The 288358-nt window shown below is 38.7% G+C and overlaps 4 protein-coding genes across 5 annotated transcripts; 2 read left to right on the forward strand and 2 right to left on the reverse strand.

The window, feature by feature from the left end:
• The first annotated feature begins 34756 nt into the window (after positions 1-34756).
• On the forward strand, positions 34757-42421 carry TNFSF10 (TNF superfamily member 10). Its single transcript, XM_053460584.1, has 5 exons — positions 34757-34893; positions 39093-39239; positions 39909-39948; positions 40865-40984; positions 41752-42421. Exons 1-5 carry the CDS (start codon positions 34774-34776, stop codon positions 42174-42176), a joined length of 852 nt encoding a protein of 283 aa, XP_053316559.1. The 5' UTR covers positions 34757-34773; the 3' UTR covers positions 42177-42421.
• Positions 42422-55020: 12599 nt separating this feature from the next.
• On the forward strand, positions 55021-61214 carry GHSR (growth hormone secretagogue receptor). Its single transcript, XM_053460385.1, has 2 exons — positions 55021-55789; positions 60076-61214. Exons 1-2 carry the CDS (start codon positions 55021-55023, stop codon positions 60378-60380), a joined length of 1074 nt encoding a protein of 357 aa, XP_053316360.1. The 3' UTR covers positions 60381-61214.
• Positions 61215-78084: 16870 nt separating this feature from the next.
• FNDC3B (fibronectin type III domain containing 3B) lies at positions 78085-226762 on the reverse strand. The gene is made up of 26 exons (XM_053460580.1): positions 226618-226762; positions 189013-189151; positions 184136-184211; positions 163526-163602; positions 160703-160943; positions 158210-158497; positions 139247-139305; positions 134597-134754; positions 133388-133447; positions 132755-132893; positions 130455-130508; positions 127750-127874; positions 125329-125500; positions 124177-124263; positions 122699-122837; positions 121381-121452; positions 116984-117102; positions 116147-116252; positions 114510-114682; positions 113246-113359; positions 109060-109209; positions 103089-103369; positions 92935-93147; positions 84413-84579; positions 81822-81949; positions 78085-78672 (listed from the first exon to the last, which is right to left on the reverse strand). Exons 2-26 carry the CDS (start codon positions 189121-189123, stop codon positions 78361-78363), a joined length of 3621 nt encoding a protein of 1206 aa, XP_053316555.1. The 5' UTR covers positions 189124-189151; positions 226618-226762; the 3' UTR covers positions 78085-78360.
• A 29109-nt stretch (positions 226763-255871) lies between these two features.
• Positions 255872-266250, reverse strand: TMEM212 (transmembrane protein 212). 2 transcript variants are annotated; one of them, XM_053459727.1, is made up of 4 exons: positions 266083-266250; positions 262291-262350; positions 261517-261840; positions 255872-256225 (listed from the first exon to the last, which is right to left on the reverse strand). In XM_053459727.1, the coding sequence occupies exons 1-4, from the start codon at positions 266236-266238 to the stop codon at positions 256205-256207; spliced, it is 561 nt and encodes a 186-aa protein (XP_053315702.1). In that variant the 5' UTR covers positions 266239-266250; the 3' UTR covers positions 255872-256204. The 2 variants fall into 2 exon arrangements, with proteins under 2 accessions (XP_053315702.1, XP_053315703.1); XM_053459728.1 differs by lacking the exon at positions 255872-256225 and adding an exon at positions 258860-259316.
• Positions 266251-288358: the final 22108 nt, after the last annotated feature.

Here is a 288358-nt window from a genome sequence, read left to right on the forward strand (position 1 = left end):
CCCCATTGGACCAATACAGTTACACTGCAGATATCTCAAACACATGCCCCTCTATTATTTCTGAGAGTATGGTGCATTTTTACTGTGGAAATTTAAAGCTATAGCGCCCCAAATATCAGCCCAGTAGACAGTATCTGCCATTTTTCAACATTCTACAGGGGTTTAAAAAAAAAATCCCCATTGGACCAATACAGTTACACTGCAGATATCTCAAACACATGCCCCTCTACTATTTCTGAGAATATGGTGCATTTTTACTGTGGAAATTTAAAGCTATAGCGCCCCAAATATCAGCCCAGTCGACAGCAACTGCCATTTTTCAACATTCTACAGGGGGTTAAAAAAAATTCCCCTTTGGACCAATACAGTTACACTGCAGATATCTCAAACACATGCCCCTCTATTATTTCTGAGAATATGGTGCATTTTTACTTTGGAAATTTAAAGCTATAGGGCCCCAAATATCAGCCCAGCAGACAGCAACTGACATTTATAAACATTCTACAGGGGTAGAAAAAAATTCTCCCATTGGACCAAAACAGTTACACTGCAGATATCTCAAACACATGCCCTTCTATTATTTCCGAGAATATGGTGAATTTTTACTGTGGAAATTTAAAGCTACAGTGCCCCAAATATCAGCCCAATACATAGCAAAAGGGATTTTTCAACATTCTACAGAGGGTTAAAAAAAATTCCTCCATTGGACCAATTCAGTTACAGTGCAAGTATCTCAAACACACCATTCTCTATTATTTCTGAGAATATGGTGCATTTTTACTGTGGAAATTTAAAGCTATAGCGCCCCAAATATCATCCCAGTAGACAGCAACTGGCATTTTTCAGCAGTCTACAGAGGGTTAAAAAAATTCCCCCATTGGAGCAATACAGTTACACTGCAGATATCTCAAACACATGCCCTTCTATTATTTCTGAGAATATGGTGCATTTTTACTGTGGAAATATAAAGCTATAGTGTAATTTAGTTATAAATATAAAGGTCCTGGTATATGTCACTGTCAAACAACCCCCCAATATGTGTTCAGCAACATCTCCTGAGTATGGTGATACCCCACATGTATAGGTTTGTCAGATTGTTTGGCTGGCAAAAGGCTACTTTTGGGACATGCGTAATTCAGGTAGTCATTTGGTCATTCTGCCTCTATATCCTCTTTGGATCATCTTTGAAGCAGACTACTTCAATTTACCACATCAAACCATATATTTTTGAAAACTAGACACCACAAAGTATTTCAAATGCTGGTATTTTAACCCTTTTATGCATGAGATTCTACCACCTGTCTTTCCCAAAATTTAATTTTGTATTTTTTTCCACACAAATTGTACTTCAGGAATGAATTCATAGCTCCTGGTATGCGTCACTATCGAACATATATAAATAAATATAAATATTTTTATATTCTCATGCATAAAAGGGTTAAAATACCAGCATTTGAAATACTTTGTGGTGTCTAGTTTTCAAAAATATATGGTTTGATGGGGTAAATTGAAGTAGTCTGCTTCAAAGATGATACAAAGAGGATATAGAGGCAGAATGATCAAATGACTACCTGAATTACGCATGTCCCAAAAGTAGCCTTTTGCCAGCCAAACAATCTGACAAACCTATACATGTGGGGTATCACCATACTCAGGAGATGTTGCTGAACACATATTGGGGGGTTGTTTGACAGTGACATATACCAGGACCTTTATATTTATAACTAAATTACACTATAGCTTTATATTTCCACAGTAAAAATGCACCATATTCTTGGAAATAATAGAAGGGCATGTGTTTGAGATATCTGCAGTGTAACTGTATTGGTACAATGGGGGAATTTTTTTTAACCCTCTGTAGAATGTTGAAAAATCCCATTAGCTGTCCACTGGGATGTTATTTGGGGCGCCATAGCTTTAAATTTCCACAGTAAAAATGCACCATATTCTCAGAAATAATAGAGAATGGTGTGTTTGAGATACTTGCACTGTAACTGAATTGGTCCAATGGAGGAATTTTTTTTAACCCTCTGTAGAATGTTGAAAAATCCCTTTTGCTATATATTGGGCTGATATTTGGGGCACTGTAGCTTTAAATTTCCACAGTAAAAATGCACCATATTCTCGGAAATAATAGAAGTGCATGTGTTTGAGATATCTGCAGTGTAACTGTTTTGGTCCAATGGGAGAATTTTTTTCTACCCCTGTAGAATGTTGAAAAATGTCAGTTGCTGTCTGCTGGGCTGATATTTGGGGCCCTATAGCTTTAAATTTCCAAAGTAAAAATGCACCATATTCTCAGAAATAATAGAGGGGCATGTGTTTGAGATATCTGCAGTGTAACTGTATTGGTCCAATGGGGAATTTTTTTTTAACCCCCTGTAGAATGTTGAAAAATGGCAGTTGCTGTCGACTAGGCTGATATTTGGGGCGCTATAGCTTTAAATTTCCACAGTAAAAATGCACCATATTCTCAGAAATAGTAGAGGGGCATGTGTTTGAGATATCTGCAGTGTAACTGTATTGGTCCAATGGGGAATTTTTTTTTAAACCCCTGTAGAATGTTGAAAAATGGCAGTTACTGTCTACTGGGCTGATATTTGGGGCGATATAGCTTTAAATTTCCACAGTAAAAATGCACCATATTCTCATAAATAATAGAGGGGCATGTGTTTGAGATGTCTGCAGTGTAACTGTGTTGGTCCAATGGGGGAATTTTTTTTAACCCTCTGTAGAATGCTGAAAATGCCAGTTGCTGTCTACTGGGATGATATTTGGGCTGCTATAGCTTTAAATTTCCACAGTAAAAATGCACCATATTCTCAGAAATAATAGAGAATAGTGTGTTTGAGATACTTGCACTGTAACTGAATTGGTCCAATGGAGGATTTTTTTTCAACCCTCTGTAGATTTTCGAAAAATCCCATTTGCTATGAATTGGGCTAATATTTGGGGCGCTATAGCTTTAAATTTCCACAGTAAAAATGCACCATATTCTCAGAAATAATAGAGGGGCATGTGTTTGAGATATCTGCAGTGTAACTGTATTGGTCCAATGGGGGGATTTTTTTAACCCTCCGTACAATGCTGAAAAATGCCAGTTGCTGTCTACTGGGATGATATTTGGGGCGCTATAGCTTTAAATTTACAAAGTAAAAATGCACCATATTCTCAGAAATAATAGAGGATGGTGTGTTTGAGATATTTGCACTGTAACTGAATTGGTCCAATGGAGGAATTTTTTTTTAACCCTCTGTAGAATGCTGAAAAATGCCAGTTGCTGTCTACTGGGATGATATTTGGGGCGATATAGCTTTAAATTTCCACAGTAAAAATGCACCATATTCTCGGAAATAATAGAGAATGGTGTGTTTGAGATACTTGCACTGTAACTGAATTGGTCCAATGAAGGAATTTTTTTTAACCCTCTGTAGATTTTTGAAAAATCCCATTTGCTATGAATTGGGCTAATATTTGGGGCGCTATAGCTTTAAATTTCCACAGTAAAAATGCACCATATTCTCAGAAATAATAGAGGGGCATGTGTTTGAGATATCTGCAGTGTAACTGTATTGGGCCAATGGGGAATTTTTTTTTAACCCCCTGTAGAATGTTGAAAAATGGCAATTGCTGGCTACTGGGCTGATATTTGGGGCGCTATAGCTTTAAATTTCCACAGTAAAAATGCACCATATTCTCAGAAATAATAGAGGGGCATGTGTTTGAGATATCTGCAGTGTAACTGTATTGGTCCAATGGGGAATTTTTTTTTAACCCCCTGTAGAATGTTGAAAAATGTCAGTTACTGTCTACTGGGCTGATATTTGGGGAGCTATAGCTTTAAATTTCCACAGTAAAAATGCACCATATTCTCAGAAATAATAGAGGGGCATGTGTTTGAGATGTCTGCAGTGTAACTGTATTGGTCCAATGGGGGAATTTTTTTAACCCTCTGTAGAATGCTGAAAAATGCCAGTTGCTGTCTACTGGGATGATATTTGGGGCGCTATAGCTTTAAATTTCCACAGTAAAAATGCACCATATTCTCAGAAATAATAGAAGGGGGTGTGCTTGAGATATGTGCAGTGTAAATATATTGGTCCAAGGGGGAATTTTTTTTAACCCCTGTAGAATGTTGAAAAATGACGGTTGCTATGTATTGGGCTAATATTTGGGGCGCTATAGCTTTAAATTTCCACAGTAAAAATGCACCATATTCTCAGAAATAATAGAGGGGCACTTGTTTGAGATATCTGCAGTGTAACTGTATTGGTCCAATGGGGGAATTTTTTTCAAACCCCTGTAGAATGTTGAAAAATGACGGTTGCTGTCTACTGGGCTGATATTTGGGGTGCTATAGCTTTAAATTTTCACAGTAAAAATGCACCATATTCTCAGAAATAACAGAACGGGGTGTGCTTGAGATATGTGCAGTGTAAATATATTGGTCCAATGGGGGACAATTTTTTTTAACCCTCTGTAGAGTGTTGAAAAATGCCAGTTGCTGTCTACTGGGCTGATATTTGGGGTGCTATAGCTTTAAATTTCCACAGTAAAAATGCACCATATTCTCAGAAATAATAAAGGGGCATGTCTTTGAGAAATCTGCTGTGTAACTGTATTGGTCCAATGGGGGAATTTTTTTTAACCCCTGTAGATTTTAAAAAAATCCCATTTGCTATGTATTGGGCTAATATTTGGGGCGCTATAGCTTTATATTTCCACAGTAAAAATGCACCATATCCTCAGAAATAATAGAGGATGGTGTGTTTGAGATACTTGCACTGTAACTGAATTGGTCCAATGGGGGAATTTTTTTTAACCCTCTGTAGATTTTTGAAAAATCTCAGTTGCTATGAATTGGGCTAATATTTGGGGCGCTATAGCTTTCAATTTCCACAGTAAAAATGCACCATATTCTCAGAAATAATATAGCGGCATGTGTTTGAGATATCTGCAGTGTAACTGTATTGGTCCAATGGGGAATTTTTTTTAACCCTCTGTAGAATGCTGAAAAATGCCAGTTGCTGTCTACTGGGATGATATTTGGGGCGCTATAGCTTTAAATTTCCACAGTAAAAATGCACCATATTCTCAGAAATAATAGAAGGGGGTGTGCTTGAGATATGTGCAGTGTAAATATATTGGTCCAATGGGGGAATTTTTTTTAACCCCTGTAGATTTTTGAAAAATCCCATTTGCTATGTATTGGGCTAATATTTGGGGCGCTATAGCTTTAAATTTCCACAGTAAAAATGCACCATATTCTCAGAAATAATAGAGGGGCACTTGTTTGAGATATCTGCAGTGTAACTGTATTGGTCCAATGGGGGAATTTTTTTCAAACCCCTGTAGAATGTTGAAAAATGACGGTTGCTGTATACTGGGCAGATATTTGGGGCGCTATAGCTTTAAATTTTCACAGTAAAAATGCACCATATTCTCAGAAATTATAGAAGGGGGTGTGCTTGAGATATGTGCAGTGTAAATATATTGGTCCAATGGGGGAATTTGTTTTAACCCTCTGTAGAGTGTTGAAAAATGCCAGTTGCTGTCTACTGGGCTGATATTTGGGGTGCTATAGCTTTAATTTCCCACAGTAAAAATGCACCATATTCTCAGAAATAATAGAGGGACATGTCTTTGAGAAATCTGCAGTGTAACTGTATTGGTCCAATGGGGGAATTTTTTTTAACCCATGTAGATTTTTAAAAAATCCCATTTGCTATGTATTGGGCTAATATTTGGGGCGCTATAGCTTTAAATTTCCACAGTAAAAATGCACCATATCCTCAGAAATAATAGAGGATGGTGTGTTTGAGATACTTGCACTGTAACTGAATTGGTCCAATGGAGGAATTTTTTTTAACCTTCTGTAGATTTTTGAAAAATCCCATGAATTGGGCTAATATTTGGGGCGCTATAGCTTTAAATTTCCACAGTAAAAATGCACCATATTCTCAGAAATAATAGAGGGGCACTTGTTTGAGATATCTGCAGTGTAACTGTATTGGTCCAATGGGGGAATTTTTTGGACTTGGGGGAATTGGGCTAATATTTGGGGCGCTATAGCTTTAAATTTCCACAGTAAAAATGCACCATATTCTCAGAAATAATAGAGGGGCACTTGTTTGAGATATCTGCAGTGTAACTGTATTGGTCCAATGGGGGAATTTTTTTCAACCCCCTGTAGAATGCTGAAAAATGACGGTTGCTGTCTACTGGGCTGATATTTGGGGCACTATAGCTTTAAATTTTCACAGTAAATATGCACCATATTCTCAGAAATAATAGAGAGGCATGTCTTTGAGAAATCTGCAGTGTAACTGAATTGGTCCAATAGAGGAATTTTTTTTAACCCTCTGTAGATTTTTGAATAATCCCATTTGCTATGAATTGGGCTAATATTTGGGGCGCTATAGCTTTAAATTTCCACAGTAACAATACACCATATTCTCAGAAATAATAGAGGGGCATGTGTTTGAGATATCTGCAGTGTAACTGTATTGGTCCAATGGGGAATTTGTTTTTAACCCTCTGTAGAATGCTGAAAAATGCCAGTTGCTGTCTACTGGGATGATATTTGGGGCGCTATAGCTTTAAATTTCCACAGTAAAAATGCACCATATTTTCAGAAATAATAGAGGGGCATGTGTTTGAGATATCTGCAGTGTAACTGTATTGGTCTAATGGGCGAATTTTTTTTAACCCCCTGTAGAATGTTGAAAAATGGCAATTGCTGTCTACTGGGCTGATATTTGGGGCGCTATAGCTTTAAATTTCCACAGTAAAAATGCACCATATTCTCAGAAATAATAGAGGGGCATGTGTTTGAGATATCTGCAGTGTAACTGTATTGGTCCAATGGGGAATTTTTTTTAACCCCCCCGTAGAATGTTGAAAAATGTAAGTTACTGTCTACTGGGCTGATATTTGGGGCACTATAGCTTTAAATTTCCACAGTAAAAATGCACCATATTCTCAGAAATAATAGAGGGGCATGTGTTTGAGATGTCTGCAGTGTAACTGTATTGGTCCAATGGGGGAATTTTTTTTAACCCTCTGTAGAATGCTGAAAAATGCCAGTTGCTGTCTACTGGGATGATATTTGGGGCGCTATAGCTTTAAATTTCCACAGTAAAAATGCACCATATCCTCAGAAATAATAGAGGATGGTGTGTTTGAGATACTTGCACTGTAACTGAATTGGTCCAATGGAGGAATTTTTTTTAACCCTCTGTAGATTTTTGAAAAATCTAATTTGCTATGAATTGGGCTAATATTTGGGGCGCTATAGCTTTCAATTTCCACAGTAAAAATGCACCATATTCTCAGAAATAATATAGGGGCATGTGTTTGAGATATCTGCAGTGTAACTGTATTGGTCCAATGGGGAATTTTTTTTTAACCCTCTGTAGAATGCTGAAAAATGCCAGTTGCTGTCTACTGGGATGATATTTGGGGCGCTATAGCTTTAAATTTCCACAGTAAAAATGCACCATATTCTCAGAAATAATAGAAGGGGGTGTGCTTGAGATATGTGCAGTGTAAATATATTGGTCCAATGGGGGAATTTTTTTTTAACCCCTGTAGATTTTTGAAAAATCCCATTTGCTATGAATTGGGCTAATATTTGGGGCGCTATAGCTTTAAATTTCCACAGTAAAAATGCACCATATTCTCAGAAATAATAGAGGGGCATGTGTTTGAGATATCTGCAGTGTAACTGTATTGGTCCAATGGGGAATTTTTTTTTAACCCCCTGTAGAATGTTGAAAAAGACGGTTGCTGTCTACTGGGCTGATATTTGGGGCGCTATAGCTTTAAATTTTCACAGTAAAAATGCACCATATTCTCAGAAATAATAGAGGGGCATGTGTTTGAGATATCTGCAGTGTAACTGTATTGGTCCAATGGGGAATTTTTTTTAACCCTCTGTAGAATGTTGAAAAATGGCAGTTGATGTCTACTGGGCTGATATTTGGGGCGCTATAGCTTTAAATTTCCACAGTAAAAATGCACCATATTCTCAGAAATAATAGAGGGGCATGTGTTTGAGATATCTGCAGTGTAACTGTATTGGTCCAATGGGGAATTTTTTTTAACCCTCTGTAGAATGCTGAAAAATGCCAGTTGCTGTCTACTGGGATGATATTTGGGGTGCTATAGCTTTAAATTTCCACAGTAAAAATGCACCATATTCTCAGAAATAATAGAGAATGGTGTGTTTGAGATACTTGCACTGTAACTGAATTGGTCCAATGGAGGAATTTTTTTTAACCCTCTGTAGATTTTAGAAAAATCCCATTTGCTATGTATTGGGCTAATATTTGGGGCGCTATAGCTTTAAATTTCCACAGTAAAAATGCACCATATTCTCAGAAACAATAGAGGGGCATGTGTTTGAGATATCTGCAGTGTAACCGTATTGGTCCAATGGGGGAATTTTTTTCAACCCCATGTAGAATGTTGAAAAATTACGGTTGCTGTCTACCGGGCTGATACTTGGGGCACTATAGCTTTAAATTTCCACAGTAAAAATGCACCATATTCTCAGAAATAATAGAGGGGGTTGTGTTTGAGATATGTGCAGTGTAACTGTATTGGTCCAATGGGGGTTTTTTTTTTTAACCCCATGTAGAATGTTGAAATATGACATTTATCAAGTACTGCACTGCTATTTGGGGTGCTATATCTTTAAATTTCCACAGTAAAAATGCACAATATTGTAAGATATTATATAGGGGTGTGTGTGTGAGATATGTGCAGTGTAAATGTGTTGGTCCAACGGTGGAATTTTGTAATATATGCAGAAATGTTATAAAAGGTAATTTGCTAGATATGAGCGGATATTTACCTTTAATTTGTTTAATAAACGTATCTAATTTTGCAGGGAGATATATTTGTGTGAGAACTCTGCAAAATCCACTAAAAATTGTAACATTATATGATTATTATTTCTAAGGCACCTTTTGCTAATCTAAAGAAAAAGCGTCTGATGGCATGACCACTGATTTGAAACTGTCTGATAGCTTGACTCCAGTAGATATGCTTTATGCCCCCCAGATATGCTTTATTGCGCAAATGAACAAAAACTGGAGAGGGGTGACACTTTTAGAGATCTGGGAATATTAGAAATGGAATGGATTTTAATATGAAGAGTTTTTCACCCAATGGTTTAAATGAGTACTTCGACCTGCATATTTTTTTAATGAAAATCTGTTTTTAATAGCATTTGAAAAGAAATGCAGTAACATTTTTTTATAGATTTGATTTTTAATGTATAATAAGGTATTGTTTTATATTTTATTAATACATGGTTTTATATATATATACTTATTTATGTGCCTCAAGGATAAATAATACTTTTATAAGACCTTCTATAAAAAAAAACACAGAACTACTTCATTACAACATCCAACATGCAAGAGTATGTGGAACCAGAAACACCCTCACTTCCTTTTTCCCTATGCAGTAGCATAGACAGAACTACATCACCCAGCACTCCAACTGAGGACCTGCAAGGAAACTGACTTCCTGTTTCCGGTGCGCTATAAATTTCTGGACCCCAGGATCCTGGGTATACATTCTGGATGAAGCCTTTTATGTTTTTCGTAGGTGAAATGCGTTGTTGTGGCAGCGTGAAGTGAGCAGGCTTAACGTTTGGCTCTTTCTATTTTGTTGACCTGCATTTATTGGGACTTTCCTCTGGATTTTTTTATTGACTCCAGAAGTTCTGATCCGGAGGTGAAGTCATTGAAGACAATCTGGTGGAATTTTCCTTATTTTAATGTAAGGTACTTTAATGCCATTTATTTTCCTTCAGAATCTAGTCCTCCAAAAGCTTTTTGTCTGTGTGTGTTTCAACAATATTTTTGTTATTATTCACCATCGTTTTCTTTTGATGCCATGTGTATATACAGCTCAAAATGTAGTATACTTTTATGTATGTTTTTTTTGCATGACATCGGTAGGATTGTCAGCTATAGTTAAGGAGACCAAAATACTCCTGATTAGTATAAGTGTCTTGAGTCTGGGAATACCTTTTTTATGTATTTGTGGCAACTATAGGGCAAATATTAGAAACTATACACTGTTTCAAAGCACTGCATTATTTTTAAAGTTGGTATATGGGCTTGTAATGATAATTACATACGTACTCCGTGGGGTATTTTTGATTCGTGTGGTGGAGGCATCTGGCCAAAAATATTTGCCAAAGTTTGGGGGGGAAAAAAATCACCAAAATGTATTCAACTGCCCTGAGAGATCACAGAAATACCTCAGGTGTATAGGTTATTGTATTATTTTTTAAAAACTGCAGGGCACACTACATGACTGCACACAGAAAGTAAAGTGTTACATGACATAACACACTATACAAGCAGTTTACATTATGCGAGTATATCAGCCTTTTGCTCTCCGGTGCTCTGCATTTGTAGACTACAACTCCTATCAATCTTATTAGCCTGTCTGATGGTGATACGAGTTGCAATGACACCAATTTTCCAGGTTTGTCAGCCAGCTGATCTAACTATAGCTGGATATACTTTTTTTTTTTTTTTCTGTGGCTGCTGATCAGTCTGACCAAGCAGCAGTCATTCCTCCTGAATCGAATGGCTCGGTCTCAATAACACAGGCTGGAAGTCTATTGGAGATAAATCAGATAAAATCTAGTTCTGTCAATGCTAACCTACATTTCTGTAAACTGCATTGTATGTTCTGTTGAAGGAGAAGACTTTCATGGGAAATATAAAATATATATCTATATCCCATTCAGTATATCACTTGTATAGATGGATTAAATAAAGAGGTTCGTCACAAAACCACATATGATCTTTTTTTTTAATGCTTGATGACAATTGACAGTCTGGGCAGGTCCTGCAAAAACATCCACTTATCGACAACTGACGTGCCAGGACCACCATGGATTTAAACTGGTGTAAAAAGCGATCTTGTCAGTGCCATCTTTGTGCCCAGATGGCATTTTTTTCACCTAATGGGTTGTTTGTGACAGATGTGCCCCCCCCAAACAGCATTACACTGAATGTGTCAGCGACATCCAATGCTATACTGCTATCCCCCTTTGTGAAGAAAATTGTGCCCCAAACTATATTTTTACAGAGTGTACTTTGAAGAAAGTAGATAACAAATGTCAGAACTGCAGAGAATAAAAAATAACAGTAAAACAAAGCTCCTCAAACCCTGCGCTTTATTCAAATTTTATGCTAGTCGGCGTCTGAGCGAGTGTTTTGCTCGAGCTTAATGGGACATTTGGGACTTTAAAGTAACCCTTGGCACTCTAGAGGTTATGTACTATAATTCCCATTATACATATGCAGGTGTTATAGCATAGCGATCATCAGCAAACAGACAGACACTGATATGCTATAGTGAGCCTGAAATATGTGGTACAACATGAATTACATTACTATATATTGAGTCAGACACTGATAGATGTACTGTTTAACTCCCATCATTATATACTGAGCCTGACAGTGGTACAGTATAACGCCCATAATTACATATTGAGCCAGTTACAGCATAACTCCCATGAATAGATACTGCGTGAACAAAGAGGGTCAGAAACCTCCTTCCATCTGCAACGGACGTTGCCTACGCGAACGGTGTAGACGTCTACCTGCTGCCCCGACTACACACCAGGGAGTCAGAAGCACCGGTAAGTTGGGGGGGGGGTGTTAAATGGGGGGCATAAGGCAAAGTGCTGTATGATATAACCCCCTTAATGCCACTCTGCCACCAGATATGAGTTTTAACTCTCTATACTCCACTCTGCTTCCTGAAATGCCTTATACCTCCCTATATGCCACTCTGCCCCATGATATGCCTTTTAACCCCCTAAATTCTAGAGTGGCATATAGGTGTATAAGGCATTTCTGGGGGCAGAGTGGCGCATAGGGGTGTCAAAAGGCATATCATGGGGCACAGTGGCATATAGGGGGGTATAAGGCATTTCTGGGGCAGAGTGGCATATAGGGGGAAGATGTGCATAACTGGGGGGCAGGAAATAAAAACAAAAAATCTGTCTCAATCATAGCTTTTATAAAAAATAGCTTACATGAATTAACATTTACTGGTAAAACTTTTTTCCTATAGGGTCGTTTTATATTCAGGCTCTTTCTTATTTTCCTAAAATAATATTCAGATTTTGGGGGGGTTGAGCAAATACAGTACTTCATTTCATTCCTAAAAATTACTACACTATAAGCTGATTTATTTAATCTTCATCTCGCTCCTTAAGAGTCTGAAAACCAGAAAAAAGTAAAAAAATATATTGGGGAACTATCATATTTCATCTTAGTTGTGTGCCACTTATTTTCCCCTTATTTTATATTTTATTTACTTTTATTTGGGCCAACTTGTGGAGTTTGACCTTAAGTTGGCAGCCCTTTTACTAGTGTGAGGGATAGACTTGGTGACTTCAACATTGTAAAAATTATTTTTGTTGCTCTTATCAGCACCTGCTTTGTTTAGTATTTACTTAGTTAATGTTTAGGCTCACAAAAGAGCTGGTGTATCTCTTGTCTGTTTCGCCAGTTTTCATTACCGTTGCCAGGTTAAATGGGTGGTTAGGAATCCGTTCTTATAACAAATTCTTACCCATTTAAACCAGCCTAAATCTTATAATCGAGAATTTCCATCCCCAAAAACATTAAACATGGCTTTTTTAAAATTGTTTTATTATGTGTGAAAACTTTGTCTTGTGCCGCCCACAGGGGAAGAAGGGAAAGAGCAGAGTCAGTGATGTGCATTCGTGTGACTCCACTGGGTTCCTGCTTCCCCTGGCCGGTACAAGAGACTATGCGAGCAACGAGCCGGTAACCAGCATGGCCCTTAGGCGTTTTGTCAATAATGCCCTTTACGGCCGATTATATATCACTGCATCCCTGTGTAACTTTTGTGTTTTGTTTCTCTGGATACAGGTTAGTGCTTTAAGTACTCTGTTGATCTGGACAGGATTGCCATTTCTGGCGCAGGAGGGAATCTGGCGGCTGCTGTTGTGTGTCAGCAGGTAACAACTGTACATCTGGGCCTTTTGTGTTGGCGTGTAAATGTGTGGACAGTGCAAGAGACTTTATTTGACTATAGACAAATATTAGACTTCAATACACCTTATCGGGAAAACACAGACATGCCCATCCTCTCTGGAATTTTTTTTTTTTTTTTATTTATGATTAGGTAGCCCAACCAGAACTTAACTGGGAGCCATGCATATACCCATGCATTGCTGGTTAACAATCATGCATCTCTTGATGTAAGGGAGGATGGCTCCCTACGGGAACGTTTAAACTGGAATTAATTACTTCCCCTGGCTTTCAAGAAGGACTATAAGCCTGTGTTTCAAAGCACTGGGACCCCTAATATAATCCAAGCGATACCTGCATTACTTGATATTAGGGCTGCAACTAACGATTATTTTCATAATCTATTAGTTGGCCGATTATTTTTTTCGATTAATCGGGTAAAAAAAAAAAAACAAAATGCAAATTTTTCGTTTATTTAAAATAAAAACTTATAATTTACAATGGCATTTCACGATTCGCCTTCTTATTTTACTGACATAATGATTAAAGCTATACTTTAACAATACCAAAAAAAAGCTTTACTAGTAAATATTCATGTAAACTATTTTTGCCCATTTATGCACATCTCACCCCCAGCTTGCCTCTCTGTCCCAGAAATGCCTTATAGCCCTATATTCTACTCTGCCCCTATATATATGCCTTATACCGTCCTATATGTCAGATGCCACTGTGGCATATAGGGGGCTATAAGGCATATCAGGAGGGGTATAAGGCATATCAGGGGACAGAGTGGCATATAGGAGGTATCCCCTCTGTCCCCTGATATGCCTTATAGCCTCCCATATGCCAGTGTGCCCTCCTGATATGCCTTATAGCCCCCTATATGCATTTTACCCTTGATATGCCACCATGCCCTGATATGCCTTTTACCCCTATATGCCACTGAGATGCCACTGTGCCCCCCTGATATGCCTTATAGCCCCTTTATGCCACTGTCCCCCCTGATACGCCTTATAGCCCCTTTATGCCACTGTCCCCCTGATATGCCTTATAGCCCCTTTATGCCACTGTCCCCCCTGATATGCCTTATAGCCCCTTTATGCCGCTGTGCCCCCTGATGTGTTATGCCCCCCTGATATAAGAAACTGACATCACTAAAATTGTTTTTATATTTATTTAATATAGACAAAAAAATAAATATACAATATAAATATATGGACAATAAATCAAATATTATAGACATCAAAAAAACACAAATGCATATAATTAATAGATCCCGCAAAAATTCTACCTGCCCCACCAGGGGTTAATATATCAACAGAAGAAACACAGGGCATATGAGCATAAAAATAAAGATAACACTTACCCAGTGCTGCTTACTTGTCCTGTTTTTCTTCTGTTGATATATTAACCCCTGGTGGGGCAGGTGGAAGTGGCAGCGAGATGAAGTAGCGAGGTTGCGCACTAAAATCCAAATCCCCTGCAGGCGCTGGGAAGAAGCATCGGTGCATGTTTGCCACTTTACAATAATGTTGTATATACATACAGGGGTGTCATTTAAAGCAGGACTAGAAACATAATGCCCTTTTTTGTCAACCACATCGTGAGAAAACCAAGAATTAGGCCCTAAACACAATGGACCTTAATGCTTCCCAATGCTAAAGTAACTGGAATATATGTGTGACACAGAAAAGGGGCAAATCTTTTTCTTTAAAGGTATGGGGTGTCAAATTTTGAACCTGAAACATTCAGTGTTGCACCTAAAAATGTTTTTAATATTAGTACTGGGTACAGTTGCACTGAGGGCAAAAGGTCTTTTTATGTTAAACACGGAAATATCTTTGCACTTTCATACATTGACCTTTATTGTTTTAGAAAGGGAAGGAAGGGAAGCTTCAGGATTATTGGGTAGGGTCCAGCAATAACAACACTCCAGAATCTAGCAGGATATCAACTCTGTGTTCTTCAAACTCACAAACAGAAGGAAAGAGAACAAAGAAAATACCCCACTCCATACTAGAAAATGTGCTGAAGTGTATTTGTGTTTTGCGTGAAAAGTGAACATTTTGTTAAATGCCAGGCTGAGCTTGTCCCCAACCCCACTTCTGAGTTCAGAGATGCTGATGTATGGGAAGGGTTTGTACTGCTGAGTATGCGATGCTATACACAGGTGTATATCTTTGGAAAATACACATTGCTCATCCATTTTCCTGACTGCAGCCCTAAGTCTCTAGGTACAGTAGCTTTTTCTAACAAGACGATGGTGAACTTATCAGATTCTTTATTTCTTTTTCTTTCTTAAAAACAAAAACCTCCAGCAGAAAGGTAGCAGACTTTTGCTTTAATGCAGTGCACAGATTTTACTATCCCAAATGTGGCATTAGTTGGCATATGCTTAAATATCACTCCCCGCTAGCCAGTATTTTTAACATTAAAAGTGTTCAATGGTATCTCTGGATGCAATGCCACAGCTGCGACCAAGCAGCACAATACACCAGAAGACATAAATAAAGGGAAATTAGACTTGAAGAATTGGTTTTGAAGAGCTTACAACAAGGAAACTACAGGATGGGCAGTTTCTTACACACATGACTTTTGTTTTGCGGTACAAGGAAAAAAGCTAACTCATAAAAACTGTTACATTGTATTTTAAGAGCTAGAAAATAATATATATAGGTACACTGTTATTTTCTTTCTTGTAGCAGTGCATATAAAACTTTCATGTATTTTGCTTTTTATATTGTAAACCAAGTTTATAATTCAACTGTTTTGTAGTTGCTCCTTTTATTCCAGTGTGCTTTTTTTTTTCTTTAAGCTTTTCTTTCTTCATTTGAATTAAATCAATAAAACAATTTCAGCTGATTCCAAATTCTCTTGCAGTATTACCCAGAGCTACCAGCAGATGGAGGTCTTTTACTATGAAAAAAGAGTGCATTATAGACGGTTTATATTTTTAATGGATTATGGCTTGTTTTGTTTTAGAATAGAATTGTTCTACATAGTCTATTTACTGAATTAATCCGGTAAGTGCCAGCGCGGGTCCGTAGTAGGTGGTTCTCCCTGGGATTGCAATCACTTCATTGCAAGGCACACAAAGAACAGCCTTTGTTTCCATGCGGTAACATCCCAGAATTTGTCCCGATTTGCTGAACAGACTGTTACATGTGTATGGACAGGTGAACCTTCTGCTATTGGTCAGCAAGATTCTGTTAAGGGTCCTACAGGTGTGTGGTAATTGCTTGCAACCCTATATAATCCCGTCACAACCTTCAATCAGCGCATATCATTTATTGATTACGCTTTTACCTGTTTTACTATTTTCATTAAACATGTTCTAGTGCTTTTTGCCTTCAGTGGTTCTGTATTTCTTTGATCTTTTGGTTACCTTTCTGCTGTCAAAACAGAACCCTTGCCCCTGTGTTGAGGTCTGTTCAGTGAGTGGCCACTGTGTACAAAGTTCTATGTTATTACTATATATATATATATATATATATATATATATATATATATATATATATATATATATATATATATATATATATATATATATATATATATATATACAAATAATATATTTTTGTGAGCAAGTCCTAAAATTAGCATATTAGCTTAAAACAATTCTCGCATGGAAAGAGTTAAAATACTGGCATATTAAATGCCCGTGGGGTGTCTACTTTTAAAAAATGTATGATTTGATGGGGTAAATTGAATTGGCCAGGTTCAACAACGTCCCAATTAACACCGGGGGAAGGATGGCCACACATCTAATTTCCAATTAGAAAAATGCACATGTACCAAATGTGGCCTTTTAGTTCCCCCCCAAAAAATGACAAACCCATGCATGTGGGGTATCACTGCACTCAGGAGATGTTGCTGAACACATTATGGGGTGTCGTGTGACAGCGGCATATACCAGGAGCTGTAAATTCATACATAAAGTAGGTGTGTGGGAAAAATACTCACACAAAAATACTACTGCAAACTTTGAAAAAATGCTGGTGGTAAAATGTGTGCATGCAAAGAGTTAAAATACCAGCATTTAAAATACCCTGTGGTGTCTAGTTTTCAAAAATATATGGTTTTGTTGGGCACACTGAAATGGCCCGGCTCAAAGATGTACCAAATAGGGCATGGGCAGTGGATCCCCAAATGCCAAAGTTCAACATTGAAAAATGTGCATGCCCCAAATGTGGCCCTTTTGCCCCCAAACAGCCAGGCAAAATCATTCATGTGAGGTATCGCTGTACTCAGGAGATGGTGCTGAACACATATTGGGGTGTTTTGTGATAGTGACATATACCAGAACCTGTTTATTCATACCTGAAGTAAAATGTGTGTGAAAAAACAAATGCAAAAAAAAATTACTACCATAAAGTTTGACATAGGCTGCTGGTAGAATAAGTGCTTGGAAAGGGTTAAAATACTAGCATTTGGAATACCCTGGGCTGTCTAGTTTTCAAAAATATATGACTTGATGGGGTAAATTGCATTGGCCGGGTTCAAAGATACCCGAAATGACACATGGGGGGGAAGAATTACCAGATTTGGAAAAAATGGTTTTGAAATAGCAAAACGCTACCTGTACTTATTGCCCCATAACATGTAGAAAAAAAAAACATAAAAACATTGGGTATTTCCAAACTCAGGACAAATAGTAGAATCTATTTAGCAGGTTTTTTCATTACCTTTTATAGATGAGTAAAAGATTTTTCAACTAAAAGTTAGAAACAGATTTTTTTTCTAAATTTTTCACCATATTTTATACTTTTTTTAATAGTAAATAATGATACAATCAAAACAATGTCATCCAAAGAAAGCCCTTCTTGTCCTGAAAAAAAACAATATCTAAGGTGTGTGGGTTCAGTAAACGGGGAAGAAGAAAATTACAGCTAAACACGAGCAGCGCAGAAATGTTAAAAAGGCCATTGTCACGAAGGGGTTAAATGTGCTATATATAATATACACACACTTTTTTTTTTTTTTTTTTTTTTTTTTTTTTTTGACGACTGCAGTGTTCTTGAAAACAACTGTATTTTACGTGATCTGTTTTAACTGGAGTTCATAATTGTTTTATATTGCTGTGATTCATGGAGAATAATTTTTACTCTTATTCTCAATGTTTAATTGGGACATAATAAAGTCACAAGTGTTTTTATTCCTTTAGTAAATGGACAACAACAGTAAAGGGTTCATGTTCTACATGAACTTAATTGCTATACTGTCTGAAAAGCTACAATATACCACCCAAGTGTTCCTCTTCCAGTAAAAACTACACATAAAAAATTGCGTGTTTTTTTTTGGTTATATAAAGTTAGAACTACCAATCTAGTTTAACAAGACACCTGGTTTACTGCTATGTTTGGATATATTGAAACCGTGAAAGCTGGTTTTTGACCCCTGGCAAGATTCAGGTTCATGAAATACCTTGCTCATGTGAACTTTGTTTTTTAAGTTATTTATTAAAACTTGTTAACTTTTTAAAAAGTGATCATTTGAAAAAAAGACACAGACGCTTGGAAGAATCATTATGTTTAGGTTGTTTCCACTGCAGCTGCCGTGGAATTTTAACCTCTTCACTAATGGGGATTTTGATTACCCTATGTAGTAGACCTTTTTTGTCATTTTTACCATGTATCGGTTTAATGAAGATTCTGCTTTTCCATGTCCCCACACAAATTATACATTTGGTTTTTTTTTTTTTATAAACCATAAAAGCATGCAAAAATTAATTCTGAATGCTAGTATGAAATTTAGATTTTGTATGGTTCTGGAGAACCCATCTCCAAAAAGCTATTAAGATTCTAGAGAGAGTTGAGAGAAGACCTTTAAAAATGGTAAATGGTTTTGAGGTAAAAAAAATATCAGGAAAGACTGAGGTATTAACTCAATATGTATGGCTTAAAGAAATGAGTATGGGAAGGAAATTTATTTTAGATGAGGAGAAATATTACAAGTCATAATCTAAAGTAAGAGGGTCAAACTTTATTATTATTATTATTATTATTATTATTTTGCAGAGGTGATTTGTAAGTGAAAGTCTTCCAGCAGAGCTGGTAGAGGCTAATACAGTAAGGGAATTAAAACATGCATGGTTTGGGCATTAAGGTTCTACTGAATCTAAGATAAGACCAGGGGCGGATAGACCAATCACACAAGGCCCTGCAAGGGGTTGAGGGGTCCATCTGCCAGGGGGTTACTGGGGGCCCTGGTGTGCAGCCTTACGTCTGCTACCAGTGCTGATGGCCGAGATATGATGTCATATGACATCATAAGCCGCGCCTGCCAACCAGAAAGACAGAATAAGAAAAGGAGGAGAGCAGGAAGAAGAAGAAGAAAAGTAAGAGGAGCTGCCGGAAAGGAGATAGGGACATGAGAAAGTGTGTGTGTGGTACCACTCTCAGTGACTGTCTCAGTATGAGGTGATGAGAGTTATAGTCTACCACTGTCAAGATCTGGCTCAGTATATAGCAACTGGAGTTATCCTATATCATAACCATCAATATCTGACTCTGTATATACTGATGGGGGTTATGTTGTGCCATCCTCAATGTCTGGCTCAGTATATAGTGATATGAGGTATGCTGTACCCCTGTCAATGTCTAGCTCAATATATAGTGAACATGAATATAGCCTTGATGATGTAATTGATCCATTTGCAGAAATGGAGGCTCCAAGGCAGAGGATGCAGTATTATCTATTTTAGTAAATACATTTTTAAATACAACCAGGTGTCTGCAGAGCATGTGGGTGTTTAACCATAAGGGAGTGGCTTAACCAGGAAGAGGTGTGGCCATGATAGGACATGGCTAAGGCAGGGACATCATCACAGGGGCCCTATGATGCACGTTTGGGGGAAGTCTCATTTAACCCCATGAAAATCTCAGGCTGGGTTGAAGTTGTCTGGTGGTAAGCATGCATACTGGTAAGCGGCTCGACACCCTTCTTTTAAGCCAAGGACCTGGGGATCAGGAAAATAGTGCAAATGCAAAGGGATGATTGTGATGAAGTGGACATTCATTGTCTGTAGATGGCCTGCTACTAGTGTTAGAATGATATATTCCTAACAATACATGTGTTAGCGGTCAAAAATGAGTAGTCTATTATATGTGGTGTGTGGCTGTGTATGTTAAAGTGTTTGTCATCTGGTAGGGTGAAAGCACATGTGCACAATTCTGTACGCTCTAAGTACACACTCTTGTGCAACCGCAGGATTTCGGTACCAGATCCCACTATTCTGCCAAGAGGAACAGTTGGGAGGCATGCTATATGTATTTTGTGTGATTATATTTCAGGCTGAGCATGCCTTCATTTCAGCCTCGTGTAGGAAGACCCTCCTGCCATGACCCTGTGTCTGCCACCTATGTAGTGAATGTCTGTATATGAATTTTGAAATTTGGGGCTTTTGATGCAATGCCCCTTTTGCACCATCATTGATTCACTCCTGAGAAGAGCAGGGTGCTACTTAGGGTAGTGCAAGCTTTTCTCATTTGATGTTTGTGGAACACTACCAGAATCCCTGCGTGTGTTTTTACTTACAGTTCATTTGCGCTAAATATTCTTTAGGAGGCTATAAATGGTTATTTATTAAAAGTGATTTGTAAACGTCCCAAATGCAGCCTTTACCCACCAAACAGCCTGACAACCTGAACCACTGGAACCGTAGATAAATGGAACATTGCATGGGAACCCTGCATTGTGTGTATAGATCAAATACGAACCACATGGACAAATAAAGATCAACTGAGTATCACGTGTAAACTCTACGCTGCCTTGGCACCTGCTACGCAGACCAGCTCTTGCGCCTGGTGCAGTGCACCCCTCGGCATGACCCTGCGGCCCCAGGTGAGACAGGCTGCCGGGAAATTTCCTGTATCCCAGTAGGCCAGACCAGCCCCTGTGGTATCACTGGACTTAGGAGATGTTGACCACATATTGGGGTGTTGTTTGACAGTGACATATACCAGGAGCTGTAATTTCGTACCTGAATTACAATTTGTGTGAAAAAACCACGCTGCTTTCCTGGTCAACACCCGAATTCTCCTTGTTGCTGGAGCAGGGTCTTGACGCCCCCATCTTCCCGCCCATTTCTCTGTTAAATAGAGGTGTTTCCTGCAATGTCAGACTGCCCACTGACTTAAGTGAGACTGCCCCCGATGTCAGCGCTTTACATTTGTTTTGTGTTGCTGAAAGTCTTGATGTTGAGGCATTGCAGCAACACCATTTGAGTGAAGAATTGTTGGTCGCTTTCTAACCTTGTTTAACCCCATGACATGCCAGGCATCAGGAATGAAAAACTGAGAGGGGAGGGGCTTGGTGACACCGTCATTGAGTGGCCCTTATACACCACTGACTTTTTCTACATTAACCCATTAATAGTAGTGTGATATTGGGTTGTTTTTCCCTCCTGGCCTGAGAGTTGTTAGGCCTCAGCTGCCCTCAAGTATTACCCTTACCTTCACTTTCCTCCTCCTTTTCTGGCACGTTAACTCTCTGTGTTGATCAGTCTTGCTATCTCAGTATCAATTACATTACGTAAACCTCAGTCGATGAAATTAGCTGATATAGCAGTCAAGGCGTTTAAGGTTTTGCAATCCTCTGGCTTTAAATATAAAGGAGAACAATAACTCTAGTTCATAACCTTATAATGCATACAAGATGCACAGTATGATATTACTATTTGTCTAAGTACAAGCATGGGAGTGTCAATTACATTTGATATTAACCCCTCCCGTACCATATGTACATATTGTTACACTCATAAAATGCATACAGGAGATACAAGTATGTCCAATAGAAAATACAGCAGCATATTCCGAAGCATGCCACATCTGGCCTGTTCTCACGTCAGGGGACTGCCTGCAGTACCGCATGAACCCAGAAGATTCATGTGATCACTGTGATGACCAATCACAGTGATCACATGACTGCCTCTAAAAGTAATAACTCTGAGCTATATCCTTTCATACCCTCCAATCCCCATTCACTGTAACCTGTCCATTGCCCTCCACAAGATGTCTCTGTCAAAGCCACTTTGACAGCATGAAATATTGAGCCAATATCTGATGTGTCTAATGTGACAAGCCAATATCTGGCATGATGCTGGCGTCCAGGTTCCACTTCCTAAAAGTTTTTTTTTTTTTTTTTTTAAGATTTTATTATACTAAAAAGAAGTACAAATCTCGGAGGTTCTGTGGACCTCAAGTTTCTTCTGCTGGAAGCTGTTCCACAAATCCACCACCCCCAGTAAATTAAGTCTTCTGAAATTGTGGCCTTGTGCACAAGTCTCTCATATTGTCCAATTCCACCCCAGTGCTGCAATCTTCAATAGATAAAAATTTGCAGTAGCCGTTTTTCTTGCAGAACCCCCCCCCTTCTGCCTACAGAAATGGTACTGAATCTGCTAAAAAAAAAAAAAAAAAAAAAGTTATTAGGACTATTACTGCCCTTCCTGACAATGCATGTCAGACCTCTGCATCACTTTTGTGTTGAGTTCATGAAAAAGTTTCCAGAAAGGCTAAAAAAAACAAAAAAAAAACAATGTGTGTATATAAATGCATGTGGGGCATTTCCGTAATCTCGAGATGTGGGTGAACATGTTTTGGTGGAATTTTGTGCCGCTGCACATAACCTGCAAAAAAAAAAAAGTCCTAAGCAACAAGGAAACTTTTGTGAAAAAAGAAATCGGCTACTGGCATTTCGAGAATTCCCATTGTCTAACAGGCTTCAGGCGAATAAAACTTTAATAACCTAAAACTGCTGGCAATCTAATTGCGATAGCGTTGTAAATGTTAGTTATATGATATTTTAAATATTTGTAACCATGCATTTAAATACCGTACTTTATGATTATAAGATGACCCTAATTAAAAGACAACCCCCCAAAATTTGAATATTCATTCAGAAAAAAGAAAAATCCTGAATATAAAACTACCCTATAAGAAAAAAGTGCTATTAGTAAATATTCACATGTAAACTATTTTTTAATATTTAATAAAAACTATGATTGAGAAAAATGCATTTTTGGTTTTTATTTCTTTTTATGTGCCTACCTGCCCCCAGTTATGCACATCTGCCCCACAGCTTGCAACTTTGCCCCCAGATATGCACTATAACCCCCTATATGCCACTCTGCCTCTCTGATATGCCAACCTGCCCCCCAGATATCCCATATATACCCCTCTACAATGGATATAAAGTCTACAGGCCCCTGTTAAAATGCCATGTTCTTTTGATGTTAAAGAATGAGACATAGATGAATCATGTCAGAACTTTTTTCACCTTTAACCCCTTCAGGACTGGGGTTTTTTCACCATGTTTGCATGGTTTTTGTGCTTTTGCTATGACTTTATTCAACTCTGATTGCCCGCTGACTCTTTTAGTGCACCCCATACTTTATATATAAACCTTCTTTTAGTATGAAAAATATCTAAAAATGAGGAGAAAATTTACAAAAAAGGAAATATTTTCAGTTTCACCTATAAAAACTATATATAACCAGTGCAAATGGAAGACAACCTCCAAAAGTGTATTTAGGTATTGGCCCTGTTTTTGGAAACACCTTACGTGCCTGGAATCTTCATTTATTTTGACACTTACAGGGTTAAATATGAATGACGCGCATCGTTGTTTCTAAACAAGATTTTTTTTAAATGAGTTATGCCCCAAAAGCAGCCAGAAAAAGAAAAACTGCTAAACAAAAGTATATATTTTTTTAAAAGATGACATCTCAAAGTATTTTACTAGGGGCATTTTAACAGTTTTGATTTAACCATTTTAGTGCCAGTCTGTCCTAAACATTGCAGTGTTTTTGTTTTTGTTTTGTTTTTGTTTTTTCCTTTTGATTTTTAACAAATCCATTCTGTCCAAACACAGTATTTTTTTTTTTCCTGGGTACATAACATACTGAAACAACTTGTGATTTGTATTTAGATGCCCCCCCCCCCCGAGTACAGGAATACCCCATATACATGGGTAGGGCATGTCTCTTTGGCACTGCGGGTTCAAAATTGGAACATGTGCATTTCAGTTTTCAAGCATGGAATTTTGACAGATGAGTTTGTTGGGTACAGGTCTCATCTGAGACAAGGTAGACGTCCCATGTTTCATTTTAACCCCCTAAAACTATATTTCATAAAACCAGCTCAGGGAATTTAGGGGCATATTGGCCTGTCCATGCAGCTCCTGTATGAATGATCAAAGAGCTTGTGGGGGCTCTTTTTTGCTGTTGCTGGCCTGCCTGGACACCACAGTAGCAGAGCCCCGTACAAAACTGGTATTAACCGACATTGAAGGGGTTAGCGCTGCACTGACACTCTCGTGGAGCGATCAGGCAGCAGGTGAATGTTGTGTCAGGTCCCCACACTTGTGAGGGGACCCAATCAACAAACAACCCCAAGGCATTTTGAGCCTACAGAATCTCTCCACGGGACACCTGGGCAGAAAGCGGAAGCAGCACCCCCGCGATCAACACGATTGTGGCGACGTGTGGCCATTTTTTTGGGATGACATATCTGTTACGTCCTGGCCTGCAGGTACCGTGTAACTATGGCGTACCAGGTACGTCCCGGTCTCGAAGGGGTTAATGTGACCTATAACGTGAACAATTCAATCGTTAAACAAGCTGAACACACACACTGGCTGTGTGCTACATGTGACAACAATCTCCCGTATTCTTCATATGAATGGGCTATGGGGTAGGGTGGACAGAACCCTTTACTTACAAAGAAAAACATCCAAGCCTGGCTGAAGTTTACAAAAAACAAACATCAAGTCCCCCAAAAGCACATGGGGAAATGTGTTATGGTCTGATGAAACCAAGGATTAACTTTTTGGCCATAGTTCGAAAAGGTATGTTTGGGCAAAAACATCACCCAAAGAACACCATACCCACAGTAAAGCATGGTGGTGGCAGCATCATGCTTTGGGGCTGTTTTTTTCTTCAGCTGGAACCAGGGCCTTAGACAGAGTGGAGGGAATTCTGAACAGTTCCAAATACCAGGCAATTTTGGCGCAAAACTTTCAGGAGTCCGTTAGGAAGATGAAGAGGACGTTCACCTTTCAGCACGACAACGACCCAAAGCACACATCCAAATCCACAAAAGCATGGCTTCACCAGAAGAAGATTATCATTTTGCAATGGCCCTGCCAGAGCCCAGACCTGAATCCAATGGGCATATATTGGCACGTCAAGATGTGCCATGCTGATAGACTCCTACCCAAAAAGACTGATTGCTGTAATAAAATTAAAAGGTGCTTCAACAAAGTATTAGTTTAAGGGTGTGCACACTTAAGCAACCAGGTTATTGTGAGTCCCCCCCCCCAAAAAAAAAAATAATATTTCAGCTTGCTTTGTAATTTAATTGTTCACGTTATAGGTCACATTAAAGGTGGAAAAAGTTCTGACATGATTTATTTTTGTCTCTGTGTACTGTATATCTACTGTATATGCCAATCTGCCTCCCTGATATGCCACTCTGCTCCCTAGATATGCCTTATTCCCCTCCATTTGCCAATCTGCCCCAATATGCCTTATACCCCCTATATGCTCCACCCGACTTACCGATGCATCCCTAGAGTTGTCCCCCGTGCTTCAGACATCCTGGTGTCAAGTGGCGGCAGCCGGTGGACATCTGCGGGATGCACGTAGACAACCTCCGCTGCTGCTAGCCGGTACTTCCGCCAGGGCATCTATGACGGAGCGCCTGCGTGACCTTCCGGTGCTCAGTCATAGATGTTCCGGCGGAAGTACCGGCCAGAGAGGAAGTTCCAGGTCCCCTGCACCTCTGCGGGGATCTGGATCTTAGTCTTGTAGTCAGACCTCTATTTGAGGTCTGATTATAAGACAACCTCGAGTATAAGACGTATTTTTTTAGAGCAAATACGGTATTGGGACACGGGTATGAATACAACGGAGAGATCCCATTTCAGTTAAGAGTTATAAACATAATATGTAAGATACTTGGTTAACCTCTTGCCCATCTGCAGTCTTCCTATGACACGTGAAGCTTGGCTGAGGACAGGGTCATTACTACATACCTCGCAACTTCTACCCCGGGTGAATTAGACACCAAATTCTGCTATCCTGCCAAGCTTTACCTCTTTCCCAAAAAGTGGGGCAGCAGAATAGACGGGCAAAATCAGGACTGTCATGCACAAATCGTGACAGTTTGGAGGAATGTTACTAGGTTTATAGAGTTTGTCAGGATTGAAATAATGGCAAATTCAATAGTTTTCTATGTTTCTGGAGCGACAGTAAATTTGATTAGCGTTGTCTTATACACAAAGAATGAAGGAATGTGAAACCTTCCATGATAATAATCACACGTTTGTAGCTGTTGGAAAGCAATATTTCAAAGTGGGCTTCCCAAGCAGGAACATAAAATAGTCCCCTGCAGCCCCAGCAGTGATGGGTGGGAAGACAGAACACTTCACTCAGTCACACTCACTGGCCATAACAGTTTTTAAGAGACAATGAGCATTAAAGAGAAAAAACAGATGGCTTTCTTTTACTTCTCTCCAAATGCTGCAGAACGTATCTGGGGATGAGAATCAGCCTTAAAAAGAGGCGGAACAGCATCTTTAATGCCTATGCTGCACCTATTTTTCATCATGGTCTGCATACATGAAAAATTATAATTAAGTCAATCTACAATGAAACTAGATGTGGCCCAAGCACATGCTATGAGAGTACAAAACTAAATGATATGCGACAATTGAAATGACAGCATTATCAGCATCCACATTCATCTATAGATAAGGAGCTTTGCGGTAACTCTACTCAATAAACATGGTGTAGCCTGAGTCGCACTACTAATTACACAGGTCATTTGTGTGTTATTATGAATTTGCTGCCAAAAATGATGAGTTGCACTTAAGAACCTATAATTTATATACACACATGCATGCTTACTTAAGGTCATTCAAGGATTATTATTATTTTGTAAATTACCTCACATGCTTGGTATATGACTGTATTTCTGTTGTTCAATGGCAGTTGTCGCACTTTTACTACAGCCTCAATTTTGAAAATCAATGTCTTCTTCCAGACCAATAGGAACGCCATAATCCTAATGTATAGCATTACATTTATTTATAAAGCGGTGGCAGATTCTGCAGCGCTGTTACAGTCAGTAGAATAATTTCACATACAAAAACACACACAATAACAAACTGGTGCAAAGGAGAGGAGGGCCCTGCTCTTGCAAGTTTACAATCTAGTTGGTGGTTGAGGGGGAAGTGAGACAATAGGAGAGGACAGCTTGGATGGGGATGAGTTGATCTGGTTCTGATGATGTGTTGAAGCTGTTGATTGTGATGATGGTTGGGAGCACTGGGAAGGAATGTTGTACACTTCCTTGAACAGGTGAGTTTTCAGAGAGGTTTTGAAAGTTGCGTATGAGGCAGAAAGTCTCAACGGAACGGGGAAGGGAATTGCACAGGAGGGGTGCGGCACGGGTGAAATCCTGCTTTCTGCAGTGGTACTTGGTCTGCCGTTTCCCTCCAGTTTAACTCCATTGTAATTCTTAACTGCCCACTTATGAAGAGTCCACTTGGGGTAAGGCCACAGCAGCTACGTTTCCAAGTGAGGCCTAGGAATTTATAGGGCTGCCTCACATGCGGTCAGATAAGGTGATTGCATACAGGAGGCAGATGTTTCACACATTGGCTATTAAATGCAATTAAGCTAGACTAGAGGGCACCAAATGTTACCCTTTGAGAGCAACAGGGTATGGAGACATGCAGGATAAAGACATACGGGTGGAAAACAGGGGTAACAGCAGGAAATGAGGGGTTCAGGTGAAAGGTGTGATAGTCATACCTGTAAGAGAAGGAGATATGGCAGACATTAGTGATTGCCGGTGGAGTTGGATGAAAGCATGAAGACCAGGGATGGATGTCTGGATAGTCCAGTTTAACTCTTAACTGCCCACTTATGAAGAGCCCACTTGGGGTAAGGCCACAGCAGCTACATTTCCAAGCAAGCTTGTCATAGCCCCACCCCAGCAACCAAAGCTACTAAAAGACCCATATTAATCCAGCAATTACACAAAATCCCAAATCAGATTAATCTGTAGGTTAGACTATTTTTTAAGTTTAATACAAATATGTGTCCTGGAGAACATGGCCAATGTGGTCACCCTACCAGTGGCATTTTTATTTAATCTCTATAGTTAAAGGTGAGTCTAGAAGGTGTCAGGGAAGCCCACAAATGTCGTTCTGACAAAAATAAACTAAAAAAACTTGTCATGATTTGTCTATTCCTTGCCACGTGTAGCTGCTAAGCCTTTTTGGCCAATGATTGATAGAAGTAGCCAAAAAAATGGGGGGGGGGGTCTCTTTGGTTATGGCTATGATTGATGGGTCCAAGAACCTGAGGGAGTTTTCTTTACTTTTTTTCATTGGACAAGCATTAGATATATAATGTGCTGATGCCATTTTAACTTGGCAGTAGCAGCAGTTACAGACTGATGGGAGTTGGAATGTGAGACAGTGACAGCTTAGCAGAGGCTGAGATTGTTGCTCATTGCTCACCTACCATACTGCAAGTTAATTAATATTTATTTGTTTATTTTAGTGCAGAAAATGTACCGTTGCAGGATGGATTGGAGAAGCTGTAGTAACTACTGTAGTGTATTACAGGGACTGCAACCGCCATTTTTTCCCTGTTCCTGTCTAGCGTTTAGTTGATTAAGACAGTTGCCAGTTTATGCTACTAGCCAAACCATTAACCAGTGGCTTATGATAGACCTATAATAGTCCATACATTCTTTGCTAATTTAAAAAGTATAACTCCCCACCCCACTACCCCTAAAACCCTTAAGCCAGAAGTATTACAAATACTATCCTACAGGGTACTATGTAATGGATGGATGTGGCCCTCTTGAACATAAAAAAAAGTATGTGGGGCATTTCTGTAATCATGGTATGTTGCATATCATACATTTGATCTTTGTTCATCAGTGGCATAAATTGTGTAGGAGTAATTCAAAGAAAGTTGCCAAAAAATTGTTTTTATTATTAATTTATTATTATGTATTTATTATTTTTTGCATGTTTCTATGGTTTCAAATGAAAGCCCTATTTTTTCTGAAAGAACTCAACTATTAATTTAGTAGGTTTTAAAGACTAGCATAGCTGGTTAATTTCTAGTCAATGTCTGGGACAATAACACATTGTGAAATGAAGAAATTGCTTTCAGTTTCATTTTTATGTGCAATACCATGTGCCAGGTTTCTAGATGAAGCAGACTTTATTTTTTACTATGTATTTAAATTAAGGGTGTGCTCAGGGCTGGCCCTAGGATTTACGGGAAAAGGTGCAAGATAATCTTTGCCTTTTTTTTTACACTTTAATTTTTTTAAAGTAATAGTTTTCAATATACTTCATTTATTATGTTTTTATCTATATACTTTTTTTCAAGAAATTTTGTTTCCGCCAATGGAGTATGACATTTTGTCAACACATCACAAATATTCCTTGCAGCTGGCTTGATTTAAGAATTACTTAGCTATCAGCAAAGTTTCTTTAATTCTTATAGGGGTTCTGTGCTTCCGCTCCGTGGGTAACTCCTATTTTGCATCAAATTATGAGAATTAGGTTAAAGAAAACTGTACTATAATCTGCAATAAATGCAATTTTCAGACTCTTCATGTCCAGGAGATTAGGCTAAAATAACAGAGTTACAACACATACAAATGGCTGATATGCCTGAAAACAAAAAATGCAAATCTAGAACTATTTAGTATCCTTGAATATTTTATAGGATATTTTAACAGAAACGGATTTATCCTCTTTATAATAAACTCACTCTCATTCAAAGGTAAGTGCGCAATGAGGAAAACACTGTTCAAAAAAACAACACTGTAAACGGTCTTGGTAAACGGTCAGAGATTAAGTAAGGTACAATAAAGTATTATCATAAACAACAGAATGACTGGCAAGGACATGTATTCTTCCTGGATAATAAAAACATGAATATATTTGTTAACTACGATATACAGTGGGGCAAAAAAGTATTTAGTCAGCCACCAATTGTGCCAGTTTTCCCACTTACAAAGATGAGAGAGGCCTGTAATATTCACCATAGGTACACTTCAACTATGAGAGACAGAATGAGACAACAAAGTCCATAAATCACATTGTCTGATTTTTAAAGAATTTATTTGCAAATTATGGTGGAAAATAAGTTTTTGGTCAATAACAAAAGTTCATATCAATACTTTGTTATATACCCTTTGTTGGCAATGACAGAGGTCAAACATTTTCTGTAAGTCTTCACAAGGTTTTCACACACACTTGCTGGTATTTTGGACCATTCCTCCATGCAGATCTCCTCTAGAGCAGTGATGTTTTGGGGCTGTTGCTGGGCAACACGGACTTTCAACTCCCTCCAAAGGTTTTCTATGGGGTTGAGATCTGGAGACTGGCTAGGCCACTCCAGGACCTTGAAATGCTTCTTACGAAGCCACTCCTTCGTTGCCCGGGCGGTGTGTTTGGGATCATTGTCATGCTGAAAGACCCAGCCAAGTTTCATCTTCAATGCCCTTGCTGATGGAAGGAGGTTTTCACTCAAAATCTCACGATACATGGCCCCATTCATTCTTTCCTTTACACGGATCAGTCGTCCTGGTCCCTTTGCTGAAAAACAGCCCCAAAGCGGGATGTTTCCACCCCCATGCTTCACCGTAGGTATGGTGTTCTTTGGATGCAACTCAGCATTCTTTCTCCTCCAAACACGACGAGTTGAGTTTCTACCAAAAAGTTCTACCTTCGTTTCATCTGACAATATGACATTCGCCCAATCCTCTTCTGGATCATCCAAATGCTCTCTAGCAAACTTCAGGCAGGCCCGGACATGTACTGGCTTAAGCAGGGGGACACACGTCTGGCGCTGCATGATTTGTGTAGTGTGTTACTGATGGTCAGTTGGTCAGATATGTCTTCCATTTTCGAATAATTGCTCCCACAGTTGATTTCTTCACACTAAGCTGCTTGCCTATTGCAGATTCAGTCTTCCCAGCCTGGTGCAGGTCTACAATTGTGTTTCTGGTGTCCTTCGACAGGTCTTTGGTCTTGGCCATAGTGGGGTTTGGGGTTGGTTTGAAGTTGTGGACAGGTGTCTTTTATACTGATAACAAGTTCAAAAAAGTACCATTAATACAGGTAACGAGTGGAGGACAGAGGAGACTCTTAAAGAAGATGTTACAGGTCTGTGAGAGCCAGATATCTTGCTTGTTTGTAGGTGACCAAATACTTATTTTACTGAGGAATTTACCAATGAATTCATTAGAAATCCTACAATGTGATTTCCTGAATTCTTTCCCCCCATCCTGTCTCTCATAGTTGAAGTTTACCTATGGTGACAGTTAGCTCCTAATCTGCAGAGTCGGTAAGTGTTTTTTTTTTTAGTGTTGGGGTAGAGGGCGTGTTTGTATGCCAAGCAAATGCTTGCCCGGGCTCCAATCCATATTTATGACGACTTTGTTACAATATTAGTTTCATTTCTTCTTAATTGTTTACCAAATTACAAGTAATCGTACAAACTACAAATGTTAACTTGCTGTGTTATGTGGATATCCAACTTAAAGGGAAAGTTTTTTTAAAGAAAAATGCATATACTTTTTGAGGACTTTAATATATATTTATTGGAAAATTAAAAAAAGTAAGACCTATCTGACTTAGATGCTGAAGTCTCGTTCCTCCATGGTGCTACATTTCTTGCCAGAAAAGTGCTCCTATGAAATAGACCCATGCTGTACTGTTCACTGAGCCATTGCTGGAGCCGACTGACAGTAAGAATATCAATAAGATGTGTTTGGCTGAATCTCCAGCATGCAAATATATGGTATAAATGTTGCATGGGTTGATAACCTAATCAGGTAGATACCCTGGTTGGGGCTCCTAGCAGGTTTGCCTGCTGCTGATCACACTTCTCAGGGTGATCAGAGGCATGGTGTTCACTGCAAGCATTATGACAGGCTGTAAAGACAATAAACTCTGTAGCACATACTGTTTTTATATTTATTGGATTCGCATGAGAAAGGTAATGTGCATTCCCAGACATTGAATACATTTATTCAACAAAGCAAATACGGGCAGATGAAGGCACTTTCTCAGGATACTTGTATGATGACAGGAAGGAATTTGATGCAATTGTGCCAATACTTGGCAATGCCGATGGTAAAAAGTAAGCATGAAGACAATCACAAAGTCCCTAAAAATATTCTTGTTCGACCTTCATAGCCCTTTCATGATGTCAGTTTTGCAAATGCATAGGGGGATTTTGCAGAATGCCCACATATACATTTGTCCCTGCTTCAGTGGTAATAAATGTCCATGGAGGAGAAGGGGAGCTGCTGCAGCAGGGCTACAACCTTTCGCTCAAGTAAGTGCATGCTACATTTTGGAAGGTTGCATATTAATGTACTCACACAGACTATGCATTCTTCTTCAGCAACATTAAACTGTTTCTTTTAATCTTGGGAGAAAATTGCAATTGTGCAATTATGTTTCCCTTGAAAACTCCAACTTGGCCACATCCCAAACCACACTCAACAGATGCAAGAGACACACTGCCAACTTTTTGTTTTTGTTGTATAGTTTTGTATCGGTTTATTTTACATGGTAATTTTAAAGGGACACTCCAGGCATTATATGCACTTTAATAGATATGCAAGCTGAGTGGTCCCTTTAAATTATCATGTAGTCACCATTGCAAATGCATGGGGTATTCTGCATGTCCTGACAAGTAGTTAACTGCCTCAGTGTTTCCATGGCAAACGTCACAAGGGTCTGAAATTGCAGTGCAGAAATTGCTTCCATTGATGTCAATGGGAATACTTGACACTGGCTGATTCACGTAGTGGAGCAAATCCGCAAACCATCTCCACCCCAGTACCTGAATTCTCCATCACCATTAACAACAAGATTATCTCTCCCATTAACTAAGCCTGATGCCTTTTTGGTATTTTCCTCCCGCATATTCAGTCCCTTACCAGATCCTGCCGCTTGCACCTCAAAAAAAATCACTTGCATACGCTCATTCATCACTCAAGGATTCACAAAAACTCTAGTTCATTCACTTATCATTTCCCGTCTTGACTATTGCAACACTCTTCTGGTTGGAATTTCAATGTCTCAACGCTCTTCTCTGCGGTCTATCCTAAATGCTGATATATAAGGCATATCAAGGAGGCAGAGCGGCATATAAATTACATTTATTTATAAAGCGCCGGCAGATTCTGCAGCGCTGTTACAGTCAGTAGAACAAGTTCACATACAAAACCACATACAATAAACTGGTACAAAGGAGAAGAGGGCCCTGCTCTTGCGAGCTTACAATCTAATCGGTGGTTGAGGGGGAAGTGAGACAATAGGCGAGGACTGCTTGGATGGGGATGAGTTGATCTGGTTCCAATGATGTGTTGAAGCTGTTGATTGTTCAGATGGCCTGATTATGATGATGGTTGGGAGTACTGGGAAGGAATGTTTTACGCTTCCCTGAACAGGTGGGTTTTCAGAGAGGTTTCGAAAAGTTGCATATGAGGCAGAAACTCTGAACAGAACGGGGAAGGGAATTCCACAGGAGGGGTGCGGTGTGGGTGAAATCCTGCTTTCTGCAGTGGTACTTGGTATGTAGTTTCCCTCCAGTGTAACTCTTAACTGCCCACTTATGAAGAGTCTGCTTGGGGTAAGACCACAGCAGCTACATTTCCAAGCAAGCTTGTTTCTAAGTGAGGCCTAGGAATTTATAGGGCTGCCTCACCAGTGGTCAGATAAGGTGATTGCATACAGGAGGCAGATGTTTCACATCTTGGCTAACAAATGCAATTAAGCTAGACTAGAGGGCACCAAATTTAACCCTTTGAGATCAGGGTATGGAGACATGCAGGATAAAGACATACGGGTGGAAAACAGGGGGTTCAGGTCAAAGGTGTGATAGTCATACCGGGTGGAAAACAGGGGGTATAATGCATATATGGGGGGGGTAGAGTGGCATACAGGGGGGTATAAGGCTTATTTGGGAGGCAGAGTGGCATATAGGGGGTATAAGGCATATCAGAGAGGCAGAGTGGCAAATAGGAGGTATAAGGCATATCTGGGGGTGCACAGTGGCATACAAGGGAGGCAGAGTGGCAAATAGGGGGTATAAGGCATATGTGTGGAGCACAGTGACATACAAGGGAGGCAGAGTGGCATATCTGGGGGCACAGTGGCAAGCCAGGGGCAGATGTGCATAACTAGGGGGCAGGTTAGCAAAAAAGGAAATAAAAACAAAAAATGCATTTTTCTCAATCATAGTTTTAATTAAATATGAAAAAAAGAGTTTTACATGTGAATTAATATTTACTAGTAAAACTTCTTTTCCTATAACCTAGTTTTATATTCAGGCTTTTTCTTTTTTTCCCTAAATTAATATTCATATTTTGCGGAGTTGTCTTATAATCAGGGTCATCTTATAATCGAGTAAATACGGTACACTGTGTCACCCTAAGAGTATGCCCACTCTGTGTAAAGCTGTAGAGCAAGAACATATAGAAAATCCCTTTCTACTAGAGGAGTTCAACATAAACAGCAAGTCTTGTAAACCGCCAACATCGATTAAGGAAGCTCAAAGGTTACAATGTTTCTTGAAAATCTGTACGTAGCTAAAACGAAAGCTCCACCTACACTTTGTGAACAAAACCGGAGTTTGTTTTCCTCTCTCTTAAGTCAGGTCCACAAACTGATCATGTCTGCAACCAGCTCCAGCCCAGTGCCCCCATGTGGAATTGTATTAATAGCTGCTGTACTGCTTCAGTCTGTTTTTGTTGCCGTCACATATATTTACTTCACAAATGAACTTAAACAGGTATGCTGCATTTTTTATTATACATTTGTGAAGGGACAGGGATACACTCTGGCATTCCAGCTCCAGTGCACTACAACTACCCATAAGCTCAGTTAGCATGATGGGTGTTATAGTCCTCATGCATATGCTTGCTAGAGAGAACACTGACTGAAGCATTAACATCCCTATTATCCATCTTTTGTCGCCTTTCATGCCTCTTTAACCCTTTTATTCCTAGTTGCATATGCCTTATCTACTTCTCATTTTCCTTGATTTCTTTACTTAGTTGTCTGCAGTGTTCCTGGCTGCAAGAGACAAGAATTCCAAGATTTTTTTTTTTTACATTTTATAGTCTATATGGTAAAAAAAAAAAAAAATAGGAGCAGAATCTGTATGTTTTTGTTTTTTTTTATTGTGTCTATATGCTTTTGTGTGATGTTATGTCAGTACACCCACGGTTTGTTACATGATTGCACTTATTGTATCTATCATGTTATTATACCGTGTAAAGTGCATCTGTTAGTACTAAATAAATAAATAAAAATATGCATGGATATAGAAATGGGAAAATTCTCAAATCAATCTGCAACCAGAAAGTTGGCAGCGGTCGTAGATACTACAAGAAACAAGCCTTCAGAAGAAAATATGAGTTTAGTCTCTGGTGGTTTAGATCCCAACCCGATAGGTGTTGTGCAGACATGCAAACTATGCAACGTATTTATTTGTTGTACATATAAGAAACGCAATATGTTTTATTATAGGCACCAGCAGGAGAGCCCAAGCTGGGTGACCTGTGCATTGTACTTAAAATACACCAGTTTACACTTAAAAACATGTTGGATACGGTGTCCATCTGTGTGTCTGGATTGAAGAGTTTCATTTCAGCACAGAATAAAAGTGAAACAAAATTGTTGGATATTAGGAGTGGCTGGGAGCCTATCTTGTTTTTAACCTTAATCCACAAAAAGAATGTAGCTGTAGATTAATGGGCATCCGGAGGGGTGGAAGAGGAGGCACTGGATATTTAAAGAGGCCAGAAAGAGCAGAAACAGCAGGGGAGGAATAAGCAGTAGGCTGTTTGGAGTAGGTTAACTAGAATATATTATGTATATGGATAATATCAGTGAAACCACTATATACACTCTCCTATATCCAGACCAAACAGCAGAAAAATAATGAGGTTCAAATAAAACAAAAAGAATATAATAGTGTAATATGTTTAGACATTATGTCTAGATGTGGGTGGTATATAAGGTATAGAATGCACTCACGGGCTTGTTGAAGCAGGCTCATCTCAATAAAAGAATGTTCTTTATTACCATGATATCTAAAAAATTGAACAGAAATACACCAAGTGCTGTGTTTCGACAGCAGCACTGAATAATGTTGTAAATTGCACTTGCAATGGTGTTCAATTTTTAGATATCCATTTAGTTGGCTGAATGCCCAAATGTTATCACAACCACTGGGAAAGTACCAAGTGCCCTTTTGTGTTCCAGGCCTTTATGAGCTTTTTTTTTTTTTTTAACTCCTGTCTATTTACCTTCTTTTTTTGTAATAAACACAGCGTGAACTTTTGCAACTCAACCTTGATGTTGAGCCAGCAATAGTAGGAATAGAAACCGTAGATTGGGGGAGGGGGCTATAAACACTGACGGTACAAACACTGACTTTTGTTGACTGCTGAATTTCGTGGATATTGTAGTTATAGACCGGGGTTGTGGTGGCCGACACTACGCACTAACTGCAGCTCCCATCATATACAATGAGCCATTACTGGCTGAACACTATTACATTTATTTATATAACGCCAGCAGATTCCATAGCGCTGGTATAATCCGTGGAAAATCACAATAACAAACTTTTACAAAAAAAGGAGAGGGCCCTGCTTTTATGAGCTTACAATCTAGCCTGGTGCAGTTGTGGCTAATCTTTACCACCCCGGCTATTGTAAACTAAAGTTCAGAAGCTGCGCAGGTACATGCAGGTCTGTAGCTACTACCACCATGGGTAACTAACATTTGCCTCTCATCAGGAAACCCCTCTCCCGAGCCAATAAAAGGAGCAAGGTGGGCAGGACATGTGTAGATACAAACCCCCAGGGTCAGTGAAAGTATGAGATTTAACAAAAAAAATACTTTATGCTCCTTTTTCCAAAGGTTATGTGTTTAAAATAGGTACATAGTTTAGGTGAAGATCTTCTTTGTTTAGGTGCCGCTGGCCACCCTGACATGACAGATGAGGTTCTGTGCCACTTAGGCGGAAGTTGGCGGGTTATGTTGGTGGAGATGCGGACAAAGAAAGAAGATTAAATATTGAAGATAGAACGAACGAGAGTCTGGGCACCGGGAAACAAATTCCCTCCCCAAATTATTAATGCCCCCGATTTTTCGGCCGAATGTAATGTGCACAGAATGAATGGGCCAAAAACAAACCGAGAAATTTGTCCGGATAATTTTTGGCCCACTTGCACATGTCTAGTATTCATTTATATACATTTACAATACTATTGTAAGTGCACATGATGGTTGGAGTGCCCCTTTAATAAAGTTGCCAAACATGTTACAGTATACTGAGGAAATTTCTCTGTCTGTTCTGGGAAAGGAGGTGCAAGGAGTTTATGTATTTCTGTTATAATTAAGATGATTATTTCCTTGTTAGAGGGAAAATCCCTACGGACTAGCACAAGTTACAACTTCTTTTTATGCAAAATAGTCGACCAGGAAGTACAGGGAAAAAAATAACACTTTCAATACTGTGCAATACAGAGTGGCTTAGTATAGCCATAAGTAAATAGATTTTCTTATAGGTGGTTCATATTTTCATATATATATGACATATGTGCAGCTGATTGCTGGATATGTGGGGCCGCACTTAATCTTTCTATGCTAAGGTAGCATGCCGCCAGGTATATATACGGCACACGCTGCAACAATCGATCTGCCACTCCAGCATTGGCTCGGTCAGCCAGCCGCCAAGTTGGCCAGTCCAGGCCTGGTCCACAAATTGAAATTATTAAGAATCCTAAACTATGCTTGACCAATGGTACTTGTATCATCCCTGCAAGCTGCTCCTTGTTACTTTTTTCTTTGGAACAATTAGGGAAAGGATGACTTGGAGATATCTAGTTGACCCACAATTCTAAGGGGTCACACAGTTCTTTGTGGGGTAATAAGTTCTTTGTTGGGAGGTCTGTGCATCGAAAAAGCCTGTCCATATCTTTGTCATCCCCACAAGTTGTTCCAAGTTAGTCTATACATTTTCCTTTTTTCTTCTGTGTGATCCAAAATATGATCCATTTTACAGTGGTCCAAAGCATGAGTCTGGCAATCCTAGAGTAAAACAAGTAAGGTAAAAAAATCCAGATGTAATAATTACTGCACATGCAATAAAAGAGCAGGCATCAGATACTTTCATTTTTATTTGGGTGATTACTGATTACTTACTTAATTGTGGCTTGCAATACAGATTTAATAGGAGGGAATGCTAGTTCTGTTTCTTCCTGAAGCAACATGCAGGACGTAGAGAACAATTACAAGGAAGTAAGGCTATAAAAGGATTTTCAGTTTGCTAAGACTACAAAGTTTGTCAACATCAAAAAAAGCAGTATACTCTAACGACGCAACTTGGAACTGTAAAACTAGAAACAAATATAACTACATTAAACACCATTGTTTGCAGACTCTGCCCACCTTCTGTTTGTACTGTTAAGAGCTTTCTAAGTTAAAATTGTGTAACAATATACATATATATACATAAAAAATAATTAATTTCAGGTTTAAATGTCTGTTTAAATAAGTTTGTTGATAAGAGAATAAAATATCATTACAGAATATTTAATGGTGGAATGGGTGAAGCTTTTTATTTCTATACTTTTACTGAATTATATCTTGTTACTTGTGTTGCTAGAAATGCTACAGCATGAAATGAGGTACAAGGGGATATTAACCACAAGCTTCTCAGTTAAAAAATCATGAAACCCCTTGCTTTCAGGCAGGGGTACACATAATTCCAGGTCTGTTTGTGGCCCTCAAGGGCCTCAAGTCGTGTAGGCCTGGGTTAGATAATTAAATTTTCCTTTTTTTAAAAAAAAAATGCAGTATTTTGATGTTTTTTGCTGTGATCTCTAGGCAAACAGTTGGCCAGAATATTAGCTTGTTAAGCATTTTGTGCTTCTCAAAACACTTCCTAAAAACTTCTCACATTGATTCCATACCTAGCTACGTGAAACCTACACAAGAAGCAATATTGCCTGTTTGCTTAGGGATGATCCCGAGGATTTCTTCCAACCTGCAGATTTTGGAAATGTTGACAGCATGGACCCTTGCTGGGAAGTCAAGATTCAACTTCAGCTTTTAATAAAAAAGGTAACTTTATGGCATTATACCATTTTGATGCTGTCGATGTATTTTGATGTAGACTGTGTGTAGGCTATGAATGTAAACAAATGTAGATTATCTTGTTTACACAATGCTATAGGGAAAAGAAAAAATGTTGGTGCGCTAAGCTAGTCTCAGGCTCAAATAATATAAATGTGTAATACGAGGCCTACCAAACAGGTGTAAGCATGCAGCAAGAAACAGTATATTGGCTGTACAATGTATACAAAAAACAAAAACTGTCTGCGCTTCTTACCCTAATAAAGTTGGCAACAAATATATAAACATAATATAAATGAGAGGTTTTGGTTATATGAATTGGCCAAAGCATAATTAAGCTCACCCCCACGTCAAGGCACACTCTCAATAGGGTGAGAACCTACTCTCACAATGCTATATAATGGAAATTTAGTTATGTATGATATATGATGTTGGCCATAGATTGTCTTTTCACATTCATCCTGTAAACTGCTCTGCAGGTTAAACCTGTTTTGGTTATGTTAATGCCCCGAGGACTGAGTTCGAAAAGCAAAGTTCATAATAACATCAGGAATCAGGAACAAGGGTCAGGAATAGATCATTGTGTTGTAAAGCAACATTGCTTATGTGTCATGTGTACTTTAAATCTATGATTATTTGTTTGCTTAATCACCTTAGATTATGAAGAAACAGTACAAGCCACAGCCACCCGAACAAGGTATTTTCATGTTTCTGTTATCCTTTTGTTTTTCTTAGTTTAAAAAAGTTACAAACATATTGGTTTTGGGGAATGTAATATACGTGTTCCACCATTTCTTCTTTGAGCGCCACCTCTTGCTCTGTATATTAAGCCTGGATACCTAGTACCTAATTGTATATTTTGCTGTTTTGTGTACCATTTTAAATGTTTTATCTATTATTTTTAAAATAATTAATGGTGTAAATTCAACCATTTTCACCAAAATCAGTCATTCATGTCAACTATACTAGGAAGATTACAGATGCTCAAACTTGAACTGTCTCTGATAATTTTGTCCCCAAACAGCTTAACAATGCCATCTCTGTGCATCGGGTGGCCAGTAATGCAGATAGATTCATGGAGAAAGAAAGCTGTAGAAACGCTTGTCTTTTTCCGCAAATCTATCCGGAAAGAACTCCAGGGATCCATGTCAGGGCAAGCTCCGGGTAGGGGCATCTGAGCAGGTGGTGGGTGTGGCTTTTTAATGCTGCCCTATGCAAAACGCCACCCTAGGCCTAGTCAGCCTAGGCAAAATAGAGCCAACAAGAGACACCTATTAACTTGGGACAACCTACTTACACCAAGAGATCAGTTAGAAACTCAAAATGTAATGACAGGTCAGTACCATCTAGGCCGATCTTGTCAGCTCATTTTTCATGCTGACTCTTCTCAGGCTTTACTTCATTTGTGGATAATACAGTATGTATTTATAAAAATATCCAAGTCATCAGATTGAAAATTAGGATCTATTAATTAAACAATTTGTTAAAGAATTGTCTATCTGGCTTACAACAACGTCTAAAAATATCAGATGGATTCAGGGATGTGTGATTTTGAAGTAACAGCGTCCAGTATCACCATGTGCTAAAATATATGTTTTGTATTTCCTACAAAGGTAAGCTTTCAGAAAGAATTTCTGCTGCTATTAGCCAGACTCAGAATCAAGGATATCCAAAAGAAATAGCAGCTGCTCATGTAACTGGAAGTAACTGGAGAATTCCTCAATTAAGAGAAAGTAAGTACATATAGAATATTAAACCTGATATAAAGAAACAAGAGAATGAATTACCATAGCGAAACATGTGTATCGGTACATAACACACATAGCAGGAAGCTGGAGATCTCTGCGGTAGCCAATGAATAAAGGCTCAAACTCCACGGTATGCAGAAAATTTGGGGTTTTTTTTAATTGTAGATTTATTATTACCACATTGTATACAGCTGCACAGGTACACAGCCCAGAAGGAAAGCAATGCGTTTCATGCTATACTTAATTATAGGCATATTACATATGAATAGTAATAGTAATAAGCCTTTAATGTAATGAGCATTTTGTCTGTGTTAAATATACTGTGACGATAATCAGAGCACTGATTGGCTGCTTTCATGGCTGGAAGCAACTCCCACTGAAATTAGTGAGAGCACTTGCCACAAATCTGCATGGGATCTGACCAGATCTCTTAATGCAGCTTTTGCTGAATCAGCACAGGAGCTGATTGGATGTAAGTATATTACATGCATGGAGATGTGTTCCACTCAACACATCTCCCGCACAGAAAGTTAGGCTGGGGTAAGGGGAGGGCCAAATGCATATGGGGGAAATCTGCAGAATCCCCCCCCCATGCATTTGCAAGGGGGGCACAACAAAAGTTAAAAGGGACCACACATCTATGCATATGGTGACTGGAGTGTCCCTTTAATGTGAATATAATCAAGTAGTTTTATAATAGTTACGCAAAATTTGAAATCTATTTTAATCCCCCCCTTTTTCCCTTCTACCAGGTTCTGTGATACATAAGTTTGATGGACAGAAAATACAAGAATGGAAATCTCACAAGAAGCCATCATTCTTGAACAATTTTGAAATAGAACACGGGGAGTTAATTATTAAAAAGAGCGGCTTTTATTTCATTTACTCTCAGACATATTTTCGGATGCAAAGCGGTAGCAACTCAGAGGAAAATATAGGGAAACAATTTGTTCAACATATTTATAAAGTAACAAGCTACCCCAATCCAATCCTTTTGATGAAAAATGTAAAGACAGCTTGCTGGTCCAAAAATGCAGACTATGCCCTCAATTCTATTTATCAAGGAGGAATTTTCCAGTTTTATGAAAACGATCGAATATTTGTAACAGTTAGCGACATCGGTTTGGTAGATATGGATGAAAGGGGAACTTTTTTTGGAGCCTTTCAGTTGTACTAATCGATGTCAGGATCAGATTATCAACAAACACCAACAGCATTCACTGCATTTTTTCTAGTTTGCATCTGGTTTGGTCATTGTACCCACAAACTATTATGGATGGTTTGATGACTTGATCCATGTTGTGGGTAGTTCACAAACTTATTGATGAAATGATTGGAAAGGAGGATTCAATGGAAATCTTCATTCATATAAAGAAGGGCAAAATCTGTTGTATGAGAAGAATAGAAAGAACAAAATATAAAGCCTACAAGCATAAGAGCAGGGTGCACACCTAACACATGTCATAACTCAACGGGGATATGTATAAAAAAAAAAGTGATCTTATCACCGTAGCAAGCAATCGAGTGGTACAAACTGGAGGGATAAACTATTGTTTAATGTATGTATCCCTTAACAGATTTGTTCTAGAATGTTTATAATATGGAGTCTTCCAACAGACAGCTTGGGACTGCAGGTGATAAATGGACCAGTAACCAACTTTGACATAGATCAATTGTGTAGTCGGTCATTAAGAGATAAATGGAATATAGAGGGTATACTCATGGCATATAAAGCCCATCAAATTAGATATAGTCTGCATCAAAAGTAAGTTTTGTAAGACTAAATAGGCAGGGTTGTACTAAGTCGGGTGTGAGACAAATGTGTGTATGCTGGAGGGGGCAAGAGGCAATGATGGCAGACTGGGGTTAAGACAGTACAGATAAGCTGCTTTGGCCAAAGGTGGCACTGGCAAGCTGTTTGGGGGCCAAGGTGGCCCTGATGCTTGTTGAAGTTGAGGAGCCCTGGGGCAAATCTGTGTAGTTTCTAGTTACGCCATTGCAAGGCAACCTGGTTCCCGATAACCCAGCGGGGTCACGTTATATGCGATGCCTGTGGTAGCAGGGTGACCTCAGTGAGTGAGCGTGGGTTTTAGTTATTGGGATGTGCCAAAGAAATACTGCATCTAGGCGCCACTAACCCCCAGGTTGACTTATGTAAATAGGACAAACAGCACTCGAGCATATGCACATTTTTATCATAATATCCCTTCCCTGTGCATAGACAGAGCCATGGACAACTCCGACACACAGGTTGACTCTGTGTGCTAACTTTTCAAAACATCTAACCAAAAAAAATGCGAGAGTATCACAGCTACATATTTAGAATGCCTTGTTAATCTGCTTGTATAAAATATAAGTATGAATGTGATGTTAAGTTTAAACATTTTAATTAAATAGATGGAGAACTTCCAATAGGAACAAAAATCATATGGATATGACCAAACCAATTCAAAGCCATTCTTAATATTTCTTTTGAAATGCTAATTTGCTTATATTAAGCCATACAAAGGTGTATCAGACTAACAACCAATTCTTTATTGTTTCCACTAATGCACTCAAAACAAATCCACTTGTACAGTCTCTTGTTTCAAAAACGTATAATTTCTCATTTTATATACATTTTTTATTTTTTTTTATTAAAACAAAGATGATAAAGTAATAAAATCACAAATTCTAGGAACATGATTGCATTTAACTCAAGAGATATCTCAGAATGTGAAAAACACAACGGGATTTAATACTATGCCCCATCCCATGAAAAACATAATGAACAATAACGTTAAGAGTACAATGTATTTCGTTGTGTACACACTGTAATAAATAACACTAGCTTATTTTTTTTTTTATATCACATTTTGTTAAATATATTATGTTCATATGTAATAAAGGTTTTGTATTCAATTGTTTTTAACATGTATGAGTTGAACATAATGATATAGTGATTACTTTTTTCTCTGAAAAGTTTTCCTTAGGCTTTTCTCACCTATTTATTATAACATGGTTTACATTCTCCCCATCCTGACTTATTTACAGTAGGAGAAGAACTAAAAATCCTGGAGGTCTAGGGTAGGGGTCATGGTCTGTGGGCCTTCCTGCACAGACCTCTCTAGAAAGTCGAATGCTAGAGCTCCGTATCATTTGTTCATCAATTGACCTATGGCTCTGTGGCCAACACGTGTTTCCATAATATATCGTGGAAACAATATCGTGTTTCCAAGATATGTATGAATAATTTTCATTTTGGGATAGTTGAAAGAACATTAACCACCATTGTTGACTAAAGGAGGGCCACACCCCTTACGTAGTGTTTGCTCCCCCCACTGATGAGTCATAGAATAAAATTGAATGCAAGGGCTGCTGTTGCAGACCAGCTGCATAAATAGCACTGTCGAGCCGCCCACCTGTTCCATAATGCAATGGAGTGGCAGCATCACAGGGCGACTGCCCTGTCACATGAGCCATCCCGCAAGATATATAGCAGAGTGGCATTCGTAGTGCATTTGTAATACTTGCCTCATGGATGTTATTTATACTTAATACATATTCTCTGCACAAAAAGTGAAAAAATAACTAGATTTCTGCATAGACTGACCAAATAGCAATACAAACCATATTTATTTACATTTGTATTGATATTGCAGCAGGTTTGATATATATGAGATATTTTTGACATTTTTTATGTCCTTGACCATCTCCTGAGTTTAGTTTTCGGGCAACAAATTTTGTTTCCTGTCCATTCGACTCGGAGTAAAATTGGGGGGCCTTTTTTTGATTCGGAACAATATAAGGGGAAAGGACCCTGACACCTTCTGGAATCATCTTTCATTATAGAAATTTAAAAAAGGATGGTTAAAGAGGTGCAGCAGCAGCAGTAGCAGTGGGTCACTCGGCCTGGACGGCAGACGCTGGAAGATGATAGTCCCGGGTACATGTGCAGGCTGCTGTCAACTAAACTCTACTCGGGAACTAGGATAACACTGTGTGCTTCAGTCCCTGTAATACAGTACAGTCGTCACTACAGCTTCTCCAACCCACCCCACAGCAGTACAGTTTCTGCACTAAAATAAACTATTCATTGCAGTATGGTAGGTGAGTAATGAGCATCAACCTCAGCCTCTGCTAAACTGCCACTGTCTCACACTCCAACTCCCATCGGTCTGTAACTAATGCTACTGACAAGTTAAAATGGCGTCAGCACACTTATATATCTAATGCTTGTCCCTCCCCTTGTAAATGTTGATTGGCCAGAATGAAGTTAGTAAAACCTCCACAGGCTGTTGGACCCATTCATCACAGCCATAACCAGCGATGAGACCCCCTCCCCTGTGTTTTTTTTGGCTATGTCTACCTATTAGTCTGTATACCCTCCAATACAAAGCGCCAAATGGCTTGTAATGCCATCAAAATGGCTTGTAATGGCACTGACTACACATAGCAACGAATGGACAATGTTTTCTAGAACCAGGCAATTATCGTTAAAAATAAAGTTTGCATGAAAACAAATCGTGATTTATTACAGGTTGAGATTAGCCGGTCAAAGGAAATGATTGCTATGTGGTTTTAAGGAAGCTCCCAGGCAACCTGTTTTGTCCAGTGGCTTATTTCAGTGCTTAAATGCAGAAATTGGGGGGTCTCTTTTAATTCATTGAAATAGCTTAGCTTTGTCCAAATTTCTGTTTTTGGCAGTTATCCGGCGATGCCTGATTGCATCACAGTGGCAGACGAATGAAGTTGATACGCATTCTTTTCCGACTGGGGCAGCCACTGATTCCTCCTGTTGGGGGCTGACTCTCTGGTAGGCACCTGGGTTTTGATTCCGGTGGCCATTTGTTGCCTGCCATTTAGAGGTATGTGCTTTGAAAAGTGAAAGTGGAAAGGGGCTCTGAAACAGGTGGATAAAACCATGGCTTGGTTCGTAGCCTTTCAGGGAGGTTTGGTAATACGTCATCTGGATCTAGAAGGCGAAATGTTGAGATTCTATTGTTGCTATGATGTGGGTCTGGTTATTTGGACACTTTTAATTAGGTCGAGACCCTGGGGTGTGGGGAAGCACATGATTTGCAAGGTATGTCATATTACATGACGCGGCTGGTGGTGTTATGTTTATGGCTGGGACGGCGCATGAGCTAACTGTCTTGTAGTATGGTGGCAAAATGCGCAAGCAAAAGAGCTAAGGACTACTGGGCATGGAACGCTGGTGGGCTCAGTGATTAAGGGGCTGTTAAGTCTATACTGGATGCTTGGTCTTACATGTTTTGATCTTACATGTTTGCTATGGTTGATATATGTTATTTGGTTTAAACTTTGGTGCCTAGTGAATAATGGAAACATTGTCACATGTTACAGGGGTGTTATCTATATAAGGTTATCATCCAGAACAATTATTAGAGCTTTAGAAACACAGAAAATATGCATTAGTGTTTTTTTTACAAAATGGACACCAGTCGATGAATCCATCCATGCAATCACTGGCACCAGGGACACTCTATTAGATGTCCTGTCAGTAAACCAACTTTTCAAAGTCTGCACCAGAATCTTTAACCCCTAAGGTCCGACAACAACATATAACAGCACAACAAATGGGGAGCAATAATTTAGTGAGAAGGAATAATAATGCAGATTCTGAGAAAATCAACTCTCAATAGGGTTATAGACAGTCTCCACCAGTAGGAAAATATAACTGCAATATTGACCAGCTCTAGAAGATGTTGAATTTATACTGCCTATTTGTTGCTCATGATAGACACCATTTAAAGAGCACAAACTCTAGAATTATTCTGAACATCTTTAGTGCTGTTAGTTTTTTTTATGGTTCTTTATATGTCAAACATAGTAGACAAACAAAAAAGTCAAATGAAATATTCAACACTGACTGTTGTCAATCATGTGCTATATTGGGTGACTATCTCTGACAGAGGAGGAAAGCTTGCTGTTTTGCTGCACATTCTTCATTTAACCACTAGATGGCGATAAAACACAACTATACATGCAAGTGCTTCTAGTTATTTACTTTTCTAATGCATATAGATAGAAACAGAATTTGGCAGCAGATATGAACTTTTCAGTCCATCTAATCTGTACATTTTTCCCTATGTAAAAATAAATTCAAACCTTAATCAGTTCTTGATCTGGTCCTAGATTCAGGGTAGCTTTATGCCTATCCATGCATGTTTAAATACCCTTATTGAATCATCATACACCACTTCTGATGGCAGTTAAGAAAAGCAGGTGCTTTGTAGTTATGAAAATTGCTGTTTTTGATCAAAGGGGTAATTTAATAACGGTATTACTGGCACCCTGAAATGTATTCAACGCTGCACACTTTTCTTTACATCATGCATGGTAAAGTAAACAGCACAAAATGTTATTCTGAAGCCACAATATGTAAACAAAATCTACAGAGCAAACATGGCCAATTGCTATATATAACACAAAAACTATAACACGGAAGCCTTATTCTGAGCTGATTAGTGGTAAACTCCTCAAATGCTTGTGAGCAGCTTTGTAAATTGGCATCGTATTCATCGCCCAGAACATAAAACATGGTTTTAGCTGCCCTTCACAGGCGTGGATTAGTGCTTATATATATTCAGACATTTATTTGTGGAACTTAGAGTGAAGGGTGACATTAGGAATAGCATATGATTTTTATCAGTGTCTATTTGAACAGTTTTGAACCTTGAAATAAATATTGTGCTTTTTTTTTTTTTTTTTTCAAAAAGGAGAAATTCTGTAGAAAAAAATGAGGCAACAATATAGTGTTGTATACAGTAATGTAGGTTGGCATTGCTAAAAAAATGTTTGATCTCACTTTGTTCCAATAACCTTCCATTATCTGCAGACCTGGAAGCCGCCATTGTTGTCAGTCATCTGCTATGTTGGGTGGCTATTTTTGCTCTGACACCGCACTGAGCTGATCTTTTATGGCAATGCTAATGAAGTCTGTTCATTCATACACTTTCATTAGTCAGAGTGTCCAGCTGAGCGATTAAGACTTCAACATAATGACTGAGGCTGTTAGTCTAATAGATTGGGGTACATCACTGAACTAGAGCGCATGGCTAATATGCATCTGTCTGCACCATTATATAATTCAAAAACTAAAACTGTTTTAAAAAACACAATTTTTCAAAGTCCATTTTTAATCTGGTATTAATAGTAAAAATTGTAGAAATTATCTTTTAAGCAAACATTATTTTATGTACACTAACCTTTCCTGATATTTATTGCTATCGTAGCTTTCCTGTTTTCTCTTTGATGTCAGGAAATCCAGCATACCAGGAACAGAAAGAGATGAAATAAAAAACCCCTTTCCTTACCTGCTGATAATAATTTACTTGTATTCTTCCTGTTGGTGAGCATTGAGCACGTAAGAAGTAAATTATTTTTTCACTTAATCTCTAAAAGGACAACTGTAGTAAGAAAAAAATGTTTCTTTGAATTCCTTAAACACTAATAGCAACATAATTGCAGTAAAACGTTAATGAAAGCATGTAGGAAATACCTCTTCTTCCAGCTCCCACACTCCCCATTATTCTGGTGTCTAGGTGAATCCAGGACACATGGCAACATTAGTTCTAAAGCATTCTGGTGTCCATTTCTCTCAATTTTTTTACAAATCAAAAAAAACAGTGCTTATGCAATGAGGGTGATTTGATTCATTTTCATTCATAATACTAAAAACTGTTTTTTAGCGTAATTCCATCAAATGGTTTCCATAACTGTTAAGTGTTCTATAGCACAATAATAGGCAATTAGGCATACAACCTGTAAGAATATGTCTTAAAATTTTATCGTATGAATGAAATGCATTATTTTTTAAATACCATACTCCTTCATACTGCTCACATCTTCCTGAAAAGCAGCTTTTCCCTTTCTTCCTCAACCAGATTCTTATTTTGCAGTTTATTGAGACTCACTTCTGCTGCAATATTAGTTTCTACCAGCAGATGGTGATATAAGGTGCTTTGTGAGGAACAGGTTCTGTATGTAGAAAATAGACTTGACGTGTTCGTCTTCGTGGGGAAAAAAAATCTTCGTATTCTGCAAATATTCTCCCGTTCCTGTGTTCGGTTCAGGCGAATATTTGTGTACATTCATCGTGTTCGATTTTTTTTTTTTTCTTTGTTTTTTTGCCTTTTTTTGTAGAAGGGGTTCATACGGGGTTAACATGGCACAGACTACGCAGCAGCTTTGGCGCCAGGATTTTAAATGTCTGTACGAGGAGCTCTATTGGTCGCCTGCAGGGTCCTCCTCTGCCATCAACCAATAAAGTACACATGTACTTCATTGGTTGATGGCAGACGAGCCCCCTGCTGGCGACCAATAGAGTCGCTTGTACAGACTTTTAAAATCCTGGTCCACCGGCTTGGCCGGCAGAGACCACTGGTTTCCCTGCTCCAACAGTTAAAGGTCCATACAAGCGACTTTATTGGTCGTTTGTGCAGACTTTTAACTGTTGGAGCAGGGAGACCAGTGGTCTCTGCCGGCCAAGTTGTACCAAGTTAACCGCTGACAGCGAACCTACGGATTTCCGCTCCCGTTATCGATGCAGCATTGCAGGGGTTAACGGGAGCGGAAGTCCGTAGGTTTGCCGTCGGGAGTTAAAAAGAGTGTGCCTATTGGTAGCCTGCAGGGTCCTCCTCTGACATCAACCAACTGGTGGATGCCAGACGAGCCCCCTCCTGGCGACCAATAGAGTCGTTCGCACCGCCCTTTAACCCCTGATGGCGAACCTATGGATTTCCGCTTCCGTCAACCCCTGCGATGCTGCATAGATAAGGTAGGCTAAATGGGGAAGGGACCAGGGAGATTAGTAGATGAAGATGAACATCACTGCCGCCACCGTTGTTTCTTCGTTTTTCGGTTTGAACGACGAAAACCCACTATTCGTGTTTGTTTTCTCGTTCGCCTGAAAACAAATGCACAAGTCTAGTAGAAAATCAAATTGAGTCATTAAAAAAAATATATTTTAGCATCATGGGATTTGAAGTTGTGTAAATTGCCTCCGTAATGGTGGTTTTGCGGCATGCAAATATTGGGAGTTGAGAAAATTTGGCCGATTAACAAAAACACGAAACTTTATCCACATTTCTACATTCTACATTCAGCCAGATTTGATAATTCTGTGCTCATCCTAAAGCTTTTTAATGCACGTTGGACATGCTAGCTATATTTTGTTATGTCCTTGTCATGTTTGGCTGGGCTTGCCATCCTTCCTCTGTTAATAACTATTTAATTAACAGTAATAATAAAATGTTTCCTGGGAGGTGGCTGTGTTGATTACCCTTCATGGAAGAGGTCTCTGACCTCAATGGATGCAACTATAATCATAGTTATGTAAACCATACATACAATATTTCATGCAAATGACAGATCAATGCAATTTGCTTGTCTCACAATGTTTAAGAAAACATAACCGGCATTTAAATCCAGCAGATGGATAGTTTATATGATAGGCAATATGCTGAATCAGTTATTATACAGATAACATTATCTGCTATGTATACTTTGTACTACAATATATCTTATCCAACAGACAATAACCTTACTTGTTGGCACGCATTCAAGATCTGTTGACATTTTTTTTGTTATGCAATTTGATTTCTCTAAATTGTTTCTTGGTTTTTATCATGAATATTGAATGCAGCAGCTGGCCTCATATGCACCAAGTGGCCTCCGTTTGTTAGGCTGAATATTATAAGCAAACATTTACATGTACTTTTGTGACACCGACTGAATTGTGCAGCTGCTCCCTTATGTCAGTGAAAGTGATAGACAAATTGATCCATTAGTTGCAGGTCTAGATAAAATGCACCACAATCCATGATCAGGGCCACTCCATCAAATCGACAATGTGAGTGTTTGCATAGAACCCGATGGTCATCTTAAGGGAAGTTCAAGTAAGTATTATCCATAGAATAATTTTAAATACATGATTAGATAGCGTGTGTCGTTTTCACACATTAAGTGCAGTGTATGAATTCTGCATATTTCTCGACTGCATTTGTCAGACTGACCTGCCACATGGAGAACCCATAAGTGTCAGGTTTAAAAATGGCCAAGTTGCCATGAACATGAAATAGGCATTGTGTAGGCAGGAGCTATGATTGTGCCATACCCATATTGGCTTGTGTGTATAGGTTAAGACTATAGGCTTCAATTAAATTGTCTTGTTATACTTTATTATAAAATCAATAAAAGTAAAGAAAAGCTCAAAAATACCCCCAGGCTTCTCTGATTGTACTTCTTTTACTTACCCAATGCAATATTTTGCCTTTGGATTTTTTATATTTTTACTTCCCAAGAGGATGATATCACATTTATCAACATTAGACTGCCTTTGACCATTTGACTTATTTACTTAAATCACTTGCAATTTGGCATGTTCCACCAGGAATGTGTACCCTGTTTACACACGTGGGTGTCTGCAAGATACCTTTTTTAATACTGCTAAGAAAGTATGGGCCCAGTACAAACTAGAATCGAGATGTTCATCAGACGATATACACTTAGTCCAATTGCACTCCAATACTAGAATCTGTGCATTGCCACAGAAATTAGGTAAGACAGCACAGGCGAAGACATAATGTATCCAAAATTTAAAGGGCGGTAGGCTTAAATGCAATTTAAGGACATTTAACTTCACTGAGGACAGCAGAAGTGTTAGAAGTTAAAAACAGCAAGGACATTCAAACATGCCTAGCATAAGACTAGATGAAGACCAGATGAACCCAAATGGATTTTATCTGCCTTCAAATTCTGTTTCTAAAACAGCAGCATTCGGTCTATGTATGAAATAATAATAGCCTGCAGCAGGTGGCACATTTGCTAAAAACATTTCTTTCTCAACTTTGCAAACAGTTCCCACAGTGATGTGAGAAAAATGTACATGACATTTACAGAAGATACAGCGGTCATAGGTAGGTACCTGAGAATGTTGTGTGCTATAATCACTAGAAGAGTTTATTAACATTGGCATTGGCAGCGAGATTCACAGAAAGCAAATCTTTCAAGTCATGGACCATGCATTACTTCTTCAAGCTTCAAATCTAGGTACTTACCAGACATAAACTTAATCCAGCCGTAGATATATTGGAAAATTCCAAAGATGGCGTCTTTCAGAAAAGTATACTTAAATAAAAAAATAAATGCACAAAACAGAGCTGACACATACTGCCAGTCCAAAAGACACCACGAAGTATTATCACTTCTACCTCCCCATTTACTATCAATTATATATGGCAGACAGAAGGAATAACTATATTTCAACTGCTTTCAGATGAGGGGCTAATACACCTACATATTGATTAAACATACTGTACCTTCCCCTCCATAAAGACAGACACAGCCCTATAGATTTAGGCTTCCTCACAAATGCTGTCACAATTGCCACTGTAATGGTGCAAGTGAGTGAAAAAACAGTGATTCCCCTTCCGAGTAGGGCACCTTCCTATAAGTTTAGCGTGAAACGCGTTAAGCAACTAGTCCATGTGGATTCTTTGGCACACCATTCAATAAAGATAATTTGATACTTCTTAGGTTTGGAGTGCGGGACCTTTTTCTTTTCTGTGTTGTTCCCATGCATTTTGGAGAGGCGCTGTGAGCCCTGGGGTTGTGTTCATGCTAATCCTTCTAGCCCAGGGACTGCAAGATCGAGGAGTCGTCGAGCAGCCCGGAATATTTCTCTATTTCAGCATTGTGCATTTTCTGCACAGTTTTTCTGGTGCCACAATATAACATAATTAACATAATTAAGCAGCTGCTTAGGGTCCCCTGTTTTTATGAGGCCTTGCATAGGTTGGAGGGGAGACATGGGGGAGTATGACACAGATTCCCTGTACTGCTCCTAAAATGTGTGTATAAATAAAACTGCTACTGAGCAGTTTATTGTGATGTTCATACTTTCTGCAAGGTGGGAATTAGGTTAGATTCCTATAAAGAGTTACAGGTATTTAAATCACATTTCTCCAATATGATATAGCAGAGGGTCTGAAGCTGGTTCTCAAGCACACCTGTATGTACAGTTTGTTCACTATTTAAATACCGTATTTAATTACTTTTCTGCCATATAAGCTGCCTTATTCTTACAGAACAGTCAGTATCTATCAGACAAATTAGACATTTTTTCTTTAATGAAATCAATTGTCTCTTTTCGTGTTCTTCATTATCAGTTCTCCTTTTCTTTCCATCCACATGTCTCTCACATTTCCATAAGTATTTACTATCTACTTTTTCTTCCTTCCAAGTCCTGGTCTTTCCTTCTTGTTCTGTACCAGTAACTTTAAACTCTCTAAAATCTTTTGGTAATTACTTTATGATATGTCATCTGGCCTCCCTGGTAGTGGTTGAATAGCATTTCCATCTCCAGAACTAGTGCTCTAGACTTAAGACATCTGAAACTAATGCTTGAACATTGATAAAAGATCAGAAAAACGTTAGGTAGTCACTGGAAGCATTTATGGCACGTTAAACCTCCAATGTTTAACATTTACACTTCAGGTTGATGCTCCATCTGTGAGGCATCATTCATACATACTGTAGTTGGCATTCTAGGTTACACTATGATTTCTTCCAGCACTCAAGGTGTTAATAGTATAGGCAATAAAGGCAATTATACATTAACAGAGCCTAGAGATGTCTGGTTTGGAATTCTCCTGGTACTAATGAATCTGATCAAGACCTAAACATCTCACTTGGAAAATGTATCCTGTAGGGTCTGCAAAAGTTATGCTTTCACTTGTTCTCCATTCTCAAGTTTCCAAATTCTTCCTGTCCTGTAAATATTAAAATCCCTTAGCAGCTGGTATATGTCTAGTATTAAACAGTGTTTTATAAGAGTCTCGACTCTGCCTTCATGAAATATCACTCCATCCTAGACCTCTTAACTTATAACTGATTAATTGGTATCTTTCAATAAATCTTTCTTCGAAAACCAGAAGAAGTTGGGGGGGGGGGTGTAGAAACACAAAGAATGCATGAGAAGGGGCTTAAAAAAGAAGGAAAAGGAGGTGAGATGCAAAAGAGCAGAGGTTGTGAGTTTAAAAGGTTACTTATAGAGAACAATAACGAAAGGCAAGGATAGACAATACAGAAAAGGTAGAGAGGAAAGGAAAATGGAGATGGACAGAAAGACAAGAAAGAATAATTAAAAGTGATATGATTATAGGTGGAAATGTCTTATTGTGACTGCCAATTTAGTATAATGAGCAAAAACAGGGGCTATATATATGCTCATATTATTTCAAGTGGGTTATTTGAACACACATAAAAGGGTTTCATTTTCTTTATTTTATTTAAAATAAGAGATTAGGAAGTTTGACATTAATTTGCATTAAATATACATTCAACAGATTTGGGAAGTCTGAAAAATGATGTACGTGCTCTGTGCTGTGTGCCTGGAGCAGGATCCTGTCGGAAAACCAGCTGAAAGATGCTACAGTAGAGAGAGAAAGAGGGGGAGAGAGGGAGAAAGAGAGGGAGGGAGGAGAGAAGGGAAGGGCTAGGGTCCTCTCTTCAGTTTCTTCACATCAGAAAAGCTCCAGGAATACAATGCATCCCTCCACATTCACTAAGAAGAGGAGATGTATGGAACATCAGCTGTCTGCAAATATTTGCACCTATATACCCAAGGAACCCACAACTATTGACTGAATGAATTAATTAACTACACTACCACTACCAAAAGAAATTACTTTTACAGGAACTCTAGCTCCAAGAAAATGCAAAAATATGGAGCAAGTATGGACCATTGTTAAACCCTTTCTCATAATTTGACACACTTTTTATCATGAAGGTAAGACTTTATCTGGCACTACTCGAGTTTATGTGGATTAAAACTACTGGAAAACAATGGGAGTGACACCTGCTAGAAGACCAGAGATCTTAGTTATTTGTGAAGACTGCAGTTGTCCATTTACTTGAAAATGAAGATATTTCATTAGAGGATCTCTTCTGATCACTGATGGCCAGGGGAGCAGAAGATTATTGCGGGTAACACTATGGGGAAGTAAGGAGGAAATATGTTCAATGAGACTTTCATACATGACTCCAGGATGGATTATTATTATTACAACAACTCGCTGTATGATGAACCACTATATGTCTTCCCTGTGCAGGTGCTTACTGGGATAACTGTTACCTGTGTCCTCCTGTTTATAATAGGAATATTTGGGAACATCATGACCATGTTAGTAGTGTCTAAGTACAAGGATATGAGGACTACCACCAACCTGTATTTATCTAGTATGGCATTCTCAGACCTCTTGATTTTTCTCTGTATGCCTCTCGACCTCTATAAACTCTGGCAGTACAGACCTTGGAATTTTGGGAGCCTTCTCTGTAAATTATTTCAGTTCATCAGTGAAAGTTGCACTTACTCAACAATCCTGAATATCACCGCTCTCAGTATAGAGAGGTACTTTGCGATATGTTTCCCTTTGAAAGCCAAGGTAGTCATCACCAAAGGTAGAGTGAAACTGGTCATCTTTGTCCTCTGGGTCGTGTCGTTTGTAAGCGCTGGACCGATCTTTGTCTTGGTTGGGGTTGAACACGAGAACGGGACAAACCCTACTGATACTAATGAATGCAGAACTACTGAATATGCCATCAGATCTGGTCTCCTAAATATCATGGTCTGGACATCTAGCGTCTTCTTCTTCCTGCCAGTGTTTTGTCTCACTGTCCTGTACAGTCTAATCGGAAGAAAACTATGGAGAAGGAAGAGAGAGGACATTGGACCAAATGTATCCCACAGGGACAAGAATAACAAACAGACTATAAAAATGCTAGGTATGACATCATATTTGTGTTGTGTTACTGAATATCTATCTACCTACCTACTGTATCTATCATTCCTCTATCATTATCATAGATATATAATACATGTGCACTAATCTATGGATTGGTGGACATATGCAATTGATGTTTACAAACAGACAAATATTTCTGATTAAAAAAAAAAGAATAATGCAAGATTATGATGGACGCTGATAGAACCAGAAAGAGCCTACACAGGCAGAGGGATCCTTTGGCATCACTGCTCACTTGCAACTCTCAGTCTATAAACAAAGGTTTATATTGTATGTTGCAATCTTCTCTTTAAAAATACCCCTAAATCTCCCCTGGGAGACTGACCGAACATGGTAGGGGTTCCAATCCACAAGAGATGCAGTGTCAGTTACCCATCCACAGGTCCATAACTTTAGTCCTTGGATAACATCAGCACTTTACTCAATGTGCTGCTGATGTTGCTTCAGAACGATAATTCTCCCTTTTAGCGAACACAAAGCCTAGGTAATGTAAATCATGTCAAAATAGCACAATAAGTAGTTTTTACTGGATGTTTGTAAGATGCTTCCTATATGTTGTAAAACAAGTTATGATCAGCTTGGACTGCCATAGACATATTTACTCGAATAAATACGCATAATAATAATACTAATGATAATAATAATAATAATACACATCTGGTAAGCTATGTCGATGAGGGATGCTGTTTTCCAAAGCATACAATGTAACTCAGTTGATATCTGTTATATTTTATCTTTTTAATGGATTTAGTGATGAGTTGAATACTGGAATTGCATCTATAATAACATCTCAAGATTTTTTGTAAATGCTTGTCTGGCTGGTAGGAAGTCTCCTGTCCCATGGGTAATATTGTTGTTGAATGTATTAATATCAAGCAATGCTCTTCTGTGCTTTTCAAATTGCTGTAAAGCTTAGACTGGAGAGTTGTGATTTAACTCCTTGACTTCAATATTCATTATGATGGTTCCATCCAAGTGAGTGTCTTCTGCAAAAAAGAGCGTATCTGGCCCTATGTAATGTATAGTGAGGTTTCTCTGAACCCTCTCACACATTGAATTATGGCAGGATCAGCCATTCTTGCTGGATAAACTTTTAGTGTTGGCCCTTCATAATGAATAGTGAAGTGAAGAAGTAGAAACCACAGCTCTCCAGCAAACTCTCCTGACACTCTCCATCTAATGAATAAACCCTTCTGCGGTCAACCAAACTACTAGCAGACCAAGAATCAGTGATGGAGAAGCAAAAACAAATAACAATCCTTTTCTGGAAACTGAATGTGTTAAAAACAAAAGCAAGCAAAATAATTGTTTGTCTAATAAAAAAATGTTTTGCAATTGGTTCCCATAGAAACCTGTAATTGGGATCAGTAGCTTCCAGCCAGCTTTTATCTTTTTAGCAATTCTGGCTTCTGATTGGGTAAAGGTAATTTCCCCTGAGTCAGGACTTAATATTATAGAAACATTTAACAAACTTGCATGTAAACTTGTATATTTTCAGCATAACATATTAAAACTGTAGCAGTTGTATCTGTAGCTACTAGTGCAGATTCTTCTATTTAGAGAGCACCCGAAATAGTAGTTCCAGTTACCACCAGGTGCATCCCAGTTAATGGAATATTGCAGGACTACCCTATATATATATATCTATATATCTATATATATATATATATATATATATACTATTATTTTTGCTTTTTTATAAAATGCCATCCACGTAAAATGTATTTTTTTTAGCTAGGTTTTAATTAGGTTTGATTTATTATCTGTCCAGTCCGTGATGACTCTAAGTAGAGCACGGTGTAAATGTTGAATGGCAACAGTAAATTCTTAAAACAATTCAGAGGATGATTGTTAACAATACTTGAAATATCCAGTAATTAATTTATTTTAAAGCGTCAGATCACTAGGATATGATTCTCTGACCATGGTGAAAAAAAGATCCTTAGTTTTACTGCTGATATATAAATATTGATGTGTTGTGTGAGGTTTGGAAGAGGATGGCTTTGTCAGAAAAGAAGGAACAGTGTAGTCAAAACATCATGTCAATAGGTCATATATAGTGACCATGTATGAATGTAACACAAAAAGAGACTTTCAGGTGAGAATATTTCACTTTTTAAGTTAAGTAGGTCATTACTCTCAGCCAACACCAACTTCTACAAACCTGGGAATTTTAGGTAAAGTCGAGATCATCTTGGTTTTTAGAAACATTAGTATTTGACACCAGGTAAAACAGTTGGGACAATTTAATCCTTCCATTTTTCCTGATATAGAGACACAGATCTTAATCAGGTCTTGTCTGAGATTCAGGATAGCTTTTATGTCTGTCTCATGTATGTTTAAATTCTCTCACTGTATTTCCATTTACCACTTCTAATGAGGGGCTGTTCGATTTATCTAACACCCTCTCAGTAAAATAAAACGTCCTTACATTTCATCTAAGCCTCTCATCCTCCTGTTTTAGATTATTATCTCTTGTTCTAAGATTTCTCCTCTGAAATAAACTTCCATCCTGTATTTTTTAAAGCCCTTTTTTGTATTTAAATGTTTCTATCACATCTCCCCTCTCCTCTCTCCTCCAAGCTATATATATATTGAGATCCTTTAGTCTTCCCTGCTTAGGATCATTAAGCAGACTGATATACAAGTGGCTTTTATACGAATCAAGTAACTCAGTTATACATATTCATGTTTGTTTTAAAGGGACACGTATAACATTATTTCATTTTCTCTGCGTGTTTAGTTTACTGGCATCCAGCACAGTCAGATGTACGCATACATTCAATTTTACTTCCAGCTGCGAGCTTTCCAACACAATGACATGTTAGCCAAGCAGGTAAAGCCAAGCAGCTCTGCAGAGTTTATTACACAGAAGTAATGATTTAACATTGTAAACAAATATGTGCCACATTTGGAGAGGACTTTCTTCTCCATTATCATCTGCTAAACCTTCCTCATGTTCACTTATAATTTCAACCCAGGTCAATTGTTGTACTGCTGCACAGATAACCTAAATTAAAAAAAATAGATTACTTTACCTGCCTAGGGCAGCAGATCTGGAGGGAAATCAGCCAGATCGATCTATTTGGATCATATGTTCACCACAACTCTACAAGCCAGCTGGCCCATTTACAATACTGAGATCTTTGGGTACATTGTATAAACCCACCATAACCGTCTGAGGTGGAGCACTGGGATATATTATGTCCCCGCACTGTGCACAGAGGATGTATAGTGTGAGTAAGGGAACCCACAGCCAAGGGTAAGTGCTGGGGAATTACCCTGGGTCAGGCCTAGGGTGACCACATCAGCCATGTTTTTTGTGTGGGCTGGTCAGCAATATGTAAAAAATATGTGTCCTGGAAAGCATGACTGATGTCATCACCTAGATAGGCCTTTACTATAATTCTACCCTTGATCCTTCTAGTATAAAGTTCAGTTTCAGATCTGTTGTTAGAGCAGATCCTTCAAAGCCTCCCAACACAGCAAACCGAAAGCATGAGTGGATTCCCAACATTAATGGTGGACCGGCAGTATTTCAAAGAAAAGTCCTGTTAGTTTAACTGAAACCATCACTTTAAACAATAATGGTTTTGCCTTCTCATTTAGGTTATTACAGGTGGAGCAATATGAAACATAACTTTATAATCATTTCGTCACTGCTCCCTTTACTTCCTACAAAAATCCAAATAAGATAGTACATGCAATGTTTATTATTTACATAGCAACAAATTATACATTGGAAACGATGGGAACTTACCCTTGGCTCACTATCAACAGGGTTAACTTTCCAATCCTGTTGTAGGCTGAACCAACCGGATATAGTTTTTATTATTTTTATCTTGTTTTTAAGCTTGGGTACAGATAGAAAAAAAATAGGACTCAAGTTTGAGAATCATGTACTGGGCCTACAAATGCATTCAAGTTGCATGGATAGCAGCTACTGCTAGTAGGCATTTAACCCTTTAAGTGCCAGCAATGAGCAATATCATATAGGTTGTATAGTGGACTGAGAAACATATTATAAAGCACCAGTTACTCATTACTTGCCCCTCTGTAGCTGAAAGGGGTAAAAAAAACTATTAGAATTGAATACATGTGCCTTGTCTGCTTTCTCATCCCCTAAATGGTTAAAAGGCAATATTAAATTGATACATTTTCATTATTGTTTTTCCCCAATGCAAAATGTACACTTGTTAATTTCATGCTGACGGGATGAAAATCTGGATATTCAGCCTGGTGACCTTGTATTCTCTTCTCTTTCAGCTGTGGTGGTGTTCGCCTTCATCTTGTGCTGGCTGCCTTTTCATCTAGGGCGCTACTTGTTTTCCAAATCCTTTGAACCCGGGTCTTTGGAGATAGCTGTGATCAGCCAGTACTGTAACCTGGTCTCTTTTGTGCTTTTCTACCTGAGCGCTGCCATCAATCCCATTCTGTATAACATTATGTCAAAAAAATATCGTGTGGCTGCTTGCAGGCTTTTCAGACTGAAGCAGGTTTCAAGAAAAGCACCTTACACAACAAATTATGAAAGTTCTCCAGCCTGGACAGAGTCCAATGTTAGCACGTGACAAGAAATGTGAAAAAAATGGCGACAATATGGGCAAATATTCTCTGATTGACACAAAAGCCATAAATCATCAGACCATGTTGTAGAAACCAACAGCTGTGTTTTTATTTGAAAAGAACATATATATATATATATATAAAGGAGTTGAACTCAGGATTTGTTGTCAAAAATGAATGTATCCATGTACGGGTGTGGGAGCTTGTTTACAGGCGTACATGTTTTTGTGAAATGTTACTATGTCATGATTTTGTTTTCAATAACGGAAGCATTTTTTTAATTGTTGTTATTGTTTTTGAAGCTGGGTCCTTCGAGATAGCTGTGATCAGCCAGCATATTCAGATCCTTTAAAAATCTTACTGTTTCAGGAATCGCTGTATTGACAAACGGGTAATCATAAACCCCCACTGAATCTGAACAAACGCAATAGTGCATCTATTGTATTCCGTTTTGTTTCATAACCATGGATTTTAAAAAAATTGAAGAACCCAAAATTTTGAACCGATGAAGGAAAAATGTTAGTGAACCTAATGATAGATGTTCCACTTATCCCTTTTGAGTACACAGTACCCCTCTAGAGGGTTGAGTACCCCTCTGTTGGCTAAAGACTATCTGGAATAAAATTCCCATCAACCTCAGCTAGGAGGCAGGAGCCATGTTATGTGTGCTACCACAGTAGTATGTATCCAGTTGCTTGCTCTATGTTTCTCTGTTCCTTGTATTTAACCTTCCCCACCCTGTTCCTCTGTTTCTTTTTTAACTGGTCATCCATTCAAAAATGAAGCAGAACGATACTCCCACACTCGATACCATGACTATAGGTGCTGTAGGTATATAACACCACCGCTGCTGTTCTCCCTGTTTTAGATTTGGTGTTCTGATTTTTAGTTTAAATCTAGTGTTAGGATTTGCCTAATGTGAAGTATTGTGAAGTGGTGACAAGTTTATGTCTCATGACTGCACGATAAACTAAACTTCACGTGTTTTGCATTAGAGTCAGTTCCTCAAGCTATTTGTCTCATTTCTATCTTCGTTTTTGTTTCGAGATTGTGTGTATCCCGGTCCTTTATTTCTCTTTGCCATGCCTGCTTGCCATCGGGATCTGCCTAGGCACCTGTGCCATGAACACGGATCCTGCAGGTATGGCTGGCATTTATCTTTGTTATTCTACTGGATGCCTACTACTGTGTACTCCTCTGCATATTGGATCTCTATCACACCATCACATCCCTTCCCATGGTCTATCAAACTAGGCTTTAAATATGATGAGGCTGTTGTAATAGGCCGGCCTTGTGCCAGCTTGCTTTTGCTGCTTTTAAAGACCATTTAAGGGCTGATAGGCAACAGCTTGGACAGCTGTATAAAGCCACCCATTGTGTAACACATTTGTCCTGCTTCATGCAGCACAACGTGACTTTTTATTCATAGAAAGCTGGATAAGCTAGTAGATAAAACCAGGTGATGTACAAATTGGGAAATATCTAAGAGACAAAAATAAAAAATCTCATTCCAAAGCTGTGTCATTTACTATTTATGTTGTGATGGATTCTAGGAGACAAAATATTGCCATACAACAAAGTACAAACCTGAAGGGAAATGCAAAGGGATGCATGGCTTATGACAGGATTGTAGAAACAGGCAAGAATCCCATTTGAGGGTAGGGTGTCCCAAGAGCAAATTCCCATGAAAATCAACTGGGCATGCATATTGTAAGGCCTGCTTGTAGAATCGTTCATGCTATCCTTGGTAAAACACGTGACAGATGGATAGTCCCATGTGGGCACAACAGGAAGCAGAAACCCACTGTCAGGGACTGTGTCCATACAGATGACTGTAAAGACCAATGATGGAATTCAGGAGTTATTGCGCAGTAGCGGAGTTGGACAGGACCTGGTGCAGGGCGACTGCACTCTCCAGGGTGTTGAGCACCTAGGGTTGTGCGGCCACATAACAGGGCCCTGACATAGCAGAGGATGTTGTCCAGAACAAAACAGAGTGATATCCTGCAGGCACCCTGGAGCAGGCATGAGACATAGCTCAACAGAGTAGGGAAGCTAAGCAGAGTAATAGCAAAAACATTGCAAGCAAGGGGGACAGAGCGAACAAGGGGGACAGGGCGAGGAACAGGAAGCCTGAGCAAGAAACATAGACAGACAAGGCATACCGTATTTCCCCATGTATAAGAAACAACTTTTTAGAAAAATTTGGGGGTCTAAAAACTGGGTGCGTCTTATACAGTGGTGGTAGATTTTTTTTTTTACCAGAAAGGGGACCTGCTGCTTACCTCTGTGTTGTTCAGCAGCGTCTCTTGATCCGTTGCGGCGACACAGGAACCCAGTGGAGTCATGTGAATGTACATCACATCACATGACGCAGAGGGAAACAGCGGCCCCCACTGAAGTCTGTGAGCTGCACCAGAAGATTTGCAGTTCAGGTAAGGGTGGGGGAGTAAATTAATTAGTGTGTTAGCATGGATGTGTGTGTAGGGGGCACAGGGAGGCTGAAAGTGATGTGCATGTACTGGCTGCCTGAACATCATAGGAGTGTGATTGCTAACAATTGCTAGCAGCTAACATCAATCACACTCATATCATGCCCAGGCAGCCAGTCAATAACTTTATGCAATATATTTTTTTTCAAATTTCGGGCCCCTACTTGGGGAAATACGGTACATGGTACAGGACACAACAAAGGGCAGGGAACAAGGCAAGGAACACAAGTGATGGAGTGAGGATTCGAGATCCTCAGACGCTTAGCCCACCACTACACTAAAGTACTCCAATATTTGGTGGGTCCTAGCACTAAACTCTGCCTACTGAATTACTAATAAGCTGAAACGAAACAAATCTAAACAGAGAACCGAGAAGGACATATCTTTAGACTGCTGACTGAGACAAACATAAAAAATGGATGGGGCCAGGCCCGGACTGGCCATTGGGCACACCGGGCATTTGCCCGGTAGGCTGGGCCAGGCCGGATTGATTTAGGGGCTAGTGGAGCTGCAGCTTAAATAGGCCCAGTCAGGACCGGACTGACTGGGGCTATGCGGCCGTCCTTAACGCAGGGCATCTGCCCCTTAAGGCCGCAGCAACTGCGACCGGGCCCGTAACTCTAGCAGCGGGCCCGCTACTTACCTGGCAGACGCGCGCGGGCAGCGTCTCTTCTACCGCCAGGGGGACGCAGGAATCCAACGGAGCCTTGTGACGTACGTCACGTACGTCACATGACCCTGCTGCGCGTCTGCTTCCCCTGTGCAGATCCGCGGAAGTCTGCGAGTGGCACGTACGTCATCAGTTCAGGTAAGGGGGTGAGGGAGGCTGTATGGAGTATGTGAGATTGAATGAAAGAGTGAATTAATGAGTATCTGTGAAGGAGTGAGTGAATGAATATATGTAAATGAGTATCTGAATGAGGGAATTAATGAGTATCTGAATGAGGGAATTAATGAGTATCAATGTATGAATGAATATCTGAATGAGTGAATGATTATCTGTGAATTAGTGAATAAATATTTGTGAACAAGTGAATGAATATGTGTGTGAGATAGCATGGATGTGTAAGGGGGGGCAAATATGCAACAGGCAGGCTGTTTTGGTGGCAAAGATGCCACAGGCAGGCTCTTTTGGTGGCAAAGATGCCACAGGCATGGTGTTTTGGTGGCAAAGTTGCCACAGGCAAGCTGTTTTGGGGGCAAAGATGCCACAGGCAGGCTGAGTGAAACCGTCCGTGGAAACCCTCCGGATGCTGGTGTCAGTGTGGCAAAGCCTGTCCTGGTGTTTGTGATTGGGTGTCAGTGTGGCAGAGCCTGTTCTGTTGTGTGTGTGTTTGGGTGTCGGTGTGGCAGAACCTATCCTGGTGTGTGTGTGTGTTTGGGTGTTGGTGTGGAAGAGCCTGTCCTGGTGTGTGTGGGTGTGGGTGTCGGTGTGGCGGAGCCTGTCCTGGTGTGTGTGTGGGTGTCAGTGTAGCAGAGCCTGTCCTGGTGTGTGTTTGTGTATGAATGTTGGTGTGACAGAGCCTGTCCTGGTGTGTGTGTTTGGGTGACGGTGTGACAGAGCCTGTCCTGGGGTGTGTGTTTGGGTGTTGGTGTGGCAGAGCCTGTCCTGGTGTGTGTACGAACACAGAAAAGAACCCAGCACTCCAATCAGTTTCCAATCCTTAGGTTACTTTATTCAAAGAAAGCAAAACAAAAAAGCAACGTTTTGGCCAAACAGGACCTGGGAGTTGAGTGCTGAACCATTTCTTCTTTTTTTAACTGTCCTGGTGTGTGTGTTTGGATGTCAGTGTGGCAGAGCCTGTCCTGGTGTGTGTTTGGGTGTCGGTGTGGCAGAGCCTGTCCTGGTGTGTGTGTCTGGGTGTCGGTGTGGAAAAGCCTGTCCTGGTGTGTGTGTTTGGTTACCTGTTTCCTTAATTTACAGTAGGAACTATTTCATTTTTACTTATCCAGAGATACAATGCCCTCCTGAACTTGTAATGACTTCAGTGGACAAAACATTCAAGGCCCTGAAATCATTTAGTGGAAAAGATAAGGTATTGTGTTATTTACTCTATAATATTTATTTCAAGGATTAGTCGCACTAAATTGTGGCTTCAGGCTTCCCATGCTGAATGACCAAGTATTATGTATATGTATGTACATATATGTTTTTTCATAAAAATGGGCTTCTCAGTCTAAAATTCCCGGGCCTATTTTTTGTCCCAGTCCGGGCCTGGATGGGGCACAACTTATAAAGGAAACAGAAGCTAAGAGCAGGACTGAAACAAAGTATCAGAAGTAAACAGCAGAGCACAAGGAAATCCAAGAATGGATTACAGCAAGACAGAAGCAGCTATGCAGCCTGAATAGGGCCTGACACCCACCCTTAATACCCCAGTGAGCCTCACACATGCCTATTTGATGGAAAAAATATGTCCAATTCTTCATTATAATCATAGTAATAAACTGTATAACTCTTGCTATTGCCCCCCCAGTACCCTCAGCCAGTCCTCTGGTACATGTAGCAGCACCCTCACATGTAATAGGGCCTGCTGCTGCCCCGCTCATTCTCTCCATACATGGGTCTGCATACAGCACTCCTGTGCCACGAGGGCCTGCCTCTACCCCCGACCACTTAGGCCGCTTGGGGTTGCACCCCAACTGTCCGTGAGCACTTGCTGTCCGAACAGCCTCCCCGTTCTCTGAAGGCTTGCCGCATGCTCCCTTCCGCCATTTCTGCTCCTGAGACAACCTCCCATCAACAGCTCTTTGATGCCCATACACTGTCCTCCCACAGGCCTCAGTGTGCTGCATGCTCCGTGATGTCAAATTGCTGCAGCCTTGCTTGGACTTTCCTCCATGCCTTTGAGGCCACCTTTGACACGTTCCGTTTCTGATGTCTTCATCCCGGCTTCTCAGTCTCCGGGGGCCAACAGGCCAACACGACCCAACTACTGCCAACAGTGGGCCCAGCTACTCCTGCAACCATCCAGCACACCACTGCCGTGTCGATGACAGGGCCTCTTCAACCAGCTTCATCGGGACATAAAAGACAGAAAAAAGCCTCCCAAGCCTGAAAATGCACTACCGCTAGGATGGACAAAAACAGGTGTGGAAAACACAAAACGGTTCCCCATATATATATATATACCCCTGCCCCCCCACCAATCATAAACACCTACACTAGCTAAGCCAAACTCCTACACAAAACATAAGTTACCATTTTATCTCTCATACAGAGATTCCTTTTAAGTGGTTTAAGAGAAGCTGTGTTTTTATTTCCATGCACAGGATACCCAATATGAGATAAAACCAATGAATGTAAGACCATTGCAAATATGTTTTTCACATTTTTACAAATTGCTAAGATCAATAGGTAATGGAAATATTAAACTTTTTTTTCCATTAAATTAAATAATTTACTTTGAGTGAGTCCTCTAAATATCCCTAGAAAGAAGTCAGTGCAAACATAATTTTAGAAATATCATTCATCTCACATATACTGCCAATGTCCGTTTAGCTCACAGGCTCATGTTTAATTCATCTCTTCACACATTGTTATTTTCTCTTAACCCTATGTAATGTTTATCCTTTTAAATCTATATCATATTTCAAACATATTATCACTGTGCATTATGACTGTAACAGGGCCCAGCTATGTTACTGTATTATTACTGTTATGCTATCCATGTTACTGTGTTATATAATTGTTATAGTGTGTTCTATCTCAAAGCACGTTGCCAGTTGTGCTCCTTGCACCAATGACCCTCCACATACTCCTGTAAATCTCCCTGCTGCCTATGTGACCATATTCATGCTTCCAAATTGTAGGCACCATTCCTTTAATCTCCTGGTTGGTCCTTATGTCTCACCTTCAAATTTATTGAACTGATTTTTGTCCTGTGTGTTTATACAGATTTACGATTATCCTGTTGGCCGATGTTGTTCTCCAGTAAAATATATGTATATATATGTCTGCTAGTTTGCATATTGATTGGTGTGTCATTAATAGCAGTAGGGTTATTTTGGGAGAGGATCCTCAGAAAAGCACACTTTGCTCCAAGAACTGGAAATCAACCCACTAGTAGCCAGCCGACGCTATGAGGGGGCTGGAAGTGAGGCCTTCTACTATAGGAAAAACTTAAGGTTGGGGGGGCAGAGGTTACACAGAAATCTGATATACCTGTAGAAAAGTGACCTATTTTCATTACCTTCTCTCCTTTCTTGTGTTCCTGCTTATAATCTTGTATATAAGTTTTTATGTTCCTCTTTGTTTTATCTATTACTGGGCATGTTGGGGTGACTGCAGCTGTAATATTATCTCTCCAGACCCAGGCGTAGGAAACACATATCGAAATATGGGGTTCTTGCATGCTGTGTAGTGACATTAAACAGAAAATTAAAACTGCAACTTGGATTCCTGTTCTGGACACCAAGATCCCAAGTTGTGGCTCTGTTTCCATGAATGCTTAATAATTTGATATGCTATTTTTTACTTTATTTATCACATTAAATGTTAATAAAACCATCAATCACCCTTGTTAAGTAATGTGCCATAGGTTCCTTAATATGTTTTATCATGATTTCTTAATTAAAATCAGTGTGTCGCTCAAATGCTCAAATATTTGACAACTAAGATTCCTGTGTTCAAAAGGTCCTATAATTTAAGGATAAATTAAATTTATGCATAATTGTATTTGTTCGAGTAAATTAACCTAGAACAAGTCATTGTATCTTCTCAGTTATGGTTAATTGAACAAAATAGACTTCACAATGAATGTGTGCCATGACGGCATTTAGTATGAGATGTTTGTACTGCCCATTTCAAGTGTATTCGCTGAATTTTTCATACGTAACAGCTGTTTAACTCATTCAGAAAATCTCAGTCTCAGTGGCTCCCATTTTCATGCAGGAATAGTTAGATAAAATTAATGGATTGTATACATTGCTTCCTGTAATACAATATAATCCAGAATATTAAACTAATAAAGCTTTTATTTTTCTCTGTTGTACACCCTATTTTGATTTACCATTACAGCAATTTTTAAGTGCCATTGCATTTCATTTTTCGAAGGATATACATCCAAGGACCTGTCTTATCTCATCATCTGCATCTGCCATTGTGATTCAGCAGCTATTAAAAGATCAATTGAACTGGAGTCTGTAAGAGGCTCCAGTGATTAACTTCAGATCATAAATGGTATGTTCACTCGATTGCTATCCATGTAATTTCTTAGTGTTCCATTGTACGTGTTTTGGGGCTTTTACACCTGCTTCAAATGACCCATGACATTAAATCCCTGAAAACAAAAGGGAAGATGTGGAAGATTAGATTCCATCTGCCTTACGTGTGTCAGATTTGTAAATGTTCCAACCCAGTGGTATTTGTTATTCTGGATCATGGTGGTGTATGTTCGATCTGCATGTTTTTATACTGATCAGGTGTAACTCTTGGGATTTAGGTTGTGCCTTTACTGGAACTATGGGCCTAACCCAAACCCTGAAAAACAGCCTAGGCCATACAATAGGCACTAGCATTCTGGTAGGTAGCATTCTCCAGGCATCCGCCAAACCCATCAGACTTCCAGATAGTGAAGCATGATTCATCATCCCCTTCTTCATAATCCAGTGGCTTTACACAACCCCAGCCAACACTTGGCATTGCACAAAGTGATATTTGGCTTTTGTGCTGCTGCTCAGCCACGAAAACCCACAGTGCTTGTACTGATGTTGCTACCAGAGGCAGTTTGGATCTCTGTAATGAGCGATCCTGGTGATTTTTGTGAGCTATTCTCTTCTGCACTTGGCAGCCCCGCTCTGTGAGTGTGTGGTCTACTTCAAAGCTGAGCTGTTTATACTCCTAGATACTTCCACTTCCCAGTAATAGCACTTACAGTGGACAGGGCAGACCTAACAGGGCACACATTTCATGAACTGACTGGTGGCGAAGGTGGGATCCAATGACAGTGCCATGAGCTCTTTAGAGCGACTCATTGTACTGCCAATGTTTGTCTATTCTTACAGATATTAACGGGATAAAATAATAAATATTTTTTGAAAGGGATAAGCAATCTATGATTCTTCTAAAAACAATATTAGTTAAACAGCACTAGTTAATCATGCATTCTCATATTGATATTAAACACTGACCAGTGAAGGCTTCTGATATCAGCATTTAATTATCTGTCAGATAGATCAGTCACATGGTTTGGTTTAGGTATTGCAGTCTGTCTCGCACTGAGAAAATTAATGACCAGATCTCTACAATATGAAGGGGGTTATTCAAGAACTACTGTACGTGAAGTGAATTAGAAAATAATGACATATGATAGGTGTCAATGCCATACATTTTATTATTTTATATGGGATTTTTGCTTTGCCAATTAGGGACACTTCACAACGTCCTACATAACTTACATGACAGTTAAATGTCAGCAAAATGTCACCTACAGAGCATATGAAGGGCAACAGAAACAGAAGAAGTGTATTTAACCCCAAAATACTAAAACCGTGAGTGCCGTAACTCATTTCAATGCTAGGAGCGAGTCACTGCAGCATAGTGCATTGTCAAACAATACTCTATAAAAAGCTGTATTAACGCTACAAGGGTTGTGCTTGAGGCCATGACTACTAGGTATATCCATTGTAATGTTTAAAGTCAATTCTGCCTTTTTTGATCATTTAAGTATTTATGCATGTGTAAGTGTACCTTCATGTCATTTACAAATAAGATTTTACCCCAGTATGAGATTTCACCTCCTTTGGTTTTGGCTATTCTCAACGTGAGGCTCTGCAGGAAGGAAACTCTTGCCATGGTTGCTCCAGGGAGGTTGGTTGTGCTGTCGTGTGTAAGGCCAAGGGCACATTAGTGGTCACAAGATCTAAACGTACCAACTTCCAGAGTCTCATAAGATGCTCAATGTATTTATACTTAGTGCATTGAAAAATTTTCGCTTGGGGGTGTGAATGTCTGGAGATGTTTTAGTAGACTCTCACAAGCTAGGGTCACTGACGTCTGGGTGCAATCATTTTTTTGGCACCCCAGGTGGGTGCAGCTATATTGCTAACTCCCTTACGTTTGTAAACTAACATTATGCCATAATACTTCTAACCACAACCATGTTCAATGGCAACCACTCCGCCTCTTTGGGCCCAGTGACTTCACCAAGTAACATGTCACCCACTTCCCACAGTGCCAGCTTTGCTGCCGTACAGCTTGTCAGTACCATCTTACTAGTGCCTACTTTGTCCCCCAAACTTCATGGTGTCCCCTCTGTGTCCAAGCAGCCTGTCAGTTCCATCCATGTCCCCAAACAGCTTGTCAGTGCAGTTTTTGTGCTCAAACATTTTATCGGTGCCATATTTGCCTCCAAACAGCCTGTCAATGTCATCTTCGCCCTTAGTTTGTTAGTATCATCTTTGCCTTTACATGCCTTGCCATCTTTGTGCACAAATAGCTTGTTAGTGTCATTTTTTTGCCCCGATTATCAGTGACATATTTGCCCCAAACAGCATTACACTGAATCTGTCAGCGTTATCTCCTTTTGTGTCTGAGGCAAGAACAGAAAATTGTGTCCCCAACTATATTTTTACAGAAGTTATTTTGAAGAAAGTAGATAACAAGCGAATGAATGCTATCAGAATTGCAGAGAATAAAAAATAACAGTAAAACAAAGTTCCCCAAACCTTGCACTTCATTCACATTTTGTGCTGGTCAGGGCCTGAGCAAGTGTTTTGCTTGAGCTTAAAGGGACATTTGGGACATTAAAGTAACCTTTGGCACTCTAGAGGTTATCTACTATTATCCCCATTATGCATATGTTATAGCATAGTAATCATCTGCAAACAGCCAGACACTGATATGCTACAGTGCAGCTTATAGTGAGCATAAGCATATAGTGAGCCTATAATATGTGGTACAACATGAATCCCATTACTATATATTGGGTATGATGGCTTTACTGCATAACTCCCATGATCATTTATTGAGCCAGACAATGACACATGGTATAGTGTAACTCCCATAATTAAATAGAAAGCCAGACACTGAGCTTGTACAGCACAACTCCCATCATTATATACTGAGCCTGATAGTGGTACAGTATAACTCTTATCAATATATACTGAGCCTGACAGTGGTACACAAACACTCCCATCATTACATAGTGACCCAGATACAAAAGGTGGTTACAGCATAACTCCTCTCATCATAGAGTGATCCAGACACAGACCGTGGTACAGCATAACGCCTATGAATACCGTATTTGCTTAATTATAAGATGACCCTGATTATAAAACGACCTCCCAAAAGTTGAATATTACCATATTTACTCTATTATAAGATGACCCTGATTATAAGATGACCCCTCAAATTTTGGATCTTATTGGGGGGAAAAAGAAAATGCCTGAATATAAGACTACCCTAATAGGGAAAAAAAATCAAAACCACTGTTTTTGTCATATCTTATTGCATGTGTAGAGTGTTTTTTTCTTGCTCACCAGTCAGTGGCTCATCTATAAGAACAACATGTCCCATGATTCTCAGTCACGTTTAACACACCCTGGGGATCATGGGAAATGTAGTTCACTAAGATGCGCCCCTAATTGAACCAGCTATGCAAATCATTCCTACCTGAGAGTCTGTGCTCCTCTTCACAAGTTTTTTTCATCTTATAATCGAGCAAATAAGGTAATTTAGGAAAAAAAGAAAAAGCCTAAATATAAGACTACTCTATAGGGAAAAAGTTTTACTAGTAGATATTAATTCACATGTAAACTATTTTTTCATATTTAATAAAAACTATGATTGAGAAAATTAATTTTTTTGTTTTTATTTCCTTTTATTTGCCAACCTGCCTCCAGAAAGCCCTTATACCCCCCCATATGCCACTCTTACCCTCCCCCGTCTTACCAGTGCATCTCTAGACTTGTCCCCAATGCTTCTGATTCCTTGGTGTCTAGTGGGGCAGCCGGTGGAGGTCTGCCTGATGCGAGCAACCTCCACTGCTGATGACGGCGATTCCGCTGGGGCTTCTATGGTGGAGCACCGGAAGGTCATGTGATGCCGGCTCTCCATCATAGAAGCCCCAGAGGAAGTGCCGGCATCGCACGGACTTCCACCAGCGGCCAGAGAGGTGGATCCAGGTCCCCTGCAGCGCTGAAGGGGATCTGGATCTTAGTCTTATAGTCAGACCTGTGTTTGAGGTCTGATTAGAAGACGACCCCGAATATAAGATGATGGTTATTTTTCAGAGCACCTTGTCTTATAATCGAGCAAATATGGTATATATTGCGTGGAGAAAGAGAGGCGCTGAAACACTTCTTTCTTCACAAACCTGTTATTTAGGACTCTTGGAGTACTTCCGCAAAAGAGCAGAACCACTGGGACACCCTCTCTTCTGTTCCTCCAGGTGTGCATGGAAGCTCCCCCCTTTTGCAGAAGTGCTCCGGGAGGCATGGTTCACGGACAAGCGTACAAACAAAAAAGAGCCCAGAAAAGAAGTGGAGCTTGGCAAAGTAGACAGAGACACAGAAGCAGTCTGCGGAGAAGGTAGGGAGACTCAGACGGCACATACTTCACCCCTTGCACTGTGCTCCTCGCCCCAATGCACCCCTTCTATTCAGAGCCCCCATGTACAGTAGACCCGCATGGCTCCCCAGCCTTGTGTCACTGTCTGTGGCCAAGTGAGCAACTGCTTATAGTGAGTTACAATCAGATGAAATAATTACGTTGCTGATGTAAGTATTTATCAAGGTCTTACTTTCTTATAACATTAAGTTCAATTAGGAATTCCCTTTATCTAGTACATTGCATATTCTGTCTAATCAGTGGAAGTTGTCAGCTGAGGCTCTGATCGATTAGTTATTGTAAATAAATATTTTTGAGCTGTTGCGTGGTAAATTGCCTGGGGTGACAATATCAGGCAACAAATATAGCAGCACCATCTTATTACTCAGGGGGATAGAGCTGAACTATGAAATTCTTCCCTTTCTCCTTCACACATTCACAATGTATTGCAATTCAACTAGATTTGGTCATATCGGTAGATAGACTGAATCTTCAGAATATGTAACTTTAGTTTTGGGATATCAGGTTTATTGTATAAAAACAAATAACAAAAAATTTACCCATCTAGTCTGCCCATTTTTCTTGGTGTAAAGACCCAAACCGTCCTTGGTCTTGTCTTAGATTCAGGATAGCTTTATTCCTATTCCATGCATGTTTAAATTCCCTCCCTGTACTAGCATCTACAACTTCTGAAGGGAGGCTGTTCCATCTTTGTAGTAAAGTAAATCTTCCTTACATAACAACTAAACCTCCCATACTCTAGTTTTATACTATAATCTCTTGTTCTAACATTCTCCTCTTTTTAAATAATCCTCTGACCCTTCTTGACCAGCCCACTGAGCTGTCAACCACAGCTTCCACATGGCTACCTTGCAAAATTGTGAAGCTGTGCTCTGAGATATGGCATACTTTCACTGTGTTACTGAATAAGGTGGAAAGTTCATATGTAACCACATTTTAGCAACTGTTTCATAAAAGTAACAAAAGTAAAAAGGGACATTTGGACATCTTAAAGTTATTATTGGCCCTTTAGGCATGTTGCAATTTGTTTACATTTCTGACATTAAAAGTCTTAAAATAATCATATTTAATCGAATCATAAAAATACAATTAAACGCATTAACCATCTCAATATAAAGTAAAACATTTATTGAGCTTAAATATATTACATATACACTAGAAGTACAGTTACGTCTTACATACTTTAACATATTTTTGCAAAATCTATACATTAAAATTGATATGGCGACTTTAATACAATGCATACAAAGTAGTCTTAAATTTACAAGAAACCGTGATTTTTTTTTTGTATGAAATGTTTGGAATGTACGTTCAACAGTGAGGTAAAAACTATTTTTGAAAATTAAATTTTGAAAAATTGTGCAAGGAAGCCAGTCAGACACAACCAATGTACAACGTCACTTTGTAAGGAAGCAGGCGTTGCCAAAATTTATCTAGGGATTTCCAAAATCAGAACCTAAATATGGAGGCAAGGCTAAGGTTATTTGATTTAGAACACACTTACATACCTGGCTGACCCGCATCTCTCCCCTACCCACTTCATGTAGGAGAAAGGCAGGGGCAAAGTTAGGTCAGAGAGGCAAATCAATCCCTGTTATCAGAAAGAAGCCAGGATATAGGTAGAATCAAAACCTCCATCCTCTTGGAAAAGAACTGATTTCCCTATAAAACTGGTAATTTGTAATGACGAAAGGCTCTAGGGAAAGCACACACAGGCATGCACATTGCTATGAAGCCAGAATGTGCCATACTAAGTCCATAATGTACCACCTGCAGGCATAGTTTTTGGGATTTCTTTCTGTTAGTTTGGTAGGCCTCGTATTATACATTTGTATTTTTTGAGCCTGAGACTAGCTTAGCGCACCGACATTTTGTTTCATTCTGTTAGTTTGCACTGTTTTGAAAAATGACAGAATTAAAAAAAAAAATTAAATAAAACTGGCCAATTAGTTTTGCTGTGTAGATAACATTTTCCCATAGTGGCTTTTTAGAAAAGTATAAACACTGAGTCTTGTTTAATTACAATGATTGTAGAATGACATTTTTTATATAAAAATCAAAGCAGCATTACTACATAATATATTCAGGAAATATAAATAACTGTTTACAGTACCTAAAATACCCTTTATCTACCCCCCCCCGTGGAATTATACAGACAAGGTGCAATTCCTGCTTATATTTGCTAAAAGAATAAAAATACTTATGAACCACCATGTATAGTTAATTATACAGGGGATAATAGAATTCCGAGAGCTGTATAAATTGTGCCTTCCAAGAACTCTGACACCCAGTGAGTAATAAATATTAAAAGGCATACTGCAAATATTGGCATTATATGCTTTCATCTTTCCTTCTACAGAAGTTCCTTTTTGCTTATAACCATTTAAAAGACCTTGCTTTTTATATAAGTAATAATGCTGCTTCGAAAAAGTTCTAAAAATGTATTTAGAAATATAACATGCCAACTAAACTTTCTTTCTTCAATTGGGAAGAAAAGGCTGTTTGTTTATTGTTTTATTTGTTTATTTTAAAGGCAGCAGCTCTGCTTATTAGTAAAATCACAATTTTTCTTTTTAACCAAAAAGGGACAAAAATGTAACTTTTTTATTTTTTAAAAAATAAAATACAAAAAGCTCCTTTCTCTTTATTAACACGGCGCATATTTTGTTCACAAAATACAGAAGTTGAATAATTTGCATTAAAAATACATTTAAATAAAAATAATTAAAAAAATAGCACAAAAACCTAAAACTTGACTTGCCACAATTTAGGCAGCAACATTAGTTTGCAAAGCTAGGTTAATGTAGTGTTTACATATATATTACAGGACATTTCTAAAAATAAAAAAAATAATAAAAAAAAAATTGAAAAACAGATGCTACATCGATAAAGGCAAACAGCATGATTAGTGGATCCTAACACTTTCATTCGAAGAGATGATTGGAGAATTGGTTTACATGTAAACGTTTAAAATCACAAAATGTTTTTTGGCTTTACATGCGCTGAAATATCTCATATAGAAAATGGAACAAAACAAATAAAAAAAACACCCATTAAACACGTGAGAATACACTTAAAATGCTGCTGGGTAAAAAAAAAAATACCTAAGTTATAAAATAAAAAACATAACGTGCTAAAAAATTAGTACATTTTTTCTTTACAATAAATAAGAGATTGCACTGTCGTTGGCTTATAAAGTACTGTATGCAATATACTGAAATAAAAATCCCACAACGATATATTGTTGGTTTCCTCGATACTTTGGTTATGGGTGCTACAAGCTGATATACTTTAGGAATATGACATCATTATATCTTGAAGAATGTAAAACAGTTAAATTCTATCACAATGCAAAATAAAGCAGCAAGAATCTACAAAATATATATTGATATAAAAAGCAGGGTATAAGCTGTGAGTTTGATGCACCTTTTAAGAAATGAGTTGCACCTTCAGCTGTTATATTTCCCTGAGGTACTCATATTTATTGATATTTTAGATTGAAATGCACAGGTTTACATTGCTACGAGGAATAGGAGGGGTCAAATCACTAAGAGCCTCAGACCAGTGTGAGAATCATAAGAAATGTCAATGAAATGTGGCAACTTGGACAATGTTGGTTATTGTTTATTCCAAATAATATAAAACTACTGTAAATCACTGAAACCAATATATATTCAACTTGGAACAACTTGTCCAGTGAGTGTCTGGTAAACTAACCATATTCAGTGAGGCGTTTTGTCTGGGAGTGACCCAGGGTAGTACCCCAGCTGCCCACCCAGTGCGTTCATCTGTGGTGGCCATCCTCTGTGATTAGGCCTGAGAAGACTTCATATCCCAGTGCTGCATTTTATTGACACTTGGTGCTGAGTAAGTTTTTATGGAGGCTGCTAGGTACAGTTCCCCAATGTGCATATGGGATGATTACAAGGGAAATCTCTGACCTTTCTTACCCACACATGAGAATCAGGCTAGACGATAATACACCAAAGATGAGTATTTTCCCTAATCAAGGCAAAGTGCACAAACAACACACTACTTTATTGTGTAAGCCTGTAAGCACGAGACTTACTGACATACCTGGGAACTCTCCGGGTCAATACCCAAATCCTCCTGGTCGCGGGGTCTTGACACGCCCCACTCCCTGTCCATTTTCCCTTTAAATGGGGGTGTTTCCTGCTGACATCAGCGAGAACGCCCCTGACGTCAATGAGAACTCCCAAAGATGTCAGCAGGAACTGCCGCCGACATCATCAGGGCCGCCCACCGACGTCAGTAGGCAGTCCTGGCCGCGTCCCGCAAGGTAGCTGGAGTAAAGAAATTCCCAGGTATGCTTACTGGCATATTCAGCACAGTGCCAATTACAGATTAACAACACTCTCTAAAAGTTCTCTCTTTGAATTAAAAAGGGAACTTCCTAAATGCTATTGTTTAAATAGTTTCAGCGAGTATAACAGTAAAAAAAACAGTATCTTAATACAAAACTGAAAAAGCTCATAGCCTAACCATATTCAACACAATGCCCCTTTTCATTATTATTAGTCTATTTCACATAAAAACATTGGTCTAAATAGGTTTAGACCAACTAGGTTACTTAAAATGTAGCTCAGAGAAATAAAATAATTAGGATTGGTGCCAAAGGTCAAAAAAGATTTCAGACTGCACAATTATCTATTGCACAATGCCCTTTAGTGTTAAATTACCTAAAAAAAAATGTTATGGATTTTTCCATAGCAGACATCCCAACTCTCCTGGAAGTTCCGGGAGTCTCTCTCATTTTTGTAGAGGCTCCCTGATGCCCGCAAACTGCAACAGACATCCCGGAAATATAGAGAGCGTGAGAGAGCGTTCATTATGGCCACTGAAGTCTCTTGCGCGCTCACTCTAAAAAAAAAATCTGCGCTCTGGTGTGCCTATGCTCTGGTCCTCCTCTGTGCCGCGTCCTGATTGGTATCTCTTTGTGCTAACTAACCTATCAGTTTTCTCGGTAGGCAAGCTTTAAAGCCCATCCGGCCAGTGGCTGGTGAAGCCACCTCCCTGAAATGATTTTTTTCAGGTTGGGATGTCTGCCATAGCATCATTATAACCTTGCATCTAAGAAAAGTGAGACTTTTGGATTCTGTAGATAATATGATTAACTATGATTTTAAATATGCATTTCAAGATACCCATGGCCCTCCATTAGTGATGGACAAAGAATGTTTCTAAGATTGGTCACAACATTCCAATACATCAACTGTTTTTCCACCCCCCATTTAAAGACATTAGTATATATTGGTGATATACTAAGTATGACTCTTGCTGAAAGAGGCTGATGGCTAAAACTGCTTTTCATTTCATTGGAAATTAGATACTGCTTTGAGTATTTATTAAAGCAAATGTCCATTTAAGTGCATTTTGCTAAGTTCCCAGTTTCAACATGATGTACCATCCACTGCCATACCCAAGCTAAGGAGAGCCAAGTGTTTCACCATCACAGCGCAGCCAGCACAATCAAGGAGTCCTACTACTTTAGCTAACAGAAAGTAAAGAAAATGCCTATTTGATGGTGCCAGTGTTATGTGAAACACAAATTTAGTACAATTTTGCTGGTACATTAATTTCAGAAGGAAACCAATATATATATATCATTATTAAATGCAGGTAACTTAACCCTCTATTCTCCAAGTGCTCAGAGAAAACAAAGCTGTTCTGCTACACTACAGGCCTTGGTAGCAAGTAATGGCATTATACATTTTCCATCTCAAAAAAAGGTGCATCAAAAAAAAATTGAAAATTCATCTAACCAAAACAGTAAAAAAACATGAATATAAAATGTAGAAAACAAAAATGTCTGTATTTCTTGTAAAATGAATATTTGGATAAGTGTCTGGAGTATAATGCGTAGCATTAGTTAACGTTTTGAGTTTTAACTTTGTTGGATGTTTACTTCATAAAGAAGTACTGTAGTATAAAGGCAAACAGAACCGACAATGTAGCAAAGCCTAAAACGATGAGTATTGCAAACTGTTCGTCATTAGGCACCATGCTATTTAATTTTGTACGTTCGAGATTTGATATATCCCCAGGAAGCATGAGGTCATTCCGTCTCATGGTGAACGATACAGATGGGCTAAATGATCCACACAGCTCCTGTGAAGTATCCAGACATCGACGGCATACGCACACTCTAAATCTGTATTCTGTGTTGTTTTGAAGACCTGAGATTTGAAATGAGGAGTCTTCCCCTTTGTATATCTGCAAAGTAAACAACAGTTCACATAAATAACAAGCAGAGGCCCAGTCTTAATGCGATAATGAGAACATGTCCTCAACAACATTGTAAATTGAAAAGCAGAAATGTAAGTATCTGGGATGTAACTAAGATCAAGCTCAAGGGCCCTGTAACACAAAAAGGAGAAAAGGGTATAGAGAGACAGAAATTTTTTAGAGAACAACAAAATATACAAGGATTTAAACAGTACAGTAATATAGTATTACAGCCTTGTATTTCAGATTGTTATTGAGCAGGACAGTTAATGTAAATTCCTACGACAGCCTGTCCAGTTATTTCCAATGATGTAAACAAGAGCGAACATAGAAGAATAAAACATGTAACGATGTATTTTGCGCTTCCCCATTGAGACTGTGCTTTAATTCTGCTTTAGAGATGTTTTTCTTTAGACCCTAGTTTACTTATCTACAAATAAACAAAAATAGAGTTTTAACGTTTAAAAGTTGTTCTGGTTTTTTGGTATAGCCATCTATTTTGCAGAACACGGTGCAATGTATACATTGTCTTTAATTTAAAGGCATGAAAAGATGACCTGTAATCTAAAAAAGAAACAAAAAGTCAAAATCATCAATATTAAGCACTTTATGCCAACACTTTGCAGTGGATAAGCATGTTTTAAGATCTTGCTGGGTATTTATTATTCTTTGCTTATGAATAAAATAGATTTAAATACAATTCCCTGATATGTTATTCCTGATTGGTATTTTTTTATTATTTTGGTGTAAAAAAAAAACCAAATATGTGGATGAAAATAACTCTGGTCTAGTGAATTCTACGACAGCCAAGCTAAAAATATTTAACATTTTTAAAAACACCACCATATAAAAAAAAAGGCTTGAGACAAAACCCACATCTCAAATCGCTCTCTAACAAAATGAAGTCTCTGGAGAGGTTTGTAATCTGAAGCATTCAAGGTAGGAGTCTTATGAATTGTAATGAGATTCTTTGAGTTTTTAAATGATTCATTGCTTTCAATCAGTAGCCATGTTTAGCCATGAGTAGTGATGGTTGCCGTTCATGTGTTCTTATGATGCCTGCTCACTGACCAGGATTTGTAATCTAGCTTTCTTGGATTCAGGATAAGCATATACCTATCCCATGCATGTTTCCTCACTGTCAGAACTAACTCCCCAACTGTATTAAACATTTAAGAAATGTTTGTTTTGTTCTGCGTTTCTCTGCTCTTCTCATGATCTTGCTTTTCTCCAAAATGAAGGACCTGTCAGTGTACTCTTTTATATAGAGATACTCAATATGTAAGCATTAGTGGCCTCATATGAAAATAAAAAGAATAAACCGCAAGATCGGCCGTTAAAGGGTAAGCAAGTTCACATTTGCAAGTGTTCTCTTATTACAGAACATGCAAATTTAAGCGTAGGATCAGAGAGTTCCAGTGAAGGAAACTATTATCTGCCTCCAAAGCTGCCTTGTGAATGACATCAAATTGTGTTTCTTAGCACCTTTTGCTGGATCATTGCATCTCACAGTCAATTAAGTGATGTCAAAAAATATTTATAAACTGCTGTGAGAGTTGTATATCTTCCCATGTTGTAACATAATAGAAATGTTAATACTACATCTTAATGCATAAATAATCAGCTCTTCCCATTTAAACACAATTTCCACTTTTCCATGTCATGGCAAAGATACGCATTTTGTGACACGTGAAACTAAATTTAGCCAGCAATTTGCTTACTCTGCTGCTCAATTTATCAAAATTGTCATATTTCCCTAATCTGTGTTACTGTTATTACACTTAAATTCAGTTACATAAGGTGATATGGTAGCACTCAAATGGATTGGAGATATAATGTAGTTAAATTAAAATATATAAACACATATATATAGATACAGATATATAAACTGTAATGTTTTCTATTAAGATTATAGTAATAAACCAAGAGAACATCGGAAAAAAATATGAACTGTTGGGTGATATTAAAAGGTACTATGTGAAACATAACAATCTAGAAGATTCAAAGCTATTAATATGCTTTGCCAACATATGGTGTTAGAGTGTGTGTTAGTATACATCTGTGTGTGTATTAGGAGTATGTGTGTCAGCATATGGGTTTGGAGTGCCAAGTGTGAGCATAGGATTATTGGCACCTGTGAGAAGGGAATAGAGGGGAGAGGAGCAGCTGGACAGAGAGTGTGTGTTTATGATGTTAGAGTGTGAGTGTTAGGGTGCATTAGTATGTGTGTTAGTTATGGGTGAAACACTGCACCCAGGTGCCTCTAATCCTAGGCTCATCCCTACACTAATACCGGTTATTCAGGGTTATGTATAGCACAAAAGTGTTAAATGTGATTACTATCCTATTGACACACCGGTTCTATTAGTAATTTCCCTCCCGTAAAAGCCTATTATAAGGAAACTGTGCCTCTATAATTGACAGTGATTAGTGAGCGAGTGTACGCCAGCTGATATTATATGTGCTACAATGTCTTTTGTTTCTTTTCCATTGTATTTACAATGAGGAGGGTTTAATTATTTCATAAAGGCTAGTTCCTATATATATATCATGGTAGAAAAGTGGTATCCATGACAAGAATTATGGAACCATGAATAGTTTTTTGCTATATTGCAACTTAAATGGTGCAGTCTCCAAAAAATAAAAACTGCATTTATTGTTGAATTCTTAAAAATATTTTTGGACCTATAATGTCTACTTGATAAAGGTTTGTGCTGATATAGTGCCTAAAAGCTATTGCAAAAGGCATAGGTGCCAGCCTGGAAAGGCCATTGGGTACATTGCAAAAATGTACACCAGCACAATACATTTCGGTGTACGACTAGTGTGATAACACGCTACAGTACCAAATTCAGTGAAATAAATGTATCGTCCAAAGGTATTAAGGTCCCGGGTCTGATACTTTTACCAGTCTGTCCCTGGAAAAAAACCCTAATAATAAAATTGCAGAGAGAGAGAGAGAGAGAGAGAGATTGTGAAGGACTACCTACACAATTGACAAGCATTTTGTTGGCTAAAATGACTACTTTGTTATGTAAGAGGTTACATTTTATTGTCTCTCCTTTTTTAATTCATGTGTATGTGATATTTCATTTGTGTTTTTTTATATTCTATTACTATCAATTCTAATTTCTTACCTGCTTGTATTCAGACTCTCGTCCAACTTGTATCTGTAAAATATAGCCGATGGGATCTCCTTTCATGGGAAGTACAGACTCCCATGTGATTTCACATGCGCTTCCTTCCAACTGAGTTACCCGAGGAGCTGAAATATTATTAGAAATATTATTTTTAATTATAATAATAAACACAAGATAACTGTATCAATAATTAACTTGCAATGCATTTGAATAGTGCAGAGTGATTTAATTTTTATGTTTGCTTTTTAGTTTATATCGTGTGGTTAGTATGGTAGAGGGGATTAAATAGGTTTAGGGTTAGGTAGGGGATACAAAAAATGAACAATGATATTTTTCACATTTGTACTAGCATTGTATATATACCTTTAAAACCGAATTAATGCATTTTTAATCCCAGTTTTTAAAATTTTATTCATGAAAAATAAGAATATGAATATGGTTAAAAAAAAGTCCTACCCCCCCCCAAAATATTCAAAACATCAAAATTGTGAAATAAAATTGTATCACATTGGGTTGTCTGTAGTATATTAAGAGCTCTAGTTAATTAATGTTTTGTAAAAACATCATATACACTTTAATGCTTGTTTTTTCACAGCTGACTTTTGCTGTTGGGATTGTCGCATAAAGTTGGACTCGGTTTTTCCATGTTAGAATGAATCTTACACTACTACATATTATAATATACTGTACATTCTAAACCATGTTCTTTTTTATCCATTTATATATGCAGTCTTTCTCCAACCTTTTTATACTTTGTTTGTACAATTTTTTCATATATTTGATTATATCTCCGATTGATTCACACAGGATATTAAGTGGCTTCAAAAGGAGTAGGTCAAGATTTATTCATTCATATTTACCATGAATTTATACACCAAATAATGCATTTCATCTGAGTTATTATATCAGAAACTATAACCACTCTTTTCATGTTTTATTAGTGATAGACTGGGTGAGCAGTGTCTCAGTAAAGTGTGGAAATAGTTGGAAAAGTCATTACGATTATGCTTTTTTTAATCTAAAGGCATCTTACATCGCATCCTAAAACAACAATCCCTTTTCCTTTCTTCCTAAACAATGTAGAAAAATATATATGAGCACAGTATAATTATATATATACTGAGAACTGAACCCACAACTTAAGTAGCTTCACTTTTTGCTCCGGGAAATAATCAGAGTTTCAACTGTCTATATTAATGATTCAACTGGCCAATGGGTTCTGCATTACCTAATTGGGCAATTGTTTGGACTTCATTATCATCGACATAAAAGAATCAGCTCAGTGTGGTGTTTGAGCAGGAAAACAAATCACATGACTGACAGCAATGGTAGCTTCCAGGTTTGGAGCTTCTCTCCCTCTTCCCTCTACATCAATCTTTTTTATATGGAAACATATAGTATGTGACAGTAGATAAGAACCATTTTGCCTATTTTGTTTGCCCATCCCCCCTCCCCTGGTTTCAAGGTGAAACCCTTATTGAGTCCTTGATCTCATTAAAATTCAGGATAGGTACGTGCCTAACCCATGCATGTTTAAATTTTACTTACTGTGTTAACCTCAACAACTTCTGCAAAGCCGTTCTACATATCTACCATCCTCGTAGGAAAGTAAAGTGTACTTACATTGCATCTATGCATCTTACTCTCTAGTTGTAGATTATGATATCTTGTTCTAACGTTCCTCCTTGTTTGAAATAAACACTCCTACACATGTATCAAAATTACTATCTATCATCTATAGCCTGATGGCTCCTCAACTTTCTCCCTTTAACACTAAAATCCACATACATTGCTTTTTCTCTTTCCCCTATATAATCATCTCTCCCGAATTTCTCCGGGTCTCACGTTGATCCTTTTCTGCCTTTCCTAATGCCTTATGTATTATCTCCCCCACACCATAATCTATGATAATTTTGTTTTATGCTACCCGCCTCTCTCTGGTATTATAATCTAATGGTGTACAAAGAGCAAGGTTAAAAAAAAATACATACACACACAGAATGCAAGCAGGAAAGCGCAAGAGAAAATACTGTTTCTTGGAAGTCAGTTATGTTAATAAGGAGAGATGGCTAAACCACTCATTAAAAAGAATTACCAACATAATAGTAGAGACAAATGTAAATGCGGATTTCTAATAACATCTCTACAACATGCAAAAAAAAAAAATAGGCATGAATTTAAAATGTGTTAATTAAAGGTCCTCAAAGGGGGGACTGGAGGGTTATAGCTTTGTCTAAATTGAAACTATCTTTTGCTAATGGTACAAGAAATAAATTACAAGGTAACAAAAGAAAGTCATGATTTGTGTCGAAGCAGAAATGGTGACATGCTGTATATAAGTGTGTGTACATGGCAAAGCTCTACAGCATACTATGGCGTGTACATTGGGCCATAGTGTAAATGGGACATTTTGGGAGATCACAGCTCTCCTTGTAACCTGCCCATTGTGAAGCGGCACACCATGGGGCCTGATTGCCTAAGATACCCCTGGACCTGCCATTCTAGACATATGTCTACTCAACCTAGGCTACACGGTGTGTGTTCAATCTGTAACTTAATATGACTAGAACTGTCAATGCTTATTTTACCTTTGATAGTTGGAGGAACAGATTTGGTTGTGCTGAATGTATAGATATCCGAATATGGTCCTTCACCTGCGTCACTGACCGCCTGTATTCGGAAGCTATAATATGTGCATTCCGTCAGCCTATGTACCTTATAGGTGTGGCTTGGTCCACGATAGATAGGAAGAAACCTACAAAAAAAGAAAAATTCATATATATATTAAAATATGATAAAATAGCCAACAGAGAATCACATAAAAATAATGCTCTTAAAATAAAAACTGGCATGTTTTGTTGTATTGCCTAGATATATATTAGGTTAAATTAGATGTAGGTCTTTAAAGTTCACCCTTTTCAAGTGTCTATATTTGCTGAGGCAGAAAAAGAATAAATACAATATACCGCATGAATAATAAATAAAACATACAAACAAATACATAAATACTAATGTCATCCTAACTTAATATCAAGGGGCAGAAATGTTTGCTGACTCCAAAAGCAATTCAAAGAAGGCAGCTTAAAGGGCATATGATAGGGGCATGACCTTAAATTTTCATGTAGTCTGTTTTGCAAATACATGAGGGATTCTGCAGAATTTGCCCAAATTCATCTCCCTCCTTGTGACGTACTCCCCTCCAGTCAGGTCTGGCACTGGTTCCAATGAATACTGTATGCAGTTTAGACCCCAGTAAGCATGTGCAAGGTCTTCCCATTGGTTTCATTGGAAGTACTTTACAGGCGCTTATTGAAAGCTCAAGCTGCCAACCAATGGTAAGAAATTTTGGATCATGAGGCTGCAAACTGTGTCAGGTAAGTGTTTTATTTTTAATATTTGTCTTTGTTTTGGGAGAATTCATATTTAAGTACTCACAGAGCATTAAACTGTCTCTTTAATAACATTTCTTGTGTTCCATCTGAAACTACTAAAACAGCTTAATTCTGTAGTGAATGTCAAATTTAGCTTCCTATTAAGACAAAAATGCTATCCTATTTCTTAAAATAAATTTCTTTTCCACCGTCCGCATGTAAAGTTATGCTCTTTTTACCAGTTTGAATACTCTGTACTTGAGTCTCATAGCCACATCGTCACTGAGGCACCTTTAGGCCAGAGCAAACAAGCTCCCCATATTTATTCTGTTTATAATGTCTATCAAAAGTGTACATTCAATGAAATAGACCTCATCAAGGACGTAGAGACCCAATATTATGTCCTGATTGTGCACACTTATCTTACCCACTCTTCCTTCTGCAGAGAAAAACATTCTGAGTTTATTATCAAGCATACTATCTTTCCACTTTCAAAAACTGGTATACTGTATCCAATGCTACCAAAAGACAACTTTGCGGTACCCCAAAAGGGTAACTCTCCTTATTCTTTTAACAAGTTTTCTATCCAATTACAAAACTTTTCCCCAATCTTTCAGTTTTCATTCATACAGTGCCCCCCCCCATGGCACAGTATGGAAAAATCTAATCAGACTGCATTCACAGTGTCACCCTGGCCAATGTGAATCTTACTTATTCCTAAAATTAGTTTAAATAGTAATCAACTTGACATGGTCTCTCACTTCCAAGAACCTTGGAGAATCCTACTAATGATACTTATCTTGTTGATCTAGAAGCCCAATTAATATGGATATATAAATTCAACCCAACCTACTGTGTGCAAAGCAAAAAGATGTCATTGATTAAAAACAATATTAATAATATAATTGATAATTGTATTTTGGGGTGGAAAAAGAAGCCAATGTCGTTTTGCAGCATTGTATTAGAATAGATCAACAAAACTGGAAGACCTAATAGAATGATAATAATTCAAACAAAGATAACCATATTAAACATTTGTTTAGAAAATTCCTTTACGAGTATGTGATTGAATTCGGGCATTTGTGTCTATGCAAGATTAGAAATACACAAGAGGAATGAGCTTTTGTAAACTTTTGGATTTCTAAAACAAAAGAGAAAAGTAAAAGCATATTAATCACAAACTGTACCAACCTTTCAAAGCAGTAAGATACAAAAAGATTACTACAGCAGCTTGCTACATTAACCCTAGAAGAACTTACCGGTTTTTGGCTTCATTTAATGTTATTGCTTTCATCCACTGTAAGTTTTGGACACATTCTTCACAGTGGGTGATTAGTTATATAAAATGACAACATCTGTCATCATCTGCACACTTGCCTTTTGACTTGCCAGAAGACACCGTGGCCAAAGACAAACAGTGCTGCTTAGTAGTAACCAATGAACGAAATGGTTATGCTCCAATACTCATGTCGCTGCTAGTAGGTACTTACACAAAGAGGGTAAAAAGATGAGGTGGCAATCAAATTAATTAAATGAACAGAACAAGCACATGGCCTGGACTAAGAACTGGACACACTTTTACTTTTTCTGTGTCCTTTCTCGCTTCTCACTCTGACTATAAGTCTTCTTGAAGGCATATATGGCATTCCTTTATTAAAAAGGTTTATCTTGTTTAAGTATATTTTTGGTTTTATGATTTTTCCGACGGGGAATGTTCTGTAATACTGACCTTTGGGTAATGGGCCATGGTAGGATCTGTACCGAAAAGCAGCTAGAGTTATAGAGCTTGACTTTTACTGGGGTTGTGGCGCATGGTTGACAATTATAGAAAAATCTACTTAACCCTTTAAGAGTGAGAAGGATTGGCAGCATTTTACCTCGGCACTAAATAACATCACTTTTAATTATGTCCTGCACATGAAGCTATTTTACATTTGTCTCCAGATAATTATTTATGTATTCAAAATGTGTATTTATTTATTACTATTAAATTACTATTAAATTTATGTATTACTATGATTTATTATATTAATCGATTAGTGACAGTCGGTAATGATAAAACAGATCACACTAGGAGACACAAACAAACATTTGTCATGAACACTGCAAATAAGTGTTTTGCTGGATACAGTTGAATGTAATTCCCAAAGACCCCTCCGTAAAATAAACATGAAAGCAGTGGACATGCAGTGAAAAATTAGGCACTTTAGAAATCTAAACTTGGATGTCCTAAGAAGGCTCTGGAGTTATGTTCTGTTCCTCGCCAGCAGAACGTTTAGCATAAAAGCCGATTAGAGGCGTAAGCATTAATGTTACTTTAGAGTTTACACCCACCTCTTGTCTTCCCATGACAAAGAAAGCAACACAACTCCACTTACATCACTCTCAACATTAACCCTTTGAAAAATCTGATATTTCCGAAGAAAGCTCTACGTTCTAAAGAGGCAGCCATGTGATATAGAATACATGTGTCCAGCATGCAGGAGCGTTCAACTAAATCTCAAGTACATCGTTTTAAATAGTCTGCTTTTTAACACAGCCCAATTTTAAGATAACAGTGTCATCCTGATGAATAACAATATTCATCAGTCACCACTGTGTTTAATGAGGATTATACAATGCTTGTGCCACATACCACCCTCAATGGAAAGAGCTGGGCACAATGGGCTGGTCAGACAAATTAATACCATTAAATATGCTCCTTTCCAGCTTGCAGTAGCGTCCAAACAGACTCCAGCATTACGTCCTCTGCTTTTTAATATAATCCAGTTTCAAGATAATGGTGACACCTTGTTGAATAACAGCATCTATCACTAGGTTCTTTGTGTATTGTTGGTTCAAAGGCTGATATGGAAAGACATAACTGAGCCATAAGAGCAGAACACAAGAAGGTGGTTTTGGATTTGTAGGGTTTTAACACTGAAATGGATTATTGTTCCAAAGACAGACCCATCCTATACTTTTGAGTTTTTATGTTACAAGTACAGTTCACAATTAAGAAGACAATCTTTGTCAAGACCATACGAACAGAATATCAGTTACTAATTCATGCCCCAATGTGTTGGAGTAATGAGCACCTGTGAACAAAGCACAGCCAACATATCCTGCAGGACTACTTTCCCTGCCAAATGGCTTTTTAAAATGCTTACACATTCACTAGTCCAGAAAATAAGTTAAAAAAAAGTCACAATTCATGTTTATATGTGATTGTGTTGCTCCTGGACCCTTGGTCACCACTATTGTTGTTTCCTTATACACAGCTATGGTTGATACTTTTATTGTGCCATGAGATTCTCTGTATTTCTTTGTTTTTTTTTTACATATATATATATATATATTACTAAACTGCATTGGGTACTCCCCTGCTGTGTACATGAAAGTTAAGTATAAAACACCTTTGGTGAGATTAAGGTGCACTCTGGTAGCGCACCCTACCGTTCTGTTTACTCCCAACATATCAGTTGCCTTAAGTGGCGTAGTTAGAGCCGGCTATGGACAGGGTTTATACATTTCTGTAATTTCCATGGTTAAGTTATAAACACTACTGCTGTTTCTGTAAACATTATTGTGTTTTTTTCAACATGTAGAGCTGTAATACACTCATAGCCACCAAATATTCTGAGTTCCTAGAAACAAGGAAGTCAAAGGGACATGCTTACACCGCTAAAGGAAGATTTTACTGGGGCATTCACACCTATACATACCACCAACACTGCTGCATCATCTGAATCCTCAAGCACATTCAATGATTGTTTCACAGAGCATGAAACAAACAGCCACACGCAATATATTATGTAAATCTATACATCATAACAAAATATATTATATGTGATTATACAATATCTTTCTCGGTGTGTGTTTTAGAAACAGACATAAAAATTCAAAAAGAAATGTATGTTGACCTAATAGTAGTTGATACTTATTTTCTGGCTTGCTCTCATATTTATACGCTTACAAATTCAGATTTTATTAAAAAGCCCAGGAAAATGCATGTCACATTATTTATGACAAATGCATGGTACATTTTTTTTTGTTCCGGAGTATAATTTATTCCACACCTGGAGCCCCTAATATGTAAAAAAGTTAATATACACACACACACACATATATATATATGTATGTGTATATATATATATATATATATATATATAGGTATATATATATATATATATATATATAGGTATATATATATATATATATATAGGTATATATATATATATATATAGGTATATATATATATATATATATATATATATAGGTATATATATATATATATATAGGTATATATATATATATATAGGTATATATATATATATATATATATCTATATCTATATATCTATATATATATATATATATATCTATATATATATATATATATATCTATATATCTATATATATATATATATATAGATATATAGATATATATATATCTATATATATATATCTATCTATATATATATATATATAGATATATAGATATATATATATATATATATATATATATATATATAGATATATATACATACATACATACATACATACACACACACACACATTAATTAGCCCCTGCAATGCACATCAGAAGCTAGAGTTTCCAACATTTACAGAAACTGTGCAGAAAAAAACAAGATTAGTTGAAATCCAATTTCAGCTTGGACTATGTACACACAATTCTGCTGTTACACAGACCCGAGTGATGTATGAATCAGTATAATTCTATTCGTAATATAGCATTTCATAGAACTCCACATCTCCTCACCATCCATTAGTAACCAAAAATTATATGTTCTGATTCTAAAAGGTCATGTGGGTCTTCAGAATCAGTTTGTTCTACAAATGAAAAGACAGTTAATTAGACTAGAAACTGGGCCCTAGCTTTCAGTAATATTGCTACGTATTACATCAATTAGGGCAATGATATGGCAGTGACGAAACAAAGTTAGTGTACTTAAATATATTATTCAATCTAATTGGCACACAAATCAAATTGAAAGACTTGTGCAACAGAAACATATATATATTTATATATAGATGGGCTGACTGTCAAATGGTAGAATACATACAAATGGTAGAATACAGGGGAACCACAGTGAGACAAGTTTCAAACCAGTCCCATAGTCCCCACATTGGTCCCGAGCGGCTTAGCATTTAGAAATGATGAGGCATGTCAGATTATACCCCTTTACTCTCAGAAATAGGTGGCTGATGCCCCAGGCCCGAAAGTGTTTATATACAGACCCATAGTTGCTCATTTATATACATTAATAGTAATGGTGATCAATGAGTTACTCCAGGTATGGGTGGGTGATAGACTAGCTTCTGAAAGAAAATATGAGAAATATGGTGGCTTGACAAGTGCACACAAACCAACCTTATGAAAACATAAAAGGTATAATATGAGGACCTACCTACACTTATATGTTTAATTCTCTAACATTTCTCTGCAGCATACCTGTATGTAATTATGAAACAATAGCACATGGAAAATTGATCTTATGACATAAACGGGATCTATTCAATGACTTCAGATCCACTGCAACGAAGATGTCCCAAGTTAAGTTAAAATGGCTTAAGGTGAACTCACGGGAAACCTACTGGACATGGGTTGTATTTTGTAATAAACAAAAATGGAAATGGAAACTGGTAAGTTTAGCCTGCAAACTGGGCTGCTGGTCTAAAGCACTGGTTTATGAATATATCAAGATTCTGAGTCTTTGAGAAATATATTAAGATGGTAACATTGGCTATAAATGGTAATGTTTATTTGAAGTGATAAAATAACAATTTATCACTAACATTTACAATATATTGCATATGAGAAACAAGTCAGAGGGCTGTTGAACGAATATTTGCCGATATTTATTCAAGCAGTTCCACAAGGCATCTTCCAAGTAATAATAAGTACTATATTGGTAGCTCGTCAACTACTTAGACTTTAACAAATTATCTGGATTGCGCAGCAGCATCTGAGAAGAGCTAATGACAAACTCATGCTGCAGACCACTGAACAGTAATTACATAATATGGTCATTTGGGCTCTTTCAGCTCATACTATCAACACTACTAAGAACTATCTGGGATGGAGATATCTACCTATCAATAAAACTAAAGTGAGCACTCAGAACAAATTTCTTTTAATTTGTGAGTTTATCTGCATGATGGAGTAACATGCACAACCAGCAAATCTATTTCTGGTTGGGCAACATTAAGTAATTAAGACTAAAATGGTAAATAATAAAGATTTGCTAAGATGGGGCAAAAAAAACCAAAACAGCTTTACTCGTGTATATATATATATAACTTTGTTATGATTATTTATTACAGTAAAATTATCGTTTAGTTCTGCACAAATACATTTATAGTTAACTGGTCACAGCTAGATATCATATTCCAGCTCTAATTGTCAAGCTTTGTGTTGAAGCGTCACAAGGAGGTAGCAATAGGAACCCTGAATACAGAGCTGGAATAAGACTGAAACCAATTGGAGCAGAGTCACTAGACAAGGCGAGTCATGAACCAGGAATCAAGACATCAGTAAACAAACCAGAAAACTGGAGAAAAGTCACTGGACAAGCCAGGCCTAGAACCAAGAGGCAGAAGCGAGATGAGTCTCCACAGAGTCACACAAAGGGTAACACCAGCCAAGGGCAAGGCAGAAATGAAGAAGAGACGCTTAAGTACCTTGCTTCAGGGCTCAAATGAGGTCACTAGGAGGCGGGGATAGGGTAAATGGTTGCTGTGACATCTTTTGTGCGTACATCATCTCTGAGGTCACGCGATGACTTGCGAATAAGGCCAGGATGCAACCTAGCCACAAGCCGTTTCCATGTGTCTCTTCTTAGACAATTCGTGTGGAATTATTTAACCAAGATTGTTTCATTGTTTAAATTGTTTAACCAATTGTTTCACCTTGTCCTGGACCAGTAAGGACAGTGACAGGAGATGAATTTGAAATTCAGAGTATTGTGTACTCCCGTTTCCATAGGAATTCATTCCAGTGCCCGGTCCATTGGGCTGGCAAAAGTCCTGAGGATCCTTCCTGGGCTTCAGCATCCAGTGTCCAGGCTCATGGTTTTATCCCCACCTACCACTCTTGATTCCCTACACGGCTGAGAGGTCCTCTTTTCTGCCTCTTTGTTCATCGTCGAGGAGGGGGTACTGTAAGCAATTACCTTTGTCAACAGCCAAAACAAAAAACTGGAGCAAAGTCACCGGACAAGCCCGGTCTGGAACCAAGATGCAGAAGCCTCTTAACCAAATCAGGAGGAAGGAACAAAATCACTGGGCTAGCGGGGTCAAAACACCAAGAGTCCCCGACTGGAGCAGGACAATCACACAAAGGGTAGCACAACCAAGGGCAAGGCAAAACTGAAAAGAAGACGCTTAAATACCTACCTTCCAGGTTCAACTGAGGTCACCAGGAGGCGGGGATAGGGTAAATGGTTGCTGTGATGTAATTTGCATGCCTCGTGATCACTTACTGTGAGTAAGGCTTGGATGCAGACTAGCCCTGAGCGGGAGCTGCAGTTCGTCTCAGGACATTCCTGCTGCAACCAAGGTAAGTGCTTATAGCAAGTGACAGAGATGTTTGAGAAGCAGAGAACAGTAGTGTTTGCCAGATGCTACTTTTTAAAGTGCCCCCTATGTCTTGGCTGACAATCCCGTACACCTCTGTAATACTTTGTTTTAAAAAACATAAATATACTTTTAACATGTAAAAAAAAAACATATCTCTACCTTTTGTTTTTGTCTTCGATTTGAAGGATGAACATGAGATCGTCTGAAGCTTGGGATTTTGTGCTAGCTTCGCCCCATTTTAATTTCAAGCTCTGAGGTCCAGCAGCTGCACACTCTAACCGTGGAGGCAATGGTGGTAACGGACTAGTTTTTACATTGATTAAATGACTGAAAGGTCCAGCTCCTATTTCATTCACCGCCTGGATTCGGATTCTAAAGAAAAAAATAAATAAAAACATGGTATGAAGACTCATGTACAAATCGTATATATATATATATATATATATATATCCATATATATATATATATATATATATATATATATATATATATATATATAACAAAAATAACAAGCACCCCAGGTCATCTAAATCTGCAGAGTTTTTCAATACTGGCTGTAAGGGCTGTTTTTAAATAAAAAAAGGGTCTGCTACCCAGAGCCACAGAAAAGGAGGCCCATATCAGCTGGTCCTTGTGTCTAACTGAGATGGAAGAAAGAGAGAACGCGTTGAGGATTGAGATGAAAGAAATGGAGAAAGGGTGTTGAGAACTGGAGCTGGGGTGCCCTACGACATGCAGGTACCCACACACAAGGCTTCCCAGAGGACAAGGGATGGCCCTGGACGTAAAGAAATAGAAAAGAAAATGTCTCATAATACAAGCCTTGCTCCATCTGCAATATCTAAGTGAATTATAAAGCAATATAAACCATGTTACAGTCCTAGGACAGTAAAGATATAAACAATATTACAATTTTAATTTTTAACGTCAAACATCTATCTTTTAACACGAGGAAAAATACAATGAATTTACACACATTAGCATCTCAAAAGTAATATTTAATTATTCTTCTAGAATAATATTCGTTCTCTGTGCCAGATGGATGTATGCCACACACAGCTCTGGCACATACAGGATTAATGGTAAGTTGTGTCGTCCTTTTATCTGATGATACTGAAAATACATATTTTGTTCTTCAGACAATAACTTGTTTTGACAGCGGTTAGGAGGCAAAACAAAACTGAAGCATGAACAGACTACAAATGACACAGTCACACAGCAAATTTAATAGTTATCCTGCTGCCTTCCAGAGTGTTGTCATTTACACTAAAAAACAAGTTTTGGCTTTTAGTAACTCTTTGTAGTAATGCAAGTGAAAAACAGGCATATGTGTCTGCCCCATATCCTTACAACCGAGAAATGCAAAACACCTGAACATGGAGAGAAGGAGGATGAAAATCATTCAAATCAGGGCTGTCTTAACAGGGCAAAAGGGGCAGTTAGTCATTCCTGGGACAAAGCCACTGCCCCTTGAGCCTGTAACAACATCTGCGGCCAGGGTGGGGTGGTCCACAATTGTCTACAAAGATCCATCCCAACCACCCGGGGAGACAAGGATGCAGCAGGGTCACACTGTAAAAGCAAACCTGCTCACATAGGGTGCGAGTGCCAAAAAGAAGGTAAGCGATGATGGAGAGAGGGAGTATTTATGAATGGTTGTATGTGTGTTAGTGAGAATGAGAGTGCATGTATAAGAGTGTTTGTGTGTTTTCATGTATGTGTAAATGTTTGTATGCGAGCATGTATATGCAAGGCTTCCAGTGTGAACATTTGTGTGTAAGGCTTTATGTGTGAGCACAAATATGTAAATGTATATGAGCATGAGTGTGTCAGTATGTGTGAGCATGAATACGTGTGTGTGAGTATGAATGTGTATGTGTGAGCATGAGTGTCTGTTAGCATGAATGTGTATGTGTTTGTATGTAAGCATGCATGTGTACTTGTGTGTGAGCATGTATGTGTAAGCATTAGTGTGTGAGCATGAATGTGTATGTGTGTGCGAGGGAATGTGCGTTAGCATGAATGTGTATTGAGTAGGATTACGTGTACATTAGTGTAAGTTTGTGTTAGCATGCAAGTGTAAGTTTCTGTATGTGTGTATGCATATATTGTATGTGTGCCAGTGCATATTTGGGAGGGGGAGAGGCAGATGGGCTTTACTTGCTTCTCGGGCCAGAAGGTGCCAGCCCTTCCCTGTCTGCAACTATGCCAAAGGCACTGGCTGGGAAGAAAAGCATTCGGGGGGGGTCATGACAGGGGAGTCCAGCACAGGGCACCTGAACACCTAAGGTCAGCCCTGATGTAGCATGTAAGTTTCTGGCCTTTCACCAGACCCACATCATTTATTTACTATGCCATCGACACAGTATTATGCTCCTAAAAAATCAAATAGCACTAAATGTTATGACACAGCAGTAACATCTTAGAAACACCACCATGAACAGGACCACTACCTACATAAGGTTGGGAGCTAGTGCTTGCCTTCCACTAAGCCACAAGAATATGGCTAATATTGCCCTCTAACACATTGGCCACCATACCCTTCCAGCTGTTGCTTAAAAGGCATAAACAGGGAAAAGGAGGCTAGATGTGTATCAATAGCTTACCAAGGTGAGGGGGTAGCACAGCTTAAAAAACCTAAATCAATAGTTGTGCTACTTAAATAATTTTAAAGTTGTGGCTTTTCATTGTGAATTGTTCACTTATTTTTAGTACTTTATTTTCAATAAATAATAATTTATTTTGGATTACTACTTTCACTCTGTTTCATAACCTAAAGGTAGACAACAGGATTTTCTCATTTAACAAAAAATTTTTTTTATGTTTAAACCTAGACTTACACTTTTTTCAAACTGCTGAGGCTTGTATACACTAAGTTCAGTCATAATTCAATTCCATGATTTGCAATTCATTCTTCCAGTTATGTTCCCACTCTGTCTTCTAAACATTAAGCTGCATGAGACCAGTAGTGTTCAAATCCAGCAAACTTCTGAACTCAAGAAAATGCCACTAAAACATTAAAAATAATGTTCCTGACCTAGCAAAATAAACATGACTAAGATGATTCTATTTTAGTCTTAACAGTGTTCCTAAAACACATAAAAATTGCAAAAAGTGAATTAATCATGTGGAATGACATGAGAATGAATTGATAGGATCATTCCCAGATGATCAACCCATTTGGTGACCCTACAGTAGGGTATTAAACTAGATGGGTGCCAGATTCCAAAACATACTGCCAATCCACCTTTTTCACCATCTAAGTAACTCCAATAATAAGAAAAGGTTTGACAAAAAATACACGTGGGTCTGGAAATTAGTTAAAGGTCCAGTACAGCCCTCTTTTCCTTTAAAATGCACATTTTACATTGACCCCAGTGCACTATACAATATGCAAATTGGGGCATATATTCTTACTCAGAAGATGGAACTTCTATCTCATTTGACTCCCCCGCTTCTACTGAGAGCAGGAATCGTACATGTGTACACTTCTTGCACATGCACAGTGGCACTTCTAGTCAAGGGGAGATGACCTTTATAAAATATCTTAGGGCTACCTATTTTCAAAAATGTTCACAATATTAGTGGCACATTGGCCAATTGCTCCCATGTTCTCTGGATACAAAATCAGAGAATTCAAAATCAGAAGAGGCCAGTTATGTGTTGTTTTATGTAACAGACAGAGCAGGAGAAATATGTATTGGGCCCCAAGATTTCTGATGGCGGCCTGCATGTTGGAATTTTTGGAGTCAAAGAATATTCAGGTCATTTCCCACAAGTCATATACATTTAATTATTTGATATTATTTTATGTAAGCAATCACGAAAATAACCCAAATGTCTACCCCTTCTAAGCATTGTCATGATATTTAGCTTTTCAGCTGGTGTCATTAATAAGTATGAGCCTAGAAGCCACTACAAGGGCAGCATGTAACCTACATAAGGGGAGAATTCTAAGAACAGAAGAAACATAAAATTGCTCAATGTAGGAGTAAAAGGGAGAGATACGTTGACGTAAAATAGTAAACCCAAAAGCTTCTTGGCACATTACTGGCACCTTTTGTTTATTTGCTCCATAATACAATCATACATAAGTGGGAACCAACTCAACATGGGCGAAAAGACACATGTGCACGGAGTCCCTGGCATTTTATGCTAAACACTACTTATTATTACACTTATTATTAATTGGTTGAAAAACATTAGCACAGCTCAATTTGTATATAAAGTACGGTAATTGGTTCCAATGCTTGTTTACACAAAAGAGTGCAAGTAGAAAAAAAAAATAATGTCCATTACGTTACTCAGAGATATTCTTTAGAATGTATCTGTCACTGCATAAATAAACCAAAGGCATTCTATCATGTCTGCCGCAGTGGAACATGGACTTGAGATCAGATTTTAAGGTTTAAGATTATTTTAGACTAATTATAAACCAATGCTGTAATGCAAAAGTGACATACCAACTCCTTTGGTTACTTTTGTACTTCAACAAATATTTAACAAGGCAAAAGTCAGATATTAATAAAAACACTGTTGTTTCTCTTGAATCCATCTTAGTCAAATTTGTTCTACTTTCCTTCCTAAGGTGACGCAAGCCTTTGGACACCCTCCCAGCCCAGGCATAAACATGGTTTGTGAGGAAAAGGTGTGGAGGAGATGAATTGAAGACCAGTACAAAAAGACATCACAGAAATTGAATAGACATTATAATAATGCCATATTCTTGTCCAGTCCCAATCATTTGTTCAAAAGGCAAAGCTGACTCAAGCACAGGCTTATTTTAGGAGCTCATGACAGCTATCCCTTGGGTCCCCTCAAAAGAAGCCACAATGGAGTGGAGGTTTATGTATCTGCTGACACAGACCTCTTCAAACACTTTCGTCCTGTACCCTCCTGCTGTTGGAGAGTGCGGGATATAATGTTATACGTCAGCAACCAGCAACCAACTTATTCAGGCCTTATTGTGCATGGGACACAGATGATCAAAAGGACAACCTAAACCTAGTAACTCAGCCCTGGTGTCATCTACCCTGGTGATCAACGCTAAGCTTAATGATTTGTGGACTATTTATTTATTTATGGTATATTTGACAGTCATCCTAACAGACAATCCAGTTAAAATGACCTTGCCAAGGGCTGTGACATTTTATGAATGTTCTCATTAGGAATAAACCAAATGAAGCAATTCTGGAAAGGAACAAGACACTTGTAATTGGGAAACCAATCACCGAACGTGTTATTCACATAATATCCAAAGAACATATTGTTTTTTTCTCCACTTAACAGTTTACTGAAAATAAAGTACTTGTCGCTCACAGCAGTTATGTAAGAAAATAGGTCCAGCTGTACAACTTCAAAGAAACAAGCATATAATTTTTTCTACATATCATTATATTAATGTTAACAAATTACTATTTCTAGTAATGCTGTAATAAAGTTTATTAAATAATACCAATTCATGACCTGGAACATAATTTGTCATGTTCTCAGCTTAATTAAAATGGCCTTCGCACACTATTCCATATTATAGTAATATACCGTATTTGCGTATTTCCTGATTATAAGACGACCCCCCCCCCAAAATCTGAATATTAATTTAGGAAAAAAAGAAAAAGCCTGAATATAAGAGGACCCTATAAGAAAAAAGTTTTACCAGTAAATGTTAATTCATGTTAACTATGTAAACTATTTTTTTTTTAATAAAAGCTATGATTGAGGAAAATATTTTTTTTGTTTTTATTTTCTTTTATTTCCAACCTGCCCACCAGTTATGCCCCCAGGCTTGCCACTCTGCCTCCAGAAATGCCTTATACCCCTATATGCCACTCTGGAATTTAGGGGGTTAAAAGGCATATTATTGGGCAGTGTGGCATATAGGGAGGTATAAGGTATTTCAGGAGGCAAAGTGGTGTATAGAGGGTTATAAGGCATTTCTGGAGGCAGAGTGGTATAAAGGGGGTTAAAAGGCATATACAGAAAATACCTTATGCCCCCCATTTAACCCCCCCCAACTTACCAGTGCTTCTGACCTCCTGGTGTGTAGTCGGGGCAGCGGGTAGATATCTACGCGAATCGCGTAGGCAACTTCCGCTGCAGCCGGGAGGAGGTTCCGTTAGCAGTGCAGGGAACTCTCTTCTCAGACAGCCGGGGAAGGTCTGCGCGATGGACGCCTTGTTTTAACCAAGAGTGTGCTGTGGAGTGGAGTAAACCTGGTAGGGTATATATGTTCTTTATTACCTCCATCACCCATCCCCTGTTAATGGGGACAGAGGGAGTGATATATTTAAAATCTTTATGGGAGGCATGGACCCCCAGCCATAGAAAATATTAGTATTCCTGTTAACCATACAGGACAGTAGCACAGGCCAATATAAGATATAGTAATACTGGTGGACTGCTTTACAAAATTATGACTATGAGATTTTCAACGCTTACGTCAATTTGTCCCGAAATAGGAGGAGGTGAGTTAGATCTGCCTGGATTTATTAATGAAGAATTGTTTTCAAAGATGTATGACACATAGGAAAGAATATGAGTAAACTAGAAAATAATCAGACCTTCTGATTAAAGGATAGTACAGATTGTAAAAGTGGAAAGAACACTAAAGTACTGGTAAGTTTGGATTGTGGATGGCATGGCAGGCTACTTGAAAGACAGTCTACCAGCCGACAATAAAGCATCAGCATTCAGCAGCATTATATTTGTATATAGAAGTGATCAGTCCAATACTGACCTATCCATGGGGAGATAGTTTTTAAAAACACATTCTTTGTATCTCTATGAAAACATAGTGAATAGCATAAATGGTCAAAAGAACACTAGTAATCTTATAAAACTCCATGTAACTCTTTCCAAAGACATCTCTATAGTTTGTTGATGGTGGGTCTTGAAGGAGCTGGCTGATGAATCTCTCATTTAGTCATCAACCCCTTTTCATATGCCACCTAATAAATGTGAACCCAGGGTTAATAATGTCAAGTAGGATTTCCTGGTAGGAATTCAACTCATAATGCAATGGTCACGTTTTATGGTACAAAGTTAGACCAACAGAGCTTACAAACCATTCACATGGTTGTGTGGTATAGAAAAACCCTGTACTCATCAAAACACAACTGTAAACAACTGAAACGACATAGAATGTCCATTCTGCTTTCCCTGAATGAATACAGCAGGTGTGGCATTATCTATGAATGACAAATATCCTGCCATACCATATTGCTTAATTCAGACAATCTAATTTCCAGTGCTAGGGAAACATACATCAGTTATCATTTTAGTAGACATTCACTTTATCAAGCTGATTGTGATCTTCTGTGTTGACTCGTGATCACTGCAGCAATTTCTATGCGTATAGCAAAGCTCTAGGTTTTCATTCGTCTTGGAGACAACCAGACTCCTAGGCTCAAGCTGTGTAATTCAATATGGTCCCTTATTAAAAATTAAATTGGGAGGCTAAAAAATGTATAATAAGACATACTGTACAATAGCTCTGTTATAATGTTGCTCCCTCAAGCTGTGTGTATGAAGCAAGGAAACCAAGGTCTATATCAATATCTTTGATGAGGCTGAAAACAACTGTGTTTATGCCGTTTGTCCTCTGCCTCCCACAACCTTAATTTGTAAATAAAGCTAGTAAGCACATTCAACTGCCAGACAGCTTTGATCACTGCGTCAGGCCAATGTTACCAGATGTGTGTAGCACGATTGGGCAACACAATTCTAATTAAATATAATATTATAATTACATATGCATAGTAACTTGGGTGCGATCATGCCATTTAATTCTTGAATTAGTCGCATAATAAAAATTTTGTTAAATGTGTAAATTTCTCCTTTTTTATTATCAAAATGACTTTTGATGAGAAGCTGGAGTGGCTGTTCCAACCATGGCTTATAATATATACTGCTCTGCAGATTATAAATGCGCTATAAAAATAAATAGCTTCACCCATGGAGAATGTTCTTTTATTCAAAATACAGTCCATTATGTCAGTAAGTTCATCTCCTGTGTATGGAACACAAGCTTGTATTTTACTTGTACACAACTCACTTAGGTGTAGGTATGAGGAGAAATGTCAGTAATACCCTACAAACACACGGTTAATTTAAATTCTTCTATTCATTAAAAAAACAGCAAAAAAATAATAAAATAAAACCGTATGCAGTTACAATGCTGGACAATGTTTTAAAATTAGGTTTAGTGGTATTTTTTTGTTCTTAACACTGGAAAAGTACATATATATCCCCACAGAGTTCTTGATGAACTGTCCTTGTGAGGTTAACATGTGCCTAGCATGATTAGGCAGGAGAACACAGATTTGGGTAAACTGAGCAGTAATAAATAAGCCCTGTTTATGAAGCATGCCTCACATCTAAGAACTAAAAGCTTTCTCCTTGAGAAATCGCAATTCTCATAGCACATGTACCCATTATCATCAGAGGCAGCCGATGGAAAAGATGTGTTTTTAATGCCTTCTTTGCAATCTAATCAGTAGCCCAACACAATAACTTTTCTGACTAATCAGTCAATGGAACAAAAAGATTTCGGATAAGGAAGTCGGTTTGAGCACTTGCTCGGAGCGTACAGGTTTGAAATTACTTGTTCACACCTCACCATCAGATGGGTGAAATGTGGTCTTCCTACTTTACGTGACCTGCATTCAATGAGGGTGATGTGGCTTGTAGTATAACAACAACTGACTCATGGCTTACGAAGGTACTTGAGAACTCTACTGAAGTAATATTTTCAGTAACAGACTCTCTGAACTTAACCAGCAAACAGGGGAGCGCTGGCACCTTTTGGCCATGGGGCAAGTACAGCTAAGTGCCCCTCAGCCCCTATTCCTGCTTTACCCCCACAATGTCATATAGTTACACCTACACCAGCTTCATGTGTTTTATGTTTCCATGAATGGTTCTTATATACCGTTAAGTTCTATGTATGTTTCTAGAAATATGTTAGTTACTGCTGTGTAGTATGTTGGTTGCATTAACCTATGTAGCTGATCAACTCCCTTCTGTGAAATCAGTAAATGTCCTAGAAAACGCCAATGTGGGAACCCTAATCTTAACACAGACAGAAACTACAATACAGTGCAGTAAGTGACAATTGAAATCCGGATAGACATGTGTCCTAGTAATAATCTGCATGGATGTTACAAGACTTTCCAGATTCATTCAATTCATAGGAGTATTCTACACGCATATGCTTGCACCATCTATTTTCCATGCAGGAGATATGTTCGGATGAATACATACATCTCCAGTCAGGTAAAATAAGTCATTTTTTTATTTTATTTTTTTAACTTTAAACATTTTTTAATATGCTCTTTTTATGAAGCTCCATGGGATCCTGAAGTGCCACTTTAAGGATCTGCTAAAGTAGCTGCTGATCCTTTTACTTTTATCACTTTTCCTTATTGAGTGTGGAAGCTACATGTAGTGATTTTGAAACACATATGTGATGTTTTCCATGTGTGTAATAATTAAACTCTTTCCTTATATAACATTGTTAAGTATGCTTAAATCCCAACTGATTCATGTATACACGCGGTGTGTTCACGGAGTTCGATGTTTTTGCTTCTTGTTGTCTAAGGAATAGGCAATCTCCTGCCTGTGCAAACCAAAATATATTCATTTTCTCTCTATGAGTAATGTCCACTAAATTTTCCTCAAGCAGATGTCATGAAAATGACAGTGGGTGCTCTATTAAGAAATGATGAATATTTCAGAAGGCAAAGCAGGGTTCTGAATAATAAATATTGCAAAATTAATAGCATTTTTAAGACAATGGCCTTTACCTCCAATGCTAAACTTCTCTTTATTGCTACATATATATAGATGTATTTAGATGTTCATGCTATATTATTATTATTTACTGTTTCATATAGCGCCATCAAATTCCGTAGTGTTGTACAATGGGTATGTATGTATATATATATATATATATATATATATATATATATATATATATATATATATATATATATATATATATATATTAAAATATCTATATCTAGGTAAATGCATATAACGATATATATATAAATATATATATAAATGTACATATATATATTTATATCAAATATAGATTTTTCTTTTCTCAAAGCACGGCATATTATTACTTATTTGTGGATCAATATATTTAAATATTTAGGTCAATATACTGAAAGAAGTTCTTTGAAACATACAAAGATGTAAAGATTCTTCACAATAAATAATTTGCACATCTAGTCTTTATTGTTCGGATGCTGCACCATAATTTCTAGGATTTATCTATCAAAAAAGATATGAAATGAACAATTACATACTGATAGCACGCTTCTGGTTGCAGATCCTCAATGACGTAACTTGTTATGTTCCCAACCGAGATGCTGATATTTCCCAGGTCAATGTTGTAAGAAATAATGTCTGATCCATTGTTGCATGGTTCTTCCCAGCACAGCAAGAGGCGCACTGAGGTTAGGATTGTGCAGTTTTCTAAATGTGCATCATCCATCACGTAAAGGTTAGATACTGCATCAGGTGCAGATGCTGGTGTTCTGCAGCTCACAATATCACTGAAAGGTCCAACTCCAGACAAATTTACCGCCTGCAAAGAAAAGAAAGATAAAGGTAAACACCCCAATACAATCTACAAATCACGAATACTACTCCCAACTACCACCAAAAACAAAAAAAATATGTTGTAGCAGAATAAGGATTGGTTGGAAATGAAGGTTTATATAACCATAGTAAGATTTGGGCACCTCTACAAAATGGAGATAATGCAAATCCTTACTGTACTATACTGTACTTTTTTGTAAATCCAGTCTTGGGTGTAATATATCGTATTTCCTCGATTATAAGCCGAGGTTTTTTTTCAGAGCTTAATAATCGAGGTCGTCTTCTAATCACACCTAAAATGCAGGGGACCTGGATCCTCCTGTCTGGTAACCTCATCTGGTGCCGGCACTTACACCGGGCGTCTATCACCAAGCGCTGGCGAAAGTGCCGGCAGCAGCGGAGGTTGTCTACGCGCATACCTTCCCCGGGCTGGCAGAGAGGGAATTCTCTTCTCTGCCAGCCGGCGAACATCCGCTCGACCTTCCGGTGCTCATAGAAGTTCCGGCGGAACACCCGCTGCCCCCACCAGACACCAGGGATTCTGAAGCACTGGTAAGTCGGGGGGGGGGGCAGTATTGTATGGGTGGCATAAGGCTTTTCTGGAGGCATATCAGGGAGGGAGAGTGGCATATAGGAGGGTATAAGGCATATCAGGGAGGCAGAGTGGACAAGCCTGGGGGCAGATGTGCATAACATAAATAAAAACAAAAAAATATATTTTTCTCAATCACAGCTTTTATTAAATATGAAAAAATAGATTACATGAATTAATATTTACTAGTAAAACTTTTTTCTTATAGGGTCATCTTATATTCAGGCTTTTTCTTTTTTTCCTAAATTAATATTCCGATTTTGGGGGGTCGTCTTATAATCAAGCAAATACGATACTATACTTTCTAGGTTATACAAATGGGTCAAACCAGTTTTAAGAGCTGCATAGCTTCTTCCATGTTTAAATGTGTTATCCATTAGGAAATTCTAAAGCTCACATTTGAAAAATAAAGCAGCGAGGCATAAAGCAAATTAAGAAGGTAAGTGTCTAAGAATGTTACTAAACCACTAGCACAACAACTTTATACTAAATATTTACCGTATGTCCATTGCTGTTTAGCTAGCAATCATTTTACATATTAAATCTGGGCATTTTACAAAACAGCCTAATTTAAAATGGAATTATGTCCATCCTCTCCATATTTCTTTGCTAAAATGAAACCATTCTGCTACTGAGTTGATTACGAGGCTTTGGCCTATATAAAAGGCAACATACATTAAAAGGATACATTTTCTTTGTTAAAGAACAACAGTGTTAACAAGATTCTTAAATGACTTAAATAGGAAAGGTATAAATATATCCCATATTGCAAGGATTCGTTATTTAAAGTACTAGTCTGCAATGCCATTTAATCAGCACCCCCATTAAAATTGTGGAATTACAGCTGTAAGTGTCAATGCCATTCTTATATGTGCAGAGTTGCTTTCTGCAAACCTGTATTCCACTTGAGCAAAACAGCAATTTCTTACTAAATATTTATTTATATGTATTTTGCATGATATTATGAACTGCGATATTTTTTCATTGACAACATATAATTTACAACATACACATCTGCGGGTTGTGAATATTGCAGAACGCAAGAATAGTCCATAAAACACGATAATGCTGGGTTGTATTTTCTACATGTGTACTGCTGTATTGTTCATAATAGCTTGTAACTACTTATATGACAGGAGATGTGCATTCAAGGAATAAATGGCCTGTGATGACTGGTGGCAGTGGTAGTCCCCTAAGGCATTTTCTGGGGATCAGAGAAGCAAGCTAAATTTACTTCACTGATCACCATCTCTCTGTAAAGTGAGGAGGGTTTGACTGGGAACTGAGAATGCTGCTAAATTACATGCATAGGGTATATATGCCCTCAGTGGCCCTTTTGTCACATTAGCAATTACCCCCCTACATCTCTGCCGTCTTATCCAAACCCATCCTAACCTCCCTCTTTGTTCCTCGTATAAACTGCGTCTCTTCTGCCATCATTACCTCTTCTCACTCCTGTATCTAGGATTTCACAACTGCTGTACCCCTTCTCTGAAATTCCCTTCCCCGTTTGTCTTAAAAAAACACCTTTTTCAAGAAGCATACAACCGTTATTCATAACACCGAGCCAGCATCCTAATCATGGCATCTAAATGATTAACAACCTTTACAGATCAACATGACCCTATCAACTCATCCCCATCCAAGCAGTCCTCTCCTACTGCTTCACTTCCCCATCAACCACCGACTTGATTGAAAATTGCAAGAGCAGGACCCACTTCTCCTTTTGTACCAGTTTACTATTGTGTGGTTTTAAACTATTCCACTGATTGTAACAGCACTACGGAATCTGCTGGGGCTATAAAATAAATGTAATGTAATAAACAGGGATTTTTTTAGAATATGAGACTTGATTGAGTTAGCCTTTATTTCTAGAATGAACCCAGCATTTTAGAAAAAGCAGATAAGAAGACATCCTGGCACAGAATTTTAGAACTCTGTAACAGAATAAGTAACTGAACATCTGTAACCAAAGCTTGGTCCTGTTTGGCATCCTGGTATTTTCTCCTGGAACATATTCCAGTCACTGAACAGGAAATGGACAAATTCTCAAATGGGAACAAGCTAATGTTGCTTTACGGAGTAGAACTTTACGGATTTAGAATAAATCACATCGTCTTTGAAGAAATCCTGCAGCATAAAACCCTGGCATCCCTCAAAACTACTGAAAGACACTGAACAGCTTGCAGGCGGGGAAGTCTCTGGCAGCCTAAAAGTAAATAAGCCTTAAGCAGAAGTCATCCCTACTATTGGAGGTGCAAGTCTGTATATATCCAACCACCTTCATGTTCATCTATTTAAACAAAACATAAACTAAACACACGTCTGTACTTTGCTGTCAGTAATAACTATACAAACATCTCTGTAGAATTAACCCCTCTATTTATGTTTCATGAAGATTCTCAGATTTTAGCACAAAATGAACTTGCACTTTTCACAAAGTGTCCTAAGGCTAGATGGCTAGCTCACAGACAGGGAACTCAACTCCTGTTTTATCTACCGTATATGTGTAAATGTATATTTGTTGTGTATTTGTTTTGTATGTACACTCTTTTTTTAATTGTACAGCAATGCATAATATATTTGTGATTAACAAATAAAGGATAAAAATACTAAGAATTTTGTAACAATACAGCCCAGGAGGCATCTTACAACTTTCAACCTGGACTGACAGTAGACATACAATCTTTACTGATGACTGTGAGAAATTAATTAAAAATGTGCAATAAATGCCCCGACTATACCTTTGGTGGAGGCACGTGAGTTTAAAACTATCAATCTGAGAAAGAACACAACCATTAAATAAAAATAATAACACATAAAACAGGTGGTTCAGTGCTGGATTCAGTTGTGATTCTATCTAACAGTTCCACTTTAATGAGTGGGCTTTAAATACATCAAAGTTCACTAAACTTTTACAGAACATTGTGTATGTGAGGCTGCTCTTTCCTAACACATTTACAGAATAACATGTTACGAAGCTATTGACAAGATCTGACAAGTGATAAGTGAAATTACACTCCATTATAAATTTCCTAGCAAGACACAATATTTCTTTACTGAACCTGCCTTATAACTTGTGATAGCAAAAAGTACCGGTGCGTTTTTAAATGGTTCGTTAAAAAAGAACAAATCTATGGAATATGTGTTCCATACCCGTGTTTTATGTTAATTAAAAATCATTAAATTATTTTCTGGCTTACCCACAAGATTATGTGCCGTGACCCATACATTGACTGAAGTTGTCACTCTATTTTGTGTTTGTTTGAAAACACTTAATTTTGGGTCATTATCCTCCATTCATCTTTTTGTCACAGCATAATTAGCATATTATAATTCAAAACATTTCATTACATCAGCTATAAGACGTGGGTCTATATGGCACTTGATAAAACTCTAATGGAGTATATAATGGGTCTAAATCTATCACCTTTTTGAAATGTAATTTCTTCACAGTTTATAGTGGTCTAGATTACAATCCGGTTGAATTGGCCAAGTGGCTGTGACATTTTGTTCATGCTCCTGTCCAACTAAAGAGGTAATGGTAAGACTCTACATTCTGGAACAAACAGCTACACTGATCAACACAGGTTACCAAGAATTTCAAAAAGCATGTCTCCGATTAATCCTTGAGGACAAGTAAAGCAATCAATGCTACAGGCATTCAGACTTGAAATCAGGGATAAACAAAATCGACTGAATTACTCATTAGTTTTTACTGACAATTATTCCCCTACTTCAAAGATCATTGTTTTAATTATGAAATATATGTGTTTACATTTCCATAAACTGATGGAACTCAAGCCATCTAGAATGTTTTTGATCACTTGCCGACGTTACAGAAACCGTTCTGTTTCCCCCAGTTGGCTGACATAAAAAATCCAATCCATTAAATTCTGAGTAAAAGAATAAAGTTTAAAAGCCAAGCTGTCCCTCATCACAACCATTTAGAAAAATAAATAGCTCATTGCTTGGTCATCAGATTAATGGAATTGAAAACATTTGCATAATCTTTGATGGTGGAGGGTCTGATGTTATTACCCAGTGGAAATATAATATGGCTAGAACATGCTATTCTTAGGGCAGTCTACTTATGTACTGTACACCTCTCTTAAAATGAGCAGTGATAGAATAATAGTGCTTATTCATCAAAAGGTTACATTAATCTCGAGTGAGATATTACAATTTCCAGTGCATTTAGTGCGATGACTCACATGGCAATGAATTGGGAAAATCAGACAAATGAGATAAATCTAAAAATTTGATAAGGCCCCCTGTACCCACCTACAATTTAAAGATTATATCGTCAGAACAGGATGTCTACACGGAACACTTGATTTGGACAGATTGGGTAATTCGAAAGGAAAGCACGCTGTGAAAACAGTAGCATTTTTCCTTACGTCACTAATGGGGCTTCATATTATTTCAAATGTACAGTATGGTTTAGAATTAGTCAATGGAGACGTCGTTTTCCAGCTGTGTGTGTGCCTTGACTCCAGACTTTCCATATTGTTATGGTGTATTCTCAAAAGCAAGTTGTGGCTCCAGCACAGTAACAAACAGCACCGTCTTTGTGTCTGGTTTATAAATTGTTACTTTAATGCCTGTTCGAGAGTTACCAGCCTTACCAGCCCATTGTAAAATGCTTTTAGATTCCGCAAATAGGAGCGCACGCTTTGTGTTGGACCGACATGCTATTGATCTTTTTATTTTTATAAGAATTGTACTTGTGAATATATCATAATGAGGTGCTATTTTGGTTGATGCAGGTGACATCATTGTGTTGTACACGTGTTGTTACATTTGGTCAGCACACAAAACTGAAAAGGGAAAAAATAATGTACTATAATTTAATACTGTGCAAAAGTTTTAGGCAGGTGCGAAAAAGGACGTAAAGTAAGAATGATTTCCAAAATAGACCTGTTCATTTTTATCATTTAACAAAATGCTAAGTGAGTGAACGGGAGTAAAATATAAGAATTTTATAACACACAAAAATCCTGAATTATGCATGGCCAATTCACTTACATTTCACTGTTTAGTGAATAAATGATCTGTAAAATAGCAATGTAATAGTGTCATACCTGAAGTCTGCAGCAGTATTGTGTGGCTGGCAAGAGATTAGCTATTTGAAAGCTGGTATCTGTGCCACTGTAAACTAACTCTGAGGTCTCGTCTTCCTTCGCCCAGTGCAGTCTGTACGCAGAGATATCTGCGCCATTGCGCTCAGAGCCCTGCAAAAGAAATGTCGCCTTTTTAATATCTGCCGCTAGACACGAATGGGTTAAAATAACGTACACTGTGCCAATGACAAAACGAGAGGGGAAAAAAACAGCATAACTGCTGTATTACCAAAGTCCAATATGAATTCATCATGGCTGGCATTGTATAAACTAAACTTACAATGCATATACAATACCGACACGGACTTAGTGTCGGAGGTGACCGCTACCAAGATACTTGGATTTATATTTACTCAACAATTCACATTGTACAAACACTTTCACAGGAGGTGTTTTGCATATATATATATATATATATAGTTTTAAAAACATATATAGTTTAAAAATGTTAAAAAACGGGATGGGTATATCCGTTAAAAAACGGGATATATATATATATATATATATATATATATATATATATATATAGTTTTAAAAACATATATAGTTTAAAAATGTTAAAAAACGGGATCGGTGGTTTTTTTAGTGGCATAAAAATCATCTCTGTGAAAACGTTACATCATTGAAACATTTTGCACAATTCAGCGTAATATTAAATTCCATACTGCAGGATGGACGGGACCGAACGAGGGAATCTACTGACTAAGAATTAGTTCAAACTTCCTCTTCTGTCTGGAAATAGTTAGAAAAAAAGTCTGTTACCATTTCAGAATTTATCTTTTTGGGGCTAGTACAATATTGAATTTTAGAACCTCCTGATGAAGCTGGGTTGGCCCCAGCAAAAGGCACAGAGGACTCTTCTGATTAAAGTTCAAAGCCTTCTTAAAGAAAGCCTTCTTGCATACATTCATTATATATAGCTTTGTGTCATAATTGTATTACACTATATGTTGCCATATTTATCCCCTTTGTATATGGGCCCCATTATGGTGATGGACTTCTAATAAGTACTGGAGAAGCACTTTTCCAGGTTGTTGAAGTAACATTATCTTATTTTATCTGTTCCACTTGTGGTGTTGACTACTTACGTGTATTCACCTTATCATATCTGCCAATTTAGAATGCTTCTCCTAACACTGTTTACAAGACTTGTGCCTTCATTTTCGTACGAGCTTTATTTTTAACGAAAATTCCCTGTTATGTGCATTTGTACAAATCAACAATAATGAGGGCAATGTCCTACGAAACTGATGAAAACGAACTGCAAAAGCGACAAAAATTCCTAAAGATTCATCCAGTCGTCCCGTGGAGCTGCCATTACAAGTCATTTTGCCTCCATTACAAGCCGTTTGGCGCTCGTTGAGGTAAAGTGGGAGGGACTTTGTGTAGGACGGTACATATTAATGACTGATAGGTAGAAGTAGCCAAATGGGGGGTGGTCTCATTGATTGTTATGGATGTGATTGATGGGTCCAACAACCTGTGGGAGTTTTTCCTTACTTTTTCACTCTGGCCAATCATCAATTACAAGGGGAGGGGACAAGCATTAGATATATAAGTGTGCTGACGCCATTTTAACTTGTCAGCAGCAGGAGTTACAGACTGACAGGAGTTGGCGGTTCCTACTTGTAGAGAATTTAAGATGTATCTAAGTATATTGCCAGCATATTGCAATATATATTTCAGATATGCTAAAGCTGGCTTCTCTATCAGCACAATTCAAACGATAGACACTGAGAAAATATAAATTCAAAAACTCAAGTAACATGGTTTGAGATCCATCTGTGCTTATCTGAAGAGGTCCTTGGTAGCTAAGAACACCAAAGGAACTCTGTCCTATCTTGGCCAAAGCATTCACATTTTTTTTTCTTTTACAATTAACAGTGTTTGTTAGAAGAGTGAAGAAAACAATGCAAACTTAATAAAAATATGCAAAACTGTACAATGAAGCACAGAAGTCTGTTAAATGGTAATTTCCAAGGAACACCTATTTGTTACTTCAACAATAAGCAGAACAGGACTTAAAGGATACAGGTGGTACAAAAAAATGGGTCCACATTACTTTGACTGTATTGTTCGGACGAGACATACTTCAGTATAATTGTATTGTTTAAATATATGACACCAGCACATTCCTAGCACATTCCTGTTTATAGGGAAGGAAATTACTGAAATGGAAGGGTGTATAGCCCTTCATGAACAAGGAGAGAGAGCTGCATATGTGAATATTGCCAAGGGAGACAATTTCAGGGAATTTCGACTTCGAAACTTTTGATCAAGCATGGCTACAAAGCCGAGCAGTAGAAATTAAAAAGCTCTGAATACGTACATAATGATGATAATAAAAAAAGAAATACAAAGACAACATTAATCAAATATGTAGGCATGAAAATATAAATAGTTAAAAATATCTTAAGTAAAAGTTTATAAAGCAATGAAATGATGTAGTGTAAGCCTAGGTCTGACCCAGGTCAGCACCCCAGCTGCCTCACAAACTGCCTCTGTAGCCACTGTCCTTTGCACCCTTGGAAGGACTTACAGCTCTTGGTAAGAATATTAGTATGCGGTTACATACAATAATTTAATATTGGCAAGAAAAATAGTGAAGTTAATTTTGAGTGATCCTTTCTGTTTTCTAACTTCCCAGCTCACTTCTGTTCTGACGCTTGGACCATATATGCTGAAGAATATTCACAGTGGGATCCTCTGTTGGATCCAACATTTAGTCAGGTTACGCTGACATTATCTGAGCGTGTACGGCACTGTGCATGCTCAAGTCTCTAATATAATGCAAACCAGAAAACTGATTAAACACAAAATGCATGCCTTATGGTATAAGATAACTAGTCTAGAAACGGGTTACACATACAGATGATGATGATACATAATTTTGGTAATGGTCTCCCTTAAAAGGCATTATGGTCAACACCTGAATATATAATCAGAGTTGTCACACACAACATCTTTAGGGGTTGTGCATCTTATTTTGAAATGATCTCATCAGCCCTTTCAACCGATTCACTGCTGTAATTATGTGAATGAGAGCATTAGAGACGTTCAAAGAACTCGTGGGAAGACAGTTCTCAGAAAAAGATTAAAATTCTGTTTTGTTTTTTGAAGTAAATGCACAATACCTACTATTAGACTTCATAGGTTTTTTTCATGATCTCCCTAGAGGATGTGTAAACAATACATCTGGCTATCTTAAGTTCTACGTGATCACAGAAAAAAACTTGAAGGTAATGTTCACTTTTTTTTTTAGTTGTTGGTGTGCACAAAAAACATATATTTTTCCTGTTGCAAAGGTATGTGGGCACTGAATGCTTGTGCAAATGAAAACTTGAAATTGTTTTGGCACAGCCTCTCTCTCATGGCCAATAAAACTGTATTGCCACGTTCTAATATAATACAAATCTAAATGCAATCTAGTTAAGATTTTATTTTATTCTTTGAAGCTTGAACTGCTTTGTTCAGTCTGTTGTCCTATTAAATAAAACATTAAGGGATGAAGGACGGTTTCCCCAATATTCATCAACTTGTGTATATATTTACGTGTAAGACGTTAGAGTGACTGTGTGTGCATATGTAAGTGTATGGTGTTAGAGTGGCTGTGTGTGCATGTATGCACGTATGTCAAAGTGTATGTTAAGTGCGTGTTCATGTATATGTATGGTGTTAGAGTGGCTGTGTGTGTATGTATGTATGTGTAAGCTAGAGCTGTCCTTGTATACCCAACTCAGTGCAGCCCTTTTCAGTGGATGACAATGGTAGGTCTATGAAAAGTGTGGCTAGATTGTGGTGGTGCTTTGTGTTTATCACAAATGCCTTTTGTCTCAATTACCCATACACTTCTTTTATACTGTAAGCTCAAAAGCAGGGCCCTTATGAGCTTACAACTCTTGCTGGGAACTAAGGCTTGTTGTAACTCAAGTGTTTTTTAAGTGCTTGCTCCATATTGTACAACCCCATGGAATATGTTAGAGCTTACTAAATAAAGGTTAAAAATAATGCATGTAAAGACATATGGTGACTTTGAAATATCTATTTCACAAACATGTCAAAGGCATGCAACAGCAAGAGGATTTGGGTTGAAAGTTTATACTGCGTTTATGACATCATAGCGTCCCCAGACCAGCCCTCACCTTACCTCCCAGCTTATAAGTACTGACGTGTCGGACAGGAACGTCAGAGCTGGTTGCCTGCACTGTGTGGGTGGTCCAGCTGCTGTTGTGATTTCAGCGACGTCTGAATAAGGCCCATACTGAAACGCAAATACATCTGTATTAATTAACTTCTGGCAATTTTTATTAATTTTTTAATATTATTTCAAGCACATTACAGATTATTTGCCCAGATTTCTTAAATTCTGATATTTTGCTTTGAAGTCATGTTTGAAACAGAAATGTTTAGAAGAACACCCAGGTTACACCACAATTAGACCCAAAAATTTAAAATTATGACATTATCCCCAATAATATCCCCCCATTTTAATAGACCATAAACCTTTAAGTGGGGTTTTACTAAGCTAACAGCAAATGAGAATTAAAAGTGCAACCAGTTATTGGCTTTTAACAAAAAATGTGAGATATACCATCGCCTCTAATATATACCAACCAGCAGCACCAATATCCACGTGCTTCCCTCAATCACGCACACATTAGAACATATCAACAAGTGAAAGAGTTATATGGTGCACTTCAGTAAAAAACAATCATTTACTCAACTATTTGTTCTAGTTTAGTCTCAGATATCCAGCATATACAGGCCATATGTATGTCCCTGTATGTTGGATATTTGAGACTCAACTGCAACATATAACTGGGTAAATTATTGTTTTTTTATTGAAGGCACCATATCACTCTTTTGTTTGTTAATATGTTATTGGCCTATATTCTGGTTACTATGATAAAAAAAGCATTTTAACTCCCTGAGTACTGGAAGAACAAGCATGAATTAGCATCAATGGATAGTTCATTAAACTGCAAAATACATGCTTTTGCAAGACATGTATTATACACATTTTGTAACATAATCCCAACACTAGCAAATCATGCGTGTGTGTCTCTGCGGCAGACAAAAGATTAAACAATCCCAAACTACCCTTTAAGATCAGATAAAACAATACGATTATGGTTTTTTTGTGCTTGCTTCTCTACATTGTGCTCTACAGCTACTGATGAAACAAACTCTGATGACCCTTGGCCAGCTTGAAATCATTGTGGCTCTTATTATTGAATTCACGGCACAAAATATAAAATACATGCGACATTTGCATACCCAGTGTAAACAAATCAAATCATTAAAGTAACTAAAGCATAAACAGGGATAATGAAGGCAGTCTAAGAAATAGGCTTTAAAAATAGCATGGAGCGTGCGTTGGCACTAAGCAGACAATTAATATAATAACTTACTCCTCCATCATTCCTGGCTCGTACTCTGAAATGATACGTTGTTCCAGGAAGAAGATCACTGACTGTACACTCCATGTCTTGACCGCGATACACTTCAATGTCCTCTCCTCCAGGCACAGAGAGCTCTAAGTTATACTCTATCACTGGGCATCCTGACTCTGTTACAGGGGCATCTGAAAAGAAAGTCCTCTTTAATGAAGCCAATCATGGTTTGGTTTACACATGAGGTTTCTTATCTTTAAATATCCTCAGAAAATTCTGTTTCATCTCAGCAATGGACAGAGATAACGGATGCCAGCACACCAGATACTTAGACATAATAAATCCTGTTTATCCTAAAGACTACTGGATTCAATTGAATTATTTCACCATCAATGCTCCCAATTAGTTCAAGTCTGGTCCTGCACATTACAGGATATAAAATTATGCTTACCCTTCCATGTTGATTTGTCTTTACTGCATTTATAGTGTGAGTGTACGTGTTGTATGTCTGGGTTACTTTGTGATTATTGCTTTAGGTTTATGTACTTAAAATTACAGTTACTCATTTTATTTACTTGTGAATAAATTTAAAGACGTAAACTGATGTGACATCGGTCCTTCACACAAAAAAAGGTGCTTGCAGTGGCGGAACTACCAGGGTCGCAGGGGTCGCGACCGGGCCCTGGAGTTCTGCCAGTCAGGGGGGCCCAAGGGGTGCCGAGCGGTTGCTGAAAACGACCGCTCGCCACCTTTTGGGCCCCCCTGACTGACAGAAATCCAGGACTCCTCTGCTCCCCACCGCCTGCCTCAGCGCTGCCCAGAGTGCTTCAGCAGTGAAGCGCCGGCACCCGAGACAAACGCCTCACGTTCCCAACACAGGAGTTGACGGTAAGTGACCTACAAAGGGGGGTAGGGAGGGAGTGGATAGATCGTGAGAGGGGGGGTAGGGAGGGAGTGGGTAGATCGTGAGGGGGGGTAGGGAGGGAGAGGGTAGATCGTGAGAAGGGGGGGTAGGGAGGGAGAGGGTAGATCGTGAGAAGGGGGGTAGGGAGGGAGAGGGTAGATCGTGAGAAGGGGGGGTAGGGAAGGAGAGGGGAGATCGTGAGAAGGGGGGTAGGGAGGAAGAGGGGAGATAGTGAGAAGAGGGGGTAGGGAGGGAGAGGGTAGATAGTGAGAAAGGGATAGATGGGTTGGGGGCCCTTAACAGATTCTCGCACCGGGGCCCTGAGGTTTCTAGTTATGCCCCTGGGTGCTTGGTCCATGGCAAGGAAGAATGATCACTCAAGTAAAATGGCAGATACATAATTAGTCCTAATTCACTCAATTCACAATGCAGCCTGAGGTTATCTCTAAAACCTCTCCAACTGTTACATCGTCCTCTAATATTACTACAACATCCAATGAACCTGCTTTGTTCAGTCTTTGGTAAGAGCAGTACAAAAAAAATATATCCAATAACAGGAGTGATGGTCGCTGATAATAAATCTATACCAGCAACATTAGTAGTAAAACTAACCAGTAATCTACCACAAGCCACTAGGATGGATACCTAGACAGGCTGCAGGTTTCATTGGCCTCCATCAGGATAAAGAGTGCAAAGTAATGAGATAATTTAACAAGGTGAAATCAATGCCAAATATTCACTGGTTACCTACCCCATTGTAACTGTACTTCTTTATGCTTTGGTTTGCCTACAACTCTTGGCGGTTGGCATGGACCAGGTGCTACACTTAATGTGCCAATAGGCTGACTTTCAGAGCACTGGAAATAAAAAAGAAATTTATGATAAACGTTTGGCATAATTGTCTTTTAAGTTCATATCTTTTTGAGTAAATAGTTTAGCGGGGGGGAGGTGAAGACTCCTTTGTTACTGTGCTTTTTGGATGGGAGTTAACCTTAAAGCTGCCTTCTTGTGGTCTACTCGACCTTGTTGTCCAAGACTTTAATACTCACTGCTCACTAAAACTTACAATATCAGTGGTGTTGACACAAGCCCAATTATCTCCTAAAACCTGGAAGGCCTCCCAAGGCCAGACTAGATAATGCACACTGTCCCAGTTCCTTGTGTTATTTAACGGCTAATAATTTTATCTACTGGACGCCGTAACTGAGGTATGCATACTGGACGATCAAACAGATATACTAAATACATTTAGTTTGGAGATCTATTTCCTCTTCAAGAGTGCATTTACTTGTCTTTTGTGACAAGACCAACCTTTGCTAAAACTGCAACAGTTTAAAATAATGTCAAACAAAGTCAAACAAAGCTAATTTGAGTCTGAGCTAAAATAATCTTACCGCTACTTTTTGCTTAAAGGAAAAGAAAATGTATATAATAGTATAATATAACATTTTAATTCATTTACGTAAATGTCTCAGTTTCTAATTCCAAACATAAGGCTCAGTCTTGCAAGCTGCAAAAGAGAAATAAAAGTGATATATCCTATTAAGAGTACGGACAATGACATTCCTAGGTTTAGCATTGTGCTCACCTGGCTGTGTCCACCTGTGCTGATGGAGCAGACGCGAAGTTTGTATAAAGTGCCTGGTTTTAAGTCTTTAAATGTATAGTCTGTTGCAGACCCACTGTATGCCACCTTCCATTGATTTGCTGTAAAACATGAATATGCCAAACATATATATGTTTTCACGTATTTAATTCATTCGCAAACATTATCCCAAAGTACTCTCTGCAAATTTGAGCCCAGCGGAGCTTACATTCTAAAAAGAAACACTTCATATGTGAGATGCAAGTTTGACAGCCGATTATGCTGGCTGAGTCTGGATTTAACGTTATAGTCAGGGTGCAGACAGCATATCAGCATGTCGGTGGAACAACCTAGGTATGTTAGCCTCATTCTTATAGCCAATTTCCCCAAAACTGTGTGCATTATCTGAAATCTGGTCCATTCATTCATCTTCTATTGAGGAGCAATCAGCGGGAAGTGCTACTATAATCCTTAATCAGAAGTTTGCTTGTTTTTGGTAGCCAAGAATAATAACAGGTGAAGAGGTAACAATGATCTATAGGGCAGGGCAGTAAAATAGACTTTATTAATTTTAATGCATAGGGCCCATAGAGCTAAAAATACATTGTAAAGGCTTCTCCTTCTGTAAATTTAACTATAACATCAGGTCTATATATTTACGACATCAAGTGTTATCCTGTATTTTTATTTATATTTTTCTACGCTACTATCCTGTATCTGCATTAATTTCTTAATCTGTAATTATAACCTTTTTAGATAACTGACTTTCAAGTGAAAACGGTGGATGTTTTGAATGATTTATTTTCTTTCAAAGCACTGAAACAGAATGGTGATCATTCTGATCATAACAACAAATAAATAATATGTAATAGAAGCAAGTAACTGGGTAATGTGCTATCTTCCATGGTACATCTGGAGAATTCTATGTGTTTTTATGCTGCTCTCTTGAATCTAAACCTCATGGAAAAAACAGTCTTTAAGTTAAGGTGACCTTTTTCTTGGAATTCATTAGCTGTAATTGGTAGGAAGCGACTATGTTAGATATCCTATCCTGGCTCCTGGGCCTCTGATCTGCTTGTATTCTATATCTTGACATCATTTACCCTGGGCTTTCGAATAAACAAACAATATCACTAAATTGGTACACACGAGCCATGCATTGGATGTTAAGCCACTGTTAACTGATACAACCCTGCTTAACTGAAACATTGCTTATGATAAATAAATGGTTATTACTGAAAATCAGAGAGCATAAGCAGAGGAAATAATGGATCTTATACAGACAAAACACAGCCATATTTTAAGTTTATCGTGCGCAAGAGGATCAAGATCTTATTGGAAGAAAATGTTTATATAATGTCTGATCTGGACATATATATATATATTGCATCCATTATCCATTTACAATGTTAATACTTTGAGCTCCTCTAAGCATGTAATATAAATAGAAATCGTATATTCAGGAACTATACATTCATAGATGGAGGGTTTCAACTTGACAAGCTCTCTGGGCACAGGCATGTTCCCTTTTCAACAAGAGACAAGATAACCCTCCAGAATAATTAAAATAAAAGTGTGTACGTTCTGGGCACCAGGATAAATGCTGGCATTTCTAACATATGCCATAGTAAACACTAAGTAAAAAATAAAGCAAACCACATGGCAAATACACAATAAAGAAAAACAAAAACATTTCTTTGACCTGATCAGTTAACAAGATGTGAAAAGCCATGCTGTACATACAAAGTAGCTAGATTTTAATATGTAATCTACCTAAATTATAACCACAGAAAGCTGGCCTTGCTTCCAATAGATATGAAGCCAATATTGAATCAATTTGTCTTGGTTTCCAATTATATGATGATGCATATAAAAAAACATGAATTTAAATTGCTTGCATACAGTATACATGACCCATGTCTTCTCTGGCCTAGATTTTTTTTTATTTTTCACTGCAATTTCACGTGACCCCTATGTAGCTGTGACCACATCAGTGGGATCAGGGCCGGCCTTTGGGGTGTGCGACTTGTGCGACCGCACAGGGCGCCACACTCCAGGGGGCGCCGGCGCGGGGTCCGCCGCCGCCAGTAGCGTACATAGCGGGGGGGGCGGTCCGCACCGGGTGCCGCTCATCAGGGGGGCACCCGGCACCCCTCCAGAGACGGACAGCAATGTCCGCCGCTGGAGGAGCAGACTCGCAAGGGAGCGGTATCGGAGGTCTTTAACAGACCTCCGGCTCCCTTGAGTGATTTTAAGCCGGTTCAAGGATCTCCCTTGAACCCGGCTTAAAATCGCTCAAGGGAGCCGGAGGTCTGTTAAAGACCTCCGATATCGCTCCCTTGTGATCCGCGCGGCAACAGCTGCTGTGCGCCGGGGTTTGTTGTCAGATCCCGGCGCACAGCACTGAAGCGTCGCCCACCGCTGTCCGTGCCCTCTGACCCGGAAGAAGACAGAGAGGACAGAAGAACTGAAGAAGAGGAGCGAAGAGGAGGAAAAGAAGCTGTAAGGAGAAAAGAGGAAAGGTAGGAAAGCATTCAGTGAGAGTGGGAGTGGATTGGTATGTGTGGATTAGTATGTGTGGATTGGTATATGTGTGCATGAGTATATGTGTGGATTGGTGTATATGTGTGGATTGGTGTATATGTGTGGATTGGTATATATGTGTGGATTGATATATATGTGTGAATTGGTATATATGTGTGGATTGGTATATATGTGTGGATTGGTATATATGTGTGGATTGGTATACGTGTGGGTTGGTATACGTGTGGGTTGGTATACGTGTGGGTTGGTATACGTGTGGGTTGGTATACGTGTGGATTGGTATACGTGTGGATTGGTATGTGTGTGGATTGGTATACGTGTGGATTGGTGTATGTGTGGATTGGTATATGTGTGGATTAGTATATGTGTGGATTGGTAAGTGTGTGAGAGTGATGGGTGTTATGCTGTACCATTTCCAATGTCTTTTTCATGATCTAATTATGCTCTAAAAGTACATCATAACTCCCATCACTCTATACTGTTCCATACAGTGGCAGAGGCAGAGGCCTTGCACCCCCACCGCAGGACTCCTGAAAGGTAAGTGAACTTCAAAGAGGGAAAGGGTAGATAGTTAGGAGGGTTAGATAGGGAGAAGGGAGTGAGGCAGGGGAAAGGGGGTAGATAGGGAGAAGGGAGTGAGAAGGGGTAGATAGGGCAGAAGGGAGTGAGAAGGGGTAGATAGGGCAATCATACTCCTATCATGCCAAGTCTGCGAGTACATCCTGGAATCTGGGTATGCCTGGGCATGATAGGAATGTGATTGCTGTTAATTATATATATATATATATATATATATATATATATATATATATATAATATTGTTATTTAATTGTTTTGTCCTATTTTGGTGTGTTACTTACTTTAAATAAAAGTGTTAGATTTCTTTATGGTGTGGGGGGGTCATATTCGGTTTTGGCCAGGTAAATGCTGCACTTTCGGCTTCAGTCCAGAATTCGTTTCGGTGCATCCCTACTACTAAGTCAGACAATGAAGTGGTAGGCCTACACCACATCAATGTTTGGCGTAGTATATAGTGATTGGGGTTTTGTTACAAGTTTTTATTCCTTTCTTTTTTTGGGATGGGGGGGCGCCAGAGGAGTAGTCCGCACAGGGCGCCAGAACACCTAAGGCCGGCTCTGAGTGGGATATAACTTATAATTCCATACCCTGATACTGGCACCAACAGAAGCAATGAGCTCTCTACATCTCCCAACAGATATGCAGTTACATATTTACAGCTAGACGAAGGGGACAGTATCATCAGTCCTCATATCGTGTGTTTGCAAGGCTGGTCCTAAGGTCTCTAAGTGGTTTAGATGGGCTATTCCTCTAGTGTCCACTCCTTCATTTACTTGATGACATTGGTGGGGGGCACTAGGGACTGCACCCCCTCAACTAAGCTTCCTGATCCAAAAATATGTCTCATGTTGATATATAAACGACGTACATCTCTGAGAGCGTCAGGGTCATCACGGACTGTGAATAGGTTGAAAAAAAAGGACAATCATTTTTATGTTGGTGTCTTTGATTTAACCTGCAGACTGTGTTCACACCTTGTACTTGAATGGACACGGAAACTAAGAAAGCAGTGTCTGTTCCAAAGCGAAAGAAAAACAATGAGATACTACACAATATATGTAGTATATATGCTATGTTCTGAGCGCAGATATTTAGCAGTAAACCTTTAACTACCAGAAAAAATATAATAATACAAACATAACCAGCTACTTCACTTAACAAATACACACACACACACACACATATATATATATATATATATATATATATATATATACATATATATGAAAAAGTAACTTTACAATAATATAGTATTCTAGTCCTTGCACTTAACGCACCTTCAAAAGTCCCTTCCGAAATTTCCAGTAAGTATTTCAGAATTTCAGAGCCACCACTGTCTTCAGGAGGATCTAAAATATAACCAAAACAAAAAAGAAAAGGAAAAACTCAAAATTGAAGAACAGAAAATGTTATAAAACCTAGCAATTATCCTCACGTAGCGCATTTTCCACTTCTTGTTAGAAATTTGAAGATTTTTGTAAAATGAACATCATTTAACAACCTGTCACACAAAGTGGCTCAATGTTTTTCCTAGTAGCAGAATTGAGGGCAAACATTTATATAACAAAAGAAGGGAAAAAAGAACGGCAGGTTTGTTTTGATTAAACGATCACGCAGCGCGCCAATGAGAATCCCAATCTAAAACGAATGTTAACTTTGTGATGGATAACTCACATCCATAGCAATGGGGGTCTCGAAGTCTCAATTTAAAATATGAAGTGGGTTTATCCACAAGATGTACCATGTGCAGAAATAATTTGCTTGAGAGAAATGAGATTGAGAGCGGCTGGTAACAGAAGTACAAGTTCACGGGGATTCATATCAAGGTGCTGCAGATATTTGTTATTTATTCAAAATGCATTACAATTAAGCTTATTCTTTTAAAAGGGTCAAGAAGAACTCAATGTCTTGTGTTACAGGCCATTTTGATGTCTGAAAAAGAAGGGTAGCCATGCCGGAAAAGAGTTGTACCATGTTAGAAAGAGAGAAAGCTAAATTGGTAAATATGATACCTTTATTGGCAAACTGACATATAATGAATTGCAAGCTTTCAAGACTTTCTAGGTCTCTTCTCCAGGCATATTATAGGTATAATATATATAATATGCCTGAAGAATAGACATTCTAGACAATAGAAAGTCTTGAAAGCTTGCAATTCATTATACGTCAGCATCTTGTTAAATAATATAGCTGTGAAAAATTAGATAGGACTCACCAAACTTGGGCTACTTTGACATAGTGGCAGGCTAAGCAATATATGGGCATACTGTATAGTGTGACGGATTCAACAATATTTCTGAATTTTTGTGCCTTTTATACTTTTTAGGTTGTGCACTTCTCTATTATTGTATCAATATATGTCAGTCAGACGATAAAGATATCATCTTTACCGATTTAAAAAACCCAATATCCTTACCCACTGCACTGCAGAGTACAATCTCGAGCTTGACTGTATGACTGGGGGCTAAAATGACATCTTGTAGCTTCAGTTTTAAAAATCAATAGATAACACGGTATCACATATTTGCTAAATAAGAGCATTGGAAACAAAGTTACAGAGATAAAACAAAACTAATGAAAGTGTTCTCTGCATACCCCACTCAACAGTGAATCCATGTGCAGTGACAAGCCCATTCACGACAGGTTGAGAAGGAGGTCCGGGCCTATCTGGACTTGTCGTGCAGACCAAAATTTCACTGGGGCTGCTACTTCCTTCAACATTAGAGGCGATAAGCTGTAGAAGAGATAGTGGATAGATGGTTATTTTTTTGTATATTTAAAGCATAGATCAAGATGCCATAAAATAACAGATTATATGTTGCAATAATGCATCGTATAATATTACGAGGAAAGTACTATGGCTTGGTCCATATGATTAAAGGAACAATCTACTCTCAAATTATTATTTTTTACGTTTAATGCATATCGGACTCCATTGTTACTGCATGCATATCGAGTAGGTACTCCTTACATACATCTGTCTCATTAAACTCCTCTCCTGACTGCCTACAACTGATTTCAAAGGGAACTGTCCTCTCTATTGTTTAGTGTCACGTACATGTGTTATATGTGCAACATCTATTGAAAACACTTATAAAGAGGTAGGATATTTTAAGAATATAATTTTAATTCTGTTACTCATACTATTGAGTTTGAAATTTGGATAGGGAAAATTATGTTTTTTGGAGTATTGTACATTTTTACCACTATATCGTGTTATGCGATGCACGGTTAACCATGAATAATTTAACCTGTCCTTGTTTCCCTAGGTAAAGTGCAAGCTGATTATAAGATTCTCACTTAAATATCACTAAAGCAAAATTGTTCAAACTGGGCAATATGTGCCCCACTCTGGCACTCAAAGAGTTAATGTATCATTTTAAAAGATTGGGGGGATAGGGGAGCTTATATAGAACAAAAAATGTTATCTCTAAACATCTTTCAACTTCGATATAAAACTGTCCCCCCTGCCGTTTTTGCAATATTGGTGTAATACTTTTCTGAAAGGGGTACTTCTCGTCGCAGCACAGCCGAATTAAAATGTTAAATGTTATACTTGTGGAGCTGGGACGTGTTTTTATTTTATAATGGATGACTACTGTCTAAACTAATATAAAAAGCACATTTACGAAAGAATAAATACAAAAACATTAGTTGAAGAAACAAATGGTTGTAACCATAGATGCCAACAGTCCTAAATTTCCATAAACAGTTCTAACAGGACTGCCTCAGCTCTCTTCTGTCCTGGCAGATGTCCCAATACTGTGACAGCGGGCAGCTCTGCATTTATAGTACCCAAATCAAGCACTAAATATGTTGAAAAAAGAGTAGGTGGTGCAAAGGGTGGCATCGAAGAGTTGTCCAAATGCTGTGAGTGATGTTACACGCCTTTGGGTGGCAAAGGGACATCAGAATGTTTGTGAGTAAGATTGAAAATAGAACTAAATAATATTTCCTTTCAGCTTTCCAAATAAATAGCAGAGAGATATAACATAAGAGACTGGTGATCCATTATGGAATAAAACATTGCCATCTACTGGGGATCATGATTATAGAATTCATAAAGGACTTACCCTAAATTTATACTGAGTGCTTCTTTGGAGGTTATTCACAGTACATGTTAATTCTTCTCCAGTGTACGTTGGTTGAAATACACTGTCCTGTACGATAAAAATAGATATTGAAGAAGCAATAGGATTACTTGAATGTAGGAAGAATTATATATAAAGGAAATATGAGCAATGCAAGGTTTAAACGTATGGATCAAAACGTATACACTGCTGGAGATCAACCTAAAGTCATTTTCCCATTAGCTGAGCTTTAGTTGGCAGGATTATTGTTACTCTATCATTCTGTATCATCCTCCATTTTCACTCAGTTGCTCACTAACATACCAAACACATTTTTTTACACTTATTCTTATATTCTACCAAAATTAAAAGAGTTTATCACAATCTATAATACCACAGTTTGCAGTTCAGTATTCTTACATCATTTATTTTACATATAGCTCATAGGAATGGCGATTTTAGCATCCTATTATTTTAATTTGTTTGTATTACCTTTCCAAGGCTGGATAGGAGAAAGGAAAGGGCTTAAGGATAGGAGATTAATTGTTATGCCAGTTTCACCACTGTTTGTCACAGAACTCAACGACACTAAGGCCAGATTACTTATGTTTAAACCAAGCACATCTCCAAAGTAACCATGCTGGTGGAAAAACCAAAGCAATCACTTACACTAGAGTAATATCAAACTAGGCTAGTGGTCCTCAAATGTTTTAGTGGTGTAGCCAGATCCTCCAACCATGTAATATAGGTTACCAAATTCCATTGTGAATTACTATAACTTGGTTCATGTACCACAGTATGAACTGAGGTACGCATCATGACTACACCAGTTACTGAGCCTTATTGGCCAAAAGGAAATCATGATGTCACTGCACTCTCGCCTCATATGACAACAACAGAAGCAAATTCTTATCTGCAACTTTTTGAACACATAATTTAATTCTAAATTCATAATAGATTTCAAGTTTAATAAGCTTAACATTTTAATATGGATGTTTTTTTTCCCAAGCACAAGACAGAATGTGTATGAGTTTTATAACAGAATACATTTGTGGTGTGGATACAGACAGAAAGCTATACACATCATTCCCTCTATGTATTACGTTACTGGTATATACAGATGTTATTGCCATCTATCCATTAGAAAAGACATACGTTATCCTCCTGAATCTCCAGGGTGTAAGAAACCACCTCATCTGGGAAACATCCTTCTGGCTTCATCCATTGCAGCGTTATCCATGTTATTCCAGCTCGGATCAGCTTTGGTGCAGATGGCGTCTGAGGGATGTTGCCTGATGTGTAATAAACAACTTCTTGGCTGTATTCACTAGGGGTGGAAAAGGGTGGCATTCATTTTAATTCAAATATCCTTACAAGCAGGCAATTTCAAAGAAGCTTTGTCAAAATGACATGTTGTATAAAATTTGTATGAGACAATTTACTTCTAGAAAACAGCTTATTTGTTTCTTAACAATGTTATCAATAATAAACATACTACAGATATCTTTTCTTAAACTGTAATACAGAAAAATGCTTTCACCAAAGCCCCTGGCCTCTATCTGTGTAACACCGAAACATAATACGTTGGCCACCAAAAGCTCATATTGGAGCATGATGTGCTGTAGAAGGTCCAGAATTTTGTATTTTCCTTGGTTACTTCATCAATTTCTTGTCCTCAGACTGGTGGCCTGTGAGCCTTCAACGGTTACACTGTCTTAACTAGAATGTCTATATCTGAGGTTCCTCAAATAACATTACAGATGCTCTGTCAATAGAGGTATGTGATGGACCTTTAACAGACCACTTGAAGCATGATTCGATCTTACAAGAAGCACACGTTAGCAATTCTGTGAATGAATGCAATTGTACCAATTAACATGAGAAAGAACAAACCCTTTACAGGATAAACCATAATATGTGGGGTGATAACCTTACTAAACATAGGAACCTTTTCATTTTCTCCCTCGTATGCAAATTTCAAAAGCTCTCTGAAAACCCAACTTTTTCGACAAGCATACAAGCTTTCTTCATAGTACTCTCAGCCAGAATCCTGTCTAAGACTTCTTAACAACCAACAACCTCGACAGCTCATCCTGACTCGACCAACTCATCCCCATCCAAGCAGTCCTCTCCTACTCTTTCACTTCCCCCTCGGCCCCTGACTAGTTTGTAAGCTCACAAGAACAGGGTCCTCTTCTCCGGTACCGGTTTGTTTTACTTTAGTCTACTAACACTTTATTGTAATGAGCTACGGAATCTGCTGGGGCTATATAAATAAATGTAACGTAATGCAATGCTTTCCTAGTATGACTTACAGACGAAAACACATCTATCCCCAGCTTTTTACATTATGTGGGATAACAGAAGGCAGTACTAGGAAAGCAAATAAAGGAATACAAATTTAATTGTTTTGCTATTGTATGTAAACAAGTCTATGTTAGCAGAGCCGGCCTTAGGCGTTGTGGCGCCCTGTGCGGACTACTCCTCTGGCGCCCCCCTCATTACCCCTTCAAACTACCCCTACCCTCTGCCCCTTCAAACTACCCCCCTCTGCCCCTTCAAACTACCCCTCCCTCTGCCCCTTCAAACTACCCCTCCCTCTGCCCCTTCAAACTACCCCCCCTCTGCCCCTTCAAACTACCCCCCCCTCTGCCCCTTCAAACTTCCCCCCCCCCTTACCGGAGTCCTACGGTGAGAGCGGGAGGCATCCGTCTTCTCGCTCTGCCGCGGTGCCGGCATTTCATGTTGAGCGCCGGAACATGCGGTGCCGGCATTTCATGTTGAGCGCCGGAACATGAGATGCCGGCCCCGCGACGGAGTCACGGAGAGTAAGGGGCGCCGAGCGGTTGCTGAGAACTTCACGAGCAACCGCTCAGCGCCCCTGCCCGGGACTTAGATTAAAGCTACGTTTTTGGGGGTTTTTTAAAACTTTATTTAACATGAATGATGTTAAATAAAGTTAAAAAAAAACAAAAACAAAACGATGATTAAGTCCCGGGCAGGCGCCCCTGTTACCATGGTGCCCTGTGCAGTCGCACAGGTCGCACACCCCTAAGGCCGTCCCTGTATGTTAGGAACCCTTTCTTCCTGGAACACCATCTGAAGCGCTACCCCTTTTGGTATTGCTTGATCTTGCTATGCTATGGCTTGGTTAGCTGTCTTCTTCAGCTTGATGTCAGATGCAAACACATTATGCATCTCCCATCCTTTTGGAAACAAGCAGAGGCTATGTTGTAATAACGCCCGGACGTAAAAAAAATAACACCCTTTCTAATTTTTTTTTAGAAATGTTTTATTTTTTATTTCAAATACACAAAAAAAGAAAAAAACATGTAAAAAAAATTTCCATGTAAAACATCAATCAGGGATGTAAAGTTAGGAGTTTAAGGTATTTAAAGAAATTACCTATTCATCGTTTCTGTTAGAAAAAAAAGTTTCCGTTAGAAAAAAAGACACCCTTTCTAAGTGATCAAGCACATACCACTAGTATTTCAATTTAAATTATATTGCTATTTCTGCCTATATAGCTGTCCAAGACATTATAAAATAAAGTATTATTTCACGAGCAACACTTACCTTTTGCCAATGTCGTTGCATGCTGCCACTCTGAAGGTATACCCCACGGCTGGACATAGTTTTGTAAGCTTGTAGTGCCTTTGACTTCCCATATAACATTCTTTAAATACAGTACTTCTTTTTCCCTAGTAAAGGAATGAATTGAAACACTGTATGTCATAATGACTTAGTAAAGAGGCAATCCAGGTAACATTGTACATGTATTATATTATATCAATGTGTTTAGCTTTAAAACCCTTTACAAAAAGTATTGTGTTATAGTGTCTTACACCATCGCCAATGGTAATGTTCACATTTGATTTGGAAATAATAGCAAAATGGAGCAGCTTTCTAGCATACGTTGGGTGTGATTTATAATGAGAAACGCTCTACAATTAATCTCCTGTTTACAGAGTTCTGTAAAACAAAAAAAAAGAAAGAATCCAAACATACTGGAGGGTTGGCATCATTCAACCCGGGGGAAGCAAGATCACCCAGATAACTCAGTATAGATGGAATAGAACAACTTTATCAGAGAAGGTCTAGGAGAAATACTGTGCTGGTCCTGTCCAAAACACCTAAGTATGCAAGAGCTGGAGGACTAGAGTCAAACAGGAAACTCCAGGGCTTCCTCTGAACCTGGATCAAGACTTAGTAAAAAGTATTCACAGGGCAGTTGTCTAGGACACTAAATTGGTGGGGATTCATGCAACCAAAGTTGCCTAGGGTGTTAGAAATTCAAGAACCAACAATGGGTATCACCATATACAACATTCTGCAAGCAACGTCATCACAAACCCTGCTTCTGCTTAGGCCAGAATTGTTTTTAATAACGATGGTAGGAGAAGTCATCCGTTTGTAATATACCGGTAGTTTAGTTTGCGTTTGAGACAGAAGTGGACTTTCACTAATGCAGTGCTAGAAATGCTTGAATTTTACAAAAAGCCGACCTCCTTCGACAATTCGATAAGAGCACCTGATGTTTTTCTTGTGCTTAAGTGCAAAATGACTTAACTGACGGGCAGCTGCTTAGTAAATCATCAGATGCTTGTTCAAAACAACACACAGCGTTCGACCCTTCAATAATGTTGCAAACTAGTCATGGGAATCAAACCATTCTGTTTATTTTAGCGGAACGGGAAATGTTTCTCCCCTGCTTTTATAGTGTTTGCTTTCTTTGTTCATTTTAAATTGTAATCCGGAATTTCTGCCTCAATTAAACGATTGTAAACAATTCAGCTAATGTTAATTAGACTAATATCTGTCCTTCCACAGACGGCGCAGAACATAAGAATCTGATCTTGCCCAATGGAAATTTTGTGTTCCTACGTCATCAGTTGCTTCTTTAAAACCTTTATAAAGTCTCCAAATATTTCTAACTTGAGCAGAAACCATCCCAAAGCAAATTCATATTTATAATTATGAAATCTAAGTCTAAATTCTAAATATGAAACATTCAAACTACTTTGAGTTGCCTTTCAAGACATGAGCAGTTCATAATGCAGAATATACCAAAAAAAATGTTTTAAATAGGACAAAACCTGGCAAATCACTTGTTGCTTATGGCACAGTATATACAGAGACAATATGACAAATTGAAATACATCATGATGAACACTGTCATTATCTCTCTCACACAAATGCTTTAAAACCTGCAGAGAGGGATCGCAAATGAAGCACTTGATTTCTCCAGGGTGAGATGTTACTGATCTGAACTGCGGACCAGGGCTTCCTGACTCCAACGGCAAGAAATCATAACGCTCCGGCTTATTGATTGCTCTCTCTTGACATAAGTTTACCTTTCCACTACCTTGATTCATTAGTCGGTTGCACAAAGTCTATGTTTATATCCTGTTTCACTTTAATGAGCTCAACAGATGAAAAACGTCATGGCCATTCCTTGATTTCTTTCTCAGAACATAACAAGGCGTTCCTAACCATTTCAACATTTGAAAGACAAATGTGTGTGTGCGCGCGGGGGTAATTTTAACAATTTTAGAAGTTAATAGATATTTTTGACAATGTATATTTATACTGTTAGCACCAATAAAAAAAAACATTTTGCTTAAACTGAATATTCTGTAGAAACAGGCATCGTTTCTTTCCAATTGAGCAACAATTTCACATCATTCTAAAATGTTCTTTTAGCAAAATTGTTTTTACTATCTTCTTTGTTGCATATTGTGGTTTATTGTTAAATTGTGATAAAATGTATTATTGCCAACATAGATGCAGAAAGGAATGCTCCGAATGACTTTATATGCAACAGAGAGGTTATGGAGACTTTAAATGGCAGAGGCCAGCGCAGACTCTAATTTTAATGGGATCCTGGGCAAAACTGGCCATTGTGCTTAAAGGTGAGCCTGAAGAATGTATTGGCACTGGGTAACTGCCCTTCAAAAAATGTACATATAGTCTGCAACAGTGGCACTGACTAATGGTTAAATATCCCTGCTGTTCTGTCACCATCACCTTTCCATTTCATGTTAATGAATGGACCCTATTAATTCTAGAAATGGGCTAGCATCTCTGAAACTGAACCCACCAGATGCCAATGTTTTTATCAAACAACCTGACTTATTACTGCACGATACTGCACCATGACACTGGTATCGGAGCTATTTTTACATTACGTTGTAATCCATCTTATGTAGAATCAAACATGTCCAAATGTATGCAATAATAAATATGAAAAGACATGCCATTAAATGTTTAATTACCCATACCTCATACCACTGTAAAATGTAGCTGGTGATTTTTGAACCGTTATCGATTGGTGCCTAAAAAAAAAATCAAATTGATGTAAATCAAGTCATCACGTGTTTTAATCTAAAATGTTAAGATTTAGCTATGGCCAGTTTGGGTCACCACTGTGCAATATTTACAAAAGCCTATTTGGACTCTGTGTTCTTGCAGATCAATGAGCAATACAAGATGCCTATTTCTAGCTGATTGTAGTGCAATTTCTTAAATTAGAGGACATGATCTAAGACAACCTCATGCAATCAGAGAACCTGATGTGCTCATTTTTTTGCTGTTGTTAAATCCCCTCTTTTTGCTTTAGTTAAATCTATAAAACATGACATCGGCATTCATAATCAGCATCTGTGTTTTGCAGACCCTACTGTATAATATTTATAATACCAAATACAATACTTATTGGTCAAGTCAGACTTTCCAAATGTGGAAGATCTAGTTTAAGTGACTACTCGGTCCTGAAATGCTCAGAAAAACAGTTTTGGTCTAATACTGATTTTGAATACTAGAATATGAGCTACACATAAACGGAACAGAAGAAAAACATCTTGAGCTCAGTGATTTGTGAGAATAAAAGCACTAGATCGCTGACCAGTTGTAGTAGTAGTAGTGTGTAGGGCTGAAACAACTAATCGATAAAATCGATAATAATCGATTATGAAAATCGTTGTCAACGAATTTCATCATCGATTAATCGGATCGATTTTTATCGATTATAAAAAGAGGTTTTTTTCAGAGCAAATGCTCTGAAAAACTCCTCTCTTTATATAATCCGACCTCAAACAGAGATCGGATTATAACACCGGAATCCAGATCCCCCGCTACGCTGCAGGGGACCTGGATTCCCCTCACTGTCGGCCGGTCTCTCACTTCCGTCTCTCTCCCCCTCCCATCTGCCTCCTCCCCCCTCCCATACATCACTCTGCCTCTCTACCCGGCACCGTTACTGAAGGCACTTTCCCTGCAGCTTCATAGAAGCCACAGTGTAAGTGAAGGTGAGTAACGGAGTCTGTCTGTGCGATGCAGACCCTCACCGGCTGACAGAGAATCATCCTCTCTGCATCGCACAGACAGGCTCCGTTACTGCCCTTCACTTACACTGTGGCTTCTATGAAGCTGCAATGAAAGTGCCTTCAGTAACGGAGCCGGGTAGAGAGGCAGAGCGGTGTATGGGAGGGGGGAGGAGTCAGAGGGGTGTATGGGAGCCACCCTCCAATACACCACTCTGGCTCCTCCCCCTCTCATACGCCACTCTGCCTCTCTACCCGGCTCCCTGGTGTCTTGTCAGAAACGGAGGTTCACAGGAGGCAGAGTGGAGTATGGGAGGGAGGAGGAGGCAAAGTGATGTATGGGAGGGGGAGGAGCCAACGCGATGTATGGGAGGAGCCAGAGTGATGTATGGGAGGGGAGGAGCCAAAGTGATGTATGGGCGGGGGAGGAGCCAGAGTGGTGTATGGGAGGGGGAGGAGCCAGAGTGGTGTATGGGAGGGGGAGGAGCCAGAGTGGTGTATGGGTGAGTTATAGTGGTGTATGGGGGGTATTATGAATTTTTAGGGCATATAGGGGGTATAAGGCATATGGATATTAGGCATATCAGGGGGGCATAAACATATCTGGGGGTAAAAGGTATATCAGGGGGCTCAGTGGCATATAGGGGGTATAAGACAAATCGATATTAGGCATATCAGGGGGGCATAAAACAAATCTGGGGGTAAAAGGTATATCAGGGGGCTCAGTTGCATATCACTGGCATATAAGGAGTATAAGGCATATCAGGGGGCACAGTGGCATATCAGGGGGCACAGTGGAATCTGGCATATAAGAGGTGTATAAGGCATATATGGGGCAGAGTGGCAAGCTGGGGGTCAGATGTGCATAACTGGGGGCAGTTTGGTAAATAAAAAATTTAAACAAGGCTTTTTTCTCAGTTTTTATTAAATATGAAAAATAGTTAACATATGAATTAATATTTACTAATAACTTTGTATTAAAACCTAGTTTGAGAAGCACTGTGTTTGGGTTCTTGTAGCTTTTATTATTATGTCAGTAAAATAAGAAGGTGAATAGAGAGAGGCCATTGCAATAAAGAGATGAAAGTGTAAATTGTACGTTTTTTATTGCAATTTTTCTTCAATTTAAAATAATGTATTTTTTTTATCCGATTAATCGATTAATCGAAAAAATAATCGGCCAACTAATCGATTATTAAAATAATCGTTAGTTGCAGCCCTAGTAGTGTGCATCGAGTAAGCCATGAGGAACATCTTACCTTCCATTGTAACGTCAATGAGCTTTTACTTCTGTGAGATAGTTTAGGTGGGAAGGGACATTCAGGAGCACAGCTATGAGTAGTGAAGCTGATGGGCTCTGAACACGATCCCTTTACTGACTTATTCATTGCATATACTCTAAGGAAGAAACACAAAACTGAAGATGTAACATGGGTATACTAAATTGCTTAATTATCGCTAGGTTAACCATAACAAGAAATAACACGGTGAATCTTTACAAAGTGTATTTGCAAGTACTATTTTAATTGGGTTTATAACGTTCTACCAAAACTTCCCAGCATGCAAGTTCCCATCAGTGGAGCTAGTTAAATTGGCAGACTAGATGGCCAATGGGTTTTTCTACTATTACTATCTATAAATCTTACATGGGATCTTAATGTGGGCAAAGCATGAGCTGGAGGTGTTATTCTACCCTTCTTTTGAATCAAGAAATAATATGAAGGCAAATTTTAAGACGCTTCACAAGTTGTGAAAATAATTTAGTAGGCAAAGTAAACTAGGCTAAATCGGTGCACTAGCCCTTGTATGTTTGCAGCACTCCAGGCACTGCCATTCTCTGCATTGTCTAAATAGAGTTATAGCTCCAGTTACTGCACAAGAACATAACTCACCTGACGTGATAATCTGTTGCTGGTCTAAGGTCTTTCAAATGACATTCTAATTCCTCTCCGCTGCGGAAACAAATTGTACAACGGGAGTGAGTAATACAAAGGGTAAACTTAATATTGCCTGCTGTCCTCGCTCAAGGCAGCATCATCCATAATCACAGACAAAAACAGAGGATTGTACATCAGCCTGTCAAGCTGAGAACTTCCAGACTAGCTTTCTAAGTAGCAAATTGATTAGTATGTTATTGTCATTTTATTTTAAGCAGATACAGATCTATAGACAGAAACACCCTTATGGACAATTACATTGACTGCTGTTTGCAATAATAATTAACAGTTGAAACAGCAATCAATCACATAGTAAGTTCATTCTGCACATTGTAATGCAATAAGCAGATGACTATCTTTGTCTATTAAATGTATAGATATACATTGATCAGCCATAACATTATGACCACCTGTCTAATATTGTGTAGGTCCCCATTTTGCTGCCAAAACAGCCCTGATCCATCGAGGCATGGACTTCACTAGACCTCTGAAGGTGTGCTGTGGTATCTGACACCAAGACGCTAGCAGCAGATTCTTTAAGTCCTGTAAATTGATAGGTGGATGCACCCGGCCATCTACGTCATGTAAAAGACAACGTGATTCATCAGACCAGGCCACCTTCTTCCATTGCTCCGTGGTCCAGTTCTTTTGCTCATGTGCCCATTGTAGGCATTTTCGGCAGTGGACAGGGGTCAGTACAGGCACCCTGACTGGTCTGCAGCTACGCAGCCCCATACCCAACAAACCAAGATGCGCTGTGTGTTCTGATACCTTTCTATCAGAACCAGCATTACATTTTTCAGCAATTTGAACTACAGTAGCTGAAGGGTCAGCCTTCGCCCCCCATTTGCATCACTGAGCCTTGGCCGCCCATGACCCTGTCACCGGTGCACCGCTTTTCCTTTCTTGGACCACTTTCTGAACACTACAGACCGGGAATATCCCACAAGAGCTGCAGTTTTAGAGATGCATTTTTTTCCTTTGGGGATGAAATGTTCACTTTCTGCCCAATATATCCCGCCCACTGACAGGTGCCATGATAACAAGATTATCAGTGTTATTCACTTCACCTGTCAGTGCTCATAATGTTATGGCTGATTGGTGTGTATCAGTGCTACGGTGCTCACCTTGCATGCGCTAGAGATTACAAGTGAAAGTTATTACCTGTAAACAATCTTGTACTTTCCATCTCTCCCTTTGTCTGATAAGGCAACCTCATAACTACAGGCATAAGGGAGGCCATTACTGTGCTTTTCCCCACTTGGATAACCATTCGGAGGAGACCACGTGACTAGAGCTGATTTTGACTGAATATTGGAAATCTGGACAGCAATTACAAATAAAAGAAAAGTTATTGTTATTCTTATTGCTTATTAATTACTTTTTAAATTTCAAATTTGGACGGCTGTCTAGCTCTCCTGAGCCTTTTCGGGGACACCAGTGTCCATATACAGATACTTTTCCTACCTTGGTTATAAGAAAAGCTAAAAAAGAAAAAAAATATACACGCTTTATGGTTACAATATATATATATATATATATATATATATATAATACTGAAAGCTAAATACAATGACTGAGAAAGAATAAAAAAGTAAGTGCAATTCAGTAGCAATTATGTTCATTTTATTGACAAGCTACACACAATACCAGATTGACATGCCACTTTTTTGCATTTCAACAGACTTGTCACCATTTCTGTTTAGTGTATTCAATAAAGGGCATCCAATAAATAACAATGGAGGTAGACTATTTCTTTTGCTTTGTTTTCTTTTATTTATTCCTGGAAAAATGTCCCACAAAAATAATGAAGCAAATTGCTTTTCAGGAAAAAAAACTCAGATAGGCAGACAATTGAGACAAGAATAGGATCAAGATACCTCTTACCCTACATATAAAAGATAAAATACTCCAGATATATATATATATATATGCTTCATCAAATGTTTGAAAGCAGCAACACATTTCTAAATGAAAGTGATTATGCATACACGTTTCTGGAAGTGAAGAAAGGTTACAACATTAATACACACAGTGTTCCTTAAGGTTTAGCAACTGGAAGATGGTGGATACTGGTGATACTGGATACTGGTGGATACTGGTGAGAGCTGGCACATTATTATTTATTGTTTTATATATAGCGCCATCAAATTCAATAGCGCCGTACAATGGGTAGGATTCATGATAACAGAATTACAACAAAAATAATATGATTATAGTGGAAACGTTGCCTAAAGTCCTATTATCTTACTCTAGACCCCTGAAAATAGCCACCGTAACCTTGTTTTTTCCCCCCATTCATGCCAAGTTTTCAGTTATTAATGCTGTATTTATAAATACAATGCACGTTTTGGACTGGACTATTGAGCCTAAAGCCAATTTATCTTAGAACATTTTTTATTTTCGTGGCTCGATTGGTTCTTAAAACCTTTCCAGCAACTTAATTTAAGATTATTGCATATGATGTCATACAGTATGGAAACGGTTAACAAAATACATGCATAATTGATCTCCTGCAAACAGAAAACACATTAAATAAGAAAGTGCAGTAATAAGAAGAGATGTAAACAAAGCAGCAAAAAGGGCAGATGAGTATTAGCTTGCTGAAATATTTAACTCCCATTGACGTATTGTTTACTTGCAAGCTCTTCTTGATATACAGCTGAGATTTAAACGATCTTTTGGAAAAAAAAAAGGACGGCACTCCTGGTGCTTGTATGCAGAGCACCATTCCAGTGAATGTGCAATGTAGTTTATTGGCACATCTGCCAGGACAGATGTATAAATACACAAATGTTTCTTTCCTTCCAGATGTTACAAATTTGGAAAACCCTATACGACTGTAAATTATCATAGTAAACATGATATATATAATGTACGGGATTATGACAAGCATGTGAAACTCATTCACTTATATCAGTGGAAAGATTCAATTTTGTGATTTTTTTGGTTGGGGGGGGTAGTTTCTCTAGCTTGCATTTATTAACAACTACAATTCAGAAACCAAAATCTGTTCTTGACATTCTAAAGCAACAGTTTAGTCTCGCATTCTCTGGCTCTCCTAGGGGTGTTTCAATTTAATGACCTAGAAAAAAAGTACTGGGACCAAGATGGTCAGTTCCTAGGACCCAAGTAAAAAAATACATGGCACGGGTTCAACAGGTTTCATTTAGGGAATCTGAGAGTCCCCAGTGCACCGGTGCGCAATAGCCCGGTTACAAGGGAGATGTCTGCTCACTCCAGGCCATTTCGACTGTGGAGGATTGTGCTGAGCGGGGTAACCTCCGTATTATACTGTTTCCATGTGCTTTGCATCACTAATAAGCAAGGCATTGACATATGATGTCATACCGTGGGTCAGCCTTAGACCAGTGCCTTAAATAGTTTGCTGCTCCAGATTGCAAGTGAAAGGCACCATAATCTCCAGCAAAAACAAATATAATTAAATAACCCCTGCCATATTTTTCTATAAATGGTCATGGGGATAATGTCCCACCATTCCTATCCAAACTGCTGTTTGTTAGGGTCTGGTGCCCTTTAAAGTAGCAGGCAAAGGGGCACTTATGTAATAAGGCTATTTTAGGGAAAGGGAAAGAAATGGGGTAGGTATTGGCCCCAATCCCACCTCATTTTATATAGATTAAGTGTTTCACCTTTTACATTTTGGGAATAGTCATTAATGGGTGAACGTGGCCTCTGACAGCAAAGGCCTAGGTGCTTATATTGGCCTCATGTCTACTCACTCCCTTTAGATTTTAGGGCAACTTATAGCAAGGCACTTAAAAAAGGGTGAGCTAACTGAGGTGTCCCAGATCTGCACTGATTCGCCTATCCCCTGACTTTCTGCACCCTATAACTGCAATTATTATTATATAATTTTAGGAAAAATACTTTTAAACCACTACTCAAAATGCACATAAGAACTACGATCGCACTAAATATTCTCTATGAACAAGGATTGATGTTTCCTGTGCTGCTAATAAGACCAACTGGAGGATGTCTATTTTTGAGCTTATTAATATATGTTATTGTCTATATAAATGTTAGGTAAGTATGTTCTTGATGTATAACATTATTATCTATACCAATGGGGATTCTGTGCTTGAAGCAAGCAAGTCTACCTTGCATCAAAACTGCATTAGAGCATTCAAATACCTTTAATGAATGTCTCTGTATAATACATTAATAAATACAGAAATGGCAAAGCACTTATAGGTCTTGGACGGAAGGTAAATGTTACCAATTTATTAATACCTTGTTACAGACATGTTGTGGACACCAGAGATTTTTCCATTAAGTTAATTGCTGCACTAAGACATTCATTTTCTAACCAGGAACCGCATAGCACATTTCTTGCACAGAACCAAGACACTACCAAGGAGCTGCCATCAGAAATTCAGAAATAGTATCAAGTATCGACCCCCACCCCTACAAAAGCTCTTCGTGTTAATCCCCAAAGGGTCCTCTATATTAAAAAGCCCAAGCTCATTTTGTGTGGCCCTCATGTTCAAAATACAATGAGCCCAACCTAAGCCAACCTTACCTATGGTAAATAGGTACCTCTGCCTGCAGGTTACATGTATGGGTAGTCAATGTTACTATGAGGGAACCAGGGGCACCCTGGGTGTTAGGACTTATCCAGCTATACTTGCTGCAGAGCCCTGATGGCAGTCCTGCAATTAGTTCCTACTCTGAAAGCTGATGGAGCACACAGCCTATCTGAAGAACTTCTCTTGTAAATACCCCGGACTATACCAACAGCTAGTTGAGCAGACTGCCCTATATGTAAAAACCCAAAGCGACTCTGATGGTGGACCTTTCTGGATAACAATGTGTCCCATCTTTTAAGACGTATTTCTCTCAGCACCAGAATATATTTCCCAGCACACAGCCGTCATCTTAGGTAACAAGGCGCCGGTGTCCCTATAATACCTTTTGGAGTGTATTTTGCTTAAGTGAATATTCAGAGAAGTCCCCCTTAGGGTTTAAAATCCTAATTAACTAATTTACCCATCATAGACCATTATTTGTTTTGCATTGTATATATAGCATGAGTATTGTGTATTTCTTCTGCTTAATATCTTAAATGGAGACCTTGGGAGAGTGCCTAGTGTTTTGTTCTTACTTAATAACAACCGCATTAAATGTAGTTAACTCAGCATAAGTAAGGGAAAAAAGCATCAGTGTTATTGTGATTTGCATGAACTAAAAAAACATCCGAATTATATTTCAGAACTTTGTCAATGTACTGTAGCAACATCTAATGGCGGACAGAACGTCTTTCAGAATTACAATATGTGTTATTGCTGATACATACCTACAACTGTTCTCTAAAAAATTAGACTTATCTAACCCGACAGAACGCCTGCTAGGGTTTCACCTTCAATTAATAGAAACTTTTTCCAATTTAGTCTTAAATACACTTACCACTGAAAGGCACATTTAGTTAGATTAATTAATTAAAATAAGATGGTATGAAGAAAAAAAAAAAAAGAAAACTTAATACAATAATATTAATTCAATATATGCAATATATGCAATCATTCACACAACCAGTTGTCTGGTTGAAGCAGACTCCCTTATTTCTATCTTTCATTAAAGATTTTAATCTCATTGATACCAGTGTTGCATGAATGAGAAATCTGCCTTCCCAATACCTATGGCAGGTCCTGTGGATTTTGCCTATAGACAAAGGATGGCTTGTGCGACTGAAGAGCACAGGTAGCCTTTATTGTCGGTTTATTGGGTTTGGAAGACTTTACAAAGGTAAAAAGCTATTCATGTAACGGATACAAAGTCATTTATTTCACCTACCATAAGCTTCTCGATCCCTGAAAGGACTTCATTTGTTTTCTTTGCTTCTGATTCATACTCTGCAACAAAATCAATGAATGAATGTTAAAAGTAACTTTTTTTAAAGAAAAAAACAACAATATTATGTTTTAGGTTCACTTGTTTTTCTGATCTACTTCATCAGAGATGCTATTTAATCTTTTAAATACACCAGGATTCATTTTTCTGCATGGATGACATTTCATCAAGCTAATCACATCATAAATGTAAACTTGCAGTAGAAAAAATACAGTTTTATGCAAAGTTACAGCCCATATGAGTAAACGGATGTCTACGTAATATGCAAAGCAGTTCTAAAACGGAAAATTGCCTACCAAACGTGACCGTGCATCTTCTGAATATAAAATAAAGTGTAATAAAGACATAAAATGCCTCTAGCCCTGTTTTAGAAACACAATTTGTTACAAATGTGTTCCTACTCAACAAAAATGCTTCCAAAAGTAAATCTGTTCTATTAGCTATAATCATATGAACTAAATTACCCTGGTTTTAACAAGACCCTGGACGTATCCCCAGAACTCACACATTGGGGTGGAGAGTCAGTTTTGGCAGAAGATCTCAAAGTGAATAGTCAAACTTGCCATATGGCGTTTATTCCCCACAGTCTGACCTGATTGTGTGATCTCAGGAATTTGACTATAATCTGTTTCAGAAACATATGCACAGCAACATTTCCAAAACATATAAATAAATAATAAATCTTTAGCGGGAAAGCCTTCCCAAGGAATTGACTTATTCTCCCAGGCCCTGTGCTGCATTTACATATGTATTTACTGGAAACCACAAAATTTAGCTGCAATTTTCTTTCACGTATTACACAAGGGCTCCATTCAAATATTGGCGAGCCATAATCTAGCCATGGGAATATAGAAACAAAAAAGTCAATGATTTTAGCCATAAAGAATGATTTGAAATATGCAGAACTTTAGTTAGAAACCAACCTATATATGTAACCAGCTTGAGTACTAAATGGTAACCTCAACACGTGGTAAGAATCCCAGACAGGATTTACTATTACGTAGCCGTGCGTTTCCAGACATTGCCACGAGGGGCATCTGGGCTAAAATACAGCCAGATGTTAAATCACTTATCATCTGTCATTTGGCACCCTGATGTGTTTCTTCCAGGTTGTGAGCACACCGGTTTTTGGTAATCTTAATGTGTCTGGAGGAAGACCAGAACTGCCCTTCTGTCTGCAAACATACAGACGGAAGACTGGGTCAATAAGTCACTCAAGCAGGCCTCAACAGGTTCAATCATGCAATTGGGACTTTTTCTGTATGAATATTTTAAACATACTATTTCGGCCAAAAGCTATGGGGCTAATGTCCCTTGGGTAACAGTGGACAGATCACAGCATTGATATAAGACATACTATTCCTAATAACCAGATAGGACAGGTAGCACCAGTGGGTAGATTCTTGGCAGCTACTGTAGAAGACCACTTCCCTGCCTTAACTCTACATGTCATTGAAAAGCAAAAAGAAGTCCAGCATAGCTGCAGTCTCCATTTAAAACATTCCTTTAATTGTGCACTTGAGGAAATGTTTCAGACACATTTTAAGAATTTGAAAAACACGAGGGAAATATCAAGAAAGAAAAAAGATCAAGTTTCTTTAGAACTTGGGGTCCATTTAGGGTGCTAGTCTGGATGGTATTTCAGAAGCAGAGTAATAAATGTATACTAAGCTGATAATTTCTAGCAAATGGATCTCTGGAATGGCATGTGGGGTTGTTGTCCATGTACGCTGTATACAGTCACATACTGTGCTTACCAACCATCTTTCACTGGGTTACGTATCTACATTTATAGCAAATATCATCAGACACAGATTTTAGCAAGTACTACCCATCCATTATTAAAAAATCAAATACAAAAAAAAAATTCCCATTGCTGCTTGAAGAGCTGTCCAACACTAGCCATACATGTGTAATAACAAATTGTACTAGATACAACACACACAACATGTTCTTATATACACCAAATACTCAATACACCAAAAATCTATCATAAACTTACACTATGAGTGTAAGTTTATGATAGAATCATGGGAGCTCCACTACAGCTGGAATAGTACTTGTTTTCTAAGCCTGCTACACTCACACAATGTGAGCTCAGAGCAGCATTAGTGGCATCATCAATATATTGATGCAAATCCCAATCTAATAAAGGAGGCATCTGCAAACCTTTACAAAGTAGTATACACAATTAGATTTTGTAGAGCCACTCGAAGAGACAATTTAGAAGCGGATCTGACACAAGAGGTCGTTCTAACAGAAGGAATACATCAGCTGGCATTGAAATGGTTTGAGCAGCCTTCTGTTTGCATTAATAATCTTGTCCAGCAGAGGTCAGAAGAGACTATAAGTACAAGAACTGAACCAGCGTTAAATCAGTTTACTCCCTGGATCAATTTACTAATACGACTGTCCTTTTAACAGTTGTAGCCCTTTATCTTATGCTTAACCCGAACAGCATCCAGACCTTTCTTAAAAATATCCACAGAGTTAGATAATACAACATCCTTAGGCAGAGAGTTCCATATTCTTATTGTTCTTACTGTGAAGAACCCTTTCCTATGATGATGCTGAAGTCTCCTTTCCTCAAGTCTCAACTGATGACCCCGTGTCTTTTGTGTAGACCTCTTGGTCTACTCAAACACATGCTGTCCTTCACAATGGTCACACGCTTCTCTGCAGCTGTTATAGGTATAGAATTGTACCCTGTTAGCCATAGCCAAAAAAAGGCAAATTCCGTATAGATCATACCCTTATCGGCTAAATGAGGTATAATAGCTTGCAAGCTTGCAAAACTACCTAGGTCTCTTCTTCAGGCATATTATACCTGCTGCTGGTGAACATGGTCTGCCTGGTGTCTCTGTACAACATCTGCTCTTGAAACTCTCTGGTGAGCTGGTGTTGCTGCAGGCTTCATGTAAACACAGTTATCAAATAGCACATATTAATAGTTTAAGTTTGCTTAAGCCAATGCATAACTAAAGAGTAACGGATACAGTGAATAAACACTTAAGGCCCTTGACACCACTAGCCAAGATCATATGTATGTTGAGGCTGTCACTATTTCCATACAGCTGTACCTTCTTTAAAAAGTATAAATATACATGGTATAATTTGTGTTAATTCATGCTGTTCTGAGTTATTTGTAAGATGTATATCAGTATGGGGGAGTGCCCCTAGTTGAGATTTTAATTTAATTCAAAAAGGTTTCCTCAACTTTCATTCATGTGCACTTAAAAAAACTCCACAATTATAATCCTTCACTACACGTGGCAAACTTTTAAATTAAAATCTACACCATATCACTAGCTTGTGAGACTGTCGATAAGTTCTAAATTCTCATTATCCAGACAATAAGATGGGCTCTAAAATAAGTAAAATTAAGATGAAGGGATGGTCAAAGCATAACATACTTCACTATATATAACGTAAACAACAATTCACTATATATTACAATGATAAACTGATCTATTCACTGACCGCATTACTATTAAAGAACTGATTTGACTACACTGAAATGTTCTTTGCAAGTCTGGAGCAAAGTTGTGCTATCACTATAGCAACCGATGGAATGTTCCTGTCAATTGCCTCACAAAAAGTATATGAAATAATCTGCTTTATCAGGATTATTATAAGAATTTCACAATTTAGGATTTTTAGCTCAAACTTTAATATATAGCATTCTTGGTTTCATTTGCTTAATCTTTTCCAAGCATAAAACATTTTCCCAATTACTGATCCACAAACAATGCCATGTGCCAGCACCTCTTTCATAACTCTTTTGCCTGGGCACCCAGCTACCTCTCAAGAAGTTGGATCATTTGACAATAAATAAGATATTCTAATAGGTTGTGTAAAACCCAACAAATCTTCCACCCCTTCCTCCATTCAAATGCCGAGAAATGGCATGAGCAATTGCTCATTTAGTTTTTATTTTGAAAGACATTAACTCTCTTCTGGGAAAAAAAGACTGACAAGGTAACTGCCCAGAAAAAATATTGCTAATAAATTCTGATACAGACCATATTGAGCGATTTGGGATTCGTTAATCTAAAATGTCCTCTGGATGGAAGAAGGGTAATTTTGTCCTCTCATTGGTTTGAGCTCCTACATCCACAGTAGTGTTTCATATCCTGATATTGAGAAGGGTTCCAAGCTCTGAAGTTTGCCTTATGAATCAGGTCTAATTCTAAAGATTATAAATGGTCAAACCATGTGTCCAGCAACCAAGATTTGGGTAGATTCAGCCCAAAAGGAAAGGAACAAGTGATTCTCACCTACATCTCACGCAAAAGCACGTTACCTGTACTGGCCAACAATATATGTTAACCAGGCCGACTAGAGAGTGTCTGCAAAAAGGGGGAGCCTCCACGCACACTCTCTCCTCAGGACAGGGGATAGTCTGTTCACGTGGTGGTGCTGTGGCTCTGTCCATTTGCGGAAGTACTCCAAGAGGCAGATGGATTTGCAGAGAAAGAGAGGTGCAGAAACATGAGCATGAGAGAGTGTGAGTGAGGGTGAGTGACAATAAATTTAGTTTTCGAATGGAGAAATCCCTCCGAATTTTGTCTGAATCAAAAGGGCAGGAAACAAAATTTGTTGACTAAAAATGAATGGACCGAAAATGATTTGGATCATTTTTGGTCCATTTGCACAAGTCTAATGAGCACGCTTGGACCTTCTGTAACTGCTAGACCAGGAACAGTTACTACTTTTAAGAGCGAGTTCTGGATGCCCTCTAGACAATACTATTTAGTCAACACAATCCGTTTTACTGTTCAGGGAGGGTGGGTTGGAATTTTATGTACATGGATATTCTACTTTAGTATTTGACTTTTGCCTTTACCTGTAGTCCAGTTGACCCATTAATATATACATTCTACAATGCTTAATAAATAGTATTCTAAAGCTCACAAGCCTTGCCACATTCTGATCTCACAATTCCAAGTAGCTTTCCTATTTCTAGGACCTGTTTCAACAGAAAAAAAAGTGTCTGTCTCAAAGTCATAAGTGATTCTACAGCTGCAGACTTGAGAGTTAAAGAAAGTTAGTGGACACGGTTTGAAGATGATGTAATCTGTAGTTTGATGCAATGCAAGATATTGCATCAGTTTGTGCCGGAATCAAATGTGCTTGAATCCTATCCTTTGCTCCTCTTTCCATCCCCTCTATGCCACATGTACAAAGCATGATATTGGACTGTGCCAGATGCTATGAAACGGCAGCAGTCAAAGGCGCAAACATAAAAATCATAAATTACATTAATTTGCAGTAACTCTTCCATCGTTGTTTCCATATAAATATGCAGCTCCAACCTAAATATGCCACTGGTGTTTGAGCTCCTATACTCAGCTAAAAAAATCCTTGTGTTTTTTCTTGTTATTGCTTTATTTATTAGGGAGCATGTTAGAGGAACAGTAACAGCTAGATATGAAGTGGATTTTTATACAGAACACTTACTATAATGAGTACAGCTGGCCTGTAAAAGTGCTTTAATAGAGAGCGCTCAGCGGTTAACTAGCATTAACACACAGAGGGACAATCGTCTTTCCTTTTTGTAGGGAGGCTGGATGGAGGACCTCCATGCCCAGAGGTATTCAACCAAAAACGAGCACAAGTTTATAGCTCGCGAGCAGGGCTGTCTCCACCTAATGTATCGGTTTGTCTTAGTCTGCCATATCTAGTCTTATCATACCCCTTGAATATATGTATTGTATTAAGCGCTGCGTAAATAGTTGGCGCTATCTAAATAAAAGGTGATAATAATAATAATACATTTAGAAGAGACAATGGTGAGTAAGAAAGCCAAAACCCTCTATAGGTGTATTGTCTGTAAAGTGTTCAGTGAAATGGAACTGCTTTGTTTGGGTTGCGTGTTCCTTTAAATAAACTGTCCAGTCAAAAAATTCTTGGTTTGGCTCATACGAATATCACTGTTTCTATCGTCAATGTCTAAACCATATGTTTTTATCAGTAGTTTATCTTCTCAAAGTAAGAGTGCCAGCTCCACACTTAGCTGCTGGCCGCATTGTCTATTTACTGTATCTACAGCAACTCTCCATTCCTGCACAGTGACATCAGCGCAAGATACTCGGAATCCAAACGTCTAGTCGTCCATTGGAAATGCTTAACATTTGCAGGAATCCCACTGATAACGCTACACCCTTTGTGAGTATGTACTTCCTATGTCTGCATCAGGTGGCTTTGAAGAGATGTGTAAATCTTTTGCGGACCTCTTCCAGGAAAACCCAAACCAGTTACATATAGTGGGGGCCAAGGAGCTGTAAAAACAGATATATGTTTCGTCCCAGGAAAAAGGGAGTAAGAACACCAAAACATTGGAACACGATTCTTTCATTCTGCATTTTCAATAAACTTTAAAAAACCTTACTAGCTTCAGGTCTGCTCGATTTGCATTCAATTTAACGAAGACCAAAATCTATTTATTGCACAAACAAAATTGTTCATTAGAGTCTATGCAGCAATTGAGATATAAATTGACCTTTTTTTTCCTACAGTCTATTTCATAGAAAAGTAGACAAAATGAAGGAGGCCATAAATTGTGTGTTTCTGTTGCCAAAGCAACGTCATCTTATCTGGGAGCAGCGTAGACTAATTTCTGCATCTCCAGAGACACCTTGACCCAGTTCTTAAGGACCTGCTATCAGTCATATCAGAGCCGCATTTTCCCAAGAGCCTGGAACACTCTTCCTTTAATAATAGCAGCTTTCAGAATCCAGCTTCATAGCCGCCAAATCTGCATGTAGACCGTGGATTGGCAGAATTACTAATAAATACAAAGCACAGATTTGTTTAATCATAGAAAATAATTTCTCTAGCATACTGCATGTCATTAAAATGATGTGCCTAAATTGGTTTTAGCCTTTTATTTTCTCCTGCTATTAGAAAGAAATCGGAATAATATTGGACTTCAAAGGCATCCAGGAATTAAGATTTCTAACACAGCTCCCTCAGTACAGTCTGGCGATCTTTATACCTCCATTACTGAGCACTTGTCACAAGGCTTTATTATCAGAAAACTTGAAGAATACGGAAAATATTTGGGTTAAGAAGTATATTCAGAGTTAGATTACGAAACATTTAAACCCCCCGTCCCAAGAACAATTTAAAAAAAAGCCACAGTAACCTAGGAAAAGAAGAATAGATTTAGAATTATTTTTTAAACTAAACTTAAATTTCACTTAATTTCCAAGACAGATTCTAATACCTTCAGCATGCTGGTAAAATCACTTGCATATGATTGAATAAAAAAAGATATACAATACATAAAAACGGGGAGTATTTGTTTGTTGCGGCCAGTGCGTGACTTCAAAAGATTAGAATGGAACCACTTCATCCTCATCCCTAGTTGAGTATTCAAGGGACAGTTTAATGTCCCTGAACCCCTACTGTAGAAGAATGCATATTAAGGTACACTGTGAGTAGTTACAAGCATTATAAAAAGTACCTTTGATTTCAGGTAAAGCTTTCTATTTGTTCATTTGTTTGTAAACCTATTATGCAGGAAACAATAGGATACAAGATTCCACAAAGCATGGATTAAACAAAAAATGTCTCAATCCAAATGTCCACAAAGGATAATACCCTGTGTGCACAACATAAATGTGCGCAATGGGTGCCTTAGCTTCACGTGGATTAAAAGGGGTCTCCAGCCAAAAATAACAATGCGTTTGGCAGTTCACCTTGTCCATCAAATCAATGAACTAAATCTACTTGAAAAGCCTGCTGTAGGCAAACCAACAAAAGAACACACATTTATAAAAGAACTCACATGTATAACACACATTTTATTAAAATCATCAATCTTTTTACACTCTAAAGATCAACATAAAAAGCGTACACTATTTCACTTCATAGAATAATCAACCAGCCCCAAAGCATAGAATGGAATATAAATGAATATCCAAAAATTTTGAAATTTCTGACAATAAACATTGGTACACTTGCACGGTTACTATATGATCATAAATAGTGTGCGCTAGGAGTACAACCCTTAGCACGGAAAGGGGACTTTAATGCACAAGATTGCCCTCATGATTTGTGGGATCTTGGACAAGAAGAGCTGGCTCTTAAGAAGCAGCTGGCTGTGGTCCAGGTCTCACTCACGCTCATGGTCTCTGTAGGTCTTAGAGAAACAGAGTATTGGGGAAGACACAGTGTCTCACTGCTCCACTTTACTCAGACATGGAGAGACCACTAATGTCAGGGAACAGTCATCAGCAGGACATCTATGTGCGGTGTATGGGACAGGAGCCCAGCATGCCCTTGCTCAGGGTGTCCCCATAGACGCACTGTATGCTAATCGCTGGGTCAGACATTGTGTAGGACAGTCGGACTCGATCCAGGTCTGAGCTACTCCTAAACAAACAGCCTACAAACTGTATATCTGGTAAAGCATGTGAACTACATACTTTTTCATAATAAAAGGCATTGACATTATCATGTTAATACCATCCAACATTACAAGGTATGAGTTTTGAATGTTAGGCATGTTTGTTAGTGCTACTAAAGGCTACCAGGCCTTTATAAAGAAACCAATGTTCTTTCATGGAATAATATGTATGACAATTATTTAAACACTGTGTTCCTTTGTTGAATAGTGTACAGAATCATATCCAATTATCTAACATATGGAGGTGATTATGGGGCGATTAGGGATATCAGACGAAATACTGGAAGTTCTTCTTTGGATCTATACACTATACACAATAAACTATACGGAGAAAAAGTGGTAAGAAAGTTGTGCCGCTTGTTTAAAATATTATCTGGGAGCAAACTGAATTGATAAAAAATACAAAGGCAAGTAAGGCCTTTGTTAAAGGTTGTAAAAAAAAAGGATCTTTAAAACTAAATAAAATCAACCGGTGGAACCTACACATTTTTGGTGGGCTTGCTAGAGTTATGATGTTATTGGGAAAAAAAACATAATAATCTAATAAAGTAGCATTGTTATTTTTTTTGTCCCGCAAATGTTGGTTTCTGACTGCTTTCTGCTTTGAATACCAAACATTCCATCTGCCCGCCAGCTGTGCTTCTTAATCCTGTCTAATAACTGCAGCTTGCACTGCACCCTGAGAATCCAGAACGTTAAAAAAAATTGCTTCACACTCACTGCCAGAACTGATTTTTAGACATTTGTCTCATATGAAAGGCAGTGTAAACAATTTTCATTGACAGGTGGTAACTTTCCAGTCTAAGAGCGAAAGAGCATGTCAAGTTGTGCCTCCAGCTGCACTGGCTATGATGTGAAGGAACCCCCACCCATCTTTCTGTGTTAAACTGGAAACTGCATGTTAACGGGAACATTTTTCACTTGATTTGCCTTTGAAAGGTCAGTCAAGCGGTTTTATGATACTCAACTCACACACTAAGCTTAGGTGCAGTTCCAAAATACTTGACTTTAAGACTTTTGTAACTAAATACAGCATGAGAAGCATTGTTCCTACTGCCGTTGAATGCCCAAACCCTTCAAGATGAGTAGTAAAAACACAGGTGACAATGCCATTGAGAGAAAAAGGGTCAGATCAGGGGAATTATTCAAGATTTGGGGGTTCCAGTTGACTCTAAAATCAGTAACTATATAGAATGTCAAGCTGCAACTACACAAAACAAATTAGGATCAATGAAGAAGTTATTATCCTTTTATTAGGAACCCTCTTTTTGAATATGCAGATCAATGTTGGCACCATTCACAGAAAGGTGTGATTGAACTGGCGTACAAAGAAGAGCTTCAAAATGGAACCTTTTAGTAATGAATTAGATTGTACTTTGACAAGAAAGGGCATTCAGGCATAAATATAGTAATTTAAAAGTTGTTGTTTCTGGGTTTATACTCTCTGTACATTTTATTAGGAGTGGATTTTTTCTCCCTTCTGATTAAAACTGACATGTGATTAGATGTCTTCAGCTAGATCAGTACTAGAATATTTTGGAAAGGGTGAACGTGATGGTCCTATGTCTTTTTTCTAAACCTTACTATGGAACTAAGTAAGCATCACACACTCTTTAAACTTGGCCCCTACCGTATAAACCTGGTAAGATTTTGATTCTCTATATTGTGAAGAGAACGGTTACAAGGTTGATCAGAGATCTTCCAAAGTGATCCATTAAACCGTGATACACCAGTGGTTTGCCCAAATGATTGGCCAAAATATCCCCATGAGCCTGCTACCCTAGGCTTCTGCAGTTAATTTAAGATCATTTGCCTTTTTAGTATTGCCTATTGTGTTGCATTAACCAGAAAATACAAGACATTTCTTCTGCAGTGTGGCATAGGCTAGAAGCCATAGTCAGATCCAATATGATAGCATATTATAATTAGTTTCAGTATGTCTACGGTCTTATCATAACAGCCCTAGACAGGACCATATGGCACATAGCACCTAGAATGTTTTTTTTTTATCTGGGTCTCTCTTTTAATGACAATAAAGCATTTCAACTGGGTTACTTAAATTGCCCAACATTCCCAATTTTGGCTCAAAAAGGGTCAAGGGGAACTAATTAAAAACCCTTCTACCAATCTTGGTAAACACGTTGCCATTCACGGCTGGTTTCCTTGAAAAAACAGTTTGTAGCTTCTAAAGTACAAGCTGCATTCTCAATTTTGTGGGGGGGAATAACTGTTGCATCTTTTGAAGTTTACTGAAGTTTCTCGCTACAAACCCATTGGATGGATTTATCTAGTACACTTTGATTTCGCGTAACCATCTGGATTTACACACGTTTGTTTTCTTGTGAATTCGTAGCATAGTCATCTGTAAACAATATTATTTGTGTTGTGTCCACTGCAAGTACAATTCGAGACTAACTATATATGTTCTGCAGAACTGTAGTGCCTCTGCTCCAAGATTTTTCATTGCTTGATTCAACACATCTGGCTAACGAATTCCTTCTAGATTTCATCATTACTCCAGATAATACTAAAAGGACTCTGTGTTGACAAACTCATTGAGACCTTAAGGGAGATTTCATTTATTCACAATTTATTCATTGGCTCGGGAGTCAAGCAGCCGGCTGTTATTTCCTGTGATACTTAATATTCATGTATTTCATAAATGGTTATACAGAAAAAAAAAGTGAAAATTAACAGGAAACACTCTGGGAAGGTCAGGCAGGTTTATACATCATGGCTTCCATTCAGTGGTCTTACAAAGCCTTTCCTAATGTAAGACGCGTGACATCATGGTATCTGGACTGTTACCAGCAGCTAAAAGGAACTATTTAAAGTTAAAAATCCCATTAATATAAGGTGAGCAGATTTCCTGATAACTAAGAACGCATATACTAAATGTATTTTGCAGGGCTGTAATAAAACTGTCTCTGTCTTTCATATGATGCATGATATTTATACTTTTCATACCTATATATATGTTACTCCATAACTGAACGTATAATATGCCAAAAAAAAGGTCTAGATAGTATTAAAAGCAGTCTATTATACTTCAGTTAGCCAATAAAGGCATCATCTTTACCAAATGTCATAAATAAAAAATAAAAAAATAAAAGGAGCACTCTAGCCATCATATGTACTTTAATGCGCATGACAGCTGTGTGTCCCCTAATGCCGTACTCACATGATTTTATATTTTATTTTAAGATACAAATATGCTCAAAGCAGAGGAAATAAATAACAAAATCTTGAGGTCATCTATGCTGGAAGAAAAGCGATCATGACATCTTCTATAGGAGTCACAGCCGGGCCAATATGGATCCAAGTACTTTAGATGGCCATAATTAGGGACAGGGAGTTGGGCGAAGAACTTTATTTCGCTCTCATGTGATAAACATTTTTGATGGTGTACCTTGCTTTGTAATATGTCTGTGATTGTAATACTGTGGATGTTTTAATAATGGTAAATAATGTTTACAATAAAACATTATGTTTCAAGTACCTGGAGGGATTCTGTAGAATTCCCACTGTGACAGCTTCTCTTAAAGGTAAGTAAATTATTTTGTTTTCTCAAAATGCATGTTAAAGTACGTACAAAGCATTCTTCATTGGTGAGGCTGTATGTGACAGCAAACTGTCCCTTGAATATTGAATATAGCATCATACATAAACAAGACTTTGCTTATCTAAAACTGATGTGAAACTGCCTAGTAGCCAAAAAAAAGCAATTAAGTATTTTAATAAACACAGGACCATAAGCGTATAAATATTCAAATACGAATACATAGACAGATGACATTTCAAATACTGCAAAACGCAGAAATATATTAATACATTTACTAGGCGTTTTCTTTTTTCATTGGTCTGTTACTAAAGCACACATTATAATTTACATATCCCATAAAATACAGTCTTCCAATACTTGCGAAAATGGCTAATTTTCCAAAATGCATGAGAAGGTCACATAGCCGCGTTATATGAACCAGGGTTGTTTGTCTATTGGCTTAATTTTTTTTTTTTTTTTTTTATTTCAGCTGCTAGATTTGTAGTTTCTGAGGTTGATATTATTCACCAGTTATGTACGGGGCTCCCAGAGCACCACCTTTGGCAGCCTAAGTGGCAACACTAAACGGCTGAAGACAAGCCTGCCAAATAAACTTGAAGATGTTAGCTCACCAAATATCCTCAAATCCTGTAGCCAGCACCCATTTTAACCCATGTGGACCCATTTATAGCTTCCTCCAAGAAAATGTTCCTTTATATAATTGTGTATAAATCCTGAATTCTGCAGCCCACAAATTTATACATACTGAATATAGTGTATTATGCACATATTAGACTTGGACATTCGGATTCATACAAACTCCATATTTAATGATTTTTTCCTAATTTGTGCATTAGCATGAATCTCCAAGAATGAGGAGGGGCCCACAACGAAACAAATGAAAACAAAGAGAAAAATCCAGATATAAGTTATCAATTTGTCCATTCATTTTGGTGCCATCACAACCTGTTCTGGTGTTCTTTTAGCAACTGCTCTCTCAGCTTCCTTACTCTGAGGGATCAATTAATCAAAAGGTACAATTGTTGGGGGGAATGTAGTCCTGTATCATGTGCCTGGATGTTTGTCTGCCAGTGCCTGCCCAGTGCCCTACTGCTGTTGATGCTGCAGGGATCAATTTCAATAACTGGTGTAATTTTTTGCTGAAGTTGAGTCTCATAGTATGCTGCTGGATGTGTCTTGGTTTAGGGATGCTGATGGTCCTACAATGAAAGATCTAGTTTGGCTGTCTCCATAAGCTCTAAGATGCCGCTGTTATAAGTAAATCATGAAGGTGGTGGTATTGAAAACAGAAACTTCCAAAAGTTGCACACTGCAAGCCTACTTCCTAGTGCAAAGATCACTAGAATAGAACATTTGATAAGGGCAGAAGTCTACAAAAATGGTTTTATTTCTTTTCTGCATGTATGGAAAGGAAAAGGAGAATAGGGTTACTAATCTCCAGCTTCTTTGCCAAACTAAGTACCACGCAGGTATATGTTGGCACTTATCCAAACTTTGCAGAACAGACCTTACTTTGTTATTTTATTGCAATTTACATACTCATCCCTTACTTAAAATATTGTTCTTTTTTTTCACAGTGGTTATCTCCTGTACAGCATCATTCTATTTTCTGCATATACATGTACAACTGCCGGGATCTGTCCGTGGAATGCATGGGCAACCAAATTTGATTAACAGGCTAGTAATCATAAAAAGGGACGGGGACAATTACAGTGATATTGAGTGTTGGGGGCTTTCCAAAAACAGACCTATAAAATTGAATCGACACAACTGTTCCTATAACTAAATAAATTGAGTACTACTATTTAGAATACGTAGAAGAATTTCTTCATCCTGTGAGGTCACATTTTATTACAAAAGAACAATGACATCCACGACATAAGAATTAAGGCATCTACAACAGCACAGGTGTGCTCTATACAGGATTTCTTACTGGCTTCCGAGTGCATTGTTGGAAACCACACTACAGTGTGTACACAACACCAAAACTGATTGCGTTACAGCTTAAATAATTAAGAATTAAAGTGTTACCTTTCACAGTGAGCCGTGAAAAGAGCTATTAAAGAAGCATGACAAATAATCCCTTAAGGGTACAATTCAAATTATCTTTAATGTTATGCGTTAAACAAAGAGTGTGATCTGAAACCGGAGGGTTAGGAGCTCTGGATAAACATTAGGAAATCCTGCTTAATGCACAAAAGGATTGACGGGGCATCCTCCTTGGAGAGATGTTAAATGCTATAATGAAAGAGCACAGGTAAGAGGCAGAAGGCATCTTGGATACAAAGAGAAGGGTAAAAACCTTAATCAATCTAACTAAGAGGCTGGACTTGTTTGCTGTCCACTTCTAGTTAGTTCAGAATAAAGAAACCATTCCTAGCTCTAATGAAATAACTCCTGTGGAGGGAAACACACAGAGTCTAGGCTCCTGCTATCATTTCCTACCTACACTAGTAACTTGTGCTGTCCATAAGGTAATTTAAGCATATACCTAAATGCACGATCATTTATAAAGTATAATAGTTCCTATCTATATCTATATAATAATTCCTATCCTCTGAAATGCCCTCCCCCGGTCTATCCATCTCTTCCCCTGCCTTCGGTCCTTCAAAAATCCCTCAAGTCCCACATCTTAAAGGATGCTTACAACACTGCACATTAACGTCCCCCGTCTTCTTTTAGCTCACCTCTCCTAGTCCCTCTCCTGCAGTATTTATAGTAGTGTGGCTGCTCCATCCTTAACAATAGCACTTTTTACCTATTGTGTAATACACCCTAACTCCCTCCAGATTGTAAGCTCATATGAGCATGACCCTTCCCACCTGTTGTTTCTGTAAGTCAAATTGTTACTACTTGTTATGTCCTGTCTACCCATTGTACAGCGCTACGGAATTTGAAGGCGCTACATAAAACAATAAATAATAATAATAGAACGGATATTGCCTTATAGTCCAAAGAGAATTTGAAGAGTCTTAACAAGCTTATGATACCTGTTAGTCGGCGAACTTTAACAGAATAAGTGTAGGGTCACACAAGTCTTCAAGTCTTAAAATGCACCTTCTTCAGATGTACACAGATAACATTGTCATTTCTCTAAAGTTACCTACATATTTCAGCTTTATTTTCAGCCTTTAATGCATATGATATAACTTATGTGGTGTCCCCCTTGCAAATACATTCTGCATAATGCCCCCATATGCATTTTGCCCATTTTCTCACCCTGCTTCTTGCTTTGAGAGCACAAGCCTACAAGGCCTGGACTACAACTGAACCTGGGGCTCTCAAAACAGGATTCTTGTAACCTTTTATAACATGTAACTCCAAGTTAATGACTGCTAGTAAACTCTTAGCCAGCATCATGGCTAGATTAGGTTGAGTCATATCTTGGAACCAAAAAAGCCACTGTATTTCTTACATTTTTAGCAGTATAAATTTTCCTTGCTTCACCTCCATGACCATTTTCCCTGCTGTATACAACTCTGTAGTACAATTATCTCTCTGTTACGCTGGGAAATGAATAGTCATCAATGCACATTTATTTTCCAGGGCAATGAATAACAGGTCTAAGAACTTGTGTCCTTCCCGTACAGTCACTTAAATCCAGAAAAGATGCAATCACTACTCTGAGAGATCATTTTATGCTGGCAGTGCTTCACGCATGCCTTTACTTCTGCTTATTTGAGGTAATGCTACACAGAAAAAAAAAAACACAGAATACGGGCTTATTCACTAAGGCCCAGAGTCAGGATGATTACCAGGTGAAAGGAGGAGGCGGAAAGCTAAAGGTAAGTGATTGTATACAGAACTGTGCAAAGGTTTTAAGAAGATGTAAAAAAATGCTGTAAAGTAAGAACGCTTTCCTAAATAGACATTATAATAGTTTGTTTTTATCATTTAACAAAATGCAAAGTGTGTTCGCAGAAGAAAAATCTAAATCAAATCAAATTAATTCTAGGTACATTTGCACACAGTTTGTTAAGGAACTCATGTTGTTTCAAACACCTTGGAGAACTAACCACAGTTATTCAGTGGATTTAGGCAGTCTCAGTTACTTCTCTTTCTTCAGACACACTTGATGATGTGAACATCGGGGCTTTGTGGGGGCCATACCATCACTCATTGTTATTTACTCTGAAGATAGTTCTTTATGACTTTGGCTGTATCTTTTGGGTCTTCGTTATGCTGCAGAATATGTTTGGGACCAATCAGAAGCCTCCGTGATGGTATTGTAGAAGACCATTAATTTTGGCAAAATCTCCAACTCAGTTTTCAGAAATGCAGCCCCAAACTTGCAATGAACCATGCTTTACTGTTGCCTGCAAAAACTCATTCTTGTACCGCTCTTTAGCCATCCCGCAAAAATACTGCCTTCTGCTACAGCCAGATATTTAAAATGTTGACTCATCAGTTCAGTGCACCTTCTGCCATTTTTCTGCACCCCAGTTCCTGTGTTTTTGTGAGTAGTTAAGTCACTTGGCTTCCACATCCGGGGTATGGCTTTTTTGGCCACAAATATTCCATGAAGATCACTTCTGACCAGACGTCTCTGAACAGTAGATGGGTGTACCAGGGTCCCACTGATTTCTGCTAATGCTGAGTTGATAGCACTGCTGGACATCTTCCGATTGTGGAGGGAAGTAAGCATGATGTGTCTTTTATCTGTTGCACTAAGTTTCCTTGGCAGACCACTGCATCTATAGTCCTCAACATTGCCCGTTTTTTTGTGCTCCTTCAAAAGAGCATGGATGGAACACCTGGAAACCCCGATTTAATTTGAAATTTCTGCCTGGGAGAGACATTGCTGATGCAGTACAACCACCTTGTGTCTTGTTGCTGTGCTCAGTCTTACTATGATACACCACTTCTGACATTAAACCGTCTCCAGTAACCTTACATTATTAGCGAGTTTGGCTGTTCCACACCCAGTTTTATACATCCTACACAGTTGTTTCTGTTAATGATTGTGTTTCAACCTACATATTAAATTGATGATTATAAGAACTTGTTTGTTATAGTTGTTTAATCATACACATAACTATATGCCTACAAAATCCCTGACTTTGTGCAAATCTACCTAGAAGAATTGATGCTGTTTCTTAAAAGAAAAAAAAACCTCCTGTGTGTGTCAACTGAATGATTTTAAATTCATCCACTATGACTTTTCTTCTTTTACATGGTAGTGGCTATCAGGATATCTGCTTAGCAGGAAAACTGTATTCATGGCCACTGCAGAACCCTTTTAACATTAGACAGGAAACCCTTCCTGACAGAGGTGCTATGTCTTAATATCAGCTCTATGGCTACATAGATATAATATAACCACAAGGTGTGGGATTATGGCGCTGTTAAGAATCTAACAAAACCGTTATGCATTTTTATACTGATGGGTGGGGGTACTAAGGACATGCAGAAATCCCGTCCGTCTGTCTCCAATTCAAGTACACACCAAGAACAAATGAAAGGGACAGTTAAATATCCTTGACAGTGTCGGTAAAGAAGAATACACATGATATTAGTAAGCATTCATTAACAAAATGCATCTCCTTTTAAAAATCACATGGCTGATGCAATGATACAAATTATCCTTGGAACCACAGAGCTGAGAAACATAAGGTGAAAACCAAAACCAAAATGTTATTTTAAACAAGGTCCCTTTAAGTGATAAGACAAACACATATTCTGATGCTGTTTTTGGTTTTGAAATAGAAAAATGTATATAGCTGTAAAAAAAATATTAAAAAACTTTTGTTGATCCCTTTTATTGGGCCAATGTAAAGTTACATTAGCCTTTTGGACCTTAGAGGTCTCTTCTTCAGATATATTGATATATACCGTATTTGCTCGATTATAAGACGACCCCGATTATAAGACGACCCCCCAAAATCAAAATATTAATTTAGGAAAAAAACAAAAAGCCTGAATATAAGACGACCCTATAGGAAAAAAAAGTTTTACCAGTAAATATTAATTCATGTAAATATATTTTTTAAATTTCCTTTTATTTGCCAACCTGCCCCCCCCCAGTTATGCCACTCTGCCCCCAGAAATGCTTTATACCCCCCCTATTTGCCACTCTGCCCCATGATATGCCTTATACCCCTATATGCCACCCTGGCATATAGGGGGTTAAAAGGCATATCATGGGGCTGAGTGGCATATAGGGGGTTAAAATGCATTTCTGGAGGTATATATGCATATCATGGGGCTGAGTGGCATATAGGGGGTTAAAATGCATTTCTGGAGGTCCAGAAATGCATTTTAACCCCCTATATGCCACTCAGCCCCATGATATGCCTTTTAACCCAGCATGTACTGGCTGCCTTGGCTTGATAGGAGTGTGATTGCTGCTAACAGCAATCACACTCCTATCAAGCCAAGGCAGCCAGTACATGCTGGAACCTGGGGATGATAGTAGTGGGATTACAGCCTCCCTATGCCATGCTACAACCCCCACCCCCCTTACACATCCATGCTATCACACACAAACACACATTCACAAACATTTAAATACTCATTCATTCCATTAATCACACATACTTCACACATTAATCACACATACTTACCCAAAAACCCTCCCCCACCCCCTTACCTGAACTGCAGATCTCTCACTCGAAGACTTCTGCAGGGGACCGGCTGTACCAGCAACTTCTCTGGCCCCGCCCCCAGAGGAGGGAGGGGGAGATAGAGTTCTGTGAGGAAGCTACAAGCTTCCTGTCCTCCTGCTTCTAACGGAAGAGACGCTGCTCGCGACCGGTAAGCAGCATGGCCCCAGCCATTTTTTTGGGGTCTGATTAGAAGACGACCCCGATTATAAGACGAGGGGTATTTTTCAGAGCATTTGCTCTGGAAAAAACCTCGTCTTATAATCGAGCAAATACGGTATATAGAGAGAGAGACAATGTTTATTAGCAAACCATGAGACTTGACATACCTTGACCATCTTGTTCATTCGACTTTGGACTGCTCCTCGCTCTCCGCTCTATCTTCTTCAATCCCGTTACTCCACCAACTCCTCCGCAGCCAGCCCCATTATAAACTTTCCCGTTGCCATTGAAAACTGTCGTACAGTTCCCCAGGTGGTTTTTGTAGAGAGTGGATGGTGGACTGTTCAGTCCATTTTGTCTGTCTATTTGTCTTTCTTTAAGTTTTTTGTGGTGTGGCTTACAATACTGGTCTTCTCGTGTGATGTAGCTGGACATCCCGTACAGTGGTATAATTTCTAAATAAACAATAAGAAAATTATAACTATCAAACTTAGACATCTAAAAATTGCAGACATGGTTATAATTATAGTGTAATATATGTCCAAGTAATTGCTAGTACAGTTCACATTGTTTGCTGAAAACAGACAAAACGTCATTAAAATTAATGCCCTTTATGCTTACTCTCAATGGTATGTTAACCCAGCAATTGCTGTAGGATTGGCCATTAAATTGTACTGCATATGACACCAATCTGGCTCAAAGGGTACTTCTGGTGGTCTATGGATGGGGTTGCTTTTAAACTATCATTGTTACTATTGTATATCTGACATGCAGCTCAATGGAAAGTATTTCAGCAGTAAATCAACTTGAATGAAGTCAATGTAAAATCCAATAAATTCTTTAAATGTCTTCTTAAACACTTGGAAAAATTATTGTAAGATGGTGAAGAACTAAACATTACTGGAGGTTCAGGACCTCAGGGGTCTAGTGGAGGTAGCTTTAAAAACACAGAACTAAAAAGAGAAACCCTTAATACCTCCAATATAACATTAAACATTTTGTTTTCATGGAAAAGTGGTTATCCTGGGAAAAAGAAAAAAAATGCAAACTCTATATTATATAAGAACTACAAATCTACTTATTTAGTCTCGGAATAGGCACCTGAATGGGAATACTGGACTTTATTAGTCTATTGAATATTAAGCAACCCACAATTAAAGGGACACTCCAGACATCATTTGGACTTTAATGCAGACGATAGCTGAGAGGTTGAGAGAGGTCAAGAATGCATATGCAAAGTACTTTCGTTAGCATTGATTGTTAAGGGGCTCCCTCTGACACTGGAGTGTCCCTTGAACAGATACAGATGAAATTACAGACTGATAAAAAAAAATTATATCACACTTGCTACTGGACATTTTCCTGGAAAGTGGTAAAGTTGTAAATATATTTGATATCTGGTACAGACCAGACAACGCATGCTGCCTCATTACATATCAATAACAACACATGCCATTATCCCGGACATTGCAAATCCCAATGACTAAAATAAACGGCCAGATGATGATCCCAAAATACCAGCCATTACGTCATTTTAGTTTAAGCGGAAATTTTCCAACTCTCTGCTACAGGCAGATAGATAAATAGATAGATAGATAGACAGATAGATAGATAGATACATAGATAGATAGATAGATAGATAGATAGATAGATAGATAGACATGGATGTATATTATTTTAACAATTATCTGACACTCAGCATTTTATACATGGTAAATATAAACAAAATTAATTGATACGCTTTACACACAACATTTTATGCATTTTAAAGAAAAATATTCTAATAATTATTTTTGGCTTATACTAAAAAAACATGATTTATTTTTTATTTCTGATAGGAAATTAGAATTTTGTCAAGCCTCAACAAATCATACTGCTTAATTTTTTAATTTTTTTAAAATAAATTTGTATTGATAAAAAAGGAAAAGAAGGACATAAAGCATGGCTCATTCAATTCTTATTTTACAGTACATGTTTAACTATAACATATAGCATCTAATATAGAAAGTATTAAAATAGAACACGGTTAGAGAGACAAAAATAGAGAGAGAGAGACATCTAGATCCTGTTATTGGAACTCCCGCATTCACCCTATGACCCAAATATCTATTAAAGCTTTCCTTAAAACCTTATCAGCTAGTGTTTTTAAACCATTCAATCCATTCCGTCTAGCCCTAGTGCTCATCCATCCAAGACCTTTCTCCATTTGACATTGGAATAGAATTTGATCTTTTAATTGGTACCATTCGAAAGGGGAGTTGTTTTTCCAATTCCTTGCGATCAGGAGTTTAGCTGCAACTAAGAAGTGTGTCACTATAATGGATGTTTTATTATTAGGACATTTCAGAATGTAGTAATGCTATCTCTGGAGTCTGGGTTAATATGATCTTATTTAGCTGATTTAATTTAATAAATACCATATTCCAGAGGTTCTTGACTATATCGCATTCCCACCAAATGTCTATATATAGTCTCCAGGCTTTGGCTGTTGCAGCGCCAACATAAGTTTGAATTGGTCTTGGAGAATTTACCAAGTTTGGAAGGGACTAGATAACAGAAATTAATCAATTTAAAATTATTAAACTGCTTTAATGTATTTTTTTGTGGCATTTTTTTTAGTTAAGTGGCAAGTAGACAATTTGAAGGATTATTTGGCTTACCTTGCTCTCCATATATTGTATGCGGAAGATGATGAGGGAAGAACTGGGGGTGGATTTCTCCTGGGCCAGTAACTGGCGGGTAGAACGGGGAATGCGAGTTATGAAGAAAATGTGGATGATGCGCAAGGTAAGGAGGTAAATGGTGAGTTGGAGAGATGGCTGAAGGATAACTGGGAGGGTAACAATCTGGAGATTGGGGTGTAACCACTACTCGCCGAACCCCTGTGCTATCCTCCATCACCTGCAACAGAGAATTAAAGCAAAATTATTGTAATAAGTGAAAAACACTTTAAAGAGTATTAGATACTATTACTTCTTGAAGACAAACAGCAGTCTTTTTGTTGTATATAGCTATAACCTTGTCATGCATATGTCTGGAATTAGCTTTACAAGATTCTTGGAGCAATAGTCCTGCTGACCTAGAACATTCGATTTAGTATGACCAAGGCTGGTTAAATCCAGAGTAGCCATTGACTGCTGATACTGAACTTGTACAGTTATATTGATATATACAGTACTATATTATATATATTGCTATATACTACATATATATATATATATATATATATATATATATATATATATATTAGATTTCTAAATCTCTATGAAGGAATCACGTCCAGGCTCCTAAAACCAAATGCAAATTGGCTCCTAAATTGTTGTTTCTGTCTCTTATCTTCAACAGGGATTTGTCCAACCCCACTGTGACAAATGAGAAAAGTAAATATTGCTTTGTTACTCCAGAAGAGTTCAGGATCTCGGTGGTTTATGATAACTTTTAGAACGATAATTAACTGCTAAAGCTTTGAGGACCCTGGAAGTGCCTTCTTGAAATGCAACAGAGAAATAACCCCTTTTTAAAGTTTTCAACATGTGATTGTGTTACGCAATCTGACTTTAAATAATTTGATCTACAATAACCTCTTTTTCTGAGATCAGTCATCAAACAAAGATGGTTGCTCTTTACACGTTAGAATTTTGTGAACTCATGTAAAACATTGAAACCCAAATCTTGTATATAATGTAAACATACTTTCTAAAACCTTTCTGTGTTCTTAATATGTAGTCAATGTACAGATGCTTGCCATTTACCGGAGGCAATATCTGGGGCAAATGTATAGCTCCAGCAAGTCATAAAAGCCAAAAACTCACTGGATCTTTTGAGGTTGTCCCAAAGCTTGGCCCTCCTGAGTACTGCATGCCGAGTACATGACCAATGTAGCCTTTACATTAAATATATCTTCATTGATATATTCTTAATGCAATTGAGGGAAAGGTTTCTAAAAAGAAACCTTTTTCAAATAAACAATTTCTAAAATTAACTCCCTCTTTAATATCAGTCGGAGCTATTTGACTATTATACACATGAGGCAAACTCTTTTTGAATGCCAAAGGTTTGTGCAGTTCTTCGCAACTGGGAAACAGTCCAATTTGCTGAATTTTACTATTCATCAGCGTAAGTATGATTTTTGCAAGTAACATGACACCTGGTTGACCACTGAATATATATGCATATACTTTATACTGTATTTTAAGGACACGTTGTGCTTTACATTAGATGACCTCATGTGCACTTTGCAAAATGTTCAATTTGTTAATGTCAATTGACCAATAATATAGATTTTGCTACAGATGCTAAAAGCTCAGAAACGAACTAGCCAAAATACCCCAGTCGTCATTATGAATGGCTAGTTAAGGGCTAGTTCATTTCTGTGTATTTTAAATTGCATTTAAAGGTTGCATCTAAGCAGTTCAATAGAACAATTTTGTAGCTAAATGAAATGTTAGAAACTTAATTCCTAGTACTGCTAAATGACCTAAGCGTTCCCAGAATGTTTCTTTAATCAAGTAAATGTTTGCCTTATTCATAATTTCTGCTGGGGAGACTTAATTATCATGTGGTATAAAAGCATGCACCGATAGGCTGTTGTCATAGAAACTGGAAGAACCATCTTAAAACCTGCACAGGAAAACATTAAATGGCAGATCTGCTTCAATGTATTTGTTAAAGATATTAAGAGAGTGAAAGTAGAGCAGCATGAGATATCAAAAAAAAGAGACTTTTCTTACTTTACTTACATTGGCAAATAATGCCATAAGTAAACCTATTTGTTAGCAAAAAATGTCTCTTATAAATTCGTATTTTCTTGATTACCTGTTCAGTATTCTCTAAATTTCCTAATTTGCTTATGTTATTTCTGTCTGATTTGCAACAACAAGACGATTGTTCCTCCCTTTTCCTGTTCTACAGAAGCATATCACGCCAGCGATGGTTACTACGGAAACTTGCAATTACATGCGGATATCCAGAAGTCTGCTGCTCTGTTTACGTGAACTTACCATTACACCAGAAATTATTGCCTTACCCTAATTTCAATAACAGCAAAACTGATTAAAGCTGGATCACGCAAGCCATGGACATGACTGGAGCATCCCAACATGCTAAACCTGACACCTGTTTGACGAATGGCGATAGATGCTATAACTCAGCTTTAGCTGGAGAGCAAAGATACCTGCTTAGTGATCTAGATACGCTAATGCTACACTTTAGTGTTATAGGATCAAACTGATAATAATAAATGTAATCAGTACTGATATCGGAGTAAAGTGGGGTGTTAAGCTCCAGGCCTCTGAGCTACAACCATATTTTCTAGTTAGGTTGGAACTGATAAAATTACTTTTGTAAATGCAAGGATTTGCCCAAATCCTGGTTGCTTTGTGGCCCGTGAGGCTTGGAGTCCAACATCCAGGAAGGAAAGACTCTTAAAATGTTAAATCGTTGGTATAGCTGGACATTACGTGTCAGCAAAACTCAGCTCATACCTGTGAGATATAACCAGGAGGAACATGTATTGGGGGGATGGATCCATTAGGAGACATCATAGGAACCTCTGCAGGACCTACAACAAAAACAAAGCTTATTAGATAAATCTATATATGAAAGTGATAAAAAGGAACACTATAACCACAAATTGCAAATAACACTATGATTGTTGTCTTAATTAGCTACCTTTAACCCCTTAATGACAAAGCCCGTACATGTACGGGCTCAAAATGCATTGTTTTCAATGGGTTTAGGGACAGCCCATTGTCCTTAAGGGGTTAAAACACTCATTCATTTCATAATTGGATCTGAGGACACTGCACCAACAATACTGCTACCCCTGATTGAAAACCTGGATTGATAGATACTGTGTATCCTCGTTCAGAGAAGAAGTAACAGTAGGCTTTTTAAGAGGACCAAGTAATTCTTTCCCCTCTCATTGTAGAAAAACAGTGTCACAAATATTTATACAACTTATAAATCAAGACCAATTGTTCAGACTAAATAGTGTTGGGTATCCTCTCTTTGTCTGGAAAATATTTGACTTGCAGTAAAGTAAATACATTGCACAGAAAATTAATAGAATCCAATTTTCTGCTTTTATATTCATGTTTATAACTTAACATACAATTATCTTAAGTACTTTAAGATAAATATGAGAGTTATATGGGGTTTTAAACAGAGAAAGATATATTTAACTGTTGAAATAAAGGGAAGAGAGAAAACGTTTTAGGCTTGGAACAGAGCACTCTGTATGCTATGTGTGAATCTGTCTCCATCATAACCCATACTAGGTACCAATACTAATTGACACATATTGTGAATTATTAGCTACATATTAGCATATTACATAATAGCTTGTGGCTGTCAGTGGCTTATTTACCTGGGGTGCTGCCCATGGCCTGACCCAGGGCACAACCCCAGCCGTTGTCCTCACTATGCATTTCCATGTCTTAATTGCATGCAGTGCCTTTTACTGCATCCTATGGAGGCTGTGCTGACTTTAAGAGCAATCTGCCCCCTGATTTTGCTGCAGGGGCACTACCACCCTCCTGGAAATACCACCCGTGACCTAAGCCAGAATATGTTGCTGCTGCCTGTGTCAGGAAAGACAACCCATGTGAATAAAGCCCTATTTATGTTCTCTGTTTCCTAAAGGGTTCCAGAAGAAGTTTCTACGTGAAACACTTTACTTTTTTGCTTTGCTGCGGCCTTCTGATCACACAAGTGCTTGCACCTAATGCATTTTCCAACCATAGTACCACTTGATTCTCAACTATGGTTTTGTATTCAAAGTAGCATACAAAAGCTTCTGAAAAGGTTTTGTCTGAGTGGAACTTTTAAGGCATTTTCATGGACAGTATTGCAAACTGTTTTGCTCAAAGGTCTACAAATCAAAACCATGTTTCGGGCCCAAACTACCTAGTTACCTAGGTACTACCTAGTGTCCAAGTTTCCCTAAACATGTATCTTATGCCGATGATTGCACCATGAATTCAATATAGAATGTTCAGGTAACCAAAATATATGATTTGGTCTGTCCTTGTCAGAGTGATGACAACCTTGTATTAAAAAAGTGTTAGGCCCTGAGGCCAGCATGGCACAGGGGTCATTTACCCCCAGCTCCCCTTGCACTCCCGATATTATCGCGTTCACAGTGCTGTCCTGGAAAAGGCCGCATCCCCGGCCTCCAGTTGTATGGAATAAACCGCATCCCTGACCCAGAACTCTCCAAACTTTACATGTAGTGGAGTGATTAAACTGCAGCTGGCGGAGGGGCAAGGCATGTTATCCCAGACTTTCCTCATTGGTTAAAATTCAATACCTGGTCAATCCTCCTCTGAGGAAACCGGTTACCTTGAAGGTACGGGGAGGTGCCGATCACCTGTAGCCCTATATAAACGCTGCTAGCCCTGGCCCCATCGAGTGTTCCCAAGCTGTGGTGTCTTTGTACAGTCACCATTTCCCTTGTGTCCTTGCTACAGGTCAGTTACCCCCTTGAGCCTGCTTGGTCATGCTGGACCGACTGGGTTTTGACCATTGGTTTGTTACCCCATTATCCTGATTGTCTCCTGCTCCATGATCTTGGCTTGTTAACCCTTTGTGAACCTGTGTTGCCTGCCCTTGACCTTCTAGACTTATTATTGGCTTTTGTTTATATTGTGTTTTGGGGATGCCTCCTTGTGGGTTTCTACTCCTCCTGCCTTAAAGCTCTCAACCCAGTACTGACAAAAAGTTGAAAGCCAGTTCAGTTTATGGTCCTTCAGTATTTTTTACCTTTACAGAGCAACATATAATATTTCATTACAATTTCCCTAAGTGTGATTTATATGCTACACCAATTACATATTCCAGAAACGTTTTCCCTTCTTTTATGACCATTGCATTCTTTTCATATGATTGCAAGAATTTTACTTATTGTCTAGAGGCACCTCTCATTTGTAAGTTCCATTTGCTCACCGGATTATATCGAGTAATGTCCACCAATGGCATGTATTATTCTTTAAGATAAAACTGCTTAATCTTCAGCAAACAGATCCTTTAATGTTTTTACTTAGTTTGGCAAACGAAGAAAGAAAAGAAAACAAGAAAAAGGAAGAAAATATCTCACAAATGCATACCAAGACATTTTTAATACCTTGATAACAAAAGACAAAATGGGATGGAAAATGCATCAGGATCACCGGACGCGTAGTTCAACAACAGCCAGAAAGGTCATTTTCAGCTGTCTTTTCTACACCATCTATCTAGTGTAAATGTATAAAATTCTAAGCGACTTTTTAAGAAAACAGAAGATAAATATACTGTAATAAAAAATGCATTTTACATATATTAAATCACATTCTCTGTGTTAATATAGAGATACCCTTGGGACTTTTCAAATGTCATTGAAGCAGAAAAACTAATATTTTCTATGTAGGGTCTAGTGACACCAGGCACAGCAGTGTTTATACTGCCCCAATTCGGCCGCTCTGAAGTTAGAATTAATATTACTTCAGGGGATTGTTACTCAATCAAGCCTTGCCTGCTTTGGCATGAATTGTGCAACAGGTAATAAAATGCAATGTTGCCAAAAATTCCAAATCCATATATACTTTATAAAAATAATGGTAGAATAATAAAGACATCACACAAAAATGGAATGGAAAATTAGTTCCCTGACACTTATGGCAGCACATATGACCAGCTTGTGAACTAATATAAGAAAATCCCTGGGTAAATAGTGTCGATGGCATAAACCTACTGTTAAAATATACCTTTGAATTTCTTTATATTGCCACCTGATCAATAACTAATTCTGCTTTCAAAGCTCAAGTTGTTCTTACAATCTATATAATCTTTACAACGTAATACGTGATTATAAAAATACTTTGCCTTTAACAGACTCATGAGATTCTCATACCAATGCTCTTTCCTTATGAGCTATACATAGTGATAGCCATTTACCTTCCTTGTGGTTGCCTGCTTTCATGAAGAGCCAATAAACAGGGCCAGACTGTGGATGAAAATTGGCTCTGGCATGTACGTGAGGCCTTACATGAGGCCGGCTGCTGGATACACTTGGCCATAGTCTACGCTCTTATATATCTGCATGTGTATCTTTGTGTATCAAGAATAGGACCTGCCACCAGCCACCAATCTTACATTGGCGACCGGACTACAAGGCATTTCAATGGCCAATTAGGGCCAGGCAATCAGAGCGTGAAAGACTTTATAGATGCTTAAGATGCACAAAGCCTTCACCGCTCTGGCAGAAGAACAAGAAGATAAGAAGTAGAGCTGTGGGAAAGTAGAGAGTACCATTGAAACGTTCAGTGGAGAAGTTATTGAGACACTGAGAGGGAATGTTTGGCAGACTTGGGACCTGTGTGTGTGTCAGTGTGGCACCCACCTGATCAGTGTCACATGGGGTGGACCCCCCCCCAAGTATACCACTGGTCACTAATAATAAGTATAAGCAGGAGTGATACGGTAACATGTATGCATACTGGTAGAAAGGTGCAACCTTGTGGTGCCCAGGGGGTTAATTATGGAAGCCTTCCGATGGCTATGTCCTGCAATGCTTTTCACAGGTCTCCACTCTCAAATTCTCAGACAAGCAACAGTGAAGGTTTCAAGCAGAAAAAAAAAAGTTATTTCCTTTTGACAGTCAACCCGTTGAGCACAACAGAACCTATTCAATCTATGATAGGGAGCCTCACAGAGATTGCAATATGTTCTCAGTTGGCAAACATAGCTCTGTTTGGACAGTATGTCCAGCCATCCACTCAGCAAACATCAGGATTCCCGTTAGCCCACAGAAGGAAGAAGCAGACTGCGTTCCCACATCAGGACAGAATTCAGACAAGCAAGCTCTTTGTCTTTAATTTACCATTCTTGTCCGTTCTCGTGCATGTCTAAGTAATTTATATAGCTGTATTTTAAATAAAAAGCATCAATATTAATATATTTGTAGAATGTAGTTTATCCATCTGTAAAGCACTGCTCTGATTTAGGGGCTAGGTGGCAACTATCTAAAAACTCAACTGTAGAAATAGTATACTCATGTACTCCACCATTGCTTTGTATATTATAAATATCAATCAGAATATCAGAAGATGTAAAGCAAAAACATCTGACATCACTGAGCTCACCTGGAATAACAATCTCGTAAAGGTCCATGGGTAGAAATACTAGCAGAATAGCCAGGGAAGGGACCTGCAGATATAAGGGACTACAGGAACCCAAAGGGCTCAATCAGATCCATTCTCTATCCTACTGCGCATCTATGGATAGCCTAATGTATTGATGTTTTGCTTATAAAGAACAATTTAGAAAATCATGGGAGGCTTTTGAGTGCAGTTTGATGGCAATTCAAAGAAAATAGCAATCTCGTAACATGGAATTACCACATCCCAGATATTGCTAATAAATACAAAAATGTAATCATATTCTTATTACATAGATCATATGACCATATCACTGATTATTGCTCATACATTGAATATAATTGCCTTCATTACATACATTCTATTAGATTCTTTCTTGTGCTAGACTTACATAGAGAGGTTTTATAGCAAATATAAACGTCAGCATTATACTTTCATATATGCGTAATTACCTAAATCTCCTGATCGTGGGGATGTTTTCTCATTTCTTTGAGTTTCAGAAAAGGCATACAGGTGCTACTGTATAAGCCATTCACATAAACAAGTCTGTGTGTCTATTCATAGTTCACAGAGACTCTTGGTGTGTAACTGGCACTGGAGAAAATTGAGAAACGCTTACTTGAAAATCCCCACCAGCTTGTGAGCAAAGATTGTGGTTTTAACCATTTTGACTTGTTTGGTATGCCGCATCAGCGTGGACAATAGTCCATTTGTGCCATTAAGTTAATGTAGAGAAAATCAATTCCAAATAAAACACATCTTGAAACCATAGAAGACGAAATCTCTTATATTGCAATTGTTCCCAAGGGTGGGTCTTATGGATAGATTATAAGGATTGAAGATGATGGTCAATAATGAATTGGCTCTTAGGTCCACATGATAGTTAAGTTCAGATCAAGATTGACCAAGAAAATGCAGAAGATTTTCTGGAGGAATTCCAGGAATTCCATGTTCCACAAAAAGGAGTTCCAAAAAAGTAGATTAAGACTGGAGCACGGTACTCTTTGGACATTTCCGCAAGCATTGTATACAAGCAGCACAGAATATATTAATGTCCTTGGTAAAGAACAAGGAAAGTATGAGATTTTTTTGCGCCCCAAGAAGACCCCCAAGTCAAGATATGGACAAATGCAGCAGAATGACTTAAATATATATCCAACAATTAGTGTCAGTAGGGTACCTAGCAATGTGTGCTAGGTAAGTTTTGGTTACTTTAGGCAGAAGAGCAGGAAAACTTACATCCAGTTTTGCATGATGTGATTTACAGGACGTCCTTCAAGTGTTCACTACAGATGTGCGTCTATTTTAATTTATTTTTAATTCATTTATTTGATAGAAAAATGATGGTAAATACTGGAAGGGTTACATTCAAGACTATATATGCAAACTAAAAGACATGCATTTTAAGTTTAATTTTCTAGTTTTCAATTAACTGTTTAAATATGCTCATCTATTTTACATTTAATCTGTATTCTACTGGCTGCTACATAAAATTCAAGCAATTTGGCAAAGAGAAGATTAACATTAAAAAAAGAGGATTAGCATGGAAATAAAATGTCTGTTGAATAGGAGCCCAGAGGGTTTCTAATAAGCTTTTGTTTAGTGTCATTTGTGCCTTTCAAAACCGCGTGTATTGTTCAATCTACAATTTGGTAATCTTTGTGCATTGTATACTTGAAATTCAGAATTCTCGTAATTTATAGATTTCTCGAGACCTCATATCGCTTGGATCTGTTCCCGTTTTAAACAACTTTGAGGGTGGATGTATACTACAATATAATTTTTCCCTTGTATATACCATTTTTTCATCCCCGATGACATCATGCGCATATGGATTTGTTTAAATAAGTCTTCCATTGAGCTCTTGACAAAGGGACAAGATATATCTGCAAGTCAGATGGGAAGCATGTTTTAAGTATTAAAAAGTGATTTCTTAGAAATACGGCTTCTTGCACTTATAATAATCCTACAACTTCATTTGTAACGGACGTCTGAGTGGACATTTACTGTTGAAAAAAAAAATGATACACGGAAGATCAAAAGAATATAAGTATGTGCGTATGTACGTATGTATAGAAATAAGCGTAAATTCGAACGTGTGCATCTGCAGGACTAATGAAGTACAGTGCTTGATTTCACTGACAATATAACAATTATGAAGCCAAATTCTCTGTCCTATACTAATATCTGGAATATGGCAGATGTTCAAAATTCAAACAGAATACTATATGTGGGGTATAATGTACACAAGAGTTAGAGAGCAAAACAAGGTTTACCAATTTAGCGCTAGACTATAAAAATACATTTAAAGATATCCATTTGTTACCATTTGTTATTACCTATGATATTAATAATGATTGAACATGAGATGGTTGGCTATTGTGGTTCTATGTAATGTAAAATATGTCATTAAAAGAAGCTATCTAACCCTATAAGAACAGTTCCTAGTATAAATGGGATGTTATACGGCATATCCAGCTACAGCCCAAAGACAAACAATTTGTGCGGCGCAGACAGACATGCATCCTGGTGTTGCAACATCAGCAAAAGAAATATATCCATTTCTCATGTACAATTCCCTTCTAGGCCAGAGGATTGTCATAGAACATTTCATGGGCTGTTAGATCCAATTAAAATAATTTGTAGCAAGGTGATAATTTCCCTCTAAGTATTTCCATCTGTGTGAAAGAAAAACAACATTTACATATTTTCCTAATCAGGAACTCCCTGGTTGTATGGTGTGTCCAAAAAACTCAAGTATTATCAAACAACCCGTAGGCTAAAATCAAAACTTCACTAACAAATGCAGTACATATCACAGCTCTGTAAACACAAGTGTACATCATAGGGTTTAAAACATTTTCTTTATTTCTATATTTCTCAATGAATGATCTTTTTCAAATAATTCTAAACTACAACAGCTCTACAGCCAAACACTGCCCGTGTAAGCCCTTTCTCAGTTTCAGTAGGACTCCCTACAAGTTTTGAAACGACACCTCTAAAGATTCTTATTCGACATTCTACATCAAGCGGACAGTGTCAATGCCTAAGCAAAGCATCATGGGACATGTAGTTTAGGCAACCCAACTGAATTGACCTACCAATGGAGACTTGGTTTTTGGCTTAAGGATCCATTGATCATATTTTTAATTTACCTTTGTCAAGCTGTCACCAAGAAACCTATATTGCATTTTATATTTTCTCAAGGAGTGTCATTATTAATTTCTTGATAGCATATCAGGCACCATCGAGTAATGTGAACTAGTTATTCCCTCTACTTATATCAATTGAATATGCCATCTCTTCCAAGCAAATTACCTTAGGGTTCTAGATTAGTCAACTACATTGTGCGTATCAATGTAGTGCATATTTAGGGCTCATTATTTGGGACATTTTCCATTTCTGAAAAAAAAAAGAAGACAAACCACTGACATAAAAACGAAGCTACGCAATGGGAAACTTGAGGACAGACGGGGTATTAACATGCCAATCTTTCAAGGTCAAAGAGTAGCAAAGACGACACAATCTCAGGAATTCAAGGTTACTGGCCAAACCACAGACAGACATTGTGTCTGAACCTTGGCATTCACCTGCATGTCTTGCCAGCATTTTAACAACATCTCAAAGAGCAGAAGAAAATTCCAAGAAAGAATACAACAGGGGAGACACTGTATGAAGCACATAAAAGTATCTGTTACCATTCGGGAAAGATCACAATAGCAACAAAGCCATTAACCCATGATTCTGCAAAGTCAGCTAAAAGGTGTTCTTTTATTTAGAACAAAATAAAAAGTAAGAACATTAAGATGTTGTGTGAGCTATATGTGATACTTTCAGAGAATAACAGTTTTCTGTTAACTCTTGCAAAATCAATTGTTCTTTCAGAAGCTCACAGTGTGAAAGACTTTGCATCTCTGTGTTTCCTCTCTTTTGTAAGGATTTGGAAGAGTTGGTTCCGATATTTATACTTTGTGAACATTAGAAAAACAAAGCAGGAGTAGTTTCAGGATTCATAGAATTCACAAAATTGAAAGCAATACTTACTTCTATTGTGACATAAAAAAAAATTGTCTCTATTGTGATACCCTCGGCACCAGGCAGTTGTACTGCAGAAAAAGCCTGTTTGAGTAACACAAAATGCTTTTTTTGAGACTGCAGCTTCCCCGTGGTTACCTCACGTTGAGGATTTAAAGAGTCTTGTAGAAAGTCAACGTGTGAGCATGCATTTGGAACTGGTGTGTAGATTTCCACAAAGCTCTAAATAAAAAATAATACATGGATATGAAGCCATCAAAACACCAACAAACAATAATCAACTAAATCTTTAGCAGGAGTTCCAATATCATATGGCACATAGCCCTTAGGCCCCCTGCAATGCGGAGGACGCAAGGGGCCTATGAAAAAAACAAAGGAACAAGCAAATCACCCCTGGCACTCTAAGGGTTACACCTATTGGGAAAGAGGCATTCCACATTACTAGAAACCATATGTGATTTCAAGGTATCTGAAACATTATCCTTACAAGAAAAGGATAGATTACAAAGTTTGTGAAGCATTAGTTGAGTGATCAAGAATATATTTATATAAGGAGGTACAACATGCATTATTCTTTACAGAATACTTCAAAACAAGCCTCAGTTTATATGTCACCCAGCTGCACCACCTTTAACAAAACCTACGCAATTAATAGATTTTTTTAAAAAAGACATAAAAAGTGCATAAATATTCTTTCTAGTCGCACTCCATCAATTTACCAAAAAAGAATCCCCGCTCCTCTTATGTGGGGGGTCTTATGCACTGTATACAATAGCATACACAGTGGAGGAACTAAGTACTGGGAATGAATGGGTTAAACACAACTTGTGGTTTATTTACAGAGTACACTGGCTATGTGGCCATATGGCCTGCATCATGTTTGCCATTGACCCTTTAACTAACAAGGGGGCCCGATTGCAGGGTAAAATGAACCGCTACATGCAAATGACTCGCAGATTGGCATGTTATTGAGAGCTGTGAGCGGAAAGCACCGGATCAGTACTCAAATATTACTATATTTTCAATTTTAACCAAACAGGTATTTCTCGTTATTTGCTTGACAACCCTATTCACATTATTATTTAAGTTACGGTGCTTACTGGCAGGCAGCTATTAAATCATCCTTTGCTTACTGGTATAAAAGAATAATCAAATCCTATTTTTTTCTATATTATTATTCCATACCTCCATGTGTCCCTCTCTAAGAAGGACACACTCTTTATTTGGTCTTTCTTTTGTAGGATCGCAGACTGTTTGGTGGGCATGAGTGTATCACAGTATTCTACATCCCTAAAAGTCACAATGTGTACTAAAAAAGAAGGAATAACGGGCTGTAAGTAAAAAACATTATTCTTCCTCCACTACATAAATTGCTACTAACAGGTCACTTAACTGCACACCCCTAAAATGTGTCCCTTTGGTCAATTGAAATGTTAAAGACCACCACATCAGTTATTTCATCATGTCTAATTTTAATTACCATAGATGCAAGTCAGTAATAAATGAAACATTAGAGGACATTTTCAAAATTGATGCTGTATTCTGATGAATTATCTTATGGGATTCTGTTTCATCAAAATCATAACCATGTGAACACATGTTTATCTCTGAATTTGAACCAATACAATGAAAGATCTTTAGGATACAAAAGAACTAAAGAAGCTTCTTACATCCTACAGTCAGAACTGTCATGAAGACATTTGGGTTCCATCACTGGAATTGGAGTAGCTGGTCTGGACCTCCAATAATGAACATTTATGTGCGTTTACCGTTCAAGTACCAGAAGGATGTACAATGGCGCACAATCCATTAAACTTAAAGTACATTCTTCTGAAGCTATTAATGAAGATGCTACACAAAACAAAAATTAGTTTAGCTCTTAAAACTAAAACTGCATGTCTGCCTGTTACTTAATGGGACAAGGAGAAAAAAAATTAACATATAGATAGATGGATAGATAGATGGATAGATAGATAGATACATTCATAGACCTGATTTTGGTATATCAAAAGGTTTACTATTCACTACAATCTCCAGAAAATACTAGAAAAAATCCATATGTTCAGTTCCTATTAATTATTTTTTAAATATGATGTCAATCACACAAAACAATGCTAATAATACAAACTCGATGCACAAAAGTTAGAGATTTAATAACGTAAACACATGGGAAATTGTAAATATTTTTTATAGTATGTAAACTCCACAGGGAGCTTGGCTGACAGCCTTTGTCAAGCTACGGAAGACATACACAGAAGCTCTTTGTGCACTCAGTCTACAGAGATTAATCCTTGCTGTTATTCAAAAACCCCTCTGTCCCTCAATGAGACCTCCTTTCATACAGCCTGCAATCTCTGTATGTGTGTTTCAGCTTTCAGCAGGTATCGGAAACTACCGCATTTTACTTGCTATACCGTTTAGACCTTTCCAGGGTGGAGGGGTGACTGACACTCCGATGTGCTATACAGCCTTCTGGCAATGGCAAGGTTAAAGAGAGGTTCCTTTTCAGAACTTTGTATTCATTCATGTCAAATCAAATGGAATTTATAACCTTGCTGACATCAGCTCTATAGCTGTGGCAAGTTAGAACTAGATGCCTGTTTTTGGAGAGGTATCTAAGTAAGAATGACCATATTTTTTTACTGTGGATGCCAGCAGGAAATATATATATACTGTAGAGCTACATTAGAATCTTTTCAATCATGCATGGGTATAGTAGATAATTATAACAAAGATAACAAATTAATATGTGAAAAAAATGTGTATATTACTGGGGGTACTTCCCCTTTAAGTGTTGGATCCTTGCGTCTTCAGTATGGGAAGTACCCCCATTAATATTCACCATTTTTTCCATATTAATTTATTGTATGCAACACTCGATCTTTTGGTCACGTTGCACATTATTCTTTCTACACTTTCTAAGTGAGTGTTCACTTTAATGACATCTGTACTATGAGAGGCTACACTTGATCATTACAAAATTAACATCCTATGTATGGGACTTCAGCTAGTATTCTGGGATAGGGAAAATGTCTGTACAAGGACACCAATGTCCAGGGCAAGGTTTGTGAAGGTCCATAGAACATCATTAAATTGTCCACCACACCCTGTAAATGCCCACCATGAGCAATGTTGGTGCCTACCCCTGCTAATATAACAGGGCCCAAACATCTAGCCATAGGGCCATACAATAATACAATTTCTGTAGAACTATATCCCCTATATATGTGGGCTCCATCCCCCAACAAGTAAAGCTTAGAATGAATATTATTATTTTTGACCCATTCTATTTTGTTGTAAGCAGAAGTCTACTGCTAATATGAGGCTGCACTGTCTCCTTTTTGCTTTACTACCCACACTTCAAAAGCTTTCCCCAATATGATCCAAGAACATTCTGTATCTGGCCCCTAAAGTAATATCAACACTGCTACTGGATAATGAATTTAGCAGATCATCACTGTGCATTTCTAAAAGTGAGTGATCATGGACAATGAACACAAGTGGCGATACCCTGTGTCTTAGTCGAGTTTGTTGTTTGCCCATTGTTTAGGTAAGCACGTTTTGGATTGTCATGTGTAATTTTCTGTTCAGAATTCTGAATGTCACCAAATACTCTTTCCGACATTGTGTGTTATAGCTTTTGAGTTATATAAATTGTACAGCAATCATATGAAAGGGACAAGCAACAACTATTATGTTGATCGGGAAACTGAGTGAAATTTTTAGTCCAGATGGCACTAGTTCCGCGCATTATAAAATCCCATGATCCTCCTGCAAACGCATTACAGAGGCCAAGTTTAATAATTCATGTGCTCCCCAAATAGAACAAATAATGATAATGGCTGCACTTGTGGCAAAGACGACACAGGCAGTCATAGACTCTTTGGAAGGAAAAATGTAAACAGGACATTCCATCCCAATATAAAACATCCTCATTTTAGTATAAAAGCTGAAATATATCTATTCGCTTTCAGTGTGGTTTCCAGTAGCTCCTGTCTGTAACTATAACAGGCAGACTCTCTGGCCACCTGGGTCACTGTTGAGTAAATTAGAAAGTCATATTTGAGCTTTGTTTACATCTTTTAAAAAATATATTCTAATTGCTGTTTATACTGGTTTTCATGAAATAGTTTTATTTTATTACTTTCAAAAATTGTCCCATGTTTTCACAATCCAGTGAGCAGCTTCATAGCCAAACGTCACAATTATTTTCAGGCCAAGTGAAAAAAGAGAAAAATATATAATTTTAAGTAAAGCTAGGAATATCATTAATTACATGGCTTAAAGGGTGGTGGACATCTTAAAGATTCTACTAGCTCACTATTGGAAGTGATAGAGGATAAAATAGCAAGGTAAAAATGCAAGAAATAGGCAGATCCCAATTTTAAGACAAGACCAGGGACTGATTAAGGTCTGAGTCTTTACATCAAGAAAAATGGGTAGAACAGATGGGCCATTTCTTTGTTAAATCCTCTTACCTTCATCTAGATCATATCCAGGGCCGGCCCGACAATGGAGCCGAGTGGGGCAACCACTCCAGGCGGCATTTTTTTTTTTTTAAAGCGAAAGAGAGAGAAAGGGGCGCCGAGTGGTCAGTACCCGCTCGGCGCCCCTCTCTCCTCTGCGGCGAGTCTCCCTGTTCCGGCGCTCAGCATTACAAGCCGGCACCAAGACCGAACAGGGAGACTCGCCGCAGGACTGCTGAAAGGTAAGTACAAGGGGGGGGCATATTAAAATTCGCCCCAGGCGGCATTTTGCCTTGGGCCGGCCCTGATCATATCACATCCTATATGATGGCAGTTGAAGTTGGATATTATATACTTTTGCAATATTGGTACCAGGGAGACTAGTACCAGCCATTTTCCCAGGACACATGTAGAGCGTGGGCCTGCAGTATGTAACTATATAAACGAACACAGTGGGAACAGTCACTGATCCATCACTGATGCTTCTCATATGCATCTCATATACTGAATGGCATTAATCTATGTTTTCCCAGAAATATGGGAAATGGGTATGTGTGTATACATATATTTATATATATGGGTAAAATCTCAGGATCCTCTCTTGCAGATTCATCACAGAGCTTATTGGGGCTATTTTATCAGAATCTGCCCCCGACACTGATACACAGCTGGATTGCAGAACAACCTACCGAAGCTAGGTTTTGCACATCAACAAAGAAGGATGAGTTTATTGAGCAGTTAGCCCATGTGTTCCCAAAATCCACCAGTGGCACACTTAAAATGTGCAGAGCACAATGGTGGTTTTGTATAAAAAGTGATTCTTATAACCATAGCAACCAATGGAATGGTCCACTGAGTAGAAAGAATCCCTAGGTTGCTATGGTGACTAGACCAATTTGCGTACTTTGCGCTAGGTTCAATTAAAACCCCCACAGTGAGTTGTAAACTGGTACACTTTAAGCAGGGACATTTAAACGAATAATGGCATAGTTTTACCCAGAGGTAAGTAAAGTGAAAACATCATTTGATCTACTCATTTGCAGGGAATCCGGCCACTGGCCAGTATATGATACATCTTGTCTTTAAGAGAAATGTAGAAGCATGAGCTTCATTTTGCAAACCATTAAAAGGAAACTCTAATTGCACATCACAGTTCACAAGATGTATAAATAATGAAACAATTACAATCATTTTCCTGCTTTGGGAGCAGATTTAACTAACCGTGCTGTTAAATGCAGGTTTAACTAACAGGATGGCAAACAATAGTTACAATTTGTCTTTCAAATGGCCTTTGCAGAGCTGAAAAAATGAGAGAGTCCCCTGGAAAAAGGTCTTTTAAGGTTCAGGCTTAAAGGATGAAAGGAATGCATTTAAAAGAAGCCCCATCTCCATTTCACACTTTCATTCAGTCTGTCGCATTCCTAGGGAGGTCAAATAGCTATGAATAAGGAAACACACATTTCCCTAAGTGGCATTCTGGCGATAAAAGCCACTTTGTAGTTGTGAGACCTTGAGACCAGGGCTGGAAATTTCCACAAGTCTGTGCTCGGTAAGGAGGTTTTGGTGCTAGAGTAGGAAAGCAACGCGATTTCAGACTTCGTTGTGTGGACTTGTGTCTCCCTCCTCCCTATTGCCAGTGAACTCATTTCACCTGACTGGGGTGAGCTTATGTGATTTCAACCAAGAATATACAAAGTGATGTGACTGTGTGCACTTCTGTATCCTATAGCCATTTCATGCTGGGTACTGTCCTGAAATTGCTAGGGAAAAGACATTCTCTCTCTGCGGCCAAAACATTACAACCATCCTCGGCGTTGCGTGGCATGTGCCCCTGTGAAAGCTTTTGTTGTGTATCTCTGTTTTTGTGTTTGCACTTGTGCTATTACATACACATAAACACCTGACAATGTGACAACCAGTGGCAAATACTGGACTAAGGGATCAGCAACCTCTTTGCCACAAATAAAAGGGTTTCAGGCTTCTCCATGTGTATCTGTTCAGTAGGACCATTCACACTATGGAGGTCCATTCCTTTAGTAGTTATAGAGAGGAAAATGGCTTCAGAGGCTGGTTCTGGAGGATGTCTGGTTGAGCTGCCCTAAGACAAACCTAAGACAGCACTGTAAAACAACATTGACGTGTCTATATAAGTAGCTGCTTTGGTCCCTAATGGTTTAAAGGTAAGCTGTCCAAATGTGTCCCATTACCCCGTTTCCAAGAGGGGTTCACTGTGGTTGGCCCTTCAAAATGCATAATGGCAAGAATTCTGAACAGTAATCTGAGCAGCTTTGACCCTAATGTCATAGGTCAAGCAAACATAGGAAACTTTAAAAGACCACACTAACCTAGAGGTGAAGTAGACTAATGACCATAGTTAGATAAACAGATTACACTGGACCGGGTGACAACTTAAAAGGAATTTCTACAATGAGAATGCAGCATTTGGTATTCTAAGTACTGAGCTAAACGGGGTACCATGTAAGCAGGTAAATAATCACATGGGGAAGAAACATCGTGTTATAGAAGAACTTTAGTAACAAATATTTGATGATGCCTCACAGGTCAAGATATTTAAAAGTAAAGAAGTCTGTTTCAAAGTGTTCTTTCTAGGAAATAGGTAAACCACAGTTGGATGTGTATTTTAAAAAGGGTATAGATGCTTCATAATATTAATGCTAAAATAATGAAATGATTTCCATTAATGAGAAAGAAGAACTATTTTCCAATAATTCTTATTTTATAATTCTTTTATAGACATTCTTTTATTTATCACTTAAGTGTTGAGCTGTGCATTTCTCACAGTTACTTAAACTGAGTAAGCAAAAACGAGAACCCGTATCTGGGTCATTCTTCAAGTTACATTTTGGAGAGGTTGACTGCTCCCACCACCTTAACCTAACCTCTTCACCTTCAGCATGGAACACACAAATCTAAACATTTTTTATAGTTTTTGTATGGGGAGACTGGAAGTGATGTCAAATATTCGACAGAGAAATTAGAAAATAGGTGGGGGACCGCACTGCAAAATATGATGGTGGTATATAACTCAATAAATCGTAATTATGGTAGGATGGGGTCATGATTGGACCCTATTTAAGAACACCACCTGTTCCATGTTATTGGTTCAAAGCTGTGAAAAATGTAAAATGGATTAAATCCATACTTATCTGTAGATATGAAACAGTCGTTTTATTTATAAAAACTAGGATAGACATCCGGTCGCATTTGCGCTAATATCTCAACCATACAAATGTAACCTATGCAATTTTAGACTGTTGTGTTAAAAGTTTTATGATTAGCACACCTTTTGATTTAAAGGCGCACAAGGGTTAAGTTAAGCCATGAAAGTTTTGACAATGTCAAGTTAAAAAACTTCCTTTCGACAACACTTATAATCAGTGTCATTTAAATAACCGAATATGTTTAGCCGGGAATATAAATAAAAGCATACGTTTTGTACATTTTGCTGAGCTTGGGGATTTTCTTTGTTTTTCAGGATTCTGTCTCAGCCTTATTTCTTTTTTTTTCTTAGCAGTAGTGATTCATCTTTTAACCGTCTCCTGTGCTGTACACTGAGGCTGCTCTGTTCTGCTCGGGTAGTGGGAGGCCACGTCGGCAGGAAACCCTGCTGGCTGCCAGGTCACATTCATAACCGTCTGGAGCAGCCAGCAAGCAGCGCAATCCACCACTGCTGGTTTCTGCAAACGCTCCAAGCCTAAAAACAAGCAAAGGCCAGAGATACACACGAACCGAGCTGGGAATCCTAATATAATGCTAAAAGGAAATCACACGTAAAATACCTTTATACAGCGCGCCGGTCCTTCAGCATCCAGACCTTCTGGACTAAACTGGCCATTGTTATGTCTCTGGGAGCAGACATCTTGCTGCTCCAACAAACTCCAGACAACCTCTTAGCTCAAAGTGGAAATACACCAGTTATTTTATTTGCTTTTACGTAGCGTTTCTGTAAGCTGGATTTAAGTGATATTAATGCCCATGAATGTATAATTTAGTAATACACAAAAGTTACCATTGTAAAAACGACAAAAAGGGAAGATGGGTGATTTGGGTAATGTTACTGTTATTTTGGAAAATTTGATAATATAAATGACCTAAATGTACAGGGAAAGAAGGGGGCAGGAATTCATAAAAGGGGCAGAAGTGAATGAGAAATGGGCAGGAGAGAGGGAGCAAAAATATACAATTGGGGGGGAATAGGGCAAACATACCTAGGCAGAATATACAAATGGACAAGGTGCAGACGGAGGACAATAATAAATGGGGGGTCGTGAAAGAACAAGAGAAATAGAGAAGCATAATAACAGTGGGTGTTATATTGACTAGGATTCAATAACATGATCAGGGTTTCAGTAAGAGATGGTAAAGTTGGGAAAGGGAGACTATGAAAAAGAAAATTGCACCGGCCCCAGTATTTATTCTATTTTATGCAGCACTAAACACCTTTTTATAAATAATAACTGTTTGCTAAGCTGTGACATGGGTAACCCAGCTTCCAGAAATGTTCCGTAGAAAGCAAATGGGTTGATTGGGAAAATTAGAAACACATTTAGAAGTGATTTTCCCCATAAAATTCTCCATATAAACGATTTTCCCTGTTATGCAACCACATCTGGAACGAGTACGGCCGCATTCCTTTGAACTTATTGACTTCCTATGAACCTCCTAACTGCCCTAGCACTTATCTGTTTAATAGCATGTCCACTGTAAGAAACAAAACAAAAATATTACTTATTTGTCCATGTACGCCATCCAAACTCCAACGGAGGGAGGGGGAAATAACCCCTAGTCCACTGTTACGTGAATATTTTGGGCCCCTTATTTGTATATTTGCCACCAGAGTGTCTGGACTAAATGTAGACATCACTTATACCTTGACTGGGTCCTTTCTTTGCAAATGTGTGAGACAGAGCAATATCCGGTGCATTTTAATGTTGTCAGCCAAAGTGCTTTGAGATACTAAATGACTGCTTGATTTAACTGGGCTTGCCTTCAGGGAATGTAAAATAAATATCTGTGTCTATGTACAGAAAGAAGTCTACAGTTAACCATTGTGTGTCCTCAAATAATAAAAACGGGGTATTGTTTGTTAATGGGATTACCTATCAATAATAGATAGAAACTTTTATTAATAGAAACCGCAAAATTTCTTCTAAAATCAGATGAGATGAAGAAGCATTTATAATGCCCACATTTTAATTAAGAATCATTCAATCAGGTGTGGTAAGAATCGCAAGACCTGTGAAAATCAGAATACGTACCTTCCAGGTATCACGTCTCACAAAGGTAAAAAAAAGCATGCGTGTTATGTCAAGAAGCTTGTGTGTCACTTGGAGGCAAGAGTTGACACACTGGTTTAAAGAGGCTGAGCGGCAAACAATTACTTGGCACGTGTTTTTGGAACAAAGCAAGATGGTGTCCAGAGAAACCCAGACTGGGCAGCTCTGGAAACAGAAGATAAGGAGCGACACAAATAAATGTAGACGGGTCAAGTATGATAAAAATAGCAGATCTCTAGTGCTGGTTAGTGAAAAAAGGGATGAATGCTGTCATTTGCCACCAAAAGAAAAGCAGACCTCCGTATTTGACGGGCATACTGATGATATTTACACTAAATACTTTTATCATGTATTCAGTGGATACATTTTTATTTAATTCTAACAAACTGCAATAAAGATAGTTTTTAAGGAACAATCTCAAGTAAGTGTGCCAAACATTTGTGCATGCTTTTTCTGGTGGCTTGGTGTTCGGGTGGCTTGGTTCAAGATTGGTGGCATCCTACTCATGGAGAGAAAGCTTCTGTAAACGATGTGGGTCCCAATGAAAAAAAAATGGATTCACAATTGCCACTTCAGTTATGGTTTCGCCTCACTGTATGAAGGGTTAACCCCATCAGACTTCAGTTTGTGTTAGGAAACATATAACAGTGGACTATATCATACTTCAGATCAAAAGTCTTTAGGGTTGCCAAGTAAGATGTGCAATATGCTACCGCTGCCTCTAATCCCTATAACTGGGTTTATTACCTAACAGAATCCATACATCTTGACCTAATTTCCATAATTAACCCTACATATTCATTTACTGCATTGGTGAAAACCGATATGCTGTATCTGCTAAACCAGGGACAGATGACTGAACCGTTCCAAAGGATTCGTTACCTAAGACACAACAAGATGCAAGATTGACCTGTGTTGAGGTCCTATTACCCCGAATCCGCGCACAATCTGTAAACTATTATACCAATAGAAAAAAGACAAGAAAGAAAACATTAAAGCGGACTTGCCATCCACCGCATGCAGATCGGATGGTCCATTTGCCTAATTACTAGCACATGTCGGGTTAAAAAGTAAAAATTACCTGTCGCTCCCCTCTTCTAGCCGTGTGTCTACATTTACGCACCCACAATGTTGTGTGCTCTGTCACACTTTTGTTGCAAGCGTGGATTCCCAAGCACTGCAGTCTATGGCAGAGCAAACAGCGCTGTGGGAAAAGTAAACTCACACAGCCATCAAATTTGGAGTTTTTCATTTCTATATCATCAGCATAGTATATTATCTAAATGTTTCTCCCTATCATAACATTTCCTTTTAGTTATATTTTCTGTTATACTTTCACCAAAGATTTGGCATAAAAGAAGTGATTCGGGGATCATTTATCTATTTGGTAATAGATTCCAGATTTTCTCTAGGGAAAAGACGATCTATATCATGTACATCGATACAGGCAGATAACCTGATTTCATGAAGCCTCTTCACTAAATCATGAAAATGAGCCTCTGGATTGTACAGCCAGATAGCTCTCTTGCTTATTGCTCCTTAGGCTTAGATAATACAGTGCCGTATACTTGCTTCATGCTGAAATAGGTAATCAGTTTCTCGCTAATATAATTTAATAGACTTTTGCCAGTCGCCCTGACCGCCAGCCGGCTTATGGTACTAAGAGGACTGTTTAAGAAAGCTGAGCTTCTCGGTTCATAAAACATGAGGCTACTTAATCCCTTTCCCAGGAAACAAAAAAATATAGCCTATGTGCATATGGTTTTTGTTTTCTTTGCCACCGTTAAAGGATGCCATCCATATAATTTACCAGTTTATTGAGCATGATATACACAAAGTGTTCTCTCTTCTCTCTCATATATATATATATATATATATATATATATATATATATAAAACAGTTATTTTATGAAATGTATGTAAAATTGTTCAAAACCATGTTAAGTCCTTATGAACTCACTACATAATAGATTTTCTTGTCATACCAAGCATCGTGGGATAGATATCTATGAAACAGTGGAACAGCCTGTTTCATGGCAGCTGGTGTTGCACCACAACTCGCAAGACCTAAGTGCGTGTGTAAGGCTAAAAGGCCTTACACACCGAGATCCTTGTGCACCGAGAACCGTGATCCTTGTGCAAAAATATAGTATTTATTTTACCTGGGATGCACTGCAGAGTCCCATCTTCTGCTCTTATTGTGAAGGTTTCTCCTGGGTTAACCTGAACTAGTATGACCTGTGAGAATAAAGAAGAAAGTATTTCAGAACAAGATAACATCTGGTATTTCTATTGGAGAAAGGATGTAGGTGTCATGGATGATGTCATAGTTTTACAAATCTCACTTAATGCAGCAAGTCAGTACCTAGGTAAATCCTAAATGTTCACCATTCAAAGTGTTCCCATCAATCTTACAAGAGATTAGTGATATTGATATTGATCTAACACAGACCTTTAAAAGGCTCGTTCCTTGTGGTGAATCATACAAATTATGTAATACATGGACAAAAACTAGCTTAATTCCCTTAAACCAGAAAAGTACTAATGGCAAAATCTGGGCGTAATACCCTTAGTATCCTTACTAAACAATTGTGATGCCGTTTTGTGGAGTGAACAGTAATAAACATAGAAGTAAATATAAGAATTGGTGTTAGAATATATGTTGTAATTATAATGAGATGTCAGGACTAAATTAAACGTCACTTTATGGTATAAAGGGAAGCAGTGCATTATAAGGGCTATCCCAAGTTGGCCCTGCATAATGCATTGTTCAATCAGTGAAGTGACTTCCAAGAAATCTTACTGCTTTAACTATGGATTATACAGGACCATCCAAGTTATTTGATGTTGAAGCTCACTGGGGCTGGGATCAAAGCTGTACTCTTAGACATAAGCTTGTAGCTACACTTGAAGAAGTTGAATGGATAGCCCAAGATGTATACACCCACCTCAAGCTTCACATACACTATACTGTATATTCTATAGGACAAATCAAGACATTACAATTCTCCTCTTTACTATGCAAGTACCCAGTCAACAGTTGACTTAATGTTTCTGCATATCAACAATACAGATGTTTAAATCTTAGATCAGCGCACAATGAGAACAATAGGAGTCGGCACTCAACTCTGCAAAGTGTGCAGATCTTTGGAGGGCTTTGACAGTTGTTTGCCCACAACAAGCTAAATATGTAACATTATCAAAGTAGCAATTAAAGTATCATTCCCAATTTAAGTACGGTGCTGTTGACGGTGCCCAATCAACCCATAGCACCGTTTTGATTAGTGTTACTAACAGATGATACAAAGATAATGATCTTATATTTTATTCTCTAAATACAAAGCCATATTTTATTCTCAATACTACTTGCCCAATATAATAGATAGGGTCAGAGAGTAAAAAATTAAATGGATTAATGAAGTACACGGAGTCAAATTATTATAAAGTGTTAATACCATAGCCTGATTTATTATAATCAAGAGAGTCTTACATGAATATAAAAATAATGATCGACTGTGCAGCGTAATGTTCTAAAAAAGGCATTAAGACGGCTGCTAATTTATCATTTAAAGAGCAGCTAGCTGCGTAGCTTAGTACTTAGCTGTGTTCCATCATATTTTAATGAGCGACCTCCTGGTTCCTTCTGATCTTATTGCTTTTACATCATGTGCTTCTTATCAACCTTCTTTGCTCACTATTTCTTATAGTCTGCTCTAAAAACAATGTCTGCTTTTTAAACAGCTGCAAATATCAACCCTATCTTCTTAAACTGGTTCACATGGAGAAGAAAAACACCTTTCAAGGCAAATAAATGGAATAAGGCAACACAGCTCTAATGTATCCTGTTTCATCTATCACCTAAATACAAAGAAAAGAAGGATACATTCATATATAAATCATTAGATCAATATGTACCTAGACAATGATGGATATGTAAGGATGCAACTAATTATTTTTTATTCTACAGAGGTAACGTAGCCTATGAAATGTGGACTTCTGACATTTGCTTTTATGAGTCAAGGTGGAGAAAAAAAACTTGTCCTTGTGTAACATGGCAGACTACGGTAGGATGAGTCAGCCGCTGGCAGACACTTTGCATTTTGCATCACACTTGTCACTGTAACTAAAAAGCCACTGTGATCTTAAATATAGAGCAAGTGGAATCCTGCGCAGTTAATCCAGGACCATTTAGATAATGCGAGACATGCTTTTCAGCAACTTCCGAGCATTGACTGATTTCCATATAGTACCGCAAGGTGATGTCAGAGCAGGAAAAAAATATATTGTCTCCAGGGGCGCGCTATACAAATAGAATTGTTTGTGTGCCAAGAAACGATCAACATTTTCCAATGGGTTTATCCTCAATGATCTAGTATTGGCAAAGGACAAACATAGAGTAGAATAATTCGTTTATCACATCAGATCACAGCTGTGTGGTCCCTTTAAATATTTCCCTGCATATAACATACTCACCTCCAGTCAGCTCCAGTTCTGGCTTCAGGAACATTGCAGGCAGAGTAGCGCCTGCACATGCATGGAAAGCCCTCCCATTTATTTCAATGGGAGCACTTTACAGTCACTGAATGGCTGCACCAAGCAGCCAATCAGTGACAAGAAATGTCAGGCCTTGGAGGAGGTGGAAGCTTCTGCAGCAGGACTGCAGCTTCTAGGTCAAGTAAGTGCTTAATTTTTATTTTGGACAAATGTATATTAAAGTACCATAATATGCATTCTTCTGTAGTGGGGGTCTCAGGGACATCCACCATGGAATTTTTTTTCCTCTGAAGATTTATTACATAAATCAACAGAAAATCTTAAGAAACATTTTCCGTTTCTATGGCAATGGCTTATCAGTGTCTGCTTTTGTGTCAGGTGACGTAAATTTTTACATAATGAAATAATTATTTGTGGGAAGGGTTAGGGCATTCACAAGTACTAGGAATTAAGCTTCTAATCCTGAATTTAATAACAAAAGTGTTAAATTCCGCAAAGTAAGTGAAACAGCACCCTTAGTGCATAACGCCTAGCAATTAAATTATTTAACGAAAAAAGAATGCTCAGTCCCCACCCCTCATCCCCAAATGCACAGAAAGATAGAGAGGAAATGTTTTAATGATCACCACACTTGGCAAGTATTCTGCATGCACTATATGGCAAAACACGCAACAGCTTTTCCTAATAACACCCACAAGCCAGTTAATGCAGGCAACAACAAAACGTTGTGTCTTCTCATTATAGCTAATCAATGCTTTCAGCTGAAAATCACCCATGCTGAAACAGACAACGATCGGATAGATAGATAGATAGATAGATAGATAGACAGACAGACAGACAGACAGACAGACAGACAGATAGATAGATAGATAGATATGATTATATGTAAAATGTAATGATGGTGGAAAGATAAAGTATGCTTACTGATTACCCCATAGTTTATTTCTAATAGTGGACTATTCAACAAAGGCCAAGTTATCACACAGTCCTGTTAATATGTGATTATTTAAGTTATATCCATTTGATCATTGTTTCTCTATTTTGTTTGGGTTGTTAAAGCTCACTGTATATTTGTGTAGCTGGTTATATTTATGCCACAATCCCTGTAACTGTTTCATTTTTCCAGAGAGCCCTTGGTGTCTCCCCAGCTTCCCGTGTCCCACCTGCCTAGGTTTCAATCTATTTTTTTTTCTGATGCCTGAGGTGCCGTGCTTCTCTATGAGGGTGCTCTGTGTGCTTAGTTAAGGGCCGCAGCAGAAGCTAGAGCCTCCGTGAATCTTCTGACCAGATATGCCTTGTCTTCCTCTCCCTGGCCAAAAGGCCTGCAGGAGGGCTGGATATTCTTGTACTTGGTGGGGGACCAAGGATGGGATGAACCACTGTAACCATAAGGAAAAGCTGGGGGGCCATAAGGCATCCACCAACTCTTCCACTGAAAATAGGTGTTAATCTATTGGTCACTTTAATATTCACTTTAATATTCCGGGAAATAAGAAGAACAGCGTTGCTACCTAATACATAGCCGTTCAGAGTGTTTGGTGACCGAGGACATCATGGTGGACCTAATCTTTCCCATTACATGAGGTATTTGCAGTTGCATGAAAGTGGTCCCAATTAAGTAAATGGGAACACTTTCTGTGCATGCACAATTGGGGATCTTGTTAGATCCCACCAGAACGCTTGTTGAGACAGCACTGGAGCTGCTTGGTGTTAACTAACGGCAAAAAGGGGCGAATACATAAGGTGTCTAGAAATTTGGATTTTTCCCCTTGGACTAGAGATAAATCAAGTTAACTTTAAAAAAAATATATATAGAAACATGCAACCAGTATATCCTTGTATTAGGGTTCACAGTTATAAGTAGCTATATATACAATCTATATAACCTACTGATCAATAAGATCAGGCATAGTTGCCGTTTGAAGCATCTTGTTTTGACGACTTAAAAAATATAATTCGCCATATAATTCATACTCAGTTCTTGGAACTGGAAACTGCAGCGTTAAATGAATACCTTTGAATTATTAATGGGATCAAACGACCAAAAAATGATTTAATATTGTGGTCGGTAACATTTTTCAGACATGAACAAAGAAACGCCTAAACATATATGAAGAAAAAGAGCAGAAAAAGAACATAGTGAGGCATAATGTTCAAGGTTTATTTTACAGGCCAAAATAAACTAGGGCCAGACCAAATATGTGGATGAAATTATAGCATTCCTGCACTATTTACAACGTGATTCTTTGTACTTCCAGCTTTTCTGTATACCACAAAGTACAGCATTCAATCCCATCTTTCTCCTGTAACTGTAATAACTCTGTAATAATTGGACTCCATTTTGCTATAGTTTTCATTGTTCTAATTTAGAACACAAATAGGCCAACAGGACAAATTAGAGCAAGTGCAAACCGCCTGTTCTTTGTAATCTACATACTTTGCAACCTCAACCTCCTTTTTGTTTTCTGTATGTTTACATTATCAATTATAATTCTGGTGTAACACTATTTCAAACCATCCATCCTCTTTCCCCATCTCAACGCACCTGCTGCGAACCATCTCCGTTCACTATATGTGGCATCATTGCCACCTCCCCATTCAGCAAGGGTGGCAGCTCCAGTGGGATTTGGTCGGTCATCATCATTGTGACGTACATTCATGGAGAATTTTCCTCAGCTGCCTTCCTAGAAACATTAAAATAATGTATATTAGATATTTACGCCTATTAGTTTGCATGAGAACAGCCCCACGGCACACACACAATGTGACTTACACATAATAATGGCATATTTGACCATGTGTTATGTCACTACGCTTTGGACCACAAATACATTTCCCCACTAGATTGTCGAGAAAGTAAAACATAATAGCATTTTTAATGAAAACATTTTGCTACATCAAAAAGTGTAACGTTTCTCCAACTGCTGAAATAAATGACATAAAAAAAGAAATAATACATTTATAAGACATTTCATTATGGAAATCTAGGTTACGCCATGGCTTGCTTGACAAGGTAATAATGAGCGCTCTTACGGAAAATAAATCGTTTGAGACATGAGCAAGACCAAGAAGAATGTACACAGCTGGTTGACCGAGGAACAAATAGTCTGGAAATTGTCACTTTGTCTGTTTGTTAAACTGTTCAATTGCACGTTAGAGTGAACAAAAAAAGTACATTTCTAGGAACAAGCCAGACAGACAGATTGCAAGTTAACATAGGGAAAATCAAATATACATACTAGTCCTTTTCCTTAAACATGCTGCAAATGACGTTTAAACAAAGGGTAAATTGACCATTTTTGTTATTAATATTTACTTATTTGGAATACTGCCATTTGGGAATAATCTGTTTTAGCAATATATTTTCTCACTTTAATTATATTAAGCAGGGTCTCCTACACTATATCTATTAGCTTGGTCTGACCAACTAAATGTGTAATATCCTTTCAGTGCTGCCTACTTTTCGAGGTCACACACATGATAAAAATGAGTTTTTCCGACTGATGAATTTGTCAGGAGAACCAAAAATTCACTTCTGGGGACTGCACAGTTATTAAAGACTCACATCAATTCTCCTTCCAGATTCATCTATATTCAACCCATTCTCGGTCGATATGTGGTCATGTTCTATCCATTCTCCACAGCGATATAATTGCTCATTCCGTAACCATGTTCCTGTCCCAACCCAATGAAATATGTGTTTCACATAACCCACTCTACAATCGACATTGAACCCTTTTCAGCACTAGAGGAACTCATTATTGAAGCAGTTACATACAGTATACATAACTCAAGAACATATAAAAAAGACTCAACTATGCAATAATAAAATATGCTATCTAAAACAACTATTTTGTTAAAAACCCTTTCGAGATCACATAATTTTATATCAAATGCAAATCTAGTTGTGGTAACTGGCATATGTGAAAAATGTATTTGGTCACATAATAATATCCCCTTGGGTATTTCACTGGGTTTATATGAGGTTGGATAAGGGGACAGACTGCTTTAGAAATCCCATGTCATCAATTGATTTGATGATATACTTACTAAGCTTTTTAGAAAGATATTATAACATTCCCATTAATAAATATGTCTTGTGGTGAAAAGCAAACATTTAGTTTCCTGTGTTGGTGGGCCAGACTCTATGGGTGGGTTAAACCTCAAGGTGGTCAGCCATGTAATAAGAGTATTAAGAAACCCTATATGACGTAAAAGGGGTTTTCATGTTACAAAAGTATCTTCCAAAGAAGAGAGTCTTCCATTATACAATTGGATGTAGGAGGACTCCAAAGTAGTTTTAACTACCAGTTGTAGATATGATTTAGGTGTATGAAACATCATCCCTCACGGATCTGTTCCTACATACTCCGGTTATTTGGACCTTAAGCACTTTCCCTTAAAATAAGATGAAAAATGGGACAGAAGAATATTTGACTTCTCTCATATAGCTTTGCTCCAATAAACAAAGTATCACCACATACCAGTAAAATGACTTTTATGTTTAGAACGGTCAATCAATGAATGCTGAATACATTGAAGGGCATATTTGTCAAGCGATGCAGGGAGTATATGTTTATCCCTTCACATACGGCCGCCATGTTTCAGAATAGATGGTGTTGCTACTGCATGACAATACATGATTATTATCGGTGGTTTCTGGATGGTACAATTTGATAGAACTGTCTGTACTGCCAATTCAAACAGACCAAGGCAGCTAACATTCAGATTGTTTTCTTTGGATTGTTCAGTAAAATCACATTAAAGGATCAGTAAGGGCTAATGCCCAGTTTTTTATGTTTATATCCGTTTTCTTCAGATTTTTCTGATCTTCAGATTTTTGGTCAGTTTTAGTTTGATCATTTTTCTTTCAAACCATGCCAGCTTCACATAAAGGACACAGAGCTGCTTTGTCACTGGGTCAAAATGGAACATGCCATCCCATATGACATCATCTAATATTGCTTGAGGCAATGATGTCATATTCTTTAAATCATTCTAATTCTGACTCTTCGAGACACTGCAGAATACAGTAGCATCATGTAGGGCAAGGGTCCCTGAGTGTTTTTATATTGGGTTGAAGAGCCACCTCAGCCTTTTTCCCAAAGAAAACAACAGTTTTGTATATTTTATAATGAATTGATTTCACTAAGAATTCATTTTATGGAGTGGGTTTGTTCCCTACAGCAATCCTGAAACTTAAAAAAAACATACTTTACAGTAAGAACAGTAAAGATATGAAATTCACCTCCTGAAGAAGATGAACTATTAAATACAGTGGGTGCTTTGGCAACGGTCAAAATAGTCATAGAAATATAAGTTGAGTTCTGTGTTTTGCTTTTTTTATTGTCAAACCAAGGAAAATTGTTATTTGCCTCAAAGAATGAGAAGAATTTGAACCTTTTCCAAAATAACTCTAAGCATTTATAACAGATTCCGGGTCATGTATGAAACGGTAATGATTTGCTCAATATTTATGACTCAACATTATTTTTTTCTCTTTTCTAATAATAAATATATACTATAAAATAATAAGCACAGCAATTATAATAATACCATTTGGCCCAACGATGATGTGCTACTTGAAGAGGAGAGAACAGAAGGAAGAAGATCATTTGGGGGAATTTGAACAGTTAAATGTTGACACATCTACGTTTTTGGAAGGGCTCCGTTCACATGTGGATTTTACACAGTCATACATCTGTTCACAGCGGAAGTAACTTGAGCAGCAACATATTTCTAAGCATGCTGCAATCAATTGCCCATTGTAAGAATATAATTCAGCACTATCTGATACAACTCCGATGGAGCTGACATTTACACATTTTTTTTACAAACTATTTTACACGAAGGGAAGGATATTATTTTCTGTCCTTGTGTCTATATACTGCAGCCACAAGCCTAACAGACGCACTCGGAGTTCACTAAATAGCGATGCTTGAGCTAATAATGTTTTTTAGAACCATAAGAATTTTAATTAGAGCTTTTTTAATATGTCTTGGTATGGACTAGACAAAGTCAGGGGGCACAATGCAGGATTCTTAATACAGGTAACCCTTTTTAGGACCCGGTAGCTGCTGCCCCTTTTTCATCCCCTGACGCCCCTCTTTCCAATATCAAGAATTTTGGTGGTTATGCGTGTATCGAAGTGCTCCTCAGCCCTAAAGGTCATTTTTTTTTTTTATAGAAGCAGCGGGAATGTGTTTAGAAATTAAATTGTGTAAATGAAATATATCACTGTTCTTGTAAATGTCTAACGCAACGGCATACACAACACAGCTATCAATAGGTCATAAAGTCACATAGCCATGTCTCTAGACAACTCTGGAAATTGGAAAGGCAAAAAAGGTACTGTAGCTTTTCTGTTGCTATAACTCCTGTAACTATAACTCCCATGATCTTCCACAACTATGGAAGATGCTGTTATCAGCTGGTGGAACTGCGGCAAGAAGAGCCATATGGCAGGGGTAAGAATTGCAGACGGTTTGCGGGTTGACGCCACATATTTCATGGTCATCCCCCCCCAAACTTTTAAAAAAAAAATCTATTTTTATACTTTTTACATTGTCTACACTATGGAACCTACCCAAATGCCAAATTTCAAGTTTGTAGCATGTGGGGAGGTATGCTAAACATTTCAAACAGACACATATATCCACAAATTTCCCTTTTATATATATCTAGATTACAATATATTGTGCACTAAAAATCACAAAAAATTTTTTTTAAATCTTCATCCATTTTTAGCACCACCCCTGCTGGAAATTATTTTGTACTATACATTACCTTGTTACCTTTTACATTTTATTGAACTTAATAAGGAGTCTACCCTTTTGTATGATACTATGACTTGCACAGATAATTTTTACCCAGCAATGTATGTGTTAACAGCGGCAGCTGTCGGCTGTGAGTTTAATCAATGGTGGGAATTGCTAGGCTATGCACAGTTTGACTTTGTAATAAAACAATAAAAAGCAACAACCCCATTACAATGCCAAGTCAGAAGCTGTAATCTTAAAGGCTTCTGAGATATTTATTGCAAATTTCAGATACCCATCTAGCAACTCTACACCAACAATTGTTTCATTTTCAACAGAGATGTAATTCTAGACTTACCTTTAAATTGATTGCATTGGAGCATTGTTGCCTTAAATGATGTCCTTATTTTTTGTTTGCTTTTATCAAGTTACCAAGGGTTATGAAGAAAGAGCAGCTCTGGTGGCAAGAGCTAAAAGTGGGGTCCTATGGTGGCTCCTATGGTGGCTCCTATGGTGGCTCCATCAGTTTTAGCATGTTTTGCTACAGTTGTTAACCTCATTGCGTTAAAACATTGAGTGACCTACCTCTATGTTTGCAAAGTTTTCAGGAGCACAAAACTAATCTATATTCTTTTACTTCCTTGAAAGATCACCCACCTCCATTTTTATTCTATTTCCATCTAGACTAATCCACACTGCTGTGTACTCAACGAATGACAATCTCATGTAGGAGCTTATGACAAAATCTAGAAACCATGAGCTGTGCTACTACTAATGCGACTACTAATGCTTTTGGATCTGTATAGAGACATCAGCTAGACCTAAAAATCAGCTCTTTATAGTGTCCAGCAGGTAAGACACTAGGTGCCAGGAAGCCAATTCAAGTGGCCATGGCAACCTGGTGTCTGGGGTTTGTAGAGCCCTAATAGCTATATAGTCTTCTATAGCTAGTATTTTTGTACTCTTCAAAAACACCAACCAGAGGAAAAAAGCCTCCCACTTCACACTGAGGAAAATGATAATTTATGTAAGGCAACATACTTATCAATCTTACAAGTAGTCAATCCTACTGCAAGCTCTTAATATCACTATGCCATGAGGTATGCAGTTATGTGAACTCGCTGAGATATATAAGTTATAATGCTCATAGATTTCTTTATGATAGATATAGTAAATATAATGTAAAAAAAAGAGAATTCTCAAAAGGTCAGCTGAGGACGTTACGCACGTGAGGGACATGTTAAGAGACAGGTGTGGATTTGCACCTAGAATATATGGCAGAATATATTTTTCCCATAGCAACTCTCTTACTTTGTGTTATTACATTATTTCTTTGGGATCCTGGTTATATTTTTCCGTCTTCTGACTCACCCATTCTTCTCTTGAGGGACTTAAGCTACAACGGTGATGAAATATGTCCACCGACATTGCCTCCTCCCTCTCACATCCTCTTTAAGCCTCCACCCAATGGATTATTTCCAGCACCCACAAAGTCAGCCACTTTTCCAACCTTGCATTTACTAACCAGTGCTCTGTTTTTTTCACATTCTGTGACCATAACCTCACCCACACATCATAAACTTAGCCTTCATATGCTCTTCATTGAGTTGCAATGACTTTACACTTTAAGAAACAACTGAGCAATAAGTCTTACATTTTTCATACATATGTGAATAATACAGCACCCTCAGCTTCAGTGATCATCTGCCGCCATTGCCGTATCCTGTTTACCCTTGTTTTGTTTATTTTTTACTATAATCATTTTAGCACACACAAGCTTACAACAGATGCAGAACTAAAACATTAACATAATGATTAACAACTGTCCATTCTAACCTGTCCTTTCATTACTTCAGCAGCACAGCAATCTCCATAGCAGAAAACAATCTAGGCTGGAAAAATGTTATAATTATAAATTAACTAAATTGGAAACCTAAAATATATGATTAAATTATTATTATTACTATTATTACCGTATTTGCTCGATTATAAGACGACCCTGAATATAAGACGACCCCCCAAAATCTGAATATTAACTTAGGAAAAAAAGAAAAAGCCTGAATATAAGACGACCCTAAAGGAAAAAAGTTTTACCAGTAAATGTTAATTCATGTAAACTATTTTTTTAATAAAAGCTATGATTGAGAAAAATATTTTTGTTTTTGTTTTTATTTCCTTGTATTTTCCAATCTGTCCCCCAGTTGCGCACATCTGCCCCCAGGCTTGCCACTCCAATATGGCACTGTGGCCCATGATATGCCTTTTAACCCTCTATGTGCCACTGTGCCCCATGGTATGCCTTTTGACCCCCTATGTGCCACTCTGCCTCCAGAAATGCCTTATACCCCTATATCCCATTCTGGCATTTAGGGGGTTAAAATGCATATTATGGGGCAGAGTGGCATATAGGGAGGTATAAGGCATTCCAGGAGGCAGAGTGGCATTAAGGGAGTTAAAAGGCATTGTATAGAGCACTCTGCCTCCAGAAATGCCTTATACCCCTATATGCCACTCTGGCATTTAGGGGGTTAAAAGGCATATTATGGGGCAGAGTGGCATATAGGGAGGTATAAGGCATTTCAGGAGGCAGGGTGCACTATTAAATGCCCTCTTAATGCCACTCTGCCTCCTGAAATGCCTTATACCTCCCTATATGCCACTCTGCCCCATAATATGCCTTTTAACCCCCTAAGTGCCAGAGTGGCATATAGGGGTATAAGGCATTCCAGAAATGCCCTATGCCCCCATTTAACACACACTACACACTTACACACTACACACACACTTACCGGTGCTTCCAATTTCCTGCTGTATAGGAGGTGGAGTTGGCAGCGGGGGTTTGTCTGCGTCCGTCGCGCATAACTTCCCCGGCTGTCAGAGATTAGAGTTCCCCGCACAGTCGGGGAAGGTATCCGCGACGGACGCAGACAACCCCCGCTGCTAGCCACACCTCCTTCCGGCTGCAGCGGACGTTGTCTACGCGGATCGCGTAGACGTCAACCCGCTGCCCCGGCAATGCAGCAGGAAGCACCGGTAAGTTTGGGGGGGGGTGTTAAATGGGGGGGGGGGACAGGAGGATCCAGGTCCCCTGCAGCGGTGCGGGGGATCTGGATCTTAGTCTCCTAATCAGACCTCTATTTGAGGTCTGATTAGAAGACGACCCCGATTAGAAGACGAGGGGTATTTTTCAGAGCATTTGCTCTGAAAAAACCTCGTCTTATAATCGAGCAAATACGGTATTATTATTTCAAAAAGCAACTTGGTAGCTGACTTTCCTGCTCCGAACTGCTCTGTGCCTACCTCAGAACACATTTATTCCATGCATCAACAGCGGTTTGCTGCCTACTCATCTACTTCCTTTTTATTCCAGAATCGTGCTCTTCTAAATTAAAGGGACATTCTCTTATTTTATCTCAAAAAGCTTCAAGGAAGAATTCTGCACTCTCACGCTTTATTTTTTTTTTGTGTACATCATGTAGCATACACGCCACATGTGTTCCATGATATACGTTTTTAGATTTCTCTTTATATCATACAGCCCCTGCACTTTTCCAGCCGCCTTTGGATTTGCCAACATTTTATATATTTTAAGACCTGATCTAATGTGATCTAATAGAATCATGTAATGTGACACCCTATCTACTTTTCTTCTAATAATCCCTGTGCTAGCTTCCCTCGTGCTTATGTTGCTTGCTTTTTAGATTGTTCACTATAACTCAGGACAACACCATACAAAATTTATGAGCCAGAAAAAAATAACAGTGGTTGTGCTTAGTAGCCAGGAAAGAGTTGCAGTCAAAGAACTCATTGACAAACAGCACAATAAGTTCCCGTCAGTAGAATTTTAGGAGACGTGGATACCTGTCTCCTGTGATGTGCTTTCGAGGCTGAATAATGGTAGAATGTGTTGCGGGATTATATAAAATGCATCCAGTTCACGCTGCATTCACTTCTGACTGCCAACACAGTTTTTTTCTTGTTTATAAAATGAACGGTTTCTTCTGTAATGTCTAGTGTTTCAGGAAATGCATTAATAAACAATAAATATTAATAGACAAACATTAACTCAAACATCTGACACTTGTATTTCCTTTTCAGCAATCAGGGAAAAAAGAGCATACGTAAAACGATGTGATGTCATCCAAGCTTAAAAAAGCCATAAAAGTCCATAAAGTTCAAATAACTATGTGTAGCCCTGTGTAGCCCTGTGTACCAAAGAAGAATCCAGTTTAATGTTCAAAGCCTACATAGGACTTCCAAGGGCCTGAATGTATTTTGTGCCTTTTTTTCAAGAATTAATTGATCAATTTTAGCTAAGACTTCTCAATTCCCCTTATTTTTTGTACTTATTCCATTTATATTACAAGATTTATTAGCAACCCCTTAATAAGTGGTTTACCCTACTGTGACAAGAGTTTTGCTATCCATGAGTCTCCTTTTCCATGTTTATCCATGATTCTCCATCCATGATTCTCCTTTTCCATGTTTAGTGTACTCACACAAGTTTTCACACAATGCTTGATACCTATGTAGCCTAATTGGATTTTCCATCATTGTAAAGTCCAAATCAAATATATACCAACAATAAACCAGTAAACAGATCCTAAATTCTGCCACGTTGCACTGTGACAAAAACATACAGACTGTTTGGCCATAATGTGAAATTGGCAGGATCTACCTTATCGGTTTTACGTTTGTTTCCAGTACAACAAATCTGTCCTTTTTTCTTTATAAATAAGGATAGTCCTTTACTTGAGTATTTGATCCGCATTCCTTCAGTCGCTCATCCTTCTTTCTGAATGGCTTTGGCTATCTGTTTCCTCCTCGGCTTACTCAAAACCTATTGTTACAAATGCCATCACCTTCTGTCCTCCTGAGTATCGTTGACACTGTTATTTGTATTCCTTTGCAACAAGGATTGCATTCATTTGGATAGTGTATCTTGATCTCATTGAAAGCCATCTATATCTTACCATTTTTAATAGAAATTTAAAAGGGATTTTATTGCCTGATTGGCATAAATAGATAAGACAAGCAAATAGTCAAGCATATCTTCCACTCATCACAGCTAAAGCTATGCAGTGTAGACATTTTCTTTTAATCCCAAATAATGCTTATTTTACAGTAAGAGAATCCTTTCAGGGCAATAGTACAGACATTGTATGTAAATAAAGCATTATGTTTTTAAATACTTGGTATATTTTACTTGAAGAACAAGCATAGTCATAAAATGTGCATTAATTCAATTTTATTTTGTATTGTTTTCCTTCAGCACTAGGAAATAGACAGGGGTGTAATTAGAAACCACAGTACCCCGGTGCAAAAATTGCCCCGGGAGCCCCAAATTCTCTAACCACCGGTTAATGAGTGCCAACTTTGATCCCTAAACATCTTGTTGCTGTCAACTTTGTCACAATGCAGCTTCTCTGCGCTATTTTGGCCTCCAAAAAGGCTTGTCTGAGCCATCTTTGTCCTCAAAGAGCTTCCCTGTGCCATCTTAGCTCCCAAATTACTTTTCTGTGCCATCATAGCCTCTAAACAGCTTGTCTGTCTCTCTCCCTCGATGTCACTTCCTGTAACAGATGATCTCTAAACTCTCTGTGCTACTGAAGCTATTACTCACAGCTAGTGGCCAGGGCCGGACTGGCCCACCGGGATACCGGGAAATTTCCCGGTGGGCCGGAAGGTCCGTGGGCTGGGCGGCCATGAAGACAGCCGCTGAGCTGCCCCCCAGGCTGCCCGAAATCTAATCAAAGCAGCCGCTGGGTGCTGATGCGGCCGGCCGGCATCAGCACCCAGCAGCCGTGTGCGATGGCCGCCTAGTGATGGGAGCAGTGTGAGGGGTGAAAGACCTTTCACCCCTCACGCTGCTCCCATCACTATGCGGCCATCAGATTGCTGGGAATGTAATCTGAACGGCCGATGCGTGCTGATGCCGCCGGCCGCCTCTGCTTTAATACTTTTTTTTTACTTTATATGGCGAGCTGATCCAGCTTACCATATAAATAAAAAAAAAAAGTGTTAAAGTAGCTCCGGCCGGCGGCATCAGCACGCATCGGCCGTTTAGATTACATTCTCGGCAGTCTGATGGCTGCATAGTGATGGGAGCCGGGTGAGGTGGAAGCTCCGCCCCCTCGCACTGCTGCAGCACCGGATGTCAGGTCAGTGGCATCCTGTCAGCATAGAGGAGAACAGTGTGCAGCTACCAGGAAGTCAAGAGAAGTAGAAGGTGAGTAAAATAATGTATTTTTTGTACTGTATAATGTTTTTTGTATTTGTTAAAAAGTGCCCCATGATATGCCTTTTAACCCCCTTCATGCCACTCTGCATCCAGGAATGCCTTATACCCACTATATGCCACTCTGTCCCATGATATGCCTTTTAATCCCCTATATGGCAGAGTGGCATATAGGGGGTTAGAAGGCATATCATGGGACAGAGTGGCATATAGGGGTATAAGGCATTTCTGGATGCAGAGTGACATATAGTGGGTCAAAAGGCATATCTGGAGGTGGAGTGGCAAAAAGGGGGTTAAAAGGCATATCACGGGGCAGAGGGGCATATAGGAGGGTTGGGGCATATCAGGGAGGCAGAGTGGCATATGGGGGGTATAAGGGATTTCTGGAGGCAGAGTGACATAGGGAGTAAAAGGCATTTCTGGAGGCAGAGTGGCATATAGGGGATTAAAAGGCATATTATGGGGCAGAGTGGCATATAGTAGGGTATAAAGCATATCAGGGAGGCAGAGTGGCATATAGGGGGGCATAAGGCTTTTCTGGAGGCAGAGTGCCCCATGATATGCCTTTTAATCCCCTTCATGCCACTCTGCCTCCAGGATATGCCTTTTAATCCCCTATATGGCAGAGTGGCATATAGGGGGTTAGAAGGCATATCATGGGACAGAGTGGCATATAGGGGGTATAAGGAATTTCTGGAGGCAGATTGGCATATAGGGGGTTAGAAGGCATATCAGGGGGCAGAGTGACATATGGGGGGTTAGAAGGCATATCAGGGGGCAGAGTGGCAAGCCTGGGTACAGAGGTGCATAACTCGGGGGTAGGTTGTCAAATGAAAGGAAATAAAAACCAAACATGTCTCAATCATAGCTTTTATTAAATATGGAAAAAAATAGTCTACATGAATTAATAAAGAAATAAAAGTTTCTTACCAGAATATCGTGAAGAATAATGTGATCAGTGTTTTGTTCCACTGAATAAAATGGAACTCTTTCATCTAAAAATGTTCGCAGTAGTAAATGTTTTGATCCCATTATGTGTAATGTATTTCATTTATTAGGGCCTTTTAACACTTTTGCTTTCTGGCATTTTAATACAAATAATGAGATAAAAAGAATGGCACATAGTGTGACGCGGGTATGTATAAGGGGTGCGTGTGGGTATAAGAGCTTCACCGTGAGATAAACTATATGGGGCTGGTCTCCAAATTTTTCCAGGGCTGCTTTTCAGTCCCAGTCCGGCCCTGCTAGTGGCTTTCAAAGGGGTGGTCCCAGGGGTCACCGGGCCCCTTAGCGCGGTGGGCCTATTTGCAGTTGTGACCATTATTTTTACGCCCCTGGTAGCAGTTTCAGCTGCTAAACAACCCTGCTAATTACCATTAATACCTAGCACAACAGTTAAAGTTTCCTTATTAATGTTAAAAAGTATGCAGCGAGAATGTTATAAGATCAATCATGTCACAAGCAATTTCCAGAATCCCACAGAACTTACTTGAGCAATAACCGAATGAAAGGTCTATCATCGGACAGGGACCTGCTTACCTAATGTATTCACATACTCAATGTACCTCAATCAAAACAAGCAGGGGTCAGTGAGTGAATAGATGACCCCCTCCCCAAAACTGCCTCTCTTCTACCAACATTACAGAATGTAGCCTCTTCTTATATGTGCAATTGGACTAGCATCTACATTGGCTTTGTGTCCAATATACATTTACTTTATGTGCCACTAAATATACAAACGATGCAGATAAGTCTTTTATGAAAATTATTTATCATTAGTAAACATCTTAGAGTAAAGTGTTGACATAGTTGTTAACGTAATCTAACTATAGCAAAAAGGGTTAAAGGATCAGTACAGCCAATTTATGATAAGACCTCTGTTAATTCTGCACTCAGCACTGTCTCTTTAAGACTGAGATCATGCCAGCTGTGCTATCGCATGACAGAAAGAAAGAAAAATCCACATGTGGTTTTGAATGCATAAATAAAGGAATAAACGCTATAACTTTTTGGTCACTCAAAGCTAGAAGGTTGACCAACAGATTAAAATAACGCATGTTGCTTGCCTCACTGACTCTTAAATGAACTTCATGCTCTCCATACAATGTGGTTTCTAACATGAATGCACCCTCTCTGATACCAGGAAGAATTTTAGGATTTGCTAAAAAGCAATTCTCAGGTATAACCATTGACACTTAAGAATTTCCACAATCCTTAGTTGATGAGCACAGCTATATATACTGTATATATATATATTAATTATTAAGTATAGATTTTAATGAAACTTAGGGAAACTAACTCCTGTCAGATAGTATGTTTGGCAAAGTCATTCTGGCCTATGCCGAGTAGGGCAAGGAAGGCAGGTCCAGAGGGGTGGCAGTCCCCACACCACAAAATCAGATGGCAGATTGCCCTCTTGGGCGATCAGGCCCCCTGGCGGGCCACTGCTTAATGGGCCATTTACATGGTAGATCTCTGATCTCCCTAATTCAAGCTGGGACATAGACTGCTTTATAATATGCCTTTAATTCACATAGTGTCAGGATATGACATCATATCCCAGAACTTTACAGCAAGGATGACAGCCATAGAGAGGAAGTTCGAGGAAGCTGGGTCAGGCCTAGGTTGGCACCCAATGTAAATATGGCACTGATATTTAGGTTCTCCCTCAACTCAGGGAATATTTCAGAAACCTGTTATACTCCAAGTTGGGCTGTGTTAGCCATTCAACACCTGTATGGAATATCCAGAGATGAATTCCAGGTCAGCTCAGACCTGAGTCTCCATAATGTAAAGGACCAATCAAACCATATATGATGACATTATGAGATATTTAGACCCTATCACCATTACAGGGAGACTAGGAGCACCATAACATACAACACAAGTACAAACTAATTATATCATTTATTGTAGAGACCCAAGCTCCCACTAGCTGTGACATTAATCCTTCCACTGTTGAGGCATTTAGTAACATCTGCGATGGTGAATTTGAAGTACATTTGTAACTGTTTCCATTGTTGCATATTATTTCAAAAAATGTAATTTAAAAATGTAATTTATTACCTTCACATTCCAAAGGTGTTTTCTTTTTTTCTTTCTCTTTCCTGGGGCTAGACCTCCAACTGCGTGTAGCCACTTGTTTCACAATGATACACTGTTGACATTTACAGCTCAATATAGACCAAAAATGTCAAATTGACCGGCTATATTTATATTCCTAAGCAAGTATATTATTACTTTCGCTATTTTTTTAACTAAGTTTGTCAGGGTCCTGAATCATATGTTTAATGTTTCTTACCTTTAAATACCAGGCCATATAATGTAGTTATTACAATACATTTTGCTCAGCTGCAGTAGCTGGTAGTGATATCCTAAACCCATCTTCATGCATCAGTTGCTTTATGATATTCAGAGATGAATATGAGTCGATACTGTTCAAAAACATCATCTAATGCTAACTGCAGGAAACGTAGTTATTTTTTCCACTCTGTAACACAAGCCTGGAAAATGGCTTGACCCTAACTACCTTAAACTCCAGCTCCCTGACCCGGCTTGTTACACTGCTTCCCTGGTTACAGACTTCCGGCTGAAAACCTGTTTGATCTACCTGTGTGTGTGCACAGTTGGGGTTGGCGCCCGATCTTAAGGGATCACCAAAGCCGCTCAAACCCAAAAGGCTCAACCCAAGGAGGAACCCATTGGAGGGCACACTGTCCTACCTCGTACAAAAGTCTCCTCTGCGTGACAGACATAAAAATATCACTTTTTCAATGGCAAAAATTCCAAACCCAACTTTTTAGATGATTTCATATTGAACTTAGTGGCCATACCTCTACCAATGCCTCTTAAAACTATTAAGATTTAGTATCTCAAAGTCTAGCATAGGGTTTTAAAGTTTTGCAGTCATGTTAGTGTGCTTTGATTGGCCACATTCTTGCACTAAACAAGTAATATAAATCACTCATTCCTATGTAGATAGATAATAAGATAGACAAATAAATGCTGCTTTTCAGTGGAAAAACTTTCCTTATAGCAGATCCTAAATATTGCATGTCCAATAGATATATAAGTATCTTTGTATTACAAGCCCACTTTATGGGTAAAAGATGGCAAAAGCATTCTTAAATTACCACACAATTAACTTATGCTAAAAACATTGAGGAACTTAGTTCCCCTTAGCGAGAAATAGTGATATAATGTTAAAATATTATTCTTAATTTACATACAACCTCAGTAACCTTAGGTTTTCACTAAGGTAAAACAGGATTATAGGCAATCAGACAAACTCATAGTAAAACTCATTGGCTATACAAATGCCAAAGATTCCACTGCATATTTTTACATTATTATTAATTATTCCAACAATGTATAAGTCCTGCTATAACTCGCAGCAGCACAAAATGCAGCCTCAGCAGAATATACCAGCTGCGTAACTTGGGGTTTGGTGAGTTTATAACAATTAAGCATATGTTGAGCTCAGTAAGTATTTCACAAGGATCTTTAATTTTTTTTATATTATTTTTCATAATAAATCAAGACATTTTAGCTTGTTTTAGGCAGATTAGTCCAAGGAAAGGTCCCAATATTTTGGCTATTTTTTTCCTAGTTGCTCAGCAGGCAAATCAGCTAACCAGGTAAGTCACTGCAGGCCAGATAAAAGTGAACTCTGCCCCAATACTGGAGAGGACTTGGGACATGGCCCTGCAATTAACTCGGTTAATTAACATGGTTAATACATATAGTTAATAATACATTACATACAGTAGTTACTCAAGGTGAAAAACTTGTTCAATCCTTCCAAGTAGAGGACTGCATTGGGAGGCGGGCGGTTTTTCTGGGGCTGCGGGCGGGAGCGGGCGGTCAGGCACTGTACCTGCGGGTCCCGGTAATCCCGCGCAGTCCCGCAAGGATGCCTTCTCGCTCCATTACAGTGTCTCCTATCTTGCTCCGCCCATGAACAAGGCGGCGTCACATGATGTGACGTCACGTCCTGTGACCCCGCCTTGTTCCTGGGCGGAGCAAGAGAAGAGACGCTGTGAGGGAACAACTCGAGGGCAGCCTTGCGGGACTGCGCGGGAAATCAGGTAAGGAGGCGGGTGTGATTGGCCACAAATGTGGCGGGAGCGGAACACCCACATTGCGGGAGCGGGCGGGAGCGGGATTCAAAACAGCGGGAGCGGGCTTCAAAAAGCAGTCCCACGCAGGGCTCTACTTCCAAGCACCCACAACCTCTGATCCAGAAGAAGGCCAACAGACAGTAATAATTACATCCAATATTGTCCAAAACAGGTAAAAAAAATCTTAAATCCAAAAGCACATTTTCTCTGGGTCGCTTATCCATGATAAATTGATATTTACTTAAATGCCTGTGTATGCTAATACTTCAGTGAATTGTGGACTTGCACCTTTAATCGAATGTCTGGACCTTTACCTACAAGAAAGTATATCACTGAGTATCTCAGTATGATCTACTGTAGTGCAAGAGAGTATTCAAAGATAAAACCCAATGATGTATTGAACTTGAGTAATACAATCCAGCCCCTGCTCTTTTATTTTTATTAGTGATAAATGAAAATGATGTAGCAATGTGGACTTTGAAACCAGATACTGCTTTTACGCACTAAAGATCATGAATGTCACTTCTTGAATTTTTTTAAGAGGCTCTGGATTTATTAGAAGCAATTATTCTTTAATATAGTGGAATTTGTGATTCCAAATCACCAGTGTTAAACAAAGCATACATTCATCATTAGGGAATAAAATAGTCACAAAAACTGCAAACTGACAAGGTAAAATAAAACTAATAGAATAATGTTCTGCTTTGCAGGCAGACGGAGATATGGTTTTTTTGCCTTCAAATGAAAAGGAGAACTTCCACCGCCCTATATGATGTGTCTTATATCACTGTGATTTATAGAATTCCAAAATGTCTTTATTTAAGGATATTTCATTGGCATAACTCAGACGGGATTTTTTTTATATACCGTATTGGCTCGGATATAGGCCGCCCCCGTATATAGGCCGCACCCTAAAAGTTTGGTGCTTTTTTAAAGAAAAAGTTTTTTTTCTTTAAAAAAGCACCAAAAAAAACATGCTGCCACTGTCCTCCCTCCCCGAGATATGCTACCACTGTCCTCCCCCCCGAGATACGCTGCCACTGTCCTCCCTCCCCGCGATATGCTACCACTGTCCTCCCTCCCCGAGATACGCTGCCGCTGTCCTCCCTCCCCGCGATCCGCTGCGCTCCCTCCCCGCGATCCGCTGCGCTCCCTCCCCGAGATCCGCTGCCCTCCCTCCCCGAGATCCGCTGCCCTCCCTCCCCGCGATCCGCTGCCCTCCCTCCCCGCGATCCGCTGCCCTCCCTCCCCGCGATCCGCTGTCCTCCCTCCCCGCGATCCGCTGCTGCTGTCCTCCCTCCCCGCGATCCGCTGCCGCTGTCCTCCTCTGCCCCCCCTCCTCGACTTACCGGAGCAGACTCCCGGGTGTCTTCAGGGCCGGCGAGGGACATCTACGCAATACGCGTATGCAACTTCCGGTACCGTTACCGGAAGTTGCATTTGCGTATTGCGTAAATGTCTCCCGCCGGCCCCGCAAGACACCCGGGAGTCTGCTCCGGTAAGTCGGGGGTGGGCAGAGGTAAAACGCTTAGATAACCTCCCGTGCCGGCACCCCCCCCCGTGGGAAGTGCTGGCAGGGGAGGCTGTCTGAGCGTATCGGGGAGAAGGATGCAGGTCCCCTGCACCGCTGCGGGGGATCTGTATCTTAACCCCGCTGCCTGCCCGGCGCCCGGGACTGCATGTCCCGGGCGTCGGGCGCTAGACCCCGAATATAGGCCGCACCCCCACTTTAAAAACTTAAAGTGGGGGAAAAAAGTGCGGCCTATATTCGAGCCAATACGGTATTTCTCTCTTTTTCAATAAAATGCTAAATACATATTAGGAAATGTAGAAGAAAAAAAAAAATAGAAATGAGTGGTAACCCAGTTCTCTTTAAGGAATACTAGAATACTAGTATATATTTCTCTTAACAAATGCACTATATTATTAAATGTAATTACATATTATTGTTAACCTTATGCTTTGACAAACACCCCCAATCATATCATATTCTATACTGAGTAATGGTATACGATGAGTTAAATTACTGTATACATTACAGGTCAGAGTATATTGCTCTTCAGATATGCAGCTTTTTTGGGTGCAAGCCAAGCTCATTTATTTACAATGTATACTCTTTACTGTATCAGTAACAATAAAATTCTCTCTTAACAGTATAATATAGGACTGAATTTATTTTTTCTTGCACACACAACTCTGGCGCAGCTAGAACTAATAAAAAAAGTGTGGTATCTATAAATCTTTCTGAGTTGTTTATAGTTATTTTACTGTAGAGTGATTGGACTAACATGCAAATGTATATGCAAAATAAATTACTCCAACCGTCGTATTTAGGTTATTTACGTCTGATTTTCACCAAAGTCTCAAGTTAGGAGGTTAAGGAAGGAGTGGGGGCTTCATCATCCTGTCCACTTTCCACCCAAGTTGCAAAAAATATATAGATCAAATAAAATCTGAAATGTAGAAGATGTTTCTGCATCTTCAAGAAGTAAGTGGCTAGCACACCAACAATTTAGCATTTTTAATAAAGAAATATGGAGTGCTTCTTTTGAGCAGGATCATGTCAGGTTGAAAATCTGGTTACTTGTTGGGATAAGAACAACCTGGCAAGGGCATCAGCTGAAGGACATTTCCCTTGCAGCCCAACTAAAGGTTTATGAACCTTCGGCATTTATTCAACACTAGTGAACAAGCAGGGAACCTAAATCAGACATCTGTAAAGAAAGATAAATCCAGCTAATAAGGGGAAAATAATATAATTGGAACATATACACCATTCTCCTTTGACAGCATTCGAAAAACAGGTCTAGCGTTAAATCTAATGCAACATTATATTTTTTTCCCTTATTAAAAAAGTATTTTCTTTCAAACATCTGAATATTTCTATCATGTTGATAAGAAATATACTCAGCAAAGTGACACCGGATTCCTCTGCAACAGGGTGTCTAAAAATATGAACTCCTACTTTCTAACCCAATAAAATGAGTAAAAGCTACCTTTTGGTCACTTATGAGAACATTATCAAAATGATTTAATGCTCAGTAAATGAAAGGTCAACCCTAGATTTCAAAGTTCCACCGGGAAACAACTATGACATAAATAGATTAAAAGAAAGATTAGCACTGAGTAGCTAGAGTGTGTTTCTGTGTGTCCAATTGGTAGTGCAGGGGCATGAATTGTAGTCAGTATATACTGTACTGATAAGTGATATATAATGACTTCCTGCATGATCATTAGCAAGATAAACCTAACACCTTGTACTTAAGCCTCGACTATAAATGCATAAGGAATGTTCAGAATAGTTGATGATCATATTACTTACTCCCCCACAGCTGTTAACTACAAAGTTCCCAATTCAACCTAGTGGCTAGATGGGCATCGTAGTATGTGCAGTTCGCCAACAGCTTTACTAATCTCTGATGTAGACTTATTAATGTATGCAGAACACATTAAGGTTGGTAACGACTGTTAGCGTTGTTATACAACCAATGAACACCAGTGACTATTCACATACTCTTAAAAACATTAAGTACAGTGCACTATGGAGGTTATGCTGGCTAGAAGGTCTTCCGTGCAACTGGCCCATTGAGCAGGAAGACTGGTCTTCCAACAGGGACCAAAGGGCCAGATTCCGTAAGGGGCAGGTAAGTAAACCTCAAGATCCTCTTGTACAGAGCTGCATAATACGGTGGAGCTACATAGATCAATAACTAATAATAATAGGAAACTGAACACCTAAAACCTATGTCAGCTGTGCAACAAGTACTGATAGAGATTATATATTTATATGTGTGTGTCTGATTATCGAGATACAGCTTTTAAATAGCTATGTTAGCAAACTTCAGAAACTGCAGGAAAAATATACCATGTCCAAGTACTGCTTTACAGGAGCCATGGTAAACAAATGAAAACACTATTTTAATGAGACTGTTATAGTGGCAACAATTACAATATTCCAGCATTTTAAAATACAATGATTACTTAAAATAATCCATTTGATAATTCAGCATCCTGTACGTTGAAAGACCCATACCCTCACTTTTTTTAGGTTCTTAAATATTTCTTCTTAAAAGTAAGAAAAAAGTCTTTTTTTAAACAGTACATAATACTTTTAACCACATAGCTGCGTAAATCTGATATGCTATTTCGGTCTGTCTTACAATCAGCCAGGCTGAGATTTGACAAACACTGCTGTGGGTATTTTCTTTCCATGTCCAATACATTTTAACCATTTTTTAATCAGCTTAATTGCAAAAAAATAATGTAGAAAATACTCAAGGTACACCCTTAGTTATCATTTTTAGTCTTTTTAGTGTTTAGTGTTGTGTTGGGTTGTGTTGCACAAACCCTTTGGCATGCAAATGTTTAAACAAATGATAACATCAGCAGATGACCCCAGCCTTCCCAGTGTATGGCAAGTGTCAATTCAGGGCTCATTGCATCAACGGTGACCTTTAACCCCAACTTTAAGCAATGCTGGAACAAATGTGTTAATGGTTAAAATAATGTAGTCCCTTAAACTATTAGTAAATAGCCTCCCTGCATTTGTCTATGATGAACCATCTGAGTACCTAGTAGGTGTACAATTCTCTGCACATCCCACATTTAAATCATGTTACTGCCTCCCAACAAAGGCAGCAGACATCCAGCTCCAGGCATGACTTCATAACTAAATCGAGCTTTCTGACACAACCTGTGGGAACGAGACGTCGACATTTTGTTGAATACATTCCAAAAATATTAATGTCTGGATTCTTGTATAAATTTAATACTTCTTGTACTTTAAGGTCTGACCACTACACTGCACGTGAACATTTTTATACGCTGAAATTACAGAAAGAATTACTATGAATTGAGTAATGTTTCCACCGGTTCATTTAATGAAATAAAGATGGCAAGCTCGGCAAGCCAAGTCAAAGCAATGGTTTCATCATAGTGACATTTAGTGCTATTAAAAAGCTATGTTATACAGTATGTATGGATGTTGAAGATATTATGCAGCGCTCTCTGTTCATAAACGTGAACAGTCAACATTACAGGTCCTGCTAGTAAAATACTCCAGCTAACATTAAAGAAATTTGTCAGTCGATTTCTTTTCCCAAATTAACATCATTGTGCCAGATCTTTCTAAGTTATAACTAGGGAAACCTTGTCCATTCTCTTAAAGACTAAATCTGTTGTGAAACATATTTTTCTCCTTGTGTATAAAATATAGTGCAGTATTAGCTAAGCATTGAAAAAATTTGGGTTTATTTCCTTTTGTTCCAATAAATTTCCTTTATCCGCAAATCCAGAGGTTGTCATTGTTGTTCGTTATATGACATTTTGGGTGACTTTCCTACTCAAACACCATCCTAGGTGGATTCTTTATGGCAATGCTAATAAAGTCTGTTCCTCCCCAGACTTTCATTAGTCACAGTCCATTGGGGTGAGGATGACCATTGTTTCCCACAGGCAGTATGATAAGGAGTCAGAGTGTTAGGCTAGTAAACTGGGATAAGATAGAATGCATTCAAATAACTAATACCGTATTGGCTCGAATATAGGCCGCACTTTTTTGCGGCCTATATTCGGGGTCTAGCGCCCGACGCCCGGGACTGCAGCGCAGCAGGGCAGGCAGCGGGGTTAATATACAGATCCCCCGCAGCGGTGCAGGGGACCCGTATCCTACTCTCGGATGTGCTCAGACAGCCTCCCCTGTCAGCACTTTCCACGGGGGGAGTGCCGGCACGGGAGGTTGTCTAAGCGCATCGTGCGGACGGTCACCGGCTGCGGCGATGCGGGTAAACAGCCTCCGCTGCCGGCACGTTGTGCAGATGTCCCAGCAGCGGAGGTTGTTTACCGGCATCGCCGCAGCCGGTGACCGTCCGCACGATGCGTTTTACCTCTGCCTCCAAGACTGTCTTGCGGGGCCGGCGGGGGACATCTACGCAATACGCGTATACAACTTCCGGTGCCGGCACATCTGCTGAGTGCCGGCACCGTTAGTTTTATACGCGTATTGCGTAGATGTCCCCCGCCGGCCCTGGAAGACACCTGGGAGTCTGATCTGGTAAGTCGGGGGGGCAGAGTGGCAGCGTATCTCGGGGGGGAGGAGGACAGTGGCAGCATATCTCGGGGGGGACAGTGGCAGCATATCTCGGGGGGGGAGGAGGACAGTGGCAGCATATCTCGGGGGAGAGGACAGTGGCAGCATATCTCGGGGGGGAGTGGCAGCATATCTCGGGGGGGGGAGACAGAGTGGCAGCATGTTTATTTGGTGCTTTTTTTAAAGAAAAAAACTTTTTCATGAAAAAAGCTTTATGTATGTATGTTACTAAAAGATTACAAAATTAAAATTCTTGGCTGTTCTCCATAATTAGTTGAAATTCAGTTTCATTGCAACTTAAGATGAGTAAACACGCAATTGACATAAATTGTCAAAAACTCATTAATTCCAGTACCCCTTAAATTCCACTATCACAATAAACCGTAATTGCATCCTATAACTCAGATACGTAAAGATGACACTGGAGCATCTGTATCCACACATTTCACACACGTATACAGGAACCTAATAAAATCTTTATTTTCCCAAGAAAACCCTTCGCAAAAGTCGAAAAACATGACCATAATGAAACATGGCAGATTTAATATAATTTCTAGTTACTCTAGAGTTAAGTAGAGTTTTACAGTTTTTTTTCCTTCTCTTTTTCTGCTGATTTATTGCAGAGGGTCACATAATTAACACACTGATGTTAGCACTTTCATGTGACACCAGTGTTCTTCTACACTTGACTAATTCCACATGAAGAAACAGTAGGGGATCTGAGCAATAAAAGAACCAAAGGTTATGTTTTTATCACCCTCTTAAGTACCATTTCTCAAGTCATTGCCATTAAGCAGGTTCCTGGCTATGTTGACATGTCAGAGGGTTAACACAGTTGAAAGGAAAATATTGGGTTGGAAATTTTTATTTGTGTAGAAAAATAAATCTTATAAAGAAGCCATTCAAGAAATCACATATCTCCACTGTAGCCAAACATTATGGGAGTAAAATGGAAACAAGAACTCCCACCTTGTCTGCAAATTTGAGTTTCTACACCTCAGTGGACTAGTGTACATAAAGCATGTATAATTTACTCATTTTAATTATCCATTTGGAAGAGGAAGAAAAAAACTTTATGTAGAATTTTGATGAAATGCTTATTGATAACACTATACAAGTCGCAACACCATGGCTTGACTTACTAAGAGCTCTATAATAGTATTAAAGTAATTAATATAATTTCTGGGTAAATTAGCATTTGTGTGCATTTTAAACTTAAGGACATGGGCATTATATTCAACAACTATACAGTGTAACACCACCGAAAGCCATTACAGCCCTAACTGTTGCAGATAATAAAATCGAAGATCGACAAGCGGCCATGATTTAGTTTTTTTTCATATTTGAGTTCACTTACAGTACTAAAAAAAGTAATTTCTTTCCTATATAGGTACTTCCATTTAATGTTCTAAAAATATGCAATTTATATTATATCTGGTTTTTAAGAAAAACGCAAAAAGGAAGGAACACCTTAAAAAGAGATGGCATACTTAGAGATAAAGAAGGCTGGCCCCATAATATCCACCTAAGATGGTTTTATAATGAATATATTTTGCTTTTTTAAATGAAAAACTACATTAAATAGTACAGCCAAGATACAGATTGCCCTGTCTGGTACAGGGAAGAACCTCGCACTCTTTAGTGTCCCATGTTCCTTGTTTCTTCTTGTTAGTCTTATCATTTAGAGAGGGTATTTTTGTATCAATGCCTCATATTCTATCCCCACTTCTTGACCTGCGTACATTGTCTAAATTGTTTTCAACATGGACGGCAGAAGTAGAACCTCCCTGTAAATTCAGGTAGTTAGATTAGCTTCTTCAGAATACATACGGATATGTGGCTTGGATACTTAAAATCACATGCAAGGTCATGTCTGTCTGTAGGTTTATAAGGTTAAACAACACTGGAGACAGGTAGAGTTCTGAGAATCATGGAACAGACCTAAAGGTCAAACGCATCCCAAATAATAAACATCCAACTGGCAAAAAAAAGCCCTGAATATTTCAAAATATGAAGGTTCTATGGTAATGAGGGCCATCAAAGCCTAACCAACGGGTCTAATCCTGTACAAAACACATCACTGACCAGTCGCAATTGCAAGTTAACCTCAGTAATAGAACCAGGAAAGACTTCAGCCAGATCTGAAATTTAGCAATAGCTACCTGCCCATAGTTTATGCCCATTGCACAACTAACCATAACCACATGATTGAGCACTCATACCCTCGTGCGTGAACACCCCCAAAGAGAGAGCTCTGGGTATGCTGCCCTGGGAAGGTCCCAGGTATGGGATCTACTTGCTCTCCATCTGTAAATTCTAACCAAGCAGATTCATTTGCAAAAACAGATATGGCCTTTACAGGCTTTACAGTTGTTAATATTTACATGCAAATCAAGAAAAGCTCTTTCACTTCAAGTGGTGAAAAGACAATTTTACATCTTTCCAAAACTGGAATAATACCTTTTTTATTATTAGGGGAAAATATGTATTTTCTTTCTGGGAAAACGGAATTTACTGCTACCTCTTTAATACTTCTCAGAATACCCCCTGAGAAATGATGTGCTCCCTACTGGCTTTTCATTAGCAACGTGGCAGTTAGAATCTGTAGTTTACTTTCAGAAGAAATTGCAAAATTTTGGCACAACGCCATGACTAACACCAGATGGTGAGATAATATTTTGTTATATAGTCAAAATGTGTTTTTTAAAAAAAAAAACTGTAAGGCACACTCCTACACTTGATCTTTTCGTTTCCCACATACATATCGATGCATAAGCCAATCAAAATGATGAAATAACTGGGATTTGCCATAACGTGGCATGTACCATTAAACCAACCATGGTCCTTTCTATGAAAAATATATAGACCTTCCTGGAAAAAATGGTGGCTAAATTTTGATCTTGATACAGTGGCTTAATGATATAGATTTCTGCCATGCAATATAAGCTTTCTGAATGATACATCAGTTTAGCTTAATAGCAGAATCTACTTGATGCATCTGGTCCTAGATTGTAAGCATGGAACTCATCGCATCTCCTCCAGTCCCAGTATGTCTTTATGCATGGTGATGGTGTACAGCGCTGCGGAATATGATAGCGCTATATAAAACGATAAATGATAATAATGCCATTGAGAATTTTGTATATAGTCAATTATTATTTTCTTTTATTTATATAAAGCCAACCATTTACACAGCACTTCTTACCATACATACATTCAAGACGTATGACAAAACTAGAATTGACAGACTAAGACAAAGTGATACATTAGCTAAAGAGGGCCCTGCTCGCAAGCTTACAATCTCACTTTTAATGTTATTGTTGGTTTTCCCTGTAACCCTATTGTAATAGCTCTACGAAATCTGCTGACGCTCTATAAATAAATGTGATATAACGTAGGTTACATGATGCAACAGCTGGTAACTACATTTAATGATTTTCCATTATATCCATTTACAGTTCCCTAATGTGTTAGAATGTAATCTGGGGTCAAATGTCATTGTCAGTGGGCAAACACAGCATATAAGTATACACAACTAGAAAAGCTGGCTTTTCGACAGCTGAAACCCCTACTTGATCAATATTAACTGCCTGTTGAGGTTTATTGGTGGTTTTGGCATAATTGAATGGTTTTCTGCATATTTTTTAAACATCCCTATTTGCGAATTTTAATAAACCAAAAAAAAAAAATCACTGATGGTATTAAACCTAGAAGGCTTTACTTTAGGGAAAATACATTTTGGCTGCGGGAATGCATATTACTTAAGCCTATTTGTCTAATCAAAGTTTATTTTTTAATTACTGTGTGCACGGAGCGGACATTTTTTCTTTATATCACCCCAGCTATGTTTGCATTTTAGATTTCACATAGAAACTACTGAATTCCTTTTGTTAATTACAAAAAAAAAAACCTACGTAGCAACGTTTTCTTTTTGATATTCCTTCTAATCTTATCCTGGGATTGTTACATTTCCTGGCTCCATTGCATGCTATTTGTAGAGAAGGAGTTGCCTTTGTTGCTATGTTTAATTGTAGCCAAGGCCAGATGTTCTAAACACACGCTTAAGAAAGCCAGACATTACTATGGATTTTAACTCCTATCACCGTGGAGAAAATTTCACGGGTCTGCAAAGCAAATGCATAGCAGGCTTCTCTAATGTCAAACTGAGTTACATACAATAAATTCATTCTAGGAATACAGGAAAGAGGACCATAAATAGGGGGAAATACAAGAGTTCAGATGAAGTTGAAGTATTTACAGCAATTAAGAAAAAAATGCAGGCCCGGTTGGCGTAAAGGGACACTCCAGCCACCATATAAACTTTAATGCATATTGTAGCTGAGTGTTCCATTAATTTAAAGTTTTTGGCCCCTGGCAAATACATGTAGGGAGTCATCAGAACCCCCACCTCTCCACGAATTTGTCATCTTTCACTGCCCTCAACTCTTGGGCTTGCCGGAGATGCATCTGGCCAAATACAACTACTGCTTGCCAGCACCCTTGTGCACTATAATCACGGCCAGCAAGCCCAATTCCATGCCAGAAAGATCTCCCATTAAGTTTAATATTGGCACTGCCAGCCAAAAGTGGTGCGGAAATAAGACGTGGTGGTTCTCTGCAGTTGTGGACTTGACACTTCTACTAGGTGTGTTGATATTTTCCAGCCAAAATGCACATTAAAGTACTGTTTACTCTTCATTGGTAAGACTGAATAGGTCACAGAATGGTACAAAACCAGTATCATTTCTTTTTCTGTATATATTTTCAGCTTAATGAGAAATATTTTGCAACATCCCAGTTGACTACTTTGATAAGCGAGCCTTACCATCAAGGTCAAAAGGTCCAAATAACTAGCAAAATATGATGTGAATAAAATCTGCTGTGAGTGAAAACCTGCCCAGCAGAACTGTGGATAAGGTGGAAATCATTGGTCAGACTTTAATGTGCAGATTCACTCAGATCTGTAATGCTGATTGCCTGGAAATATGATCCAGGTTATCATTTATCAACGGGAGAATCTGCTTCAAAGTCACTTAAGATCCATTTGTTCCGTCTTGTTTTGATAAGAGTAATATAATGGTGAATTTACATTTAGACAACCATTTTTTCAAGGTGTGTTTAAGAAAAGATTATACCTAAAAGCAGACTTTCAAAATAGCTTTCAAAAAAGTTTTCCATGTTGTCCAGAAAATGGACCCTCAAAACGTCAGCAACCATTGAAGTTGGAGAAATGTCTCCATTTGATTCTCTTTAAAAAAAAAACAGAATAATATACTTGTCTGAATCCCTGTTTTTATCAAAGTAGTTTCTACATTCCCACAGCCCCATATCACATGGGATGATGCATACTAATTTTTATTAAAATAGTTTTTTGAATTAAAGTTGCATTACACTTTCTAGAGTCAGGAGTTTTCCCAATTTTCCCAACCTTTTATCCTTTATATTCCATAACTTTCTGACTTACTCCTATCTGGCTTTGGATTGCTAAAAGTTTGTTATTCAAACTCAACATATTGGAGTGTATTTACTAAGTAAATGTGGTTGTAGGTTGTAGTGGTTGTAGGTGAGATGTAAGACGAAGAAGACTATTCCGGCACACTGACCAGGGCCGGCCCTACGATGGAGCCGACTGGGGCAATTGCCCCAAGCGGCACTTTTGAAGGGGCGGCACTTTGCCCCAAGCGCTTTTTTTTTTTGAAGAGGAGGAGAGAGAGAGGGGCGCCGAGTGGTTTTCGCTTACCCGCTCGGCGCCCCTCTCTCTCTCCTCTGCGGCGAGTCTCCCTGTTCGGTCTCGGTGCCGGCTTGTAATGCTGAGCGCCGGAAGTGACTTCAAATTTCCGGCGCTCAGCATTACAAGCCGGCACCGTGGCAGAGCAGGAAGACTCGCCGCAGGACTGTTTAAAGGTAAGTACCGGGGGGGGTAGATAATGGCGTGGGCGAAGTTTAAAATGCCGCGGCATTTTAAACTTCGCCCCAGGCGGCATTAAGTCTTGGGCCGGCCCTGACACTGACTGCGCCTTATGCCTTAATTTGATCTCTCTTGCAGGAGAAAACCACTGACAATGCCTCCTCCTAATGCATAGTTAATACTGAGATATCATTTTTCATTTCACTGTACCTTACCTACAGCATGCTGTTTATTGGGTAAACCCCACTGAGATGACAAGCAAAATTCAATAAGTCAATTATCCACATCAACCCAGTTAAAATACTTACCTTGTTATATCTGACCACAGAGTTATCATACACTGTAGACAACTACCACCCACTCTAAGCTTTACAGAAGAAACATATACCATTTATATGCCCCAATTCTGAAGAAATCCTATGTTAATATATGGATAGGGCTGAAAACAGTAAAACACTGGAAGAGAAAAAAGGAAAGAGTATATCTTCCAGATGTATTGTGAATAGCATTGTCTATGTCATCTGCTGTCCATATGGCTTTCTATGTAGGACAAGGTTTCAGAGGCCCAGAGAACACAAGGCAGAATCACATTCTTTGACTAGCCCCTATAGATAAGTCATGTAAGCACATGATGAAATCTGGTGGCATGAAGGCTGGCTTATCCACATACTATTTTAGACACACTATACATATACACCTGCCTCTGCCTTACTTTTACTAACCTCACTCTTACTGTTAGTATGAATTTATGTCCAGTAATATTATTTATTTAATCAGTGTTTATACCAAGATAGACTTGTGGCTGGTCCATTGCAAACCTTTGCGCTCTTGCGTACTAACCCTTACCTTTTTGTTTCTGTAATGGATCACTGGTTGTGTGCTGTTAACCCATTGTAGAGCACTGCAGAATGTGATGGCCTTAAAAAAATCAATAAATGATTACCTAATGAATCAAGTAGCTGAGTAGTAGTTCATTGGTCAAGTAGTAGTTCATTGGTCTCATTTGATTGTGGGTTGCAGGAAACTTTGTAGAGGAGAAAAAAGTTTTCTACTGCTTTAGTGACAACATGGAAGCGGAGTCAGATTTCTGAACATAGAACAAATGTCACTTTACAGATGCTATGTATCAAAAGGGTTCTTTATCAAGATATCCATAAATGACTACCTATATTCCAGACATATCCACATATTGTTTTACTAAATTTCTAAAAATAATCCTTAATTTAAGTCAGCTATTACAGACCTTCGAGGCATAGTATTGTCCATGTCATCTGCTCTCCCCATGGCCTCTTCTACGTCAAGCATCTCTCAACACAAGTATGTCATCCTAACCGTATCCTTTATCTCCCTTCCATGGAATCCTGCTGCTTTTCTGAAGAAACCAAAGTTTGTTTCAATCCTTTTAATGGGTTTACTAAATGGTTTTATTAAACCAACCTGCACTAAAGACCACTATTAATGGAATGATAACCTGAAATAATTCCATATGCTAAGGGGGATACTGAATATTAAAAAAACACACAAACATATTTTAGCCTCATGTTAACCAAATCAAATAAAAAGTTACGCAGTGTACAAGTCACATAAAGTTTTTACAGGGACTGTTTAAAGGTAACTCAACTGGCTCAGTCCATGAGCTCTCATCAGCCCGGCCACCACATAGTTTGCACACACTAGGGCACTTCCTGTGTAACATATTAAAGCCAATTAACAGACTCGGTTGCTGCTCTGATCCTTCGGGGAAGTTATTAAGTTTACAATGTGCTATCTGTACACAATGGTTAACACTGCTACAAGGAGATTAATATCATGATTGCTTTAGGGGACTGGCACTCCAGCTGCTGTGAGATACGGTTCCCAGGACGCTCAGACAACCAGACGTTGGCGTATGCGTGACTTCTTTTTTTAATCGAAATTCCAAAATATACATTCCAAAGCCAATGACTTTACGCATATACAACAATATTATGAGAACTGTAAGGATGGATTATTGTTTAAAGTATGAGAGGGGAATACTCTTCAATTCCTGTGCTTTTGTAACAGACAGCAGTGTTTAAAATGAATGGATTGGCAGGTGTTGCATTGAATAACAAGCTGAAATATGTGCTTACATTCCTTACTGATACAGGGATCATTCCTTCCAAAGCAGTTACTTTAATAACCATTTCTGCTCATCCTATCAGGGTTACTGCAGGGGAAACAAAAGCCCTACTTTAGCCATTCTTGGGAATGGAGATAATAGATACAAATACCAACATTTTGAGGCAGGATAGTAGTTTTTTGTGTCTTCAGACTTTGTACTTCGAATAAAGAGTTTTAGGAGAGTGAAATGATTGAATCTTCTGGCATTTACAGTGCTTTATGAAGATCAAACCCTGGTGACTTCTTTTGCAGGACTTGCCATTGCCACATTACAGTGGTGTATACTGGCCTAGGCTGACTAGGCATGTGGCGGCAAGTCCAAGAAACGGGTCAAAACAGGCAAGCAAATAACTCTATAGGGCAATCAGGCTATCTGCTACCTTTCTGTTCAGTGGGCCAGTAAGAAAGATCAAATATCTCCGTGGTAACCGACACTTAGCAGATATGACGACTGCCTTGGTCCAGGCCTACAACAAAGCCCAACCACACTATTGTCATGATGTATAGCTAATGCTTCCAGGTGCTGTGTTTCAACTTATTATAACTAACTCACTCTTTAGTGAACTAAACGCTTACCAAAACTGTGCACATAACAAAAAATCATATTTATGATTATATAATGTAAAACTTCTTAGGAATTAGTAAAAAACTAAGTGTACAACTTGAAAATATTAAAATGTTGGGTTTTTTTGCAAAGGGTTTTTTTTGCAGAATACAGACTACAGAATATTTTAGTTAGCAGACAGCCGACAGGGAACTGATGTGGAACTACAACTCCAATAATGCATTTATTAGTCCACTTGCAAATATCTTGTATGCTTTTAAACAGCATGAACAAAAAGTGCCCAACATACATTGAACGTACTATTTTTTTAAAAAATAGCAAGCAACATCTAAAATACTGATTTTCTTGGAGTGTATATTCAATGCACAACGTCAACATTGTTCATTACTGAACTTCAGACTTTCTGATGCAGCTCCAACATAATAAAATAACTTTTAGGACCAATATATTGTCCTAAGGGAACGCTTCATTCATAACTTGCTAAACAGGAAGGTACAAATGCAACATTCATAATCTTGTACTGTAAGTCTTATAAAGAATTTCCATCTTTTCCTCATACTGAACATGTCCCTGTGCCTTCTGTAATGCAGCTGTACATAATGAATGTGTTATTATATAAAACACCATGTACCACCTACCATGTCCTTGTGTTCCTTAAATATAATAAAGGATGCAGCTCAGTCAATGAGTCAAAGGAAATAGAATCCCCAGGCACTAGAATGTCCTATTATGGTTTATTAATTCAAAAATCTCCTCCCATTACAATTTTTATTGTATGAGAGATTTGATATATTTAAAGCCCAAAAACTTGTTAAGCTTGTTTTTCTGTAAGCACTTAACTTCCTTGTTTTTTCCCCAATGTCTTGAAACTAATCTTCTAGACGTAAAAGAAACTAATTAGAACAATATACCATCTATTTCTCAAGATAACCATCAAAAATAAAAAAGTAAATATCTCCAAGATGATCTAGTGTAAAAGCAAATAGGTGATACACTTTATAGCCAGTTTTGTGCTTACATCTGGACCCCTTTTAAATTATAGGTATATGGGACATTACGATTTATAAAATACGCAGCATAATCATCAATTTCTTCTTAGCTTCTCCCCAGAAGGATAATGAGCAGGTCTTAAATCAACAGTTACAATGTATTGCTTCTTTTTAGTCACTTTCCCAACAAAATAAACTTTCCTGAATTAGTGGGTAATAATAATTATATGATATGATTAAACAGCAAGGCACTATAAATTCAACATTATATTAATGGCATATTATATCTAATATATGATGCTTAGACATTTATTACACATGCATAGTTAATCATAGACAAGAAAACATATGTGTTGACCAAAAGACTTTGAATAAAAAATTCTCTGGCTGTTAATCCTGTGTCTGAGATCACACTTTGTCTGAGATCTCACATCTTATTCTACTTGAAGGCATCAAGGATATCCAACATCACAATCACCAAACTGCATCTACCCAAGCCAATATGGCAATCATTGACAGTTTCATACTATAACTTATAAATCAGCAGCTACTTATGAAACTGCACAACTCCAGTTCCTGGTGGCTACAAACAGGCCAGAGGTTTTGGATATCCCAGCTTGTGCAAAAATACCTAAAATAAACTTTACTAAACTGCTTGTCTTCAGGCAACATTGACAGAAATCCTGGCCCATCTGCAGTCCTCAAGAACTGGGGTTCCTCAGTCCTACACTATATAAAACCATGAAAGGTCATTCACAAAGCCAAACTGGTCTTAGATGAGAGAATTCTGGGGTGAAAACCCAAAACATACTCACCCTGTCTTCAGACTAACATCAGCCAACCTAAGGTCCTATATCAGTAGGGTCCTTTGGCACGGGATCATACTTTCACCAATGCATAAACCAGCAAGAACGACTTGGAATAACTCATGGGAAACCTGGGTCTATGAAGTTTGAGGGAAAGTTAACATGATTCTACAGAATTTACATGATGCTTTCACACAAGTATAAGCCAAGCTCACAGTGAGGCTCACCAAATTCCCCTTTATACATCTAATAGGGTTGGGCACCTTGGCACCTCATGCAATACAAGCCCTTGACTAAACTGTGTCAACAATAATAATTATTTTATATAAAATGCAGTGGATTCTACAAAAGAGACATAATAAAAATACCAGGGTGTATCATACTTTTTCTCACTGGGAAACTTAAAACATTTTGACAATACACAGAACACTAGTTTTATTCAGTCATATGAGGACAAACAAAAAAAGAGCAATGTTTTGTTTTTAGGTTTTGTTTTTTTTGAGAAGAGTAATCACATAGGAGTTCTTGGCTCCAAAGCACACTGTGGAAGCCAAAAAAACATTAGTCCCATAGCATGTAGATATGTGCATATGGTATTTAAAAGAAAGGCACAGCCAGTCAAAAAATGCCAGCATGTATGTGATGACAGGAGTACGAAACGCTGTAGGATATGTGCTGTGCCATGAAAATACAGAATTCATATTTGTAGGTGACATATTGCACCCTTTCCAAACATCTGCTAATTGTTGAATTCCAATAAGTCCAAGTCTTGTTTTAATTAATATTTTGTCAATCAGTTGAGTGTAATGACTAGGGAACGTGAATGGTCTTGGGAGGAAATTCGGTGGGATAGATGGTTGATGGATAAATCATTGTGGGTGGATAATTTGTGCATTAAAAGGTGGCATGGTAGTTTGTGGCTAAAGGGACATTAGTGGATGGTCTGTGGCAAGAAAAAAGAAGTGGATGGTTGGTTTTAGACTTGACGAAAGTAGGGCACTGGTGGATATATCATGGCTAGAAAAAAGGGGGATAGAAAACAGGTTAATTTTTAATTAACTCACTAAGTGCTGGTTCTCACAGAATGTAGGGTTGTTAACAGTTTGCTTATTACCGATATACACGTAATGCAGATACACTTAGATCCTCTTAGTCAATGAAAAAACATATCATTGACTTATCTACCCATACATGGGGGTTTTAGTAATGAAGGGGGCATATTTCCAGTGATGTCACTGGTTGTCCTTATGTTTAGACATGACATATCATTAGTAAGGGCCAAATATAGCAAGCGAATGACGGAGGTTGTACTCAAAGCTTTGTATTTATCTTTATATACACATCACTGTAGAAGACAAACTCAAACCATTCAACATTACCAGTCGCAAAGAGGGACACTTTTAATTTAGGGGATGGGACCTTAACAAGACTTTTAATGTGACTTTTTAACTTACCTATGGCTATGCATGTATTAAATAAGGTGTTTAGAAGAATCTCCATGCATTTTAAGCTATAAACATATTCTGTTGTGCACATACACATTATTGTAACACTTGGGGCTGTAGACCACTGTGCCGTACTTATACCCACTATGTATTCTGAGCTACCTGAATAGAGGAGTACTAGATAAGAGGAGCAGTGGGATTTGGGTCCTAATACTAGACTGTCTTTCCAGGCTTTCCACTTTTAACATGCATGTCCCATTTGTTGATGACCTTTTAGATTTTACTTCATCACATTATAAATGTGGAGCTGGTAGCAATGCTCCATATCTTGGGACAAACAAGGATTTTCCCATTATACTTTCTAGAGAACTAGATCTCAAACACGGTTCTAATGAAATGCCACAAAAAGGTTAAATAAGCACTTCAGTTACATAGAAACAACGCCGATAACATGCAAATAGGAATGGGACCACAGGCAAAACGTCTGCATCTGTGAATAGGAAAATTCCAACATGAATAAAAGGCACTTGACCAGCTCTCCTCCACCTTCACACTAGCCCAGTGCTTGAAAGCTTCACATACAGTTCCAGAATATTTCTGCAACAGCATTCTTGCATCGATAGAGATAGAGACAGGGAATGAGACATCCTGTGACATCTTAAACACCTTCAATGTGGGGTTACGGGTTCGGTGCACAGCTACCTATCTTCAAATCAAATTTTAGGAATGGGCCATTTTTGCAGATGTCAATAAAATAAATTTACGGTCAGCACAGTAACATAAAAAAAGACATTTGAAAATGGTAAATTATAGTCATACTGAATAAGATAAACCTTCCCGGTTGCTCTGGGGTTAGAAAAAGCCTTTTATATAAAAATGACAGTTGATGAAAGTTGAATACTTGTCAGAAAATACTACCTAAACACTTTAGATACATATGAATTAATAAATAATGATTTTATCTGTTAAGTTTATTACTGTTTAACGATAATTTTATATTAATTCGCTGTGATGGAAATTTGTCTTATGGCTAATGAGATATGATTGTATCTGTTTTTCATGGGAGTACAAATATCACATTGTCTTTTATATAGTATATATATATATATATATATTATATACACTATGTTCTTATTGTATTGAGAATGTGCCCACATAAAAATATATATTCCCTGCAGCTACATTATAATCACTACATAATTTAAAATAAAGTGTGGCTGTTTGACAAAGACATCAAAGGTGGCATGCTCAGGTTCCATCCAAAGGGACATTCCATCCTGTAGATGGCATACTGCATCTCTATACTTATTTCCACAGCTTTAGAAAAGCTCTTCTTACTTAAATTCTATATCTGGAGGTAGACTACACCATACGTTTACCTGGTTTTAATAAAATTAACCAGAAACAACCTATAGTAATCCATAAATATTGGGTGCATTGGTTGATCAGATGTTTTAGACAAGGAGCGTCTTCACCAAATCTTGATTAAAATGCAAATTTGCAAGATTATATATTTCAAAAAATAATGTTTCTTATAAGATTGTAGTTCTCACATCATACCCCAAAAATTTTAAAATACCCGAATGTTAAACATGGTTAACCAGGTCGATTATTACATTTAACTTGTAAAAAAAAAAATTTAATCTTCATTTATTTAATTTTTAATGTAAAGTATGCATAAATATTGTATGCAATAAACACAATCTCATAGTGAATAGTATGCGCATTCTAACATTCAACCAGCAGGTATATATCATTTTGTTAAATGCAGTAAAGTGACGACCATGGAGAAAGCACAGGTATCTCCATCCATATAGGATTTACTGAAAATCCACTTGTATTATACCAACAACTGTCTGTGTAACTAACGAAAATAAGGCGTTATCTAAAAAATAAAGTTTTGGGTTTTTTTAGTTTGGTTGAAAACTACAAAGTTTAAGTTCTCAGCATTTTCTGTAATAAGAATGTAATGACAGAGCTATGCCTCAACTTCTCCAATGAGCCCCCTGGATCCAGATATCAGTACTGTCTTTCAGATAGCAAGTGGCTTCAGATTCTTTGGGTTTTTCTCCAGGCGGGGGGATTGTGGCTTCACCTGAGTGACATCTGGCGAAATTCTGTGGCAGACAGTACGTGCTACACAAGAACGTTCCTTCATCTGTAGTCTCTTCCCTAAGCCTGCCTCAGGGCACACATTTCTAGCCCTCCCTCACAAGGCAAACTCTTCTGTTTATTTTCCCACAAGTCTTCAAAGAGGTTAATTGTAACTATTGACAGGAAAAAAAGGCGAGAAATGTCATCTACGCTACCTACAACCTTACACATATTTTACAACCAAGTTCAACCAACATTTACTCTATAAAAAAATACAGGATTGTATGATGTCTCTAGCATTACTGTGGTGTGAAGATAAACAATAACTCTTTTTTATTACCGTATATAAATAATGGACCCAACTGCCACCAGCTGTGGGTTCAGCATCCTTAAAATACACATAAAGTGGGTGCTATCAGGGCCGGTCTTACCACTAGGCATTTGGGGCAGCTGCCTGGGGCACCTGAATCATGGAGATTCCTCGATAGACAGATCTGAAGTGCTGGCTGTACCTGCGCTGCTTTACTAGAGGTGGACTGCCCTATTGGCACCGAAATCTCTGTGCCCTTCTTTTCTAACCTTAAGCCTCTTCTTCCTATGACACCAGAATTCTTTGTGTAAAAGCAGAATTCTATCAAGAGTATTCTTGCCTGGGGTGCAAGGACCGGCCCCGAGTGCTACCTCTGAAGTGCAAATAAATGGCCATCTATTATTAAGGTAGGGATATATTAATCATTTTTGTCAACCCACTTTTTCTAGTCTGTAGTTTGGACATCTAGCATAACCACTGGAGTACAGGGAGGCTGCCATAGAGCTTTGGTGCTGCTTGCGTTTACCCCTGCAGTGCTGAAATGGTTAAATAAGCCTCAGCAAAGTGGCAGTGCCTGTTGCATTAAGTCGGATCGGAGAAGTTGCACTAAATTGCAGCAAACTCCCCCAGCTCGGTGTATGTGTGCATAGCACAGCTAGAATTGGCAGGTTTTACACAATAAGTGAACCTCACCCAAATGGAAAAGTGGCAGAAACTGCAGTAAGAGTCACGGATTGAGGCAGGCGAGAGCCTTCCTGGAATGCTAGGATATGATGGAGGACGCTCACAATCTGACAGTTTGATAATGTCACCCTGCTCCCCACATACAGGTTCATCACGCGCATGGCAGCCTGGAGCTTACGCTCTAAGCTTACTTAGAGCGTAAGCTCCACAGGGCAAGGATCTCCTCTCCTAATGTATTCATACCTATTGTACCCCAATCAAAAGGTCTGTAGACTACCAGCATTTACTGCACCTCTTCTATGTTATACTGTAAACTGTAACACTTAATAAATACAGATCTACATAAAATATACATACATGTATCATATATACTCAAAGCATTACTAAAAAGAACTCTTAAGAATGCTTCCCAACTGTACAGTTCAAGAGGCTACAGAAATTCAGATCACTAGGGGTTAAACACAAGGATGACTAAGATTAAAAATGAAAAAATATAAATAAAATGTTATGGGGCAAAACATCCTTTAATTCTGCAACAATGTATAGAGCTCATAGACTGCAAGGAAGAAGAACAGAACGCTTGGAGTCACGAAAGGAACGCAGAGAGGAAAGTGAAAGTGGACTGCTTGATGCAATTGTGCGCTGACTTTTTTGGGGGAAATGCCCTTTAAACGGGGGTCGTTACAGGGATTCACCCTGTGCTGATAAACTTTCCTTCCTCATCTGGCTCCAGACCCCGCTGCTCTGCCCCAACAGGCAGCGATCCCCCTGGATGCCTGCCACTGCCTGCCACTGCCTGCCATGCTGCAGAGCGATCACATCTGGCATTCTTCATCTAAACGCATCCGAACTTTTCACCAGTCCCGATGCCTACCGTGATTTCTCATGCTCATCAAAGCGCGTACATCTACAGATCTATATAACGGCAGCCGGCGGAGGACACGGGCAGATTCCGTTAACGAAAAGCTTCCTTAAGGATATGTGGGGGTTTGTTTTTTTTTACCTTAATTATCGTTGAAATGGGGGGTTTGGACAGCGGGTCGCTCGACGTGCACAGCTACTCCAGTAAATCCCTGCCAGCATGAACCCAATGAGAGGCAATGGAAAGGGGCCTCCCAATCTCTGCCTGCTCAAGGCACCAGCGCCCAGCCTCCAAAGGCAGCCCACACCTCCGGTGCTCGATTGGTTTACTGGGAGCGGAGGAAGACGAGCAGACGAGGTCCCTCCCCGCCTTACCCGCCAGCCCTCCCTCCCGCAAAACGGGCACTGCGAGCCAGTCTTCTCCCCCCCCCTCCTCCTCCCTACGGGACAGGATCTCCGGGGGATGCTTATAAAGGTGAGCGGCTGGAACTTCACTGCTTAATGGCTTAATGGTCTGCCTCATCACACAACAAACCAAGAACATTCTCCCCGCTCCATCAGTTCCAAAACATATTACTACGTTGACTTATATAGCGCCATCATATTCCGCTGCGCTGTACAATGGGTAAACACGACATAACATGAAGTGCGTCACATACCACTTAGGACTTACAGAAACAGAAGGTGACAAGGGCCTTGTTCAAATCTAGGGGGTCTCGGTGCTTGAGGTTTCTGCTTAGGTTTAAGTCAACGTCTCGCTTTTTTTTTTTTTTTTTTGCATATTAGAGCATTTTTAACGTCAGATAATTTTCATTATTTCTTTATATTGATAACACTGTAAAGGTCAATGTTCTTGTTAAAGGGTTAAATGATCAAGCCGACAGTAGCAAGTAGGGCATTGACTAAAATATAGTCCAGTACAATACTGTAATAAAAAAATACTTGCCTACAATACAAAATGCTGTGGAACATAATATTTGTGCGAGGGAATCCCTAAATACTTCGGCATTCTTATTTAATGCAATTTAATTACTTTTTAAAATTCCAAAATACCCGTCTATGAAATGCAAAGCTGGTACATGGCAATAATGGAAGTAGGAAGGAGTGCACGCCAACATTTCTCATGGTGGACATTTACTGGGGTCTGTGGTGAACAATTTAATGATGTTTTGTGGACCTTCACCTTGGCGTGGATACTGGTGTCCATATACAGACACTTTGCCTACCCCAAGAAACAGGTTGTGTAGACCAAGTTCATGCCCGGTAACACAATCTGAACTTGTGCTGCACCTCTCTACGCTTCCACCACGTCCAACAGCAACACAATAGGCCATTATTATACTCTGCCTGAGGCAGTCCGTTTGCTATGTGGTCAGAGCCTCTTTTTAGTGTATTTTTTGTTCTTTTTTCCACTGTGCAGTGACTGATTTCCAGACAAAAGCTGTTAATGTAACATTATATTGGAACTACTTCCCATAATAAACATCTGGTTTATGCGTAACCTGCAATCGTGTCGTGACACTAATGCTCGTCTGGTGTTTGAAAGACTGCTGCCCAGGTATCTACCTATAAAGAACCAAGGGGGCAAAGGAACGAAGGTGGGTCTTCCAAATAACTTTCCAGTGACCTAACACTAACACTTGCTCTATGACTAGCAAAGTTCTAGGACTAGGCTATGTTTATAAAAATCAGACTCTTGTGAAACATGAAAGAAATGTTTACATTGCATTGGAGTCATTGGTGATAAGTATAAGGACTATCCTGCAATCTACTCAGGGGGCATCTAGTCAGTAGGAACTGTTGTTGCATATAGATGCTGTAAATTTGCAGTAGGCTCCCAATTCATCAGTATTGGCAATACAGTACATGCAGATCACACACACACACACACATGGATGCATTTCAGAAGCATGAAGATTGTATGGTTAATTATGATGATAAGGATAAGGTGGACTCACTCATAGGTAATCTAAAAAAAACAACCTGAGAAACCTAAAAAAAAATAATTCTGGGTGGAATATACAGGTGTACAGGATAACAATGAAGAAGATGGAATCCCTTCTCAAATTGCTGAATACCTCACATGGGATAATACAGATGGGAAAGACTTTCATCTTGAAAGTTAAAAAGGGGCAAAGCGGTAATTTCAGAGCCCCTTGTTTTGATCAGGTTCACAAAGGAATTTGAAGAGTAATTAGCATAATGGTATACATTCTGGTCAAAGAAGACAATCAGTCAGGTTCCTTATGAATGCAGAGAAGGAGCCGCTTCTTACATACTTGCCGTGGAGACTGAATGGAAAGGTTTAGCTGAAACAATGAAGTTTATGTCTAACCAAAAGATTTGACATTTTGGATATGTTTCTCGTTGAAATGAGAATAGAGCTGATCTAGAAAAGTAAATAATTGGTAATTTTTGTAATAGAAAATAACATGAATTAATATTTCACTCGGATTTGTTGACACACAGGTGACATGAAACTTCAAAACAAAATTTGAGCAAATAATTACAACTAAAATGAAACTTTTTCAGGACAAAATGTGAAACTATTTTTAAAGGATACAAAAAAACTCCTGCAATTTTCAACGGGATATTTAATGGGATATTCAAATTTACAAACATTGAAAGGACCACCGGATATATAGGAGCTATGTTTACAGCTACTAATCACATCAGCTTATGGGACCAAAAAACAGATTAGATTTATTGCCGTAGATGAAGAAAGATAGAACTGCAAAATAATCCAAAATATGTAAATGTCAAAAATAATAATTGCTGGGTTCCGGGGGAAATTCATAACCAGGAAGCACCGGTTCTTGGCGCAGTTGAGTGCTGGGTATAATATAACACCTACTAACTTTTTCAGCTGGTTGGACACATTAAGAAATCCAATGAGGGTTGCATGTGGCCCATGGGCTTCCAATGCACTTTGCAAAATAAATGAGAAAGCAATGTATAATGCACATTTGTCTTAACATTGGTTGGTTTGTACAAAAAACAGCAATGACATCATGGAAACAAAATCCATCTACGGTATTAGGAAAGTTGGAATGTGGTGGTATGTGGCATGTCCAAATTAAAACTTGTACCAGATGTGTCAGGGCCAGGGATGTGTTTAAAAGCCAGGAAGAACTGCATTTGTCCTGCGAATTTAGACCCCGATGGATAATTTATCACCAGATATTAAAAATGGCAAACAACATTTATCTTCAGACTGGCTCCCATAGCATTCTGAATGACGTACCCCTCTTAAAGCATAATAAAAGAGATATAGAATTTAGGCGAGTATAATTAATAAGTCTAGACAGGTTTATACAACTGGACATGTATGAAATAGTGCTTTGCTATCTAGACATTTAAATAGGGACAATTTAAATGCAAAAGGTCTAATGGAACTTTAAAGTCATGTTTAGAAACAAAGCTAACCTGGCGATCTGGAATCATTGATAACAAATGAATCCGTGACTTTGTTAAACAGTAAAATAAAATAGTAAATCAGTTACTTTTAGTGTCTAAATTCAGATGATTTGATCCACTACAGAGCCTAATATTTCAAAACGCTGAAGCAGCTTGGTATGGTTTAGAAACCTATGGGTGGCCACAAAAGAGGCACCTTCACTTTGGCTCTGTAGAAGATGTCCAAGACTGGACATCATGAAGCCGACATTCTTCTAAGTTAAAACTCTACCGCATATACAGAAACTGATTTCACCATTTGGCAACCTCTCGATGATACAGCTGTACGCTTTTGCCAACCTTTGATGCCTACAATGTCTTACGGAGCAAAGTCAACACTTGAGACATAATGAACACTTGTTTCGAATTTTTAAACTTGAAAGAGCCAAATGTGCTTTTTTCTGGTGAATCAGCATTTTGTGGTCTTAGTTAACCTATTCTTATAGATGGTGCATGCTTATGTATTTGTATATCACCACCTTGCATGGAAAATAGAGCAAGGTCAATGCTGTCTTCTCTACAACAATTCCCCTTAACTATAAATTCTTTTTCTTTCGGACAGTGGCAAAGCATGGAAAGCATGGAGTGTTTAGATATCTTTTTATAGCCTTGTCCTGCTTTGTAAGAGTCAATTAGGTTTATTTTCTGATCCCCCCCGTCAGCTGCTTAGAGGAGCCCATGATTGTTGAGAGTTCCAAGAGTCGGAGGGTTTTTTTAGCTCTGGAATTGTCATCACCTGACTTAAGTTTAAGCTTAATGAGTCATCTAAGTTCTAAGAAAAAATGGGGATTCCACACTTTTGCTACATTTACCATTTCAATTTGCCAATCTGTTAATTTAGAAAAAAATAATAAATTGACGTGGAATGAAACAGAAGAATTTTCGTAGGCAGTTAGAGATAGATATAGATTATGTTTATTATTAGATTAGATATTTTCCCTTTTGCTATATTTGTCCTTATAATGGTCAAATTATCTGTGGCGCCTGATTACAGTTGCAGAGCATTGCAGATCATTTGGAAAACAATGTTACCAAGAACATCATGGACAAATCTCACTGAAACATTTCGCATTTAATTTCCTATTCTATTATAAAAATGAAAAGTCTACGGCAGGTTGATTTTAGATGCAAATGAAAAAACCTAAATCATTCCCATACTGGTTTGGTTTTAGAAGCTGCTCAAACAGAACAGCTGTTGCAAAACAATAGTGATATAGTCTTTAATTTGAAAATGCGACTTAAATTGACATAAAAAAAATCATAAATGTGTATGTGAAGGTGCTGTTCCATCTACTCTACAGCATTCTTAGTGTCGTTAAACCCCCTAACCCTTCCTGCAAATAATGTGTAATTTTTGCCTCTTTCATTGATTTTTGCCAGGAACACTTAAAAAAAAACAATTGCCACGTGGCACAAGAAAGGCACTGATAGGTTGATGGCATAGAAACTGGAAAAAAGCATCTTTAAAGATTAAACCTTTATAGGAAAGACTACAATGACAGATAATCTAAGGTATGTTTACTTAGTATATTAAGTGCAATTAAAGTTTTGTCTTCATACACTCCTGTTTAGGAACCTCTGCAGCGTGTGCTACTATTTACAGTTGGCTTCATGAAGTCAAATACGCGTGACCAAGAGAATGTAATTGGCAGTCTGTCTGGAGCCGCAGAGAACTCTTGCAGTACTGATCAGCTTCCCTTAACCATCAAAGGGAAATGTAAAACTTAAGGATTGTCTATGAGCAACATTTTGTGTAACCATATCCACCCATAAATTTCACACCTTGAAGAACATAAAAAAGGTGATCAACGGAACATGGGACTTAAAGACTTTAGACGGACCATTCATATATAAATCAACTTTATATTTTATACAGAGCATGCATAGATACGTAATAGGTTGAAGAAACAGCTCTGATAAAATGTTCTGAATGTGTAATAACTTGCCTGACTTGGAACCCTATATATAATTACCATTATTACACTTTACACATGCAGTAGCTTTAATAGCACTCACTGATTCCAAAACTACTACTACTAAAAGTAAGTTCTCAAAAAGCAGACAAATTCAAATTATCTTCACCAGCATCTTCGTTGTGTTGGATGCAGCATAACATAGTGCCGGATTAAGTCCCTACACAAACACACACACACACACACATACACACACACAAACACACACACCCACCCACACACACACACACACCCTACCACGTCTAATGGATGCTTACATGACATGACCCCACTAAGCACCTAAATTAGTAGGAATTTCAAAATTGTGGGACACAATCTTTAAATCGGTGTGAACTGGGGTGACACAAATCTCCTCCAATTCATCTCACCATCTGCAGAATTGACTTAGTTGAGGTGGAGGAAGTAATATAATATGTAAATATAAATATCTATATGACCCGCTCAAGCATTACATAAATATTTATAACAATAATGTGTTTCACATGCAGTATGCTCGCAATCAGCCAGCTTCCAAAGATTATGATGAAATCAGCTTAAAAAGAACAATAGCATGCTTATCAGTTGGCAAACTAGATTAATTGAGAAGTTTTTAAGACAGGAAATGCTGCTGACACTTCTTAATCCTCTAGTAACCTCCAGCTGAGCTGCCTTTCAAAACATTAGTGTTTTGGTTGAAGGGGTAATTGAGGATCAAAAAAGTCTAAAGTGGAATTTTGTAGGTCTTTTACGGGAGAATTTAGCTCCAACTCTCTAGTTACAAGTGTGTTGTATTCTCTAAAAAAACTTGCCATAGTTAATGTTTCTTGGAAAGATTCAGTAAATACACTGAGATGAACATTAAATGGACAACACTTCCTCAGAGATACACTATATGGACGAATGTATTGGGACACACCTCGTAATTACCGAATTCAGGGGTTTTAATCAGACCCATTGAGACAGGTGTATATAATCAAGCACCTAGCCAGGAAGAGCTCAGTTAATTCAAGCGTAGTACTGTGATAGGATGCCACCTTTGCAATAAGTCAGTTTGTGAAATTTCATCCCTGCTAGACATTCCACGGTCAATGCTAAACTTCCAACCGGGGCATAGTCCCACTGCTCTTACCCTGCCCTGACATGCTGCTGGTACACGGTGGAGAATCCTCTTCTCCTGCATGGGTCGTGGGAGGCCACCGCCAGTTCATAGTTCTGAGTAGTGCGCATTTGCAGGGCTTGCCCTATATTTTGAAACGGGAACACATGCCCTGTTTGAAAGGTTGGGTGTACACTTCCCTCCCCTTATACCTATATATGCCATCACTTACCTTGTAGTCCTTTCCCACACACGAGCTATCAATAGTCTCCTATTATAGAAACATAGAAACATAGAAAGTGACGGCAGATAAGAACCAGTAGGCCCACCCAGTCTGCCCAACCTCTGTGTACTTTCCTTTAGTACTTGCCCTTATCCTATATCTAGCTTGGCCTTATGCCTATCCCATGCTTGCTTAAATGACTTTACTGTATTAACATCCACCACTTCTGCCGGAAGGCTATTCCATGCGTCCACTACCCTTTCCATAAAGTAGTATTTTCTGATGTTACCATTAAACCTTTGCCCCTCTAGTTTATAGTTGTGTCCTCTTGTTGTGGTAGTATTTCTCCTTTTAATTGCCTTGCCATGAATACTGCACTGGTTTCAAGTTCCTTGCCTTGACCACGAGTTGTCTTATCCAGCTGCACTGTCACCGTTGGATCTGCCTTGCCTTGACCTGAGTTCCTACTTTATTCTTTTGCAAGGAAGTCTTGAGTCCTGCTCCAGTACACCCAACTTCAGCTTGCCTTGACTAAGATTCAGCCTTACTCTTCTGTAGGAATAGGGAAACATATCTGGAATCACCGGGAACACAAAAGGCTATGTTTACCTTATCCCTCAAATGAAAAATAATGTATTGCTAATTGACTGTAAATTCCATAATTGATCATGAATAACACAGCTTGTTATGGGTTATCAGGCTTTATCTTGTTCCTTAAGATAAGAGAAAGGAAGGCTTTACAGTATTTATATAAACATAAACGTCTCTGCCAAGCATGCTTTGTACGGAAAAATAATAAATACCGTATATTGTTACGTATTTACATGGTTAATTCAAAATCCACAAGTCTCTGAAGTACAGCCTTTCCAAACAGCTGCATTTGTTGATCCAGAAAAAAGGCAAATATGCCATTTGTAATTTTATTTTGAAATATATTTTCCCTAGATCCTTAAAGCAATGACTGTTTTGAGGAATTTTGCCTGCATTAATCCAGATGACAGGAATGTTGTGTAGTCTCCAATTTTCTGGTTATCCTGACAAAGATGCCTTGATAACTAAGATACTGAAGGACTTTCTTCTCCTACATCTTGCTGCAGTTTAGGAAGCGATTAATAGCTTGGGCCTTCAAATACATAATTTTTTCTTCACACGTTTTCCATAGTCAAAATCTCTGTTTATTATATGTTTATGTATATTATATATGTTAGCAAAATCAGCAATATTTGACTATTGGAATTACATAATTGTGCAAGAACCTATGCATCATGTATGTTGGAATAGTTGACATTTCCGTTAGATTTCCTGCCCTTTGGGTGTAGTTTTCATGATGTTCTCTCCATGGAGGAGTGTGCACATTGCATGACCCCACCATAGCAGCATCAGCCAAGTATATGTTATATCAGTATATATATATATATATATATATATATATATATATATGCACAAATGTATGTGGAAGCAGGGGTATACTAGGGATGACGAGGCAGCCCTGGCACTTAAAGGCTATTGGCCGCCCAAAGAATGAAGTACGGCCGATGTCTGGATATGCAAAGCCGTATTTTATGTTTTTATGCTTACGTAGCGTGCGGCTGGACTTATTCTGCCCCTGGACATACACTGAAGCAATCAATTCATCGCTGGAGCGGCTGTGGCTCTATTGGCCAAATTAAAGTGCTTATGATGGCTTAAATGTCAATTAAAATGATGTTATTGGTGTGACTAACTATATTTATCATAAAATATACATTTTGAATACACCTGGCATATTGGATTTTCTTTTGCACTTCACCATGACCACACAGGACCCAAAATATATCATCAAGAACTCAGCAACATCTTGACCCTATTCTGGAAGCACATTAGATGTGAAAACGATCATGCCTAATCACAGCAAATATCTGAACAACAAACAGTAACCCACGCACACCTTTACCCACACTAATATGATCTCGTCCTAGAGGAAGTTAAACATTCGCTATACCTCAAAAAACATTAAATTAACCTGACAACATCACCAAATTGAAAATCAGCCGTGAAGAAAGGCAATGAGGGTCACTGTAACGTAAGGTCTCCAGTGGAATAACTTATAGTTCAATAGCCTGTAAGCGTTCCCGTCTTTGTTCCAGTTCGGAAAGCAAGCTTTTGTGATACACAGTTTTGAGGATTTGTTCCAATGAATGTGGTAATGAGTCATCATACATTGCTGAATTAGTGGAAGGTTACTTAGTAATGTTTTCCACTTCCAGAGAAGTAAAAGAATTTCTGCCAGATTCTCTTTTTACACAATGATGGAACTTATTGCTGTGTTTAAAGGGACAATAAGTATATCTTTTATATGGCTTTTTGTTTATTAACAAGGCAAGTCAGGGAACACTTGTTGCACTTTTTATTGTAACATACTTTAATATTTTGATAGTGAATGGTGATTATCTATCTATCTATCTATCTATCTATCTATCTATCTATCTATCTATCTATCATGACCTAAGAAAATCGTGATCTTCGGAAATCCTTCAAATATAATTTAGTACTAATGACTAAATTAATCTTCTGCCTGAAGAATGAGCTAAGGTTAACCCATAAGGTTACCAAATTGAGAAACCTCCATCAAAGCCAGTCATTTTATTAACTGTTTAAATACTGCCATTGTACAGCACAACAGAATATGATGGGGCTATATAAATCATTTGCACAAGGCTCTCAAAAGACTGCTAACTGGCGGAGAATACCGTATTTGCTCGATTATAAGACGACCCTGATTATAAGACGACCCCCCAAAATCTGAATATTAACTTAGGAAAAAAAGAAAAAGCCTGAATATAAGACGACACCAAAGGAAAAAAGTTTTACCAGTAAATGTTAATTCATGTAAACTAATTTTTTTAATAAAAGCTATGATTGAGAAAAAGATTTTTTTTGTTTTTATTTCTTGTATTTTCCAACCTGTCCCCCAGTTACGCACATCTGCCCCCAGGCTTGCCACTCCAATATGGCACTGTGGCCCATGATATGCCTTTTAACCCTCTATATGCCACTGTGCCCCATGGTATGCCTTTTGACCCCCTATGTGCCACTCTGCCTCCAGAAATGTCTTATACCCCTATATCCCATTCTGGCATTTAGGGGGTTAAAATGCATATTATGGGGCAGAGTGGCATATAGGGAGGTATAAGGCATTTCAGGAGGCAGAGTGGCATTAAGGGAGTTAAAAGGCATTGTATAGAGCACTCTGCCTCCAGAAATGCCTTATACCCCTATATGCCACTCTGCCATTTAGGGGGTTAAAAGGCATATTATGGGGCAGAGTGGCATATAGGGAGGTATAAGGCATTTCAGGAGGCAGAGTGCTCTATTAAATGCCCCCTTAACGCCACTCCAGAAATGCCCTATGCCCCCATTTAACACACACACACCCTATACCCCCATTTAACCAACTAACACACACACACACACTCTCTCTCTCTCCCCCGTCTCTCTCCCCCCTTCCCCCGCTCTCCCCCCTCTCTCACCCCCCTTCCCCCGCTCTCCCCCCTCTCTTACCGGTGCTTCCAGCCGGGGCAGCGGGTTGACGTCGCCTTCTGCTGCAGCCGGAAGGAGGGGTGGCTAGCAGCGGGGGTTTGTATGCGTCCGTCGCGTATACTTTCCCCGGCTGTCAGAGATCAGAGTTCCCCGCACCGGTGCGGCACCGGGGCGGGGAACTCTGATCTCTGACAGTCGGGGAAGGTCTATGCGACGGACGCAGACAACCCCCGCTGCTAGCCACACCTCCTTCCGGTTGCAGCGGGCGTTGTCTACGCGGATCGCGTAGACGTCAACCCGCTGCCCCGGCAACACAGCAGGAAGCACCGGTAAGTGTGTGTATGATGGGGGGGGGTTCGGGTGAGACAGGAGGATCCAGGTCCCCTGCAGCGGTGCGGGGGATCTGGATCTTAGTCTCCTAATCAGACCTCTATTTGAGGTCTGATTAGAAGACGACCCCGATTAGAAGACGAGGGGTATTTTTCAGAGCATTTGCTCTGAAAAAAACCTTGTCTTATAATCGAGCAAATACGGTATATCAATTGCAGGGAGATGTGGTTGGCGGGACATCTCCTGCACAGAAAATAGCTGAGGGTGGGCCAAATGCACATGAAGGTATTCTACAGAATCCACCCATGGATTTGCAAAAGGGATAGAAGGGAAATATAAAGTGCCTATGACTATCTCTTTAAAATGTGCGCACTTAGCACACATGAGGCAGGCTTGTGTTAGTATTTCTAATGTCCTAAGTCAACTATGTATTCGCCCTTCTCCTTGAGAACTTGATATATCATCTGGCATCTCTGGATAACACTGTTTTACTGAGCTTGGAGTTAATGTCTTCATGGGTGGGTTGGTCACACCTATTCAATGCCCAGGGTCTGCCCACTTCTCAGGCCTCCAAAGGTTAGCTGGGTCCTGGGCCCACCATCGTGAATGACTACCCCCTACAGCATCTAGAGCAGAAGAGGAACTCCAGGTGCCACTAGCCCAAACAGACAACAAGGTTGCCTACATGATAAAGCAGGCTTACTAACTTTCTAGGGCCACTGACACGTGTGTGACTCATGAAGCCCACAATACATCGCCCCATCTCCACACCTCATAACTCTGCCCACTCAGGGTGATTTATTGGAAAACAGAAACTAGTGATGAGATCTGCATATTATCACATAGTTCATTTTATTCATCCATGTACTATGATTTGGTATTTACCTCCATTGTGTAATCTGTTCCAGACAGGCAACAACGAAGACCTGTTTTTCCTGTAACAGTATATAAGCTTTATCATGAGCAACATGAGGATTTTCCATTGTGTGTTGAGTATTGTTTATACAGTTTGCTGGCATATTAAGGGTGCTGTCCCACTTACAAAAGTACTACATTCAACATTGTAACTAAATGCACCATTAGAAACACAATGTTTAGCACTGTTAAGTACCCTTAAAAAATAAATGTTGTATAATTTCTTTTTCTTTTTCAGGGAACGTAATTGTGAAGTGACACAAAAGATAATAAAAATGTTATTATTATTTTTTTTTAGAAAGCACCAGCAGCTTCTATAGTAATATTTCAATAGAATAGAGAATACAAAATTGCCGATAATATTCCGTATATACATTTGACAAAATTTAGAATAACATGAACACGTGTTAAGGAGAGGAAGGTCTTGCTCTAGCACGCTCACAATTGATTAAATTGGTTGTTTTTCTATTAAACTAAATAATACTAAAAATACGTCTTTATAGTTGTGTGGTTTGGTGCATTTGTTGTTAACATTTTGTTTTTTGCTTCAGTGATATATAAAAAGTGTATCCTGAGTTGGTTATTTGTTGACCAGATCAAAACTCTGCGTAAGAATGTTACCAATTCATTTTACATGTTTTTTGGGTCAAAAGTCTCATGTTTGAGGGCTAAATTCTCTAATCATCACACTCTAATGATGGAAAGCTCAATCTTTTCCAAACTTGTATGTTTGCTTTCATTTACTTAAGAATCTATAACACAAGTAAATGCAGTATTTCCAAAGCATTGTCATGGAAGAAAGCCTTTGGCTCCACTTATGAATCATAAACCTTTTCTATTCTATTTTCATTAGCAGTATGTAATGGATTAACTGGCAGCTTTATGAGGATTATGGGTTTATTTTGGGAATTTCTTGTTGCACTTGTGTCAATTTGGACCGATTTGGCCAACTATTGTAATAACAAAGGACATACATGACATCACTAAGGATTATTTTGTGGTGTAAAATCTAATAAATTTATAATTTCTAAGGTCTTCTTGCCCATTAAATTGTACATTACACAGGGCCAGTTGAGCCCTTCTTGCTAGAGAAACTTGTCAGTATTGGCCCATAATAATGAATAGTGAATTTAGGGAGCTGAAACCACAACTCCCCCTTCAACTCTCCCTTTAGTTAAGACGCACAAAAAGTTAATAGCATTTTCTGATACAGTTATTAAGCAGAACAGAGGGAAGGGTTGTTCTTCTTAGCTGAATACAGCACAGGGACATTAATTCAAGCCTGAAACTGCATTTTTAATAGTTGCTCAGGGAGCGAGTGCAGAGCTGGGAATCTGTTTGTGTCTCATAAAATAAGAACAATTACACCATTTTAATTGGGGATCCACAGACATGTACGCACATCAATTTGGTTATTGGAAAGCACCGGATGGTGCTTTGACTTTGTTGGAACAACTGTCTTAATATGTCACGTGACATCATCATTGGTGGAACACAAAAGATTATTTTCCAAGCGTGATTCTATACAGCAGATGAGACTCAATTGACCTAAAATTACAAAAATATACATACATTATAAAGTATCTTGATTTTTTCATAACATATATTTATTTCCACCACTTTATAAACATATAATTTGAAATATCACATTACAAGTTTTGCTAATTCACCGGACAGATTCTTAAAATCCATCCAACGGGTTATTTTTTTTTTTTAAAGACCAGGGAAATATTGTTAAGAAAATTTGTAAGTATTGTGCCAAATATAAAGATACTCTACATCTTAAAGACATCTCTCTTAATGTGTTGCTGTTAGTGTCATAATACTGTAAGCATAGCATATAAATGTACCTATATATGCTGGTTACTATTGAACTAGAAAACCAGATCACGTCTCACTTTTTATTATACTATATTTTATTTGATATTTGAGAGGTTTAACTGGCTAGCTGACATTTTTAAACACATATCTGGAAAAATGCCCAGAAAAATAAAACTTTTATAAACTACTGTAAGGTGTATATGTACGTATGTAGCAAAGCAGGATAAAAGTCATTAGCAAAACGTTCTGTGGTTATCCCTCGTACAACGTCGTAATCTGAATGCAGGGTCATGATCCGAATGTTGATGGAAAAAATAAACCTGTTATCTTTATCAAGGGTGGGATCAGATACCCACCAAATAGTCTGAGCTCCTACCCAAAAGGGGAATTTCAGGAAAAGAAAGGGGGACAAAGGTATTTGGGCAACCCAAAAAATGCAAAGCAATCTTGCATAAAATAGTTTTCATCGTCTGGACTGAAAATCCGGTGTTAATTTATTGAAAGTATTGGAGTGGTTATTAATATAATATACATTCTAAACTAGTTTAGAAGGAACAGGAAACTGAGAGCTAATAGGGTCCAGTCCGAGGAAGTTCCCTAGTATGACAATTAGGGGTGTTCTTGTCTCTTTTTCTGCTTAAAATACCTGTTCTCTTTTATTTATTGTTACCCTCCCCACAAATACTAGTTATTAATCTCCATGCAAAACACCCAACATGGAATCTACACTATATATCCAATCAGTTCTTCCCAATGTTCTTCTACATATCTACAATTGACACCGCTTTCTTAGCAAAACGTCATTTCTATGGATGACTTCAGCCTCATAGACAAATTCTTTAACCCTAGAAATACTTTCAAATACCTGTATTAATCGTAATCACAATTATTGCTTGCCCCTGCTCTAGTGTAAGAGTTGATTGATCTCTCTATGTATAAAAGCCCTGCCATAGTGGGGATTGGCGGTCATGCAGGCCGGTTAAACAGTTAAGTGGGTAGACATGCCTTTAGTCCAACGGTATAAATGAGGTTTTGTAACACTTCTATAAATTGTTGAGCCATGTTAACAAACATTATGCAAAAGTTTGACTACCTTTATTTCAGGTGAAAGCTCCACTTTAATAGTATGCACAAAATAGTGTAAGCTGCTGAGATCATAAACACCCTCATCATTTCAATATATTTCTTTTTTCACATGTCAATAAAATATATATTTTTGCACAAGTAATAGTTTTGTAAACGTGCAGTACACAGTAGATAGCCATACACTTATACTATCTCTTTACTAGAACAAAATAGATAACTCAAAGTTCAAGTGTGTTCCGTCCTACACCTGTACAAACATTTGTTTAAACAGCATGGAAAGGTACATGTCATAGGGGAAAGGAAAAACAAGTAGTTCCTAAAATTAAAAAAAAAAACCTATTGATATAGTTTAGTTTTATGGGAATGAGCCATGTATTCATAGATACACGTATGTGGCACTTTTAAGGTTTAAAATAAGGAATGTATTACTTTTGTTATTTCAGTAAATTCCAACACAGAATAAAAAAGTATTATACAGACAATGCATTTCAAAATGTGCACATGACATATATATATATATATACATTCGGAGGGAAAAACAAGCCTTCTGGCTTGTCTGGTGGTTGTAGATTAGTGCTTAATAATGCTTCTGCTCCCTCTTAATTTTAAGTGGAGGGGGTTTCCATCACCTTTACCCCACCATAACTTTTGTTATGTATAGTTATTGTGCCTCTCCAAGCCCCAAGTATTAAGCCAGTGTCACAACCTCGCCTGAAGATGTGAAAATATGGTACCCAGCCAACTGTATGTCGTTAAGTGGCTGCTCAGCTATCATATACATTAAAGTACATATGATGGCTGAAATATCTTTTTAAGGGCAGGGGTTGTTACTGCAAATATTGTGATGAGAATTTTTTGGCCAATGCACTTAATAACTTTTTATCATATTTGCCATGGGAGCAAATATCTCATTAGAAGCTAATACACATAGTTCTTCCTTTGTTGCGTGTAATCTTCAATGACCTGTGCTCTGCCCTATGTTGGATAAACCTCACAATAGATCAAAGATCTCGTATTACAATATAAGCCCTCTATTAGAAGTAAATAAACTCAGCAACTACTTCAGTTTGGTGCGGCTGTAAAAGGGTTTTACTTCTGTGGCACTGCATTATACATCGGTGATTGGAAACGAGCCTAAGACCCATTCAAACACAATGTAAAAATAAGTAAATCTATATTTCTGTTTATTACCGTACATCTAACCAAAGCTAGGCCACATATTAATCCTGTGATGGATATTTGAAATCTCTAATACGACAAAAAATGTTCTCTGTTTATCAGTTTTATCAAAATAAATGTATAATTAAGCTCTGTGTTCTACATATCATTCACTCACCCTAAAAAAGCTGCGCTCTGAAAATGCAATTTAACCTTGAAGATACTATATGGACCTCATCCAGCACCCGGAGACCTTCTCTGCCTGCTGCAACTCTTCAGAGGTAGTGGGCACCAGCACCAAACCCGCTACCCTGCAGCCTTGCAGAGCATGCAGCAAACCGTACCCCACTCTGTCTAAGCACGCGGTCAGTTGATCTCAGCTACTCGCGTGCATATATGACCACTAGTGACCTCAATTACCTTGTTTTTGCTGTAGACTGCATATATTAACTCAGAACCTTCATTTGTCCAGTACTCTTGGTTAGTCTAGACTGTGTTTTGGCTCATGTTTGAATTTGATGTTAGTTAACCCGCTGTGACCTGGCTTGTTTTGACTTTGCTCCTTCATTCCTGATTTGGCTCAGTTTCTAAGCATTGTGACCTGGCTTGTTCTAACTTTGCTTCTGAATTCTGACATGGCTCCTGGATTCTGACTTGGCTCCTGGATTCTGATTTGGCTTTGACATTGTCCTTCTGGTCCTGGTTCAGCTTGTCTGACTACGTCTCCTTCTGATCTCCTGCCTCCAGTGTATTTTGAGTTTAGACTTCTAAGGCCTGGTCTACTCAGCTTTACGGGATGCTCTCCTATCTAACCATTACAAATATTAATTGACAAAATGATTGATATGTATAATAAAAACAGTTCTTTCTCAATGGACATCAATTATTGCCAAATTCCATATAAGTTGACTGACCAACTCAACTGTGGGAGGCCTATAACATTAGCGAAGAATCTGATATTAGCAAAATCAAATAAATTTAACTATTGTTATGTTTTTTTATAATGTGTTTTGTCATGTGAATTGATTGCAGCTCATCAAAGGAGGAAAATAGCAAAAGTATATATTTTTTAACTATATTATATATATATATATGCATGCAGTAAATACACCGGAGTCTGAAAATAGTCTTCAATGTGTATTTTACACAACACAGTGGCTGGAGCGATCCTCTACCACTTAGAACACCTGTGTGTGTGAAATTCATTACAATACGATCATTGAGGAGGCTTACCTGGAAGAGGTCATTATCACAATCCCCCTATTGTACTATAATCTTATCTTGAAGATGTGTGAGTGAGCTAGCTCTTACCGTGGTTGCAATATCTTAACCTGTTGAAGGAATCATTCAGTAGTTCATAATAACTGGATCATTTGATATCAGCTGATAAAGCTTGCTCTGTGAAAACTAACATTTTAGTTAGTTGAGTTACTTTTGTGCATCTGACCTGTCTCTTCCTGAATGGATTAATTGGTTCATGCTTAATATGTGTGCTGCTACTCAATGAACAGCAGAAAGAAACTCGGGCAACACTACCCTCATTGTCAGATTATTTAATTCCATTAACTGATAACAGATCAAGTCTAAACCCTTCCCATTTACAAATTGTTAACATAAGTTTATTGGGTATCCTTTGGCATGGGGCTGAAAAAGCAGCAAAAGTTAAGTAATAGAATTCCATTATTATAACAGTTACATTAAAGTAAACAAAATATACCAAAAATTACACGTTGCCTATCTATTTTATTGGAAACCAGTACATGAAATATACATAAAAGTAATGGATTCGGCAGGGAAATTTACTTTGAGTGACGTAGAAATCGTTTAAACGTTTAGCCTTTTGTTATATACTATGCAGTTATCCAAGTCTACATTATCCCGTGTATAAGCTATAAAAATTATAATACACAGCTGTATAGATTGGAAATCATAGGTGATATAAATGTTTTTATCTATGTATCACAGACAACCAGGAAGCCTAGAAGAGAGTTTAATATAGCTAGTCCAGCCATTGGAGGTATATTAATACCAATGCTCATGCAGTTTGTATATTTATCTTTCTAAAAATGTTAGTGCTAAGTGCTGGAGGGGGTCATTTTCTGGCTCATGTACTACCCCAGACTGTGTATAAGTAACATATCAATGTATAAAAATCTAAGTGGTCCCCCATGGTCCCCCTTGCTGTTCCTCCATACACAGTGATACATAGTACGATTTCCATACTATGACAAGGCTGTTTGTGACCTGTGAACCTATTCATTTGCTGTGTTTATATTGACTGCCGCTAATGAAAAATGTATACAGGATGTATTTTTATAAAGATCATTAATTCTGTTATGAACAGTAGGATTGGTGCTCTACATATTTCTTTAAAACCAAAAAACACAATACTCCCCATACTACTTGCCTGAGTCCCTCATTGAGACCGGATTTACAGGGGAAGTAACCAAGTTCCAACAAGATACATTGATAAATACATTGATAAAGTAACCCCAACCTACCATAGTGTTTTATGTATTTTTAAATGCTATTTTACATCTTTTTGTCATCTTCCTGTAAAGACTGTTTGTGATCTAACAAAAGACGTACTAATTAAACCAAATTATTGTTCTCTCCTATGATATTAATTTTTTGCTTAGCACAAACATTTCAGAAACAGATTTCTTAAACCCTTTCTATATAGATATGATTCATGATCACATCCATCTACTGTTTGAAAATACTATGTCTTAAGGGATCTCCCATTTTGTATTGGGCTGCAGTTCATGACACATGGAAGTCATTAAAGATTTTTTTCTAGGAATCGTGTTATACGTTTTAGTGCCATATGTTTCTTCCACCCTTAAAAAATGAGAGAATGGCATCACATCTACAGAACACACTTACAAACTTAGTTTATGATTATCAAGAGTGATCTGTGTGACTAATCATTAATGGTTACATGTGGTGTAAGATTTACACCCCAGTGGTCACTGGGTGTTAGCTACTTCAAAAGTTTCTCCAGTGAAAATATCTGAAAATCTCTATTATTTTCATTTTAGATTTTTGCTAGCTGATGAGGGATGGATTTGTCATCCTTCCCAACCCCCTGGGTTGAAGGGGAACTCCAGCCATGGTATGCTCTTTAGGTGAGAAGTCCCTTTAAATTGACATGATGTCCCCCTTCCAAATACATACATGCCACCAAATGCATTTGCCCCTTTGCCCACCTCCAGTCAGCTCCAGTGCTGGTCTAATGAGACCCCTGATTTCAGTGGAAAGGCTTTCCTGCCTCTGATTGCGAGATCAGTGGCAGAAATCATCAAACCATGAATGATTTATTTATTTTATTTAATGTGTATTTAATGTGTATTTTTCTTTGACTAAGCTGTCCTTTTAAACAAGTTTTTTTTCAAGAATTTTTAAATAGTTTTGACCCACCTTCTATCTTTAATGCCTCTATCTGTGCAAACCAGCACCCTGCTTTGCTTTTTCTGACCCTTTTCTGCATTGCTACTACTTACCTTTTGCACCAAAATGACTCATTGTTAAAAACTATATAATATATAATTCTGTTTGCTAAACTGATGGATATTATGACTAGACTGGTGCATTCAGATTTGTCCGAATTACAAATTTATGGAATTTTGGAAAATTCTTACAAAGAAATTCGTACGAAGCCTGGTAAATGAGGTCAGACTTCCGCCAAATTGGAAGTAAACAAAGCAAAAGCTCAGACTTTTTGTCACTAGCATTTCATATCTTTTTCTTCATCATCTTCTATCTTCTCCCTTCTTTATTCTATCTTTAATGTGCTATCTTTTTTCTTCGTCTGGATCTCTCACCAAAATAGCAGCTTTTGCAGTGATGTCCCCCCAATCCTCCAATTCTCCAATTACCGAAATCGCCAACTGAGGGAATTATATGGCGTAGCTTGTAGTGACGTCCTCTCCCAAACCCTCAGTTCAAGTAAATGAAAACTGACAGCATTTGAAGTTACGTCTTCTCCCCCAATTGAAGGATCGGGGAGATGACATCACCCCAAGCACCACCATATTGCCCTTAGTTGTGCTTTCGGTGATGTCCTCTTCCCCACCTGGTTATGTCCACAGAGATGCGGACAAAGGAAGAAGATAGAAGGTAGGGAAAAACTTAGAGAGTGTGAGTGAGTGAAAGTGTAACAGAGTGATTGAGAGTAAAAAAGTAATCTCGTTACAAAATCAAAAATGTCCCTGAATTTTTGGCCATACAGAATGGACAGGGAACAAAACTTGTTGCCCAAAATCAATGAACCAAAATTTTTTTTGAATAGTATTAGGCCCATTTGCAGATATCTAATTAGGACACTGTTACTGTGGAAAACACTGTCATGAACATGATATATATTTCCTTTCATATCTTCAGTGAGAATTTGACAGGGTTTTTCTGTGAAAGTTGATTTGAAAGCAATAGAGCTTCGCATGATGGTTGCTTTAATAGTCTAATCATATAAGTCAACCTTTGTTCTCATGGATGAGGTGTTGCTTTAGGTAAAGACAACTCTTACACATCCACACCGGATAACACACTCTAGTACACGCAGTATATTTTAGGAAACACACAGGCCTACTATGCTGCAGGAAAATGTATTCTACACCAAAGAACTTCACAAAATCATATCTGTTTCTTCCATAACGTGCCATATTAAAACAAATAATACTTAAGTGAGTCCAGCATGTGAACAATACAAACACTATTCAAAAGTTCCGTCATGGTTGTCAAGTCTTTTGCCGTGTAATTCATTAAAAACGTATCGTAAGTGACAGCTTGAATCTGATCCCTCATAAAGTATATTCAGTTTTGGTACAAAATAAACATTCGGTAATTTTCCATGTTCCTCTCCTTTCTTCTAACTTAATTAGAAGTTCTTAGTTCGTCTAACTAATCGAAATTTGAAATGTATCCATGACCAAACTGCCCCTTGCCGAGATTACAAACACAGATATGGCCAAATTTATGTAGAATTTAAGAACTGGACAAAAAAAGATTAGCTTGATTTTTTGTAAGTATTAAGTCATAGAGTTCAATACAAGGCAGAGATAAAGTGCATCAGCAGCAATATTTTGGATTGCTTTTGATGCAAGTGATTTCACTTTTTAATTGATCTGCTAAGTGCTGAAGCTGGGATATCCTAAAAAATGAGGCCTGGCACTTGATACTTCTGCTGTAGAAGATAAAGGAGTGATTTAATTTAGAGTTAATTTCCCTAATTCCAACCCCCCATTCCAATGGCTGGCTTCCTGGAGCTACCACCCCTCTCTAATGCCTTATAGACAGGGCCACCATCAGGAATTTTAGGACCCAGTACTTGTGCCTCCAATCAGTGTCACAAACACCCCACATGAGACCATTTCTTTCTTATCCTCTAAAAAAATCTTTCTAGCAGGGATCTCTTTAGCTAATGCTGCGGTCTGTCTTAATCTGTCAACTCTACTTTTGTCATACCCCTTGAATATATGTATTGTGTAAGAAATTATGACCCTCTTACAGGGTTATTCTTTTAGGGAATGTGTGACGAATAAAGCACAAATACAAGCGTATAGAAAAATGTATATTGATATTGAATTAGGTCACTGTTACAGGTGATAAAACATATAACATACAGAAAACATTTGATAATAATACAAAACAAAAGGGATACTTAAGCACATTCTTGGGAAACCTCGCTCAGCTCACAGGCTTCTCCCGAACGCCATCTTGCGTAGCTTCGTTCTGAGTCTCCTGACCCAGGACACTTCTGTTCGCTGCGCTCTCCTTTCTCAGACTCCTCTTTCTCCCTTCTTTCTCTCTTACTCTTCTTTCTCCGACTCTTCTTTCTCTCAGACTCTTCTGACTATTGCAACCCCTAACTGGTCATCCCAGAATTCCTTGTACCTCCCAGAAAGTGGTTCACCCAACCCCTCTTTCCAGAGATTTCCTGTATGACCCAATTATGGAGGAGACAGGTAGTCTATGCAAACATGCACACAGTTATGTTAATATACATCGGCTTCAGTTGTCTGACCCCCTGTGGGGTATCCCACCTCTGTTGGAGCCTTTGTTCCAAACCCTTTGTAATGCATTACTATGCAAATTACCTTACATTGTAAAACCAGATATCTCACCTTATAGAAACCCAAATCGTCCCCAAAACATTATGCAATAAATGTAATGTCCCATTTTAAAGGCACCCTTCATTTCTTACAATTGTAAGAAGCGCTGCATACATTTGTTAGTGCTATACAAATTAAATATAATAATAATAATAAAATGATATAATATTAATAAAAACAGTATGCTGTTTGCTTTAGAAGTTAGGGGAATGTTACTGACACGCTGTTCTTTTCTGAATACATTGGCATATTTTGGAGGCTGCCAAATTGAAGTTCTTGCACATAAAGTTGACAGCACCCCCACATAGTCTTAGCAAGCAGCCGCATGCTGTAGAAGTGGAAGCATGTGATTTTCCAGGAATTGGCCTTATAGTGCCAAGGCTGATGTATGGCCAATATCTTCCCTCATACCACAAACGAGGTCTTGAAGACACAGGTCATTTGTTTCATACACAAGAAGTGGGTAAAACTAGACGTGTGTGTGTGTCCAAAGCAGGGCCGGCCCTACAATGGAGCAGAGTGGGGCAATTGCTCCAGGCGGCACATTTGAAGGGGCGGCCCCAAGCCCTTTTTTTTTTTTTTAAAGAGGAAGAGAGAGAGGGGCGCCGAGTGGTTTTTGCTTACCAAGTTGTCAGTACCCGCTCGGCGCCCCTCTCTCTCCTCTGCGAGCCCTCTAGCTTTGTCTCGGTGCCGGCTTGTAATGCTTAGCGCCGGAAGATGTCATTTCCGGCGCTCAGCATTACAAGCCGGCACCGAGACTGACCAGGGAGATTCGCCGCAGGTCTGCTGAACAGTAAGTACAAAGGGGGGGGAGAGGAAGGGTAGATAATGGGGGGCGGCAGAGGAAGGGTAGATAATGGGGGGGCGGCAGAGGAAGGGTAGATACTGGGGGGGCAGCATTTTAAACTTCGCCCCAGGCGGCATAATGCCTTGGGCCAGTCCTGGTCCAAAGGACTGTTCCTTATATACATTGATACATTGATCCAGTTTGTTTACATATATATTTTTTTTTAATTCTCAAATTTGCAATAGCCTTTCTTTTCATTGAAATAAGTGCTCAACAGAACCTCACTGCAGTGTTGTGCTGAGTGTTGTGTATATCAAGAACTACATAAAGTAGTAAACTGGAAGAGTGTACATTTGCTTTTCATGTGGTTTGACTTTGATTATATAGCCTCCAGGTAAAGATCAAAAGAGGACTTGGCCCTTACTGTTGTTTTCAGCTTATAACAAAGTTCAAGGGTACAACAGGAAGTACTTTGTCAATAATAAATTGATGACAGATAATTCAAGGAGGCAGAGGAATTCCAAGAGTGGGTATTCACAGCAATGATAGTAAATTACCGTACTTGGGGAGGTTAGAAGAATCTTATAGATGAAACACGGGCAAAGAGGAGGTGACGTTTGAACAGAGCTAAATGACAGAATGGGCTTTTAATTAGATTAAAGAAATAAAATGGATTATAATTCAATATACAATGTTTAAAACAATTTAATGTATTGTTGGGCTGAGGGTGTTTTTGTTCCATCAGTTATTGCTGGGGAAATCATTAAATAATTATATCAAATTAGAAATAATAAATATCTCCTAAACAATAAGGAATATTTTTTTTTATAGCTTGTTAACAAGTAAAGTATGTCTTTGTAGCAACAGATGTTGTAGAGCAGATATGTTATGGCAATACAGTGCAGTCCCCCACAATGCATTAGGCACGGTCTACTTGCTGTAAATCGGGCCCAAATCAAGGGAGTGACACATGACCCTACAGCCCCTAATATCCTGTTAATTACCTGTTTTTTTATCATATCACTGGATTTCATTGTTATGAAAAAAATTGCATTAAATTGCTTTATAACCTTTTTAACCAAAACAAGATACATATATTGGGAGAACCTCCCATATATTTTCTGTTTTTTGTCTTGAAACCCAAAAATTAAACAAGAATTATTTATATAATGTCTTAACACAAATGGTTACTGATAGACTACAAAAGTTTACTATAGTTATAGTATGATGTTTTATACAGACTTTATGAAAAAAACAAAACAAAATTGTGCTTTTTCAGTTTTTCATTCCTAGATAGTTGTTGGGGAATCTTGTGCATTTGTCAAGGCTCTTAACTTGCAACGCTCAAAAATAACATCTCAAGAACTCTTTACTCAGAACAAGAATGGAAGAAGAAGGTGGCTTTTTCTAACCAAATCCATTTAAAAAGCCACAGTATAAATTACCTAAACAAGACCTCACCCCCCTACATACATTTGTTATACTTTATTTCACGAATATCTTGTAGGAATATCTTTGAGCTGGGCTGTTACTTGAACCTTATTTTTTTGGCATTTGATGATGTATCCCTAATCACAATATTTTTTGCCTTTTTTGACCTGAGCAAATCTACTGTAGAGTCAGTCTTGATTAGTTCATGGTTTGTTGTGGAAGTCCTTGGGTGGTTATTCTTCAAGTTGGTGTGTAAGCATCTATCACCATATTCAAGATTCCTGGAGCCTCGGTGGTCAGGAAAGCTTTTGAAGGCCCCGGGGGTTAGTGCTTTATGGGGAAATGAGTAATAAACTAATGTAATAGATTGTGACTGGGGTAAGCAGTTCAGTAGAATCCCAGTTGCAGGGGATACCAGGGGCTCTACCCCATGATGCATAATGACTGGTAGGTAAGTACAGACAGGCAAATAGAAAACACACGAGGCTGGATACATTATATATATATATATATATATATATATATATATGTCACACTTTATATTGGAATGTGCTGACAGATCAGGTAAATACAAACAGAACTGGTTTACACAGAGGGGATAATCTACAGACAATGTTAAGGCAGGATACAGACTTCGGACACGGATCTTGGAGCAGAGAGGGTACGGATTCCGGAGAGTAGGAAATATGGCACAGGCAGGGTACATAGACCTTGGGAAGGGAACAAGGCCAGAACTCCTCTGTCTGCCCTAGGCAGGGCACACAACAGAAACATGCTTGGAAGCCCACAGGCAGGGCACTGGACTCACGGCAGGGAGCCATCAGACAGGGTATAGGTGGTCAGGCAAGCCAGGTCAGAACCAGAAGATCACAGGAACAAGAGCCAAATCCGAAGCCGAGGACAAGGTCAGTTCAAGCCAGGTTAACACTGGTAGAATCCAACAGAACACTACTAGAAACAGCACAGGTCCAGGACGCAGATCAACAACAGCTCTGTATCCACCATAATGCAAAGGCCCAGACTGAAGGGTAGAGCAAGTATATAAGGGTAAAGCTACACCCAGGTAGCGTGGTCAGAAAATGAGTAGCAGGGATGCTGCTGAGAGGGAAGGGTGGCCACTAGTGGCCTATACTGCAGATAGGCATGACAGTAGGTATAATTATTATTACATGGTCCAGGCTGGCAGGGTGGAATGGATGTGTTTTTAAGACAATCTGTATCCTACAGATAACATCAAAATGAAGATTTTACTGAGGATGATGGGAGTTAATTACTTGGTAATAATGGAAGACCATACATGATTGGCAATACTAGAGCACCTCATGGTCAATGGAGAACTACAAAAACTTACCTTAGTAGGGAGCATTTCCATTAAAAGTACATCCCATATGACCAGGTATTTTCAGATTGGTTTGGACAGGTATACTCAGTGAGTCTATAAAAAGGGTAGAATTGGCCAAAGCTAATGAGACTTCAGTCATGGAGTGTTCATTAAACAGGAATAAGAACATGTGTCAGAAAAGATTCAGATCTCTCGCTAATGCCCTAGGCAAAGATTGCCACAAAGTCTCCTTGGGCCAGAAAACACATTTTCTGTATGCTAGATATACATAGTAGTTACATAGTAAATACGTTTGAAAAAAGACTTAAGTCCATCACGTTCAACCTTTCTACCTAACCTTCCTACTCTTGATCCAAAAGAAGACAAAACCTAATTTAGCTACTTCGAATTCTGCCATTAGGAGGGAAAAATCCTTCTTGACTCCAAAAGGCAACCAGATTTCTCCTTGGATCAGGAAGCCCTAAAATATTAATGTTATTCTATTTGTAGCCCTGTTTGTCATGTATTTCTAAAAACAAAATATCCAGACCTCCTTTGAAGGCATCTAATGTATTTGAAAACACCACCTTCCTTGGCAGTGAATTCCATACCTTTATTGTCCTCACTGTGAAGAATCCCTTCCTTTGTCGTCTATGAAATCTCTGCTCTTCCCGTTTCAGAGGGTGACCTCTTGTTTTTTATACATTTAAATTACATATATCTTATTGTATGTTTGCTAAGGTTGTGAGTAGTTTTTATTCCCAATGTAACTAAGCGTATGTCTTTGTATTTGATTTCTCTGTGTGAACTGTAACTTTTAAGTTGTAATTACTCTTTTTAGACATGTTGCTTTGATGTTTAAATGTTGACGTGAAGTATATCACTTTGTTACAACTGTCTGTATATTTTAGTATCCATATATTCCATCAATATCCTAGTTTAGTTCTGATGCGATTAAAACAAAATGTCATAGTCAGCAGGAATAGCGTGTCTGTGATTAAAACAATGGTACGCTCACAGAGCCATATGTGTCGATATGTTTTAACGCGTCTTTAATGTTATTTTGATTTTTCTGTTACATATTGTCAAATACTGTACAATGCTATGGAATCTGCTGGCACTATATATTTAAATAAATGAAATGTGCTTCCCATCCATTTCCCCTCTTTTCTAATTTGCCCCCATATAAACATAAAAGAGTTAAGACTATGGGCCACTGATCCCCACCACAATTTCCAGGTGAACTCACCAAATAAAACAAATAAAGTACTTTTGATAAGCGTGTAATCAAATTAACAAAATAAAAACGCCTAAATCGAATGTTAACCACAGCTCTTATACACAGGTATAAAGATATTTAAATGACTTTTATAAATGTGAACAAAGGACAATTACAACTCTTATTCTTACATTGTACTTTTTTTTATTCTGTATAGTTTTGTCACAATTTTGTCACAAAATCCTTTATGATAACGTGACCAAAACTAAATCCATTTTGCAAAAAAGTTGTGGAAACAAGAACATATTAAGTCAAAATATATGCAAAAGAAGTTACACAAAAAAACTAACAAGGGATTTCCAGACTGTGGAAACTTTGATCTAATTTCTTTGAACTGCGTCTGATCTTGAAAAGACTTTGCCTTCGAGTTCAATGTGATGAGTGCTTTAAAGTTAACGTAGGTGAAAAGGATAAGAATGATGCTCAAAAGGTACAACGACATAGTGGCGACAGACGTGCTTACGGGAGCACACAAAATACTAATATCATTTTATCAGAGACAATGCAAGCGATTGTGAAGATTTTACATATACAGACAATGAACTTTTGGTTTTCAGTATTGTCTGGACTTTGAAATACCCAAATATTTAGAGCAAAAATTAGAAGGGGCCTTTTTCACATTCTGTAAATAATATTATAGCAACGATAAGTACTGTATTTCCCCATGTATAAGACACACCTTTTTTCAAAAAATGTGGGGTCTAAAAAATTGGAGGCATCTTATACAGCGGTTGTAGATTGCAGTTACTACTTCCCAGTCCCTCCCTGCAGTCACACTGACAATTGGCTCCGCCCCTTTCTGATTAACAATCCCTCTCTGCAGTTACACTGACGATTGGCCCGCCCCTTTTTTATAGCGTCCACATGGCTCAGAAACTCATCTAACAGTAAGTAGAAAATTAATATTTGGGCTCCTGAAAGTTAGGGGAGGTGGGGGTTAATTTAGGGGCAGTTATGGTTAATGGGATGTTTAGGGTTAATTTAGGGGCAGTTATGGTTGATGGGGTCTTTAGGGTTAATTTAGGGGCAATTATGGTTAATGGGGTGTTTAGGGTTAAGTTAAGGGCAGTTATGGTTGATGGGGTCTTTAGGGTTAATTTAGGGGCAGTTAATGGATGGGAGTGATGAGGATGAGGAGTATGAATTTTATGATAAACAAAATTAAGGTGTGTCTTATACATGGGAGCGTCTTATACATGGGGAAATACGGTATGTAATCAACTGGTTAAGCTTTTTAAGGCGGTAATACAATCATACGGTATTACGGTAGCACCTTAGGGCCCCCAAGGCACATCGCAATTTTATGAAGGCTTAACGAAGATGATTCTATAGATAAAGTAGAAGACTTATTTTGGAAGATTTTTTTATGTTATTCTTTTAAATACAGTATGTTGATCACCCACGAACCACTTTACCTATGTGGTGGCACTCGAAAAATGCCTTGGTTGAATATTTCTAAATACATTCAAAAGTTTCCCTTAATGTATTTGTATTAAGATTTTATGTACCGTAATTCTTAAAAGCAGCAAACTGAGATGGCTAATGCTTAATATGCATGTTATAGAGATATACCGTATTTGCTCGATTATAAGACGACCCTGATTATAAGACGACCCCCCAAAATCTGAATATTAACTTAGGAAAAAAAGAAAAAGCCTGAATATAAGACGACCCTAAAGGAAAAAAGTTTTACTAGTAAATGTTAATTCATGTAAACTATTTTTTTTTAATAAAAGCTATGATTGAGAAAAATATATTTTTTTTGTTTTTATTTCTTGTATTTTCCAACCTGTCCCCCAGTTACACACATCTGCCCCCAGGCTTGCCACACCAATATGGCACTGTGGCCCATGATATGCCTTTTAACCCTCTATATGCCACTGTGCCCCATGGTATGCCTTTTGACTCCCTATGTGCCACTCTGCCTCCAGAAATGCCTTATACCCCTATATCCCATTCTGGCATTTAGGGGGTTAAAATGCATATTATGGGGCAGAGTGGCATATAGGGAGGTATAAGGCATTCCAGGAGGCAGAGTGGCATTAAGGGAGTTAAAAGGCATTATATAGAGCACTCTGCCTCCAGAAATGCCTTATACCCCTATATGCCACTCTGGCATTTAGGGGGTTAAAAGGCATATTATGGGGCAGAGTGGCATATAGGGAGGTATAAGGCATTTCAGGAGGCAGAGTGCACTATTAAATGCCCCCTTAACGCCACTCTGCCTCCTGAAATGCCTTATACCTCCCTATATGCCACTCTGCCCCATAATATGCCTTTTAACCCCCTAAGTGCCAGAGTGGCATATAGGGGTGTAAGGCATTCCAGAAATGCCCTACACACACACACACACACACACACACACACACACACACTTACTTACTTACTTACCGGTGCTTCCAATTTCCTGCTGTATTGCCGGGGCAGCGGGTTGACGTCTCATTCCGCGGCAGCCGGAAGGAGGTGGAGTTGGCAGCGGGGGTTTGTATGCGTCCGTCGCAAATACCTTCCCCGGCTGTCAGAGATCAGGAACTCTGGAACTCTGATCTCTGACAGTCGGGGAAGGTATTTGCGACGGACGCATACAAACCCCTGCTGCCAACTTCACCTCCGGAAGCACCGGTAAGTGTGTGTGTGTGGGGGGGGGGCGACGACAGGAGGATCCAGGTCCCCTGCAGCGGTGCGGGGGATCTGGATCTTAGTCTCCTAATCAGACCTCTATTTGAGGTCTGATTAGAAGACGACCCCGATTATAAGACGAGGGGTATTTTTCAGAGCATTTGCTCTGAAAAAAACCTCGTCTTATAATCGAGCAAATACGGTATATATAAAAATGCACTTGGAACTAAATATAATTATACATATTTATATACCGTAATATATTCGCAATCACATTTTACAATCCTTATTTATCTTAAAATCTGTTTGCAATGTCTGCAGCAGCTCATAAAATTGTAATTGATTTTTTGTTAGACATATTTTCTTGAAATTTAGGAACACAAGTTTACAAAAATAACAATTTTATGTAAAATATGCACATGCTAAGTAATAGCAAGAAACTTATGCCCAAAAACACACTGCTAAACTACATTGCTTTTATACCTTTCTATGGAAACAACGTTTCCACTACAAAAAGTTTACAAAGATAAATCATATCTTCCAAACGGAAGCATTTTGATCCATATTTGGTATTTGTAGGTAACTTAATTATGTTAGAAAATAACTTCCATCGCATAGTGTTCAGTTTACCAAACATGTTTTGGTCCCTGTGGAAATACAAAAAAAACAATAATTAAAATGCTATCTCTTTGCAGCCTCTGTGTTAGCGTGTAAAACGGTTTCATTTGTTTGTATTTTAGCCGCAAAGGTGAAGGGAGGAGGCAATGCGAAATGTATTAAGTGTAGCGAATGCAACCATTTTCCTTGAGCTTGCAAATAACACACGGCGTAACACACCAAAGACTAAGGAATACGAACCCCTTTAGAGAGTTGAAACTATTGAGAGTGTGCAGCTTCTTGCTTCTTAAATCATATTATCTCTCACCTATTAACAACCTCCTGGCTTAAGGTAGAGGTTAACACAGTAAGGGAATTTAAACATGCATTGCATAGGCATATGGCTATGCCGAACTTAAGTTAAGACCAAGGACTGATAAAGGTTTTTGTCTAGAATAATATGGCCAGACTAGATGGGCAAAATAAATATTGTCTGATCCTATCTTGTCCTATGTTTCTATTTATTGTTTCACCTTTTACTTATATATAATTCTCCAACCGTTATTATTATTATTCCAAAATCTCTGTCATATAATTTTACTAAATTAGCAAATCTGTCTCTCTGCTTTGCTACTTTTTTGTTATTTTTACCATTGCTGTACAAGGAAAATAAGAAGATCAACCCTTCTTATTTTGGGTGTAGCTCGTAAATGTAATATAACACTTTCTCAGAAAGATTTGTTTTAAATGTCCTTTATTGAAAATAATTGTTTTATAGAAGAGACTTGATCAGCCCATATTTTTTAAATAATTAGTAATTTCACTTCTCTTTGGGGTTTATTCACTAAAGGGAAGCAAGAAATGCTGAGCCGGCCCTGTATATGCATAATTTAATGTGAAAAGAGACTGAAGCTAAACATATTCAGGCAAAGCTCCACCGGAAGCTTATTGGAGTTGGCACTTGATAAGCAATACAGAAACCCTATAAACCGAGAACATAAATGTTATAAATATGTTACCAATATCCCACAACTGCTTAGGCTAAATAAATTAACCCCTTAAAGACCGGGCTCATTTTTCGTTTTGTACCCTGTGGGACCGAGGCTGTTTTGACACTTTTGTGGTGCTTGTGTTCAGCTGTAATTTTCTCCTCACCCATTTAGTGAACCCACATAAGTTATATATTGTTTTTTTCAGGACAAGATGGGCTTTCTTCAGATACCATTTTGATCGTATCATCTTATTTACTATAAAAAAAATTAAAAAAACATGGTGAAAAATTGAAAAAAAACCCACATTTTATGACTTTTATTTGAAAAATCTTTTACTCACCTAAAAAAGCAAGTAAAAAAACTAGCTAAATAGATTCTACTACTTGTCCTGAGTTTAGAGATACCCAATGTTTTTATGTTTTTTTGCTGTTTTTTGTAAGTTATAGGGCAATAAGTACAAGCAGCGTTTTATGATTTCCAAATCTTTTTTAACAAATCTGGTCAGTCTGCCTCCATCTCCTCTTTGGAACATCTTTGAAGCCGGTTAACTCAATTTAACCCTAGACACCCCAGGGTATTCCAAATGCTGTTATTTTAACCCTTTCCATGCACCAATTATAGAACTACACTTTGTCAAACTTTGTAATAGTAATTTTTTTTATTTTTTTTCACACAAATTGTATTTTAGTTATAGATATACAGGTCCTGGTATATGCCACTGTCAAACAACACCCCAATGCGTGTTCAGGAACATCTCCTGAGTGCAGTGATACCCGACATGCATGGGTTTGTCAGGTTGTTTCAGATTTAAAATGCCACATTCGGGAAGTGCGCTTTTTTTCTCCATTTTGGTCAGTCTGTACCTATGCCCTATCTTTGAGCTAGGCCACTCCAATTTACCCCATCAGCCATTTTTTTTTATATTAGACACCCCTTGGGTATTTGAAGTACTTTTATTTTAACTCTTTGTTGAGATTTTTGAGAAATTTTAGCACTTGCTCAAAATAATAAACTTTATTTTTTAATTTTATTTTATTAATACTTTTTTTTATATTTTTTTACACATTTTGCTGGTACTGGATGGTTCATCTCACTGCATAATTATTTTTAAAGGTTAGCACATTTTTTTTTTTTTTTTTTTTCCATTTTTTATTTTTTTTTGAATATTTTACTAATCACATAGTGATTAGAAAGCTGGGCTCCATTGACTTGCATGGTTGAATGCAGTACCTGTATTCAACCAGCAAGTGGAGCCAGAGTTCTCTAGAGGGTCTGGAGACCATCTAGCTAACTCTTTCATCTTTATTGTTTATTTTCCCGGGCCGCCGCCATCTTGCTGATGGCGAAGATCACAGCCCACCCAGAGGTAAGTGTTTGGTGTCGCTGGATGCCTCCTGATCGAGGCATTCCAGCGACACCATTTAAGTTTAGGAGGCGATCGTTGATCGCCTCCTAAACGCTTTTAAAACGGGCGTGACGCCCCGGGGAGGGGCCAGACATGGCCCCCGATGCCGATCTCGGCCTTGCTGAATGCCTCGACATCGAGGCATTGCAGCAAGGCCGTTTAAGCGAAGAAAGTGATCCTTGATCACTTTCTAAGCTTATTTAATTTTTTGACGGTTCAGGACCGTCAAAGGTCATTTAGTGACCTTCTTGTCCTGAACCGACAAAGGTCGCGAAGGGGTTAAGATGAACCACAAGATATCCATTTTAAGGCATAAACCCTAAGCAAATCCCATTGCCTATGTTAGCTAATCCATCTCTTTAGTGATTTCTGAAACCCAGAAAAAATAATTATTTGGTATATGATTTATAACATGGAGTTTGGCTATACTGCCCGCTGTATGTGGTTAATGTTGGATTTTATGTGATTGCTTTTCCAAAAGCGGATCGATGCAGACTGGGTCAGTGTTGATTTGGTATTGTTAATATAACCCTTAACATTGTAGGCATGTATAAAAGCGGTTTTCCAGCATTTACTGTAAGGAGGATGGAAAATAACACAGAAGATGGTAAACCAGACAATGTTTCTACACAATAGCTCTACAGCAGGTGTTTATTTCTCCATTATTAGCTGCTTGCAGAAACTGTTTAAAAGTACAGCCTGTGATATTTTCTGAAAGGTAGAGGAGATCGTATATCAGCGTACCTGAAAAGACAAAATCCTATTATGGTAGAATCTATTTTTAACCACTTCATGAATAAGCATATTTAGCAGGCACGTACTAGAAAGACGCATCTTTGTCATGCGTTTGTTTAACCCCCAATATTGTCATGGTCTTTGCTTAGCTGATGATAATGTCTGGATATGGATATCGTTTACCAATTGTCCTATACCATGGAAACATGAAATTGATTTCTAGCTTTCATGTTGTTTACGCTGAAGACTTTGGCTAGTGTAATATGTTGGACTACCTAGTGTGTACTTGACTGGTTATTATATGCTAGTTGTTGTTGTCCATTTCTGTAATTGGGCTAGTTGCCATAGGGCCATATATACTGTATTTTGAGCATTTCCTTTCTAGCTCAACCGGGTTTGATTATTTGCCGCTTAACTCCACATGCAAAGTATATTTATATTTGTTAAGATGATACTTGATACAAACCTTTAACAACACTATACCTGAAATTCTGTTAATACTTATAAGATATATAGATATACCAATGTTGTATATGCAAATATATATGCAAATGTTGTGCCAATATTCAAAAAGGGGACAAAAAGTGACCCGGGGAATTATAGGCCTGTTAGTTTAACTTCTGTTGTATGTAAACTGTTTGAGGGTTTCCTAAGAGATGCTATTTTGGAGTATCTCAATGAAAATAAATGTATGACTCCATATCAGCATGGGTTTACAAGGGATCGGTCCTGTCAAACTAACCTGATCAGCTTTTATGAGGAGGTGAGCTCAAGACTGGATCGGGGTGAATCGCTGGATGTCGTATATCTTGATTTTTCCAAAGCATTTGATACGGTGCCACATAAAAGGCTGGTACATAAAATGAGAATGCTTGGGCTGGGGGAGAATGTGTGTATGTGGGTAAGTAACTGGCTCAGTGATAGGAAACAGAGGGTGGTTATTAATGGTACATACTCTGAGTGGGTGACTGTTACTAGTGGGGTACCACAGGGGTCAGTTTTGGGTCCTATTCTTTTTAATATATTTATTAATGACCTTGTAGAGGGATTGTATAGTAAAGTATCAATCTTTGCAGACGATACTAAGCTCTGTAGCGTGGTTAACACAATAGAGGACAGTGCACGATTACAAATGGATCTGCATAGGTTGGAGGCTTGGGCTGGGATGTGGCAGATGAGGTTCAACACGGATAAATGTAAGGTTATGCACATGGGGAAGAAAAATCCAGGCTGGGAATATGTATTAAATGGGAAAACACTGGGGACGACTGACATGGAAAAGGACTTAGGAGTCTTGGTTAACAGTAAATTTACCTGTAGCGACCAGTGTCGGGCAGCTGCTGCTAAGGCAAATAAAATCATGGGGTGCATCAAAAGGGGCATGGATGCCCATGACAAGGAAATAATTCTACCATTGTACAAGTCACTAGTCAGACCACACATGGAATACTGTGTACAGTACTGGGCACCAGTGTACAAGAAAGATATAGTGGAACTGGAGAGGGTTCAAAGACGGGCAACCAGAGTAATAAGGGGAATGGAAGGACTGCAGTACCCAGAAAGATTATCAGAATTAGGGTTATTTAGTTTGGAGAAAAGACGGCTTAGGGGGGACTTAATAACTATGTATAAATATATAAGGGGGCAGTACAGAGATCACTCCCAGGACCTATTTATACCCAGGACTGTATCTATAACAAGGGGACATCCTCTACGGCTGGAGGAAAGAAGGTTTCTACACCAGCACAGACGGGGGTTCTTTACAGTAAGAGCGGTGAGACTATGGAACTCTCTGCCAGAGGAAGTGGTAATGGTAAACTCAATAAAAGAGTTTAAAAGAAGCCTGGACGTGTTTCTTGAAAGCAATAATATCACAAGTTATGGATAGTAGATTAATAGGGACAGAACGTTGATCCAGGGATTTATTCTGATTGCCATATTTGGAGTCGGGAAGGAATTTTCCCCCTGGTATGGGGCAATTGGCATCTGCTTCATAAGGGTTTTTTGCCTTCCTCTGGATCAACACGGTAGGGACACAATATGTATATAGGTTGAACTTGATGGACTTTGGTCTTTTTTCAACCTTATGAACTAATGTTATACCATTACTCTCACTAACAAATGATAAAAAGCTGAGATAAAAAAATACAGTGCTATATTTTGTAGTGTAATGAAATCTAGCACAGACAAATAAGTATTGTAAACTTACATTGAGGGTCCCCGACCTCACTTTTCTGGCTGAGAGACTGATTGCTAAAGCCAAAGATGAGCAGAATATGGCTATGCTCGAAATCAGATCAATTATTTGTAAGACCAGATGGAAGACCTCATAGGACTTAGGATCTTGACAAATGTTCCCAAACTTGGTGTAAGGAAATGGAAACTGAATTGCATAGCCAATGTAGTTTGTCGATGATATCCCAGCGAAAGAATAGTAACAATAGGGACCAATAAGGATGGATGCAATGGCCACCATTAACTGAATTGGTGTCCCAATGATACTTAGTAGACTCAAGGTAAATGTAGCTTCCCACTGCGAAGTAAAAAGAAAAATACAGCTGTTTTACCTATGTAGTTCAGAAACATTTTTACATTATTAGTTTTATATCTTTCCATCACACAGACTTTTATTGAAGCTATGTTGTTACTTTTGTAGCCACTAGGTGGAGACCATGGGTAACGGAATTCTACAGTTTGAAGTCATAAGATTATATTTTCAAATTCTTGTTTATTTATGTAAATAAATGTATACATTCTATATTTAGTTACAAACATAATATATATGTTATGCTATGATATTCTGCAAAGTAGGTGGAAGATCATAGAACAAATGACACTCTAGTACTAATGAAAATTCAGATAGAATGGTAAAGAAAAAAATAAACTTGACATTAGACATTAATTATAAGCCTTAGCATTGTCCTAGTTTATGTTATTCTATTAAGATGCTCACTTGCTCAAGTAAGATATTGCACAAACTTACCAATGATCTTTGTGTCCAGTCTCGATAAGCCAAAAGGGTAAGAATTCCAACTGAAAAGGTCTATAAAATATGTGTGCATTAGAATTGTTTAATAGATTGTATTTCAGATATAATTATAATACCTGCTGTAATATAAATACCAATACATTTCCTAGCAATATCCTGTCTGGGTTGTTGTAACTCCCTAGAGACCCCTCTTTTGCTACTCAAATGTTAACCTATCAATGATGCAAAGGATAGCATTGTCTGAAATGTCTTGGTATGCTGATGGGAATATACCAAGACAATATGGACAATGTTATGCTTCCAACTAAATGAACTGAATCAGAGATTGTGAGCCAGGCCTTCTCCTCTAACATCAGTGCCTGACCTCACAAACGCTCTACTGGATGAACGGGCAAGCCTTCCCAAAAGAGTGAAAACTGTTACAGCTGCAAAGGGGGTCCAACTTCATATTAATGTCTATATTTATTTTATAAAACTCTCTGTTGGTGTAACGGTCAGGTGTCTCACTACTTTTGTCCATATAGTGTACTTAAACACACCCTTTGCTATGCCCATGATTTGCCTCTCTACATAACTGTTTTTACTTCTTCCCTGTGCAGTACCTGTTCTCTTCAACTCTGCCACACTTAAAACACCCACTAAACCCTCACTGATACAGAGAAACATACAACCTATCTTTTTAATAACAACAACAACCTATGTTCAAAAATAAGCTATTTCTCCTACCTTTAAAATCCCTGTTGTTTCTTTCCATACCCAACTGCTGCCCTCTTCCCTAGTATACTTACCCATTTGCCCTCTCATAACCCTGTGTGTCTGGCTGTGGCCTCTAACCATTAAGAGAATACAATGATGGTAGGAGGTTTCCTACCCCTCTATCTCCTACCAGGCATACCCCTTTGCCCCCCTCTCCCCCAGTATTCCTACTACTCTGTCTCTTGCTCCCTCTAGGGATCTCCTTCCCCACCTAGACACCCCTACCCCCCCTGCCTCCCCTCCCCAGTGTCCATACTCCTCTACATCCTTAAGCCACTTTCCTGCTTCTTCCTCCCGTCAGTGTCCCTCCCCACCTCAGTTTCCATACCCCTCTGCCTCCCTCCTTCTTATCTGTTCCCATACCCCTCTGTCTGCTTCCCACAGTTTCCAGACACCTCTGCCCCATTTCTCCTCGGTTACCATCCTTCCGATTTCAATATCCCTGTCCACCATCATTCTCTCCATGTACATATCCACCCGTGTTCCAACATCAAAAGCATTTCGCTGTGCTCCCTGCTACCAGCACATTTCTATACACTGCACGCACAACAAGCAAGAAAGGTATTCACAGAGGGGTAGGGCCGATGAAGGGCCAGGTCCTTTCCAGTCATACTGGCCATACCTCCTAACGTTGGCCATAGGAATGAAATATGGCTGGGATAAAAGGTAGCTGCTCCTCCATCCGGAGATAAAAACATAAAACCTGAGCCCTAGAGATGTTTTTCAGGCTGAGACTTCATGTGAAACTTGTTAAGGTTTTAGATCTGGTTATAGATCATTCATGTTGGAGCCCCTGAGTAGACAGACTGTTGCTTCCTGGTGTAAAAACTGCTTAGAAGGGGTCTTGAAGGTCTTGTCTCATGTGCTCTGCCAATAATCTATACATGGCTGTTCTAAACTAAATAGCAACAAATGAGCTGTAGCCTGTAGCCTTCAATAACCAGGTGACTATTCTCATCCTCTGTTTATGGTACAGGCATAACGAAGAAAGATATATCTTTTAATGGACCAACATTGATTGATTATAATATGGAATCATACAAGCTTTCAACGCATCCATTACACACACACACACACACACACACACACATATACCGTATTTGCTCGATTATAAGACGACCCCCCAAAATCTGAATATTAACTTAGGAAAAAAAGAAAAAGCCTGAATATAAGACGACCCTAAAGGAAAAAAGTTTTACCAGTAAATGTTAATTCATGTAAACTATTTTTTTTAATAAAAGCTATGATTGAGAAAAATATTTTTTTTTTGTTTTTATTTCTTGTATTTTCCAACCTGTCCCCCAGTTACACACATCTGCCCCCAGGCTTGCCACACCAATATGGCACTGTGGCCCATGATATGCCTTTTAACCCTCTATATGCCACTGTGCCCCATGGTATGCCTTTTGACCCCCTATGTGCCACTCTGCCTCCAGAAATGCCTTATACCCCTATATCCCATTCTGGCATTTAGGGGGTTAAAATGCATATTATGGGGCAGAGTGGCATATAGGGAGGTATAAGGCATTCCAGGAGGCAGAGTGGCATTAAGGGAGTTAAAAGGCATTATATAGAGCACTCTGCCTCCAGAAATGCCTTATACCCCTATATGCCACTCTGGCATTTAGGGGGTTAAAAGGCATATTATGGGGCAGAGTGGCATATAGGGAGGTATGAGGCATTTCAGGAGGCAGAGTGCACTATTAAATGCCCCCTTAACGCCACTCTGCCTCCTGAAATGCCTTATACCTCCCTATATGCCACTCTGCCCCATAATATGCCTTTTAACCCCCTAAGTGCCAGAGTGGCATATAGGGGTGTAAGGCATTCCAGAAATGCCCTACACACACACACACACACACACACACACACACACACACACACACACACTTACCGGTGCTTCCAATTTCTTGCTGTATTGCCGGGGCAGCGGGTTGACGTCTCATTCCGCGGCAGCCGGAAGGAGGTGGAGTTGGCAGCGGGGGTTTGTATGCGTCCATCGCAAATACCTTCCCCGGCTGTCAGAGATCAGGAACTCTGGAACTCTGGTCTCTGACAGTCGGGGAAGGTATTTGCGACGGACGCATACAAACCCCCGCTGCCAACTTCACCTCCGGAAGCACCGGTAAGAATGCGTGTGTGGGGGGGGGGCGACGACAGGAGGATCCAGGTCCCCTGCAGCGGTGCGGGGGATCTGGATCTTAGTCTCCTAATCAGACCTCTATTTGAGGTCTGATTAGAAGACGACCCCGATTATAAGACGAGGGGTATTTTTCAGAGCATTTGCTCTGAAAAAAACCTCGTCTTATAATCGAGCAAATACGGTATATACGGTATATTCCCTAATAATTATCATTGTTACCTTTAATTTATGAAGTGCATACAAATCACGCAGTGCTGTACAATTTAAAAGGGGCATATAACAAAAGTACCTAGACACATCATGTCTAAATTAAATTGTGTACCTAAAACACATTTGTCTTCTAACTCTATCTATAGGTGCCCTGATTACTAATTACAACCTGAATGTAAAGTGAAATATGTGCTATCGTTTGGCATTGTAAAGTATAAGACAATGCATACAACATTATGGTTATCAATCCAGTTAAAATGCTATTTAACCCCTTAATGACAAAGCCCGTACATGTATGGGCTCAAAATGCATCGTTTTCAATGGGTTTAGGGACAGCCCATTGCCCTTAAGGGGTTAATAAGGTGTATGTAAGACTTTTTAGTTGTTTACAAAACAAAGGTGAAAAATAAATTAAAATCAGTTGTATTGATTTGCTTGAATATTTTCTATATTAGCTGAAAATAATGTTACAATAAACGTAGAAGATATCAGTTAAAATCCATACATACAATCTGTTTTGGCTTCTAGAGGTTGTTTCATTTTTTTTTAAAATAAAAGATGAAACTTCTCAAACACTACTGATTTTTGTATGTTTTTGCGCTGTAATTAAATAAATTCAGTCTTCAGTCTACTAATCTACGTACAGATAAAGTTAAAATAATTATTAATTTACTTACCAAAACCCCATTCCAGATCGGACAAGCTATTCGTACATTCCATCCAATGAACAGTGGTTTATAGTTAAAAGCCGGAAAAAATGCTACAATTCCAGAAACCATACTTATTATGCCAAAAGCAATTAGAATCCCGCCAGTACACCGATAGAGGCTCATTATTTTCCATAAAGATCCTTTTCACATTCAGATAGACTTGTAACAAATGGTGTTTTCCAAATACTTTCTGTAAACCTATGTTTCTTAGAAACTGTAGTCAAGACACAAATCTATTGTTTACGTGTGCTAACTTCAGATGCTGTTTGCTTTTAATTATTTCCGGATATACATCAATTTGGCCAACAGATAATGACGTCTGTGTACCCAGGGCATAGCAAAACAATTTCAGTGGAATCACATTGACACATTTTTGTGTTAGACACCTGTAAATACCCCAAGAAAGTATGTGCCTTTTAACATATTAGCTCACATAAGTTTGTGTAAGGAATGCATTCACACTAAGGAAAAAAAAAAAGAGTCCAAGACAAGGCATTCCCAAATAAAAAGGATTGGCTTAAAGTGAGCCTGTCACCCGAGATTGTGTGGAGTTTGTTAAACTGACACATTGATTTATACATTGTGCTTGTGGAATTGTTAGCATATGTAGACACGTGTGAAGAAAAGGCATTCATCTACTCTCTCACCTAACCCTGTGATATGCTTTGTTTGGCACAGCATACTAGGTGTTCATATCCCTGTGTTCTGTTCATAATGTTATAGGGTACAAGCTGTATACTTAGAATATGTACGCTGTCTTTGTACAACATATGCTGAACTCGACTCTTTCAATGGTCTCACCCTCACACGGTGAGTAATAATACATTTATTGTGGTCGCTGCCCTAGCCCTGACCCAGAGCAGAGCCCCCAGCTACCTCACAGACCTTATGGTCCATAAGGACATGATTTGGCTAGTTTGATGTGGAAAAATTCGAGTGGCCCACACAGAGCCACTACCTTAACCCCACTGAAAACTTTTGAGATAAATTGGAATGCCAACTGCGAGCCAAATCTTCTTTTAGTGCCTGACCTCGCAAATGGCTCTTTTGTCTGAATGGGCAAAAGTTCACACAGAAACTTTTTAAAATCTTGTGGAAAGCCTTCCCATGTAAAAATGAAGGACACTCAAGCATTTAGCAAGCAAACTCATCAGACACCGCCTGACATGATCATCCTGTGTGACCCTTCTAACTAACTTCCGAGTGGAAAATACCCTTGTTATTGAGGAAGTAATTCCCGTCGTACGGTTGCCTAGGGCCAGGCATAACCCCAGGCACGAATGCTCTACAGAAGCCTGATCCACTTATAAAACTCCTTTTATTTAGGGGGCCTCTTGAGGTGTTCATTATTGTTTTTAGTGCAATGTTCTTTAGATCAAAGAGGGATGTGTGGCTATTAGGGAGGGAATAAAGCTTAGTTTGTTTAATTGGCAAGAGAGACAGGACATTGTATGTCAAAGATGTTTCATATTGTTTGACAATGCTCCATATGCCATTTCTTCCAGGCCCCTTGGGTGAGGAAGATAACCTTATAAGTAAGTTGAGTTGAGTTTATACACCCTCATAGGATCCCCTAACCCTCATTATTTTCTCTTTTTCTATGGGATTTTTGACATTTGACAAAATGCTATTCTTGTCCCAATCCCCCACCTCACATCCTCATCCAGTGAAGATTTTCTCTCAAAATGTTAAGGGTCTACAAGCTCCACTAAAGAGACAAATGACAATGCAACAGTTATTATTGACTCCATGCTGACATTGACAAGAGACACACTTTAAATGATCCCATTAGAGCCCATAAGGTGTTCCTCAGAGGACAAATTATCCGCATAGCTATGCATCACAATAGACTAGGTTGGAGTACATAACTTAATCTACTTCTTAATAAAGATGACCAAGCAACCAAACTAGATATGGTGTTACCAAGGAGACTGCCAGCATCCACCACAGCTCTAGCTGTTAGAAAGGAAACACACATCACGGCCCAAAGACACCATAGTGGCCCAATTCACACAGTACTAGGAAGCATTTTATGACTTGCAAAAAATGTCCCCTTCTCTGCAAATCCTCCTTCTGGTCAGTAAATTTCTGGAGTGCCACTTGCCCACTTTAACAAAGTACCATATTGGCTTGGATATAGGCCGCCCCCGTATATAGGCCGCACCCTAAAAAAACATGCTGCCACTCTGTCCCCCCCCGAGATATGCTGCCACTCTGCCCCCCCCCGAGATATGCTGCCACTGTCCTCCCGCCCCCCGAGATATGCTGCCACTCTGCCCCCTCCGACTTACCAGAGCAGACTCCCGGGTGTCTTGCGGGGCCGGCGCGGGACATCTACGCAATACACGTATACACTCAGCGGATGTGCCGGCACCGGAAGTTGTATACGCGTATTGCGTAGATGTCCCCCGCCGGCCCCTCAAGACACCCGGGAGTCTGCTCTGGTAAGTCTTGGGGGGCAGAGGTAAAACGCATCGTGCGGACGGTCACTGGCTGCGGCGATGCGGGTAAACAACCTCCGCTGCCGGAACATCTGCACGATGTGCTTTAACAATCTCCCTTGCCGGGACTCCCCCCATGGGAACTCCCAGCAAGGGAGATTGTTAAAGCACATCGTGCAGACGTGCCGTCAGCGGAGGCTGTTTACCCGCATCGCCGCAGCCGGTGACCGTCCGCACGATGCGCTTAGACAGCCTCCAGTGCCGGCACCCCCCTCGTGGAAAGTGCTGGCAGGGGCGGCTGTCTGAGCGTATCGGAGAGTAGGATGCAGGTCCCCTGCACCGCTGCGGGGGATCTGTATCCTAACCCCACTGCCTGGACCCCGAATATAGGCCGCACCCCCACTTTAAAGACTTAAAGTAGGGGGGAAAAGTGCGGCCTATATTCGAGCCAATACGGTATTTCATTAATTGAATGGAGAAATAATTGAGAAAGGGGTAAATTTGTTGTTATAAACCATTAAGAAATACAATGCAAGTGGACATGACAGTTTCACTCCCATTTACTTTAAGAATTTTAGGGTCTTCTCATACCCTACGTTACTCATCTATATATTTTTTCTAGCACTTTGGTTTATCTGCCCCTTGTTGTTAATGTTCCGAGCTTTGTGTGAACAATCTTCTGCACAGTTAGATGTAAGGTGTTCTATTTCTCAACAATTTTACATTAAGAGTGGGACAGAGCAACGATGCACCCTTTGCTTTTCAAATGACCCTTATAGGAGGACATAATCTGTTTTAATTGATTTAGTTACTAGACCTATACAATATTAGGCAGGTGGTCATAATGTTATGGCTGATCAGTGTATCTCATTATAATAAAATGATATCCCACATAGATTCCCAACACATTTGGAACATTGTGCTTAGTGCAGGGTCATATAGTGCCTCTATCATTAATAATTGGAATTAAAAGACTCCATGACCCTTGCTTATAGAAGTGTTGCTGGGAGTCCCCACCTTTGAAGGAGAATGGCTTGATATTATGTCAAATATTTTCAAGCTGTTTGTATTGTCCCTAAGAAGAATGTCTTTAATCTTCCAGCACACTGACATATGCACCCCACCAGGTAGGCACAAATGTTCCCTATTTCTTCAGTCAGATGCTGTAGAGGAGCTGAGGAAATGGACACACAAGCACATATGGTGGGATTGTACTGAGATGGTGGGCAGTTGGGCATTTGCACTCCAGTTTTCGGGTTACATATGCTTAGGTCAAGCATATAAATCCTGGACCCCTCTTCTCAGGGATTATCAAGCAGTAGCAGCGTGTTTGGCTATAGCACTTAAACCTTTTAACACAATGCACTACACCTGCATCTCTACATCTAGACTTCTTCCTAGAGAATTTCTCCTCTTTGTCTGATAAACAGCTTCTGTTGCTTTAAAGCTAGGCTGAGGACTTCATAAGGATGTCATGAAGGTAGGGGGGAACTTTCTTCTCCTCCGTAAAATTCCACTGGGGTTAGGCTTCTATTCATCGTCGGCATTATGATCATTACAAAGACTTTACCATTAGGCACAGGGGTGGACTTGACTACACCTTGGGACTCTTGAACAGTTTTGTTGATTGCTTAAACATGACAGGGAAATTCTCTTTAATCTCTGGATTGTTTGAGATTCCATATAAACTAAAAAAGTGAATTACACACAAAAAAAGATGCTAAGAATGTCTGTGCAGACATCTGTGGTATAAAGAGACTGATTTCAAGAGAGATCTCTTATCTCCCAGGCTCTGTGAATGTCCGCACACTTGGGAGGCCAAACGAACAATAATAGGATCAGCTTCTAGTAAAGCAGCCTAGAGGGTGACAAAAATGGGGAAAACATGTGTGAACAAGCTATACTTCTCTCTTTTTGTATCACTTTAATATGGGTAACATATATTTCCAAATTTTTGTGTCATGAAGACCTAAGCCATACATTTTTATGTCGCTGAGCCTAGTTCAGTGCTTTTTTCACTTTTAATAGATTCGCTATTCCTTTAAACTAGATGATTATTATTTATTGTTTTATATAGCACCATCATATTCCGTAGCGCTGTACAATGGGTAGACAGAACATAACATGTAGTATGTAACATAAAAATTTGACTTACAGAAACAGCAGGTGAGGAAGGCCCTGCTCAAACGAGCATACAATCTAGAGATGGCTTACTGTTGTAGTTACCAGGAGTAGCAAGGGTTGACAAAGGTTCTGAGATTTGCAGCAGCCTGTGCCTACAATTGTCAACAAACCTCATCACTATCATTTTGTGGAACTGTTTTGGTTTTTTTTTTTTTTTTACAGCTGTTGAAGAGGAATGTTCTCACAGAATATATTCACTATGCATCCATAAAATAGCCTCATCAAATGGTGTTAACTGAGGTTTTCAGACCTGATGTGAGGTCAGTCCATGAACTGGAATCACACCAAAACATGCGAAGGATGCAGTTCCCTGAGGGTAACTTATTGTAGAATTGGCCAGGGTGATACTTGCTCTGATTAGTTCAGCATTCTTTCTGTCCAAATAGCCCTCTGCATCTCCACAGAACATCCCCCTCTGTCCAACCTCTGCTTGAAGCAGATGTATACAAGGAAAACAACACTGAGCAAGTCCTTCTAATTTACACACGCATGCCCTGCGTAGCTTCTGGGAGAAATTCCCATGTCTTCCGATGACAGTGGTCCAACCTCATCTTATTGATTATACATGCTTTAGGAAGGAGTCTGTGGGAACCTGAGCTTTGCTGGTTGAAACTGATGTGTAGAAATTTAATTTCTGTAACAAAATTATGGTATTTTAGATTCATTGGTGTATATTAAAATGTGTACTGTGACAGCTCTACAAACACGGTCATCAAGGGAGAATTGAACTATGTGATGTCATATGTCATAAGTTCTTATATAGTGGAAATTCACATCTTGGTAGGAAACACATTACAGTAATTTGTGAAAAAATACACAAGAGGATATTAGCAACAAATTCATTTGTTCATGGCGGGGGGGGGGGGGGGCTTTGGGCGTGATAAACCAGCATGGATTACATCTGAGGTTTTTTGATGTTATTGGGAAAAAGGATTACCACCTTCAGAACTTCTCAGTACCCTGTGTACCTTATCTCCTAACCCACTACTTCCAGGGATGTACCAAATCACCTAATGTTGGACAAGGTATTTCCCCCCTACTTGCATTGTTATGGAACATCTCTTCCCACAGAAAGCTTAGAGAAGGTAGGGACAAAATAGGTCTTAGGTAGAACTTGTGGATCTAAAATGAAGAGAGGTTAAAAGAAGAAGGATCAGGTGGTCAAGCTGTGCAAAACTATATATCATTCCAAAACACCAAGGGACCAATCAGAAGCGAAAGCAAGAAATAGACAAGGCAGAAATCAGTCCAACCAACAAGGGATAATTTCAAAACAAGGCATAATCCATGAGTGCAAAACAATGCCAGGAGCCAGGTCAGAGCCAGCCTGTTAAAAATCCAGACAGCTAGTCCAAGAGCCAAAATGCAGGTTAAACTGTGAAAGGAAACTGGGAACATGAAGGTAATCCAGAAGCAAACGACACCTGAGTACCTGTGTTGTCCACTGAAGGGGCATAAAATATATAATATTAATATAGAAGACACGTTAGGCCCCTAATCTGGTGACCTGCTTAGTGCCTTATAGAATGTGTCCACAAAAAAAAAAATCATATCCCCTACATTTCGGCAGCTCAGAGGGACAGTGCCTGAAAACAAATGGGAGGTATTTACTGTCCCCCAATTCTTTGTAAAAAATAAATAAATAAATGGAATCTTGCTGCTGCTTGCAGACCACATTTTATGCATAGTACTTCTATGTGTCTGCTTGGTATATTCATTACTAGTATTAGAACAAAAAGTATTTAAAATAGAGACCAACTAAAGTAGCCATGGAATCTTAATAATAATAATAAACAATACTGTTTTTGCTATCTCTACATGCCACCCTTTAGTATTGGAACGCCCTATTAATGAATACTTGCTTTCAGATTTGAACAAATGGTTTAATAATAATAATAATAATACCAACAACAACACCATTTGGTAAAAACTGAGAACAAGTTCTTCCAATTTCTACCAGTAGAGGGCACTGTGTGTTTTACTTTCATGGAGGGTATGTGAAAGAAATAGAAATGGTTTATTTTTGAGGACATCTGCATATTGTACTATGAAGAATGAATCTGTTGGAATTTAGCCCGAAAGAAGCAGAATTGCTCTATTATCTACACAATTTATGTCCCTGTTATGACGGTTGAGAAAATGATATATTGCCCCATACTCTGTGTATGGCCATTTTTACTAATTAGTCACACTCAGATATTTTAGAGTTGTTGCCCTTAGAAACAAAACAATATTTCTCTTTTAACTTGAGGAAATCCAAGAAATTCTAGTAACAGAGGCAAGCTGTTACATCACGTAGAAGTGCCCCTTCTCCCAATCTTAAAATATGTGTTTATGGAAACTCTCTCCATATAGACCGGCAGGCCCGGACTGGGACAAAAAATAGGCCCGGGCATTTAAGCCTGAGCAGCCCATATTTATTTATTTATTTATTGTTAAAGCCCACCCTTCATGTACCATCTTTGCATTTAATCATTCACACAAATCATTAACACATTCATTAATGCAGTCTCACAAATCATTCACACAATTCATCCTCACATGAATTCATTAATTGTCATACGCATTCACACAATTCATCCACACATTTATTCATTCATTCTCATACGCATTCATACTACCCCCTCTCTTCATCTTATCTGCCCCTTCACACTATGTTCCCCCTTTTCACTATGTAACCCCCTTCCCCACTTCTCAATATGTACCGCCTCTATCTATCCCCTCTCCCCCTTTCTCACTATCTAACCCCCCTCTGCCTCTTCTCACTGCACCCCCCCCTCACCCTACTTACCTTGTTGCCGGAACAAGCAGCAACTGCGACCGCACCTGTGGCAGGGCAGGATTGACTTAGGGGCTGATGGAGCTGCAGCTCCAGGCATGGCCGCATTAACGCAGAGCCCCTTAAGCCCGCCGCAACTACCCCCTCCTAACTATCTACCCTCTCCCTCTTTGAAGTTCACTTACCTTTCAGGAGTCCTGCGGTGCAAGGCCTCTGCCTCCCAGCTCTGCCACTGTATGGAACAGTATAGAGTGATGGGAGTTATGATGTACTTTTAGAGCATAATTAGATCATGAAAAAGACATTTGAAATGGTACAGCATAACACCCATCACTCCCACACACTTACCAATCCACACACCTACCAATCCACACATATATACTAATCCACACACATACACCAATCCACACGTATACCAATCCACACGTATACCAATCCACACACATACCAATCCACACATATACCAACCCACACATATACACCAATCCACACACATATACACCAATCCACACATATATACCAATCCACACACATATACCAATCCACACATATATACCAATCCACACGTATACCAATCCACACACATATACCAATCCACACACATATACCAATCCACACACATATACCAATCCACACACATACCAATCCACACACATATACCAATCCACACGTATATACCAATCCACACGTATACACCAATCCACACGTATGCACCAATCCACACGTATATACCAATCCACACGTATGCACCAATCCACACGTATGCACCAATCCACACGTATGCACCAATCCACACGTATGCACCAATCCACACGTAAACACCAATCCACACGTATACACCAATCCACACATATACACCAATCCACACATATATATACAAATCCACACATATATATACAAATCCACACATATATATACCAATCCACACATATATATACCAATCCACACATATATATACCAATCCACACATATACACCAATCCACACATATATACTAATCCACACACATATATACCAATCCACACATATATACCAAGCCACACATATATACTAAGCCACACATATACCAATCCACTCTCACTGAATGTTTTCCTACCTTTCCTTTCTTCTCCTTACAGCTCCTTTTCCTCCTCTTCTTCAGTTCTTCTGTCTTCTCTCTTCTTCCGGGTCAGAGGGCACGGACAGCGGTGGGCGCGGCTTCAGTGTTGTGCGCCGGGATCTGACAACAAATCCCGGCGCACAGCAGCTGTTGCCGCGCGGATCACAAGGGAGCGGTATCGGAGGTCTTTAACAGACCTCCGGCTCCCTTGAGTGATTTTAAGCCGGGTTCAACCCGGCTTAAAATCACTCAAGGGAACCGGAGGTCTGTTAAAGACCTCCGATACCGCTCCCTTGCGAGCCTGCTCCTCCAGCGGCAGACATTACTGTCCGTCTCTGGAGGGGTGCCGGGTGCTGCAAGTTGGCACCCTCTGATGAGCGGCACCCGGTGCGGACCGCCCCCCGCCGCCGCCCCCTGGAGTGTGGCGCCCTGTGCGGTCGCACACCCCAAAGGCCGGCCCTGCTCTAAGGGGCCGGGAAGCCCCCACCATGGCCGGCCTTAGGGGGTCTGCGGCCGCACAGGGTTTAAATTAAAACATCGGGTTTTTGCGGCGGTTAATGCGGCCGTAGGTAGGGTAGGGGCCTGGAGCTGCAGCTCCATCAGCCCCTAAATCAATGCGGCCCTGCCGTGGCCCGGCCCACCGGGCAAATGCCCGGTGTGCCCGATGGCCAGTCCGGGCCTGTAGACCGGTATCCCGAAAATGGAGCCGATTGGCCTACCCACACCCAGGTCCGGAATGGAAATGATGGGGTGGCCTTGGCACTTTAAGGTCAGGGGCTGCCTGATGACTTAAGTGTGGCTGACGGCTGGGCATGCCATGTGTTGTATGGCTTTGCATATCCAGCCAGTGGCCCCAAGCTGTAGCACCTGAGTTGGAGCATTGTGCCTACAGCTAGCATTGTGATAACTTTATAAATCATCTAGTGGTTCACAATATATACATTTTGCAAATTAAATGTACATTTACTACTTAATGTACAGGTTAAAATACATTTCCCTAAATTAAAGTCCCCATCAACCATAACTGCCCCCTAAATTAACCCTAAACACCCCATCAACCATAACCGCCCCTAAATTAACCCTAAAGACTCCATCAACCATAACTGCCCCTTAATTAACCCTAAAGACCCCATTTACCATAACTGCCCCTAAAGTAACCTTAAAGGCCCCATTAACCATAACTGCCCCTATAGTAACCCTAAATACCCCATCAACCATAACCACCCCTAAATTAACCCTAAACACCCCAGGAAAAGGAAAGTGGCGGGGCCAATCATTAGAGCGACTGCAGGGATTGCAGTCAGACACTGGGGAGGGCGGGAGACTCCGGGCTGGACGGGCAGTTTGTTGGCTGGGAGCTGACGGCTGGGAGCTCCTCCTCCTGTTCGCACAGCTTTTACTATGCGAACAGATATCAAATGGGCGGCTCAGCCGGCGCTTTAGCAAGCACGGCAGCAATTGAGCCAAATAGGGTCTCTTCCTATCGCACATGCGATAGGAAGAGGCATAGGCAGGCTACATCAGGGGACAGGAGGCTTCATGCCACGTGAACCTCAAAGTGCAAAGGGGAAAAAAAATTGCTAAATTCCTCAAAAATCGCACTTGGGGGTTCACTATGTGCTCCTATGGAGGAGCCTCCACTATGCCTCCAGAAAAGCCTTATGCCCCACCATATAACACCTCCACCGACTTCCGTGCTTCTGACTCCCTGGTGTCTAGTGGGGGCAGGAGCTGGAGGCAGGCGTTACCTCCGACGGAGCACCAGAAGGTCATGTGATGCCGGTGCTCCGTCATAGAAGCCCCGGCAGAAGTGCCAGCAGCAGCGGGGGGTGTCTGCGTCCATCGCGCAGAGGTTCTCCACTCTGGCAGCCGGGGAAGGTCTGCGTGATGCGCGTAGACAACCTCCGCTGCTGCCGGCACTTAAGCCGGCGCTTGGTGATAGAAGTCCAGGTGGAAGTGCCGGCAGCAGCGGAGGTTACCAGACAGGAGGATCCAGGTCCCCTGCAGTGCTGCGGGGGATCTGGATCTTAGTCTTGTAGTCAGACCTCTGTTTAAGGTCTGATTAGAAGACGACCTCGATTATGAGACGAGGGGTATTTGGTAATTGGTTTAGACTATGATCTTAACACACTAATTAAATTACAGCTATTGATTGATGCCACCATTCACAGTAAAGCAAATATACACTGTGATTTTCTTATTTCTTATTATGAAATCAGTTATATTTAACAATTCATCTAGCACTAATAAATACCAAATCATGAAACAACACTGTAAATATTATTCATTGCTGTGGATACTTCTATTTATAAGTACTAGGTTAAAAGAACATTTCCCACTCTATTCACCCCATCAGTGCTACCCCATTTTCCTCTTGCCCCACTTGCTGAAGGCCTGTATTTCCCTCATGTGCGCGCTCGGAGATTAGGTCACTTTCCTGACCATAGTGTAATTTGCTCATTCCATAGTGAAAGGCATCACGTCGCAGGACCCTGTCAGAATTACACTTCAAGTAACAGACTACAGGTATGGCCCATCCCCAGTATGCTGCTGGACCTGGAGCAATTGCTCCGTGTGCTCCATGGTTAATCCGAGTACGGGGGTAGAAAGGCTGCACGTTGATTTCTTAAGGCGTAGAGGTGGCAGTTCCTGGTTCCATTAGGGTTCCATGTGGCAGTAATTCGCCTGCTATCAGACTTTGCTCAACAAGCTACCTTTAAAAAAAAAAAAAAACAACAACAGGTTGCTCTGGTATCAAATGTCACTTTCTATCATTGTTTATTGTTCTGAAAGGAAATTGTATGTTAATGTTATTTAACTTGTGGATATTGGGAATGATAAGGCCTTGTGGTTCTTGCTGTGCCACCTAGTGGCTAAAAAGTATTACTGAAAAGTTGAATACATAACATTACCGTTTTAGTTGAAGCAGTGAGAGCAATTCAACATTATCTCTGACCAGTGCTCATACATACAAACACACACCCTCTCACTTACCTATACATATACACTATCTATCCTTCACTCATGAGCACACTCACTTCTGCTTCCTCCACAGTCCCCAGGTCACCTCTCCACAGCCCCTTATTCCTATCTTGGAGCAGTTTATATTGGAAGCTACGAGCGTTGTCTTCTTTTCATCCTCCCACGTCAGGATGACATCATCCAGATATTTCTGGATAGTCACTGAAATTAAAGTAATTGCTGGCAAGTGGTGGATCAATAGTCTGATCTTGGGAGGGACACTCACACGACCAAAGACACACCCAGACACTAACACACACAGACGCAAACACTAACACACATACACTAACACACTCAGACATTCACACTAGCACGCGCTCACACAGACACCTTATTTTCATAGTGCAGCATCAATCACTCGTGCACATCAGGAGCGAGCAATGAAACAGAGGTCTGTAGGAGAGTTAGATTAAACTATGAACACTTTTGTATATACTCATCTGGGTTGGCGCTCTATAATGCAGGGTTAAAATGACAAACTATATGAGATCGCTTAATGAGATTAACGTTTGTAAATAAACAAAAATAAAGTTTAAAGATAGCTGGCTATTAAAACACAAAAACATATATACCAGTGTTTTTCAACTGGCCTGACTGATATGATGGACACTTAAGATATGGTGCAACTGTTTTAACAATCCATTTACCTAGACACAGACTACACACAATATACAATGATATATGCATTACCACTTCTAGAAGTAGATGTCCTTAACCTCCTTTGTCACAGCTGTGCATCATAAGTCATTATAAGACAATCACCTTCTTGGTTCACTAAATAATAAAACAAGCAGCGCTGTCCCTTTTAGGATACTGCATAGAATTGATCTATTCTTCATTGTAGAACACCTCTATGAAACAAATTTTCTTTGCCTTCTTTTGAATCAACATTAGAACTTTAAAAGTAGGTATGTGTGAAAGGTTGAACTTGATGGACACAGGTTCATTTATTTTGAAATTCAAAACAAATATTATTAAAAATGGATGTTTTTTCCTTGTGAGTGCCATAGAATGCCTACAAGGTATATAACCTCCTCTCCTAATACATTCCCCTCTCCTTAATCCTAAACTACTCTGCACCAAGCTGACATAAAAATAAGGACATTTAAATCAAGATTTATCAGGAAATAAAATCAAGCTATTCACTGACAGTATTCTTATTTTCTAAGTTTCAGCTTGTACTGTTTGTCAACAGAGCCTACAATTAAATCCTTTTAATGAAAAACCAACTGAGAAATATATGTCCCTGTGTATTGTGATTTGGTTCGTTTGTACTAAACTCATAAAGGGGCATGCATGCTAGTGCCCTATATGGCCCCACCGGTGAAGAATTTATACATTTATACACACACTGTATACACTCAAATTCCAAATTCTTTCTGGAAATTAGAATGTAGTAATTGCTTAATCAGAATAGAATACACATAGGCATTGAAGCCAAGATTAAACATCTGAGGGCCCAGAGTTTAATTAATTTCCTCCTTCCTCCTCATTTCCATAATTGTCTTGTTGGGCAATATGTCCGCGATCGATTGCTATCTATTGTATATTCTGTTGTGCCCAGGCTTCTGGATTATGACATCATACCACCACGATGAAGCAGGGGAAAATATACTGTATTTGCTCAATTATAAGACAAGATTTTTTTTTTCCAGAAAAAAATCATCTGAAAAATGATCCAGGGCTTGCCTCAATTACAGCCATTTGCCCCCCAAATTCATGGGGGTGGATGAGCTGGGTTGATCCTTAAGAGTTAGACAGACCAAGATCAACTATTATTCTTTGGATATATTCATGTGATCAATTATAACGTGCAATGAATGACAATTCAGTGTTCTGTGAACACCGAGTAGTTAAAATCCTCCCTCTCTCTTACTGACACACTATGATCATGTGTCAAAGAGAGCGGAGAGAGATGCTGTCAAATAAAGTAATAAAAGCAATAAAACTAGCTTTTTCATTTTCTCATTCTTTATTGCATTTTTGACTCTGAACAAAGTGGTCTCAAAAGAAAGCCCTATCTCTCTTAAAAAGAACCCACTCCTGCAAATTCTTCACTTACATAAATGTGTCTATGAGTGAGCGTTCATACAGTACAGTATGAGTGCACGTCAAAGTATTACTCTGCCTAAAAGTGCGTGTCAGAGTGTAAGTGTGCGTATGAGTGAGTGGCAGAGTGTGTGCAAATTAGTGAGTGGCAAAAACAATATTTTTATTTTTTTGTCTCAATAGGGTCGTCTTATAATAAGGTCTTTTCTTCTTCTTCTTTTTTTTTTTTGCAAAGTTTGGGGTACCGTCTTTTAATCGAGAAAAGACAAGTTTTTTGGTATTGGAAGTGTAAATCTCTGTAGAATGTAACTTTTTAAGAATCATTCTGCCCACCTCGTCTGCCTGTTTTGCTACATACAGTATCTACTACTGTCTTGGTAAAGTGAAACTTCCTTACATGACACTTCAGTTTTAGACCATGACTGCTTGTCAAAAGATTCTTCCTCTTTTGAAATAAATGTCCCTCCTGCACGTTGTTAAATCACTTTGTGTATTTAAATGTTTCTATAATGTCTCTTCTCTTTGCTCCTCTAAGCCATACTGCTCCAACTACCCCCCCACACCCGCACACACACACGCGGGCATTGGGTGCTACCATTAATTTCAGTGGGACCACTTTCCTGCCAGCACCAAACCCACAATTTGGTTGGATTTATTGGAGATCCCCTTGCAAATGATGGGGGGATGGTGAAAAGTAATATGCATTTGACCTTTTGCTGGCCCTAAAGCTATTTCAGTGCAGGAGATGTGTTTGACCGTATAAAATCAGCATCAGTACTCAATATTTACTTGAGAGGGTGGTAGACACGTGGAACAGCCTTCCAGCCGAACTAGTAGGGTCTAATACAGTGTGCCAATTTCAACACTCATGGGACAGGCATAAACCTATCGTTTATGATACCAAGATTAGGGTTTGAGTCTTTACATTAGGATAGTCGGCAGACTAGATGGGCCGAATGTGTACTTTTATTCAGGCGCAAATACAAGCGAAACATATTTTGCACAGAAGTCAGGGATAGGATAGCAAACACCCTGTGAACTATTAACCAACAAACTTATACGATAAGGTTATACACCAGTGAATAACATACACAGTACTTTACTTGTAGTATTTACCATGAGAAATAAATTACAGAGAACCTGTCATCCCTTTGTTAGAAAAGCAAACACGCAGAGAGCATTGGGTGTTGCAGCTGTGCATTGAGGATTAAACATTTTACATTCATGTCCCTCCCTTTGTCAATTGCTTGCGCCGCACTGTATGTAGACACATGATTAGCCTGCAGTGTGCTCATTTCCTGGAGTCTGTAGAGCAATACCAGAAGAAAGCAAAGTAGGAGCAGGAGGTAAGAGCAACATATTAGGTGTACAATATTTGAACTCAGACTTTTTAAGGGATGGTAGGAAAAATATTGGCATATTAGACTGGCTTCATCATACTGACATTGCACGTGGACTATGCAGTTTAGTGAAATCAGGAGCGTATTTTGTATTGTTGGTTTTCTGGGGGCACACAGTTCATTAAGTCCTATGACAATGAAAAGGAGAATGATGTTGATACAATGCGGGATGATGGCTGTGTTTCCCATACGATGCATATCATCGTGTTCACAGTGAGTGGACCCAAATGGGTTTAAAAGTTCAGCAGGTTGGGAAGTGCTGGAGCGCGTCTCGTTTGTTTCTTCTTTTTTAATTGTGTCACAAATGGGTGTGAGAATGCAGAGATACTGTAAAAAGCTCTCCCCTTACATCTTCATGGCACCCCTGTTGTACGTGGCTAATTCGGTGGGACCCAGTTGGGTATACTTTTGTAACTAGGCTTGAAAAAAACTTAGCAAGATGAACTTTCTAAAAAAAAATGCATTGATATTGGACAGTGAAATCTGAACTTTTAGTAAATGAGAACTAATACACTTCATCTCAAACGCAGGATCATCACTTTTAAACATTTAAACATAAACCAAAAAAAAACCCCCTCCAAATTACCAACATTTCTCATTTTCATTTTCAGGAAGTTTTCATTTCTCTTTTCAAGCATTATATAGAAGTGTGTTTGAAGTTTGGTAGGGTGTCTTTCCAGCCCCAACTCAAACTTCTGCAGAGAATGGGGAAATCATTGCTACAAAAAACAGTGTTTTAAAGAGATACATAATATTAACTGCAATTAAAAGGAACCGTCAATTTTGAAGATTCATGTATTCGGTTAAAAAAATAAAGTCTCCCCTCTAACATTGTATGCACTTTAATTCACATGATAGCTGATTAAATACCCATGCTGTCCCTATTGCAAATACATAGAGGGAAGGGTTGCGTTGAGGTGTGTTGCTAGAGGCAGGTACAGGACCATCCACCCATCTATCCATCCTAAAAAGCCACCTCACGATGCTGAGCTGAACAAAGTCATGAGGAGGTTACATGGGAGCTGCAATGGAGGCCTATGCTGCAACAGCTTTTACAGCTCATTGGGCCAGATCTCTACAGCTGGCCCATGACCCCCAATGCCACACAAACGCTGTACAACAGTCTAGCCCCTTGTATATGTGACCCACTGTACTCCCACCTCCTAGAGCAGGCTAGTTCATCCTGAAAGGTCACAGAAGTAGACCTGTCTGATGGACAATTGGCACTGTTCAGGGGGCTGACAAGAGTGAGCATAATCAACAGTACATGGGAGCTGTTTTGGAAAGAGAAGGGGATTCATATGTGAGATATATACACACATGTAATAGAGTGTGGGTGTGTGTATGCGAGGTGTGGACGCTGTCACAGCTGAGGAAGAAGCACAAACTTTTTTGTGTCCTTAAGTATCCGGCCCAGGTTAAAATTATTTGTAAATGTGACTGTGCCAGTGCTTTGTAACAACATTGTATATTAGAGCTATATGCCCCTTTTTTGCTTTATGTTTTATATAGTTTTTGTGTCCAGTGATGTCAAGTCATTAATGTCACTGATCCGACTCCCGCCGTTGGCGTCATCTTGGAGGCGGGGTTTCTGGTTGGCGCCGGCTTTAAAAAGCCGGAAATCCATTTCTCCTGCACCCTGTTGTGGTCCTATACCTCGTATATTGCTGTACTCCTGATCTTCGTTATTTTGACCCTCTGCCTGCCTGATTACTCTTTTGGATTGTGATTCTGTACCTCTGCTCGGTGATCTGTGTACCAGTTTGGCTCGTCTGACTACCCGCTCCGTGTCTCGACCCCCTGGCTTGTTTGACTACCTGCTGCGTGTACCAGTTTGGCTCGTCTGTCTACCCGCTCCGTGTCTCGACCCCCTGGCTTGTTTGACTACCTGTTCTGTGTACCAGTTTAGCTCGTCCGGAGATTCCTTCATCTGTCTACTCAGTACCTATATCTACCTGCCCGTACTTGGCCTCCTTACTGTTGGGATGCTCTAAGTCCTGGTTCTCTGTTACTTGGGGCTTCTCCCTTTGTATCAGGGGACTGGGCAGAATAACTCCTGCGGTAAGTGCCATTGTACGGGTAGTCCTGACAATTAAATATTATTTAATAAAATCTATTTTATATATTATCTGTTGTTGCCATATTTTTCTAAAAGTTGTCTTTTTCTTTATATATGTGAGAGACGTTTAGTATATCCAATGGCCAAAACCATGAGGTATGGTTGGAGGCTTTTAATGTGTCACTTTGTGATCTATTTATGTAGCAAAGTATGATGTAATAAGAATGTATTTTATTTACAAACAATGTAATTTATAAACACAGTTACTGGTGTTTCTATACACATCATTGAGATAATGTAACATATTCATACATACCTCCATTGTGAGCCCCTAGAGAAGACCAACAGAAGATGAAAGCTGACTGGAGATTAGGTGAACACCCTTTTTGGGGAGACTTAAGTGGTCTGTCTTGACATAAAATCAAACTGGGATAGCTAGTATCTCATTAATTAGTAAATTAAAGGTCTTTCTTGTGAGAAAGGCCTGGTAATAGTGCATAGTGATTTTTTGTCTCTTCCACAACTCATTGTTTACTTAATAAAGGGAGACTTGAGGTTTCAAATCCCTCATTCACTGTTCATTTCAACACTCACAGAGTTGGCCCTGCACAGTGCATCAATTAATGGGTTAAAAGACTAGAGAAAGCTCACTTACCTAAATATGCATTAGACAAAACCAGCAAAGCTCTTTCTGCAGGAGAAGCTTATTGGGGTTGGCCTTTCATAATGTATCATGAAGTCAAAGATTTGAAACCACAACTCGCCCCTTTAGCGAATAAACCACATAGAGTTATGGCCTGATAATAAATGTCAATAATAAAGGCTATAGTAAAGGCTATAATATAAGGCATTATTTTTATTAATAAAAAAATAATAAATTTATAATAAATGAAACAATAAAGAGACACTGATCCCCAAATGAAATCAAATAATCTAATACATATATATAAATACAAAAAGTGGCACAATTATTATATGAATATATAATTATCAGAACACAGATAAGACATTTAGGAAAATATGTATTAAACAAATACATCAACTGCAGTTCCCGTTGTTTTAACTTACGTTTCCTTTCCTTAATAAATATTAAAACTACCCCTTTAGTGAATAGATCCAAAAGCTTGCGTGTTATACATGCAGCTTTACTTCCTTTGCACCAGAATAAGGAAGGAGACACATTAGCACTAAAGTAGGAAACCACAGCATAAGCAGACATAGACCATTGAAACCATTGCTTTTGTAAAACATTTTCTTGTGTAATTGTTTCAAATTTCAAAGGATTGGACAACCTGTGTACAATTAAACACGCACAATGCAGGGTGTGTGCTATTAAAGGATTGCTTTGCTGGCAGCAAAGGAAAGATTGGTTTTAATGAAAGTGATTTCTGCCAGAGGTTCCAATACACTGGTAAAGTCAAGCACTTTAATGTGCCATTCACTTAAGGAACTAATCTTTTAAGAACTAGGAGAATAAGTAATCCCCCCCCCTGGCACTGATGGGGTTAAAGTTTAACACGCTTGAGATGAATTCCAGTTCACCCGTGTAAAGGGTTAATTTAAAGGGACAGTGTCACCGCAGTTATTTTGTTAGCGGGTGTGTCGCTCAGCCTGTTGTGTCAATCCGGATGTCTTCCCTTGCAAAAGACTCAAGGAAATCATTGCAGTGACTTCCAGCTGTATTCTATCCGGCACAACACAGAAGGCATTTAAGGTAAAAAAAGATCATTTTGTTTGTGTTGGGCATCAGAGGATGATAGTGCTGCATTGCAGCTCCTGTGAGGCGTTGGTTTTCCATGTGTTTTGTAACATCAGAGACATAGGCAACTGCTTTCATGCCAGATGTGGACTATCACTCCCATGATACTCAGCCAAGCTTGCAGCGGAGATTGTGTTTCTCCCTGCCAGGCACTCATCTGTTCATGGGCAAGCGGTGATGGGTCCCTAGTATACAGAATAAGCTAATTTAATGCTCTGTTTGGCCTTATTTGTGAAGTGGCAAAAAGTTAACTTTATGGGACCCAGGAATTATTTTCGTGGAGATCTAATTGTGACTCCTTATGGGAGCTCAAGACAACAGGTAGTGCTGGTAGTTCTGGAACTACAACACCCTGAGTCTGAGAGAGCCTTAAAAAAGCTAGCAAGTTACTTGTTAGTTATCACGTCCCGTGTATGTTTTTGTACCAATGCATGTTATAGATTGTAAAAGCCTTCCAAAGATGATTCTGCTTTAACACCGGTGCTTTAGCTATTGGTTGTACCGATTTTGTCTCCTGTGTAGAAGTAGGGATTTTTTAAAGATGTAATCAAATAAAACAAAAAAAAGCCAAGGGTTTATTCATCAACCACATTAACTCTATGTTATGAAATGATTCTACCAACCCCAAAGTGTTTTCCCTTTGAAAAGGTGGCTTTGTATTATTTAATCCATAGTTTTGTGTTGTCACATCCTCCCCCTATGTATTAAACGCTCATTAAAACCCCACCTGTTTAGCAAAGCATAGAATATATAATCTTAATTCCCACCAATCATAACCTGACCCTAAGGGGTTAATTAGTTACACATGCTTTTAAGTTTACATTGTGTAGTTAGTTTGGAATTGGGGTTAGGTAGGGGTTAAAAAAAAAAACCTTACGTGAAATTTTATATAGGGTAGTTTCCAAATCAGGGCAGGTTAACAAATATATATTTTGTTATTTTTCCAATGTATGCTGGATGTAAATAATTTTATGTACCTGTAAAACTGTGAATAAAGCTTTTGGGGTTTTTTTAATCCTTTTTTATGTTTTTGACATGCTTCAGAATATTAGAACTGATTAAATGCATGCACATGCTCACCTCTATCTATAGTCCTAAAAAAACTCAACACTTTTTGAGCAAAAAAACATTTCAATTAATTTTAGAATTACTCCCTTTACACAGGGAGACTCTGCAATTTTAATTATCCTTACATGTGGAGGTTACTTAATTGTTATCAAAGGTATACAACCCTACATTAACCCATTAAAGTTTAATCCATGTAAAAAAATTTTTTAAAAAAGAACGCTGCATATTTAGGCATACAGAGCATATACGATAACATTGCCACAGTTAGCTATTTTTGCCAAGGCTATAATTTCTACATGTGTTCACCAGTGCAGTGAAGAGCTTCCCCACAGTATGCACACACACACAGTTGCAATCGCAATTATTCAACCCCCAGGTTGGTCAAAATTTCCAAACTTTCAGCTTTTTGCAATGAACTAATCAAACAAAATTTGGTTTTCTCCAAATTCTACAGAAAACGAAAGTTGACATAGAAATACAGTTTTGCAGTCTTCTGGAACGTGTAGTTGGATTACCTGTATAATTATATAGTAGGTTTACAATTTTAAAATCTCTGTACAGTAGAGTATATTGCAAAAAAGGTATTAAGTGCGCTTAGCATAAATCTATTAGAGATGAATACAAATTTACAGAACCTGCATGTGTGTAGGGAGCTTGTTAATGCAATCAATCTTAAAGTAAGAGAAAAGGGGAGCAAAAAACAAATAGTGTAATCCAGCTAGGGTACACTCCACCTTATAATTTCAGTGTTGCACTCACATTTCCCATGATTGGTATATGCTCAATAATTTTTCCTTTGCTGTACTGTCTTCTCCTCCACAGGATCTCACCGTAACCGCCAACTCCGGACTAGATACAGGTATCTAGGTGTATATGCCCGTCATATACAAAATATATGAACAAAATAGGTTGGGGTGGGGAAAGGGCAAATGTATGAGGCTATTCTGCAGAAACCCCACAATGCATTTGCAAGGGGGACAACATGAACATTTAATGGGACCACATAGCTATCATGATCATTAGCGTTCAATGATGGCTGGAGTGTCTCTTTAAATGGCTCTTGGGTTTTTAATTTAACAGTATAATTACATTGTAAAGTATTATTTTCACACACCTTTTAAGATCCGTCAACAAATTGAAACGTTAAGATACATTTGTGAATGCAGAGTGTCCATAATCAGAAACTTCATTGCTGTGATTTCTCCATAATTACATTTAAAATCTTTCATCAATCATACTGGTCCAGGCTGGCACCATAAAGATGCTGTTCCACTTAGCTAATGCATTAATTGGACTCTCTAGTATGGTGAGCAAATAAACCTTAGCAGTGATTATTTAGGGATTAATCACTTGAAAAACAGAAAAATAAAGGTTGTTCTATGGCAACAGCCTATCAGTCCTTGTTTGGTGTCATATCACAAGTATCGGATGTAAAATTCTTACATGATGAAATAATTTTGGACATTAAACGGTGTTGGGGATGATTTTTCTAATGCTTCATTTAGTCCAGCAGGGTATGTGGAAGAGCACCTGCAACTAATACCAGGTTCTGTCACAAGACTTAGGGCTAAGGGTTCTTGTTTTCCCACCACACCCTTTCATAATGATACAATGATCCTGTCGGCAACCTACAGAGGTTGAGACTTTTGTTGGTGTCCCACCTAGCATTTCCTTATCTTGCTTCATTGGAAGACCTAAGGCTGTGCTTTAGTGTAAACACCTTAAATACCTCTGGTTATTGGTGTACTCTCCGCATTGGTCCTGTTAGCTGTGGTCTAATGTGGAACAGTCGCAGTATCTCTTATATGGTCTCTTTCATTGAAAAAAGAGATTCACAATCTGTATGGGAACAAAAAGAAACAATACGTCTTTAAACGTATGCATCCAGCTACATAATGTAGTATTCATATTACCGTATTTGCTCGATTATAAGACGACCCCCCAAAATCTGAATATTAACTTATGAAAAAAAGAAAAAGCCTGAATATAAGACGACCCTGTAGGAAAAAAGTTTTACCAGTAAATGTTAGTTCATGTAAACTATGTGAACAATTGTTTGTTAATAAAAGCTATGATTGAGAAAAATATTTTGTTTTTATTTCCTTTTTTTTTTTTCAACCTGCCCCCCCAGTTATGCACATCTGCCCCCAGGCTTGCCACTCTGCCCCAGAAATGCCTTATACCCCATATATACCACTGTGCCCCATGATATGCCTTTTAACCCACTAAATGCCACTGTGCCCCATGATACGCCTTTTAACCCTCTATATGCCACTGTGCCCCATGATATGCCTTTTGACCCCCTACGTGCCACTCTGCCTCCAGAAATGCCTTATACCCCTATATGCCACTCTGGCATTTAGGGGGTTAAAAGGCATATTATGG

The sequence above is a fragment of the Spea bombifrons genome, chromosome 3 (assembly GCF_027358695.1).
Source record: "Spea bombifrons isolate aSpeBom1 chromosome 3, aSpeBom1.2.pri, whole genome shotgun sequence".
NCBI lineage: Eukaryota > Metazoa > Chordata > Amphibia > Anura > Pelobatidae > Spea > Spea bombifrons.

Excerpts from the sequence above, each read along its gene's own strand:
- TNFSF10 (XM_053460584.1), top strand. The coding sequence starts at position 34,774 with ATGTCTGCAACCAGCTCCAGCCCAGTGCCCCCATGTGGAATTGTATTA. Across the intron at positions 34,894-39,092 it reads TCACAAATGAACTTAAACAG|CTACGTGAAACCTACACAAG; the intron begins GTATGCTGCATT and ends TTCCATACCTAG. Across the intron at positions 40,985-41,751 it reads AATTCCTCAATTAAGAGAAA|GTTCTGTGATACATAAGTTT; the intron begins GTAAGTACATAT and ends CCCTTCTACCAG.
- GHSR (XM_053460385.1), top strand. The coding sequence starts at position 55,021 with ATGTTCAATGAGACTTTCATACATGACTCCAGGATGGATTATTATTAT. Across the intron at positions 55,790-60,075 it reads ACAGACTATAAAAATGCTAG|CTGTGGTGGTGTTCGCCTTC; the intron begins GTATGACATCAT and ends CTTCTCTTTCAG.
- FNDC3B (XM_053460580.1), bottom strand. The coding sequence starts at position 189,123 with ATGTACGTCACAATGATGATGACCGACCAAATCCCACTGGAGCTGCCA. Across the intron at positions 139,306-158,209 it reads GAATGAACAAGATGGTCAAG|AGTATGAATCAGAAGCAAAG; the intron begins GTATGTCAAGTC and ends ATTTTGTTGCAG. Across the intron at positions 122,838-124,176 it reads GCACTCAGTATAAATTTAGG|CTTATCGCCTCTAATGTTGA; the intron begins GTAAGTCCTTTA and ends TCTCTTCTACAG.
- TMEM212 (XM_053459727.1), bottom strand. The coding sequence starts at position 266,238 with ATGAGCCTCTATCGGTGTACTGGCGGGATTCTAATTGCTTTTGGCATA. Across the intron at positions 262,351-266,082 it reads CGATCTGGAATGGGGTTTTG|ACCTTTTCAGTTGGAATTCT; the intron begins GTAAGTAAATTA and ends CATATTTTATAG. Across the intron at positions 256,226-261,516 it reads TGAGGTCGGGGACCCTCAAT|GGACCAAAACATGTTTGGTA; the intron begins GTAAGTTTACAA and ends GTATTTCCACAG.